This window comes from Diadema antillarum, unplaced genomic scaffold (genome assembly GCF_040938485.1).
Source record: "Diadema antillarum isolate AM-2024a unplaced genomic scaffold, OU_Dant_1.0 seq00000718_RagTag, whole genome shotgun sequence".
Taxonomy (NCBI): Eukaryota; Metazoa; Echinodermata; class Echinoidea; order Diadematoida; family Diadematidae; genus Diadema; species Diadema antillarum.
Genome location: NW_027271622.1, coordinates 597,797 through 854,763, shown reverse-complemented (window position 1 = coordinate 854,763; position 256,967 = coordinate 597,797). Strand labels below are relative to the sequence as shown.

The following is a 256,967-nucleotide window of genomic DNA, read 5'->3' as shown; positions in this document are numbered from 1 at the left end:
AAATATGCACGTTTTACTTACAGGTAACAATGACTTCTTCCAAGTCCTCTAATTATAATATGTGATATATATATATATATATATATATATATATATATATATATTTATTTATTTATTTATATATATACATACATATATATGTGTGATTATATAACATATGATCATGTAATATATAATCATATATCTTATATAATCATATTATGATTAGCTCCTTTTGTTACGGCAAATTTGTGACAGTTACAACGTAAAATGTCTTTTAAAAAGCGAGAGAGGGAGAGAGAGAGAGATAGAGATTAAGAAATACGAGCAGAAATATATTAGTCAAGTACACGCGATAATCTCTCGTTTCGAAAGTAATCACTGTAAGGACTCTATCTGTCTAGACATTATTTTCCGTTTCTTTAAATTTGTTACTTCGATCACCTGTTCTTTCTCTTTCCGCTATACGATTGTTGATGATTACCAATGTCCTTTATCCATGCCTTGCAAGTTTCTTTCTCTACAAGCGTACAGTCTTCCTTTAATTAATTGTACTTGGTTGCCATGCGTTTGGATGTTACCTAGCAACGCGCAACTTATGTCCCTGCTATTTAGCTCATAGTGTAATAATAACGTGTCTTTAAATATCATGCAGTTTAAATCAAAAGAGAGAACAGACTCTGTCATTTGGGATGTCCTGTAAAGTCCGTTCCTTTATTGATATCGCTGTCCTACACACAATAAACAACGACAAAAGTTACAACAAAAATAAAACTAACTACGAGAGCAAGAACTCCTGTTCTCATCATGATTTTGTCGAATTCCGTAAACCCTACCCTGTTCATTCCAATTTGAGAGTGGGAGGGTATATACCAGTGTGTGAGCGTTGAAAGGTGGGTGCTGTGTGGAAAGGAAACGGCTGGATTATCGGCAATTAAACCTCTAAGCTTCAGTGTTTCAGCGCGGATTCGACGGGTTGTGCGCGCCTTCCATTAACACAGCATAAATAGCAGTTGGGGTACGAATTCTCTTCCTAAACTTGTTGCTTGCGTACCAAGATAAGGGAGCAAAGGCTTTGGAGCATCAGTGTCTGCAAAAACAAAACAAAACACAAAACAAAACAAAACAAAAACTCAGGGAAAGAAAAACAAAACAAAACATTAGCGATGTCCCGATTACACCAATGTATCTCAGGATGCCCAAGGCATTCTTGTTTCAACACGCGACTTGTTTGTTCGTTTTCATTCCTTTCCTTTCATTTTTTGTAATAATCCTGCGGTTTCTAGACAGTGAGGCGAATTAGAATTGAATATGCTTGTTCGGAGAGTAATCATGAATCATTTCCTTTGACTTTTGAAATGCGGCTGAAAAAAAAATCATGTTGAATTCGACTGCAGGGGATGATGTATGCTCACTGAAAAAAAGCCTAAACGGAAATGCAGAATCTAATAACATCATATCATCCTACGTCATTATTTCATATTATTTCATATTTTATTTCCATAACGACCGTTTTACTTTAAATTCGTTCTGCGTAATTATATTGCAATAATTCCTTCTCGAGTACGTGTTCTCTGTTAGAGAATATTATGTATTGCTATCAGTAGAATCTTAAATTTTAGATTTGCCCAGAATGTTAGCACTTGCAAAGCGCTTTCTGTTAAACGGCTGACAAATCATAATGATTAGTCAAAGTACAGAAAGTAATGCATGTATGTGTATTCTGCCTTAGTGCAGTGCGTATACCAGCTTACACTGTTGATGATTCTTTTTTTTTTAATTTTGGCTGGGCGTTCAAAGAGTTTAAAGGCATTATTTACCACTACTTATAAATGAAACAAAAACCCAGCGTTAATCACTGTTAATGCTTCAGAATAGTTATGAATGTGGGTTAGGGATAGAAACAACCAATGTTAAAATGTTAATCAGTGTACTCAATGTTAAGTATTTTCAAATATACAAAATGTGAACAATAGTTATAATAAAATTGTTTCTATAATAAACCGTCGACAGTTATGGTTTACTGAGAAAATGATAGCGATATCTTCTCATATCTTAAAAGGTTTATTGCCAAATTTGTGCATGGATGTTTTGTGATACATCTGACGTTTTCATATTCATCAAATATGATAACTCGAACATTTATTAGATCACTGCTCCCAATGGTGAACAGTGGCTTTAATTTTCGCATTTGCTTGTTATCAAATATTTATTCAATTTTTCAATTTCATTTTTATTTTCATATATCTCGATGAAAAAATACATCAAATATAACCAAATTAAATAATACGTGATTTCCAGCTAGGAGGCACAATATTGTGAAGTTGTACTAATCATAATCATTTATTTCATGTTTCCCGTTTCCTTTTAGTTATCATTTTGAGGTGGTATACGAGCAGCATGGTCAGAAAAATGTGGTACATGTATCGCTTTTCTGGACTGCCCTCCTGAAAGAGGGCAACTGGAATGGAACGGGGTGCGTGTCCTTTCGCTGCCCCGCCTGACAGGAACCTTCCTTCTCTTGGGCGTCTGCCTATGGCTAATATTTAGGGTGTGATTTCTATCTTCGATAGGGCATGTTTGTTCCTGGTTTTTTTTTCTCCTCTCTCTCTTGAACCACTCTCAAAATGAAAATGTCACAGTATTAAAGTAAGCTATCATCTTCTCGAGTATATCTCCACAATGTCATATCAGGATATATTAGGACAGAAACATTTCTCTCTTTTTTTCGGGGTTAACAATGGTTAAATTGTTTTTAATTTGCTGTCAAGAGAGCTTATGCTGCATTTGACGACACCGTGTGTGTGTGTGTGTGTGTGTGTGCATGTTTTGGTTCATTTTTTGTTTGTTTGTTTGTTTGTTGCTTTTTGTCCGAATTCTCCTTGATCATCGTTCAGCGTGCTCTTTTAAAATCAGAGCTTCTGATTTTACTATCTCTGTTTTAGATAATCCTTTACTGCAAGCCTAAGTCATCGTCCCGATCAGGGAGGAGTCGTTCTTTAAATCCTGGAGGTATAGGGCCTTAATAGGGACTTTACAGTACTGGCTGAAGTGGGGATTCATGTTTTGAACATTCGCAAGTGAGAAAATGAGAAACCTCTTATGAAATATGAAAAAGCATGTAATTTTAAGAAGGATTCAACGTTTATTTGATGAAAATTGGTTTTCAAATGGCTGAGATATCCAAAAAAGTGATGATAATAAAAGGCGACAGGCCACAACTTTATTAGGATCTCTTTGTTTCACCGTGTTTTTGGATATCTCAACCATTTCAAAACCGATTTTCATCAAATAAACTTTTGATACCCCTTAGAATAGCATGCTCTTTGACATTTCATCACCTTGTTTTTGGATATCTCAGCCATTTCAAAACCGATTTTCATCAAATAAACTTTTGATACCCCTTAGAATTGCATGCTCTTTGACATTCCATTGAGTGGTTTCTGAATACCTCGCAAAACATTAAAGCTAAATCCTAACCTCGACCAGAACTGTACACACCCTTTAAGACCAAGCTTTAAATTCTGTATTGGAGCGCCTACAATGCCCCATGTAAAACAAAAACAAAAACAAAGCAAAACAAAACAAAACATAACAAAACAAAATAGCAGTAATTACGATATTTGGTTAAGCCACCGATTGTTGGTGTATATTTCAGTAAACCTGAGCTTGAGATGGAGATCTCTGAAACTGGTTGACTTCGAAGTTAGCGATGCATGGAGTCACGCAAAGTGGATCAACACACAAAGATTCAAGCAAGATACCAGAAAAGTTATCCTTCTGTGACTTTCATTTCTCCTTCCTCGTTTTCCATGTATAATCTGTAGACGTGAGTTTCTTAATCGCCCCTTAGCCCAATATACGATGTCAATCAATTTCATACATTTGGGTCTTTTCCCCTTATTTTAAACTTCCGTGACCTCATGAGTGACGATTAGAAGTCTAAAGAGGGAAGCCGGCGGGGGATGAATTAATTAATTCTAAATTGAACACAAAGATTTTCTGAGGAGCTAAAATAAATCTAGGGAAGGAGCACTGATTACGTATATCATCATCATGTGCATTAAGATGAAAAATTTCACTTTAGAGCTCTTCTTTTTCAAGCGACGTTGCTGAAGTATTTCATTACACATTTCCCTTAATGAGATTCTTAAACTCTGTCGATAAAGTTGCCCCTCTGTCTTCTCTCTCTCTCTCCCTCTCTCTCTCCCTCTCCCTCCCTTCCTCTCTCTCTCTCTCTCTCTCTCTTTCTCTCTTGCTCTACCCTTCTTTCGTATGTTTGTAGAAATCATCAGATGGTGTTCGTTTCATAAATATGATAATTTCATGTCCACCTTTAAAAGAAAGATGTTTCTTCTGGGCTTCCATCTCATTAACACAGCAGTCACCAAATCACACGAATTTCATCACTGGCAATGCTTAAGTCTTCTAACAACAATTATTCAAAATGCAAGATGTGTTCAAATCTCATAAATGCGATTCCAAGATGATAAATTTGTGCTTAGCGAGTTGGCGCATTGGTAAGAATTTCGAAAGCAAAGACATCATTTCATTTAAATGTTCCACAAAGTCGTCTACTATACACTAAACGTTTACAGCTCGTTATTCCGAAGGTTCGTTATTCCGAAGGCTCTTTAGTCCGAAGATTCGTTATAACGAAGGTTCATTGTTCCGAATTTCATTTTCGGATTAACGATTCTTCGGAATAACGAACCTTCGGAATAACGCCACAAAAGTTCGGATTAATGAACCCTTTTTCATTTTCGGATTAACGAGCCTCTAGGTATAGGGAATTTGTGTTTTGGATTAACGACCCTTCGGAATAACGAACCTTCGGAATAGCGAACCTTCGGAATAACGAACAGCACCCCACATGATTCATACATTAAACTTGTATCTCAAGGTGCAAAGATGCTGGGTAAATTTAAACGTGAAGTTTTAGCAGGTCAACCACAACTTTGGTGTGTAAGTAGTTACCTCTATTATATTCTTAAAGTATTGACAAGATCTGAATCTTGATTTATGTAATCGTTTTTGATAAGGCTAAATATCAGAAATAGTCCCATTGCATTGTTATAATAATAATCATTAAATTGTCAGTACTGAGATCAAAAAGCAAACAACGAATAATCCTATGCAGAAGAATGTCGTCTACACACTAACCATGGCTATTTTCAATTTGAAAAAAGAAAAAAGAAAACTCAGCAACCACAAGAAAGACTTCAATAAAAGTGAAATCTTTGACCAGCTCAATTCGATATTATTGGGTGTGTGAATAATTGAAAACAGCACAGTGACATACCAGGTACCAAAATGTTATCAACTGAATGCATGACATCGAAGGATTTTCATGGCATTCATTGGAGATGTGGTATCATTCCAGTCACGTTTAATCTTGGTTTATTACTTTATACGCATGCAAAGCTCATCCTTTGCCTATAAAAATGAGTAGCGATAAAAAATAATGAAATAATAACGCTTGTAGACAGAATTAATTTCCTCTATATCGGAGGAATGAATACTCTAGTATCATTTTCGCCATAACCATATCATGCTATAGTGTTGATACAAGATAGCAATACTTTGAAAAAAAAATATGATTGAACCAATTAAATAGGTAGATTTAGTTCCCTACCAATATCGCTCATTGGGAGATGACATGATTTGCTATTGATATAATTGGTTATTGTTTAATTATCTATCACCGGTAATGAGATTGACTACATATAGTGGACATGCTATTGAATTTGATAAAACAGATAACGCACGACGAAAGGTCCCTTCCACTGTTGATGAGCACAACAGGTGTATAATGTGGTAAGGCATCACGTATTTAAAAGCGGAACATCCGATTGGATTGCTCACTCCAGGTGAGCATGGTTTTACAGTGAGGCTATAAATGATAGCGCAGCAGCGAAGGGGTGTGGCTATACAACATATTGATTAGTTCTAGATGGGTGACGCAGGATTCAGGACGCGGTCAACCGTCTCCTCATGCCCCCGTGAATCAACAGACTGCTCCTCTCATCGTCACAAGAGTCTGGACGGCGTGTTGACACCTCAGTGAGACGGACACTTCAGATGCTGCGCAACAGGGCACAAGGCAAGGAGATGGAGACCAACTGATGATTTAGGAGGGGTCTGAGAAAACAAGACAGGGCATATAGGAATTAGGGCAAGATAGAGAGAAACAGCAATATTATGGCAGGCATTGATAAATGGACCAGACCAGATTTCTACATCCGATTTTAAAGTAGGGTCTATGAAATAAGTTTTCAGGACGTACATGCAAATGATATCATGACGCGTTGAAGAAGAAAGAAAGGGACTGGCAGATATACGCAGAGAGCCAATAATAATGATAATGATAACAATAATAATGATAATAATAATAATAATAATAATAATAATAATAATAATAATTATTATTATTATTATTATTATTATTATTATTATTATTATTATTATTATCATAATAATTATTATTAATTTATTATTATCATTATCACCATCACCACCATCATTATCATTATTATTATCATCATTATGATAAATGGAGATATTGGCACACTCTAAAAATAGAACTCTCTCGTAGGAAGGAATTATTAAATTAGTATAGCAATATCTGAAGTCGCTTTTTTTTGCGGATATCACGCTTAAATCAGTGTGTTCCAAGATTCATCATAACTTATGCATGGTGATGGCTTCTATATAGTCTTGAAAGTCCTTTCAGTTCTCCTGTAATGTTGTAATGGTGGTTGATTAAAAGCTGTTACAACCATCTGACAAAATGTTGAAAAAGAATATTTTGAGTTCGTTACATGAAAATGGACACAAATCACCGACTGTGTACGTCCCAGATTAAAACCAAGTCAAAGGTGACGTTAAAATGATAATTACTTTATTATTTATTTGGAAATTTATTCCAAATATGGACGCAGAGATAGTAGCAACACACGTGAATGAGGTTTGAGGACTATCAAACAGTTACTTAAACAGAACTTTTTTTATGTCAACGTCACTTGATAACAGGACTAAAACAGTTCGTCACCTCAGAGTAGGACTATATGATGCATAACAATATTAAAAGAATTCCATCGAATGCCATTTTTTAAAATGAAAAGTATACACTCCTTGCAGTTGATGTAATGCTACGGGAATATAATATGTATCATTCGCATTATCCTCTGAATGAGGTAAGTCAGATGCATTTTCATTAAGCTGGCAAAAGGAAATAATTATGTTGAAGTAACTTTGTGTTTTCTTTTGTATCGTTGTCCAACTTCGACATCATGAATTTTTGTAGTCTGCTTATCCAGCGATGGCGGCTCCTGGATTTAACCAATACACTTTTACTTTGACAATTCATAACTTTTCAACGGATTGACAGATTTTCCTCAAACATTATACTGATGTGCACTGGCTACCAATATATCTGCATCCATGGTATCCACTGTATACTTGGGGAAAATGCCCCTTTAAAGTGAAGGATGCATTATCGGGTACTTGTACATGATTAATGGTACATTTGGACCGCCATATTTCTAGACGTCTACTCTGATGATGAGGACACGACGTCTGCGCGTGTGATCGGATGTGGCGAATTATTCGCCCTAAGCGATCGGTCAATATCAAGGAAGCCCGGGGGGTTATACGCCAGGAAGAGAATCAATTGGGTTCCCTATCGATAATGAGTGATATGGGTCGGTACACGTGTGTGCGGGTGTGTGTGTGTGTGTTTTCAGTGCATGCCTACGTATTCGTGTGCCTGTCTATCTGTCTGTGTGTGATGATAGAGAATAACCCCCCCCCCCCCCCCCCCCCTCCCTTCCCGGACGCGTTCAAGTGTGAATGAACACAGCGAAACAAAACTAAGAGATCTGTAGCGATTGTTTTTGCATAACTGGACACAGACTTGTAATAATAATGCCCCCAATAATGTCCCCAATTCAATCTGCCAGAATGTTCATATCTTGATAGGATTTCACGGGCCCAAACCAAGCATTTATCCTATCAAATGGCTGTCGATATAAAGCTGTGTTATGGAGAAAAAAAAATCCATTCTGCAAGGGGATGGGGGCCAGACAGAGAAGTCGTGGCCATGAGCAAATCAAATGTAACTGCATCAAGCTTAATGATAAGTTTCATCTTGCGTCCTTCTTCGAGATTTTGACCACTTTATCATCTTTATTTTACCATCTTGTTCTCCTTCCTCCCTTCACCTTCTCTAAGCTCCCTTTTTTTTCTTATTTTTCTTCTTATATTCTTCTTACCCCATATATGTTATATATATTTTAATGTTTGATGATATTGCTGAAAAATAAGGAAGTGCAAAGTGATGCCATGGAGAAATTCAAATCAAATCAAAACATATTATAAATCATATCATTCGATCCTTTTTTTCTTATCCTTCTTCATATTCTTTTCCTTCTTCTCCCTTTTCTTCGCCCTTCTTCTTCTTCATTATCAGTCTTCTCCTTCTTTCTTCTGTATGTAAATTCTTCACCTCTGTCATCATCATTATTCTTTTCATCATATTTTCTTTTTCAGATTAAACTCCATCATCATCATCGTCGTCGTCGTCATTATCATCATCGTCATCGTCATCATCATCATCATCATTCTTTTTCTTCGTTTTCTTCTTCAGATTAAACTCCATCATCATCATCATCATCGTCATTATCATCGTCATTATCATCATCATCATCATCATCTCCGTCGTCCCATTCATTGTCGTCATCATTTTCTTCTCATCCTCTTTCAGAAAGATTGGTCCGCTTCCGAATAGCGAACGGTCTACCGTCTTCCGTCGTACACTGATAAACGGCGTCAGTTACAGAGACCTTACTGGTAATGAAATAGTAAGGGAACTCACTCCTTTCTTCGAGAGGGTTAATTTTGCGGCCATGAAAGTCATAAGTTCACATCCCGTGCATGTCTGACTTGATTAGATGTGATGACAACACGCTTGTAGAATTGGCCAGAGTAGCGATGACCACCACTCTCTTGTTACATGTTTAATGTCCTCATAATATTGAGCCTTACTCTCTCGTATCCTTGAAAGCCTCCGCAGAGACATTAGAGCTTAATTTTCTGCTTATCAGATTTCTCCCCACCCCCACCCCCCCCCCCCCCCCCCACCTGTCAAAAAAATGACCTAATTTCAAACGGCCATTACTGGCATGTATGGGCTGTACGCAGGAATATCTTTCTATAGTGGGCGAGAATGTTTAATATTTGGGAGGGGAGGGGGACGCAAGCAAGCGAGGGAGCGCAGCAAGGTATCCCCCTCCTAGACGAGGGAGCTATACCCCCATTTCACACGAGGGAGCTTTTCCATTTCTTAGAACTGAAATTCAACGATGTGGTGCACATTTTTGGGTGGAATATCATAGGAAAATTGCCCATCATGAAGTAAGACAAAGATTTATATCAAAGGACAATGTGGTGTCTGTCACCTCTTTTTTTTTTCCGTGACAGTGATGTGGCGAGTCTGCCTCGCAATCAATGGCTCGGGTTCGATTCCCTGATTGAACCTAGACGTCTAGCTGAGCACTGCTCTATGTAATCATGCTACCCTCTCCAGTAAGAGGCAAAAACACTCTGTCTCTCAGATAATAGGACACAAAGTAGAGGTCCAATGTATGAGAGAGGCACAATTCATGCATGCAAATCATTTTAATTTACTCATTCACTGCAAAGAGCAGGGTGCCAATCCTGTGAAGTGGTCCACCAACATGCCCATAAACACCAGGGCCCCGTTGCATAAAAGTTACAATTATGGTAACTTTGCCATCCAGTGGTAACTACCATGGCAACAATACTGAACAGCCAATCAAAATCAAGAATTCCAAGGAAGTTACCATTGGATGGCAAAGTTACCATAATAGTAACTTTTATGCAACGGGCCCCAGAAAATGGGCGAATGATGCCGACCCCTCGTGGTTCGTCCCAGGTGACTAGTAGTAGTAACGGTCGTCAAACTTTATCATACCAGGTACATAGTGTTGTACGAAGAAGACCTCTTTTTCCACGTCTGCGTCTTAATTTAATTTGGAGATGTGCCGTTTGAAGGGGGAGATGGTGGGAGGGGGATACTCCAACTTTCAGACAAAAATGACTTCATCTTGCACTTCAACAACAAATTCGCCTCTACATAATATATTTTTTTTTGCCCTTGACAGGGTGCTTACTCATCTGATCACTCTGCAGACCCTTTAACTGCCGTCAAAGTTGAACAGGTGTGCTAGGCGTTTGGATAAATCACCGTTTATGTTTTCTTACAACCTTCTTTTGGGATTGTTCATGGTGTCGCCGAAGTATACGTGTACACATTTATTTTTTTTAACCCGACCACAAAACCTAATTCTATAACCGCTGTTAATAACCGTGGTTTTCTGTCTATCGCCTACCAGACACGTCAACACATACGCACCACAATTAATGTTTTACAGCATTTAAAGAATACCTGACTCTGCGTTTAAGTCGGCTTTAATAAAAGCGCAAACGATGAGGCTTCATCCATATTGAACAAATTACAGGGAGTTATACATTATTTTAGATTTCACGTGTTTTCACAAGGCAATATATTGCGGTAACTATGACATTGAAATCAGCAAGAAGATGACACCATCGCCATACCAGCTTCCATTATGTTGTATAGAAATCTTCAATATATTATATCCTCTTTTCAAGAGAGAAAAGTATATCTTTGTTGTTACATGATGTCGCTGTTGATTTGAAAAGATTTAGCAATTACACAAAAGGCTTTTATAAAGAGGGTCTGTAGAGGAATAATAGCCTACTTTGATAATTCGTTGGATAAACCAATGCAAGATTAGAACAGCGCCACATCTGTTTTGCCAATATATCACTGGTTGTGACCGATTCCAATGTTTATTTCTAAGGGCATGATATTATCATTTGCAGATGAAACAAAAATCCATTATTAGTGCCTCAAAATAGTTTTAAAATGTGAGTTAGGGATTGAAACAACCAATGTACAAATTTGAACTAGTATAACAGATGTAAAGTATTGTTAATTTACAAAATGTGAACAATAGTTATAATAAAAATGTTTCCAGACTAAACCGTCTACAGTTATGGTTTAGTGAGAAAAATAGTGATATCTCCTATTATTTAAGGCTTTATTGCAAAAAAATATGTATATATGGTAGGATGTTTGTGATTTAACTGGCCTACACATATGCATCAAAAGTGATATCTTGAGCATTCTTTAAATCACTGCTCCCAAAGGTTAAACAGGACCTTGAACATGATAATGTGAAACTTTCGAATCCCACGAATGCATTTTGATTTGTTTGCGTGTTTGTTCATTTGATTCTTTGCGTGTTTCTTCGTTTGTTTCTTCCTTTGTTTGTTCTGTTTTAATTTCGAGTTTGTCCGATCGTAATCAAACTTTATCTTTTTGCTTCCTTGCTTGCACGGACTTCATTATTTTTTATCAAAATCTGAATGCGGTTTGCCTTTAAAGAACACCCATACTTATGCTTGTCGAGAGTGAATGAATAGAACACATCGCCATAATTTGTCACAGTACTTTGTGGTTTTCATACTCCCCCAAAATGTCGCATCTGATTCACGAGCACGAGATAACACGGTTTGAAGACATGTCAAGTCAACAAACCTATTCATTAAGCCAAAATACCGATTATCGCTGGCACTGGGATCATAAATAACCAGTACGCCTTTATCATACATAGTTTTAAATAGACGTAAAGCACAATAGGTTCTCTAGTGACATTGTGTCACAAAATCTCACAAAAGGTGTCGCAGGCTTGTTGCTCCGTAAAATTGATAAGATGTGTTCTGGGTCAACTAAATGTCGATTTGAGATTTTTGGTATTTTACGATTGACAAATCTTCTTTCCATCTTATATTTTTCCTTCTGTAGTGCACGAAAAGTGTACACGAAGACACCACACACACACACACACAAAAAAAAAACGTTTCAAAACGCCATAAGCAGTAACATTGAACTTTTAAAACTTTTAAAACGATAACACATCTGCTCGATAAATCTGCCAAGTTCCAGGAAAATCCAATTATCTCTTTTTAAGGTGTTTGTTATACATTATGAAGCACATTTTGTCCACTGCACAATAAGGTGTGTCTCGATGCATTCAACTGACCCTTACAAAACACTTTCCCCAAAATTATAAGATAATGATAATAATAATAATGATAATGAAATCTTTATAGCGCATATAACAAATGAATGTTCCCTATGCGCTTTACAATCTCATCACAAAACATACTGTAAGTAACAATTTACTTTCAATATACACACACATGTACAAAAAATATCAATTCACAAATAAATAAGTCTTTAAAGAAGATGAAGACGACTGACGGATATGTTGTGGTAATGAATTCCACAATCTTGGGGTAGCAACTGAAAAAGACCTGTCACCATAAAACGTTGTATTAACTTTAGGAATGCGGAGAAGGGATTGATGTTGTGATCTACGACTACGTGTGGGGACAGGTGAGGTATATTTCTTGAGATATTGTGGACTTATATCATTTTGAACTTTATAAACTAACAGGAGAATCTTAAATATGAGACGCTTTTCAATAGGGATTCAGTGAAGTTGAGTAAAAGTATGTGAGATTTCACTATACTTGGGGAGCTTTTCAATGATGCGGGCAGCAGTGTTCTGAATCCTTTGAAGATGATAACAATCCGATTGGGGAAGATTAATCAACAGACTATTACAACTATCTAACCTACTGATAACAAAAGAGTGAACTAAAGTGTGAGTGATCTTCTTCGTGAGGTAGGGTCTTAGTTTGCCAAGACATCGAAGAGCAGCTGTAGCAGATAATGTACAACAGAGGCTCGATATTCTGCAAGCTTTTCAGTGGGCATAAATATAAGCATAAGACAAGCATAATGTTTTGATGTATAAATGGCTGTATAAATCATGTCTGGCAACTTTCTGTTGCTGTGGTGGTGCAAGTGCGCACAAGTTAACTTGAGATAAGATGATTACATAATGGAATATACTGTATAAGTAAATAGTCATAAAACCAGTAAAATTGTGACGTATTTTTCTGGCTTTTGAAAAAAAAAAGAAATGCGAACTTTTGCCATTGGTATGCGCGTCCCATCATATCAACATGTATTTAGGATTTGCCTATCTGTGGATTAAATGCAGGATTATAAATAAATAATGAATTGCAGAGTGACTAAACAAAATAGACAAATAGCTAATAAAAACTGTCATAAATAGCATCACAATAATAGCCTGTATATGCATATTATATACGATAGAATGGACCATTATGATAGCCTAATTATAGCCATTTGTAATGGAATAGAATCTACTATGACGCATTTTCAACGTCACTGTTAAAATTGAAGGTATATAGAGTAGGGCAGTGACCGTCACCGTCATCTTGCAAATCAGCTAGAGTGATTGATTTGACATATTTATGTCAGATTATCTGATTTTCGTAACATCATATCCATATCATATGTCGAATTTAGTGAACCATGAGCAAACGCGCTCAGTCCATCGTAAAATAATATCGGCTCTAACTTCAGCAGCGTCAATTGAGTATCAGATTCAAGACAAGAAATGCAGGGGATGATTTCAACACGAAATCTTAATACACCCAGTTAGTGTGGATGTAAGGTCTATCTTTAGCTAATCTATTTCGATAGGTGCGAACTCCTTCCCGCCTCCGTCCCACTTTCGCGGAGGCGTGGAGATACGGTAAACAGGAAAATTTGTCTGCCATTTAACGCGCGCCTACTCTCGGACTAAAATCTCGTCACTATCGCGTTTCTCCGTTTGTTGAAGTTATCGGCATTTCCTCTTTCCCCCTACAGACAAGCTGGAAGGTATATCTCCAATTCGATCCGTTAATGCAGAGTCACGTTTAATGAGGGGACCGTGGATCACATAAATCAAGCGGTCGTTATCACCGGCGCGCATAGATGTGCTGAAGTCATCGACCATCTACTAGTATATCGATGCGGTGGTCAATTTGAGGCACACGCGTTCAGACAATGACACTGCATTAGTTATGTCTTAATTTCCCCCCTGCAGTCCTACCTGCAGAAATGACATTTAACCCTGCTGTTATCTTGCCCAGGCAATCGCCATATTTACGACAGATCGATTACCATTCGACAAAATTTAATGCTACGTGTATAAACACACCTTAACTAATCAATGTCGTGATGGTGACGTCACTACGGCAGGCAAGCCGTCCCATTTGCTCATTTACCTTCGTTTTAAAGGGAGAGTCCACCCTGAAAAAAAAAATATATATATATATTGTGTAAATAGAACTAGAAAAAAGTGAAGGGACAGGGAAATGAAAATTTGAGCGAATCCTGATCGAACGTGAGAAAGTCATAAATTTCTGAAGTTGTGATAGATCAAGCACAATGACAACTCCTTGATGTAGCATAATGAGCCCACCTTCCATTTGCCCTGTGCAATCAATTCAATAAAATCTCGCTTTATTAGTTTACCTATTTCCATATACATGTATTCTTTTAGAGGGGTTATTGATGGCGGAATTTACACACTGTTTTGTATGCAAGGGTTGTAGGCCTACATAAATCTTTACGATGATTGTATTAAGGGTGGATTGCATAATTGGAAATCTGATTGATCGGTATCTAAAAATTTCCATTTTTTACATATAGTACAGTACAATTGGGGGAGGGTGAGCTCGCGTTTGACATCACGGAATTTTTTAAGTTTTTGCTCCAAACTTTCATTGTTCTGTTCCTCTTATCTCTCTGCTTCTATTCACATAAACCAATTTTCAGGGATGAATTCCCCTTTCAGTGTCTCAAATTGCTTGTTGGGTGACGAAAGTGATAAAATATATAAAGCACAGAATTATGAGAAGAAAATTATTATACATCGAATGTGCCGAACTCTTGCTCTCTTTTACCCTTCCCCGTTTTCCATACGCACTTGCAGAAACCTAACCCTTCCCCATTTTCCATACGCACTTGCAGAAACCTTATACCCTTCCCCGTTTTCCATACTCACTTGCAGAAACCGCCTTGTCAATTAATTTTTCTGTCCGTCCCTCCTCCTTCCTTTCACTATCTATCTATCTATCTATCTATCTATCTATCTATCTATTTATCTATCTATCTATCTATCTATCTATCTATTTATCTATCTATCTATCTATCTATCTATCTATTTATCTATCTATCTATCTATCTATCTACCTATCTATCTATCTATCTATCTATCTATCTATCTATCTATCTATCTATTTATTTATTTATTTATTTATCTATCTATCTATCTATCTATCTATCTATCTATTTATCTATAATTATACAATTCTCTTCCTCTCTTCTTCATGACCTCTCGTCTTTCACCTTGAACTTGAACTTTATTCTGAATTATTTAAAAACATAACTTTTGTACAATAAGAAATTGAAGACAGTGAACGAGTACACAACAACATGCGAAACATAATATGATTATGATAACGATAAATGAAATATGGAAACTACAAAAGACCAGGGGTCTTGTCAGGGTAGTTCCCAACGAAAAGAAAAAGATGAAACAATAATTATTGTTTTTTGATCACAACATGAAACGGATCGAAATATTACAAAAGAAATCTACAAAATTATTCATAATCATCGTGTATTCCACAATGGAAATTCTAACCATCTAACAAAATTCTTTGAAGATTCTTCTTACAGATACTGCCAGTGGAAGAATTTGCAACTGTATGTGGTAGGGAATTATTCTATAGTGAGGGTCCAGTACCTTCTTTCATATACTCTTCCCCTCCTTTATATACCACCATGCCCAAAATAACATGATCGAAATATACACTCAAAACTAATATGCGCATGAATTCGTATGGTTTGAAGCCTGCAGCTTAAATGTGTGCTCATCTAATAGTATTTCGTATGAAACAAAACACGCCTTTTTTTTATACGGCAGAAGGAAATTAGAGAATTTCCGGATGACTGCAATGTTTCTCTAAGACGTTGCTCGGAGTAACGACTTAGAATGTCAGCGCACTCATACCGAATGAAAGGTGATCGAAAAACTGTGTTAGGCCAGGCGGTATAACACGCGTCGGTTTTGCCTTTCCGTCCATACATACAGCCTCACACACGCACACAGGAATACACATACAGACATCGAGACACACACACACACACACACACACACACACGCACGCACGCACACACACACACACACACACACACACACACACACACACACACACACATACTGTACAGACACATAGACACAAAGATACACATCGGAAATATTTGGTATACAGGCAAGCAGAAAGCAGTCTTATGGTGATTGAAAGAAATCCCACAACAACAAAAAAAGGGGGGAACAGAAAGGAAAGTTTAAAAATAACGATGAATAGATAAGTACATTGTACATTCTGTCATTTGTTGATCTCCTAATAGTGTGAATAAGTTAGAGATAGAAGTCCTGATTCATACCGTCAGGGGCAAAAGGGAAATTTCATTTTTCTTGTGTGATCTATTGGGGAAGAAAAAAAATTGCAGGACCACGATAGATTAAAAAGGGTAAATTTTGCTTTTCTTCACATTAAGGTGGGACTCACCTATTGTAAGGATCCCTTTAATTCTTTTACTTTGTTTTTGGATATCTCAGCCATTTCAAAACCGATTTTTCATCAAATTAACTTTGAATTCCTCTTAGAATAGTAATTCAATGCTCTGCAACATTTCATAAGTGGTTTCTTAGTATTTCACAAAAAGTTAAAAGCTCAATCCTCATCTCCACCAATACTATATAATCCCTTTAACTGCACTCACAGCAAATTGTTCTAATTTTTTATAAGATAAACTTCACATCCACTTTGCTGATTTTAATACTGTATTATAAAACAAACAGGTATAGCAATATGCAAACAATATTATGCAGATTCCGATGCATTACTATCAAATACAATTTATCTATCTTTCTACTAAACCATACACATGCCCTCCAGTACAAAACATTATCAACTTGGATGAATATTCTTGTAATTGCACATCAAATTTTAGTGATTGAGGTTCATCGTTTTCATCAATAGCAAAGACCGAAACTACTGGATTTCTGAAAACCCTTTTTGGATAACGTGCACAGACAAAATTTAACCTCTTATGCGGTGCAATAACACTCATTCAAACAGCACAGACAAAAACAACAAACACAAGAGCTGGCATGCCTTGTTTGAGAAGTGTATGAAATGACAAAGGCTAATCGTACATTTTTTTTCTCATTATTTCTGTTTTATTTGTATTGTATATACAGACATAATGGAAAAAAAATAACAGTGGTGAAAATGCATATCTTGACACGAGCCTTTTGCGGTCTCACGCTCATTCAATACACGTATGTTTTCTAGAGAGCTTTTACCACATGCAGACGAAAACTCGTACATGTATACAGTTTGACACTGGGAGAATCGTAAACTGCCCGGATAATGCACATACATATACAGAGTACACGTGACAAGTTGTATTAAGTTAGGGATGTGAACGCAAACCAAAGTGGAATCTACAGCGAAATTTCCACTACACGGATTCCCCTGAAATTGATTGTGTTCTTACTCTTGCTCATTGATCACGTTTTAAACACAGTGTCCATTTCTGCATCTAAACAATAAATAAAATAAATAAATAAAAATACACAGAATAAACAAAAACCCTACATCACTTGGGCTTATTAGGTTAACATCTGACACACAGTTAACATCTGACATACATTTAAGTACATTACAATACAAACAAAAGCGTAATAAAAAAATGAACAAAGAGGAAATATGTGAATTTCAATTTTTGTCTGGCATATGAAAGATTGCGTGCTACAGGAAGGCAAGAAAGGAATGGAATCAGTATCAAACAAACCATTCTGCTGATTATCTCATCACACTTCTATTAAAAAAAAAGAAAAGAAGAGGCATAGTTGCAATCAATGTACACTCGATATTTAAACCGGTAATGTATATAATACCATGTGACAAATTATGGTTAGTTTGTGTGGAAATTTTTCGAAGTGCATACATACCACGTCTTTTCGGAAGCTTTAAAGCATTAAATTGTCAAGAAGCTAAAAAATATCAATGCAGTTCCAAATGCAGGAAAAAAACAAACAAATATATTTGTTCCAAAACTCAAAGACACTTGATCATTTCTTTAAGAAATCATCTCTTTAAGAAATCATCAGCAATAATAATATGGAGTCTAGCGCGCTGTCTCAAAGAAAAATTTAATGATTTGCAAATTTTACATATTGCAGTACATGTACCTGGATAATGTACACTACATGCAAATTCGTCCACATAATATCAAAGTGTACTAGAAAGTGCAGTAATATAACATTGAAAACATAGGGACAAGAAATGGCTAGTCATAAGACGATGGAGGAACAGGCTTTTTCCATCCATGTTCGACAGACAAAGGTTCAAAAGCACTGTTTTCGAAATTAAGTGCAATTCATGCAGGTAAAACACAGCACCTTTCTTTGTTTGGCTAGAAAAGTTCTTAATGAGTCTGGTAATGTTCCTAATTCTTGGAAGATAAGGCACCTCAATTTTGGTAAAAATCTGTTGTTAATACTGACCCTATAAAATTATCTTGTTTTGTGAAAAGAGAGAAAAAGAAACGAACAGTCCTATCACCTACGACCCTGAAAAGTTTCCTTCCCTTTCTCAAAATCTTATGTTTAAGACATAAAATGACTGCATTTGATATGTCTCTTTTCTTGCTAAAGCCAAGGAAAAGCTTTGCTTTGAAAATTGATATAACTATATAAACTGCCATAAAACTGGCTTGATTAACTCACATCCGATTAACTGGCAATACACAGTCCGATGTTAAAATCCTAGATCACGTGGACGGTGGAACTTGTTACAAAATTTTAGATGAGCCGTAACTGAGCTACACTAACAAGTGGCATTGCAGATAGCCGCACATACAATCATGTAGTACTCCAATGACCTTCTACCACACACACTTGACATTATGGTAGAGATTTGCATGTCTGGATTCTACAACACCCAGAACCAACAAACTGTAACATCTTCTTGAATGGTCATGAAAGGAAAGAGTAATTTTCCATAAAAATTTGTTTGTTAGTTTGCCCAATCACTATACACAAAATGGCTTTATAATCCAACAGCAAGCCTTTGGCAAGAAAAAAAAATCCATTTTTGTTTGTTCTTAATAAGTACAAAGGCATCAAGTTCCTAATAGAATGATAAAGCATTACATATATTGATCAAGACTATACTCGGATACACAATTAACAAATTGGATAGAGTTTTGGATGGGAATTCTTTGCTTGGAACTTTTCTTTCCTGAGTATTGAATTTTCTTTCTTTTTTCTTTCAAAATTGACATGGAAATCATTCATGGGGAACATGACGAATATTTCATGCCCTTAAAAAAAAAAGGGGGGGGGTTATGACGTGAAAAAGCAAAACAAAAACAAATGCCTATATTAAATGCCTATATTCAATGCCTGTCTAAATCATGTATTATGATTCAATGCCTGTCTAAATTCATGTATTACTAAGTGTGTGGATGATGACAAATCTCTTCTGAATCATTTAGAATGAGTGTAATCCAACACTATACACTGACAGAAATATGCCATAGAAAGTATATTCTGCTGTGCACACAAATTTGGGCAACGTGGAAATAGAAATATGATTAAAGAAAAAACAACAAACAGACAAACAAACAAAACAAAACCTGGAGGGGTTTCTGTGAACTTGTCTTACAAAAAATTGACATATTAAACTTTAAATGCTCTTCATCCGTGTCGGAAGCGTCGGTGCGTTCAAGATCTACCTTCTCTATAGAAGTTGGTTAGGTAAAGACTGCATTGCTTTGGTGTTAGACTAATGCCCTACCAATTACTAGTACAGTGTCGCAATTACTTCAGTCATACAAGATTACTGCAAATCACAAAGGTACAACATGTATCTCTTTGTGGGACAAAAAAAAAAATATCTGTGTAATGCAAGACACGAGCCTTTGCGTGTCAAAGGCCACGGCATGAGGTTAAACAAGATTTACCTACGATCAGTCACATACAAGTTTGTTAGGTTTTCTGCATGGCACAGAGATGCAACCCATCTTACTTTTCATTCCTGAATGATTGCGCAATACACCAAATGTGGAATGGATGGAACGAATTGACATAGCTATGGAAAATGACAGAAAAAGAAATGACATTACGAGACACAAGGAAAGCATAAATAAGAAGGAAGGCTTACCAACAGCGTTACTCTTTTTAAGTACAGCCTCAAAATTTTTCTTTTTTTTGGCAAAATATTTGTTATATTAGAAGAAAAAAAAAGACAACTTGCAACAGTATTAAATGTGTAGGTCTTTAAACTGGAGGAGTTGCTTTTTACAGCTAACTCATTTCATGTGCCCTACATCGTGAATAAATGAATTGAAAACAAAATAAACCTAGCACAGCAAAATTGCATATGTCATGGAATTTATTGTCGTGGCGGCAATAAGCAACAGATGCACAGAGCTTTTTCTTTGATATGTTTCTACTTGTGAAAGATACAACCAATTCATTTCATAAGGTCTTTCTGGTGTGTGTGCAGTTGTTTTACGGCATTGTGTGCATATACATCTCTTTGCAATTCTTTTCATATTGTCTTGGCAAAATGCATGATGAGGTACAAAAAAGAAAATCAACATAAACGCCACAACAATGCATCAACGATAAATAAACAACAAATCAGAAGAAAGTATATAAGCTATTAAAGAAATCTCTAGTGAAGAGAGAAGTCAATTGTCTTAATATTTTGTCAACATACATCATACTCTACAAACAGAAGATTGTCAAATAAAAACTAACCCACTAGGAAGCATACATGTCAATATTCCAATATTTAAAAAATCAGTCAAGATATTGCCCCAGGAAAACATGAGACAAAAAATATGTCAAGCATCCAAAACAATTCAGAAGAAACCAAGAACTTCAAGCAAGATGTTCGTTTCTCACTGTATAATAATAGACTGTATAAAATATCACAAATATAACAACTTCCATCCAAAACCCCTCTCATATTTCATCAATACACAATGTAAATATAAATATAAAATATCTCAGTTCATGTATTCCTATCTATATACACTTTTTTATTTTATTTTAAATGTAATTCATAATATCTTTGTTCTATATCAAAGTTTTGTCATCTTTTTCATGGAAGCAGTGACAAGTAAAAATCTGCGTGGTTAAAGGTGTACAAATTAACACCTGAAATCTCTAACAAAACAAAAAATTGTCATCTATGAATATAATCACATTAATCATGTCATTTCCTTCACCACAAGTTTTTCTTCAGTATCCCTTTGTGGGGTTTTATCATCTAGGAGTGAAAGAAATTATACAAAGACAACTATCATTTAAGTGAAAACATTCAGTGTCCTTGTAAAACAAGAGATGCACGCTGGAAGTGGCATGTCCTCTACATACAGTGATCCCTGAATCACAGGAAATTGGTAAATTAAAAAAACAACAACTTTATGGCACTTTATCAGAGTTGTGCATGAGAAAAAAAATGGAATGCACATATTCTTCACTTGTGATTATAAAAGTGAAACATCCTACATCCTGAAGTTCACTCAAATTGTTTTCCTTACAAATTAATCCTATCAAAGAAGGCATATCAACTATCAAATGTTTTGCACACCAAAATGCTTTCACAAACATGCATGGTGGCCAGTTAGGGGTCCTAAAAGACTTTTATCTTTTTCACACATAAATGGCCATGTACAAAAAATTGATCCAAATGATTTCAGGAATGCCTTTCAGTATTATGAAAATGTTGTTGCTTGTTGGAAAATACACATACAAACACACAAACAGACAGACAGACAGACAAGCCAAAAGCTCTTAGCATTAACAACTGTGCAGGACCGTCTACAACATTTCCCCAAATCCCCCCAGTGGAGTGGGAGCTACGGAAATACAAAACTTCTCCCACGTGTTGGCCCACAAGAAAGAGACGGAGGAAGAAACAGACAGACAGACAGACAGACAGACAGACAGAGACTGTTTGCACTTTCTCTTTCCAACCTGTGCTGCCTGAGACTGAAGAGCTTCATGCAGATAATAGGGTGCTATAAAAAAGGACCATACTCCACTCTTCAGTAGTCTGACACTCGCACAGTACACACTGTTGTGTTTCCAGCACCAGGGGTAAAACACAATACGTGGTCAGTTTTTTTTTTTAGTTTTTTTTTTTGTACAAGCAAGAGTATAATTTTGGCAGATATATGGTTTCAATGGAAGAGAAGAGCAGTCCTATTATATCTGCAAGTGAAGTAATTTCTTGATTGGGAGAATTTACTTCAACATCCTCATGTTGCAAATTGGCCCAAAATGTTGGCCTTCTCTACAGAATAAGCTTCAGCCAGTAGCAAACACAAGGCAACATTTTTGCCCCACAGGTAATGTTTTGCACACAAACAATATGAGATGAAAATGAAATGCAAGAGAATAGAATTGAAAAAAGAAGACTTTACACAGATATGAATTTGTGGGACTGTGAAGATTTCACAGATAAACCAATCGGACCAAATCTTACAGAGTTTCTTTTAAGTAACTAGAATAGGATGGGGATTTTGTACCTCCATTCTCGTTATAGTGCATGTGTATTCGAGGTCTTTGAACACAAGAAATGTGACACCAAACAGGCCTTACACAAATTTTAGTGCAAAGGACTAACTAGCATTCAAAATGTGCATGGCTGCAACTGCCATTTACGTACATTGCAACTGCATTACTACAGTTCTGGTCCAATCATATATTACTGTTACAATCGTGTCCATGTGAATTTAATCCACGCTTATTACGCCCACATCTATATTCAAACGGAAATGCTCATATCACCTGTTTCACATCCTACCCACACACCTACACGGATCCTCCGTCGATCACCCCCATATTCTCATCTGACGTTAGTGACGAGATTTTTTGTACAGAAAGCCAGCAAAAAACCTCCACTTTCTCTGACTCAAAAAGAACACGCCACACTACCGATGGTTTCTTTCTAAAACTCGCAATGGAAGGAGAGAGCTACAGACAAGATTTTGCGTTTGCAAAGACGACGACGACGACGACGACGTATGATGACGCAGAACTTTGAAACGAGGACACTACAAATCGAACATCTTTACAGAGAGGGACAAGAACTTAATCTCTTTGGACTTGTTTATAGAACTTTTGCAAGTCTGCCACATAGGTCTAATCATATCCTAGGCAGTACTGATGATGGATGCATCACTACCAAGCAGGCCATATGATGCTAACTTGTGTGACAGAATGCGCTCATTATTATCAAATGTCCATTTACTTTACTTCAGTGTATGCCTACCTCGCAATTTCTCTCTTCCTTTGTTTTCCAAGAGGACGAAGCTAAAAGAACAATTACAGTGTGGAAGAAAAGCTTTAATATCACTACTGCATGACCATTATGAATTATGCAAAGCAGTGGGTCCTGAATTTTAAAGGAGTTGTAATCTATTGCAAAATTAATATCATCATTAATTGACATCAACTCAATAATAAATTGCATTTGAAAACAAAAATTAAATAAATAAAATCAATTCTAACGCTTTGCCATATACATGTATATGACCCTGGACCCACAGTATATCTTTATGTTTTACAAACAGTTATCCGGAGCACAAGTATTTCATTTCACTGTGTCGTGCTCCTTCAATTGTGTGTTTTCTTTTCCCAGCTCGTCCGAATCAAACTGGTCTCTGCACCTGATACGTTGCATTTCACAACCTTCCAAACAAGATTCTTGCCATCTTCCAAGTACTCTCGGGGAATAGAAAGTTAACTCCACAAACGGACGTGATTTCACAAATGCCTTCAAGTCTGCGTGTGCGTAAAAAAAAATCGAAGAGGAAAAACTGTCCATTGTCACTGTAATCCTGATGTTGCAAGTCATGGAGAATCCTTTCCCTGGGTTCTATCTAAATGTCCAGCTTCCGGTCCAGCCTTAGATGACCATCTCGTCAAGGATCGTCGGCCGCTCCACCTGTCTACGCCGGAGACTGCGCCGTATGCCATCGGCACGACGGTATGGCTCGTTTTTCAGATCTGCCAATCGGGGGGAAACACAACAATGGAGATGAGAAGATGAGATAAACAAAAGAGGAATAAAATCTAAAGAATCCAACAGTCAAACAACTGAAACTGTCCATGTAAACTCTGCACAAAAAGTGACCCTTTCTGTTTCGCTGTAATTAATTATATTTACAGTATGTTTAAGTCGATCCCCCCCCCCCCAAACAAAAAATGTGCAAATTATCTAGTTAGAATTTGTTTTCTTTTACAAAAAATACACACTTTAATACATACAACAACTATACTTCTCCATACATGTTAATCTTATACAACATAGTATGTATAATTATGATATCAAGAGAGGATTATAGATATTCGTTCTCTTTCATATTGTGTATATTCATAGTCGACTTAACATACAAATCAAAATCCCACAATGAACTTTCATCATTGCTTTTAGCTCTTAGTATCCAACCAGGTTATCAGAAGGAGAAGTATAAAATGCATCTTTGCTCTGAAGAGTGAGAGAGAAAGAGAAAGAGATAGAGAAGAAGAGAACTGCTACAGGAGCAATCTAATGGATCAGTCAGCCCCAGAGAGGGCGAGGCTCGAGGCCAGGATATACGAGCAAGCTGCATTCAGCCACCAGTATACAGGAAGCCTGTTAGAGCACTACACCACGGGCACTCTACAAAATCTCGACAGAAAGTATTGACCGCGTCATGATCGATTAATCACAGTCAGAGACGAAAGAGAGAGGGATGGGGAGAGAGAGAGAGAGCAGCTGTTTTGATATCAGAACAACAAATATTTGTTCTCTCGCAGAAAAGTAAATTCAAGGCCAGATTAAAAACAGACATCTGGTTTTCAGGCCCATGCTAGTCTTCTTTCCTATAGAATACTGCACTTCACAACAAAACAGGGCTACCTACATAACTTATAGGTCTGCTCTAAAAATGGGTCACATAATCGAACCAATGGATTTAAAGTCTTTGCTGCTTTACTTCCCCCTCCCCAAACCAAACAGAGTAAACCATGATGACTTTGCTGTTGTTGTTTGCTTGTGTCTTCTGTCAACAAGCTCACACAATTTCCAGTATGGAAAAGAAAAGAAAACATCAAGAAATATCCTGGGAGGTATCTGCATAGAAAATCTACTAAGACAACACTGGGCATAGAAGTTCAGATTCACGCACAGTGTTAAAACATCCCAAATCCCCTGACGATGAAAAGTTTTATTTTGAAATTATATCCATGAAGGTGAAGAGGATGATGGGAGATCTGTGCACATGATAGAAAAAAAAACAACCAACAAACTACCATTTACACCCAGTTTTAAACTGATATCAACAAAAAATGACATCTGCTGTTAGTGTTCATTCACAGTCATATGCCCAGAAGAAATCACTTCCCTTTTATGCTTTAGTTATAAATTCCAATGGTGTCCAGCATTTTGATCTAAAGTGGAGACTATTTGATAGCCTAGAATCCTTCACTACTGTGGAATGAACCAAACTAAATACCGATATGTCTATTAAAATAAAAAGAGACCACACTACGATGAAGTGATGGAAAAGCTTGGTGTATCCATGGAGCTGGTAGCTGGTGTATCCCTTCTCAGCTTGGATATGGTGTGTGTGTGCGTGTGTGTGTATGTGATATGTTTGTTTGTTTGTTTGTGTGTTCTTATGTGTGTGTGTGTGTGTGTGTATGTGTGTACATAATTTTGATTCTGTATTTGAAGGTGGAGGGGGATGAGGGGAGAGTAAGAGGGGTGCCTATATTTCACTATGACATGAATGGCATGAAGCATTTAGAATGTTTGAAGGTAAATGCAACAGGAAACCTATATTTGCTTCACACTGCTGGGTGGAGAATGAGGTTTATCTTTTGAGGCTTGTGATTATGGAGCATGAGGGTGTTCTACATGAAATTCTGCTCACTCTAGATCTTCAGGGGGTCAGGGATGACAGAAACCAAGGTTGTTGTGGAGCAAGGGAAGAAAAGTATATACTAAATTTTGAAACGAATATATTACATCTTGTAGCTCATGATATCAACAAGAAAACACAGAAATATATCATTTATTTCATTCCAAATGGGAACCAGGATGGGTCTATACAAAGTCTATGACAATCTTAAATCTTGAAGGTAATAGTATAAAAATAAATTGCAGTTTATTTCAACTATTTGCTCTGAATTTCAGTTAACAGATCTTAAGTGGGGAGCTCCAGTTTATTTTTCCAACCTTTAGAACATTTGGAAAGCAATGAGCAGAGCAATCATTTAACTTCAGTTTGCTTGCATGCTTAATAAATCACTCTTGAAGGTGCTGGTAAACATTTCAAGAATTGTTGATTTTAGCTTGACAAATTGCTATTATTTCTTGATAAAACTGATAGTGTTTACACTCACAATTTCATTAAAAGAGACTCGCAAATAATTATGACACCTAATGCTCATGAATGTGTGGAATTTTGTTTTTCAGGAGGAACATCAATACAGTGTGGTGCCATGAAAGAAAAGAAAAAAGAAATGTGGCAAATATGAGACCTGTAAATTAGTAGGCCTCTGCCCAATGTAACTGCTGTAATATCAGTGAATTTCTACAGATGTCTAGAGCATAAGACAAAAAGAAATTAATAGTTCTTTGAATGTTGTTTAATGACAGTCTTGAAAAATGCAAAACTGGCATGAAGGAGGTTTAAATCCTCTGTTTCTGTCAGCCAGACTACTCTGCCAACGTGGGATTTGCAAGCATCGGCGGTGCGGAATTGCGACTTCCGCAGGCGTTCATGACCGCGGCGACCCCTGCGTTAAGGGGTTTGCTGCCGTGATAGATATATTTTGTAAAAAAAAAAAATAATAATGATAAATAAATAAAATAAAATCTGCAGGGGGAGTGGGGATGACGTGGTCCCAGTTTCCATTTCCACAAATTGCACCGAGTCTTTGCCATGAAAACATTCTTTAGACAGAGAGATTATGGAATTACTTTGTTCAGACACAATCACGAAGTTCAAGGATGGTTGCTCTAATCTGAAAAAAATCTTCATGTGGGGAAAAAAAATGTTTTAGACTTTAATGTCAATTGAAAATGAAATGTCTAGAGGTAGGATTTTGTGCCAAGTCAGGCCTCATCAAATTTCACATTTCACCTCCTCAACTGCTTAAGCCCACAACTCAGAATGTTTCCAAACTAATCTATCATCATCCATCAGTACTGGTGGGGAAAAAAATTCCACTTGCTCTGGCAGAGGAAAAAGAAAAAGGAGAACAATAGAGGTTGCACAAAATAGTACAGTGCAACTTATATTGATTTAGACGTTCGCATAGCCTTGAACTCCCATAATTGTTGCCATGTGGATAACCATTCATATCTTTTTGAGAAGCTCAAAGAATATAAATTGTACAGGTTCTTGTTAGAAGTGACAATAAGACACCACACAAATAAAGGAATTATTGTCTGATACTTCTTTCATATCAAATCACTTCTGTTTCTTTTTACAGCTTTATGGGGACTACTTGATACAATGGGGGAGTTGACCTTTCATTTCACTAGCTTGATTTCATATCACACCATATAATCCATCACAAGGACAAAATTCTGTTCGATACTTGGTATTGCCATCCTGCAAAACTATTTAGATATGCAATGTGCTACAAATGACTGGCATTTTTACAAGCTTGTACTGCTGGATGGTGAATCTACTGGGGAAGGATTCTGCAGAATATGATGTTTACAACTCACTCTTCTTGTTCTTTTATTTTCCTTCCCTTTTTTTTGGGGGGGGGGGGAGGGGGGAGGGGGGAGGGGAGGAAGTTTAGCAAACTGTGATGTCTACAACTTGCTCCTGTAATTTTTCTTCTTTTTTTTCTTTTATCACGGCTGGCCTGTCATGTAATGGCTTGCCCTGCTTGGCAAGATTTTTGTAAAAAAAAAAAGGCAAGTGCAGCACAGCAAGCACATTGACACCTTTATGTAAAGCATAGTTAGGTTATGTACGACATTTCTACAGAGAAGACAGAGGTTTACTAAAAGAAAATATTGCCCATGGAAATATAGTGGTTGACAAAACTGCAGAATCAAGGAAAGATTTGAAGTATGATCATGATGCATAAAGACAGAGTGAGGAAGGTTCTGATGAGTTCAAAATTGTGGCCATCTAATTTCTAATGCCTCATGATGAAATACACATTGTAGTTAGTGACAATGCTGCCTTTTACTACTGGTCCTTTTAAGGTCTACAAGTAGCACAAATGAAATCATTACACCATATGCATGTGATGTGAAGAGTGAAAATGAGAATTAGGGCATGGATTAGCGTATACTATTTGTTATGTTTCAATTGAAAAGTGATTACTGACGTGAAATATCTTACCGAGCTTGTCTTAAAGCTGATCAATAGAGCAAGCAGGATATCAAAATTCAGAATAAAAAAAGGAGGTGAAAACAGGGCGGGCGCAGGTCACCATGAACAGAAAAACAAAACAAAATAATAAGACATGCAAAACGGTTAGCCCAAAATAAATACAGACGGGTTAACATCAAACTTATCAGACAGCAATTTTAAAGGGCAAAATTGCACTATCAGCAGTGATGCAGGAGACAGTGTATGAACCACGGCAACAATTTGGATCTCTCTCACTTTCAAATACTGCAAAGAACTCGACTAAAAAAAACAAACGAACATAAATTTCAGTTCCACATTTGATTAAAAAGCATTACAGCAATAGCATCTCAAAATCTCTACATAGTGCGGGCATGTGATTGTCTTCGCAAATAGTTAATTTTCTCTTCCCAAGCCTCTTGTTTGAGTTAACGGCCCGAGGAAGGTGATCACGAGGAGGATCTGGATCTGGCAATGTGCCTAAAATTGTAGACTATGCAAGCCGTTGAGAAACGTTATGGGTAACGTGACCACACTTTGCAAGATTGCACGTTGCACGTGGTGTTTGTATCCAAATCCCCCCCAAAAAATCAAAGCAAAAACTTTTCCAAGTTCGAAGCCTCAAAATGATTCATTGTAATGTGCGACGTGCCATTAACGTGAACAGGTAATTGAAATTACCGATGATAGTGGAGTTTTTGCCCTTTAAATACCAATTTAAATACGGAAATTTCCATGAACTGGATTAGCAGAGTTATGTAATCACACATGTTTGCATATTCATGCATCCAAAATAGGCAGTTTGGGGCAATAATGAAATGCAGAGATAATATGTACATCAACCAGAACCCCGCAGCTTGAATATAAAATGTTGGTAAAGTTTCGTCACAGTGTATTTCTTTTTTAAATGAAACATTGACATATCAATATTTGACACATGGAAAATAGTTCAAATGTTTTAGAAGTCAGGGATTATTTTATAGACCGTTATGGAGCACCACAAAAACTTGTAGGAAATTTTTGACCCATTAAAAAATTATATATCAACTTAACAAAAGAGACTACATCTACTATAAAACCCAAACCCAGGTTTTCTCTTTGTAGAAGAGATTAAATAAAATTTTGAAAACGTTCACTGTTATCTAAAAGACCACCTTAATTAAGTATAAATCCCACATGCCCCCTTAAGGTGGATTTAAATTTTGAAAAACATGCAATGAAATATGATTATCTGAAGTTGCCTGCATTTGCTCATGAATGAAAACATGCATGTATACACACAAAAATCTATATTATTAAAGAAATTTTGTGTTTTTGTTAGATGACAAATTGTATATGGTATGAGGCAAAACAAACATCATGCAGTATTGTATTTAATACTTGCAGGCATGTACTTTGGATAATTAAAAAGATTTGGACAAAATAGCCATATTCTTGGTATGTTTGTCTCATTTCTCTGCAACGGTTAATAAAGCATTCATTGATACTAGGACAGGGAATGCTACACACAGAGAAAAGCCTACATTTTGTATTTATGGAGAGTATGTTGTAGCACAGAATAGGGGAAAGGCGCTATCTAATAGTCAGCTATTCTTGCAGTGTACTACCAAGTAACTGCTTTAAACGTCACTGCATGCATTACTTGGTTCATTCATGTATTTTTGTTGTTTGTGTGTGTGTTTGTGAGTGTGTATGTGAGTGTGTGTGTGCCTGTAGATATCTTTCTGGCTTGTATTGATTCCAATGAAATTACACTGAATACCTTTGATAATACTAAACAGCAGTTTCTGCATGCACACATGCATTTCATTTTACGATACATCATTTAAAAACCTGTTAATCATTCCTTGCATTCACTAAAAACGGCTCAAAACATGACTGTACTGTTCTACAAAGCATCACTGTATTCAACCAGAATAAGATACAACATGTAAGAACACTATAATGGATACACTTTATCATAATCTATCTGAAAAAAAATGTTGTGGGGGCTGGTGGGGAGGGGGTAGGGCATTTCATACCTTAATACTAATCTAAACACTGACTACAGATGCCCTCTAGATGACTAGATAATTTGTACATTTGTGACCCACAACAACATAAGGATCCTAAAGCTGCTGACGGCTGAGCTGAGAAAATCAAGTTTGAAGTCCGATCATCAAAATTGGTCAAAATGATTGAATTTCTGTTTTTGGCATAATTTTGTAGTCTAATGTATCGTCTATCATCTGTCAAAATTTCAAAGCTAAATGCTCAGAGGAAAGGCAAGAAATTAGCTTTTCTTCTGGGCCATGATTTTCTGACTTTCAACAGAACAAAAACGTGTCCCAAGATTTGGATTTAGCGCCGCAGCTACAGACTCCGCCCCTAGCAATGAGGGAGTGATCTTATTGGTCAGTGCGCGGTACCTGGTTACTGATTGGTCATGCGTACACCGCTGGCGCTAAACTTGAATGAACATCATGGAGGTTGCTAAAAAGAGCATACCTTCTATTGTCAAAAGGTGAAAACTGTCTTGCCTTCCCTTGATCATGATAGCGTCAGAAGGAAACTTTGAACTTTTTTCAAAATGCTGATTTCCTCAACCACTCGACATGCGCTAATAAAATCATTGAAATCTCCACAACCGAGTACTTTTAGGAGTCGCATTATAAATAAAATCAAAGTGTAAGTGTAAGGGAATAATGTCATGTCATTTTCAGAAAATTGTCCTTTCCCGACTTTTGTATCCTTTTGTTGCAGCGGGTCACATTTATTTCAGCGGGACATTCAGGGAAATACATTGTACTATACAGCACTGGTCCATTCTACGACGACTCTAAATGCCGGATTTTTATCGCAGGCTATATGGCCAAGGAAAACAGAGGTAAATATATACATGGCAGGGATTGGATTTTAATCATATTTTTGAGACCTGTTGCTTGCCCATTCGTCCAGATCCCGACGGCAATGAATTAAAGAGCAAATAAACTGCATTTCTTATTTATCCTGCAGCTAACGTATATATGAAATCATACGATCACATTGAAATACTTGCAAGAATAGTTATCTCTTGTAAACAAATGCAGATAAAACTAGAAATGTCGCTAAGGCGACTGGTATGCCTCCGCCATAATGCATGATTCTCCTAATAGGTCTATAGTACATGTGGACAATGTGTGATTATATTTTCACAAAATTGGCAAAATATTAAAATGACAAGTTTGTCACAAATGTGTTGAATGTTCACCTTCCTTGACCTAGGTTTAATTGGATGAATAGGAGAGCATGTATTTGGGGATTTAAGGACTTTAACATGACTTCGCCCATTCATAAGTTTATGCATTGAGTAATTTTCAAGGTATGGAGAAAAAGTGCAATTTCTGTATTGAAAAGTACATTGTTACCATTTTCATCTGGCCTTTGACTCTAAAATTCATAGAATAATAACTGTCAGGCAGAACATGCATAAATATGTAGAAAGTTTCAAGATAACTTGAGCCACTTCTGAGATAAGGAGAAAAAGTTAGTTCAGCACTTTCCCTTGATCTTTAACCTTTTGACCTTTGAGGCAAAAAAAAAAAGTTTCCAGAGAATCTCTATTAGGTTATACATGCATACACCAAGTGTAAAAAAAAAAAAATAATAATCCTGCTGGCATTGCATAAATATGAGGGAAATAGTAAAATGTTGAAGTGTTGCCCTTGACCTTTGACCCCTGACCTTTGACCCCATGAACCCTAAATTCTCTAGATAATCACTGCCAGTCAGTTCATGTATATACATTGTATACTATGTTCCATGAAGATACCTTGAACAATTTCCAAGTTAGGGAGCAAAAAGTGAAGTTTTGATATTGTTACTTGACCTTTTGACCTTTGACCTTTGACCTCATGACCCCAAACTTTCACCAGAGAAGCTTAATTGGGTAATACATGTATACATTAAGTTTTAAGAAAATATCTTCAGGCATTGCATAGATATGGTGGAAATAGTGAAATTTTACGTATTTGACCTTGACCTTTTGACCTTTGACCTTGAGCATGTGCACCCAAAAGTTGATAGGCACAACTTCAACCCCTATTACACATACATGCCAAGTTTCATTAGGATACCTCAAAAGGTTTTTTAGTTACGCTGTCCACAAAATTCATTACGGACGGAAGGACGGACGGAAGGACGGACGGACGGACGGACAACCCGAAAACATAATGCCTCCGGCACCACTTCGTGGCGGAGGCATAAAAACCCTAAATAATAATAGATACAATTTGTACATCTAGAGATGAAACCTTTCTCGTCCGATAGCTTTCATTACTACACAGTTTACTGATATGCCAACATTGGTATGAATTATACAAGACTTTCCATGCTAGCACCCTTCCTCCCCCCCCCCCCAAAAAAAATAAATAAATAAATAAATAAATAAATAAAAAATGAAGAGGGAAGAATATAAGACACCTGAACACCTGAATGGAATTTATCAACACAAAATATCATCTTAATTGATGATTACTTGATGAGCTACAAAATATCCGCTGCTAATGCAGAAAACCTTTTTTTTTCAATGTGCTCCTTCTAATGATAATCATAAAAACAAATGCCCTTTACTAAATTTGCAATAAGTTTCCCTTTTCCAATTTTTCAAGCATTCAAAAACAAAAAGGAAATGAAGCATGCTTGTCCTGATATAAACTTAAATGCCAAACATTTGCTGCAAAATTTGATATTTGGGGGGTTTGTTTGCGGCGTGTGTGCATGTGTGCGCGCACCAGCACAAGAAAAATGATATGAACTGGCAAAACCTTCTGTTAATTCCTTTGATCACCAATGCACAAGATAATGTAAAATTAAATCATTGCAAATAGAAAAACAAACACACACACACACACACACACACACACATACATACATTAAATAAATTTAAAAAAAAGGTACTGTTAATTCCCTGATTTCTTCGTAGTTTCACTGGTAATGATTTTGCAGAACTTTGCTAACCGCTGAAAACATAAATGAACCCAAAAGTTAAGATAAAGTCCCTGCTCCCATGATGATAATGGAGAGCGATGAAGGCAAAAACAAAAAATACGCCCCCAAAATGATCGAAATAATGTATTTATATCAACCTTTCCCCACTGGGAGTGACAACAGCCATCACATTGAAACCAGCTATTTTTAGGTAGAGAAAAGACAGGAAAGATTTTGTGGACAAGGAATAAAAAATAAAAAATAAAAAAACTATACAAAAGAAATCATTTATACTGTATCAAGGACACTGCTTGATGTTCAATGATAGGGAACTTCTAAGAAATGCTTTCTCAATATATATTACACGTCTACTCCAACGATGTTCTCAACAAAATGATATTTCATTCCATTTTGCTCCGTCTTATGCGGCAGAAATCATTGGAGCTATGTGTACTGTTCCACAGTAAATTCCCATTGTGCTACTGTATAAAGATAGCAAAATGCAGAAGAGTTCTTGATAATGAAAATATCTGGGAATTCTTATTGATATAAGTCATTAATACAGCATTTTGATCGACATTAAAGGGAAATGAAACCCAGATAAATTTGTGAATTGAGATGGGACAGATTAAGGATTCAAAACTTTTGAATACATGTAGATTGTCTGACTTTCCTCAAACTTCACTGATGCATTCCACTAATATTTCAATCTGCATTCACCGGACCCACACATCATTGGTTGAGAACCAGAAGGGCTTTATTGTAATTTTGGAGGGTAATGAGTTATTGGTATCATGTTGTAAAGCTCAATCTCCTCTACATTATAGCGTCAGATTTTAGATTATTTTTCATTTTCAGTAAAATGTTACAAATTTAAACCAAGAGGGCACTATTCTTACCCTACATTTGGAACAATGCTTACATTTCTTCTCACTTTTGATATAAAATAAACTTTTTTTTTCTATGAAAATTGATTGTTTTAGTTTTTATTTACCCTCAAATCTCAGAACACGAAAGCGCCTTTCTGCTTCTCAGCTGACGACATTTGGGTTTCATCCCCCTTTAATGCTTTTCTTTCCAAGAGCTTTCTCTAACTTCATTGCTTGTTATTTGAACATACTTGTGCAAAAGAAAAAAAATATATATCATGCTTGCCTCATCATTCCCACAGGCTTTTGACAGATTTATTTTTACATGCATTTCACACATTTAGTACTGTAGGTGCAGGGGAAAACCTTTTATGTTATCACTGTAAATGTTGAGGTGTGTTGTGGTCAGTTTGTAAAGGCCACTTCCAGCTGCTTCAAATCAATGCTAAAAGTGTACATGCAGGACACCAAGCGAAGGAGATAACAGCAATAGATAGCTGAACTTCCATATCTTTCCACAAAAATATTAGTGGCTCTTTGAATATATCATGAATGGAGGAGTAGAATATAAATATGAAATATCATACTTTTTCTCAATGGTTGGTTAATTGATAATATATATAAAAGGCGATACAATACATCAGTAAATACATATGTATGAATAGTTTATCTGTAAGTTTATATTCATATATATTCATATTCATATGTTCAGTGAGTAAACATTTGTTACACACAGTATACCATCACAGACCGTAATACCACAGTCTACAATATAAGTAATAGCTCCCTCTTAATAGTAAGTACATGAATATTAAAGCAAGGCATGCAAGCATTCATGACTTTAGTTCGAAACCGGCACCTACCTGAGATGATGTTTTCGATTGCGCCATCGGAGACTTCCTTTGGTCCCTTCTCCTTGTTAGTGTACCGGCTTTCCAGCTCAGCTACGACTGCGGCCTAGAGCGGGGAAACAGACAGGAATATTTCCACATTTCATAGAAATACATTGTAGCTGAGATGACTCCGGCTGAGAAGAGTTTTAAAATGGGTTTGGGGGAAACTGCTTTAAAGAATGCTGCAAAAACATTGCCAATGTTGCAAAGTGCATGGATGAAGAAAAAAACAAGGAAAAGTAGAAATTACGCGGTGCGTAATATATGTCCCCGCCGGAAGTAGCATTTTGTAGCAAAATGTACAATATAGGTCAAAAATCAAGGTCAAAGGTCAAAGAAGTCAAAGGTCAAACTTCTGTGTAGAAGTTCTGAAGCCCTCACCTTGTGCCATCACATAAAGCAAACGGAATCGAAATCGGGTTAGAAATGGCGAAGGAGTAGCATTTTGTAGCAAAATGTACAATATAGGTCAAAAATCAAGGTCAAAGGTCAAAGAAGTCAAAGGTCAAAATTCTGTTTAGAAGTTTTGAAGCCCTCACCTAGTGCCATCACATAAAGCAAACGGAATCGAAATCGGGTTAGAAATGGCGAAGGAGTAGCATTTTGTAGCAAAATGTACAATATAGGTCAAAAATCAAGGTCAAAGGTCAAAGAAGTCAAAGGTCAAAATTCTGTTTAGAAGTTTTGAAGCCCTCACCTAGTGCCATCACATAAAGCAAACGGAATCGAAATCGGGTTAGAAATGGCGAAGGAGTAGCATTTTGTAGCAAAATGTACAATATAGGTCAAAGGTCAAGGTCAAAGGTCACAACTGAAATTCTGTGTAGAAGTTTCAAAGCTCCCATGTAGTGCTATCATATAAAGCAAACAGAATCAAAATTGGCTCATAAATGACAGAGAAGTAGCAAATTGAAGATATTGATCACACACGGACGCACACACGGACGCACACACGGACGCACGGACACACACACGTACGGAGCCCGTTTCATAGTCCCCTGCTCGAACTCGTTCGGCGGGGACAAAAATGCAAAGTTACAAGCAAGAAAGTTATTAGAAATCCCCACTCTTGAGACTCGGCTGGAAATCGATTAACATTGAATTCTTCCCTCACATTAAGTTGTTTATCCTATTCTCTCCACTTTGTTTGTTTGTTTTTTTTACTCTTAATGCTACATTATTCTAAGACTACAGCACATGATGAGTGCTTCTGGAAAACATTTTAGCATTTTTAAAGTCATGTATCTTCACAGGAGCATTTATGCTAGAAATGCTGTTATCAACGCAAAGTTGTAGAGAATATTATAAGCTTTGCTGTGAGGTAAGCTGTTAAGCTATGACTGTTATGAAGTGAGTACATCAAAGACATCACCCTGCACAACAAGTTGGCCCACACGAAGACAATACGCAGCTTCTGTTCAAAAGCACTAATTGACCAACATGACTACCAATTCAAGTAGTTGCAGGGAGTGCATGCACACAGTAATGTAGATTTAGAGTAGTACTCCAAAGATAAAGTCTTGTCGGTTTTGTTGTGGGCTTGTCTTTTTGTGTGTGTGTGTGTGTGTGTGTGTGTGTGTGTATGTGTGTGTGTGTGCTTTTTACCTGATTTTGCCTGTCTTTTCTTGTCTTCTGGGCAGCTGCAATGTTGGCTGCTGTATCCTTTTGTGCTTGCTGCAAATGGCAGAGGGAGAATATGAGATGGGGGAAAAAAAAAAGATGAAAAATAATATAGATTCATGTTTAAAACTCTGAACTCTCCATAAGGCTCAAAATAGAAAGAAAACGCTTAGATAGTCTCTTTTAAACTAGAGGATGATGTGTGAGAAAGTTTCTCTGCTTCTTCTTCACTTTGCACATCTCACTTTAATATAATTTTTCCAAGAATATAATTTTTCCAAGAAGTTCTATGAATTACAGACGAATTGCACAATCCAAAATATGGACAAACTACATACAGTGCAAGACATGAACAATGCTGATAAATTACCCTTTTCTCTGCACAGCGAACACATATCAGCATTATTATACATAAAAAAAACCAACAACAGGTATATATAGATTACAGGCTTACTATCTTCTACCCCGACATGATGCATCAGTAATGCCTCTCTGACAATCTGTTCAGATATGAAATGATCGCTATTATAAAATGCAGCTGACATTTTCACTTAATAAATGCATCAAAAAATGAGTTTTAGCTTTCCTTAATGAGAAAACAGGATTTGCGAGAAACATTATGTCAAACAACGCAACTTCCCTTTCTCACAAATTTGATCCAAGTTAGCCCTGTTTATTTTCATTTTCAATACACACACAAGAAGATAGAAATGTTTGCTCTTATGAGAAGATAAACATGAATGGTCTTCTAAGAATTACATGACCTAGACCCCCACGCAAGAACATGCTGCACTTGATAGTGCAGACTGATTTCATTACCTGTATTTTTCTCCTCTGTTCATTCTCGATTTCTGCTTTCTGTGGAAGTGAAAATGAGTACAAAAACATCAATGATTTCCTCCAACTCAAGGAAACATATAAGGACGTTGTGTATTGGGGGATGTGTGACTTACTTTAGGGCTGCTATCTTATGCAAAGCAAGCAAGCAAACAACAAACACAACTAAAACATGTTTTCTTTTTTTCTAGGTTGTACATGAGAAATTAAATCGATATCACTTCATTTTCTGAGCAGCTACAAATCCATTCTTATCTTTTACAAGAATAACCACTGAAACTTTATCCTTTAATTGTGATACATATTCGACAAAATGGGTGGCATTCCTGCCTAAGATGACTTTCCTCTTTGGTGTTCACTTGTTACTTTCATATGCTTATTTATGCATTAACTTGTTGTTTTTTACTTTGAATTACCATTTGCAGAAGACACACTTCCTAGACTGTAATATAACACACAAACAGTAGATTATCTTCCCATGTCTGATCAATTGTTGTTGTTGTTGTTGTTGTTGTTGTTTTTCGAACAACAATTTTCTAGTCAGTCTCATAATCTGAAATCATTCTGCTATCATGTTACATGTAGTTTTGTTTCTTAAAGTTCATTTGAAATGACCACTCCCTGGTGGGAACTTGCTTGTCGTAGAGACATATCATCTCTAATATACCCATACATGTATTTTGTTTGTAACACAGAAACAGTCAATCTGATGAAGATTGGGGGGGGGGGGGGGTGGGGGAAGAAGGAGGGAAGAAAGGGGGAAGAGCGGGGAGGTTGGGTTCTTTTCCCATGATCAGGGGAGCGAGACTCACCTTGAAAGCGATGGAGAATCGGAGGAAGAGGGCAAAGAAGGCACTGGGGGGCAAGGTCTTGGGGTTCTCACCGAAGTATCCCACCACTTCGCTGAACGCATCCTGATGAACGAGAAAGAGAGTGAGGGAGAAAGGCAAGGCAAAACATACAATGCAGATAGAGTATGCAAGGATATGCCATCCCAGTCTTTTTCATACGTTTGACAAAAGTCTGATTTCTATCAAAAACATTTAACAGAGATCCTAGCAGAACATTACATAATATACAGTGTATGTACTTGATCAATGAATAAGCGCTTTACTTGATCTATATATTTTATAGTGCATGTATAATCTACAAACAAAGTAAACCTATGGAACTGAGCAAATCTATATCTCCATTCTCACTAGATCTCTTGTCTACAATGATGCTGTCTGGTGGAGAATTTGCTTCCTGAACAGGAGCATAAATCTAACAGAAGAACATCAAGGTGAAGAATTTTTAATCATAGATTACCTGACAGCTCTTGTAACTGTGCACACAAGCACACATTCAAAACACAAGATTGACTGGTATTCACACCTTATCTTTGACAATGGATTTTCTCCACAATGTGCTGCCTAAACTGGCCTGTTTTTATTGATTTGAACATTCAGGGAGATATCTAGGGAGATATGAAGCTACTGCATTTAGAATTTCTCAGAAATGGACAGTATTATTTATTTAAAGGACAAGTCCACCTTCATATACATAAGGATTGAGAGAATGGAGCAATATTAGTAGAACACATCCAGTGAAAGTTTGAGGAAAATTGGACAATCCGTTCAAAAGTTACGAATATTTTAAGTATCTGCGCAGTCACTTCTGGAAGAGAAGACTACTACAGTGTATGATGTCACATGCGTACAACTATATAAGGAAAATAAAAAGAGAATTTCACAAAACTTGACTTTTTGAATAAAGTGCACATTTCTTCGACCTGCTACTGACGTATGTTAAGGGTATTATTATTCCCCCTGCCTTCTGAAAGAGAGAAGTCGAGTATTCCTTTGTTATGCGAGAAAAAGGGGAATATGTTGAATTTTCTTTATTCTTTCTTTATATCGTTGTACTCATGTGACATCACAAGCTATAGTAGTCTTTTCATTCAGCCGTGACTGAGCAAAAACTTCAACAATTCATAACTTTCGAACGGATTGTCCGATTTTGCTCAAACTCTCACTGATGTGTTCTACTAATATTGCTGCATTCACTCAACCCACATGTCTATGAAGGTGAACTTGTCCTTTAACTGCAAAAGGTGGCTTAAAATTCATACCAGAGCCATTCTCTTTTTTTTTAACAGATTACTAATGTTTTGTCTCTCAATTCCTGTTTTCAGAGTTTGACAGTTTGGTTGGCTTATCAAACACAATCATAAAGTGAATACAAACATATTTCATATTTTCATATTTCTTATCAAGGAGGAGGATTTGGGGGGAGGAAGGACATGATTGAGATTTCTCACCTTTGCATGCTTGAGATCATTCTCTAGCTTCTTGACCTTCTCCTCGTTGTTGAGGAGAAAGTCGCGGAGGAAGTTGTTGTCGCTCTGCTGGGCGTACTCTCGCTTACAAAGCTGGATGCCGTGAGTCAGGGCCCCAATGTCAGCTATCAGATTCTCCAGTGAGACTGAGGAACAATCATTCAATTGATAACTCAATACAGACCAACAGATAGACGGACAGATAGATAGATAGATAGATATATAGATAGATAGATAGATAGATAGATAGATAGATAGATAGATAGATAGATAGATAGATACATAGATACATAGATACATAGATAGATAGATAGATAGATAGATAGATCGATAGATAGATAGATAGATAGACAGACAGATAGGTAGATGGATATATACAAAGATATGTAGGTAGGTATAGTACGTGTATGTAGGTACGTGTAGATAGACAGGTAGATAGGTAGATACAATGTAGATAGATGTATATAGGGAATAGACGGATGGAGGTATAGAGGTGGCAGAAGACTGCATGCAGCTCTGTATGTCCCTATCTAATATTTCCAACTGTAGTAGGCTAAATTGCCATGCAACACTTGCTGTCATATCACTCAAGACAACAGCTATATCAACAAAGCAACAATGTGATGTCAACTTTCCGTGTCTTCCACAGATATTGTTTTCCATTCATACCCCCAAAACACGCTCACTCAAATGTTAACAAAGTTTAAGTCCACAAGAAAGACCATCATGACATTAACTTGTTGAGGATGAGCTAGTGTTGCTACAATATGCATTCCCATAGACACCTGCCCGAGTACACTCGGGGCAAATCTTCAACAGGTTAACCCTAAAGGGGCCAGGCTTTTTTGGCTATGCTCAGACCGGGGGGGGGGGGGGGGGATGGATTCCGCCATCGGTGGTGCAATCGCGATTAAATTTTGCATGCGTGAGACCCGCGTCATAATCTACAAGATTGTGTCATAAGATTTTTTGAAACAATCAATTTCTAATTTTAATTAATTAATTATGCAAATTAAGCTCAAGATGATATTTTAGCCTAATTAAAAGCATTGAGAGTCTAACTTTTGATCTGTAAATCTGTTTTAGCATATTCAACAATGGTACATCACAAAAACTTCCAAAACTCATTTCAATTCTTATGTATTTTATTGTTTTCAGAATTTCTTATGTATTTCTCTGTTTTTCAACTTTTGTTTTTTCTTTGTTTTTTCATTGGAAATTGTCACTGACCACTTTTCTACCATAATTAGCACAAAATTAATCAATGAAAGTGATTAATTGTAAAAATAATCAGGTTTTTATGACTTTCATGACAGAGCACTTTTTTCCATAGGAAATGTACACAAAATCACAAAATTGTGCCTGTTTTGGGGCGACATTCCGTTACAAAAATGGGCGTGGCTTCGCAAAAGTATGCACGGACATTGCAAATTTGGTCTCAAAAGTTGCGCCAGACTTGAACGAAGAAAGTCAAGAAGCCTCGCGACGAGGCCTTCTCGCATTACAGAATTATAGCGCGAAACATCGGGGGGGGGGGCGGATTCCGCCCCCTGGCCCTTTATTAGGGCTAAAGGGATAGGGGAAGGGGTGATATATTCTCTATCTATGGATGGTTTGTTTCAAGACATCCGCATCAATTGGTGAAGAAATCACCCAAAGCGATGGACGAATCTACAAATTGAGCACAGTAAGGGCTATAAACCCAGCAGCAATGGGATACCATGGGGTGGGAAGGCTGTCCCGGCTCGGATATATTCGAGAATCCCGTAACGAATTGTGTACAGTTTTATAACTGATCTCTATATAAGTACACACACAGCCCAAGAATCTCAACTGGAGTCGACTGTCACCGATGACTGTACGCTTCGATGTACAGCCATATTTGCTGACAGTTATTCGAATGTGCCCAATAGGGCAGCGAGTGAAGATCAATTCAATCACACCACCAATGTTTGTCCACACTACCTGGTCTTCAACAATTCTCAGGGTGACTAAGGATGTATGACAAAGTACAATGTACATACCTGCTGACGCTTTCTCAATGTACTGGAGATCGTCATGGAACTGCGCAACATCGGGGAACTTGTTGCGGATGGTGTCCGCGATGTAGTGGAGCAGGGTGATCTTGCGATCCGCCGACTTGGTGTCCAGCAGCTGAAGGGGAAATGACACAAAGACATTCAGAAGACCGTTACCATGACAGCTAGCCTTGGAGAAGTGGCAGTAACAATTATTTTGAGTGTAATCTGTATCACCATGACAGCTAGCCTTGGAGAAGTGGCAGTAACAATTATTTTGAGTGTAATCTGTATCACCATGACAGCTAGCCTTGGAGAAGTGGCAGTAACAATTATTTTGAGTGTAATCTGTATCACCATGACAGCTAGCCTTGGAGAAGTGGCAGTAACAATTATTTTGAGTGTAATCTGTATCACCATGACAGCTAGCCTTGGAGAAGTGGCAGTAACAATTATTTTGAGTGTAATCTGTATCACCATGACAGCTAGCCTTGGAAAAGTGGCAGTAACAATTATTTTGAGTGTAATCTGTATCACCATGACAGCTAGCCTTGGAAAAGTGGCAGTAACAATTATTTTGAGTGTAATCTGTATCACCATGACAGCTAGCCTTGGAGAAGTGGCAGTAACAATTATTTTGAGTGTAATCTGTATTATCATTTGGCAAGTAATGAGAATGGTAACATAAAATGTGTGTGTGCTATAATGGTAGAACATCAAGTTGATATTATTACACTTGCAATTAACTCATAGAGACAATCGACTTTGTCGAGGGTTTAGTCTCATAACAACTTTCCGTTCTCTTTCTGTTTTACATCAACTTGTGTCATTTTGTGTGGTTTGTAGGTTTGTGTCATTTTGTTCTTTTTGGTTTACCTGATTGTTTGTTCACATGGGTTGATTACAATGTACCTCAGCCAAGGAGGTTATGATTTTGCCGTCATTAATTTGTCTGTCTGTTTGTTTGCAAAATTACTCGAAAACTTTTATGAACAAATTTAGATGACATTTCCAGAAAACAAGTTGATAATGACACAAGGGAGAGATGACAAGAATTTGGCATTGATTTCCGGATCACTACTGTTCAGCATGCATGCTTCTCAGATGTCTGCATTCTGAGTGCTTTTCTAGATCAGAGTTGATCACGATCAAGTTCCTGTACTTACAGTGTCCAGAGTCTGGAGCTTGAAGCCGTAGGCTGCACCTCGTTTGGAGCTGTTGAGGTAGTTACCAAAGGCAAGGATGACCTTCGAGGGACAAAAGGACGAAAGAAAAAGAGTACGGAAGTGAAACTCGACACCTCTTACAGGAGCACATTAAATTGTGACTGGTTCAAGGCTATTACACATGCAAACCATGCACACAAAACCTCTGTTCTGTCTTTGATCATGTATGACAGGTCAAACAATGGAGGACTGAGGAGAGTTCATGTTTCGTATCATTTTTTTTTATAGACAAAGAGAATCAAAGCCAGTTACAAAACACATCATTTATATAACAAACATTTAATTATCAACACGCATTGATGCAAACCAGCGACGTACAAATATTTGACCAAAAACACCAAGGGATTATTGATGTGTATACATGGTAAAAAATAAATCAATCAATAAAAATGAAGAATATACATTTGTGTATTTTGTAAAGAAGTTTGGCCTGCAAACACCATGATAGTTTGGCCTGCAAACACCATGATGTCACAAATGATGCAGTCAATGCAGTCATCTGACAAACAGAATTTTCTCTCTCTCTCTCAAAAAAAAGAAGAAAACACACACACACACACACACACACACACACACACACACAAAACAACTTGTGTGATAATTTCTTACCTCTAATAATTTCTTGATCTTCGATGAGTTCTTTATTGACAATGATGCAGATGTGATGGCATTTAATTGCTGTAAGGAGAACAAAGAGATGAACCATCCAGTGATCAATATACAATGGTGTATTTTCCCTCTTCTTCAGCATCACAGACAAAAATATGATAATTGATTTCATACTGTAAAAGTGGAAATTTTTCGCGGTGTTGAAATTTTTGCGCATTTCGCGCAACCCAAAACTAGCGCAAAAATAAAAGCATGCAAATATTTTTGCTTGCCATTATATGTTCAAGTAGTTGATGTCTTGATTCCATGGAATTAAAAACACGCGAAACTCTTCTTATCCCGCTAAGCGAATTAGTCGCGCGAAAATATCCACTTTTACAATAAGTGCCATACTTCTACTGACTTTTTCCTTTTTTTTGGGGGGGGGGGGGTGGAGGGGGCAAGGGCTGGCACCCCCTCAATCTTACTATCAATCTTACTATCGCTATTACCATCACTATTACTATTACTATTACTATTACCATCACTGTTATTATCACTAGTACTTTCACTATTACTATCACTATTACTCTTACTATCACTATTGCTATTACTATTACTATCACTATTACTATCACTATTACCATCACTATTACCATCACTATCACTATCACTATTATTATACTATTGCTATCACTATTACTGTCACTATTACCATTACTGTCATTATTAGGACAAGCACTATCATCATTTCACTTTGGGTCTGCCATCTTCAATTGTAAAGGTGGGTCTGATCCATGGATCTTCAGCAAAATAGACAAAGTGTCATAAAAACAATGAATGTTTTATAGCTATTATCATCATTGTCATCATTACCATTACATTATCATCATTATGAACGTCATACACTGTAATAATTGCTATCAATGATGCCATTCTCAGCAATTATCCTTGATGAAGACTTACTGGAGTGAAGGAGGAGAGAGTGTCGGTGAAGTTGCCCATGAAGATCATGCAGCCCAGGCGCTGCGCCAGTCTGTCCATCTTACACAGCTGGGTGGAATTGGTGGACAAAAGAAAAAAAATAGACGATGAGTATCAAGAGGGATTGTATCATGGGGAGCTAAATTGCACGTGTATGTATTGAGAAGATTGGCCCGACTCAGAATTAAATTGCAAATCCCCTTTAATAATTCAGAAAATGCTCCCATAAGAGGCTCTTGCAAGAGTGGCTGAATTCAGAGAAGACTGTCGAGCAGCAATGGACTTCTTTCAGTCAATCTCCTTGTCAGAAGGTAGGATTTGTACAGGGGACTGAAAATATGAATGCACTTGAAGCAGAGTTATAGAGCAATGTCCATGATGACATAATATAATGAGAAAATCATGAATTCAACATTTCCCATGATGTGTCTTTGCCAATCCATACAAATGCCTTGAAAAAAACCCTCTGCAATAAAGAAACATTCAATCCTATCGATATGTACTGCCGTACTTCAACGTTCTATACACTTGAGAAGGAGTAAAAGAGATATTTGTGAGGGGATTTACTTTATGTATAATTATGCTAATTAACAGCTTCTGAAGTCATCACTCTAGTGCTGAGAGAACATCAAGGACAAAAACATCACAAGAACACATCATCATCAGCGCTATCAGTTGAAGGGTTCCCCCTCCGTCATACCTGGATCATGAGTTGGTCCTCGTCCGTTAGTACGTTGATCGGCTTCTTGTCCTTTTCGTACTGCTTGAAGGCTTTCTTCTCGCCGTCCTTGGGAATGCATCTGTGCAGCTGCTCGACAGCGTCGATTGGAAGAACTTTAAGGTTGGTCCTGGATGATTTCAGCCAAACGCACACACAAAAACAAAGGAGAAAAATAAACAAATTGATAAACCTCTCCGACAAACACACACAAATTGATTTTATCTTCGATCAAGCATGACAATCAGCAGAATACACTCTAACATTGTATTTCCGGAAGAGCAATTCAATGTTTACTGTATACGCTATATATTTCGCGGGGGTTTTATTTTCGCGAATTTCGCGAGTCGGGAGCTATTCGCGAAATTAACAACACGCGAAAATATCACCTTCCAAAATGAATCCCTTGCCTTGATGATACGAACATTTCAGTACTAGTATCACCATGTCACGGCTTACCGAACAGACCATACTGGCTAAGCTTGTTTACGTACATAATAGCATGTCCACGTCTACTTACGAATACTGTAGAGAGCCAATCCATTTTCACAAGGGGACCACTCGTCAGAAATCTAGAGCGATGGACTTAACCAATTCAAAAATGTTGAATTCTAACTTACTAGTTTGCAGAGTTTGGTAAGTTTTTTTCATGCAGTGTATAACTATAGTATCATTCTTATTTGCTAGTAAGTTGAAATTCACACTTTCTTTGCCACTTCATACTTTCTCTGGTCCCCCAATCGTGAATTTAACCACTCGCGAAAATGTGTGACAGCGGCAATTCGCGAAAATTTATGTCCACGAAAATTATAGCGTACAATTGTATACAGTACATCAATCAGTGGATTCAGTGTATGAATAATAGGGATGACATTGACTGGCTATTTGCAAGGGACAACAGAATTATATTGCCCTTGTTCGAATGGTATATTCTGTTGTCCCCTTCAAGGCTAGTGAACAGTATGCATATTCACTCTTCACTCTCTATATCTTATCTTTTAAAGTGTATCAATTTCAAACATGAAGTCAATTAGGTAAAGGAGTAGGCGCCACCTACTTTCGGATGGCATCGACGATTTGCTCCGTGGTGAGCTCAATCTTCCGGTCTCTTTCCTGACGGAGGCCTTGGTCTTGCCGTCGGTCACCGTCAGGCCGCCCACCGTCGTCTGCGACTTGAACATCTCCTCGAAGTTGTCAAAGTCGATTTCCTGGTGGATGGAAGGAGGAAGATGAGGAAGTGGGAGAGGAGGAGGAGGAAGAGGAGGAGGAAGAGGAGGAGGAAGAGGAGGAGGAGGAGGAGGAGAAGGAAGAGGAGGAGGAAGAGGAGGAGGAGGAGGAGGAGGAGGAGGAGGAGGAGAAGGAGGAGAAGGAGAAGAAGGAGAAGGAGGAGAAGGAGGAGGAGGAGGAGGAGGAGGAGGAGGAGGAGGAGGAGAAGGAAGAGGAGGAAGAGGAGGAGGAGGAGGAGGAGAAGGAAGAGGAGGAAGAGGAGGAGGAGGAGGAGGAGGAAGTGCAGCAGGAGGAGAAAGAGGAGGAGGAGGGGGGAAAGGAGGTGGAAAAAGAGGAAGAGGAAGAGGAAGAAGGGGTGGAGGAAAAGGAGAAAGAAGAGGAGGAAGGGGCAGAGGAGGATGAAAGGAACAAATGTGAGAACATAAGTGACAATGGTTGACACCATAGGTAGTGTAATTAATTTTTGATTGCAGTATGGTTTACTCACATTAACTAATTGAATGCTAGTAGATTGAATTGATATATGTTAACTTTTACCTACGACATATCACTGCCAAACATCTATTTCATTTCCGCATTATGATATAAAAGTTCATAACAGTTTGACAATGCATTACGAAACACACATGTAGATTATTGTGGACTTGCGGCAGGGCCAATCAATGCATTGTCGTAAAAACAGATTGGTTTCTGAGACTTTTATCAGCAGATACTACAAGCGAGTGACAGAAAGCTGCTACTCACTCCCATCACCCGGTCGTCGTCCAGCTCACTGAAGACGGTGCCTCCGATCTGGTTGGGTTTGAAGGCGACCCAGTTGAGGGCGGGCAAGCGGTACTTTGTTCGGATGGTCCTCTTGATCGTCACAGCTGTGATCAACGAAGAGAAAATCATTTTCTCAGTCTCATGCCAACCATGTTCTCCTCAGAACAACTTCCAGCATGCATCAAAAGAAACACATTAGCTCATGCAATGAATCATTAAAGCGTGCCATTCTCACTATTCTTGTTACACTCAGTAACAGACCCCAAAATAGAGGTTCGTGTTTGTAAGAATGAAATCATTTTCTTTTATACATTCTTGGGATGATTTACCTAAATGATTATTAAGAAATGTATCGAGTATATGTAATTCATGTGTGTTTGTGTAGGAGTTCTCAAGGAGTAGGAATCCCCCTTTCCTCCCATAATTCTTAAAAAAAGATAAAAAAATCACGGCGAGATTGCGTCCGGATAATAGAGAGATCCGGATAAAGGGAGGCCGGATAATAGAGGTTCAACTGTACTGACATAAATATATGTCCTGCTTGTTCCTTTGCTCAATAGGCATAAAGGTAGTGCTTCTAAATCATTGATTGTGACAGCTGTATTACGATTGCTGTCGACATCCATAGATACTTACACCCTTGAGGAGCGCCGCCAATCATCCCGGGGGGAGGGGGCGGTATCGGAGCTCCAAATGGCGGAGGAGGTGGTGCTGGAACGCCTGGAACGCCCGAGGGTGGGGGAGGAGGAGGGGGTGGGGGCACGGCTGATCCTGGGGGCGGGGGAGGTGGGGGAGGGGGAGGTGCAGCTGTTGAAAGATATGAAAACAAACAATGAAACAATGAAATGCAATCAAAGACACATCAGAAGTGCATAAACTTTAACAAAATTCACATTGATTGTGGGATAAATGATTGTAATGATAATAACAACATTACCTTGCATATGAATATTAACCTGTCGAGGACGAGTCACGAGTGTACTCGGGCAAGTGCCTATGGGAAATGAGTGTTGTATCAAAATCAGTTCATCCTCAATGGGTTAATGACAAAGTGATAATAAAGAGGAAAATTGAAATGGGAATTCTTCATTCGTCACAGTGATTTAACTTTCCTAGATTTCTATTAGATTTCCTTCATTTTAGGAAGAGCATTTAAATTCATATGATTTGCAGAGGAGATAAATAAAAATGCCATTTGAGATGCTGTTTCCAATAGCAACGCATCCTTACCATTTTCATTGTCACTTCCCGCAACAGGTGGTGGAGGTGGAGGAGGCGGAGGAGGAAAGTCATCATCCGGTCCTATCGTTGCATGTACTGAACTGCCAGATCCCGTGCCAGATCCATCTCCAGGCCCAAGCCCGGGTCCGAGACCCGGTCCAAGTCCCGGTCCAAGTCCCGGTCCGAGTCCCGCTCCAAGTCCCGCTCCCATCCCTGGTCCTAGACCCGGTCCCAGACCGCCTGACCCGTCTCCGGAGCCGTCGCCCATTCCGTTGCCGACCCCGGAGCCGTTCCCCGTGCCCCGTGGTAGCTTCTTGAGTTCCTCTATCGTCTTCTCTGCCTCCAACTTTTCATTCTGGAGGAAAAGAAATGTCAGCCGCTAATTTAAGATGGTGTTCAAGCCATCGAGCCCAGCCAGAACATATTGCATACACAGAAGACAGATGTCTGATGTACACATACCAAAATAACAATAATGATGAGGATGACACTAATAATAATAATAATAATAATAATAATAATAATAATATCAACAACAGCAACAAAAAGAAAATAATAATAATATGATGGAACAATTATCATTGTGCAAGAACCAGAAAAGGGGACCAGGGGACTGACTTTGGAGCCATGTCTTCTAAACATAACCTCAAGCAAACAATATAATGTTCAAGTCAATCACAGCTATTGGCACAGCCATTGTAATACCCATGCATCGGGAGATTGCAGACTTTGAGAAAGTTCATGAGTTGAACTGCTACAACAAGCAATACTTTTCAATACACAGAACTGACTAGGATGTTAACGACAACCAAACTGACTTTGATGAGGAAATCAGCGCCGGCGAAAAAAGCTGATATTTCATACCTGGACGGTCTCCAGCGTTCGATTGACGTCCGCGACCTGGAGTTGGAGTTCGGCTATCTTGGCCAGGGAGACGTCTTCCATCACCCTGAGTCTGTCCGTCGCCTGCAGGGGTAAGGGGCAAACACCGGGACCGGACATTGAACTCTTGTGGTGTGTTGGTTGAGTTGATGTAACAAAATGTGAATTTGCAGCATCATCTGACACAACAGTCCCACTCATACCTTGATATCACATTGCAATTCAAAATCATTTTCCCCTTCCCTACTCTTCTGCTTCGTCTTCCAACTGTTGAATGCAAACTTTCAAATTTCTATAAGATGTGCACATACATACATTCATACATACATACAGCGAAATTTGGGTGTGTCTTGCACAGGAGGAATGAACGCAAAATTTGTGACTGATAGCATGCTCCAATTCCAGGATTGCAGGTAATAGGAGTAGATCAGACTAGTGCAGTCCTTTACCAAAGATTCGAGTAATGCCATATACAAATGTTCAGTTTCAAAATATAATCACCTATAATTACTTTGTCCATCTTGCAGTGGGCTCTACCAAAAGGATGTTCTATACATTATACATTATACAAAGTAAAACGGACCAGCCTTCCAACATTTAAAGGATTCAATTCATTACATTTCTTGATGTAGCAGTTCCAGATCAGGATACAAGAAACCCTCATTGTCCACCTCCAGAGATGGATAAAAAAACAGACAAACAAACAACACAAACCCAGCGATGATAATCACAACAAGCAAGCAAACAAGCAAAGATGCAGGCATTAACCCCCTCTCCTCACCTGGTACAATGCCTCCTCCAAGTTGGCCACCCTTTCTAGTGCCGCCGTCTTGGTGTCCGAGTCCTCCATGAGCTGGCCGACGTCGAAGACGTTGTCCAGGTAGGCCTGGATCTGGACCTGGAGCCGGTCACTCTCCGTCGACTTGAGCTTCTGCTGCGCTGGGCCAAAGCAAGAGTGGGCACGGCAGGATGGCAGACGAGCAGAAAGAGGGATGGAAGGATAGATGGATGGAGGGATACAGAAATGGAAGGATGGAGGGATGGAGGGATGACAGGATAGAAAGTTGGTGGGATGGGGGTATTCATGAAGTGGCAGATGGATAGATTTAGTAACAGGTGGATGAATAAAGGACGAATGGAGGGATAGAGGGATTGAGAGATGGAGGGATGGAAGGATGGAGGTATGGCAAGACAGAGGGAGGGTAGGATTGATGTGGTGGGATTACGAGAGAATTCACAGATGGACAGGTTTGGTGACAGGTGGATGAATGAATGGAGGAATGGAGGAATGGAGGGATAGAATGATAGAGAGATGGAGGAGTGGAGGAAGGAAGGGATAGATATATGAATAGACAAAGGGATGGTAGGATGTGGGATGGAAATACGCATGAAGTGGCAGATGGATAGATTTAGAAACAGGTGGATGAATAAAGGAAGAATGAAGGGATAGAGGGATTGAGAGATGGAGGAGTAGAAGAATGAAGGGATGGATATATGATAAGACAGAGGGATAGTGGGATGGTGGGAAGGAAGTATGCATGAAGTGACAAAAGGACAGATGTAGTGATGGGTGGATGAATAAATGGAGGAATGGAGAGATATGTGTTAGAGTAATGGAGCAGTAGAAAAATGAAGGGATGGATGTATGGTAAGATAGAGGGACAAAAGTAGCAAGATAAGGGCAAGAGGGCATGAAGGGTAAATGAACAAACAGAATAAAGTGGACCGGGGAGCAGGAATACAGAGGTAGGTGTTCCACGAAGAGTAATGAGTATACACACAAATGCAACGTGCCACAATGAAAACAAAAAGCAACAATGAAAACAAACACATATCAAATGAAAAAAAACAAAACAAAACAAAACAGGTGGTATGATACAGAAGTAATTAAAGGCAGAAAAGGGCAGAGAGAAAGATATGATGTTAATGCGATACAGAAGAGGTTAAATTTGGAGAAGAAAATGAATGACAACAATTCACGGAGAATGTGGATGGTTTTGAGAGGCAAGGTTACACACAGTCAATGAAGACAAAGGAATGTTATGAAGGGCAATTATTAGGATAGTATAGGCACAGCGATTACATCACACAATGTATTACAAAAAGGACAGAAACCGTAGACAGACACATATACGATGAAGGAGACACATTACAGAATGAGAGAAAAAAAAAAGATACCATGGTTTTGTTTACAGACACAGACAAGTGAGCACATTCAAGACAGAGGGTGGTGTTAAAAAAAAAAAAGATAGAAAAAAAGTGGGAGGAAAGAGAAGGAAACGTGTAAATACAAGATTCAAATTTGAGAAATTACATCATTGCAAATTCATGAGGTGAGCAAAGAAGAAAAAGAAGGTGAAAGATGAGGAATGGGTTGAGAAAGAGAGAAAAATAAAGAGCAAAAACACAAGCAGTATTTTGCAGTAGCGTGCCATAGTTGGAGCAAACATGCAGCGGAGGAATACAGAACGGCAAAAAACGTAAAGCAGACGAATTCAAGTGCAGCAAATCAAAAAGAATAAACAAAAGCAGAAAGCACAACATCACGGCAAGGAGTATTTTGCGGGGAGGAAAGCAAAAGCAGAATCCATCGCAGTTACATAATATAGAAAGCAGGCGGCAAGTTGCATGAGTGGGGGATAAAAATAAGACGGGAGAGAACGACAAACAGGCCGGAAGTTAGAACACGGTACCAAATGCATGTTTCACAGCCAAGTCAAATACGAGCTACGAGCAACTACTTCTCAAAACAAAATCAGTCCTTTAAAAAAGAAAAGAAGAAAATCAATAAAAATTTCTTGCTAAATCAACCCCTCCTATTCAAAAGTGTCAATTTAGCTCCTTTTTTATTGTGGATAGATATCATATTTATGACATAATCAGTGAGGAATATAATATAGCAGCTACAAGCAACTACTTCTCAAAAACAAAATCAATCAGAAAAGAAAAGATCAAGAAAAACTTCTTGCTAAATCAACCCCTCCTATTCAAAAGTGTCATTGTTTTCTTCTTGTCATTTATCACAGGTAGATGTTATAATTATTATGTAGCCTGTGAGAAATAAAAGAAAACATATTTTAAAGGAAGGCAGTGATCACATGAATAAAGCGGGGAGGAAAAGCCACATGTCTCGCACTCACTGATGTTACTGACCAAAGGAAAAAAAAAATGTTCGAGTTCACTTCATTTCATTTTACTTTAACTTTCACTTCTTGAAATCAGAATAATTTATCGTGAATGTAATACATAACAACATATGATTGTCAACCAAACAGAAAATGATATTGAAATCATATTGGACAGTCAAATACGATAAAATATCAGCCAAAGAAAGACACAGACACAGCACACAGAACATTCATCTCATTAAGATAAGTGAAAAGAAACAACTTTCAAATACTAGCTGTATGTTAGAATTCATAATGCTTTTGGTCAAGTAGTTGTAGTAGGTGGGGGGGGGGGGGGGGGGAGTCACAAGCGTCAAATTTCACTTTCAATTGTTGTAACTGACTACTGCACAGCTTGTGAGATCAGTGAAGTACAATCTACATGATACTTGGTTAATGTTTTTGAATCAGGGGATCACATTTAGAATTTTATTGGAATGGTTATGAGAAGCCAAGGAAGTTGTGGGAACCTTCTTTTCTTTTCTATTTCTTTTCTTTTTTGATAATCAGTCAAGGATAAAACTTCATGATTTTTTACAAGAAGATGTAGTAATGATATCTACTACTGTTGTACAATGCTCATAATTTCCTTAGACTCAACTTCACCAGTCACGCACTCAACTTTCTTACAAACAACGGGCAAAAGACATGCCCACTTGCGCAGGGAAAGCAATGCAGTGTATCAATTTGTTACTGAATGATAAACCTCAACATGGCTACAAGTCGGCCAAGAAGACAATTTACATCAACAGGCAAAGCCTGCACTTGAACTATGCATTAGCCTACATGGCACAAGAGTGATTTGAGGCACACGGCAAACAAAATCAAGGCAGAGGGTGCCCTATAACTTGGTGTGAAGTGAGAATGCAGTACCTTAACTGCAAACTAATCTATGCATTGTGGGTGTGTCTTCGTAAACTACGGTCAATCATCATCTACTCTAGTCTGTCTGTCTGTGTCTGCGTGCATCGTTCGGTAAGCACTATTTGGGCGCCCGTCCCGCTTCATCATGAATACTCATCATGTACATGTTTCCGTAATACCGTGGAAATACATGATTTTTACATTTCCCGGCAGCGTTTTTACATTCCCCGGTAAAACTGAAAATTTTTCCATCTCCAAGCGAGACGTTTTAACATTCCCCGTTGATGCAATTTTTCGAGATTTTTAGATTTCCCGGCAATACGTTTTTACATTCTATGGCACGTATCCAGTGTTCTGCCATTTACTAGTACAGTATCTTACTGCCTGATGAATATTCATGATGAAGCGGGACGGGTGCCCAAATAGTGCTTACCGCATCGTTCATTCATTTCACACGATCAGTCTGAAGATGGAGACATACCAATGGGGGGGGGGGGGGGGGCGGATGAGGAAAACATCTCAAATTGTGATGTGGGTTACATAGCGGAAGAGAAAAGAACTCACGAAAGAAAGAAAAAAAAAAAGGAAAAGTATGAAAATCAGGAAGAGACTTGCCTCTAGGTAATTATCCAGTCCCAGACAGGTGAATTCGTACTGCAGGTGCGCCCGGAAGTTCATGTTCTCCACCGAATGCACCACGATGTTGATGAACTGCATACACGACACCTAGTGACGGACATGGTAGCAGGGGAAAAAATGATAACACATGTATGACAGCACACAGCAGCTCCATGAATACATACACAAATTGTCAGGACCAAATCACACAGCTAAATTGGGGGACACAGGAGTCACTGCAAGACTACTGCCACTTGGGGAAATGAAAAGAACTTGTCATTAAGATGACTTCTAGATGTAATTCATGTCATCTATTGCAAAGGCTGGGAAGTTATCACATTGTGAAAAGTTCTTTATAGACAATCAGAAATAATCACTGATTAATAACAATAATGATAATGAGAATAATATCTACTACAATTACGAATTTGTTTCAGTTTCGACGCAGTCAATCTTTCCATCTACACCCACGGTGAGCAATGTGTTTTTTTTTAAGTTAAAGTAGGTGTCACATTAGAAGAAATTAAATAGTTTTGGCCTCTATCGAACCAGCCACTGGCAGAAAAAGGATTTCTGTCAAAGTACATATCGTCTTGGATTTCATGCATTAAAACATTCATTTACTGGATATCCACTGTGACAACATTACTGTCATTTCTCCATCATCAGGTTCAAGTGTCATATGATATATTTTTAGATAAAAAAGACCACAGTGATATGAAATATAAGCCCTTGGACATTGTAGCTACATATGCTACTTGGATTGGTTTCTACAAAATACAATGTATTAAGTCAATCATGCATAAAACCAAAAACAACTAAAACATACTGTATCTCCACATGGATATGTCTCACAGTGTTTCCTTGTAATTGAATTCTTCTGAAAGATGTCCTGGGTTTCGCTATTTTGTTTTGGGGTCTTTTTTTTTGATTTTTTTACTCCATGGTACCCCCCAAGCTACCAGATTTTTTAAAACAAATCCTTCCAGCTTGTAGGATGAAAACCAACAATTTTTGCAGGTTTTCAGTACTTACAATTCAGTACATATGAGGGTTATGCAGTGACAGAAGTTTCTCATCACAGAGAAACATAATCTTGGTAAGCATATTTCAAAGCCAGAAAATATTCTCCGGTTTCATGCAATTGCTTCCTTAAGCAAAAAAATAAAAAAAAAAAAATAAATATTTTCTCCTTTATCAACTGACAGTACATTGTATCATCACTCACCATAAAGTCTATACTGGCGTCCTCGTATCTTGTGAAGTACTCAAACATTTTCTCGAACCTAAATGACTCTGTACACTCCTGTAAAAAGGAAAGAAAAACAGAAGGGAGAAGAAAATACAGAGAATACAAGATGTGAAGCGTGAAATGAGATAAATACACTTACAGCTTCTTTACATTTGCCGACATAGGGGAATAAACAAATTATATAATATAGCAAAATTTCACATAAATCCATTACAGGAAGGGCATGCATTATGTTTAATGTCTAAATGAGGAGATGATGCGGGCTTGAGCATATTTTTTTCTTTTTTTTTGTGCATAAAATATATGCATAAAATAATGCCCGTTTGTTTTCATTTTGTATTGTGTTAGAAAAAAATGTCGGATATTTGAAATAATCATCTGTTTTAACTGTCAAGATTCAAATTATACTGTGCTCAATTAGTTCGTTCAAGTGACTTTGTATTTCATTTATGTATGAAAAAGAAATTCAGAAATAAAATAAAATCAATCAATCACTCAAACAATTTGGATTCTACTTTAAGATCTGCATGTTTCCATTCTGTTTCTGATGTACAGTATATCTTTCAAATCATTCATACTCTTTAGTGCAAGAATGAAGGTCAAATTGCACTACTCCTCTTCGGGTCATGCTTAAATGAATGATTTTCATAATTTTCATAGGCATTGCATTATAAACGAATTGTAAATTATGTTCCTGTTTGTGCCCCATTTATTCTTGTTACCTGCTATTAAGGTGGCCTGTCAAATGTGAAGGATTTATTCTACTTGGAATGGTTTCTTTGCTTGTTTGGAGTTGTTGTTTGTTTGTTTGCTTTTCCTTATTTCAGGAGGTTCTCGTGGGTATTTTTTGCCACTGCTTGATAAAAATGAGAAGTAAGCACTACCGAATGACATACCGTAGCATGATTTAATGCAGACTTGAATTTAACGTGGCACATGGTATCAGTGGAACATTTTTAATTAGATCAGATTCAAACAAAATCCTTGACTTTCTTGATTGTTGCTATAAACTACAATGTAAATACACCTATAGAAGTCTTTTCATTTCCTTTGTCTGTTACTACTGCCCTCTATATCTTTTTTGAGCACAGATAAACCTTGGGAACATAATTTCAATAGCGGCTGCATTAGGCCCAATCCACAAGGTAATACAGGTGTTGCATGTCAGTCATCTGGAGCTATTCATACGTCTGACAAGGACTGTTGAAGTTATAACAGAATAATTTCAAAAGCAACATTGAGGCACAGGAAGAAATTCATGCCTTTGCTGCAGCATTCAAACAACTCATACAAAGTACGCTCGCTATCTGCAGCGACTGAAACGCAAAATCCGTTCTCTGCCCCTTGCTTTTAGTCATCCCGGACGATTTTAGCCTGGCCTCCGAGCACGCTGATGATAGCTGCAATGCAAACGCTCTCGATGGATGCAATCGTGTGGCTAATGACACTTGTATCTCCTAATAATAGCTCATTAAATGTGGATCTCAAGACGCACTGAAACAGGTGTAAGAACACTGCGGTACGTTGTCACATTCATGTGTGCAGCAAGAGGTGTGATGGGGCTCATCTTACTAGGATGCCATTTGTAGAGAAGATTTGTGTCGCTGGTGTTTTGCAGAAGTCTGCCTCCTCCTGCTAATTATGTTCATGAGCGCAGCCCATCACAAAACCTACTCATCAGAATATTCACAGCACCTTCTAGGGGGTAAAAGTTCACACTCCCTGAAAATGGGCACAATTTTAGAGATAGACGTGTTTTTAAAGTACATATGCAAACAAAAACAAGCAACGTCACAGTGGGCATTTTGCTATGATGCTTCTCACATAGGGTAAATTTTGATGCTTCACTTTTTCTTTCAGTTTTTTTTTTTTTGTTGAGCACTGCTACGGCTTTTGCTCTTTGATTTCACACAAAATAGCAGGATTTTCCCAGACTTTGTGTGAAGACAAAACTCTCTCATAGATATAATTTCATGATGCAGTGTATGTTTGTTTGTTTTTTTGTCTTTATGTATTGAATCACTCTTGAATAAAAGGAGATTGTTACATCAGAAAATAAGACACAGAAAATCTGGAGGGTGACACCAAAATAACTGCTAATTTAAGTGCTTGGAATAATCTACTATGAATCCTTCTATAGTCTACTGTGTCATTTCTGTAATTTACTACACATTTCTCTTTTAAGTTTCTGAATACATGTATCATATAAGAGACCCTAACCTCCAAACCACACATTTTACAGACCTTTCAAATTTATGCATATAACAATCAATATGTGTTACATGTAGAAAGTGCACAGTTCAACACAGTATTCAAGCTACTGTGACCCCCTCTTTCAAAAGCCCACAGTATTTTGCTTCAAAACGCCATGAAAGCAAAATTTTGTGCACACGTTTAGACAGTGTATTGCCATTTCTTTATAAACAGACATTACTTATTCGTGTTTATATACTCCAATTTTGACACCTTGGACAACAATTTGTCTCCTCCACAGGTCCTAAGACAGAACCTCTGAGTAGCCGCAGTAACACTAGCAAAAGATTGCAAAGGTTAAGATCGCGATCATTAAGATCTCACAGTTTTGCCACAGTTACCACAAACTTCCCGCAAAGCTTCTTGCAAAAAATTTTCACAAAACTTCCCACTCAAACTTGGGAAATTTCCTGGACTCCCAGCGAATCTTCTCGATCTTTGGGCAGTGTGAATTCTAGCAACTGAAACTTCCCGAAGTTTGACACGTGACCAGTCCACCACAGGTTTTTGGGGGTAGTGCCTGTGAAGAGCATGGTCATTGTGATGTACAGGTGTGTATTATTACGTCACAATCACTAGTGACCAAAACTTCGAGAACTTAAAGATCGCGAAGTTTGGCTGCCAGTGTGGACGTACGACCTAAGATTGCAAAGACTTCGCGATCTCAAACTTGGCGATCGTTTGCCATTGTGACCACGGCTTCTGTGAACACACACACCCATAAAAAACAAACAAACAAACAAACAAACAATAGGCTTGGGGTTGTAAACGCATCACATGATTCATCGCCGGCTGGAGATCTAGCGCACTCACCAATTTGAAGTTGTCAAAGGCTCTCAAGATGATTTCGTGCCCTCCTTTGACGAGACAGACAGCTGCTAACAATTCCAAGACTAGGGCTTTGGTTCTGCCATCAGATAGACAAAGGGAAGAGAAACCAGGACGAAGAGAACAAAGAGATAGAGAAAAAAAAAAGAGAGAAAGGTCTTGGTTAGAGACTAGAAAAGTGTGACACATCAGCCATTTCTTTTTCTCATTGGAGGAAATGGCATGTCGTGGTAAATTGCAATATTTCTGCTAATCAAAAGATTCAGTGCATGTAATTCATTCATGATTTCTAGCAGTTTTGACAGTCACCCACCAAGCGTAAAATACATGTACATGTCTACGACTGGAAGTGACAGTAAAGTGCTAATATGCATGCCATACAGTATCTCCATCACCGTGTTAGATCAATCGAGTCGTGTATTAAAAGTGTCCATTTTCTGTGTCCAGTAACATTCAACTTCTCAAAGTCTAAACTAAACTTTCCATTGATGTGCATTCTCTTTGGTACTATGATCAAGAATGCTTGGCCCTGGGTGTAAAGAGGACATGCTGCAAAAACTACAAAATTCTGTCTTCAGTGAAAGTATTCAAACATCTGTTGAAACAAGTATCACACAAAGAATAGATGCTTTCAAAAATTCTACATCTGAATGCTTCAACCTGTATGAATATATGAGAATATGAATGCCACACACGAAGATAAACCATCAATAAATTCTCAAATGCGCCGTTAATACCGTCGGCATTGAGCTTGTTATTCTGGGCATTAGGTACCTTGACGTTGTACTTTGTAGACGCCATCCTTGAACGATTTTGCTATTCTTATCTCTGGCGAAAACCCAAGATTTTTTTTTTTCGTTCCATTGAAAGTGTAACAGAACAGCATCGTGAGCAGGTGTCTGGCATACGGTTAAGACTCAGCCGGTGTCGCACGGACAACCGCACTTCCAACCCCCCACCCCCATCCCCACCAGCACCCACCCCAAACTCCACCCCCTTTTTTTGTTTTTTTGTGTGTGTTTTCGGTCCAGATCACCTGTTTGAAACACTCAACCCAGATTCGCAGTCCTCTTGTCTCCAACTCATCTGAGGATGACTAAACAGATTTCACAAATTTTTGACAAATTTTGTTTTTCTCCTACTTTTTTTCTTAATCATTTTTGGGTTTTGTTTTTTGGGGTCTATCTTGCGTCTGCTGCTAAGGGGCTCAAAGAGAGGGGGAAATATGGTCGCTGGCTACAGGGTGCTACTGGTGGCAAAGCGTCGATACGCCATTAGTCAGGATGCTAGATAAGTTTTGCGGCCGGAGCAAATAAAGAGAAAAAATAAAAGGGAGGGAGATGGATGACTGGGTGCAGGGGGGTTGAATGAAAGTTCAGTAGAGAATGTCTGGCTGTCTCAGGGTAAGTCAGCTCCACACTGCTATCTTGCGACTGTTAACGATAGGAGACAATGAAATGCATGTAGACTCTATATCTGCTGAGAAATAGACACAAGACGAGGAAGGAGCATTCGGGATCGGAAAAGATGGATACATCAGGTGTGGAAATACAGGTGCAAAGACTGTTTACTGTCTCTTTGTTCTACATATTCATTTTTTCAGATTTCAGCAGTTAAAACCATCAGTTGACAATTTCCACAGTCGGTTTCACTGGAAGGGAGGACATTTGGGATGAACTGATAGTCATCATTGGCACAGATTAGTGAAAGTTTGAACAAAACCAGGCAGCAAATTTTAGCAAATGCTATTAAAGGCAGGACTGCCAACATTCATGTACCATGAAGAGAAAGACTGTAAATAAGGAGCAATTAGAGGGAGATACTTCCATGTAACGCGTCTCTCCATGCCTGGGTACAAATATTTCACCAAAAAAATATTATGGAGACTTTTATATCCTCTTCACAGGACATGATCAGATATAAGTTTATACAAAGAAAGTGTCTTTGGAAAAAATAAGTGAATTTTTGCTGCTATTCAGCATACAAAATATATTTGATTGTGAGAAATGAACACGAGCATCACTACAACCACGTGATTTAACCAGGGTTGTCAGTCAGGGTTTTGCCTTCAAATTTTCCTCCATTGAGGATAGTTTTGTGTTTAGCTTTATCTTTGCCATATTTTTGTGGGTTTTTTTTACAAGTGGAGAATTATTAGCAACAGAGGGATCGTATCTAGTAGCAATGCGTTGCAGCTTCACAAAAAAGTTTTTCTTCACCAAACAAACGAACGCAAGGTAACGAAAGAGGAAAGAGTGGGTGGGAGTAGGGCCTTTTACGTAGGCACCTGGTGGGGTTTCCCTATTTGATATACAGGAGCTTATAGGGAAAATGGGTGACATTTCTCGGTGGCTATTCACATTGAAGATAACTAATAGTCATGTCAGAACTATGATAGATAAGTAAAAATAAGCGCCGTAAATCTGGACTCTGTTGGGTATGTAATCTGTGATGCGACTGCCCTGCTCCTTATACTCTTCCAATAATCGACTGATCAAAACTTCAAATCATATTTTAGTCCCGTCACTCAGAAATTTTCAGTGATCCCCGGATCTTTATTACAGGCAGTGCGTCCATGATAATCAATTCTATTTTGTCATAAATCTGTACGTTATATTTATGTTACACGCTTTGTATGTTGTACTGTCTGTCTAACTTTGCGCTCTCTTTTGCAGAGGAGACTGATCTAGCATGCATCATCTGGTAAACAGAAAGTAATCTAATAACAGATAACTACTTTTTGACAGAATTTATTTCATTGCTCATCATCTTTTTTAGGCCTGTTCCTATTCAATGTACTATCATCAATGAGATGACAAAACCTTGCATCGCAAATTTTAGTGAAAAATCACTATTTTGGTTTAATTGTTACATTATCAATGAAGTGATGCCTTCGGTCCAAATCCTGGCTGTCTTACCCCCAAAATAAAGCCACCAAGGCATGTCAAAGGAAAGGCAATCCCACTTGTTTCAGTGCTCTGGCTGCCATGTTTTTTCCTCTCTCCCGAACTGTTGACATTTTTGAGATGCGAGGTTTTGTTGCCCCAACAGCAATATGTGACAATCCCTGCATCTTAATGGTGCAGACCATTCCAGACAAACAACACCCTTAACCCTGTGGTGTTTATATTGAACGTGTTTGCGGGGACATCGACAGCACACAGGAAAAGGCCAATTCCCGCTCTCTCTCTCTCTCTCTCTCTCGCGAAGAAGAAGAAAAAAAATATGTGGTGGATAGACTGGTGACTCGTCCAGTTGACATGCAGGCCTACAGTGTACTGAGCTTTAATGGACTGACAATTTACAAGAATTGCTGTGTAATGGCATCAATAAACATAACATAATGCAAATTAATTAAAAAAAAAAATCTTTCATTCTTTCCTTTATATTCTTGACAAGCAAAACCTCTGAAGCATTTGCCGGCATTGAATACTGGCATTGCGATTTGAGAGTTTAGACACTACACTAAATATTCCAGGATTCTTACGAGGGCTTTCAAAAGAAGGACTTGTGGAGTGCAAGGAGCTCACGTGCCGTAACCACTTCCCAATGTCAAATCTTGGGCGTTACCCCCTTTCACATACAAAAACAAAAACCCCTGCACGGCGAGATTATCATCTTGTACTCACCTGGGTGACTTGTGGTTTAGACTCAGAGCTATTGCATTGATACATTCTTTGTGGTTTATTACCAGGTTGAAACCATACTGAAAGAAAAAGAGAGAAAACAAGAGGAAAGCAAAGAAAAAGAGAACAAAATTAGGATTTAGGAAACAATTACGCATGACTCGATAGGTTTCAAATCAAGTTGGTGATCAACTGGAGGCGACGACTTGCCCTATGCACTTCCTGAGCTGTGTAACAGTAATTTCGTATTTTAGGGATACAGCTGCTGCACATTAAACAATGCTGAAGAGTATACAGAAAACATATTTGTAGGCAAAACTCACATTTAAACTTTAAAAAAAAAACTAACTTGGAAAATGGCACATACATATATTATTTAGCAGGTTAAAGCAAATTTCAGAAAACACAAAATTTGTCACCTAAAAAACCTATATCCTTATTTTTGATGAAGAAAAACAAACTAGATTTTGGAATAAAATACGAGTTGGCAACTCTGCTAATGCAGTACTAATGCTAATCCAGTTGGCACTCATAAGACCACTTGTAAAAGTCCCTACTCGGAAATAGCACACACATCACTACAGAAATGAAGCTGTTAAAACATCAAACACCACACCAGATGATTTTGGCAAAACAAAGGGATAAACAAAGACTTCTCACAAGTAGGCTTATCCCTTTTCATCTCTAACTTCTTCCCTCTTTTTTTTTTCCAAAACTGAATATCTTGCCAGAGGGCCTAGTTATGAAGATGCATCAAAACAGGAGGAGGAGGAGGGAGAGAGAGTGATAGGGAGAGATGCTATCACACCGGATGACACCAGCATCTCGTATGAAGATCGCATCACTTGGACCATTGGATGGGGGGGGGGGGCTTTACTGAGGCTGATGCTGATGCTGCTCCTGCTGCTAAAGAGATTACCCACCCTGTCTCCTAACACCAATCTCTACTACCAATCTACCACTGTTGAAGAGACACCAACCATCCTCCAACCCCCCCCCCCCCCATCACCACCACCGCTCCTGGAGGGCAATTTGTTTCCATTATCCCATTAGCCACGGCAACATCTCGCGCCACTTCTCCCTCGATTATGTCATTAATAGCAGCATCTTGATATCTGCAGCACCCCCAGTCATTTTTTTTCTTGTCCCTTTATTGTTTCTAATGGCAATAATGCAATTTTCTCTTCATTTTCAGACATATCGAATTTTCTTTTCCCATGGATAGGATAACTTACATGCCATCTGTTCATTATCCTGTCTGTTCTTTTTTTTTCCATTTTTTTTTAAATGAGGTGAAGAGGATGAGAAACTCTTTGGAGGAGATCACTTTAATAGGGTTTTATCCCTGTTCACTGGCAGATTACAATTTCATTATAGTGATTCATGCTGCAGAAACATACCTCCAACTGCTAAACCTGTTAAGGAGACAAAAACTTTGTCATACTCTTTTACAAAGTACATTTTGTTCAGAGCTTTCCCATCAAAAGTGATTCTCCTTTGTTCCCAGAGAAAACAGATGTGTGTATGATGCTGGAACACACATTTGCATCATTTTGCAGTTGGTACTTGAATGCTCTCACATAAGGAATCAATATAATGCTTTTGCTAACAAAGCTGATAGAAGAGCTTGTAATCAGAACAGGAATGAGGGCATCCTACGCAGACAATGCATCTGTCAGCGTCTGCGTCATTACTGAAAAGTTTTGGAAGTTACATTATCTTTATACTTCATATAGGCCTAATTATATTCTCAGCACAAAACACATTTCAATTCCTCAGTATGGACACATCATCCAAGGTTTTTATTTTCTTTGAAGTGATGCGATCCCCTGCAGAAATGAACTCAATTGTGTGCCTCTCAAAACAAGTGCCACACCCCTTTCATTTTCATAATGGAATGCTCCTTTCAATTCCATAGAGTGCTATGTTACCAATTGTATGGACTGAGCCCATTTTGTACCAGGATGGGGAGTTACAAGAGATATTTTTGCCACAGGCCCAAATGGGGATTGGTTCAAAGTAACCATACTTTTGAGCAGGTACATATTGTAAGTGCCCATTCATCTTGCCAAACAGGTAAGTTTTGGTCAGCCTAGGAATCAAGGGGCTGGTGAGTGTTTGGAGCAACCTGCAAAGAGGTGTTTGACGTGGAGTAGGTGGGGGGGGGGGGGGCAAATGTTTACCTGGAAATTCATGATTGCTCTGCAGCACATGATGCAGACGTGTACGTCGTCCCGGGTGATGGAGAGATGGGACTGCATAGAGGGGCGCTTCCCGTGTCGCGACCCCCTCACACTCCGCTGCTTGGGGGGCGGGTTCTGTTCGAGATGCTCCTCATGGCTGTTGAGAGGGGAACGGTTAACGTGAGTGTGCAACCAGCGATGTCAGCAAAAACAAAACAAAACAAAACAAAAACAATTTTGAAGATGCTCTAAAATCTCAAAGCTTTATTCTGAACAACTTTCAAACAATTCCTACGATAAATCAATGAAAGTATCGTAGTTAATCATAAGTGTAGTTGTTCTCATTTTTTATTTTGTTTCGCCAGGATATTGATTAATACATGTGTATTCAATATCATAAAACAGTGCACCTCAGTATATCCTTCACAAGAGTTCATTGCAAAGTACAGCCTGGCACTGCTGTAGATGACACATTACCCATTATTAGTGACCACTATGGAAGCAAATAAACTGAAATAGCAAATAAACTGAAAATCAGCAAGCTGTCAAAGGACCGGCGACCTTACGTCCCCACTGCTGAAAGGACTCTAGAGGCAAATGTGGTAAATTGCCTTGTCTAAGGGCACAGCTAGCTGCTGCTGCCAGGGGATATGAACCTGGAACCTCATCACTGAGAGCCCATAGTCCCATCCACTGAGCCACAATGTCTCCTCAAACCAACTACACTAGTTTGTGTTTTATGTCAGTGCATTTGTGCTTGTTGGTTGGTCTATCTCTTGGTTTGACTGACTGACTGGTTTACTGACTGACTGGTTGACTGACTGACTGGTTAACTGACCAACTGGTCAACCGACTAACTGGTCAAGCGACCCACTCGTTGCCTGACCAACTGGTTAACTGACCAACTACTGGTTCACTGACTAACTGGTCAACTGGCTATCAAACTGGTTAAACTGACCCACTAGTTGCCTGACCAACTACTGGTTAACTGACCCAGTGGTTGACTGACCAACTGGTTGACTGGTCAACTGGTTAAACTGATACATGTCTCTGTCTTCACGTCCAAACATCCAACTTACGTCATGGTCTTGTTGAGCCACTGCAAGTACTCGACTAAGACATCTAACCCCATGTTCTCTTCGTTCAGGAACTCCCTCACCCACCTGCATACGACAAAAAGAGACATTGGGAAGGAAGGGGTTAATATACAATTGTAGAGTAATCATCAATGAGTAGACTGTCCTTAGTCCAGTCCATTAAACCACTGAGGATGAGCTAATTTTGCTACAAGACACATTTCCCACAGACACTTGCCCAAGTATACTCGGGACTTGTCCTCGACAGGTTAAAAAGGAATTGAAGCAACTTGTCGGAGAATGAGTGAAATCAAGCCGAGTATTATAAGGGAAGGACAAAGGCATTTTGACAGGCATGATGTCATCTTCCATGGCGTCTACAGGATGGGGAGGAGAAGCTTAAATTAACTTGTCTTATTTTGTGATCTTAACATCACATGTGTAAAATTCCTCACTGTATGTCAATGTGCAGAGGATGGCCACATACATTTATTTTCTTGTTGCTGTTGTTGTTGTTGTTGTTTTTCAACTGTACAAGGGAGTTCTATCCTTCTCTCTGATAAGCCTTGTGAAGGAATGACCAAGACCACTTGTGTGAATATGTCAATACATGACATGAAACAGACACTAAAACATTTGATAATCAGTGTTTATTTATGTCGATAAAGAGCAATTTGTCAATCAGTTGTAATAACACATATAATCCTGGCACACTTCAGACAGGGACAGGACGTAAACAGATATACTATTAAAAAAAAAAAACAATACAAGAAAGCAAGTCGGTTACTGTACACAAAGAGAAGTGGTTGCATATGACACATATGATTGATACTGTATGTAATCTGCAATAATAACCACAGAACTTGGTAACTAAACAAGGGCTGATCATAGGCTAGATATACAAACTGGCCAGTATTTCCACAAGAAAAATATCACTCACAAATACTAGTAATCTGTTTCACTTTCCTAGATAGAAATTCTTAATAAATACAGTTAATTAATTACTCATTATACATAAGGCTCTACATGCTGTAACAGCACAGACTTGAAAATCACCAATAATGTTAAATGCTTAAAAGTGTGGATACAACAGATACAACGAATGCAAAATTAATAAATCTTATTATATCTTTTCCAACTGTAGGATTTTTCTGATGTGGAAATCATTAATTACCATTCAAATGATTACACTCTCTGCAAAGCTAAGTAATGGATTTGTTGTTGTTATAGTTTGATTCAAACTCTCCTTCTTGAGATAGAGATATGACACACCAGTCTTGATCCCACCAGATGTGGTGGGAAAAAAAAAATGCAGATCATCTATTTCGGGGGCTGCTTCAGAGCGAAAGGAAAGGTCCTAACACCAGGGATTAGCAATCCACGTGATATCTTAGCCTAAGTCCAAGGCTACTATCAATCACAGTTTCTTCCTACGATGAAGATTTTGGCTCATGTTCATTGCCCGTGATTACTCCCCTTGAGACAACAAATGAATAATTCTTCCTCCTCATTTTGGTGAAACAACTTTTAAAAACAACTTGCAGGTGCAGGTTGCCCTAGATAACCCATACTGCATTAAATTCGACATTTTATAGCAGGATGTCACACATAATATGTTAATACAACATATCTCTCTAGAGATGTACAAAGATACATATCTCTCTTTTATGTAGGCCCACTGGTATGTTCCCCCTCCCCCTGCAAACAATCTATCTACCTTTAACTGTTTGCTACGATTATTTGATGCCCCTGGCGTCTGGATAAATTGAATCAATAAACAATAATGAATATGTAAAGATAATGAAAATAATGCAAGAAAGATATAGATGGGGTAAGAGCAGACTGGCACCTTAGACTATCAATCCAATTGTCTTCTCCCCACCCACCCCACTTGCATCCACAGCCGTACATAAGCTGGCCGAACAAGCTCGGTCAACCGGTCAACCGATTACAGCCTGATTGGGCCTGTGTTTTAACAGATGTTTTCCTGCCCAGTATCTGGGCCAATTAATTTTTTTTTTTGAGGGGGTTTGATGAGGCAAGTATCCATCAAAATGTCATTAGAGTGCACCTCTGCAGACTGGCCCAGCTAGAACAAAGGATCACTACGGGTTTGAACTTCTGAAGGCAACTTACATGCAATATACTATAAACCTACTAGGTTCTGGCATGCAGGATATTACTATTTCCATATCAAACTGAAGAATAAAAAAAAATGCCGTAAGGAATTTTTTATGACAGAATTTTCTTCTTCAATAGTCATAATGTCATATTATAAGTGCAAATCGATGCAATTTTGGTTGAGAAGTAGAAATGGACCACTTGAACGTTTTCCAAGTTTTACGGTTGTACATCTACGCTGTGTGTACATATCTCCTCCTCCAAGTTGAAACACAACAAACCCCAATGCTTAGCAAGACTGGATGAAAGGACACAATTCATGCAGATGCACTCAGTTGCTTTATACTGCCAGTGACAACATACTCGGAGGAAATCATGAATTTGAGAAAGTTAGCCGAATGTTTTAGCTCACCCAGCGAATGCAAATCTTCGCTTTCATTTGCACTCATCCGTTATTCATGGCAGCTAGCCCTTTTAAACGTGACAACCTCTTAGCAAACATCACAGCTTGTGTCATGGACTACTGAAACTGTCAGGATGCTAAAAGCACTGCTGTATCACACTGCTTTGTTCAGGGAGAGTTAACATCTGAAAAGCACAACACCGTGCCACAGTCATGTTATGCCAATCCTCACTCACACAGACTTCGCAAACACGGAAATTTGCTGTGTTTGCGGCTTTCCATTAATACTGCAATGAAAAATTGTAGTGCTGTATCAGGTTTTTGCAATTGTAATGTTTTCGGCAAAGTAGTCTATGGCCACACAGAACGTGTACCGTAGTCAAAATCAGTCTAGTCATTAGGCTGCAAACTTTTGGTTCATATTTCTGCATGTGTGTTGCAGGAAGAAGTCCAAGTATAGAGTGAACGCTCTGTGAGTTTTGTCAAGGCACAGGCTCCGTTCGTACTACAAAATTCCAACATCAAACATCATGTTCTAGGCACAGTCGCTTCAAACTTTCACAGTAATGTAGCGAGTTTTTGCTAAAAATTGTTTGAAAAGGTTTTGTCAGTGTCAGGGTGACGAGTCCTGATCAACATCTTGGGATGGGCTTATTGTTCTCACCAGTGTCACAAACAGGTAGATAATATTGAAGGTTGCACCCATACTTTATCTTCAATCACTTAATGGCAGTACTTTAAAACTATTCCAGTTTTCTTGATCAAAAGGACGACAAACATTCGTCTCTGCTCCTTCCACATAAAAGATGTCAGAGATTTCCAAAATTTCCCTACAAGCATTTAATACTTCAAGCGCATCTTTAAGACGGTTTGACTTTCCTCGCCGTATTTCAGGAGGGTGCACGCAGCGATTGTAGAACAGTTGCTTGTTTGCCGTCACCATGGGTGCAGCCTTTCTGTTGATGTTGTTGTTTTGTTTTATTCCCCCTACCAATCTAGACAGTGAGCAGCTGTCTGGCTTTTTAAATATCCACGCTACATCCAGTCCTAATTTCATTATCACCCTCGCCACTTATCGCTCCTCATCTGCGGATCTTCGGCACGATTTGCTCCGTCACACGCTCCTCATCTTCTGGATCTTTCGCAATTTTCTATAATTTTTTTTTTCCTATTCTTCTTCAGACTACTGCTCTGTACTTGGAATGCCGACATGGCAATTTGATAAATGACAGAAGGTAATATGTGCAAGACGGGACGTGCAAGAGATGCAATCTCCATTTCCATCCTGAGTTTCTAATAACACCTCAATATGAGAAAGAAGGCAATAAAAATCTTGGGTTGCAGACTAGTTAGGAAGTTTCAAACTCCACCTTCCGAAGTGGTATCAAAGAAGTGATACAGCTATAATATTCATTCAAAGCATACAGCATCAGGTGGTGGTGTTTTTAGTCAAGTATTTCAATGTTTTCCTTGTCCTGTGTTTGTAGTTCCTTTTCCAACATCTTTGTCAAATGATGAATTATCAAGTAGGCCTACTGGTACAAAGATTATGACTAAAACTCTTCCCTTGAGACTTCCGGTATTACTTTATTCGATAACACTCAGTGAGTACACTGGCATGAATGGGATCTACAAGTGTAGTAAGAAAAATCCCTGATATCATGGTCAGACTCAAGTTAAAACCTGGTCACTGAGCTTGATTAAGATAGATACATCGTAGGTGAACCACCAGATATCATGGTTTGCGTACAAGCATGTCTCACACGAGTCAAATCTTTGGCTGCTACTTTACATTCTTGCTTCCCTTTCTTTTTCTTTTTTATGTTGAATATCTATGTCAGCATCCTATTTTGCTCGCATTGTTAATAAACTTTGTACCTTCCTTTGGTTTCTTTCATTTTTCTTGAAACCATCTACGACAGTGGTTTCCTATCTAAAAGAAACATTATATCCAACCTTGCACCGTATACATATACATTTCATTTAAAACATTCTTTACATTTAAAACAGGATTTCCCTCCATCTCAACCCTCATCTTCATGAACATACTTACAATTTGAACGACTCAGCACAAACAAATTAATCTGAGTATCACGACAACTTTCACCAGATTTGAGGGGCTGGGAAGTTTTGACTGAATACACAACTATTTTTAGGAAGGATGAATCAGAGATTAATTGAAAACAAATTCAGAATAGAAAAAAAAAGATCTCCCTCCCAATACATTCTGCCGCCATAATCTTTCTGCTACCACGCTTTTAAACTGCAAAACAGGAAAACATGAACATTAATCACAAAAAGTCTGAGTAATCATGTTTGGCAGTTTGTGCGCCAAGGACAAATAATCTTCTCGAGTGTAAATGAGCAACAAAATACAGCTCTGGTTTCAGTTTCTCTATATTGTACATTTCATTTCCCATACTTTGCAAACACTTTGATATCACAGTATGTTGCCCTATTAACATTCAATCTTTCATATCAACGATATAAAATCGGATATTCTTTCCTCCGTGAAATTGACAAACTGGATCACTTCAAAGCCTCACTCAAGACTCACATTTTTCACCGGACATTCAATTACTAACTGTCTTGGAGGAGTCTGCGCCTTTGAATGTTTCTATAACAGATATATGGCGCCATACAAATGCTGTGGATCATATTCATGATCATATTCGGCGATTCTTTCCATAACGTGAGAAAAAATTTTATGAGTATGATGAGTAGATATAGGTTAATATTCTGCATCATACTCTTTGTCTTTCTTGTTAAGGTCTTTTGCTCAGTTGAGTTGTGCTGTCGTTGTTGGTGTTTGCTTTATGTTTGTTTGTTTGTTTGCTGTTTGTTTGTTTTTTTATTTTGGCGCAACAAAAAGATATTATAATTGCATTGAACCCTGGACTGCACAGTGTGTGTGTATATACTGTTGTTGCTTGTTTTTGCTTTGTTTTGTTTTTTGTTTTGTTTTGTTTGTTTTTTTTTGTTTTTTGCTGTTTGCTTGTTGTTGTTGTTGTTGTTGTTGTTTTCTTTTTCGGCATAATGAACAGAAATTATACCTGCATTGGACCCTGGGCCTCACAGTGTATGTGTGTGCGTATTATTTTTGTTGTTTGTTTTTGTTTTTTGTTGTTTGCTTGTTGCTGTTGTTGTTGCTTGGCATAATAAACAGAAATCATACTTGCATTGGACCCTGGGTCTCAGAGACTGCACTCTAGTACTGCAGGCAATCATTTTTCAGAGAGCCGCCATTACCTACCCATCTAGCGAAGCATCAGCAATGCACGGAAATTTCTCGCATCTCGTCCACAAAAATGAAGGCGAGGGATGAAAGGTCACCGAAACATACAAAGTGCACAGACGGTTCATTATCCTCATATACCCCTCTCTTATCAATTTCTACTTTACCGGCTAATCTGGAAGCAAGGGGAATTTGGCAATGTTTTGGCCACATTTCAGCGAACCCAGAAACAACAAGAAGAAAAACAAACAAACAAACAAACACACAAAATAACCAAGTAATGCAACAAGCACAATGAGTTGATTTCATGGTGCTTCCTACTCAATGTCTGTGCATTTGTCTATTTTGTTGATCTTCTCACATGGCAATATCAACACAGAATCCAACGAACCTTCTCCAAGTTAGTTCATTTCCAGAAGGTTGGTACAGTAAATATATCTAAAAGCATGTAGGTCAGGCCTGCAAGGAATGACTACAAAAAGAAAGAAATTAGCAAAACAAATCCTTGTCAGTGAGAATGCATAATGAACTTAAGAAAGTGTCTTCTGTGGAACACTCATAGTTAGGTAGATCTGTGATTACATCATCAGACTACCGGTAAATAAGAAGTTGCAATGCTTGGAAAAGCAACATCTATCACGGAGACTTGTCAGAGATTGTATTGTATTCAAGCAACTGAAGAGTGGCCATTGCATTGCAAACAAATATTTTGCAAAGTGGACTAAAGACAGTGCCATGAAAATCTATACATGTCATACTGTAAAAGTGGTTATTTTCGGGCAAGTAATTTTTCATGATCAGCTGGGTAAGATGAATTTCACATGTTTTTAATAATGCAGAATCAAGACATTCATTAGTGGAACATATTTGTGTGTTTTTATTTTTGCACTGGCTTCTGGTTACGCAAAAATGAGCAAAAACTTTACACACCACCAAAATGTCCACTTTTACAGTACAATTCAATTTGATGGAGGTTCAGACTGAAATGTTCTAATAGTTAGTCTGGAATGAAATGTGATCTTGAGCTCAATAATGATAATGGTCAAAGACTAGAAGGACTTCCTGTTTAGAAACATATCAAAGGATATTTTTGCACAAATTTTGAGTCTGTCCCATTCAATATGCCGTGGAAATGCAGTGTGGTTCTTCAATATTTTTGGGTGCATCAATTGCGCCGCATTGCCAGCGGAGGGCCTCATCACAAATTCACATTTGATACCGCCGGCGCTGGCTGCACATCTTGGGGGGGACCTTCTGCCCACCACGATGCGGTCGAGACGGCGACAAATTGATTTCGCACGCCGGTTTTTTTTTAAAGGGTGAACATCTCGCAACCCTGTTTATTACAAGCCGAGCATTACATGCTCGTAGGTCAAGCAATTAATGGTTTCTTCCTTAATCAGCCAATCACAGACTGATTTCCCAAAACGCCCTTTTCCTATCTTCACGAAAAGCCTGTCCCGATGCGATTGGCTAATTTCCTCTCCTCATTTTTTTTTCTCTCCTCTGAACTTGTCACTCATAATTTGGTTAGAATTTTTTCTTCTTCTTCATCTTCTCTTCTCTCTTTTTTTTTATATTTAATTTTTTATTACACTTGGTCGTCTACAGAGCACATTTGACCTTGTAAGACGACATGACACGGCGGAATTTACTTCTAATCACGGAGCAGCTTTCACGGTAGGGATTGAGTGTTTTTTGCTAACCAGCACTTTGTGAAACAAGTCATTCCACAAGGATTCAACTAGCAGAAAAAAAAAAGGGGGGCAAATGAATGACACGAACTGCATGCATTTCAAGGACTGTCGTTCTTGTATGAAAGATTTCTGTTTCTGTGCTGTGAAAAAACAAGTCGCTCCAATGTTCAACCAGACATACGTACCTACTACATAGATTTCTAAAACTTGCGTGGAATCCTGCTATACAAAGGAATTACTGACCATACCATCCATGAGGTGACAAGACTTTATATCTCAATTGGCATATATTAAAATAAAACCACCACCTAACTCAATTTAGGCTATCACAAACATTGATTGGAGTCTTATAATATTACAATTATCAAAATAATACAAAATAATGTTTCTGCATTATTTGACATCAATATTGATGCTATTTTGTGAAACTGTCATGAAAACAAACTATAAAAAAAAATGCTCACTTGGAAAATTCATGATTTTTTAGATACGAGGCCCTTGACACCCCAGGGACGATAACTACGCTAAGTTGCAAAGTCATTAGAAGATATAGCATTCTCATATCACATCAACTTCCATCTCTAGTTACCTCTCACTGGCAGCTTTTCCGGGACTTTTGTCACAACTCCTCTTTAAACATCCCCAGTTTTCTGTAGTCTGTGTATTTTGCTCGCATTCATGCAAGCATGAAGTTGCCTGAAATGACAGTTTCTGGTTGGAAAAGTACTGGTAAAATGATAAATAGCTATTCCCTGAAATTCAGAGAGATTGTTGTTCCACTCCCCCCAGATAGTCTCAACTCTTTTCACTAATCATGCTGTCATTATGCTATTCACGTGATATTTCTAAGAAAAAAACAACTTTCAAATTACAAAACAAAACAAAAAATATATGAAATTGTTTGACCCCTTGGTCACCCACACAAAGTGCACTGCAAACTTTCAGGAAAACTGAACAATTTGCACGACCTTGTAAATACAGATAGAGAGGTGAGAACAACTTTTTTTATATATTTTTTCCATTTTAACTGTTTTCTTGGTTTTTTTTCGCTCTCTCTCTCATTCTCATTCTCTTTTAATTCATCTCTTCTTTCTGTGATCTGATCTGTAATTCTAGAATGATGTCTATAAAAAGGCAGGATATTTCACCAATACATCCTTGTATTAGTCAATTTTTGGTAGACTGCCAAACATTATTGATTTCTTTTTTTTATTTGTGTTTTTTTTTTAAGCTGTCTTCTGATATACCCCATGGCCTGAATTCACGAAGGTGGTACAAATGAAACCATGGTTTAAACCATGGACAAAAACCATGGAGCTCCAAGTGTCGCATGGAATATTTTGTTACGAAAATCAGTCATTTTGTCGATGAAATGATTATTTTGTAACAAAATAACAACATTCTGTAACTAAACGAACATTTCGTCCACGAAATAATAATTTCATTAATGAAACGGTCATTTTGTCAATGAAATGACCAATTTCATAATAAAATATTCCGTGCGACACTTGGCGCTCCATGGTTTTTGTCCATGGTTTAAACCATGGTTTCATTTGTACCACCTTCGTGATCTTCGGGCCCTTCTGGTCAACTCTGCTAAAGCGACATATCATTAAAGAACATCACATTAGGTTAATCTGGTAGTTCAAACATTGTGAACATCCTGCACATTGCACACACATTTGTGCCTACATTTTATACTTGAATTATATCCACTGCCTGATATTACATGCATCTATCTTAACTGTACTATAAAACGAGGAATGTTCGCGTGCACTTTAATTTTGCGAATTTCTCGAGCACCAGCATCCGCAAAATTAAAATGCACGCGAAAGTTCTTGCCTACACAATATGCATTGGATGCCAGTGGCAAATTGCGAAAAATTTCATGCTGCAAGAAAGGCCGTCGGCTCCAATTCGCGAAATTTTCATGCGCGAAAATATCATGTTTTACAGCAGTCCAAAAAATGTAAACATCGTGCACATTGTGCATACATATATGTATATGTATCTACATTATAGTAGTCCTGTTCATTTGCATTCTTTTTAAGTCCTCTGCACACCCATGAATCAATTGCCTGATATGGAGTGCCTCTTTCTGTATATGCTGTGCGTTTGCTTGTTACGGTCCCACCGGCGAAATCCCCCAAACGATGTACAGTATCAAAGCAACCCCTTGGTGGATCAAAGGAAAATCATTCGGAACTGAGATCCCCGGTTACTTTGGCAGGAAGCAGAAGTGAGGATACCATTACACAAGCTTGATAATTTCGAATAATCAATTAAACCGATTAACAACAATAGTGGCCTCTGCTTGCCTCTAATCAGTAGTGGCCCGGTGATTTCAAATGCTGCACTACAGACCGATGTGTTACTGAAATTAAGAAGAGAAAGAATATTGGCTCTCAAGAAGCACACAGAAACAAATCGGGTGGTTAACTTTGTGAAAATGTGCATGACATTCCACTCTTAAAGGGATGGTATAGTTTTGATTGACATGAGAATTCAGGTTTTAACTTTTTGTAAGATACTTAGAAACCACAAATATGAAATATTAAAGGACATACAATTCTAAGAGGAATTGACAGTTTATTTGATATAAATCGGTTTTGAAATGGCTGAGCCACCCAAAAACAAAGTAAAAGAAAGTGATCCTAATAGAAGGTGGGTCCCACCTTTCAGTAGATCCACTTTGTTTTTTGATATCTTAAGCCATTTCAAAACCAATTTTTTATCAAATAAACTCTGTATTCCTCATAGAATTGTATGTCTTTCATATTTTATAGGAGGTTTCTCATTATCTCACAAAAAAAGTTGGAAACTTGAATCCCCATTTCCACTAAAACTATACCATTCCTTCAACTCTTTTCTTTTCTTCCAACCAGTGGCAAGGATTCAGCTCTTATTTTTTTCCTTTCCTCTCTCGGTCTCACACATCTCTCCTTCCTTCTCCTATGTCTCTCTCTCTCCATCTCTCTCTCTCTCTCTAAGTTCCAAAATTATGGCCACTTGGCGCGGTCGATTCCAGACTAATTAGTTACTCCAGGGTTGATGTTTGATACATGAAGATCCTGTTTGTCGTATCAGTGTTTCAGGCATGAAATAAAGGGAGTAAAAGGAGCGGAATATGCGGAGGAAAATATAAAAATCCCCACGACGTAACCTCATACCCCAGATTTTCCCTGCATACAGAGTCATTAAACTAAATAATCTCTACTCTAGTCTATACCATCCCACCCCCCCCCCCTCAAAAAACCCCCCCCCAAAAAAACCAGAGTGCCTTACTGTACTACATCATGAACTTGTCATGGAATCAAAAATATCGTGAACCCTCTGGCCACACACATACCCACAAACATTTAAAACTTTGAAGAGAAAATGTAATGTAATGAATTGATAACTAAAAGTTTTCATTTGATGAGCTGAAACTATTTGTAGGCAGAATGCAGATTTTCTGGGCTGAATAACAAAATGGCATCGAACAGAGCAGTCTCCAGACTCATACATTGTAAAAATATAAAAAAATACAAAAAGATAAAAAATTTGATATGCTGTCTAATCTGGCCTAAGCCCAAATCTTCCAACCCCCTCCCCCACCCTCACCCCCTTGCTGCTAAAGTTCGGGCTCATTACACGAACACGAAAAGGGAGAGACCATTGGTACCACATGGATATCTGCTCCACTGCCTACACATGTCCGACAGGGTTGAAGGCCAGATCAGGGTATTTAGAGTGGAGAAATCAAGGCGCCCTAGCCGTATCATCTCCCGACACTAAAGTCAACATGCAGAAGATACTGACGACGACTACGTGTTCCCTTTTCCCCCGCACATTTGAAAGTCATTTTCTTGAAACAAGTGTCCACTGGTTTCCATCAAAAGAAGGCAATAAGATAACTTCTATTTGTTGCATTTCTCTTTTCTTCCTCGTTTCTTATGATACATTTTGATATGAAAACAGAAATATATAGCTAAGTCTTTAAAGTTGGCATCAAAATCTACTAAAAGCAAACTTCACTAAATTTACAAGTGGGGCTCAGTATCTGTCAGCCATGGTTTGACCAGTGGAGTGAGCACAGTTGTAATGCGCTTGAAGCATAGCATGAGAAGCTTCTAATCCATAAAAGAGACTGTCTTTCAGGAAAAAAATTGCATGCCACAGACATTTCCAGCGACAAGAAATAAAGATTAAAAACATTATGACAATGTATAATTTGAAGAAATATTCCCCTGTATCGACCAGGAAGAAGGATATGCACTGAGTATACCAAACAACAGATGAATAAATCAAGAAGAAATTGAAGAATTGCTCTTGACATTTCTCACTATTCATGCAGTGGTTAGGTTAGATGTCTCATAAGCTTTTCGATTACACAAATGGTGTTTTGAAATAAAATTGGGTTTAAATGAGGAATTGAGAAATGAAAAAAAAAAAAAAATCATATAGCCATGATGTCAGAGTCTATTCTCATAGTAACTAGAAAATTTTCTCCTTCTATTTTTTTTTTCCAAATGGTGGGATGGTGTTCTTTATCACATACCTCAGTTGAAATTACGTATAATGTCTTTATTATTTCTTATCTTGTTCTATTGCTGTGGAAAGTATTTTTCTTTTTTCTGTGCACTCCTCATATTAGGGAGGAGATGGATTATTTTTTTTCTTGTTCTTTTTCTATTCGTGCACTAAAAGATTCATACAGTGTAAGTGGTGACCATGTCCAAAGTCAAAATAACAAAAGTTTAGTTTAGGTTTTAATACTGCATAATACTGTGTGTCAATTTCAAAATTTTAAGTCGCCCTTACTCATTGATAGTACAAACAAGCCAATCATATAGCCTACATTACTCCAAACTGACCAGAAACTGCACCACTCAGAAGACAGAATGCAGCAGGATGTCTAGAAAACCTGTGCAGAATTTGCAAACTTCATTCATACAAACTCTACCAGACCACCTGCTCTATCTACTGTATGTAGAGCAGGACATCAACTCATACTAGGATTATCAAGGGCATTTTTCAATTCTTTCACTTCTTCTCTTTCCCTCTCTCCCTTCAGGAGCCATTCAGAGTCTTTTGTCTCGTTTGGGGGTAATACTACGCACCTGCTTTTGGGGGCTAATTTGATGAAAAGGTTCATTCCACTGGATGACAGTCAGACATTAAATGTCATTCATAGCCGTCAGAGCAGACAATGGCCAGGATGACTTTGGTATCTCTTCCCTTTCAAGTCCAGCCCCCCTTCTCTTTCCTCTAAAGCCCCCTCCTCTCCCCTCTCCATCCCCCTACCACCCCCCCCCCCCCCCCCCGACATCCTTTCAAATTTTCATACCCTTTACATCATATCCCTGAGTAAAAAGGTATTCGCTTCCAATATTCTTCATAAAGGGAGCCAAAACAATAATGCCTTGTATTGACTATTTGATCCAGTTAACGGTCCAGTGAATCACCGATCTTGGAAATGGACACGTACGATCATATACATGACAAATAATTTGTCTCGCGTATCCAGGTCAGGGTTTGCCTGCATTGACCAATTGATCTATTTGTCCGGTCATTTCTCATTTTAATACCCATTGTCTGTCCAGTCATCCACTACTTGTCGCACGTCATGGTCATTGTGTGTATCATTCGAGCTGGACGCTGCCAGTTTTTATTCCATTCCCTCCACATAGTGCTGTCTATCATTGGCTGCCTTTCCATTTGTGCACTGCAAGATCTTACTCTCTCATGATTTTCCTGTTTCGTATGATGAAAGTGTAAAAGACACACACACACACACACACATACATGTACATTCTGTACTGTCTGTCACTTGCAGCCATGAAGATTAACTTACAGGGATATATTTTAAATGTAGTCATGAAGTGGATAATTTTCAAGGGGGGGGGGGGGGGGTTAGCCATTTGCTTCCTGCCTCACAACTTAAAGCCATAATTTACCTTTTGAAGATGAACAAAAAAAAAAAAATCAGTGCTTTAGAATAGTTCCAAAATGTGAGTTTGGGATAGAAACAACCACTGTAAAAATTTGAATCCATATAATCAATGTTAAGTATTGTTAAATACACAAAATGTGAACAATAGTTATAATAAAAATAGTGCCAGACTAAACTGTTTACAGCTATGGTTTAATGAGAAAAATACTGATATCTCTTTTAAATATATTGTAGGCTTTATTGCGAATATTTTATATGGTAGGATGTTTTGTCATACAACAGACCTACACATATGCATCAAATGTGATATCTTGACATTTTTAAAAATGGTAAACAGGACCTTTGATATCCATGATGGACTCTAATCAAAGAGTGAATAAAATAAAGTAAAACCCCATGATGAGCTCAGACCAATTTACCAGTTATAATATTCAAATACTAATCAAAACTGATAAATACTAGATGGATGTTTGATAAGACTAAGAGAATATCTAAATGTACAGAAATAGTTGTGCATTCCACAAGAACATTATCCCATCTCCATGTTATTGTACATCTGTACAGAAACAGTGCTCTTCTTTTCGATGTTGAAAGAGTTTTCCTCATCATTCCTCTCTATATCTGTGCAACATGTATAAAGTGAATAGTTATTGTATAAAATACTGCTTGGACTACTTAGAGTGGACCTTGACACTAAACCGGATGAAAAGGTGCTAACGATCTGCAAGCATTTCCGAATGGTAGCCACATGTGATAAATGATCTTAAAAAAAAGAAGAAATGCAGTCTCTTTTGGGGAATGATACAGATGATAACAAAAACAAAAACTATAACCAGCCTCCTGGTGGAAGGTTTTCCCCGGGGTGTCGTTCCGGAAGATTTCGAAGTAATCCAAAACCCCTAAATCATTTTCAAAATAACATATCTTGATTCAATGTGATGGACTCTAATATCTCTGATATTCCCCACCACCATGCCCCTTAAAGATCATTACAGCCGCACGTACAGGGCAAGAGAGAACAAAAAAATACAGATGAATATAATACAGAGAAAATGAAAGAGTGATATATAGCAAGAAGGCTGGAGGCAAAGACAGAAAGTGAAGGAAGATTGAAAAGATACACAGAACCTGAGAGACAGGGAGTTAAAGTGGGAGAGACAATTATTATTAATTAAAAATATTCTGCATACACCATAATTATAATTTGTGATAATTCAATTTTCACCAAGTTCGTCAGACAATGAATACTTGTGAAGCTGAATCAAGACACATCAACTTATTCTCCCTGACACATAAATGCTATGCTCACATTTATGCCTACACATTTAGTACTCGACAACATCAAAACATCTATGGCCATCACTATTGTTTTTGATCTGTAATTAAGAAAGCACTCACGGAAAGTCTTACAAATCCTGATCTGAGACAAATTATATTCCTAAGAGGTAATATATATATACTCTAAACAGAAAAGACTAAGTTCAAAGATAGCAAAAGAACAGAAGCAACCTATGGTTGGAGATCAGATATCAAGATACAATAAAGGAGAGAGAGAGAGAGAGAGGGGGGAGAGAGAGAAATATAGGGAGAGATATAACAATGAAGTTGGAATATTCTCCTCTCATCATAACGACCTCAAGTCTGCGTGCATGGGAGCCATCTGCTTTGTAGGTACCTGGGCCGACGAAGACGACGACAGAGCAAAGTGATAACTGACACGCCGGGGAAGCCTGGATATTACTCACTGTGATAGTCATCACCGTGGGTTACAGCCCCGTGCATTTTAAGGTTATAGTACAGAATAGACCAATCCCCTATTCCTTCATCTCTTCTCCTCCTTCTAACCCAACCCCCCCCCCCCCCAATTTTCTTCGTCCTACATAAGTAGTTGGATGGATGCAGGTACATTCATGGTACACCACGTAACCCCCGAGATTCTTTGAAAGCTCACATGCTGAGCTGGGCTTGTCGAGAAAGGAGGACACGAAAAGTGGAGGAATCAAAAAGAAAGAAAGAAAGAAGAAAAAAGGGGAGGAAAAAAATGCACCCTGTGGCAAATTGGGATATGATTGAGAACCGATCAAGGAAATTACCTCACGGAGTCCCAGCGTTGTGTATGTTGGTGTGTTTGTGTGTGTGAGTGTGAGCTTCCATGTGTACATCTGTGCCCTGAATAATACACTGTAGTTGAGGAACACACCAAGTGCTTACAAGAGGTAGGTGAAAAAATATACATACATATATATATTTCATGAGATGGCAGATATTGATAAAGATTGAGATGCCGAAAGGCAATGAGTGAATTTGCAGACGATTGCAGCGACATGTGAACAATGGAGGGTGTTTTGCTTAAGTTTATTTTGATCCTGCCTTCAGGGCTTTTCGTTAAGCCACCCAAACCTCGATAAAGAGTCTGTCTTGTGCACAGTTTGACAGATATTCAAGACTCCCTGACTGTTTTGCCTCGTCAAAGAAAGAAAAAAAAAACACAAAAAGAAAAAAAAATGAATTTAAAGAGGACAAACAAAAACAAGGAGTGGGCAAGTTACACCCTGCAGGAAGAGATTAAGTTCTTAAAGAAGGACCTTGAAATGCAGGATTAGCATAACTACCAACAACCCTCAAATTTTTCCCACCGTGGCAAAAAATAACAGGAGACGTGTCACTCTCTCGGACACCACTCTTTGCTCCCAGGTTGATACTATTTCTATCAGGACTAATTGTGACCGTTTGTTCCGGTCAGTGGTGGGCCGGAATGCTTTTGACCCATCCTCATGCTACTAAAAGCTCATGCCGATGACAATCAAGTCGACGTGCTCAAAAACAATGGTGAGAGAACCTGCAGGACAAACGGTGACCCTAAAAGTTCTCACCTGGCTAGCTACGCTTCCTGCCTAAACCCAGCTATGAGATTCGGATGCTGACCAGTGACAAAATAGCAACAAATGTCCTTACCTACTTGATTCATCATCATCATTATCATCAATATCATCATCGTCCTCATCATCATCATCGTCATCATCATCATAGTAACAACCTCAATACTTTCAAATCTGTACTGAAGACCAATCTTCCAGCAACTTTGTGAATGATGTGTGACACATTGTGGGAGCCGGGGGCACCTTCAAATGTTTCTACAGATAAATTGCACCATATACATGCTGCTTCATCATCATTATCATCATCATCATCATTATCCTCATCAACATTGTCATCATCATAATCAGAACAGAGAGTAACCTCCTCTCCTGGTTGATTGGATCTCAGCAAACACATTCTTTCATTTTGTACTCAAGTTTTACTACAAGACTATCTGAAAATTTTCAGCGGTGCTGTAATTATTCTATGTAGGTTCTACCGGTATTCCATTTTCCATTGTTTTTAGAATGTTAATCTTTCAATCTCTATCATCTTCCCACATGGATATGTTCCATACAAGAAAAAAAAAACAAACAACTGAAGCAACAAGTGTTTGTCCACAATATGCCCAACATGAAAAACATCTGTTTTAATGATGAGTGACAATCTTACGCAAAGGATAAATTTTGTGTGTTGATTGGACGAAAAAAAAAAAATTACAAACCAGAACTGCTGCGCAGTGAAGGCAAGAAGTGTTAATTTGTGGACTTTTTTTTCGTGGACTTTTGAACTCTGAAAACTGTTGTGTTAATCGGTTTTCCATGTTTTGCATCTGCACTCAGTTGAAGTGTACATACAGTATATTTACTTGTGTGTTTTTTTGTCATGCCTACATGACATATCTTTTCGTAGCTGACATGTTATGGTGGAATACAGGATAGTTCCCTATATACCTGTATTTGATAGTTGTAGGTGTTCAAAAGAAACTTGCATTATTAGTACGCGTGTATACACAAGGAAAGAAAACGAGTGTCCATGTGTTTAGTTATAGTTAAAAAAAGAAAAAAGAAAGGGGATGGAAGAGGTCAGAAAAAAAAATTAACAGACAAAAAAAAAATCTCTCTGAGAGTATTTGAGAAAAAAAAAATTCTGAAATGATATGGAATATCAAAGTGCATGCTTCTCAGTATTTTATGATACTTTGCACTCAGACAAGCCCAAACAGTTGTCGTAATGTTTTCTTTTGAATTAGACCTAATGGAAAAAACCCACAAACAACAACTTAAGATGCATTAATTTTGTTTTAAAGAAAACAAAAGAAAGTTGTTATTCTAACAACATGTATACGTATGTTGAAAGAACAGATGATGAGATTTATCTTTCAAAGGAAAGGGGTGATGTAGTGTTGTTATAGCGCCAGCTATGTCAAGACCGGGTCATGCAGGGAAGGATTAACATGGCCGGAATAAAGTGACAGGCCGATGTGGATGTTATTCCCCAAAAGATGTGTATCGTGTTCTCCTGTGACTGTGTCGCGTGAATGAGAGTGATTGCTTTTTTTAATCCGCAAGGATTTACACTGACAACTGTTAAAAGCTAATGAAATCCTTGGTCTGATTGGCTGATAGCAAATTCGTCGGTGAAAACTCCGACGAACTCGTTGATGAAACGCCCCCCAGCAGGAGGTACTAATGCCTCTTGTGAAAGTGTCAAAAATGGCCTGGATGCAAGACTAAGAAATTTTGCAGCAAATGAACTCAAAACGATTAGAAGTGATAAACTCCAACTTCAACAACAATTCACTTTCCATTTACAATAATGATGAGGCCTTCTTTCAAACGTGAAGAGTTGCACAGGTATAGTACATCTCTGGATGTTGTCACACTCTACACTTCTGTTCAGGATCAGTGCGGTGATTTCGTCTCTGCATACACAACGCTCTCTCTCTCTACTGCCCCCTTTTTTAAATACAGGGACCTCTTTCCTGTGTTCCGCTAGTTGTTCCGTGCAGGTTGGTTGTTATTATTATTTTTTTCTTCATTAATTGCTTACAAACTGAAAGGAAGGCTGGCTCATAAAGCAATTCTGACATCGGCAGGTCCCATGAGGTTGTCAACTCCACATCCTTCCAGAAATCAAACGTGGCCCACCCCTGGCAAAGGCAAAAATGTTCTTGCTCCCCCGAAAAGGTGGCTCCGGGCTGAAGAATAAGCATTGGAGAGGGTCGGAGGGTGTGGCAGGCAAGAAGTCCTGTGCCTATCAAAGATATTCATGTTGTCTCGAAACACTTCTTGCACTTTTGCAAATGAATTAACAAGGATGATTTCACAGGACATGAAACTCATGTAACATTTTGAATGCATAAAAGACATATCAGATGATGGGACATCGCTAGCCCACCTCTCGTCATTCCAATAGTACCTCGCCCATCGTTTCGGCAATCCCGACCCCCCCCCCCCCCACCCATCTCCGAAAACATTCTCCCCCACGTGCTACAATTTAAATACTCACTGTATGTTGTTGGTTCTTAGGGAGATCTCCAGGTCTCGAAGGTTCTGTGTTGAGGTGTCAAACATCTTCTTCCGCGTTCTCTGCGAAAACAATGTAAAAGTACTCATAAATGTTGAGGAAAGGGCATACTTAGCTATCTAATGGCATTCAAGTCTAATTATTCCACCACAGAATTGAGGTGTCCAGTACCATTGCTTTTTGTTTGTATGTTTGTTTGTTTTTCATGGATTTAGAGCCACAAGCTATGGATCAAAAGTGAAGGTATTATTTGAACCATGCAGCCTGCAAAGTGTTGTCCATCATACTTTGTAAAATGATGGTATGTAATGATCACAATGTAAGCATGCAAAGAACTTAACTTAAGCATAGAGAGTGCCATTTGTGTATCATCACATATGCCCCTCTTCCACTCCCCCCCCCTCAGAAAATGTTACTTTTTTTGCATATATATATATATATATATATATATATATAATATTTCTTCTTCATCATTTTATGAAAATAGCTCAAAAGTTATTTTCCAGGAATAAACTGACTGATTCCAAGCTACAGTCCCTTTAAACAAACAAACAAACATCAGCAACAACAACAAAAAGTAATGGACGATTCAGTTCAGGATGGTGTGTGTGGGAGAGGGGGAAACCCACTTAACCAATGAAGCTATTAAAATCAATGGTAAAAACAATATATCTGGCAAATGAACTTAATTAAAGAATGGTGCATGTTACAAAGAGAAATATTAATATGCATGGCATCTACACAGGATAGGAGAGCAATGGCAGGTTAATGTACTTCATGTCAATCCCACGGGGGAGGCCCTAACAAATAACAGTGCAAACAGAATAGTCACAGGTAGTGTATCCTATCCTTGAAAAAAAAAGGAGGGGAATGATGTATGAATTATTCATTAGTATTCATTTGCATCACATTTACATTGAAAGAGGCAGGTGGGAGAGGTGAGGTAATGTAAACCTTGAAAGAAAATGTCAGCTTCCTCTATATCAGTGACATGCTAATAGAAATTCATGAGTTGTTGGTGAGTCTGTGGTCAGGTGATTTAAAGGGACGAACACTATGTGCCCAAAAGACCATTTCTGCAATGTATTAAAATTCATTGATGTTTTTTTTTTTTTTTCTACAGCCTAGATACAAAACATTTTGTTTAGATGCTCTGTCCAGTTAAATTTCTTATGCAGGAATTCACCTAGCATTCATCAGTTGTTTCTATGCAGGGCAGTTTCTAGAAAGCTTTGTGGACGTTATGGCAGTTTTTTGTGAACAGAGCATGCACAGAATTTGAATACACTGCAGAAATGCCGTTGGGCTATGCATTGTCACATTGATTCTGTCCACACGAAATGACAATATGTTTCCGTGGGCATTAATGAGCAGGTTTTGTTGATTGTTTGAACATTTGTTGTTTTTTGTCTCATAAAGGTTTTATTCAGGTTTCTTTATCTCTGTTGATTTTTGGCAGATGGCCAAAAAAAGAACTGAAGATATATAATAATAGTAACTCCTTTCTCCAGTAAGCCCTGTCAGGCAAATGAATAAAATTATCTGCTCTCAAATTTTGCTTGCCCAACTCAAAAACTGCCTCCAAAACCATGGCAATCAATCATTCTTACAAGCAAACAAATAATTCGAGAATAAGAAAATATCTTTGAGCATGTCAGACCAGTGTACAGTTCACATTAATAGTAAAGGAGTGTGCCATGCATGCCCAGCATTGGGTGCAAGCATGCAGATATAGTACGGATGTCAATAATTAGTGTTTTGACAAGATTTGACACATCAAAGCACACTTGGGCAGCCCAGGGAACTGTTAATTGCCTCTTCATACACAATTTTGTTTTGTTTTTTGACTGCTAGCAATAGCAAGTCATTCATTTCATGTTTGGCTTCCAAACGTAACAACCAAGGAACCTTACCTCTGAATTTACATCTACTCAGACTTCACTGCCCCAATGTCATAAGCAAGAGGAACTACTGGTGATCATTATGATATTACACTTGTTAAAGGGATGGTACAGTATTGGTGGAGAGGAGAATTGGGCTTTTAACTTTTTGCAAGATACCAAGAAAACACTTATGATATAGTACAGAGCATACCATTTTAAGAGGAATTCAAAGTTTATTTGATGAAAATCGGGTGTGGAATGAATGAAACATCCAAAAACAAAGTAAAACAAAGCGATCATAGTAAAGTGTGGGTCCCACATTTTATTAGAATCGCTCTTTTTTGGATATCTCAGCCATTTCAAAACCAATTTCCATCAAATAAACGTTGAATTCCTCATAGAATTACATGCTCTTTCATATTTCATAAGATATTTCTCATTATCTCACCAAAAAATGTTAGAAATCTGAAATTAGGTCTCAACCAAAACTGTACGATCCCTTTAAAAGTACGTGCAAACACAGGAAATGTCAATAGGGATATAATTCTACATGTATATGTTGTGTGGAAATGTTACCATGCGGATTAATAATAACTTAAGTGAAAACATAACAAATCTGGACTAGAGAGCCCAGCAGCCCAAAAACTCTTACATGCAGACTTTGTCGTATGGGGGGGGGGGGGGGGGGGGGGGGACTAAATTCATACACAGAAATCCGTCGACAGCAACATGACAGGAAGCGGTGCACAGTTAGCAGCACGCAAAGAAATCAGAGCCAAGTTTGGGCTCAGATTCGCAGCCAAACGACCAGAAGCCTGAAAAATTACACCACATCCTATAACTACACATGCCGTCGTCGTTGTTATCGTTGGCTTCACCATTGGAAAGAGGCCAGCAGGTTGATGTGCATGCAAATCATAAGAGTGGGATGCACCTGTACAAGATCAGACTGTGAATTGTTACCTGTGCTACGTGTCGCCCATTCGACAAGCCATTTTGATAACTTGCTATACACTCCACAATGTAGGGAGTCTTCGTCGAACAAGACTATACGCTACATATATTTATGGATGTAATTAAGTGGCAGTCATTTTCCCCAAAAATATCATTCAAAGTGCTTTACAATTCATAAGAATGTACATATTTATGCAAATATCACAGCTTCCATATTTTAGATGAAACCTGGAAAGACCTCTAGCCAAGTTATTTTCCCTGATCCTAAAGTCTACATAATTTGCTCGTCCTAACAACTATCATATTTTGAGTACATAGTTTGACATATCAAAGTACATTGCATAATTATGTCAAGCTACAATTTGGTGGAGGGGGGGGGGTTAGAGATTTAGCATCTTGGATAATGCAGGGTGACAACACTGTGTGGCTTCAAACAAGATGCGATTAAAAAAAAAGATGAATAAAATGAAATAAACGATTATCACATCACACCTTCCTCCCCCCTCCAACCCCTCTCCTCTCCCTCCTTCCTTGTACCAATCATGACATCAGTTCCACGAGATTTGTAGAGTTGAGGTCCGCAAATCCCTGAGGAGTCTGGGAGGACAGGAAATAACTGATAGTCTCCTTCGACAGGCTGTCTCGTGAAATAGACCTGACCGCACTTGTCAATTGCCCCAATTGCGCACTCATTACAAGAACGAGGGAGGTGGTTATGCAGGGGGGCAAAAATCCTGGGGTCCATTCCATGAAAGTCTTAAGAGAGACTTTTCGCCCATAAGACACACTTATGAGAGACTTTATGAAAATGGACTTGAAAGTCTCACATAGCTACATTTGTATGGGCGACTTTGGCCATTCTGAGATTTATCTAAAGATTTTATGCGATGACCTCATGAAACGAACCCCTGAAGAGTGAAGGAAAAGAGCTGGTTTATCACTTTTACATGTCTCTCTATCTCTACAGGGTTGTTATTGATGATTTTCTGCAGAATTTCTTATGATCAATGGGGGTGGGAGGAGGGGGAGGGGGAACTTTCCTGGTTATGTTAGAATGACAGTTTACCTAGGGTGGACAGCATAATAGTCTCTTCAATAGCTTGAAGCGCAGGAAATGCATGCAAACCCAGAGAGAGGATGATTCGATCAAGACAGCGCAAGACTTGCACAATGGACCATCAAGAGGTTCGTCAGCTTAAACCTACAAGTCTTGAATGGTGCTACAGTGTACAAGCAAGCCACAAGAGGGTAGCTCATTATTCTGGCTATAAAATACTTAGTAGAAGTTCTTCTCTTTTCTTTCATGAATGAATTACCATCTTGGGATATGCCTGCTGTCAAGTAGTAGGAGCATGCAGACTAAAACTATGTTATCCCTTCCCTCCCCCTCCCCCCCCCCCCCCCCAAAGAAAAAGAATTGATGTCAGAGCTTGTTTTTCTCCTGAGCTACATTTGATACGAAACAATGACATGCTATAAAATAAAGCATACAAAGCCATGCTCCTCTTTCATTAATACCATAAGATGCAAAAAGCACATTTTCTGTTTATGCCATACAAGTAGTTCCCATTTCACCTTCTAGAATCCATCACAAAGAACCATGCATGTGCAGTGTACTGTTACATTTTCCAGACACGTGTGTTGCCCCACACATGTCAATATTCCTTGTTTTATTCAAATGCCTAGTTTACAAGATTTTTCTCTTTTTTTTTTACTTGTAAATTTAACCTCTGGAACACAGCATTCTTTCATTTTGTGGATGAAACTCTCCTCCCGAAGCTCTCCCCATGGGCTCATCCTACAACTCCCACGGAACCACAAAACTCTACTCTGTGAGCGGTCAACACAACTCTCCTCTTTGAGCGGTCAACACGACTATTCTCCTTGAGCGGTCAACAAACCCCGGGCAGCAGCACGCGGGAGCAGCGCACATCTTCATATTGCCCGACCACAAGAACACGCAAGGAGAGTTCAGTGGCATCCCTCCTCCCGCAAAGCACTACCACTGTTGAGCATGTTCCCATGGCAACGGCATGCATCCGGCCTCGTTTCCAGGGAGCCCCTCTCGCTGTCCGGGACTGCCCCTAATTCTAGTGAACTTCTCCTACAATATATATTTCTACGTGAAAATTTCGCTGAAGTACTGTTCCCTGGATGATCATCCTACATTTATTTTGAGAATGATAATTTGATGATTCTAATCTTAGAATGCCTATTTTTTAAAATTGGAGGAAAATCCATCCAACAATACTGTCATCAGTGATTATTTTGTGAAATACAAAAGGTAAAAGTGTGAATATGTAATTATGAAAATGACGGTACTCATAATGAAAACACAATAACAGGGTTAGAGTAATCATCGCAATCATAACTACACGGATGGAAAGATAATTGTGATAAAGATCATGATTATCATGATGATAGATAACGAAACAACCATATTAACAGTGATAATGATACCAATAATAGAAATAGAATGGAAAGTTCTGTCTGTCCTACTCATGGATATGACTTATGCCTAATTTGAGACTTAACGTGCTCAGGCACTCAAACGCAACTTCCTATAAGGATTAGAACCAGCACTTGCTGTCGGGCGAAAGCTCGGTGGTCTAGTGGAGATAACGCCTGTCCGGTGATCAGGAGGTCGCAGGTTCGAATCCTGCTCGAGTATGTACGCCCATGATTTTTTTATCATGGCTACTACTAAAACACTGATCAATTCAGTGCTTATTTACGTCGAAGTAGGGCAATTTGTCAATCAGTTGCAATGAAAACATCTCGACGGAAGAATTTCATGAATTTGAATAATAAAAGCAGTGCCCGCTGCATGCTATAAGGATTAGAACCAGCACTTGCTGTCGGGCGAAAGCTCGGTGGTCTAGTGGAGATGACGCCTGTCCGGTGATCAGGAGGTCGTAGGTTTGAATCCTGCTCGAGTATGTACGCCCATGATTTTTTTATCATGGCTACTACTAAAACACTGATCAATTCAGTGCTTATTTACGTCGAAGTAGGGCAATTTGTCAATCAGTTGCAACTTCCTATGTATTGTCACAAGCTCTCAGTTGCTTCCTCAACACTTGACAACTGTAAATTAGCCGGCCCACTCAGGCATAACAATGTTCCTCAGTCTAACAGGAAGGCCACAATGACACAATAGGGAATTACTGGGACTACAACATAGTCTCTATTAATCAGCATTAGTTTTCAGACATCCGTGCCAATTTTGGTAAAGAAAGCGCTTCAGTAGACATCATGCCAATTGGTGAATACAGGGAGTGAAGGTTAATGCGACAGGTTATATTTAATGCGTAAACGAAAGCATTCATCAAACACAGAGTTAGCTGTAGTTATTGAGCAGCAGGTGAGAGGGGGACTAGATGGGGGTATCAAGATATTAGGCATGCTTTGTTAAGCGGGTCATCAAGCAAATCTGGGAAATTTGAATATATCTTACCAATTATACATTACCACACAAGCCATCATTTTACAATTCGGGGTTTTTCCTGGTAGGGGTTGAGGGCGGGGCTGCTGCATGTTATATCAGTAGCTTGAGCTTTGTGGCACAATACGATCCACAAGAACAGAGGGTGGGAAGGGGTGGGGGTGGGGAGGGGGTTGGGAAGGGGGAGTGGGGAGGGAGGGGAAGGTCAGGGTGCTGGTATAACTGGGAGGTGGCACGGGGATGGTACTGATATAAATTGAAGCGGTCTTCCCTGAGAAGTAATACCTTAAAACTACCGACCTTGGATGAGTTGCCAGGTTCCATCACTTTGCGAATCCGCGCAATGTATTGTTCTGGTGGAGCCTTCGCGCTCACTTTTTCCTGCGGATATGTAAAAGGGGAAAAAAACACAAAAACAAAGGAGTGAAAGAACAAAATGCAAGAAGGAAAATCATCATTGTTCTTTACCAACAATAAGAGCCAAATCTTGGGTCAGATGCTGGCCCAGGAAAAGAAACACTTTGACTAGGAGGATTTATTACTATTTCCTGAATGAGAAACAATAGCAAAAATAAGACAGACTCATTGTAACATTCAACAATGAGTTAACCTGCATGATATAGGCCTACCTTTATATAAATGTCTTTCTTGCCACATGTTGGCATCAATGAAAAAAAAAAGACAGAACAAGGTAATAAAGTGGCACTCACACATTACATTATGTACCACAATTTCAAATTGTCAACTTGTTAAAGTAAAATCATAAACATAAATCTTTGCCTGTTACATCATTCACAGATTTCTGTCTGAGGTGGGTGTGCACCACAATTTCAAAAGAGAATTTGGTATGAACTTGCTGGCAAACGCATAGGACAATGACTCGACCTTAGAACATATTAAAGACAGATTGCATATCACGGAAAAATGTGATATATACCACCACTCACAATAAAAGGATATTTTCCCACAATATTAGCAAGTTATAACATTGAAAGGAAAATAATAACAAAACTTGGCTTAAGTTTTGACAGGAGAGCTCAGCTCTAAATTCACTTGTTTCAGATATTTTGGCTTTTCTCTCATTAAAACCAAGTATAACCTCTTCTGTTATTCAGTGTGAAATGGACTTGCCTGTACACTAAAAACAAGTTCATAATGTCCATTCAACACATCAGTGAAGGCATTTAAAATGAGACTTTTGACTTTCAAGGTTCAATTCCAGGGCAACACTCAGCAGCGTTATCTTGAAACACAGAGTGATACGCTTAGGACAACCTCATAAAGGCAATGTCAATTGGGGGGGGGGGGGGGTGGTTTAACGCGTTCAAGAAGAGTCCCGAGTATATTATACTCGGGCAAGAGCGCCTATGGGAAATGCGTGTTGTAGCAAAATCAACCTGTCCTCAACGGGTTAAAGGGGAACTCCAGACCATTCAAAAGTTAGTCCGAAAAGAAGAATATAAAATTTTACAAGCACATAAATGAAAACTTGATCAAAATGTGATAAAATTAGAGAAGTAATGAGATTCTGAAGTTTCGCTCTTTTTTTAAAAACAAAAACAGTTATTGAAGAGTCAATATGAATTGTATGCAAATTGTGAGCTGATGACATCACAGCCTCACAACTTGCCATACAGTTTGTATATAAAATCGTTTTTTATGTTGTTGTTGTTGTTCAAACACAATACAGTCGCAGTATCAAATCCTAGTATATCTGAGTGATCATTATTTTGAACTTATTCAGCCAGGAATAACATGTTACAATTTACGGCAGAAAAATCGAATTTTTGTCATTTTTTGCATATGATCAACAGAAAATTGTGAGGTGACGACATCATAAGCTCACTCATTTGCATATTCATATCAACTGTTCATGAGATTTTTGCAAAAAATTAGCCAATCTTCAAAATTTCATAACTTCCTTACTTTTAATCTGATTCTGATCAAATTTTCACTGCTTTGCTCTTAACATTTTGCTCTCTCTTTTCAGACTACCTTGTAGCTGACCTAGCATTCCCATTTAAGTCAAATAGCCATTTGACAAAAGGTCTTTTTCTTTTATTATTATCATTATTAGATCTGGTGCCACATAACCCCGTCCGTAGAACTCTCAACGGCCGGAAGAGACGGGCCCTGATTGAAATAACAGCGATAGCGCGTCAAATTCGGAAATGGGGTAGGAAAAGTGAATAGCCCACTTTGGGAACTGCTTCCCCATCAAACAACAACAACAACAACAATAATAACATTACCAAGAGCACCACCAACAACAATAAACAACAGAATGGGTGGGTTTGGAGTGGAAATTTACTTTTGACATTCTCTTGACATGATAAAATGATGCATCCCCCAAAGGAATACTGCCTACGGCATACATATATCTAGCGAGTCTAATTTTTTTGCGAATCGGGACTTCTCTATGATTTCGTGAGTGGTTAAATTTGTGATCATAGAGTACAGTACTGAATAATGTGCGCATCACATTCCTGTCGGGATCAGAGTCAATATTTTGTCTTTAAATTCACAAATTGCACCTGACTAATGAAATTCACAAAAATATAAACCTCAAGGTAATAGTTTTCATCACTTTGTCTCCCTCTGTACAAATGAAATTTGTACGATCGCAACTGCTGATCTACATTTTTAACAGACGTGCTGGAAAAAGGAGCCAGCAGGAATCGAATCTGCCATCTACTGCTTTCTGGGCAGCGACACTATTGTCAGGCTATCCCTGGTTACCGGCAGAGACACAATGATCTTGGAACAAATACTCAAGCTCTGATTCTATTCCCTCTGGTTCCTTTTTTCCAAATGTTTGTTAAAAAGGTTGATCAGGAGTTGAAATCTTACAAATTTCAGTTGTTCACAGGGAGACGAAATGAGGAATACTGATACCTCAACCAACAAGAGTGATTGTCAAACAGAATGTCTACATTTGAGGTGGAGGACGTGTCTACAAGAATGTCAATATGGCTGATGTTTTCAAGCTCTACCGACGCTGCATCAGACACCGTGGAGGGCAAGGAGTTCAAAGCAGGTCGCTGATTTGTTTTGAAAAGTTTGCATTAAATATCGCGAAAGAGGCTGCAACTTTAATTGATTATCAGGTGATGCAAATTACCCCTGCTGTGTTTCATTACAATACGAATAATGGGTGTAATCAAACTAAATTTAGCATTAACAAAAAGTGATATAACAAATACTGAAGGGGAAATCGGGGGAGAGAGCGTTCGTCTAAATGCGTCGATCACGCAAAATCGGACGCGGGCGGCGCAAGGCCAGCTCGAGGAAACGGAAAGTTTGCCAGTTATTTCTGGCATGATGGAGAGGGAAAGGGAAAGAGAGAGGAAAAAAAAAAGAAGACAAAAAAAGAGGTCATAGAAACAATTGGTGCTTGTATAAGGAGACACAAAGATACAGATGGACAACGTTTCCATGGCCAGTTCACTCTCACTTCCATCCTTCCTACGGATGCGCCCTACAGATTTTATTCATCATTCCCGACTCTTGCTCATTCCGAAACACTTAGCAGGTAGCCGTCAAGTTCATTCGTTCTTCCCACCATCCATGTTGCTCATTCATTCATTCATTCATCCATTCACACACACACACACACACACACACACACACATACACACACACTTGTATCCTTTCATCCAGCATTAAGTCACTACAATATCAACATTCTTGGAGGGGTCGTTACAGAAATGGACATGCACTTTTAGTAGTGAAAAACTGATTAATCAGGTACAAAGACATTTCTCAGCATTATTTTCACATGAATTCACAATTCATAAAACAAGCATGATGATCTGAGTTAACTAAATTCTCTCTCTCCTTCTATAACTAATTTATTCCATCTTTACACTCATCTCTCCCTCTCTTTCTTCCTCTGTTTGTTTGTTTGTCTGTCTGTCTGTCTTCTCTCTCTCAACATACACACACAGACACGTGTACAGCACAGACACACAAACACAGTGTCAAATGTCATAATCCACTAATCATGCCAGGTTACACGGCAGGGAGTTAAAACTAGCCGATTAGGACGACTGATCCATTCTGCGCCACACGAGGGCTCCCTCCTCGCGGCTACCACATGACAAACATCACCTGATCATCAGTGATGGGACGACTGGATGACCTTGAGTCTTGGTTGTCGAGGTATCCTGTTTTCACATTCTCTTGCCGAAAAACACCATCACACTCCTCATTCATGTCATCCACACCATAGCTAAAACTCTTGCTGACATCTTTCCTCAAATACCATCATATACAGTATCACACACAAAAAAGGAACGACACACACACACACAAAAATTATTATGGTGTGAAACTTTTAACTCGTGAAGGACAGACTGATTTTGCTACAACACATGTTGTGTCTCTGTTTTTGTTCCATTTTGTCTTAGTTACTTTTGTGTTATGTACTCGTAATTGCAGCAAGTATTTTTGAAGAAATTCTTGAGTGGTCCACAATCAACAAGCATCGCTTTTTAGTGGACCTCTCAGTTTTCTTTTTCCCCTTTAAAGATAACTTTGTATTTTCTGTTATGTATATATTATACATAATTTATCTTCATTAGATTGTTGACTATCATTTATTTTTGCACTTTGTAATGTATATATATGCTTATGATTGAATTCCTGATTTACTTTGTGTTATGTTTCGTTGGAAGAAAATGAGAATGAAATTTATATATGAATTGAATTTAATTCAATTGAATTTCCCATAGACACCTGCCCGAGTATACTCGGGACTCATCCTCAACGGGTTAATCTTAATAGACCCGGAATTTTGATACTTTGAAGGGGGATGCTATATGTATGAACTTCTGAAAGTCTACAGCCAACATTTGGACCATTACATGATCAAGGTAAAAACAGGTCAGACAACTCGCTGATGAAGGCTTTAGAGTTAAAGGGGTCGTACAGTTTTGGTTGAGACCTAATTTCAGGTTGCTAACATTATTTTGGTGAGATAATGAGAAACCTTTTATGAAATATGAAAGAGCATGTAATTCTGTGAGGAATTCAACGTTTATTTGATGAAAATTGGTTTTGAAATGGCTGAGATATCCAAACAAGAGCGATTCTAATAAAGTGTGGGACCCACACTTTATTACGATCGCTTTGTTTAACTTTGTTTTTGGATGTTTCGGTCATTCCAAACCCGATTTTCATCAAATAAATTCCTCTTAAAATGGTATGTTCTGTACTATTTCATAAGTGTTTTCTTGGTATCTCGCAAAAAGTTAAAAGCCCAATTCTCATCTCACCAATACTGTACCATCCTTTAACACATGAAAATTCTGGAGGTGTGTGTATGTGTGTTCCGAGATAAAAAGTTTAAAGGGATGGTATAGTATTGGTAAAGGTGGGAATTCAGCTTCAGATATTTAGAAACCACTTCATAAAATGTTGAAAAGCATACATTTCTACGCAAAATTCAAATTTTATTTGATGAAAATCAGTTCTAAATTGAGGATATAAAACAAAAACAAAGGAAAACAAAGAAATCCTGATAAAAGGTGGGCCCCATTTCTATTGGGATTGCTTTGTTTTGTATTTCTCCGGCATTTCATATACTGATTTTCATAAAATAAACTTCAAATTCCTCTTAGAATAATATGCTTTTTCATATTTCATGAGAGGTTTCTCATCATCTCAAAAAAATTCATCATAAAAAAATGGTGGACACCTCAAGTCACATCTCAAACGAAACTGTACCATCCCTCGAAGTACCATTACAGACAAGTTTCTACTCCTAAAAGACAAACAAACAACAAAGAAAGTTCGCTACAATTTCTAGGGCCAAATCATATTGCAAGTACGGCATCCTGGACTGTATGAGAGTGATAGAGGATTTCATTTCATAAATTAGATGATTTTAATAGACATCTTATAAAGTAAGAACTACTTGTGACACTCCTGGTGCTGAACAATGGGATAGTGACTTTTTTCACAAGGGGCCTCGTACAATAGGCACTCACACTTTCACTTTTTACACTACAGAAGTGTTTCTAGAAGCTATCAAATGGGACATTTAAGTTTGGAGGACATTGTGTTTGGCAGATCATCACCAACCACAATATTGCAGTAAAAGCAGTTCTAGTCATCAAACAAAACAATGAAAGGATGGAAGAGTTCATTAGACTGTTGCCTTGCAGCGTTGCTGACCAAACAAATCTAAGGTTATGACTACTGTTATCCATCTCAATTCAAAGTGAAAGCGTTTTCTGACCTGGGCGGTATGAAGCTTAAAATACATCTTCTTTTGTCAGCTGAGACTGATATCCATCTTCCCTGTGCTCATTATCTGTAAAGGATCTTCACATGATAGACAAAAGAACTTAGACTGGGCTTTTTTTACAGAGTCAAAAGAATCCAATGGTGATGTTTAACATTGGAATAAACACACTGATGATAGATGTCCAATCACTGGCTGTCTTTAACATTAAAGGGATGGTACAGTATTGGTTGAGATAAGGATTGACCTTTTAATTTTTTGCGAGAAACCACTTACGAAATGTTACAGAGCATACAATTCTAGGGGGAATTCAAAGTATATTTGATGAAAAATGGTTTAGAATTGGCTGATATATCCAATAACAGAGTAAAACAAAGCGATCCTGTTAAAAGGTGGGTCCCACCTTTTATTAGGATCATTCAGTTTTGGATGAAGGAATAATGCCCTGCCATCAGTAGAACAATTTCTTCTGAGCCAATCAAAACAGCTCTGGACCTCTTGCAATTTACATTGTATGTATTTGGTCAAGTTTCTTGGGATTGCTTTTCAGAGATTCACACAGCCACAATGAAGGAGTGTATTGGCAACAAAATAAAGTTTACAGAACATGGATAGACTACCAAAAAAAAAGAACAAGATCGGCCATTAAGTTCGAGGAATTCCTCAGTTGTGTTAGACTGTTACATCTTACACTCCTAATGGTCCACACTGCAGTGAAATATTCAGTTTTATTTTACTCCTTCCCTCACACTCCAGCAACCTCCATTTGAAATGATGTTACTGGCAACCTCGCCAGAACAAAAACAAGAATCTTTCTCAAACGAGGTAAACGATGTTTAGGGGGTGAAACAAAACACTTTCTATGAAATAATACGTACACATGCATTCCCACATTGTTTCGCGCATCAAAATCTGGGGGGCTTTCAAGTCGTCGTCAGGGGACTCGATACTTGATACTTTCATCACTTGCGATCAATACAAGGGCTCAGCCTCTCGAGTTTGCGCAGCAATATTACCTCTTCCAGTTTTACCCCCTCTCCCCTCCTCCAATACAAAGGCAAACACCCCAACACTCACGATCATGCAGCGTACCTGTACACTGAAGTGCTGCACACAAGTTAAACCTCTTTAAATATCAGAGGCTTCAACTTCGTCACAACAGCTCTCCCCACATCAATAGGATGGCATTTTCACAATCATTAGGAGGCTTTTGTGTTCTGATGGCTACTGCCTTGAGGGTTTTCACTTAAATACTTTTGAACTCTGTCACAAGGTAATTTCTGAAAGATGAAGGCTGAGGCCATTTGTATTATTTGTCAGGTACAATTTCTCAAAGAACTTTTTGAACCTGTTTCTTCTGAAATATATGTATGGTATAACCCCAAAGATAGATTTGAAATACATCACCTAAAGCTCCGGTAAAGCAGGGGATTCGCAAACGAGGAAACTTTTGAGCTGATTCCAACTGTGGGGAGGACGAGGGGTGATTAAGGGGGTGGGGTGAGGGCAAATACTGCTCTGTGGTACATGACTGGAAACTAGACAGCAGACTTTGAATATCTCCCCCCCCCTCCCCTCCCTCCCCCCCCCCCCTTCACAACACACATGCAAGGGGGAAGGGGATGTCATGGACTAAAAATATGTGATTCAGTGGGATAGGATGGGGGTCCATGACTCATAAAAGTTACGTCCTTGTGACAAAACCCACAAGGAAAAGGGTTGGGTGCATGTATGGGTACGGTATCATGGAGACCTATTCCGTTGTCATAGCTTAAAAGTATAGTACCACAATATATATCTTCCTTCTTCCTCTTTTCTCTATCTCTTCTTCCTCTTTTCTCTATCTCTTCTTCCTGTTCATCTTGTCTCTTTCTATCTATCTACATGAGATGATCATTCATCCTGCTATCTATCTTCTCTATTTCCAGCCAGAAGTACAGTTGAACAAAACTGCACAAAAATTAAAGCTCAACTTCAATATCTACTGTATACTACTAGAGCATTACAATGTTGTCAAATTAAATTTTTTTCTCTCTCTCTTTGAATGAAATGTGAAATGGGGTTAAATGAACAGATTTATCCCACAACCTGTGAAAAACAACACCTGCTCAAATTATAGCGTCACACTTCAAGATGTGGGAACGAATCACACAATTTGCCTCATATAAATTGTCACTGGGGTGACCAGACCTTGTATAGATCTGAAATTCTAGTGAAAATCGCTCTTTTTGGATAAACAGTCAGATAATCAGTTAAAGAGAAATTCCAGTGCAGCTGAAATTTGTCTGAAAAGAAGGAGTAAAATTTTCTTAGCACAACAATGAAAATATGATCAAAATTGAATGAAAAAATAAGGATGTTATGTCAATTTAACAATCAATGGAAAAATGTGACGTGATGACATCATCAGCTCATTCATCTCCATATTCATATCAACTGTATAAGCTCTGTTCTGCAGAAATTAGTGAAACTTTACAATTTCATAACTTCCCCAATTATCATCTGATTTTGATCAAATTTTCACTGTCATACTCAGAAGATTTTACTCTTTCTTATCAGAATAATGTAAAACTGGACTGGAATTCTTGATGTCCTGTCCAAATCCAACTTTTCTTAACCAAAAAATAAAGCCATCGCAGCATGTCAAAGGAAAGGCAATCCCATTTGATATAGTGCTTTGTAGCTGCCATATTTTTTTCTCTCCTGAACATTTTGACATTTTTGAGATATGAGGTTTTGTTACCCCAACAATATATATCATTGCAATGACTGAAACAAATATTTTGTGTTGCCAGTAGAATCATACCTAAAGTAGTACAAAATAATGTTACAAATTACAATAATTGTTTGTATTTTTGTAATCAATTTTCCTTTTTTTCCCCTGTACAACCAGTGCTATAGCATACAGTTCAATATTAACCCTTAGGGTCCTCCGATTGCAAATTGACATACAAACTCCATAATACCCATTACTGTCTAATGTCCTAAGTACAGAATGGGTTACGAATGATTGAATACTTTAGTGGTAAACATATACAACCTTATTGTAGGTGTTAGAGGAAGAGAAATATTGTGCTCTTACCTGATCACAGATCAGGTCCCACTTTTTCTCGTCATTGTACTGGCGTAGCAGCTTGGCCTTCTCTGGTGGCAAATCCATTTGGGCCTGCATGAGGTGAAAAAAAATAAAAAGAGGAACTTCTTAAAAAAGACTGGTACTTGTCAATATCAGGGTAATGTACATGTTGTACCTTTGGTGGAAAATTGTTTCAGGTCACAAATCTGAACAATCCACGTTGCTTTGATGCAAGTTTAACGTGTCTACATCTACAGGCAACAATCTAGAAGCAATGAACATTTTAGATGTTGCCATGGTGATTGCAATATCATTGTATTTTCATTTTTTTTTCAATCTTAAAATTGTGCACATGGAATCAGGCAAAGTGAACAGCTCAAATTTGTTCCGTTGCAGACAAACATGACAAATTTTTGAGCAAAAGTGTGTCACATTTTATTCCACTGAAGAAGTTTGGCACTCACATCAAGAGCATTTGGCGTTGAGACTTAATGCTGCTTTGAAGAGAACATAAGTTACAGGTGTATCATTATCATTAACCTATGTGTGTTGCGGTTGAGTATGATACACCTATTACATGTATCTGCACATGTATAGCATCTTTCGATGGGCAACACACGTGCATGTAACCAATGCAACGCAGGACGATAAAATTAACACATGGGACGCGATTGAGATCATTCAGGCTGGGATGAAATATTAGGAGGCTGTAAAGTGTGACACAACGGAAAAAATGTTAGGGTCAATCGCCACCTCGCTGCCGAGGTGACGTTGTTTGTCGTTTGCCACGCACGTCAATGCCACAAACGTGCGCTGGCATCTGCCTCGGACGTTCAACCGCAGGGTGGTGAATCACAGCGACGGCTGCGACTTTATCTGCGGGATCGTCGTCGTCGAGTGCTCACTCATCACGTCTCTGCCAAAAGCAGAGAGGGGAGCGAGACTCAACCTGTTAAACTTCCCCTGTATGAGACAGATATTGAGCGAGAGAGAGAAAGAACGGGAGACAAAGGGTCTTTAGTCATTGCTGTCGGTTTGACTGCAGCTGCGTGGAAAAAAGAAAGAAAGTCAGAACGCTTCCCTGGGAAGAGGGATAAGGGCAAGCAGTGTACACGTGAGGAGAATGCGCAGGGATTTTACGACTAGGGTTGCGTTGCGTTGTGCCAAAGGACACGTGCTAAGGCAGCGCAGCCGTCATACACTGTATTCTGGCAAGCCTTGCTCAGTTACAAATTTGAAAAGGCCTACATTAAGCAAACCAGCAGAAAAAGATAATGTATGTATTCAAGGTTAGAGACATGTCCTGTCCGTCATACCTTGACAACAATAAAACAAAATGAAAAGGAACATATTAAGGACATTTAAACAAGCTAAATGAACGCAAGACAGTTGTTTCCACATGACAAGAGTTACTTATACAGAGTTAGTTCAAAACCTATCATGGGTATTACAGGCAACTGCTTTAGAGAAATGTGCATACAGATAATCCATACGAGACTATCCAGTACAACTCATTATTGTTATTTCCTTTCTCCTATGTGGGAATGGATAGAAAGAACGAGAGAGAGGTATAATTAAGAGCGGTGACACACATTTATGGGCAATGCACACACATGTGGTTTGACAAGTAAGTATTTTGTGCCATTGCCTACATGATGACAGGTGTAATTAACCCCTGTATCACACATAGCAGCAGTGTACTACAGCAATACAGTGGCCCATAATTTTTTTATTTTTTTTTGGGGGGGAGGGGGTAGGGCTTTTAAAAAATCATAGGCAGAACAACGCTCAAGGAGAGAGCGCAGTTCACTTTGAAACAATGATCCCAATAACTGCAGGTCAATTACCTCGTTCACTGAATGAAAAAGACAAAAAGGGAAAAGACAAAAGAAACAACGACAAAGGGAGAGAGAAAGAGTGTGATAAGGGTCACTGACCTCTAGGACCCACTTCCACTCCAGCCCATAAACTGACCCCAATGAGGACAGAGAATCAACAGGAGTGGGCAGTCAGGAAAAACAAACAAATCCTGGAAAAAGGTGGCATCCTGTAGAAATGGGCTCCTAACAAAAAAAAAAAAGGGGGGGAGGGGGAAAGAGATTAATAAACAAAGTTTACCCACAGACCAAACATGGCTGCTCTTGAGAATGCTGTAAGAGAATCAATAAACAGCACCCAGCCAAAAGTACTGGTAGGAGTTAAAGGGATGATATCATTTTGGTTCAGATAGTTCGGGTTTAAACTTTTCTGCGAGATAATTAGAAACCACTTCTATGAAATACTAAAGAGCATACAATTCTAAGAGGAATTACAAGTTAGTACGATGAAAATCAGTTTTGAAATAGCAGAGATATGTGAAAACAAATTAAAACAGAGCGGTCGTACTAAAAGGTGGGTCCCACCTTTTGGTCCCACCTTTTATTAGGATCACTTTGTTTTTGGACATCTCAGCCATTTCAAAACCCATTTTCATCAAATAAACTTCTGATTTATCTTAGAATTGCATGCTCTTTAATATTTCATGCAAGTGGTTTCTAATCATCTGGCAAAAAAGTTTAAAACCTGAATCCCATCTCAACCAAAATGATACCATCCCTTTAAGGAGTGATGGCTGGGGGAGGGGGGGGGGGGGAATTCTCTCTTTCCAGGATGGGTCACCCAAACAGGGGATGAGAGAGCTTTGCATAATGAGCAGGAAGAAGATGGTTTAGACTGGACACTCCAAATCAAATGTGGTTTAGGCCGCAATGCCAAATCAAAGCTCGCTGACACATAGAAGATTTACAAGGATAGGAAAACCAGCAAGGTTGAGCGTGGGGTATATTACATGAAAAGCCAGAGTGTAATGTGTGAAAATTATGGTGGGAGAGCATGGTGGCCACAGCCATTACACATGTCTAAGATTACCAAGATATAAATAGGTATGAGAGTATACTATTAGAGTCATGGTCAGTATACACATGACACTTTTTAGGGGTGGCCAGGAGATCAAGTTCATTAGTAATCTGACCTCGACAGTGATCAGAGAAAGCTTTCCAAAGACAAGAGGGTCCACTACTAACTACTACTACCACCCTACTACTACTACCCTACTACCATGCAGCCCTATCCTTTGAATGCAAGACTGTTGATAAATGTTTAATCGACTGTAGTTCTAAGCTGTTGACAGTGATTTAACATTTGCATGATTTGTCCCTTTAATAAGGTATAATACATAAAGTGTACAATTGTAGGCAATGCTGTCAGTGAACACAATACAGGCCTACAAATATACAATTGTCATGAAACTGAATAACAGGATGTTTATCTATATTGCACTGGTTTTGCAATGGACATGTGGCACAAATAACATTCAAAAGAGAAAGTGATATTGCAGGGGGGTTTATACAACAGGAAAAACAAAGACTTTTGAGCAATGGACAAGTTTGTGTAAACACTGCCTACTGATCATTGACAATGGGGGGTAAAGGAAATCTACAAATGAACACAACAACATTTCAACACTGTTAAATACATATATCAAAACATTTTGCAAAGTCTAGAGAATATTGTCACCAATGTGCATCATAAGGAAGACATGTTAACATCTGACAGCAACAAAAAGTGAAATCTGCCTCCTTGATTCATCCATGTCTGAAGGTAATAAATCATGCACAATGTCAATGCTGGGTAGCACTCAGAATGACAGGGGTACTTTAGTGGGTGAGATTGAAGAAATTACAGAAAAAAAGGCATGAATGAAGTTGCGACAAAATATTATAAAAAAGTGGAATTTTATGGCTGTCATATCAGGGATATCAAAATTTGAATATCATGAGACAGTGCCTTATTAGGTAAATGATTTACAGCCTCTATTGGCTTAAGCAGTAAATCATTAATCTTAGCAGCTACCGTGTTTCTCTTCCAGTTTCACTTCGCGCATGTAATTAAATGTAACAAGCAAGGACGAGGAAGACAAAGGCAGGAAAATATAAACATTTTTGGTAAAAAACAAATGTTAAAGAAAGAATACAGAATTTTCACAGCAGCAGAAATAACAAATTAACAGCTAGACAAATTCATAAACATGGCTGTGCTTCCTATCAAATGATGAATCCTATACTATAATACTCGAAGTTGTTGTTGTTGTCGCGACCTTATGTATTTCCTGTTTTATTTCGGCGTTGCTGGTTTCTCTATCTCCTCCCGAGCCGTCGGCTCCGGGCAGTTGCGACCGGTGCCGTCGGCCGCAGGAGAGTATCCTACATCGAATGGCGTGGGTTTCGTCCCCTCTCCGCCTCCGTGTCGACGTCGAGGACGAAAAAGAAAAATTAATTAGCTACATGCATAATGCATTTTTGTGCGTGACGAAAGAGCCGAGCGTTTCAATATTCACGGAACCTGCGCTGGCCTCCTGCTTTCTCGATCTTCCATCTTCAGAGACACTGGGGGATACTAAAGATGATGGTGCAGCGAAATCTCTGACATCTTCCGGCGGACGCGCACGCACACACACAATGTACCTCGCAGAATTCTATACACACTCTACACTGTGTGTATATAGTTCTGTGATGTACCTTTGCCTCCGCCTGTTACGTGTACTGAATGTATTGACGATGGTTACACGAATCTGTGTGTGCGTGATATGGACTACAAGGGCATTTACGTACAGTTCGCCATTATTGGCGTCCCCAAATGAAAACAACGAACGTTGGTTATGTAATTGTATTTTGCACAACTGCAGAATACTATATGCAGCTCAGGTACGTCATTTAGTTTGCTCGCCGTTTGCTCTCAAGTCCGGTGTCATTGTACGCAGACTGTTGTTGTTGTTGTTTTAGATTGTGGAGCTCTCTGCCGGGTGGGCAATTTGCTCCAAAAAATATAGTTATTCAGATATGCCTGAAATTTAATTATAAAAACCTAAAATACTTTAAATTATTTACAAAACACCAAATTACATTTATTTTTATATTTACAATGATATATACGCAGACTGTTTAGGACGCGGCTAAATATATTTGCCGATCGTACCCTTACATATCAGATTACACGCGCAGCTGTGTCCATTCGTTTACTGCAGAGCTGCTGTAATCATACATATTCATAAGATGAGCGGACGTAGAGGAAAACCTCGCTTTGCCGACCGCCTATTTTTAAAATTGCAAGTGGAAATAGAATGTGTGGTTCTATGGTCTATCAAACCAAGTTTTGGTGACAAAAAAAAGAGGGAGCAAATGAAGACGAATGCAGTGATGTATATATTCTTCTTTCTTCCATAACATGGGAAAAATATTAAAGAAAAAAAATACAAGGTCGTGAGAACCTACTCCCACGGGTGCCTATTAAACCTGATGACTATGATCTCCCCCTCCCCAAATAATAACAATGATAATAATAATGATAATAATAATAATAATAATAATGATAAGGATAATGATAATAATGATATAATAATAACAATAATAGGAGCAATAATTGTAGGCCTGATATTAATTATGATAATGTACAATCTGAAGCAGATGTAGTTCTATATTAATATGATATATCAAGCCAAGTTTTGGTGATTAAAAACAAGGAGGGAGCAAAATTATGAAGACGAAAATATCTTATTTTTCTCTCATAACGTGGGGAAAAGAAACATGAAAAAAAAAACACAAAACAAACCGAGGCCTTGAGACCAGCCGTGGATTCCCGCGGGTGCCCGCGTGGATGCAAGAGCAGGGGGTAATCAAAGTCAGTGTTAATATCTTCCCGTTTCGACGGGAACAACCTGTGGGCAGAACTTTCGGGGAATCTCATTTGCGTTTTTGGTAATTTTTCCCTGAATGTTTTTGTTTTTTGCCCTGCGGAGGTTGAAATGTGTGTGTGCGTGAGGGGGGGGGGGGGGAGGGGTGAGGGGCAACAAGACAACTGTTGGACTTCAACGGGTGCAAATAACCCCTCGAAACTCAAGTTCTATAATAAAAGCAAGTAGTGGCGGGAATGATCCCTACCAATTAATGGACCGGATCGCCTGGCATATACTACAAAAATGTATTATAAAATTTCTGGGAAGGGTGGTCATTTAGAAGACAGCACAATTAACGAAAGAATGAGAAGACTCTTCTTTTTATTTCTTCAATAAAAATGTGCAAAATCGTATTATGAGAAAAAAAAAATAAAACCCCTCAGACCCGTGGATTTCCACGGGTGCTGCTAGTGGACAAATAAACATGGGGCACTGATGCTAAAAGGGTTAAATAAATTCAACTCTTTTTAATTCAAAGGAGACAATTTTAAGAGCTGTGGTCACATTATATGCATAAGCTGAGGTTGAACTGCTGCTTCTAAACTCCCATGCATTGATACAAATTGTACACAACCCTGTTTGGAGCGAAAGTGTTATCTGAGTATTTTCCTTGAAATGGGGCTTAAAGGTATTCACAGTCACACAAAATTTGCCATTGCTTTGACCACGAACAAACAAACATAATGTCATAATCTGGGACAGCTTTCAAGTGAAATGCTAATCTACTTTGCAGCTACCACACCGACACAAAACCCTCATAATTCCCAGATCAATGACGATTTCCACACAAGTAGGTACTCAACACGTGGTATAATGCATTTTTAACCCGATTTCTTGGAATAAAATTGCAGTTTGCTCTTAACAAATCTCTAAAGGGAGCATTTGAAACTGTAGTTGGAATGCAATCAGGCATACCATGAAAGCTTCAACTGCACAAGCAATTGTATCAGCCACGTATACAATCTATATTTTGCGCAAGCCAGCTCAACATCAACAGGGAAATTTTTGAGAAATGATAAATGAGGTACCGCATTGTGACTTCACAACAGATATAATGTCATATCAAAATATACAGATCTTTTCTTGTTCAATGACAAAATACTGCAAAAGTATTTTTCTTTATTCAAATTTAATTCAAAGGCATTCAAACAATCATAGATAGGTGAGTACAAAGCCACCTCACTCCTTGCCTTATATGGAAAATGTCCCACTCTGCAAGAAAAAAAAAACACAGTTTATGGACTCATGAATGAAAACAAACATGAACAATTTGGGATCCCCAGGGACAATCTGCGGTGTGGTGTTTGGTTTCATCTGGCATGGTCTGTCTAGATGTACGGAAAATATACTCGGGGGATTACCAGCAAAATATGATCAATGGGTGGCATAGAGGAGTCGGAGAGGGGAAAGGTGTACAGTTTGAGCCAATTTCCCCAGTTTTTCCCCATATTTGGGCATGACTACATGCATGGCAGCAACATTCTTTTTAAATCTTGTTTGCTGGAGGGTGGTTTCATGTTGCACGGCAACAGCTCAAATTGCAACAAAAGATTTGTTTTGAAGTTGTTTTTTCTATCTTTCACCAACTTTATCCAGTCAGTTGTTCATCCCAAAGCTCCCATTTTATACTTACAGTTTGTAGGAATCCCTCTCACAAAGGAGTATCAAGTAGCTCAAAGAATGCCCTCATTTTATGGACAAGTTGACTTTCATAAAATGGTAGTCTTACAGGTGACTGAATGTTTCATCCAACCAGACAGAAGAGACAGAATTGTGACATTTCAAATTTCACATTTTAAAGTGGCATTGCACAGACATAAATTCAAATCTTGAATTTTTGCATTGTAATCCATATCCACATCTTTGGCCAGTGCGGACATTTCAGTCTCACTATTAAAACAGACTGATAAGCTTTGCGATCCAAATCTTATGAAATCTTGTGAATATTTTGGAATTATCGCAATCATTTGAGAAAGAGCACAATAATTTGCACCACATGCAGTGAGCTATGTGTCTGAATGCCAGCTTGGAGCAAAATTAAAGATCTCAAGATTCTTTATCCCATCATTGAAAATACACATTGATATGTCAACGCATGAACACAGGGGCAAGGGTCATCATTTCGATAGATTTCAGGTATGTGCAGTTTGGTCTACAAATTTTCACGATAGTCCATTTAATACAATATAGGGATAGGGGAAAAACAAAAAATAAAAACTTAGTATTTGGATCCCTATTGATATCCAGCTATTTTTTCTGTGTGAATGACATTTTCATGGAAATATTTCCTTCCTTTCTCTCTATCGATTCAGGAGAGGGGAGAGGCTGTTCTTTCTTCTTCTTCTTTTTTTCTGGAACCATCTCACATCTGTCTGTTATTTTCGACGAGGGATGAGGGTGTGTGCTAGAAATCCTAACATAATAGTTGTGGTTTCTGTAATGGTCAACACCCATTTGTGAGTTTTCCCTGAAAGCGAAACTCAGAAATTCAAACTTCGCTTCACCAATATATTCAGATAACAGAAATCCTGTCATGGATGGACACACAAAGCAAACGTAGCCAATTTGGCACTCACGCAGACTACGATGGAAAGAACAAAAATCATGATAAATAATCTCATATCCTGACTTTCATATCCTCTTTACTATATACGACCCATTCTGTTTTCAATTAATGGTCTGCATGACCTTTCAATCATTAATTATTCACACTCATTCTTTGGGACATGGCGAGCTCTTGTCCACATTTTTTTTTCTCCCCTACCAATTATGAAATATTGATTCTGGCGGCACATTATTGATGACAACTGGCATAAGCACTGGTAGGTAGTTACATTTTTTTTTTTATAAAAAGGACTACAGCTGTATATGATGTCATAAAAGTTGTAGTTTAGGCCTGGGTATATTATACATTCATTATAATCTGTCATCCGTCTTCTCAGAAAATGGATTACACATCTGTAAAAATTGCAAATTGTTTGGGCATGAGTTGGAATGATCTCCACTTCCATAAGTAGCCAAAATGATGCATGATTATTTTTATACACTTTGTTACCATTCCCTGGAATATGCCCCCTTTTTTTTTTGGGGGGGGGGGGGGGGGGGTGATGCAAGAGCTGGCAAGAGCTGGAAGGTGGCAGAAATGTAGCATCATCCATCTCCACTTCATTTCAGCTAGAAATCACATGAAAAAAAAAGTTTGATTGACTCTAAGAATTGTAAGCTCAAACAAATATACAAGATTCTTCTGTGAGATTTAGCAATCGCAGTGGACTTTATCATTTATATGACCATGCATCTGACACCTACAGTATAGGTCTGGGATTTCTAGCAAGGGTGAACGCGACATTCACGGGGTAGCAGTCATCTGCTTTTGGGGGATCTTTGTATATTTGCACATGTAGCAGTCTGTAGTCTTGCACTACCTGATATGAATGCTTGATGAAAGCCTAAATTATTTCTAGCAGTAACTACACCATTATACTTCACTTCAATTTTTCATGAAAGACAGCCCAACGAAAGAAAAAATTATATTCCATCAAAGCCAAATACTTTCATAGTGACTAACAACTCCAGTCAGGTTCACAAACAATCTACAATATAATCAGTTCACAACCTACAATGTGATGCCCTTAGAATCATCAAAACCTCTGTACTTTTAAATACCTCTCATTCTACCCCAAAATGGCAATTTTGATTAAAACTCTCATTTTTACATGGATTATATGTTAATGAACATTTTTTTTTTCTTTCTGAGGCAAGCTTGTATAGAATCGTCTGACATTTATATATATCAACAATCAATTTAAATCCAGAGGTATCAAATAGGGCCTACACATTCTCTAATTCTGAATCAATGACTGTTCTTAAAAGATAACCCTCAACATTTGTGGCATCAGAGTCATACATCGTAAAGTGTTTGAGACAAATGAGGAAACGGGACACCATAAACATCAAATGATTTCAAATTTGATTGACAATGAGGTACAACTGTACCTTATCAGTTACCCTGCAAACCAAACATTTCAATTAACAACGCTATTAATCATTCCTATGTTGTGATTGTCCACATTGTAAGTCAGGACAAGTAGACGGAGGGGGAAAGAACATACAACTGGATGCCGGAGATAAAAGAGTGTGAGCACTTTACAACTACTTACTACACCTCCCCCGACACAATAGCTCAGACATAAAAGCTTCATTGTCCAATGACGAGATCTCGTAAACCAAAGTGACTCACTACAGAAGGTTGGAATTTTGTTAAAGGGAAAGTAAACCCAAAGAGCAATGTGGATTGAGTGAAAGCAGTAATATTAGTAGAACACATCAGTGAAAATTTGAGGAAAATCGGGCAATCGATGCAAAAGTTATGAATTTTTAAAGTTTTGGTGTTGCAACTGCTTGGTAAGGAGACTACTAGAGGTTATGACGTATGAGTGGACTACAATATAAAGAAAATAAAAAGGGAATTCAATAAAAATTCATTTTTCATGAAAATTACACATTCCATTAACTTGATACTGACATATGTTAGGGGTAGCACTTGTTCCCCCTGCTTTCTGATAGCGGTTAGTCAAGAACTCTTTCATTTTGCTAGAAAAGTGAATTTTTGTGGACTTCCTTTTATTTTTTTCTTTATATTGTGGTCCTCTCATACGTCATAACCTCTAGTAGTCTCCTCATCCAGCGGTTCCAACACCAAAACTTTAAAAATTCATAACTTTTGCATCGATTGTCCGATTTTCCTCAAACTTTCACTGATGTGTTCTACTACTGTTACTGCTTTTACTCAATCCACATTGCTCTTTGGGTTTGTGTTCCCTTTAAGGGTTGGATGGATTGGGGGGGGGGGGGGGGGAGTTACAGATCCAGGATCAGTGTGGGTCACTGGAACGTCTGCGTCAGGAAGTGAACGCTGCGAGAGGAGACAGACAGACATTTCCACAAATTTGACACGACCGTCTAACTTTGACCTCCGACGGTAGGCGTGTGGTGGGAACAAGCTAGCTGCTGTCTTCACATTATGAAAATGCAAAGCAGATTTGTGGGGAAAAGATGCAGAAACTATTTCCAATTAGGATAAATGTCAACACTTCATTATTACATCAAGCAATTTGTAACAACATTGCTATATATTCATCTTACAATACAAGTACAGTAAGCTTAACTTCACAGACTGAAATCAGCGTTTGTAATCGTAAACACTTGATTTAAAGGAAACCCACACCATCATAGATGTACACTCTGTACATGTGCTGAAAGCAAAATACACAGTTTGTTGTTACCAACAGACTGCATATAAACAAAACAAAGCAGTTTGTTGACAAACTGTCCATATACAATACATCAAAATGAATCACAAATAATTATGGGCACGACAACTTTCATGCCTGCTGGCCGTGGGCAAGTAAACTCATTGTCGGGCAAGCATTTCAAGCAGACATTTTGACTGTTCAGAGTGTTGGGATCTTGGTGAGAAAAGAGATCTGTTGTAATGCTTTGTCATTAATGGGAAGTTGAACATGATAAACAACATCTGGTAAGTCTGTAAATAATAAATGTTGCTTGACTCACTGCATAAACTCTGAAACAGAGTGAAAACTTCAACTAGAGCAAATAGACAGCAATACAACCACTCTTTAACATACATATCGACAAAAACAGAAGTTTCCAGCTCTTGGTGAGAATTTGTCATCATGATAACAGAATGGAAGGCAATGAAAATTATGAAAAAATTTGAATGTCATTTGAAGAGCTTGTTATATCCTCAGGAGCTACAATGTATGTACATTGTACCCATGGGTGCTTTACAGACCTGTGGGAGAAAACAAAAAATTAACCTGATAAATTGCATTAGGCTTTAAAGTCCCATGCATAGTTTTGATGTGATATACAATGTATATCCTAGATAATCAGAGCACATGGGTTAGGTCTCATCACGTTGCATCTGCATGACAGCAAATAAGAGCATTCAATCAAGTCAAACTCTACAGGAACACAGTAGTCCTATGTGTTGAGATTCCTCTTTGGTAGGTGTTCTGTAGAACTGTGTGAGAAAGGGATTAAAAGTAAAAAACAAGGAAAATGCTTGACAGAAGTCAAACGCTTTGAAATGTACCATTTTATAAGGCATATTTGGGTGAAGTCATAAAGTACAAAAACATCACACAGCATACATACACATGCACAGCATGTACACATGATATCTCTGCACATTGTGTCTGACCGACCAATGGATAAAAAGATGAACTGTACAATGTATACCTTGCAATTCCACAGGAAGACACGACTCTTGAAAGAGCTCATGGCATCTCTTCCTGGTTGGATACTTACATGGTACTGCTGCCAGGCTTCCATCTGTCTCCTGCGTTTGAGGAAGATGTCGCTGGGAATGCTCTCGATGATGTGCACACTGTGTACCTTCTTCTCCGCGGCGGAGTTCTTGCGGCCCTTCGAGGACCGGTATTGCACTGACGACCGGTGGGACAGGCGGGGCTGCGTGCCCGTGCTGCCGCTGCTCCCGTTGCTGCTCCGCGTGCTGCTCCCGCTCGTGCTCCCGCTGATGCTGGCCCCGCTCGGCACGCTCTGGTAGCCGCCATTCTGGCCCGGCATCGCGCAGGGGCTGGGCTTGTTCGTGATCCACGTATCGATGGGAGTCAGCGGGTCTGGCCCGCTTGAGCTAGCAGACGAAGACTGCCCCATGGTAAAAATTCTCCTCTTCACTTTAATCTCCACACTTTCTCCTTCCACCACAAATACTTCAAGTTGCGAGAGAGACCAACGGGTAGATTTCTCGCAACAATTTCTTTGACAGTCAAGTTTCCGATGAAATACTGTTGCTGTGATTGTCACATGTCTCTAGCGAAAGGCAGGTTCTTAGCTTGTCAGAATATTCCCTTCATTCACCGGTATAATCCATTCTCACGGTGGTCCTCCACTTCACCGGTTCTCCCCGTCCTATCCATCGGGGATACCAATAACCAACAGCGCTGATGCTGGCGAAACTTCTAACAATTCCTCGTGGTTAACAGGATCCACGAATTGGATATCCTCCAGGTCGCACAAAAAAAAAGGAAAATGGGGGGAAAAATATCTTACACGCTGCCACCACTTGTCCCTGAGAACTGTGCTGAGAACTGTGCGGCTGCCGTCAAGCGTGGTAATCACCCCTCGCCATCCTCCTCTCTGGCAGAGTGTGCCCGGTATTGGGCAACATCAAAAGAGGCAGTCCTGTTGCCGGGGGATATCGATCCTATTCAATTACTGGAGGCCCGATGACAAGTCCCCCCACCGCCCATCAGCTGAAAGGGGTGAAAGGTCAAGTTAGGCAGTATGGCTGTCCACAGGTGGCTGGTATGTGGTTCCCGTCTTTTCATCCGGTGCCGGCGCGGCAACTCAAACTGAGAGGGGATTTTCACCTTTTGGAGAAATAGTCGGAAGAGCATTCAGTGTAGAGACATACACCTAATCGTGACTTTGGATTGCAGTAAATGATGCCCAGTTTTTGCCTGAAAACTTTGAGGTTCAAAGTCCGAAAACTGAAATCTATCTGATGGCCATTATCAACTCATGGTTTTGTTTTGACTGGGATTTCCAGAGTGTTGATTGCAATTTTGAATGAGTTGAACAGGTACATTAACTTTGATCTGGCTATGTGGTGGCCATGTGTTCTTGTAAGATTTGCCTCATCGAACTTATGACAACAGAAAGAGAGTACACATACACTGAACACCATATATACCCCTTTAATAGGAAAATACATAAAGTAGACTGCCCAAGTAGAAAGTACTTGAAATGCCCCAAAATGAATCATCTTTACCACAAAAGCCAGATTTCGGAAACACAAATCATACCAAAACAAAAACTCAACAGATTATGAGGTCATGTCCATTTGAATGTCATCGTATTGTCTGGCATCCAATCCCAAAGGCTATTTTTGAAAACTTCGACAGTAGTTTTGGTCACTCAATTGTGACAGCTCTTGCACTGTAATTCTACTTTACGCTGTACACAAATGGTCCCCAAAATAATTACTTCTATGATGTTATGTAAAGGGGAATCCTTCACTGTTAAGGTAGATATAAAGTCAACCATGGCAAAGACACCCCAAAACAAATTCAGAAATTTATGGGAGCGATGTAAAAAGATCAAGTGACTACTGTGGCTTTTTTGCAATGCCCAGTGGAAGCAATTTGGGACGATATACTGACATTCAGATGGTCAGAATATGTTACACGCTTGTCTAGATCGTCTCAGAGTTGTCAATTGCGTATCGTTATAGTATTTGATTGCTTTTTTCAATGAATAATTCTACTTTTTGAGTATTTCCTAACAACAACAAAAAAAAGACGAAAAGGAGAGAAAAATGAAATGTAAGGAAGGATACTGGGATCACTGGTCATGATTCGACACTTTGGAAATCGGTCACCATGGCAACTCTCTTGGATAACCACACACAGCCTCAAGAGTTTCTCAGTATCGTAGCCCACCACCACAAACTGTTTTGAGAGGAGCATAGACTTTCAGAGAGATAGCAGATGAAGATGAAGGAGAACAAGAACAAGAACAAGAACAAGAAGGAGGAGGAGAAGGAAGAGAAGAAAAAGGAGGAGGAGGAGGAGGAGAAGAAGAAGGAAAAGAAGAAGAAGAAGAAGAAGAAGAAGAAGAAGAAGAAGAAGAAGACGAAAACAAAACAATGTGAGCGCCAAAGCTTTGCAAGACCATACAAAATCTCCTTCGACACTGCATCTCCCTGGATAATCAGTTTGACTAGAGCGATCGTCGGTGGGGAATTTCATCAAGCGGCACCTCGACAAACCTCTTCATTGACTTCACCCATCCCTTAAGAACATCTCATGGGAGGAAAAAACCTTTGGACGAGAGTAACCGTAAACTTCAAACACAGGCAAAGGAATACAGAATCACAGGGAGCTTCTCAAATGCACGGTGTCGCGACCACCAATTTGCATTTCGTGGGGATTCAACGTTTGAGAGAATGTCAAAGAATATCACAGGGTATACACAGTGCCACACTGCAGCAGGATAGCTAGCTGGATTTGAGACACAGGCTTACAAAAGAGGAACAGATATCATTCCTCCTTTTGACCTGGCGACATCATATAGTTCACAAATTGGAAGTCGTTCTATCTGAGGAAGAATTTTGCAGCGGATAATGAGACAGTAGTATTGAAGGTCACAATATAATGCACTATGTAAAAGAAAATGATATGGACTGAAATAGTACGAAATAAAGCCTGTATGCATGAACATAGCGGAGGAAAGATGCAGAAGAATAGGGATTTCAGTAAATCACAATTCAACAGACTCATCTATCCCTTGAACAGCAATGAAAGAAAAATGGCATAAGCCTCATTCAGGTGTTGAACACTGGAAACAATGAAGATACAAGTATGTAACTACATGTACAAAGCCATTTATGGAAGCGCAGTGATGCAAAGAAACATTCTGAAATTCCACTTAGGCCGAAAGTCATCTATAGCCAGTCACATATTCCGTAGTCTATGATGATTTGAAATAAGTGTAAAAATCAAAGTATAATTTACCATAAAGTTGTCAAGACTGATCAAATACCACACACAAGAAGGTACTGAGCTCTACCTGGAGCATATATCTAGAACTGCTCCCAAAAGGAGAGAAAAAAAAAGTTTGGAGAAGCGAAATCACAGTACAGAGAAATTTATGTCTAGCAAATATGAGCCATACATACAGGACCCATAGAAAGCCTAGTACTTTAAAAAGGCAGCAGATTATTAAAATGCAGAGACATTACTCTAGTCAAAGGAAAGGCGCAACGCATCACAGGGTGAAACATTTACACGCACACACATGAGCACACACCAGGCCAAAGTTGAGAGCCTCAGCTCTGTAAACATTGAAACTTTCCTTTACAGTGCAATAATGGCCATTTCCTTCTCTTCGCCCCAACGTTTGCCCCCCAAACTCTCGCAGCTTCCTCGTGTGAAAGAGCAGAGGAAGTTCTGCACAAACACTCCCCGGGAACACCATCTTATTAACCCCTTGAACATGAGCTGATCTTGCTATTTAACATGCATTTCCCCATTTACACCTGCCTGAGTATACAAAGGGGGGGGGGGATTGGTCTTCAGTGGGTTAAAAAGAAATATGACAGAGTGTGAGCAAAGTCAGGAAGAAACTTCCGATTACTATGGTCCTAAACAGCACCAGACAAATAACGGGTGAGCAATATATCTTGCTCGGTTTGACAACGCCCCCTGGTATTGTGCAAGGATTCGTCCAATATATGATAATTCAGTATTACAGTATCACTTGCAGGAAACGAACGTTGTTCAGTTGAATTCGTTCAACCTTTTTTTCCTCTTTGCCCTGCTACAAACCGAGTGACACGAACAGGTTGCCTAATTAATGCAAAATATAATTTCCTCATTGCAGTGATTCCATCCTACTTGCTATATTGGGGGGATATGATACTTTTAAGGTCCAAGACAACCCCTCACCCCCCCCCCCCAAAAAAAAAAAATAATAATAATAATAAATGAATAAAAATAGTAATTTCCAAATCCAAGTGCTTAATAGAATAACAGGTGTTAAAACTGTGCCCTGGCATATTTTCATTTGTTTGTTGGTTGTTGTTTTTTCTTCTCAATTTCTCAAAACGGGATGAGCAGATAAAACAATAAATGAGTGTCTGAAGTCACGGTGACAATTTACACAGAAATATTTCACAAATTTCCCAAAATTATCAAAACCAGGGCACCAGGATGTCTACTCATAGTGTATTTATAACCACACCTCACCGACCCTTTACTGGTACCAAATTACTTCTGACCGTTGAGGCCTAAAGACCCTTAATGAGTCTGCATACTTCCTGTTCACGTATTAGGTGTTAATTACACTCTGTTTTAGCTTTGTTTTGTTGTTGTTATTTTTTGCAGGGGGGGGGGGGCAGAAAGTTCCTCTTTTCCTTGAAGTCTTCTTGCCTACCTTCCCCCACCCTACAGCAAACAGTCTATGACCACTTCCTTTGGCCATACTGCAAACAAGGGGGAAACCACATCTTATTTCCACAGCTTTGACCACTGTGTGTGTGTATATTTCCTCCAACCCTAATGACCAGCTAGCCATTGGACGAGGAAATGCAATGTCGAGGTCAAGTGACGTAAAGCTTACATGAATGGTCAATGATGACGATCGACAGGTATATGGCTGGCAATATAGGGGGAAAAGGTAGTAGGATACGATACAGCTCACCCCATCATAAATTACTGCAGCTGATTCTTATGTACACATTGTGAATGTGTGTGTGTTGTGTGCATACATTTGTACACCTGTCCTCGTCTATCTGTCTATATGAATACTGTATAAGCCATATATTTCACAAGTCTAAATTTTTCACGAATCGGGACTTCCCGACAATTTCGCGAGTGGTTCAATTCGCGATCATGGAGTCCTGTCCTGAACGGAGAAATGTATCACGTGTATGTCACATTCATATCGGCATTAGAGTCAATATTTTCGTGAGTTTTTAATTTTGCGAATAGTAGCTGACTTGCAAATTCATAAAAATGAAAACCTCACAAAATAGTCGGCATATACAGTATAACATTTACATGTGAGCATCCATGTCCATTTTCTTTTAAAATGTCATTGAAGAATCTCTCTACTCAGATGAACAGGACCTTTTTTCCTCTGATTCCTTGAAAGCTCTGGAACACATATATTCATGGTACACCCAATCACAATATTTTCAAGGAACTGAAACAAATTCAAGCTGTCTAACATCGACGATGCGAAACTGTGAGTACATGCAGTTTACACACGGGAAATGAAATATATACACCTGTACATGTACATCAGATATGTTTACATAACCCAGTCCCCTCCATTTAAAATCAACCTTCTGCCATGAATAAAGCTCGGAAAAATTTGCAAAGTAATTACATCAGGCGACAATCAGACTCCTACAATGTACATATATGCATGATGGAATCGAATGAGAGAAAAAAAATGAGTCAAAGTGGTTCCACTAATCAGAACTTTGGTTGCTATGATTCAACATGCATACACCCTGAAAATGTATCACTGTAAAACAGAATATACCCGCGGCAGGAAATATTTGCAAATTGGAGCCGACGGCCTTTTTCGCGGCATGAAAGTTTCGCGAACTGCCACTGGCATTCAATGCATATAGTGTAGGTAAGAACTTTCATGTGCATTCTAACTTCGCAAATCTTGGCTCTCGCGAAATTTGCGAAATTAAAATGCATGCGAACATACCTCGTTCTACAGTAAATATGCCCTCATCTTCCTCCTACGTGTACATCATTCTAGGGGGACAACTGAACCTATTTTTTGCTTTTATTCTTCTTTCTCTGTTCTTGTTTGCTGGTTTTGATTTGTTTGTTTGTTTTTTTGTCAAAAGTTAGCCATCGGCACCCCAACCTCGGGAAATCCCCCATCCCCGATGGGATTTGACGATGACTTCCCTCGATGGCTCCATCCCTTTCCACCGATGCTAAATCCATCCCTTTCCCCTGATGCTAAATCAAGCGCACCTCAGGATCAACCTGCCCCTCGCACAGTTAACCCTTTCCATACTGCATCCTGATATCCACATAGACTTAATACACAGGCCACCAGGTTCCCGTATGGAACGAGTTAAAAAGATACAAATGCTTGTCCCTGTATTGCCCTTAACCTTTCAAAGATTAAACATAAAATGAAAATGCTCAAAAGCATCAAACATCTGTGTCTATGGCATACACTTTCATATTACATCAAGAAGATGGTGTTTGTTCTTCACTATCTGTTATAATAATGTTTCACTGAAAGACATCCCTGTTTAATAATTAGCAAAGAAACATTGATTTTACAGGTATGTTGTCCAATACCCCCCCCCCCCCACCATGGAAAAAAAAGCTGAAAGGAATGTGCATATTTCTACTGAAGACAGGTGCTGAGCCACGCTGTCATCTGTTTCAAGATAAAGATAGTGTGTGCAAAACTTTGTCTCAGGCGATGATAAATGTACAGGTTTTAGAACAGTAAATATATATCAATAACTTTCATATAAATTTTTCAGCAAACTTATGGCATATTGCCAGGCTCTATGACAACCAAGCATATCATTCTAGTTTTGAGAAATAGCTTACTTATTGGGGGGGGGGGGGGAGGAGGCTGCAAATGCAATGTCTTGATAAACGCATCACAAATGATCAAAGCTGGCAGCGATCTGCGACAAGCTGATGTGATCAACTTCTACGTTTCCATGGAGACTTCAAAAAAACTGCCAGCTACCACCCTCAGGGAGGGCTACAATCTGTATACATACCCAGAAAGACAAGGTTGCTTAGCATGTAATCTGGAAATCTGTGACACGGAGTTGGGAGAGATCAGCGAACAGAACTGAGCCAAATCAAGGAAGCATTAATAAGGCTAACAACGGTTTATTAAAGCTGTTTGTGAGTCATTAAGCGCAGCAATCCACTAAATAGGACGCTCTGAATACTGCACTGCTATTCTTGCCCCATGCTTTGACATCACCAGCGTATCAAATTCTAAACTTGTTGCATACACACATACATACACACACTCACACACACACAAACGCAGAATATGACTTCTCTTATTTCAGTTTGCATGTAATTCTGGAGGATGTGTAATAACTTATTTGCAATATTGCTTCATATTTCAGCAAGACAGCGATTCAAATGATATTGCGCATAAACATAGCTGTATTTTCTTTTCCCCGTCCCTTCTTTTTTATTTTGTCTTTAATTTTAGCCTGATTAGAGTTTCCTCGAGATGGAGCCGGTATCCTGTCCAGGACGTGATGCAATGTCCTGTTCTAATTCTTACGGAGAGCAGCATCCATCGCTATTCTGTCTGGCTCTCGGATGTGGGATGTCATTAGCTTGATGTCGACATAACTGTGCCTTTTCTTGTTTTGTTTTGTTTTCGTCTTTCGGTCTTTAAATCCCGGAAATTCAAAGGTCCTTAAAATATTATGTACTCATGTAAGCGTTATGTATATCGCTTTGTATTACTTTAGGTGGATATAAAATCATTTGAATTGAATTGAATTGAATCCGAGAAGCACTATTTGGCCGAAACATAACAGAAATTTCTAATTCCATAACCGTCCGACTTTGCATCTAATTTTGATGACACCTACACTGTACAGAGTATATCACTACATAATATATAGGCTACCAGTCTGATCCTCTTGATTTTTCACTCACGTTAACAAAGGCAACTTGATCATGGTGTCTTTTAAAACTACACTGTAATTGGTGTCTGGGACTGAAAGGGCATGGGCATGAGAGCTGGCCACTATAAAATGGTATAACTCTCTCTCTTTCAATCTGCGCACTTTGTGAAAAGTTTCTATTCTACAGTACCCTTTATCCAGCCTCCCTGGGTTCCTCGAGGTTAGCCATGATTTTGGAAGGAGGGAGGAAAGCGCCGCCAAAGCGCGCAGCATCCCCCCTGCCTCAGCCCAGGAAATTCAATCTAACGTTTTCCACATGATGATCGGATTCGGGCCTGACAGTGAATCACCGCCGCTCTGGAAGATTTTAGAGAAACATTAATGAGCGACTTCAAACTTTTTAAAAACTTCTGTCTCTAGATCGATTTGTAATTGCTATAAATATTATTAAACACACACACGAATATGTCAATAAAATATTAGAACAATGCAAACAAAATTATAATTTAATGCATTACTAATACTTACGAATGATAACCTAAATATTTTCTATTTGGCGTCATGCAAAGATTTCCTGGTAGGCATGAGTGTCAGATTGCTGTTCTTTTTATCAAAATACGAGTTTAGGATCCGTCATAAACTGTCTCAGCTTTCATGTACATCCTGGTGACTAGTTTCTGGGCATGAACATCTGAGATAATCTTAAAGAGTAGAGTATGATTTCAACATTGCACTTCAGGTGTGATACCTTTTGTCACAATATTCTGACAAAAACAAAGCTATCATGTGCCCCACGCACGTGCATTGTACAGAAATATGACACAGCAATAAAGCTACATGTGCAAATTCTGATTAGCATATCATCAAAACAGTTTGATATATGATTGATGATAATAATTTCATGTCATAGTCACAAATTTCAACTAGGGTGAAGTTCGGTTATAGTAGTGGTGGTACTGGTGGAAAGGCAACAGCAACACCATGTAAACTGGCAACAGTGCAAATTACAAACTTAAGGTCAAAAGTACTAAATCAGTCAATCCACCCCCCCCCCCCCAAAAAAAAAGAAAAGACATACATACATACAAACAAACAGCATCGAAATAGAGAGTGGTAGGTATTCCCATCTCTGCACTAATTGATCTAATCATTTCATAGCACTGTAAAGACTATGCACTGTGGCACCATCCTAGGTGGTACTGAAAGTGTCGCTTTTAATATATTAGAGGGGAAAGGGAGATCTTCAGCTGTTCGTGCACATTCGGGGGCACCTCGCTGGGAATGACTTGGCTGGAATGTCCCCACCTGTGGCAATCCCCCTCTTTCAAGTGGGCCCCCGACCAGCCTGACTGCACGCATAAACGGCAGCTAATCACATCGCGCATTTTGCCGAGTGCACTTCAGCAAGAGTTTCGTGTCATGGGGAGCTTGTACTAGCTCTCCTCAGAAGCTACTTGTACATTGCAATGGGAACAGTCCAACAAATCTAGTACTTTAAAGGGAATTTCCAAACCCCTGTAAAAAAGGAAAAAAAAGAATACAATGAAAAAAAAAATGTTGATTGGTCAATAGTGAAACCGAAATAAGTTTTAATAATAGAGCTGAGAATAACTGTGCAATGCCTTAGCATTCAAAAACAGGATATTTTCTGCAGAGCATCTAGTGTTGACTTGCTATAGTCTGTAGATTATCACAGCATAAAGATAACTGAGAGTAGAGATCAAAGCAAGGGCATTCATAAGATGTGTTTGTGATCTGACTCTGTTTTCGGTTTGGTCCTTCCATAGCACTAGAGACAGAACCTACAGTTTTCAGAATAAATATATTATGACAGATTGGGATATCAAAATATCACTTACTCTCCCAACCCGACTGCCTGCCAGTACCTTGCCAGTTATGTAAAATAATCAATGGCAATTTCAGAGCCTCACAGTGAAAGGCTTAATTGCAGGCATGATTTCCAGGAAATCGAAACTCACAGTTATTTATGATATGTAGTACTACACAGTGTTGTATGTAGACAGAAAACCTCTGAACTCTTTCTAGCCATCAAAACTAGTTTTGACTGTTCAAAGTACAATGTAGCCAGGACACATTCCTACTGGGGCAGAAACTGGGGCAGAATTCTTCACATATTAAATGTATCATCAATTACCTTATTTCAGAGGCTACGAGTTAACCAGGGGCACTAAATGGTGATGGTTCCTTTCATGTGATAAACTGGAAAAAAAAAGGGGGGGGCACATCCAATACAAACTCAGAAAGAGCGTTTTCCCTGCACATCAATAGTAACGCATGCTGTGATTTGCAACAGGAGGTCCCCCGCAGTGATATTGATAGTGTTTGAGGGTCTGAATATGTATTCACGCAGAGGAAACCCGCCTACGCTCCGGAGAGAATCGGCTCGTATAAAGCGCTTTTCCCTCCCCCACTCCCTCCGCAGACGCAACAGCGAAATTGGGTGAACATGCAAATGTATGTCTCTGCCGATGGGCCGGCATCGCATCAAGCACATGTGATATTGTTTTACGAACGCGAGTTGGGAAACATTAGGCAAGGAGGCACATCACACATGGAAGCTCATCGGTACCTACACTGTAACACACTATGCACGAGGTTTTAAGATGGCGGATTTTCAATCTCTGGCGACTTCACACAAAATCACACTCAATAAAATTTCATAATTAATCATAAAGCTGCACTCCTTTGAAAGTGTTTTATCTTTTCTTCTTGTTTGTTCCCCTTTGTGGGCAAAACGAGGATCCTGTTGTGAGATGTGACGTTGAACTTGAAGGTAGATCATACAAACTATGTCTTCCCTCAATGCTCAGGGGGGTTGCAGCAATTTAACAAGTCAAAATCTGAAATGTTAAGCATTTAAAATGCCTGTCACATCCTGGTACTAAATCAAGAGGAAATGGTTAATATGAAGGCATTAGCCTTTCAGGTTCAGTTTACTGACAATTTTAAGTACTCGATCATGGGAGTGATTCCAAGAAACAATGCGGTTAAATTGCTCAAGATTTACTGCTATTATGCAGGACATGTCTAATCGAGAATAATATGCCGCCTGTCTCAAAGAATTCATTGATTCCTGAGTTGATGTCACTATGCACATACTGTTTAAATGCATACCGTTGTATTGCTTTCCTTTCTTTTATTTCCTTGAATGGCTTTACTTTATCCCATGTATATCACAATCAGTCATTTGTAAGTTGCAACACATCAAATCCGTCTATGTCATTGCACTTGGAATTTATCTAGCATGTTCATTTTTACCACATCTGTGGTATATTGATTCTGCTATCAAACGAATTGAAACAAGAAGCACCTAATGGTATGAAGATGTGTCTTCTGCGTCTGGAGTCAGCAAACTACACACGTTCTGACAAATTGACATCCAGTGCAATTACTTTCACTCGAGAGCCGCGGAACACATGCAGTACAGATGTGCGCACCGAAATTGGATAATCAAGCAGGCAGCGTACAACTGGGAGGCGAGGAGTGCAAACCTCTGCCTCTTTCTTCATTCACATCTTCAGTCGGACGTGGCATGTTAATTTCTGCGGGTCTGTAATGATGGGACACGACACAGTCCGCTGCACCGGTAATAAGGAGTCAATACTCCATTCCACGTTGCTGGGTCGACACGCAAGGCCTACCTGTCTGTACGTACGTTCCACGCACTCTGCCGGCGAGCGATCAATCAATTGCGAAAAGAGAGGGCACAGAATCGTGGTCCGACTAGCGTGCGTGTCTTTAAAGTCCCTTCCCATCAATGGGAAAAGGATGGTGGGGGATGGGAGAGGGTTGTAGGGGGATAGGGGAAGAGAGGGTTGTAGGGGGATAGGGGAAGAGAGGATGGCGGTATGGAGGGATGAAGGGATAGGGAATGGGGTGAATGCTATGATTGGAGAGGGGTGGAGGCGGTGTGTTTAGTGGAATGCACAAGCCACATGACATATCTTTATTTTCCATCTTGTGTCAGTCAGTGACATTTTTTCCAAAATTGCTTCCATTCTTCATACAAAGAATAATAACATTTTGATTTCTGAGTTATCACAGAGTATTACCTTTCCACATAATAACTTTGAGTATGTATCTCAGTACTACCAATATCTCAGGCATTATACATCACAGATGCTTAATGTTTGGTAATCTTTCAGTTTCATATACAGTTATACCATCTATATGATCTGTGTTTTAAGGTTCACTTCTTTTTTTTTCCAAATATGTCATAATCATGGGGAAAACACACTTACAAGATGATCACCTTGCACAAGTATCTCAAATAACATTGCATGCCATTTTTACATTCTCACACAAAATGCATACTACAGAGCACAAGCATTTTTTTTTGGCCATTTCCCTTTCTCTAACATGTTTTCGTTCCATCACCCATTATCATCACGACAGCTTTATGCTCCGCGTGCAAGCCAACCGTCTCTCCGCATTTACAGCATCTGGACACGAAAGTGCTTTTGGGGAGACAAAAAAAAAAGGACAGGCAATGCTTTCTCTTGCTGTACTCCTGTCTCCACTGTCAAAAAAAAAAACTAACAAATAAAGCTAACAAGAAAAACAAGGGTACAGACAAATGGTTGAGATGCAAGTATTTTTGCAATTCAACTGAAGAAGGGGGGGGGGGGGAATCTTTGAAAAAAAAAGATGGCTGCCATGAATAATTCATATCATTGTGACTTCCTCCTGGTATGTGTGTGCATGCATGAAATGATGAGGAGAGAAGGTGTAGGGAATGTTTTGTGCATTTTCTTTCATTTTCCTCCTCCGTTTTTTCCCCTTATTTCTTGAGGAAATTATATTCATTTAACAGAAATGAAGCCCTCCCTTTTAAAGGCATTATTTACCATTTGCAGATGAAACAAAATCCCAGCGTTAGTGCTTTAATATAGTTCTAAAATGTGAGTTAGTGATAGAAACAATCAATGTAAAAATGTTAATCAGTATAATCAATGTTAAGTATTGTTAAATATACAAAATGTGAACAATGTTTCCAGAATAAACCATCTACAGTTATGGTTTATTGAGAAAAATAGTGACATCTCCTTATTTTAGGCGTTATTGCAAAATTTTTATACGGTAGGATGTTTTGTGATACAACTGACTGGCACATATGCATCAAATGTGATAAATTGAACATCTTTTAAAATCACTTCTCCCAATGGTAAACAATACCTTTAAAGGCAATAGCACACACTAACTTGAAAGGCTTAAGACTTGTAGTTTCAAGAACTCGACAGAAACGAAACGTGCCTATCTGTCACATCGTTCACAGGAAGAATGAGTTTGGGCAGGAAACTCACCTACGATAGATCAATCTTTCAACCACCGAAACTCACCTCTAGATAATAAATCAATCTTTCAACCACTGCATTTCCGATGAAAGACATCTAATGGATGTACAGTACGCTATTAAAGGAATAATCAAAATAGTCCCACACCCCTAAAACGATGTGTAGTTCAGCTTCTTGTGCTTTCCTTGGCTATCATATTTTACGCTTGAGCACATTTTTTCATAGCTGAAACTTCGATTTCTTTCATCAAAACAATTATGAAAATCTACACCATGGGAATGTATGCAACTAGCAATTTCAAAAGAAAATGAAGCACTTTCTTTCACTTGAAAAAAAAAAAAAAATCTGGTACGAAAATAACTGAGATTTGTAATTTTGACGATACAACAAAAAAAGTGAATAAAAACAAGCATAAGCTTTGGAAGAACTCTCAAAAAGATGGAGTCCAAATTTCACGCTCCCATTGCAACCCCCCCCCCTCGCCCCATAAAAACAATTAATAAATAAGATAATTTGATAATAATAGATCACTAGGCCAACACCTCTTATTCCCTTGACAGGCATTATCTAGATCTTTGAGGTTAATAGGTTAATACCGGTATCACCTTCTGAGGCTCGTTTTAAATGACGGTCAAAGTGTTTCCGCTCTCACAGCAAGCCTTTGTTGAAATACATCGAAAAGGGTGTGGGCAAGTTTTCAATTGCTTTCACTTCCAATCACAACTACAAGGGGAACTGTGCAGAAGTTCACAGGCTACAGATATATGAGATCATTGAAGAGCAATATCAAGAGAGGGATGTAATGTACCTCACCCACCTGCACCAGTGCCACTTGACAAATAGCATCTGAATTTACTTACACTAACGAATGCTTGCAAATCACGCAAGAGGCATTTGGGAATTTCACCTTCACATTTTTAAGAAAGAGAAGTCGAGTGCAGTTAACAAACACAAGCAACTAGAAATGTGGTTCTAAGTACGTGGTACTCAAATAGTTCTTGACTTCATAAATATATGTCTTTCAGTGAGAATCCACTGCATCAAATACAGCTTTATCAGACTGTAAAACGAAAGAGAAGATACAGTTTGTACGAGGTGAGAAGCTGCCCCCTTTTTGTCAAACAATCCACTCTTGTTAACACTCATCAAAGAGACCGATGTTCCATGCATCTATTGTACGCACAGCGAAAAGAGGAAATCTTATGGTTTCATCATTTTTCAATCGGGTTACTACTCACTCAGGTACATACCTGGCATACACGGAAAGGACATTGAAAAATACAATATACTGTCTCAAAAGGCTGCCAGTATTCCCAAACCACAGGCTGGCTTTGAAAAAGCCAAATCTTTCAATCTTGGGGATTCTTCATCAAATCAGTCTATTTGCTCAGGATATGACATTTGCAAGAATGTAGATCTACATTATGTAACAATAAGGTACACGTACAGACGATTCCTACAAGAAGAATGCCTCAACAACACGATGTTCAATGATACTCCACTCCATACAAAACTTTTGTTACTGCATCCCACTACATGAATTCTATGTACTGTATATGCCGAACATTTCACAAGGTTTTTACTTTCGCGAATTTCGCGAGTCAGGTGCTATTCACGAAATTAAAGACATGTGAAAATAATGACTCTGATGCCAATATGAATGTGACACACACATACATGTATAGGCCTACATTTCTCCGTTCAGTACAGTACTCCACGATTGCGAATTTAAACACTCACAAAATTGTGGGAAAGTCCCGATTCACAAAAATTCAGCCTCGCCAAGTGGTATACAGTAAACTATCCTCAACATTCCCTTCTGTGTCAAAGCAGATATGAAGGAAGTATACATGTACACCACTGTAGCATAGTTGCAAAATGTTGCTGCACATCTCGAAAAGAAAGAAAAGTTTTAGGGCAGCTGAAATTGACTCACTTCCGCACGGTTTGCATCACAGTGGTTGTTTCCTGGTATGTAATCAACTGTCATTAAAATAAACACATTATTACTGAAGATATGCTTCAGGACTCTGTAACTATAATCCCCATTTTTCACTGCAAATACAAGTAGCATGCAATTGTATGAAAGTGGGTTTGATACATATTTTGCTGTTGTTTTATACTTCTTGTTAGATATTGAATTGTTCAAATGATATTTCAGAATGAAAGGAACTTCTTACGAAATAGAGTCAAAGTACACTTTGAACTCCCCTGTGCTAACCCTTTGGATTAAGACTGTAATAAAATAACATGGAAGAACTAACATTATAGAGCACAAATTGTGAATTTCTAACTGAATGATTACCATGCAACCGTTGAATGTTACATGACAAGAATTTCCTTTTCCCCTTTCTAATCATCACACACTACTTCACGTGTATTTCTGCATTCATAATCTTGCAGGCTAAAGCATTTTGAAGACACTACCATGTGTTGGGTACTAGGATACTTGTGATGGCGGTTGTGAGTATTACGCTTCATAATATTCCAAACCCTGTAGGCATGCTGCATCTAATATATCACATCTAGCCCGAAGAAATATGGATGGCGAGGTATACTACGAGGTTAGCACACTGTATGGGTGTGAGCGGGGTTGCTCAAATGAATTGGTTCGACACTATCCCCTTGCTAAGACCCAGACATTTCAATAATATCCGTACAACTGTGCCAATGGGTGCTTTCACTCGCCTTCCAAATATCATTCAATTCTGTGTCTCTCGATCTAACCCACTGCCTACTGAAAGAGGGGTGTGCAGTGTGCTAAACATACCAGGAATGATACAAATTTTGTATTATCTAGAGGCAATGGCTTAATTTCAGGGACCATACTCATAGATACATTGCACGCACTTGTACTAGTATGTAATGTCATACACACAGACAAGATAGCAGGATGTCTCTTGCAATCCCAGCACAAGGTTTGTTTTTTTGTGTGTGTGTGTTTTTTTTTTGTGCCCGTTCAGATGGAGAGAATTATCCCGCTAATCGCCAACAGTGATAATCTGTCAATCAAACTGCGTATGCCAGAAATCTACTGAACTGAGGACATTTGCCTTGCATTCGTGTGCTTTCGTAATATGTGTTTTGAATGATGGGATAACAAAACCTCAAGATCATTTAGGGCTTACATAGTACATAAAATTGCATGTGCTGACTGCATAACTACGTTAAACAATTCAGTAGCTGAGCAAGGACAAAACAACCAAAATTTGGTATTTATGAGGAAAACTGATGACGATGTGTATGTATACAGCAATTGCAGCACATAGTTTACAGTAATGCAGCAAGTATAGAGAAAAAAAGTATTAACAACAATGAATTATGCAAAATACACCACATATCTATCTATTAAACCTTTCATCATAGTTGGCTCAATTTATCTAGTTAAATGATAGTGTGAAAATGATCATTAGGTGCATTACAGTCACGATTTATATTCGGGTTTTTTTTTTTTTTTGGTATTAGTCACTATTCTTTACTTACACGCAGTATCTACTCAGTTCTAAAAACAATATGAATTACAAACTGGAGGCACTTGAGAAAATATATATGATTTGCACTCAAAATTTTTCATAGAGTTTTGTAATCACTTCCTATGCATGAATTATTTTGAGCAATCTGCCCTAAAAACAGAAGAAAACATATGTAAAGAGAGTGACAAGCAACTTCAATGGACTATAATTCTGTTTTCAAAGAAAACAGTATTGAATCAATGCTATACAGTATACTGTATGTTACTTGCAAGGGAGCTTCTATACCTCTTGAGGTTTTACTACAGTATAGGATCATTACAGATTACAACAACTTCTGCACTCATATCACAACCAGTTCCCATTGACTCCAACACGACTTCTTGAAATATGTCATTCCCACAGAGCTGCCAAGATACAACTGTAAGTGCATTGCTTGTATCGTCAGCACTTTAAAAGCTCAAAGATACAAGTGTATGCCAATGACCCCATCTTAACTCAGTCAAAGCCAAATAAACAATCATTCTGCTGATTGGAAATGAAATGTTTACAGCAGTAGGGGTAATAGCAGTGGTAATGGAGGTAGCAGTAGAAGTAGCAGCAGCAGCAGGAGTAGGAGTAGGAGTATAGTAGTAGTAGGGATCGTAGTACTGTAGTAGTAGTAGTAGGAGTAGTAACTAGTATAGTGTAGTAGTAGCAGTAGTAGTAGTAGTAGTAGTAGCAGTAGCAGTAGCAGTAGTAGTAGCAGTAGTAGTAGTAGGACAAGTAGTAATAGTAGTAGTAGAAGAAGTAGTAGTAGAACTAGAAGTGGTAGTACTAGTAGAAGTAATCGTAGTGGTACTATACTACAAAACCAAATATATTGAATGCAAGATAAAATTCACTGAAACAGATCTATTCAACGTTGATTCCAACACATGACAAGCCACATAAAGATGATGTTGAGAAAATGAAAGCCTTGTGATTTGGGGGTTTCTTTGCTCTGTCAGTTGCATGACAGCACAATAATCTTGAATTTCAAACATGAACAACTATTTCCATTGATTCCATACATAATACACACCATCTCCTACGCCAGGGGGACATTCTCCACCCAGATATGATATCACATGAAAACCTGAATCAAGGTGGCCCAGGAAATTATTTTCCATGATCAAAGGGGGAAAATCACAACTAAAGTGCTCACAGATCAAGACATGATGACAAAGAAGAAACCATCCAAGCAGCAGACGAGTGCCAGTGCCAGCATCGAACACAAACAATAGAGCTGACTGACGATGATTAATCCAAGGAAGTGAAATAAAAAAGATGGAAATCCCATTAATACAATAGCTCCATTTTAATCCTTTAGGAAGATTTGCACGGCAAAGTAAAAAGGAGTCCCCGTTGCGATCGTAGGGCACACTCGGCAATCCATTTACCTCGTCTAACTTCGCGTCCTGTGTAGGCGCTGATGAATCCCGTGCCCGAGCAAAGCGCGAGAGAGATGGGTGCAGGGAGCTTGTGGATCACTGCGAGCTCGGCAGCAGACGTGTGTGCTTGCAACAATAACACACGCACACACTGATGCAGAGAGAGAAGAGAAAGGAAAATTCCCTCACTGCGTGCATCCGTCAAATTTCGTCAAAGGGTTCACTCTCTCCCTCTCTCTCTCAGCGGCATGCACACCGCTTTCAGTTTTACGGCTGGGGGAGCACACTGCACGCGTCTTCATTCTTTGTTCCAGAGTTCGGTACTGTCAAAAAAAGGGGGGGATATACTGCCAGACTGCGTTAGTGAGCTAATCTCTGGATTGTAATGAATGGGGGGCAGGCCAACAAGCTTTTGTTACACCTGAGCGGTTGCCCAGCACACGCCAAGAACACAGCGCGAGGTGAGGGACAATAATGCACCACCAAACACTACACGTTAGTATATGACTAAGTGTGTGTGTATGTGTGTGTGTATTTGTGTATGTATCCAGTGTGTCACTTACCACACACCCACACACACACACTTGACCATAGTCTCTCCTTCTTCCCAGTCATACACTAATCAAATAACTCTGGTTTATATCAGGCCACACACTCCATTCACAGTTGGACTTGAAAGCTTTGTTTAGTCTTTGCTCTAAAGACCTTTAATCACATCTTCTTGTGTTGAAACTGTAGTACTTGCAGGTGTTATTGTTTATTCACAATTGAATGACTCATCATTCAAATTTCCTCGACTCAAAAGATCAATGATTCCTTGAATAACAATGTCATCAAGGTAAAATACAAGTCCCGTTACACATCACCAATCAGTTATGGGATACAAACCATAAAAGTGCTAGATACATTTGGAAGATGTTTATGGATAAATAAATGACGAGAACCCACAAATCAGGGCATACCAACAAGCATATTTCAGTTACTGTCAGAAACTTTCAACAGAAAGAAAGAAAAGGGAAAGGGCTGAAAAAAAGAATATATTTACATTTAGAAAAGTATGCAAGTTTTCTCCAGCTTATGGACTGCGAAAACAAAGAAATCTGTTTTCCTTCATCCAATCTATCATTCACAAGATTAAAATTCCTCCCAGAGGCTAATATATTCCTTTACCCTCCTTTCTCTATCTTAGTATTACTATCTATCTCTCTCTCTCTCTCCATCCTTTTTCACTATATAATCATGCTGAAATATCCCCCTCCATCTTACCTACCGCCCCAGGTCAGGATAACTTATGGCAATAAATAAGATCACCAGCGAAATAAGGGTGGCTTTCAGTTTGAGCCCGCTTGAGCCAAAGACAAAATGTCTCAGAACTGCACAAGAAAAAAAAAAGAAAAGAAGAAAGAAATATAAAAGAAAGAGAGTGGAGCCTAATACATACGTATGTGGCTGTAGAGCTTGGGGAGGGAAAAGAGATTCACTTTCAAATTCTGCCAGCACCACTGGCAACTTAGTGTGCACACTATGGCATTTTGAAGCAGTGGATCTTGAAGAGTAAACTTGTCCATATCACAAACCAAATGCAAGAAAGATCTTTCTCTCTAGCTCCTGGTATAGTCATCCCGCCTCTCTTTGGCAAGAGGGCAAAGGGAATTGCGAGCTTGCATCATGGTTTTTCTGAAGCGGTCCACAACCTTGCTGCAAGCTAGCAAAGTTTTTGTTACCAGAAGTAGTCAGTCTGCAAGCTTGCTGCAAACTTGCAGAGTCCTAGCACACAAGTTTCAAGTTCACAGTAAGATTGCGTGTGAGTACTACAATCAAAATTTGCATTCACAAGCTATAAGATTGCTGTAAGCTTGTTACAAGCTAGTGACAAGCTTGCTACAAGCTTTGAAAGATATACAAAATGGAGTAAGAAAGAAGAATAACAGAAGGAAGGGAGAGGGAGAAGGAAGAATAGACAGATGTTGGTAGGGGTGGGGCAGAGGGACAGTAAAGACAAAGAAGACAGGACCCAGAAAACAAAAGAGAGGGGAAGAGGTACTACTGACAGAGATGAGAGAGGGGTATACTCCAATGGGGGTGGGGTACCTGACCTATCAATGACTTTACTTTTGGTGCTAAATGTTTGGTCATCAAGACAATAAAGACTGTGGAAAGAAATGGGGGGGGGGGCGAAGTTGCAGGGGTGAGTCACACCCTTGCAGCACCGAGGGGTGAAAATGGGCACATCCGCCCTGATCTGTACCTAAAGACATGGCAACGCCTAAACAGACCATTACGGGGTGTCAGACGCACCACAGAGTCTAGCCGCTCTCTTGTTTTTGTGGTTGTTGGTTTTCACTTCTTTTCTCCCACTTTCTCTTTCTCACTTTTTTTTCTTTACCTGGATCGATAAATGAGACCCATTTTCAAGTTTATTGCAGCTGGTCTCTTTACTCCGAGATTGGCATACTTTGCCAGCTAGCATGGATGGAGGTGCAAAAATTGCATTGTTTTCATATCAGTGTGCTCATATAGCCAGAGTGAGTTAGTTATTAACTGTCAAAAGAAATATTGAGGTTTATAAGGTTGTCTGGGGAAAATACCATATGGAAGGGAATGCTTCTTTTTTTTTGCTTGGTCAAGTCTGGTATGAAGTGTTGACTGAAGAAAAAATTTTTCAACAGCTAAACTGAACAGGGCACAAGGGTACCCAATGAGAGAGAAGTGCAACTACCAGTAGGCCCTACATAATATATTGTACGTCTCCGGTTACACCGATTATAGAGAGGGTACAGTTATGTGCAAATTGCCGAACAAATACTGGCTGTCTTTTGGGGGGCGATAAACACCAGCGGGCGAAATCAATGATGACGCAAAACAAAGGCTGTGAGGTCTTGATTGGAACATGCAGGTCCACAAATGAAAGAAGGAAAAAAATCAATATGGTGACCGGATGCCTATAAACATGCGACAATTGCATGCCTTGTCCAAGCGATCGGAACTGTTATACATGAATAATTAATGATCGGTCCAGAACAGCTGTTACCTTTGTGCCCCCAGAAACGATCAGTCTGAAACTGTAGTTATATTGTTCCACGCCCATGTGTACATGTGATAGTGTATGGGAGGCGCCATTACACTTTACAGGTCTGTTATACCTCCAAGGTTTAGTCCCTGAGAACAGGGGGAGTGACCTATATTGTGATTTAGGGCTGTTTTCCCAGTGGCACGCTAACAAGCCGGGCTTTGACATATTACCGCATAAAATATCAGCCCGGCATGTTTTGATTCATCAAAGGGGTGCATGCAGGGGAAGGGGGACACATGTAGGGGTGGGCGCATACATTGTATTTCGCCTTGACGAAACGATTCATCATCACCTTTAAGCAGCTCGGGTGTCTCACAATTTTTTATTCTTCTTCTTTGGGTTAGTGTTTCTGGGAAGGTAGAAAAGTGCTGGCATGCTCTTTGCATGTCAGCTCCAGAAAAAAATCCTCATAAATCATCCACGTTTATAAATATCATTTAACCATGATGACAGTAATATGGAAGATCTTGTCCCCTGCCATGACTACAGCCAATTAGCTTTCAACAAGTACTGTATACCTGGTACAGCATATATTTCTCGAGTCTAAATTTTCGCGAATTGGGACTTCCCGACAATTTCGAGAGTGGTTAAATTCGCGATCGTGGAGTCCTGTACTGAGCGGAGAAATGTATACCCGTGGTCCCATACATCACATTCATATCGGCATTAGAGTCAATATTTTCGCATGTTTTTAATTTCGCGAATAGCAGCTGACTTGCGAAATTCGCAAAAATAAAACCTCGCGAAATATTCGGCGTATAGGCCTACAGTAATCATCAGCAGGAAAAGATTTCAAATGACAATGTTTTGAACATTCGCAGCTTTAAAAGCAACAGCACATGTAAATGAAAACATGGTGCTTGGATTACCGAAGCCTACACACTCTGCATAGCTTGTTTCCTTCGTATTTGTTTGTTTGTTTGTTTGTTTGCTTGCTTGTTTGTGTGGGGAGAGGGTGGGTGGGGGAGGGAAATCCTTCAATAGGCCCGTTCACAAACAACGAAAATCGAAATTTCAATCGCGATCCAAATTTCGATTTTTTTTTCGACCGTTCATACACAGGGAAAAATCGCACTTCGCAGCAAGGAAAGAACGATCAGTGGCCAAACTGCGCATGCGCGAATCTTGCATGACCGAAGACTGACCCCGCAGTCCCAATAGAGTTTCGCACGCGCTACGAACGATGGGATTAAAAATACCGATTTCCGAATCTCGATCGCGCTCACACACACGACGCTTGGCAAAATAATCGCGATTATTCTGAAAAATCGCACTAATAGTGCGAGTTGGATCGCGATTAGGATCACGGTAATTAGTGAGATTTTTCTGTCCACACTGGAAAAAATTTCGAAATTTTGATCGCAATAAGAAAATCGATTTTTAAATCGCACTTTTTCCCTTGTGTGTGAACGGGCCTAATATGGTGGATGCTCCTCCTGTTCGATATTGCTTGGTAAATTTGCATAATTCATCTCTGCACACATACAATCTTATTCACCCTAAAAATCTAAAAATCTTTCTCAATAGCTTCCTGCATAACTTTTTACACAGAAAAAAATATATATATATACTGAGGATTCCCCATACCCTATCTTTCTTAGTATTCATCTTTTGGCTCTTCTTATTTCCAGGGCATGCCAACACATCTATTCAAGAAAGATGGCCTTTTTAAAGCCATGACCATATTTGATGAATTTCATCAGTGCACAGAATGATCGTATGTAATGTTTTTCTTCTTTCGAGACTGCAAAAATAGACAGCTCTCATTTACACATGTGTTCGTTACATTCTAATGTCCTTTCAAACAATAGAGAATGCAACAAATGCACAAATTTGTCAAGTTATTTTCTTAATTTTCAGAATGTCAGCCATTGTTCAAACAATCCATTCACGATCAACCAATTATTTGTTCATCAAATATTTATTCTTTGAACATTACAGTAGATCAAATTTCAAATACAAAGAAAAAAAAAATCTCTAGCTAGCTACCGTACTGGTATTTTGCTGCACTGTCACCACCATGATCACCATCACAATGACACTGGCGATGTTTGCTCAGCCCAACTTTTGGCAAACATTCCCTCAGATAACTGGAGGAGCTTAAAAATTTCGAAACCATCTCCACTGATTGGTATAAATTGATGCTAACAAGGTCTTTGGCAACTAAAGGGTGTATACCAGAACATCATTAGGAGGGCAGGTGGCCCATGATCGCCTCACCGGTCTTATCAATTCACCTGTTGAAGAGTCAATACCGACCACATAATGCTCGTCTTTTGTCCCCCCAAAGGAGACTTGGGATTTTCTATTATGATGTTGATCCAGCGCCTCAGTCATGTGCAACACTCCAGGAGCTATTAGATTTAAAACTCCGTGGTGCTTATTATGGTACAAAACACAGAGGGAGCTTTTGTGTATCTGGCACTACCGGCTAACTTGATTTCTGTGTCTTGGAGAGGGGAAAGGGGGGGGGGGGGTTCAGAGTGACATGTTGTGGGAAGAACCCAACCCTTCTGCAGTTAAAGGCTATTTCTATGTGTGAAATTCTGTGGAATAATCACCGCCCTGTCAAAAATCATACAGCCGAGATATAAGCCAATAGAGCAGGGATGCATAGAACTAAAATCCTATTTCGTATATTCACTGCAGCTGCATTGCACACTACACTGATGCACACACACAATCACAGATATCAATGTTTACATTTGTACGAGTTCTTTGGCCATCCGTTTCTTTGTTTGTTTAATTCTGACAAGGAACATGGACAGCTGACCACATATGACAAGAGTACAACCTCATCGACAACGTGATTAGAGAAAAATCCTCCAAGACTCTACTATGGAACTACCAGTAATTCTAGTTTCCCCAGGAATGAATCAATTTCAAGTATATTTTGAATGGCAGAAATGACTTTGAAAATAGCAGAAAAGATGAGAAATTATGATTATAATCATCTTAAAATTCAATTCTTGATTCAACATGACTGTTATTCCAAAACCCAGTGGCTACAGATCCCACAGAGACAGCAGAAAAGAAAGAAGATATTTGTACAATGCATCCCTATTACATGGATCCCATTTTCCACACTTGCAGTAACCCAAAGTGTACATGATGTCATATATTATTTGACTTAACGTCATTTCATGCCTAAAATTCCCAAGTGGATCCAGATTTAAGCAAATGACATTCAGTTGCCTATTCATCGCATTTGGCCTGCAGCATTGGAAAGGGTTTCTGCTTCTTTTTCTCTCTCTGTTTTTTCTCTGTTATTGTGGACACAGTTCAATTGAGAGCTAATATTGACCTTCTCGGTATGCAAAGCGACAAATTAGGTGGCTTTTAGACGTGTATTCAATATTTGCCAACCGCTTGTAATTCACAGCGATGACAATGGATACTGACTTGATTTATACCCTTTGTCTTTTTTCTCTCTCGCTCTGTCTCTCTCTCTCTATCTCTTTCTCTTCCTCCAATTCGACACAATCCGCTGATTTTGGCGTTGTCCAGGAAAATTGGGCAGGACGTCTTTATTGGTGAGTCTCGTCAGCGCAGCCCTTTGTCCGCCTAATTTTTTGGCACAGCGATGGTGCTCCCTCGCATCATGTCTTCCGCATGAGGTCATCCGAAATATGCATAATTGCAATCATTATCTCATTAATATTTCCATCTCTTTCAGACCACTATAGTTCCTTTCATCTCTCTCTTATTGCTCTGCATAGTGTGCTGTAATATGGATGCTTATTATTGAATTCCTTTCTCTTTTTTTAACCCTTCCTCCTCTCTCTCTCTCTCTCTCTTTTTTTTTGCTCTTTCTTTCTTCATCCTTCTTTTTTCCACATTTTAATCACACTTGCCCAGCACTGCGCTAAGAATTTTCTCATTCAAATTCAACTGACATGTGCGCATGGATGTCCTATTAGCACTGAGCAGTATGCATATAGGCCTATACATTGCAAATAGGCCTCCATCTATGAGATCACTAATAGTATACAGCATGTGAAGCAAAAATTTCTTTGCAACTGATTGACAAATTGCCCTACATTGACATAAATAAGCAATGAAAGATAACAGAGATAAAGATCTCTTTCTTTACAAGTTTTCATAATTCTATTCTCTTGCTGATTAGGAATTGTACAAATACAACTGAAAATTCATTCTTTCTTCACTGCACCCACATAAAAACAAGCATACAGTTTGCACTTAAAAGCCAAAAGAACCTGTTCTGTTTAATCAATGTTGTAGCACAACAAAGTCACAGAGCTTTATCCAGAGAAAGGACGAAGTGCTACAAAGCTGACACACACATGTATGGTCGCCTACAGCTCCTATCCTTCACATTTGAACTTACAAGAAAACAAGAAAATCTGCTCCTCTCATTCCTGGGTTCACACTTCGGCAAAAATATCTAGATCTCTTTTTCCTTTTCTGTCTGTGCTTTAATGGTCATGTTAAACAAATCACAAACAAACACACACACACACACACACACACACACACACACACACACACACACACACACAATATGATAGTCCCATATAACATTATGACACATACGTAGGTTACCAATGCAGCAAAATAGTATGAGGCATTTGACAATTATTATGGCAACAATAGCAAACTGATGTTTTTACAATTTCCTTTCTTCCTGCTAGCCTAGTTTCCACGCTGTTCAATCAAAACAAACAGTGCGATAGCCATACTGGTTTTGTTGTTTATGTGTCATCAAGTGTGTGTGTTTGCTTGTTTGTTTTGCCTCGAATACAAATCTTTTTATAAGAGCATATTATATGCAATTAAGTTTGATAGTCCTCTTTGCATGAAACTAGGCTTGCCAATGGCACTTTATAAGACTTTATACATCACTTAATACAGTTTCACACAAAACATAATCGGTTGTCTAATGCTCTTGAGAGGAAACTAGTACGTTAATGGCTAAACAAGCTCCGCCACTTCCTTTTTCATTGTATCTTTTGTTAAGACATCAAAATGAACAATTGAACAATACATGTTTCTTTGTTGTTGTTGCTTTTTTTAAAATAAGATTTCCAGATTCATTTTCACGATAGAAGGATAACTGATTTGAAAGAAACTCTGTAGAGAAACAACTTCAAATATGTGTATAAACACTACCCTTGGGGCAAAAGTTTTGACTTGTTAAGTTGTAAAATATAAAAATTCAGATACAATAAATCAGACTTTTACACTCAAAAAACATTGTTGCACTGGATATCTTTGGGAAAGAACTCAAGAAGGAAAACATATCAATCAACAACATTGAGAGTTGAATCTTGCCTGCCTTTTGCTGCAAGTTATCTTCACGTAATGTTTACAGAAGAAATCAATTTGAGACAAGAGTACAAACATCAACGACAATGCAGGATTGATGCAGGATGGCCCAAAAGTACCCCCCCCCCCCCCCCCCCCCCCCCGAGTGAGAACAAACGGCGCGAACTGGACCGGTCATTATAGAAAGCTGAATGAAGACCATTAGGTATCCACGCTGACATACATGAAAGAGTTGATATGGCAGGACCATATGTCGCAGTATATACTGCATATGCTTGGGCTGTCAGCGGTGGAGACAAAAAAAAAAGGGACCCTCCGTGCGGCCAGGTATTGGGTTACATGACAGTAAAAGAGAGATGGGACATCGGCCTAATTAGCCCCCACTCGTTGCCCCTTTCTGGACGCAGAAATTAGCCGAAGATGAGACAGAGACGGCCGCCACAAAGAAGTTGTATATAGGGCTTATTAAACGGTATTCAAATTACCCTTAGTGCGGAATATATTATCTCCCCTTCTGCTCATCTCTCCCCCTCTTTATTTTCTATCTCTTTTTTTTTTCTATCTCTCAATCCCCCTCCCTATTCCATTCCATCTACTCCTGTTTAACCATAATTAGAAAAGGGGGAAGGGACAATACTATCATGTGACTCAGGCTACGACCTCCTGAGATTATTGTAAAATGTACAGCGACGTGATAGCATTGAAATGAAAACTGAAAACCAAATGGACAGTAAGATAAATATGACCTCTTGCACCATCTTTACAGGTCAAGGAGAATTTATGTGCCAAAAGTGACAGCAAACCTTCATTTCCAAGTAGCTAAAATGAGATATGTATTGGGATTATTGTTTACTGTGAAGCAAGATACTTTTGCACAATGAAATTTTCACAAATTCCCACTGGCATTCAAGGCAACAATAGTGTAGACAAAAAATTTCACATGCATTTCAGTTTCAGGAATCTTGGCTCTTGAGAAATTCATAAAATTAAAGTGTACACAGACATTTGTGGTTTTACAAATTACATTATTCTTCTTCTTCTTTTTTGAGGGGGGAATGACCTTTTTGCATTGTTTGGAGGCTTTGTTTTGTTTTGTTGGTTTAATCTTTTTCTAATTTGTCTGGAGTTTGTCACTCCTATAATGTGCCCACAGTTCTTCCACAATATATCATAAATCTTACCATTGTTTTGCATGCTTTGGCATCAGCCCTATCCAACATTTACGCAATGCCGCATTGTTCCAACCTGTGGAGCATCTCACCTATCATTCCCCTCCCACTGCACTTCTGTCTCAGTCAGGACACGACATAAATCATTCCATGTGGGATCGAAGGAACTCGCCAGCAAAGGGGTCCACCGATCAATAATCTAATGTCCCTGCTATATGCAATATCGGCACTGGAAGGTGTACGGACAATCTCCATTTGGCCCCATTCATCAAGACACATAATGTACAAGGTTTAATAAACACAGCCTTAGCGGCACTTCTATCTTGACAAACATATTTTCATTCTAAGAACAATCAATATCTGTTGTACAAAGGTGTTGTTATAAGGTTAGGAGAGGGAAAAAATATCTAATTACACAGGCGTGGGGAGGGGAGGGGGGTGGGGGGGGGGTGGGGGAGGGGAGAGGAGTGCAGAATGGAGGAATGAGGTACCGGAGCTGAAAAACAGAAGAAGCAAGCATTATGTGCACTTACTCCTAGTTATCAACATCTTTTGCTATAACTGCATTAATGGGATATACATGTAGTCCCAGGTATTAAGATTCATGGATGTGATTGATTATGCTGCATCCTCTGCTCTACAAGTAGATAGAATTTAATACATCGATGGGGATTAGGTGGGAGACAATTCTCAAATGAAAGTGCATAAAAAAACAATGCCGTGGCCTGGATAGACTTTGCACCCGAGGGTTTTTTTATTGACAGGCTAATGAGAGTCGTTGTTCTGGGATGATTTATCGTGAACTGTCCGTCCATAATCTGCTTGGAAATTGAGCTACGATTACGCAATCTGCATACAAATCGACATAGTAGAAATCTACCCCCCCCCCCTTACCACAACTACCGCCACAACTTTTATCAGGCCTACCAGCTCAAATGCTCTGAATTTTACGAGTGGAACACCCTTTCCAATCAGCACAAACTGTAAAAGTGGGAGGGTAGATCTAATAATATCATAATTGCTGGTAGGTATGATTTCATTCTTTATATGACAAGTTAACTAAAAAAAAAAAATTATATAAATTCATCAACATATCAGGGTAACAGACATTCCCCCCAAAATGGCAGGTGCTTTAAAATACCATTCTCCCACTGTTAAGTATATCAACAAATATTTATGAACAAAATGCAAATTCGTTCAGTATTTGTCAGCATGTAGCCTACATATATGATTGCCCAGCTTTGCTGTATCTCCAGATATACATGTATGACTTCTACATTCTAGATGCTGTTGAATGATAGCTAGTGTTTAAAATATTGGTTTGTGTCACTGAGATGCATATAAAAAGGTCAGGTGAAATAGAATTAATGACAAAATACATTAAGGACAGATTGAATACATTGATATTCTATGTTTGGCTTATATTTCAATTCACATGATATCCTTTTCTCAAACCAGAGGGTCAATGCAAAACTGCAATTGACTTCGCCTTACATCCTGTATGCTCTAGATATTAAACTGAATTGCTAAGCTGCACAAGCATTCCTATATATGCAGACATCTATGTTTGAGGCAAATGGGATTTATTCACAATTCATCACAAATGCAATGATTTGTCATGTGCAGCAATATTCAAGTATGCACTAGTGTACTTCAGCTACATCTTGTACCTTCTAGCATTTTCATGGCTGACATTCAAACCAATATCCCAGCCTCGATCTAAAACACCAGTCTTCAATGTCTAACTTCTGATACATCCAGTTCCTAGCTACCAGGGGGCAGCTCAAAGCGAGGACATTTCTTTTCTTTCTTCTTTTTTTTTAAATTCTTATTTTCCTCTCTTTTTTTTTCTCCTTCGCTTCAAACCTACAATTGTAGTTTATTGATTTACCTGCAAACAGCGTCCCACAACTTTAATTGAATTACGGACCGGGCAAGCAGCTAATTATGGGTGAAATTCAAGGCGGACTCCATTAACAGGAACTCTGCGTACAAAAGTACATGCTGCGCATCATGCATTATGGTGGGCTACACCAGGTATATCTCAATCAACATCCCAGGAATTACTTCTTAAGCCCCTCCTCCCCTGCGTGGACAGTGCAGGTAATTGACCGATATCCTAATCACTCCAGATTAATTGACCTGACGATGATAATCTGAAGTCCTTAGAAATAAAAACAGACTTTATCAAGCTAATGATGAGTAAGTTTTATGAAGAATCCGTACACTCATTCATTTCCTAAATTATGCATACTGGTAAATTTGTTTGATTTTATTTGCTCTGTTCTGTCATTATTTATTTTGCATTGCTTAGGCAATCTAAAAAGAAAAATGATAATAAATAAATGATATATTTTCTAGACATTGAAAACCTAAAATAAAACCTATTATTTCAATAAGGCCTAAAATATATCTCCTTGGTACCATACAAATTAACAGATCGCAACTTTGCTACATTCATGAACTTGGTCAGAATTGTTCAAAAGAAGGCATTTCTATTCATTTTTTATTCACTGCATCTAATAAATTCTCAGGTATGAAATTGTGAGTGGCATTTAAGAGAATGAAGCGGCATAGAATTCATAACCAATCACAAGAGCAATGAGTATAAATGCAAACAAAATGTGCACACCAAGCCATTCTTTTGTAATCTTTCTGAAAAAAAAAAACAACAAGAGCAGGCCAGACAATGTCAGTAGCATCCATCAGATAGCACTGATCAAAATCATATCAGACACAAAGTGAATATCACATTTCAACATCATTTTTTTTTTCTCTCTCTTTCTTTTCAAATGCAGAGCGCACAAGACGGGAAGCCCAACCAATGACATACTTCCTTCCATGTCGCCCCCACCTCCTCCGAAGAAAAAGAAAAAAAAAAGACCAAGAAGAGAAGAATTTAAATAGATGAACTATGACCCATCCATTGTCAACTTCGATTTAAGTAGCTCTCCTCTTTGCTGAGATCGTGACGATCCAACAAGAAAAGGAACAGGAAAAAGGCTCTCTGTCGTTGCTTTTTTTCCCCAGTGTCCAAAAATCTCTTTAAAAAAAAAGAAAGACATACAAATTTTAACATCCCTACCAAAAACAGACCACACTGATTATCTCATGACCCTGAGTGCTGTGCTAGACAGAAGTCAATCCTGATAGATAAAAAATATGTTTGTGTTATCAACAAAAATTTTCTTGTATCGTAGATTTGGCTTTATCGGGGGCACACTTCAGCCTGCGTGCTAATAAGTCTATTTCCTGTTTCTATTAGCGACAGATAACTGTTGCAGCCTGTAGGAAATCTACACACCGAAGCGTACTATTCTTGACATAGTATACACATATTTCTAATCACAAGCATTGTATGTACATTCCTAGAATTCATTCTCTGTCATCAGCAAAATATCTCTTTTTCCCTATAATATTATATCAAGACAGAATTTATCATAATGCAGCAAATCAGATTTAAAGACCAGATGAGATCTGAGACAAAAGAAAAGTATGAGCATTCAAATACCGAGGAATCACTGAATTCCACTCAGGTAGCATCAGCAGAATAAGAAAGAAGATCTATGAAATAGCCTAACTATGAAAGTGACCAAAACATGCATTTTATACTTAAAGGGATGGTACAGTATTGGTGGAGATGAGAATTGGGCTTTTAACTTTTTGCGAGATACCAAGAAAACACTTATGAAATAGTACAGAGCATATCATTTTAAGAGGAATTCAAATTATCATTCATTATCTCACCAAAAATATTAGAAACCTGTAATTGAGTCTCAACCAAAACTATACGATCCCTTTAAGCTCTTTTATAAGTAACTTCATGAAGCATTTAATCCTGACAAGGGTTTTCTCATGACTCCTATTACTAGGTCATCACATTTAATTAGACAAAACATCGACATCCCACAACTTTCTTCTGATCAAGTTGTTTCTCCTTCATCGGTCCAGTTCAGAAAACAATTTCCCCTTGGGCACACACTGTCTGTCTTGTGCACTTGAGTCCGTTATAATCCTCGGCTATAGACCCACATACTGTGTATGACGTTGGACTTGAACTTTGCCATCTAACCCTCAGAGTCAATTCCACTTCCAGAGTCTGCCACGGCTGGGAAATGGGAACGGACTAAAGAAGCGTTTTGCCAGCTCTCCCTGTTTTCACACTTTCCCAAATCTATAAAAGGAGGCTATAGCCCTATTATAAACTCCATCATTGTTGTTGTTGTTGTCGGTGGTGGTGGTGGTGATGGCGATTGGGTGGTGTCCTTCGCTTTGTGTCTGTCTGTTTTGTTGTTGTTGTTTTGTTTTTCTTCTTTGAACAACGACCCTTGACCCTTTGACAAACCAAATACAGGTCATGCCACAGACAGAACTGAAACACGAAGAGTATGTACATACCTGAATACTGTAAATCTAGAAACATTCACAGCATGAAATTTTGTGAATTGCCACTGGCATTCAATGCATTGTGAAGGGAAAAACAAACTTTTGCATGCATTTTACTTATATTGCAAATCTTAGGTCCTTGTAAAATTTGTAAACATTTCATGCACACAAATATTTCTGATTTTACAGTAGCACTAGCAGCACATTGGATAGTGCGATATTGTGATGGAAAAGATTTATGTTTGTTATGTTCACAGCCCCAAACCAATTTCACAATGTCTGGACACTAAACTTAGTATGTGCATAGGCTAAGTTAGAAGAATAAAAGGTTAGGGCACAATTTTGACACATTCAAAAACCAGGGAAATCCCTCTACAGGACCAATCTAGGTAATATTCGCTCACTACTTGCACATTGATAGAAGAAAATTACTGGTACTTCGAAACGAGGGACGGGTTATCTTCTCATTTAGAACATGGCGATGCCTCCTTATTCAAGGTGCCATCTGTAGAATCTATGAGAATAGGTAGCTCTGTAGGCCTACTTGGTTACATTCAGGCTACAATTCATTAACCCATTGGGGACGGACTGATATTGCTACAACACGCGTTTCCCATAGACACATGCCCGAGAATACTCGGAACTCGTCCTCAACAGGTTCACTAAGCATACAACAACAACAAAATATCAAGTACATTTACAGCGTTGGTTAATTCTGCAACCATTAACAAATCTCTTGATTCTAACACAATGAATATTAGGTTTGGCTGTCTGCACTAGGTCAGACAACTCGTGTGCCAAGAGAGTGGGGAGGGATCAATAATAGAGCCGCATGGCTAGGTACCATAGCAGATATAGAACCCAGGGTAACCCACTCTGAACACAGCTGTTCTATTCAGCATGAAATTGTGATGCGCAGTGGACACAAAAAAACACAACAAACAAACAAAAAGAAAAACAGGGCTTTTCAAAGCTATGGAGAGGAAAGTATATCAATCCTGTGTTTGGGTCTCAAACTAGAGGAAGGGGGGACGCTGCTGCTACGCATGATTTGGAGCCAATTGTTGAGCAAATCTTGCACCTGTTCTGATGGGTTTGTCTGGATCAATGACATGCTTCGCTGGTGGCGGATCTATAAGGACCTTTTCTTTTTCGAAATAATGGGTGTTTGTTTACAACCACCACCACTTTTACAATTGCCATCCCTTTGTCTGAATTGGCTGGGGCAGGCTTCTGGCTCTCACAAACAGTGATGGCACGCGCCACGCTCCAGACACAAGAATACGTGATAAGTGTAGCCATCCAGACGACGATCTTGAATGGGCGGCATGCTCGCAGGAGGAGAAGTTGTTTTGTTTCGCCAGCCCAGGCTGGTGCTGAGCGTGAGTACAGTCAGAAGCCCAGCCATACCTTGACAGCTTAGAGTTGGTTATATATGAAGAGAATGCCATAAATAAAACCCGAGACAATCTACTTGAATTATTTAGGGTAGTGAATGAGGAAGCAGGCATTACTTCTCCAGGTCTTATAAAATCAACCTATGATGATCACGCTGATAACAAAGAGTAGACTATAACCATATTCGTTTCCCATATAGGAATGAGCAACTTCAGACCTTGATATTTTCAAAACAATAATCGGCACATTATATCACACACACATGAAATGTTCAACGGGCATCACAGCTGTTTCATCAATCCGTACTTTTGAAGAAAATGCACAGCCCTTATGTTACAATGAATATATATCCTTACTAAAACCCATGGCCATACAAAATAACAATGTCACTAGGATTATACTTTAATATTTCCAAGCTGACATGAGCAGGAATTGGTAGCCACATACTGTATTGTACTTGCAGTATGATTAAAGAATCAAAGGGGGAAAATTTCACTTATCGTCAGGTGAGAATGATAAGGGCGTTCAGTTGCAACTAAAGCCATAGTGTTCAAGGCACCTTAACGCCCTTCTCATTCTCATTCAACGAAAAACAAAGGAGCTTTTACAATCAATTTGAAAAAAATACATAAATATATACCACACCAGTAAATCCTGTGAATCTCGAGTAAATGCTACCCCATGGCTCTCCTTGTCAAAGTGACTAAGGCTGCGTTCATGCGAAACTAGAATTGCGTTTCTAAACAAGTTTAGTCGCTAAACGTGTTTAGTTGTGTTGCGTTCATGCGATTTTTCCATTTAAACGCGTTTCAAAACGCCGATCTGAAACGCGGAAAAAAGGGCGTTTTGAATCATGATTCTGCCAGAATCACGATCGCAGAAACCGCATGAACGCAACCGTGATTTCAATCATGATTCTATGACGTCATTGTGCGCTGTGCGCATGCGTGTTTCTTATAGGGTATTCCACAGCTTCTTGTTCTGTTCGCGCGCTTGTGTACGTCTTCTGAATCGTGTGTTTCGGTACCATACTTGCACTTGTTTGTTTACATCAACGCCATACACCGATTCTATGCTAGTATCTAGCTGTTTAATATAATAATACATGTAATTACTCTCCGATGAGTTGATAATAGTAATGGCTGCAGCGCTGTGTCTACCAAGGCCTATGGAAACAATTGGAGAGACGAAGAACTAAGATTATTCCTCGATTTGTGGGCAGAGCCTGAATGCCACAGCTTATTGGAAAGTATTCACCGAAATAAAAACGTAGAGGCCTATAATGAACTAACTGATCTCTTGGCATAAGGAGGTCTGGCTCGAGTTGCAGAGACAAGGTCAAACTGCGCAGTGCGCTGCGCAATGGCAAAGGATGAGCAGAGCCAGAATCAGCGTTGCGAAAGCCCGCATGAACGCTCTTCCGCTGAGACCGTGATTTGAAACGCCGTTTTGAATCATGATTCATGTTTGTGATTCTGGCTACGAAATTCGCATGAACGCGGCCTTAAAGGGTTCTATTACAGCACAGAAGCTGACGTTCAGTGACAAGAAACTGGTTGTTTGGATATAAAATAGCTCAAAGCCATGTAGGTTTGATATAATGTCAAGGAGAGGAAGGGAAAAAAATGGCGAAGAATGAAATATGAATTGGGTTCACCCCATCCCTAGCCACAAAGTAGCACGAAAAAAATAACAATAATAAATGTTGAAAGAGAGAGGGGGAAAAAAGAAACCCACTAAATTCATCTTGGTGGGCTTTAGGGGCTATAAATCTGACAAAAAACTAACAATCAAAGCCTTTCATTGCTCGGCCCCTCAGAGATTCACAAAGGGCGCTATTCTTACCCCTTCTTCAGTGACTCACAAATCTGGGGTAGACGGACTGGATGACAGACCTATCCCCTCACGCCATCCCTCCCTCATCCCCCCCCCCCCCCCCCCAATCCTCCGTCCATTCATGAGGATTAGGAGTGGTATCAGTAGACTCCATCAACTCCTGGCGAGTTTCTCTCTCTCTCTTTCTATCTCATTATCTTGCTTTTTCAATCTCTCCTTCTCTCACTCCTCTCTCTCTCTTTCTCTCAAACTCTCCATCTAATGTCTTTCCCTCTCCCTCTCTTCCTCCTTTATCTGTCTATTTATAAATCCATCTATCAATCTCCCCATCTTTGTATCTCAATATTTATCTACTTATACATCAATCTATTACTCATTCCATTTATCAATCTGTGTAACTCTCTATTAGCCAATCAATGTTTGACATCTAAAAAAGGCATTGCACTTGACTTAAGCCTTCTGCCAATGCAGATCATGGTATGAGAACATTTCACAAAGAGCAAGCTCTTTCTTCCCTGGATTCAATGCATCTATTCATGATATCACAAAATGTTCTATACACAGCAGAGGCCTGTCCAGAACACTGAACTCGAGAGAAAGAATTATGTATCAAAACGCATTTGGAATGACGTTTACAAACATGGCGCGATTCGAGTGTTGTCACTGCGGAGGTGCTTTGTGCCGCTGGACCCGGGAAGTAGAGGTCAACTGAGGCGCGAGCATTTTTGTAACCCACAGCGTATATGCTGGATGTTGACCTTGGCAGCTCAGAGATATAAAATGCGCTTCAAAATGGCATTGTGTGTATCTACTCACAAAAAGACAATCATGGTCCCAATCACGTTTCAAATTACCCTTTGAATGCCATTTCTAAATGCGTTTGAAAACATGGTTGCCTTTATCTATTGTCTGAAAATGCCTCAAACGCATTTAGGACCGTGATTCCACCTCAGAAAATTTGTAGATGAGCTCATCCATTATCTGGTGATATTTTTTTTTTGGGGGGGGGGGGGACGGGGTGAGATATACAACAGTTTCCCTCTCCTTTCTTTTCTTTACATATCACGGTCTACTAGACTTTACGGAGGGACTGAGAAAACAAACCCGTTTCACAACCTAGGATGGAACAGCTTACTCTGCCTGTAAAAGAGTACATGGCGGTGAGACTTTAGTAGCCATCTGCTCACTGCAACGAAAGTGAGCCAAGAGAAGCCGACAAGACAGAGGAGAGATGACCTACCCTCAAAAAAACTAGAATCTGTCGAGAAAAAAGAGAGTTGTCGAGGGCTCGGAGGCATCAGGGAAGAGCAAACAGAACGAAGAGAGACCGGAGCAAACACCAAACAGTAGTTTGTAATCCAACCCAACGAGGGCACGGATATGGAGCGGTCGAGGAAAAGACCCGGAGAGCACACAATAAACTACTGAGAGAAATAGTATCGGTGACCGAACCTCCAAAGAATGTCGGAAAGTTATGATCTGGATCATATTCTCATTCTCACTCAACTCGAGAGTGGAATGGAGAGAAAGGGATAAAAGAGACAGAGATAAAAGCAAAGGAGAATAGAAAGGGGGCGAGAAAAAAAAAAGCTGGCATACTTACGAACTATGCTGAGTAGATGACTTCGGAAACATTTTTCCGAACATAAATCCAGGAGTAAGCAATTGGACAAAACCAAATATGATGCCTAGAAGATATTCGGATAATGATCAATTGTAGCCACTAAAGAATGTAAGACACAAGTTACAAAAAATCCAGGTCCAATTGAAAGTTGGTTGCCTCGTCGAAAAACTCTCTCCAAATGAAGATATAAAAGCATTAAGCGTTCCCACCGCCGAGCTTCAAATGAGAAAAGCAGTCTGACAGTTCACAGTCTTTTTTTGAACTTTTGTCAGTTTCCTTTTCACCTCTGTTTTACAGTTTGATCCCAGGATAGTCCAATTATTTATATTTTTTGCATGTAAATCCACAAGCAATATAAATCCTCCTTGTCAATGAACACACCGTCGGCAGGGATAAAAAAGATGAAAAAAAAAGGGAAAAAGAACACAAATGTAGTAAGTCCATGTATCGTCAGTCAAGGGGCGAGCACTAGTCCCTCAAACGCACACCCATTCAGCTGCACTGACACTGCCAACTGACAACTTGTGTGTCTGGTGCAGGGAGCAGAACAAGATCTTTTTCACTGTGGAAGTTTACACACACACACACAACACACTCACATTGCAACCATGTGTGTGTGTCGCTGCAGGAAAGGGACACACTCCTTTCTAGGCTCACAGTGTATTCATTCACTTTCTGTGGGTGTACATTTTCCTGCTGGTGTGTGGGGGAAGGGAGGGAGGGAGGGGAGAGGTGGGGTGGGGTGGGGAGGTAAAGGGCAAGGGAGGGGGACATCATTAACTCCGTCCCTGGCTAACCAACATTCCATCTTTGCCTCTTCTTTTTAAATTCCTTTCCCCCTGTCATTATTTCTCTTCATTGCTCATTCTAATTAATCTGTTCCCTTTGTACTATCTTCAATTTTCTTTCCCTTTGTATATCTGTATCTTAAGTTATTCTCTGCATTTGTCTCTCCCTCTCCATAGTGTTTCAGTCTCTCTCTCCCTCTTTAATTCCCCTCTCTCTCTCATAAACAAATATAATACAGAGGCTATATATATATATACTCATATATAGAGAGAGAAAGCGACAGACAGACAGACAGAAATATATGGACTATATATGATACCTCTCTCTCTCTCTCTGAGTCTCTCCTTTTCTTTCTTTTCATTCAATTTTAATTTATATACAGGATGTCGATCAAAACATGAGACAAGTCCCACCAAATATCACGAAGAAAATAGCTTGCCAGATTCTCAAGGGAAAAAGCCACCTTACAATGCAGGGGAAATGCATAGTTTTCTTTTTTTTTTTAATTTCTCATCCTTTTTACAGATTTTTTTGTTCAATTTATGATGCAAGAAACCATCAAAGACACATGTATGGTATGACAAGAAGTTTGATATCAATGCTCTGACCATTCAAACTGAGATTCCCAGAATCTGTAGACACAATCTATGACACATTAATTAAAAGGACAGATACACTTCATCTACACATATTGCCAGTGACATTCCCTCTCTCTATCAATGTTTACTGCTTTTCTACCCACTGTCTCAAAAGAAGCCAGCGACATAATACCCTGAAGCCAAATGAATCCTGACAGACGAGAGATTGTCTTCTCACCATAGAGGGCGTGCTCCTCTCCATCATATCGCCAGACTTGAGAGTCCGCTATTAAACCATGAGCACAGCACATCAAGTCTTCATTGAACCGATCCTGCAATGCCAAAGTAATCCTTTGGTTTCGCAATCATTTTGAAGACATGATCACAAAGTCACGCAGAGTGTAAAATTGCACCTTTCCAATGTTCTTCTCATCCCAAAACTGCCATTCTGAATGCCGGTCAGGAAATGAAACCAAATGAAAGACAAGCAAATCAAACTTATGACTGCAGTCCCATCAATTTACAACCATGCTGATATTTCTTGAATAAGCAGTGCAGCATATAAAGCAATGGCACTGCATAAATGGAAGTCTTTTCTGTGGCCATTTTATTCATTGTCTTTCACATCTTACATTCCTATCCTGTCGAACTTTTTCTGTTTTGAAGATTTTGTTTTTGACTTTACAAGTTCAAATGATCATCTATCATCTTAGAGAAAGAGTGAGCACATCTAGTCTTTTACATATCTGGGGAAGAATGGTGAAATTACTTTTTTTTTTCTTGCAGGGGAACTTTTAAATCTACTGTGCTATCTGAGAAATAGAAAGTGACACAAATATAGCACTTGCAAATCCAAGTCAATAAATGAACACTAGACTCATTGCAGGAGATCAGAAGGATATCATTACAGGTACATGTACCTCACTTTAAACTACACAGTTTATCCAGGATGTGTACATCATTCATCTAAAAGTAACTTTGCTATCATGTTGCTAAATCAGATGGGTTTATTGTTTTCATTGCTGGTGTTGTTGTGACAATGAGGCTCGAATGGGTACAGAAAGAAAAAAAAAACACACACACACATCAAATTTGATGAGTGTATATAACAGCCAATAAACCTTGACAACCAAGGCAATTTACAGCAGGGGAAGGGGCAACAGTGAGGGTTTTTCGAAATGGCAGCAAAAATTCCAGAAGTATTTTCGGAGCAGTGTTTGGCACCAATACAAGACGTTTGACAACCCCTATACCCCTTCACCCACTCCCATCTCTCCCCCCCCCCCCCCCCCATTCCTTCCACTGGCGATCATGCCATAGATGGGATGTGAGTAATTAATATGACAAGTAATGGTTGACTTTTTGACACAGTATTTTTCAGATCCAGTCTGTGTCACTGTCTGACAGCGAAGAAGGACTGCTGTACAACAAGTCTCTGACCTTTTCTCAATTCCTTATTACTTGCAGAGATCCTGAAAGGGGACAGAAATAGATAGATAGATAGATAGACAGATAGATAGATAGATAGATAGATAGACAGACAGATAGATAGTAAGATAGATAGACAGGTAGATTGATAGATATATAGATAGAATAGATATACAGATAGATTGATAGATAGATAGATAGATAGATAGATAGATAGATAGATAGATAGATAGATAGATACATAGATAGATAGATAGTAGATAGATAGATAGATAGATAGATAAATATAGATAGATAGATAGAATAGATAGACAGATAGATAGATAGATAGATAGTAGATAGATGGATAGATAGATAGTAGATAGATAGATAGATAGATAGATAGATAGATAGTAGATAGATAGATAGATAGATAGATAGATAGATAGATAGTAGATAGATAGATAGATAGATAGATATAGATAGATAGTAGATAGATAGATAGATAGATAGATAGAATAGATAGACAGATAGATAGATAGATAGATAGATAGATAGATAGATAGATAGATCAAGAGAGAGATAGACAGATAGATATGTAGATACGAAGATAGATAGACAGAGAGATAGATCGAGAGATAGATAGATAGGCAGACATATAGATAGATAGAGAGCAAGATAGAGAGATAGGCAGATTGATAGATGGATAGATAAATAGAGAAAAAGACAGAGAAAGACAGGGAGAGAGGGAGCAAGGGAGAAAGAGACAGAGAAGAGAGAGATCCAAAGAGAATAAAAGTAAAGCTGTACATGATGGAAAAACATCTGGGTAACCTGAATGTTGCATTCACTTTGATAAACAGCTATTTATTTTATCTGTGCATATACTAATGAATAGTTACAATAAAAGAAAAAAAATAGCGGTTTAACTTTTTTGTTTCATATGTGATTGTTCATGTCAATACTTGAATTTTAGTGTTTTTTAAAGAGGTATCATGATACATGGAGAATGCCACGATGCAGTTATGTAACTTCACTTCATTCTCAGTTCAAAATACAACAGCCATGGATGAAGACTACTACCTGCCTTTCAAATTATTTTTATGTCACACTACGCAGTGCATATGTACTGTGAACAACGACCACTGGCACACAAGATAACATAATGGTGTTGTTGTTTTTTTGTGGCTGCCATATCAGACTTCCTGTGATGTTAATCCCTATCTTTCATCCCAGGTCCCTCTAAAACAACCACAACAACAATTCTGACATACACATACAAACAACAAACAAACAGGAAAGTAATTAAATGAACAAACAAACTCTTTAACTTAAAGGGGAAGGCTAGTAGCTGATCAGTGGGAATCAGTGGAAATGCTGGGAGATGATTGTTCCAATCCTTATGGGATTCATTCAAGAGTTCATTGTATATCTATTGTTGTGTGAAAATGATTTGCTTCAGAATGGTCTCATATTCAAGTAATGTGCAGTTTAATGCTTCCAGGTTAGCGTTCCTGGTCAGTGACGGAGCATTAATCTGCACATTACTTGAATATGAGACCGTTCTGAAGCAAATCATTTTCACACAACAATAGATATACAATGAACTCTTGAATGAATCCCATAAGCATTGGAACAATCATCTCCCAGCATTTCCACTGATTCCCACTGATCAGTTACTAGCCTTCCCCTTTAAGGGCAAATTTCTTAGAACAACTTTTTGTACACAGCAAGATTTGGGGGAATTAATACAAAGGAGAGAAGAATATATTCCTCAATTCCTGCTTCACTTGTATCTCTTTTAAACTATCATGCATACGCATGTATACAGACAAATAATTGTACACACACACACACACACACACACACTACCACACTACCACATATCAACACAAACACTAACATGTGCAAAGTAGCTGCAACATTCTCACATAGTATGGAAATGTTGATACTGACTGCACAGCATTTACAATGTGTAGAACTGCCTTTGTGTGAAGTGAGAAAAAAAAATGCTTATTTTTCTCCGGGAGGAAGTCGTAATTTAAATCGCAAACGCGAAAGTTCCTCGTGCTGCTCCCTGCCACTGTATTCAGTGCGGGTGCGTGCACACCGCTTTCAATTCTCCCCATCCTGCAGGGGTGCACGGTGACATCACCTCCTCTGCCTGGATTTCCTTCCGCAGCCGAGCGTGATTACCGCCGCACCGCGGCAGGAAAAGACAAGAGATCAGCTACAAAAACAACAAGCTTGTGGTTGCCAATTTGGAATGATTAGCAGTGATTTTCAAGGGCCGGTGTTGTCGGGCCATGGACTTGTACCGACTCAAAGGTACGGCATCCAGTTCCATCGTAGCTGCTCAAACGGATCCCCGGCTGAGCTTCAGATGCATGCATAAGTGCATTTATTCAATGTATTGCATGTCATCAATGCTCTCATGCGGGTTTGAAATGGTGACGATAGGATGGCGAAAAAGAAATGTAGCACGCACACATGATTGGCCCGATTATGTTGACATCCTCAAATCCTCTTTGACGACTCGTTAGTTCGTGGTTTCGCAAAGCGTCAGGACGGATCTACACCGGGATGATGGAGAATCAAGCGCCGGGCTGGATGTTGGACCCTCGCTCACGGGAGGAAATCACCGCAGCTTTGGCCAGATTGCTGAAAATTATCTCCCACCACGTCCAAGCATTAACTTCACGTGGCGACGATTACCACGAGTGAGCAGAAAGGATATAAGAGATGACACTTTGCAATTATGCGGGGACGAAACTAAACAGCAAATTCATGGGGAAAATATGAGATGAAAGCCGCCAAATCATGCTCAGTGACAATACAGTTAGCAGTATGTACTAAGTATCGCTTTTTCTCTGCTTTTTCTGCAGATTCTAAACAAAGTGCAACACCATACATCCATTATATCACAGATTAGGAATAGCCTAAAGCATATTTAGACTGTAATAGTTTCGAATTGACGGGTCAGATTTTGAAGCACGTACCATCTACAGTATATCCCCCAGTCCCCCCCCCCCCATGAAAAATAAATGAATAAATAGATAAACAAATGAGAACCTTTGAAATGCAACAAAAAAGGAGTGTGAAAATGACAGCGCTAATGTTTTGGCTAATAAAAAGACAAGGAAAAAAAAAGAGAGCAATGTTTCTATTGGATGAGCAAATAATGAAATATCATCAAGATTTTCTTCCCTATTTTGTCAGATATAATAACACTAAGGAATAGATGGTGGGATGAGAAATCGGAACGCCTCAAGCCAGTTGTGAGCGAGATGTTTTCTGACAGTCCCCGACATGGAACGCTGTGACCTTGCCTAATTTGGCAGTGTCTCCCAGCATCTCTGAGGACATCTAGCCAGGGTTTAGAATACCAAAATACATTATATAGTTTTCGCAGAATGAAATATTTCGCGAATTGGAGCCGACGGCCTTTTTCGCCGCATGAAATTTTCGCGAGTTGCCTCTAACATTCAATGTGTATAGTGTATACAAGAACTTTCAAGTGCATTTAATTTCGCGAATCTTGGCTCTCGCAAAATTCACGAAATTAAAATGCACGCGAAGATTCCTCGTTTTACAGCATAGGCCTACTATGACCCTGTTTACAGTGCGGGGCTTGGCCGCGGCTCAGCCGCGGCCGAGCTCGCCTTCATTTCAGTGTAAACGCGCAAAAGGCCAAACGCGGGGCCAAACCAGACTATACCAAATTGCGTTTGTTTAAAAGCAGAGCGCCACTAAGACAAAATATTGAAAGGTTTGAATGAAAAGCCCGGGCCAAGCCCCGCACTGTAAATGGACAGAATTGCGGGGCTCGGCCGCGGCTCGGTCTAGCCCCGCAATGTAAACGGGGTCTATGTTCCTCCAGAACTCTCCTGTCTTTTCCTTTGTTTTCCTTTCCATTTTACCTTTTTCATGTATTATAAATAGGTTTAGAATAAATTTTCAGTAGAAGGGTCACATTTACAATCTATTTGTTATTCTGCTTAAAACAATTTTGTTTTTGCTGTTCCATATGATAGCATGCAGAATCTTTATCACAAAAAGAAAGTCTTCCTTTACAATAGTAAACTGTTTCAGTAACATTAAAATACTTTTGTTTTGAAATGCAACTCCTTTCCATCTTCAGACAGCTGTAAATGTGTCAAACTAAAGCTGAAATAGTACCAATAGATCAAATATTCATCCATCTTCACACAGCTGTACATGTGTCAAACTATTCAGCTGAAATGATACCAATCGATCAAATATGTTTCAGGTAACAGTACGCTGTGCAAGACTCAAGCATCGCACAATTTATATATTTAGGACCCAGACAGTAACTTGATACCTGATTGTACAAAATGTCAATGACATTGTGAGTTGAGTGCTGTGAAAGAGTTAATTATTTAGCACATTTGTCTTCTAGGTCAAGGAGGGAACTGTCAATTGTCATATTTGCAAGTCATGTTTTAACAATCACAGATTCCACCTCCTGGAGACTTAACCACTTAAAGGCTAGCCCCAGGTGCTGTAAAACACAATAATTTTGGGCCATAAAATTTTCGCAAATTGGAGCCAACGGCCTTTTTTGCGGCATGAAATTTTGGCGAGTTGCCTCCAACATTCAATGCATATAGTGTAGACAAGAACTTTTGAATGCATTCTAATTTCGTGAATCCTGGCTCTCGCGAAATTCACAAAATTAAAATGCACACGAACACTCCTTTTTTTACAGTATACTCGTGCAGGTGCCTGCGGGGAAATACATGTTATGGTAAAATCAGCTCGTCCTCAACGTGTTAAAAGACAGGGACTCACACGTATGCATCATTCTTATACCTTTACATTGCCAATACCATCTAGTATATTCTACCACTGGAAGTGATAAAAACCCAAATAGGGGTTAAAAAAGTGCATAACACTGGATCAATGCTTATCAAAGATAATCGTATGCCTGGTGCTAGTCACTGTATATATTACATGTAGTTTTGCTCCACGTATGGTGTTGTTTAAAAAAAAAAAAGATGAAGAAGCAGCAGCAAAAAACAAAAACAGAGCGAAACGTCAAAAAAAGTGCCCTGGGAAGTGGATTACACGGTATGCTTGGCAGGTAATGAGAGAAGCAGAGCGGCAAAGAGATAGTCAGCGGGGTCGGGGGAGGAGGGAGGTATATAGCACGAGGAGAGACGGATATAAGGATGTTTGCAGCTGGGCGTACAACGTATAGACGAAGACAAGGGGGAGGCAGGGAGACCGAGATATATGAGAAAGGAGCGATACACAAGATGCATCCTCACAGAACTAGAAGTTGAACCAGAATCAGAAAAAAAAAACAGCTGAAAGAAAGAACAAAGAGGGGGGGGGGGGGGGGGGGAATGGGAAGACTAAATTGGGTGGGGGGATACTATCGGTAGCAGCAGTGGTATTGACATTAACATCATTATTGTTAATATAGAAGTAATTGTTTATACAGTGATTCTCTTCCAAATTCATACCATCAGAAAAACTCAAAATCGTTGCTATAAGTCATGTCACATTGCTCCACCATAAAAATATCATCACCACTATTTAGGTATTGTTTACCATTGGGAGCAGTCAATTAAGAAAAAAAATGTTCGAGTTATCACATTTGATGCATATGCGTTGGTCAGTTGTATCACAAAACATCCTATCATATAAAAATTTGACAATAAAGCCTAAAATATAAGGAGATATCACTATTTGTCTCAATTAACCATAACTGTAGACGGTTTATTCTAGAAACTATTTTATTACACCTACATATATTGTTCACATCTTGTATAATTCAGAAATACTGAACATTGATTGTACTGATTAACATTTTTAATTGGTTGTTTCTATCCCTAACTCACATTTTATAACTATTTTGAAGCACTAAAGTTGGGTTTTTGTTTCACCTGCAAATGGTAAATAATGCCTTTAACTCCATCATCATCACTACCATTGCACTTTTACCTTCCTAATCATCAAACTCAAAACACTCTTTTGATGCCATGTCTTTCTCGTTTATTTGCAACACCAGCACAGCTATAGAGGCATTCAGCATTTCACTTGAAATATGAATGTGAACAGAACGACACTTTGAGAGTACTTTCTGGGTAGAAAATGAACACCAGAGTCTGAATGCAAGCCTATACACTGCACAAGATGGACAGAACAGAGAGGAGGTGAACTCCACGTTTACAAACCCGCGAGACAAACCGGCGTGCTTCCCTTGTTTCGGGAGCCCCGGATGTGGTCTCCTCCGACAGAGATTTGGACCTCTACAGAGGAGATAACCGACATTTGAGAAAAAATCTGATGATGTTGGCTGAAACTATATTTGGAAGGCCGGCGGCTAAATTGGGAATGCGAGATGTTTGACAATAAGCTTTGGGGGTGAAGTCTTTACGGTGATCTCTGCTTAAGTATATCATTTCTCAAACATATTGATAGACAGAATTAGCAGGAACATTCTCAAGGGAGCGCCTGATGTGGGGAAACACCTTTTTTTTAGCCTGAATTTTGCTCTGTGTGATAGTTTCACAAACAACTGATTACCTCTAAGCTTTAAATGTGACTTCATTCTGATGAGCAAAATCTTTGATCAATTCAGTAATGGCAAGCATTCATTTCATCCAACCCTTGCTTTGCATCTCCTTTTCTTTCTGTATTTCTGAAACTCCATCTAAATTATCATCTAGTACTGCTAGCATAATCTAACAACCTATCTACCTATCTCTCTACCTTTCTATCTATCAATCTATCTATCTATCCATCTATTCATCCACTTGTACCTATCTTTTTTTCTCTCTCTTATTTTGCTCGTATGGTGGATGGGTAGGAACAAAAATCTTTAAAAAAATCTAAGTGCATAGCAACAGGACTGACCTTAAAAAACTATATCAAAGTTATTTGTATTTTTATTTCCTCTCTTAATTTTGTTGTGTCGCACCTTCATCATTCTGTCTGAGAGTGTACAAAAATATATGCATGTTTATTAAACATGGCGATGGCAATCGTAACCAAAACAGAAGTCATAAATAAATCTTGTGAAGGCAACCCTTCTGTAAGACGACGGCCGTTGTCAGTCGTGTAACAACCTGCCGTTTTTGGATCACTGGGTGTATGGCATCAGCATGCTTGTGCTTGGACCATCGCCGTTGGTTACAGCCGACCTCGTCCCAAAACATCCAAAATGCGGCTTCCTGGAGCATCACTCATTGCCCTCAATTAAGATTTTTGTCTCCCGCTTTATCGGCAATCTGGGAATCTCGGCATCCCTCGCTGTCGATCACGATGCAGGCTTTGAGTCATCTTTTTGTTTCTCTCCGCTCCCCGAGTTGTGATATACATACACTCTTCATCCCTCGGTTACTATTCTTGAAGCCCCCGATGTTGTCATGAAGTGTAGCAGCTCGGCGCAGCTACAAGAGTTGTCTTTCTCCTAAAGGACAATGCAACATATGAAGAGTTTGTCGCAAAAACCGATAAGTCCTTTTTTGAAGATTTTGAAGTACGGTCTCTGTCATAAAGTACAAAATAATACCTTTTAAATGATATATTGGTCACTACATATAGAGGTACATTTTTGAAGTTATGGTCAAAAGAAGCAAAAATTTTCTTATTATTCTCTTTATTTTTCTTGACCTTTAATCGCAAATATCTCCATTTGGCAAATATGGACTTATCGGTTTTTGCAAACAAACTCTTCATATGTATACAACTTGTAACCTTTTTGTAGAAACACTACTGAGAGCAGCCCCCCCCCCCCTCCCTGCCCCACCCTCCTCCTTTCCCACTCATCACATAAAGACAGAGCTTTATTTCTAAAACATACATTGTCACAGAATGTTTACAGGTATTTTAGATACCAAGTGGTTTGGGACATCAAATCGTCTCAAATCATCTTCGAAAACCAATTGCCTTTGATAAGTTCTAAAAGTCTACCTCTTTCCATACAATCCTAACTACGTGCATTTACATTTGAATTTCTGTGGTAATAAAAAATGCAGTAATTTAGCAATTAGTATCATTTTCACCCAGAATACCACAGTAACAGATACCGCAGTATTCACTTGGCATCATTTTCATTCGCAAACAAACACGGTATTTCTAGAAAGCGCATGCGCATATCTCCTGTGGGGAAAAGACAGGAAGTGTCTTAGATAACGAGAAAAGTACACCACTGTGCGATTGGTGGTATTTCGTGATACGATTCACAATCAAATCTCGCTTTTGATATGTATTTCATGCAAATTCATGACCCTAAATACCACAGTAATTTACTGTTGTCTTTTGCAGTGTAAATTTGCATTCATATTACCAATTACTGTACAAAATATCATGGTATTTGAAATACTGCAGGATTTCACCGTCTACGTGACTGCACCGAAAGTCTCTCGATCTACCTATAGCCCGCAGAGCATCGCAGATGTTTCCCCTTAATACCCAATCCATCACTCGGCAACTCGGTCTAATTACAGGCAGGGAGATTGCCTCCTTACGATTCTGAAGACGACTGAGTTTGGACACAATTTCCTGCTCGCTGCAGCTCCGGGTGAAATCCAAATTCAGGTATCACTGCTAGAAAAAAAAAAAAGTTTTCTGCACAAAAATAAACGGGTACTTGGGTAAAGTCAATGACTTATAATTTCTCTGAATGTATAAATTTCAAAAAAGAAAAAAGAAAAAGAAGAAGAAATAGCATGACAAGCAGACACTGAAATTATTTTGATTCCTGATCTTTGGAATATCAATAGATAATGACAAGTGGTAATGTTATTATCCTATCTTAAAGCTAAGTATTTCAGAAAATCAAGTATGCAGAACAGCACACACGAACTTGCACAAATCTTAAATCATACAATATCACGTACATGTATAAGTATGGTGCATAAATAATTGCAACATTTATTCCACAGGGGCAGATCTGTGATAGTCAACCACTAGTTCTATTTACGTTTTACGACAAATCCTCTCAAAAACTTATATCCATGCAGATTTTTTTTTTTTGCTAATTTAAAAAAATCATGTATGACTGATGGAACTTCTACACTGGAAGAATACTACGTTCAAAAAGTTCATTCAATGAATGCAATGTCTTACATTTGTGAAGTTCATCATCTTGGGCAAAATCTTTAATTTAGAATTTAGGGGGAAAAATCGCTATTGTTTAACTCTTGATCTTTACCACAGCATTGTGTAATTCTCCATCGTTGAAATTGATACAAATGATTCAAGGCCAAAATAAGCAAAATAGAAAAACAAATAGTTTGAAAGCTCCTATAAACTCATACACAGATGAACACACATACACCTTTACACACAATCAACATGGTAGTTACAGTAGTTTCCTTCTCCCCCTGAAAAAAAAAAAAAAAATCATCATCATGCTAGAATTTCCTCACTATGAAATAGCGAGTTTTTGACCTGAAATTTGGAGATTACCCCAATGATCTTCTCCTAAGATTTGACAGAGAACTCTATAAAGCCAAGAGTGTCCTCCCAAGATCAACTGCCACGGCTGTGAAGAGGGTGACACAGCATAGGTGTTGAGGGATTTCCATGCCGCCCTCTTACATCTCCACCTAGGCGGCCTCGTCATTTCCTGACGAGGAATTTGGGACAGGTCAGGTTGAGAATGGTGTAGAAGTTGAGCCCTGAGCCGCAAACTCTCCCTCATCGTTTTTATCCCACTCCCACCGACTTCTCTTCATCTTTCTTGCCCTCTTCCTCTCTCTCTCTCCCTCTCTCTCTTTCTTAATTAATCACTTTAATTGTTGGGGGGGGGGGAGGGGGAGGATGGACGAAGAGAGAGGGGTCAAGCTTTGGAGTTTTTTACCCTTCAATGGAGCTGCCGTCCAAGCGTAATAAAAGTTTGACAGGCATTAAACATGACAGTGAGCAAACCAGACTTGAAAAAAAAAAGAGAGAAAAGATTATTACATTTCATCAATACAAAGTAGCAGCGTGGCTCTGCTTATTCATATTAATGCCAACCAAAAAGAGAAAACAAAATGCCTCTCATTACATGGGAACAATCATGCTTGATGCAACAGATCTTCACTGGCGATGCTGTGAGTTAGTTTCAACGGATTCCACATTTTATGCCATTCTATGATGTGTTTTATATTGTGCTCTCTTTTCAAATGTAGTATGCAGCTCATGCAGTCTACGATATTCCTGTTTATTTTTCCATACAAAATGGGACGGAAAAAAAAAGAATTTGTTTTATTTTTTAGTCACAGTGAGTTAACTTTCCTGCATCAACTTTCTCACATATTGTGGAATTCTCCCACGGAGCTCATACACCATGCCAACTGATATCTGATTTTGGAAAAAATGTGTCTACATCAATTTTCATCTGCCTACAGATGCCTAAATGTCATACTATCACGATAACTATTTGACTTTGGCAGAAGCAATTTTGTGAGCAAAGATCACATGACCAGCTCCCTCATACTTTCATATTACGAAACTTTTGAGTTTGCTTTTGTTTTTGTTTTTCTCTTATCTATATCACTCACCAGCCTTGTACACAGAACTTTGGGGATAATAGTACAATGCAGCATGGAAGTTTTATATTAAAAGGAGAAACCTCTATGTGTGGATATCCTAAAGGTATAGTACAGTATTGGTGGATATGAGAATTGGGCTTTTTTAACTTTTTGCAAGATGCCAAGAAAACACCTACGATAATTGATATAGTACAGAACATACCAATTACCATATTACGAGCAATTCAAAGTTCATTTGAGGAAAATTGGGTTTGGAAAGACTGAAACATCCAAAAATAAAGTAAAACAAAGCGATTGTAATGAAGTGTGGGTCCTACACTTTATTAGAATCGCTCTTTATGGGATATCTCAGCAATGTCAAAACCAATTTTCATCAAATAAACATTGAATTCCTCACAGAATTAACATCCTCTTTCATATTTCATAAGAGGTTCATCATTATCTCACCAAAAATGTTAGAAACCTGAAATTAGGTCTCGACCAAAACTGTATGATCCCTTTAAAGCGAACATCCACTCCACATTGAAGCCAATTTTTTAGGTGATGTTCATTCCATTTGAAGGAACAAGAAGAAAAAAAAATGGGCTACAGTTCAAAAATTTAACATTTTCCCATCCTTTTCACCTGGGGATATTGGCCACAGTTGTAAAATGAAACATAGGTGAGGCAATGACATCACAGCTTCACAAGTCCCCCCCCCCCCCCCCCAAAGTTTTGCCAAATTCTAATTCCCTGACATGAATTCATGGAGAAATTATCACATCCTACACACCAATTTCTACTCCTAGGGTTGTGACAATTTAGCTACACAGACTTTATAATGGAAAGGTGATGGTTTAGGCCTATACATGAGATGTAGTTGCTGGAACATTCACAAAATAATGATTTTATGTATTGATATGAAGGCCTATGCTAGTACGAGGGGGTGAAAAATCAATTTCATGAGTACCCTGCTTGATTTGCATATACATGAATTCAAAATTCCTTTAAAAAGTTGGGATTTTTGTCAGAATTAAATGCAACTTCTACCACTCTGTCTGATTTTAGTCCATTCAGAAGGTCAACTTGATCATGAAGCCACCTTTTGCTTTTGTTTTAACTTTGTCCATACTTTAATCAAATGGACATAGTATATAAGGGGAGAGAGACTCTGCTCACAACGCACAAGGGATTATATTGAGCAAGACGCTACACACAAATAACAACAAACAAACAACCACAAAACCTAGATCCAGGAAAGGTTTCTGAGGTGTCTCAATTTTGATGTAATTTGTGTCAAAAGTTTATGACTTCTGTGGTGACTCTCTATTTAATACTATAACATTTAACTTGGAGAATTTGCTAGTCCAAGCTCGTAAGTAATACTTCCTTGGTTTTTGTGTCTCGATATACTGTAAAACAAGGAATGTTAGCGTGCATTTTAATTTCGCGAATTTCACGAGAACAAGATTCACGAAATTAAAATGCAGATGAAGGTTCTTTTCTACTCTATATGCACTGAATGTTACAGGCAGCTCGCGAAAATTTCATGCCGCGAAGAAGGCCATCGGCTCCACTTCGCAAAAATTTCATGCCACGAAAATATTGTGTTTTACAGTAGTGACAAACATGTTATAACAAGGTCAATGTCATGGTCTCAAGGTCCTGGTTACAAATAATGAATATTTCCCTATACTACGATAGAATGAAAACATGTGAGACAAATGATGTAGGAATGCACAGTAGGCCCTTCATCTTCTTCATGCCTATATACCTTGCCAGTTGGGATAAACCCCATCCTGTTCCGCGGAGGAGCACAACTAACTGAAGGGGGGATTGAAGGGAAAAGACAGGTACATATTGATCCCTCGAGGGCCATCAAAAGACCTCCCTCCCTGTCCCCCTTCCTAAATCCCTGACAGTGTTTATTCGGTCAGTTTCTTGATTGGTCTGGGCAGTGGAGTGGTCACTTCCGCTAGACAAGTCTGGCCAGTCAAATTGGATAAAGAGAAAAACTTTCGTGTCCATGGAATTTTTTTCCTTTTTCTTTCTTTTTTATTGTTCTTGCAGAACCCACTTCTTGGGAGGTCTGTCCCCCTCCCCCCCTCCCCCTCTCCCCCCTCACCTGGCATATTGACACAGCAGAAGGCCAAAGCAACACTGGTCGCTCCTTTCACCAGCTCCTTTCACAACACAATCCCTAATATTTTGGGCAATTTTATCACTTCCTACTGATGATCTCATCAGCCTAGTAGTACTAGTACCTCCTTGATCAGAAGGCCCATTTACACTTGCTTGGAAAAATCGAGATTTTTCTAAAATCGCGACATTTGGGTGCAAGTTGCTAAGCAACTACACCCAAACGCCCTCGAAACATCGCCAGAAAAATCGCCAGCCGGAGTGCGATTTTTTGAAACATCGCGAAGTTTGAGGCGAAGTTAGCGAGTGTAAACCCCAGCTGCAGAAATATCGCGATTTTTCATCACGTGACTTTCGGTATCGGATGCCACCGGGAGTTTACGCGCGCTCCCGATCCCTCTTTGGATCGAACGTGTAGAGAGTACGTCGGTCACTGGCCAGAGTACTAGTACACACGGTATGGACAGCTGTGCACAGGTCTGAACGGCCGATCCTCGATCGGCTCGTGGTCTCTCACCTCCCTCTCCCTGATGAAACTAGTACGTGAAAACTACTACTAGTAGCAAACCTGAAGTTCTCCAACCACGTATCATCACCCCATGACGACTTAACAAAATAATGTTCTCCCAGAAAATGCGTTGATTCAGATTGCGGGAGTGCCCGTACTGCTCTCATACGTTGTTTGTGGAATACAGGAGTACGTAACAAGAGTGAGTTCTTGCTGTCGCCTGATAAAATACCAGTCCTAACTTCCAAGTCCTACTTCTCACTTTCGTCATATCGGCAAAATTTCATGATCCTCCTGAATGCTGCTGTAGATGAAGTTTTACACACCTACTACGTTTGTGATCTAATATAGCAAGCTCTATTTACCGTAAGTAAACAGTCTCGAGAAGCACAAATTTATATGTGCATTGCACTGATAAAAAGCCCTGGCTCAACATTCCAACCAGCTAGCTGTGATCAAAATACGTGTATACTGCCCTGCAGTGAAAACGAACAGAATAGCGCGCGCTTCCACTCATCTACCGTGTTGAAAAGAGGTAAATTACGCATGCGCACTACCGACCAAAAAATCGCGATGTTTCGTGAAGCTCAAACTTCGCATGCTTTTGCGCAAGTGTAAACGGTGGACCAAAATATCGCGATTTTAAAAATCGCGATGTTAGCAAGTGTAAATGCGGCTAGACAAGCTGTAATCTTTACTTCTGTTTATAATTCCAACTACATTCAGGCCCTCAAGTTCTCACATCTGGAAATTACTCTGGATCCATCAGGATCATAACACTTTTGATGGACTAGCATCGGTAAATAGGTATGCTCCTTTCCCAGTAATGTTGCCATGTTTTATTGAGCCAGACTGAGGGTGCATTTATCTGAAAATTTTACGAGGTATAATCACCCTTTTCAAAAGTGTTTGAGACATTTTCCGGCAATAGATAATGCAACCCTGTTTTCATTCGCGATTAGCAATGACTCAAAATGCTAATAAAAGGGATTTAGCCACAATTATGTCTTTTCTACCAGGTAGGCCTAGATAAATGCAAAGCCATTTTGGAACATGTTTGTATTGCCAGGCTTCCGAGGTCAACTACCCCGAATTCTGATGATATTACATTTAGGTGAAGGCAGCATCCCAAAGAAATGCATTTCAACCACATTTGTATGAGCCTTTCAAAACAAATTTTGTTATGTGCTTCTACACTTTTTCAAGATACATAAAATGCACACTAAAACTGATAGAGTATGAGGTCCACAATCAGTTGAGATGGATGTACCAAGCTGCCATGACAATTGTTACAAATCTAAAATGGTGGATTTTAATCTGATGTACCTGTTTGAGCATATATTGTTTTCACATCTTAGGCAACTACAAGCGTTCATTCGTAGGCCTGTATGAATAGGACAAATTACCTCAACAATGAAACAATTTACTAGGTAAACACTGAGGCAACATCAACAGCTTTGACAGCATTGCGATCTTTCCAGTATCAGTGCAGAATAGTTGGGCAGATGAAGGACTATTATAGCCATCATCTTCACAAGACTGCAAAAAAAAAAAAAATACATAAATGAACAAATTAAACAAAACAAAAATTTCAAAGTTATGTCAAAAACATGAAATATCACTGGTGATATTCCTCCTAGCAAAAAGATGGCAAAAATCCTTGTTTGTGCATGAAATGTACAATAGAAATATAGTGTTTTTACACATACACACATGTGTGGTTGTTTTACCCTCAAAAGCATAACAATTTCCAGATAATCAATTCTTTTGAGAAAAATGAAACAAAAGAAAAGGCAAGCCAATTGGAAAAGAAGAAAAATATCTGAAAAAAAAATATTGGTACTAAAACTAAAGAAGCATAATCCTGAATCAGATGATTCCCATTATTTCCTTTAAAACATCCTTTAAAAAAAAAGACAGAAATAAAAAGCTCCTGGGTTTATATGAACAGGCACATCCTGACCTGAGTTGACCTAAGCTGTCTAGGTACAAGACTTCTTTTCATTGAGGCCCAGACAATCTGGTACAATCCTGCTATTGTTCCCACCACGCCAATACTTCCCATACTAAACCACTTAGTATAGTCTCGATTTTCAGACCTCCTTCAGACATAAGCAGCTCACAGCAGAGAAGCCCTATCTGCACCGTCCACACAAATATGTACAATCAGCATTACATTTAAACAATTCACTCATGATGTGACAATGTAGTGACAATGGGATATTCGATGGCTACAAAACAAGCATTGCACTTTTTCGCGCCTGTAACTGCACGAATAAAATCAGCCAACTTGAAATATAACCCAAGCATTTAAAGTTCTGAAATGTAATCATGGAGATAAGAGCACTATAGTTACGTTCAGACGGCAGGCCCTAACCTCGAGGTTAGGAAACCTCGAGGTTTAGCTCTTGCCCCCTAACTACGACGTGTGTCCACACGACGAATCTTAACCTCGAGGTTACGAAACCTCGAGGTAAAGCTTCTGCCCCCCGTAACTACGAGTGGGTCCCACTCGATGTTAAAACCACAAAACCGGAAGTTTCAGCCCACACTGCTAACAAGACGTCTATTTATTCTTTAGTCCAACCCTGTCGGACTCGCTGCTTACAGGGTTCACACCCATAAATATTTCCCCATAGGGATGTGTGTTAAAAATCAAATTTCAAAAAATTCTGTAAAACAGCTGGGAGAAATGAGGTGTTTGAGCTTCACTAACCTGGATAAGTTAGATATACCCTTTCATCCATCAAATTCTCAGGGTGGATAATTCAGTTCAAATTCTGTCCAGGGGTCCGCAAAGCCAGACTACGAGTTCTTATCACTCAAAAAATCACCCATTTTCCGTACACGTACCCAATGAAATATAGTCCCCTCAAATTCCACCAGAAAAGCTTTCATCTTTCAACCAAAATGCAACTTGTAGAGGAATTCATACTCAATATCTACAGCTATTCAGTTTTTTGCCAAACTTCATCATTGATTTTTAATTAATTTTTTTCTTCATTTATTTTGGTATCTTTGGTACGAATTTGTGAAGGGGCCTGGGGCATTCCCTTGTATTTACGGGTGTGAGCCCTACAGGTACTCTTGTTCTCTGTCATGGTATGCAGAGATAGCACTGCACTGATGACTTTATGCCTTTATGAAGATATTCGTCGAAAACATTTTTTTAGCGTCGGAGAAGAATATATAATACAGTAGCGAGTTCGACGTGTTCAGTTTCAGAGATCAAGCGCATGGGAAGAAAAGATGATGTTGTGTCGTGCGTCATAGGTTTTTCACGTGTAGTGTATTTGTGGTGTACGTTTGGGAGGTTGACCCGGAAGCAGAGGGAAATTGTGGGGGCTAGAGTTTACGGCGAGGTCACTCTTAACTTCGAGTTCGTTGTTTTTTGTGTCCACACGGTGCTTAACTACGAGTGGGGACCCCCCGCGGCTCGTGGTTAGAGCGCTAACCATAAGATTTCTCGTGGCTCGAAACATCGAGCAAACCTCGAGGTTTGCTAACTACGAGTGCGTCTTCACGGTCCCTAACTACAAGCTCTAACCTCGAAGTTTCCTAACTTCGAGGTTAAGGGCTCCCGTCTGAACGTAACTTATGAGATAGTCTATCAGCAGCTTAGATATGGTCAGTAATTGATACCCCCCCCCCACCAAAAAAAAAAAAAAAAGGCTAAGAATTATGTAACAGGACTGAGCAAAAATATTTCCCACAACAGAGATAAGAGTAACAACAGGATCCTCTGCCGCTACTCTTTACTTCCGATCGGATATATATCTGTTCCTGGATGTTGCAGGTTGCATTTTATTAGGGTCAGTGACAATTCACTCATTCCCTTTGGCGCAAAACTTGCTCGAAATTGTTCCCTTGTAGGATCCACGTGTTCACACACTAACACTCTACATGAAGTGCATGTATTCCTCGCACTGGTTCAAGCAGCATTACTTCATCTGCCATGTTCCGTTGCGCCACGTACCAAAGTCTGCACATTCCACAGAATGGCCTCAAACTTGGGCATACTATTAATAACTATATCATTCTTGGTTCCCATTGTATGCATGTAGGTACACTGTATGTATAAATCCAAATCAAATTGCATACAATCACTTTGAGGAGATTGTGCAGAGTCAGGACATACACTGTATCATGGGCAACAAAGAATATTTCCAATAATACAGGAGCTGCGCATCATAAAGAAACATTAAAATAGGTCCATTATACATTGCTTTGCTATGAGATTTGTAATTTCATCTAAAGGGAGACTTAAGTATGGGGAGAATCACATTGATCAGTTTGAAAGTCACCAATTACTACAATGGAGTGTATGGCTATCTCGGAGTAACTGGTCTGCTTTCTGAGACTAGGCTAGGCAGTACCTCCCTCCCCTACATACCAAAAGAGGGCTCTCTAACAAGCAGTCTGGCAGGAAATAACATGGCAAGGGATGTGACTTGGGGCACGGAAATTTTTTTTTTTTTTTTTTTTTTTAATGGCAGGCAATACTCAGTGTACACATTTTCATTGCTCTGTAAAAAGAAAAAATTGTGGAAGAAAACTGATATGATGATCTTTCATTGTTACTTTTTTCACCATTTGTACAACTACTTCAGGTCAGAAAATGGTCAAACTTGAACAAGCTACAATGAATGACACACATCCACACACAAACTGAATACCGTAAAGCAAGATACAACGCATAAGGACTCAAGAGTGAAGACAAGAACTTTTGCATGCATTTTAATTTCATGAATCTCGGCTCTCGCAAAATTCACAAAATAAAGATGCATGCGAACATTCCTCGTTTTACAGTACACACACAACATTGCCATTCATCTCAGACCCAATGTCAACTTCTACCAACTACCAGCATACAATTAAAACTATAAGAGAGCATCCAAGAATTGTGTGACACTCGGGTCGCTCTTATATTACAAAATGGCAAAAACATTATATACCGTAAAACAAGAAATTTTCGTGTGCATTTTAATTTCGCGAATTTCGCGAGCGCCAAAATTCGCGAAATTAAAATGCACGCGAAAGTTTTTGTCTACACTACATGCATTGAACACCACCAGTGGCAATTCGCGAAAATTTCATGCCACGAAAAGGGCTGTCAGCTCCAATTCGCAAACAAATTTCATGCCGCGAATATATCATGTTTTACAGTAGATGATGACTGGCAGGGGAGGGAACATACCGAATGTTCCACCTGAAGGGTTTGAAATGCTATTCAGGGAGGTGATACGTCCCGAGACGAAGTCGAGGGACTTATAGCCTTCCGAAATAGCATTTCAAACCCTGAGGGTGGAACGTTTGGTACATGTTCCCGACAACAAAAGTCATCATCTGTAATATTACGTGGGTTAGTCAAATCACACTGTGCGCGGGTCCTTCAAATCACACTTTTGTACGCATTACAATAATCGGACATCTGCTTTTTTACATTGTATGGAATAGGCAAATTTATCCTATCGATTGCGCGAAAAATATGATCGTTCAATCGTTTGGTATCGTTTGTCATTTGTTACATGAAAATGTTTTCCCATGGGAGAACATTACAAAAATGTTCTGCCCATGGGTGAACATAACCAATGTGCCTCCATTACGTGACTGTGTTTAGCCAAACACTAACCAGTATTTGACTAACCCATTTAATATGATTCAAAGTGACTGGGCACCTACCAAGAAAACAGGATTTACTTTTGTATAATTGTTATCTGTATAAGGGACAAGTCAATGAAATTGAAAGTGTAGAAAACTGTTTCGTTTTGTTACTTCACCCTACCACTTATATCAAACTTAGATTACCAAATTCAGGAAGCTCTGCTGGATCAAGTGAAGAGCTAAAAAGTCCCTCATTGTAACTCTGTGACATTCTGACAAAGTTTGTGGAAATACCAACTTTCTGCTGCTCAATGTGGGATTGCGTGTGGCATCAGCGTTTAGTATGTGAGTCAAGGTCAGGGCCGACAGTCAATGTTTGTGAATCATTCCTGGGATTTTACAACCCTCTACCGTATGTGCAAACTCATGAAAATAACCACATGGTTGTTGTCGTTGTTGTTGTTGTTGTTGTTATTGTCGTCATCGTCATTGTCATCTTCATTGTTTGTATTGGTGGTGGTGGTAGTGGTGATGTTGTTGGTACTCTTCCTTCTTCTACAAAACAGTGGTTTGCTAATTGTTGTTTACTGTTGTTGTTGCCACCATGCTGCCAGTGGTTGTTGTGGTTGATGGATCGATCCACTTTCAGAAAGCTGATGATTTTGTTTCCTTTCTTGAAAAATTCTTCTTCCGTCACAGTGAAAACTGAGCCTACAACGTAGGAGATGAGCACGAAAGGGTTTGAAATCCATTCCATACTAGTTAAAGAGGAAATCCACCCCAAAAACAGACTCTAAAAGAAAAAGGGAAAACATCCTACAGAACGTTCCAAAAATGACAAAAATCAGAAAAGAAATAAGGGAGATATGACATTTTGACATTTTTCTTTTTTTTCGGAAAACATTTCTTGACCAGTCCTTATGAATATTCAAATGAGCGAGTTGATGTCATGCCCTCACAATATTTTACATATGTTATAGGGCCTACATGAAATTCTGAAAATTTGTTATTTCTAGCTAAAACAGGTGAAAGCATATTCCCATACCAAAATATATCAGTGTTAACATTTGCTCTTTTTTAAAATTCTGATTGGCTTTAAGGCAAGTTCTACATTTATGCAGCAAAAATATGAGATTTTTGTCATTTCTGTATACATATGACATGAATAAGACATTGTGAGAACATGCAATCATCAACTTGCTGATTTGAATATTCATAACAACTGGTCAACAAGTGTTTTCTGAAATGTTTTGAAACTTCAGGATGTCATAACCTCCTGATTTTTTTGTCTGATTTTGATCTTATTTTTGCACTATTCAGCAGGGACTTTTTTTTCCTCTTTCTTATGAAATTGATAAAAATTCTGGAGTGGATTTCTTCGTAATGACTCACAGTTTCTCCTCCAGAGGCAGGCATAAGGCTTCGGTAGCCCATCCTTTTATTCTATTAAACAGCCACTATGATTTGATGGGTTCAGTATGTACAGTGTATAATACCACCAGGCATTGTAGAGCTCAAAATGGAAGCTGGGCGGACAATACTTACAGTCATAGTTTCTCTTTTTTTCCCCATTGTTTACTGAATAAACTCGCCACTTTCGCTATCGAAAGACAGGCCGATCCCGAGGAAGGATGTTTGACGGATACACAAACAGGAGAGTGTCAAGTGTTCTTAATTAGGTCCTGTTGTTTCTCCCCAGCTTCAATGGACTACGACAACTTCCCTACAATGTACTGCTAGGTGAGGCCACTCAATTGTTCCTGAGAAGGTGTTGGCAGATTTGTGAGATTTAAACGAAACGGAAACAAAAGAGAAAGTAAACATCCGACAGAGTACACCTTACAATGAGGAAGAAAAATTGATGCTGCACTCTTATGGCTGTCTGCAGTTTGACATACTCCCATTAGATTTATGGGCTATTGTCTACTACAGCGGGCAGTGGAGTCAGCAATTTCCTCATTGCTCCATAGCTACATTCATACCTGACTCAACTTTACTTTTTCGTAGTGAGGCATCAACAGAATAAGCATATAGTACATTATACTACAGACTATTGTCATTCAATAGGCATCCTAAGAATTGGAAGGGTTGAAGGCCCTGTGTAGGAATTTGTGCAACTATCTGGGGGGCCCCCTTCAGATTGGCAACAACAACAAAAACAACAACAACAACAACAACAACAACAACAGCAACAACGTAAAAAAGAGGCATCTTTTATGGGCATGGTTTGAATGATTTTTTGACACTACTGGCTTTTGGTGGTCAATTTTTTTTTTCTGAAAACAAATTTAAAGTGCTTTCCTCTCAAACCCGTTTCTTACATCATAGATGGCCAATTTGGGTCCAGAAGTATTTTTCAATCAAATTAATTCTGGAAGAATGTTTTTACCCTGAACACTTCTGCCAAGGCAGAGGTTAGTCTGACTTTCATTCAATCGTGATGACAGACTACAAACTATATATGTATGGTGCACGGATATAGTAGACACACTTAACTCTCAAGACTGGAAATTCTACATAACATTGTCCCAAGTAGAACAAAACAAGGACACTCAGCAGTCTGCAACCCTCACTCTCCTACTCCCTCTAGTGCCGACTGTTGGCCAGATCAAAATCCAATACCCCAACACCGGACAGTAGATGGCGCTGCACCACATTGAACAACACTCCGGATAAAGTGCGGCTGAACTGCTTGAAAGAGGGGAATTCCCAACCCCAGCTCGTGTTGTCTTTACTGATTTTCTCGCAGAGCAGCTACTCTGGCATGGACAATTTAGTATACTGCCCTCTCTTGACAATAACATGCCAGTTTCCAGACTCTTAGTTATTCTTTGCATGCACACTGCCACGCAGCTTGTAATAAGCAAAGATGCCAGTGCAGACACAGCACCAAAGCTGAATAATGCGGTCTTAACACCACAAATAACCAGATGATTCAGTCTTTAATGGCTTTTCAGCGCTCCAAGTCAACCCCCCAAAGTAGGTCACCCCACAGTCAAATACATCAGCATGCATGATGGCAGTCCATGATCAGCATGTTCTTCACTATACCTCAATGTTAGCAATGACATGATGACATGATGCATCATACTCTATGAGAAATTAATTGTGAGCATGCCTTCTTCTATAATAGCAATTGATACTTTTCCCTGTAATTACAGTTATCCATCATAAAGGTGAGAGTAATTACAACACAACGGCATGTAATGAAAGCCCTTAAATAAAAACGTAAGAATAGAATAGGATCAAGTTTGTTGTCAGGGGTGTTAGTTTCAATTACCCGCGAGTGTGGGGCATACATTGTAATTTAGCTGCTGACACAATCCACCCACTGCGATACCGTCGGATGATGCAACGCGTCGTTGGGTCCGCCATGTCACGGCGACGAGGCCGCCACGCAGATGCGACGGGGCTATAGCACCAAAACATCTGCTCCCATATATGACTCACGCTCTGTGCAGGATATATACTATATTCCTATGAACCCTCTCAATGTCCAAGGCAACTTGCTTAAGTGCAATATTAATGGCATTTTGGAATGACAGTCTTTTAAGTGTTAAGCTTGCTACAAATGCCCATTCCACCATCCTCGCCAAACTCATTCCGAAGGTGAAACTTTACGTAACAGAACAAAGTACAACCGAACTCTACACAAGCTGCAGCTGTATAAGATAATGGGTTATATCCAGAAAGAGTTTGACAAAGTATCCCTCTCATGTTTTCGTGTCCTTTGGCTTTCTTCCATGTTGAAGAATCGAGCCAAAAGAGAAACTTACTAGTACAATGTCTATCATGTGACATGTAATGCAGAGTGATGGCTTGCATACTGACGAAAATAAAAAATTTGTGATACTGGGTTGCATATAGGCCTACAGGAAACCAGGTAAATAATAAACAGCATGAACTAAAAGCCAGTCACACAGTGAGCACTCATTGTCTGTCCGTCAGTGTATAAGAAGTTTATTAAACTTTATATACCTCATTTCTACAATCCTCTCATCTGATTGGTTAAAAGGGGAGTCATGAAAATAACTGTGCCCTATTTTTGAGTTACTGTGACCGGGGCCCGGGCACAGTTAGTAAATAGGTTTTAGAGACAGTCGCGACCCCGTACACATAGATCGCTCTATGTACGCACCAATGATACAACCGCCGCGCATTCGATCAGCGTGCTGTAAAAGAGACTAGCGGACTGGTTTGGAGACAGTCGCAACCCCGTTACTTTGTTACGGTAGTTCACGTACACAGTATGTACACATAGATGATCACTGTGTACGCACCAATGATACGACCGCCGCGCTGTCGATCAGCACTGATTACGAGTGCTGTAAAAGAGACTAGAATCTATATTTTCGGCATCTATATTTCGAAATCTATATTTTCGGTATATAAAACAAATAATGACTGCTTGATATTCGGGGTACAGTTAAAATTATGTAGGCCCTCGGTGATGTGAAAACCATAACCATGCCCTCAGCTTCGCTTCGGGCATAGTTACGGTTTTCACATCACCTCGGGCCCATAATTTTAACTGTGCCCCTCATAGCAGTCATTATTTGTATACTACTGACTTGTATGAGGTCATGGAGAGATCCCCAATGTGTACATGGGGGGGTGGGGGGGGGGCGGGAGGGGGGAATTAATACTCAGCAGTAGCTATCCTACCAGATTACGTGTACCTACTGCCTGTAATTGAGAAGCTGTAATAATCTTTCACAGCCAGGTATGATCCCCCGGATTAATGTATACAAGTTGTAGGATTCTGTAGACAGCCAAAAGGAGACACCCATGTTATTGTATTTTTGATTCTTATATCTACTTCCTCTTTTTTTCTCACTCTCTATTTATTTATCTATCTATTTGTATCTCTATCTCTATCTCTATCTCTATCTCTCTATCTCTCTATCTCTCTATCTCTCTATCTCTCTATCTCTCTATCTCTCTATCTCTCTATCTCTCTATCTCTCTATCTCTCTATCTCTCTATCTCTCTATCTCTCTATCTCTCTATCTCTCTATCTCTCTATCTCTCTATCTCTCTATCTCTCTATCTCTCTATCTATCTCTCTATCTATCTATCTATCTATCTGTAGTATGTATGTGAACACCCATCTCAAAACCCACAAAAAAGCAGGCCAAAATAAACTTCCACTTTTCTACATATTTTTAAAGAGTCAAGCTCTATCCAAGCTTTATTTAATGAGGCCATGTTATCTAGCTTTTGGTGTTGTTGGTATTCTATAGAAACGCATGAATTTATCACAGGCTCTTATTTGAGGGCAAATTTTCACCTGTCAGTGACGGAAGTTGTATACGTCATTGATGATCGGGTATCTGTGTGAACGTACTCAGGATCGCATCAACAAGCTACCGAAAACCCTGCCCCCTGCATCAATCCTAGGAGCAAGGAGGGTATCTTGTGTCACAGATTGATTTACAAAAAGAAGAAGAGAGTCAAGCACTAATTGACACCATTAGCTCACTGACATTCCGTCCTCTGCCCCTTGCTTTGGTTTAACCCACTGATTTCTGGGAGACCTCTACTGCAGATATCATGCACATGCCATCAAGTTGGCAAATCACAGTTCTACCAAATATCTTACATGGGAGAAAAATTAGACGGAATGGGTTCAACTCTATAGATCTGCCCAGACTTAGCAAGAAAAATATCTGTCAAAAATTGTGCCAATTTTGAGGAAGAAACAGAAACTTCAATCAGAAAAAATGTGTTGTCCATGTAAAGAATCAGTTACAGATTTAGCAGTTAAAGGGATCATACAGTTTTGGTTGAGACCTAATTTCAGGTTTCTAACATTTTTTTGGTGAAATAATGAGACACCTCTTATGAAATATGAAAGAGCATATAATTCTATGAGGAATTCAATGTTTATTTGATGAAAATTGGTTTTGAAATGGCTGAGATATCCAAAAAAGAGCGATTCTAATAAAGTGTGGGACCCACACTTTATTACGATCGCTTTGTTTTACTTTGTTTTTGAATGTCTCAGCCATTCTAAACCCGATTTTCATTAAATCAACTTTGAATTCCTCTTAAAATGGTATGCTCTGTACTATATCATAAGTGTTTTCTTGGTATATCGAAAAAAAGTCAAAGCCAAATTTTCATCTCCACCAATACTGTACTATCCCTTTAAGCAGCTTTAAAAAAATCTGCATCAGAAATAAACAATTTATGAGTAAAAAAGGGTTCAACTTTAAAACACAAAATAATTTGATATAAGAAACTAAACATTTAATATGAAACACTAACAATAAATAACAAAACTGACTGGAATTAAAATAGTAAATAATTCTGGAAAAGAATATGATGATGATGATAATGGTGATGATAATGATGATGATAATGATGATAATGATGAGGATGATGAGGATGATGATGATGATGATGATGATGATAACAATGAATATGTACCTTAACTCATACTATAAGAGAAGAAACTTGCACGGTATGGAAATTTTTGCTCATTTCATGTGACCAGAAACTAGCATGGAAATAAAAGCACACAAATATATTTCTTTATATGCAACACATTATGCAATTTTTTAATTCTGTGAAATTACAATCTACACAAAAAATTCATTTTACCTAGCTGAGAATGAAAAATTACTCACACAAAAGTTTTCACTCTTACGGTACTGAAAATACAAGCAATCACGGGCCATACAAGAAATCAGAAGTGGAGAGATTTTTTTTTTGCATACAGAGCCCTGAAATGGTTTTTAATCCTACTTCAGGGCCCACTTTGTGAATCAAGACAGAAATCATGGTGTACAATGAGAGGAAAAACCTTACTTTCAACATGTGACATACAAGAGACAATGCATGAAAAGCTTGAAGGCAAATTATGGCAGCTGTAACATTCAGCTCACTCTTCCGTACTCAACCTTTATCTTACGCGATTCTTATATTCTCATAGCCTTTGTATGGGGTTGTCTACTTGTCATACTGATGACCAAAAGCATATTTTTTCTCTTTTTGATATTCTTGTGCTCAAATCAATAGAAGACAAAAGCATTTTCACTTCAGTTTGTATTGGATCGCCATGAGCAACATCATTATTTGGTGAAAGGTACATAAGCATGGGCAGCTTCAAATTTCCAGAACTTCCAAGTTTAATGGCAGGATTGAATTTGATAGAACTTGATGGGGCACATCATGACCCTGTGTTCTTTAGCAGGCAAGTGTCCCACTAAGATATACTTGCCAAACTGTGAATTATTCATCACTTGCCATGGGCAAGTGGGCAAGTGAGTTTGTAGCACCCTATTGTATGGTAATATACTTTCAGGCAGAAGGAATGGTTATTCGTATCCGGTCTAGGGCAATTACCCCCTGGGCATTACCCCAGACCCTTCCTCTGACTCTAACCCTAACCCTAATCCTAATCCTGAACCTAATCCTAACCCTAACCCAAACTCTATACCCTAAACCTAACCCTAACCCTAATCTTTACCCTAACCTTATCACTAAACCAGTACTTAGCTGGAGGGGGGGGGGGTGGTAATTGCCCTGATCTGCATATACCGTATATGTTGCTTGTAGAGCAGACTTGACACACTTGCAATCACTGAAAAGAAATCCCTATATATCTGTACGCACAGCAGGCATTGTTCAACACCATGCCACGAGGGAACACCAGTCCCTCACCACCACCGGCTCAGTCACCACCCGAGAGCTGGGAGAAGAAACCTTGTGCAACAAGGAGTGATGATGTGCTACAGGATGGAGACGATGCCCGTTTCCATGGCGACGGATGTGAGTGGTTGAAAGAGAAGCGGGGATTGTATTCCGAGTCTGTGCAGGTTGGTGTGTGTAATGCGGACAAAAATAGCACAAGTGTACAGAATGGTAAAATTTTGGAATGTGTTTTGTATTGTTGGTAGCAGATTGCTGATTCATTGATTTATTCTTTTTTTTTTCATTACGAACTAACAAATGACATTCACACAAGTCTTTCCCTTTCATCTCATCCTTCTGAAAGAAGAGGAAGAGAGATTACACTTCCTTTTTGTTCTTCACGGTAGTAGCACAAGCTAGAATTCTACATATCATCCCTGCGTAAGTCTTCAGATAAACCTTCGAGGAAATGGCATGGATCTATACAAGAAGATAAATAATTGTAATTTTGAGTGTGAATCAGGTGTGAAATACATAATGTACCACTGAACGTAGAGTGGTGTATTTCTCACATGTGTGTGTGTGTGTGTGGGGGGGGGGGGGGGGGGGCTGTGGCATAGTGGATAAGACTCCCGACTCCCGATCGGAGGACCCAAGTTCGAATCCCGCCCAGTGATTACATCCTTGGACAAGATGTATTTTAGTATGGTATTTTGTAAAGAATGATGCCAACACTTTACCATGGGCTTTAATACCACATTGATTCCAATGGGATTGCACCTATTTTTGATGATACAATAATACATGTTTATATGAGCATATTCTATATATATACCATTCACATTTCAAACCTAATCATCACAGTAGTTGATTGATGAAGGGCCGCTGCTGTTGTTTGAAATACAATATTGTGGTGTATCACAAAAAATTGAAGGTTTGCATCGCAAGGCCACATATATAAAGCCTCACGTGAATAAGGTCCGCTGTGCAAAAAACCTCTAGGCGACATTCATTTCCTGCATAACTTCCTGCAGCTACTGCTAATGACCATGTGGATAAATTAAACCAGTTTTTGTTTTGCTGCTATTTATCATTTGGCAATACAGAGGCTGCTCCCCATCCATGCTACATTAATAGTTGATCCAGAGCGCTAAAATGAAAGGCAGCCATTAATCAATTAAGCAACATTATTTCCTAAATCTTTCTAATGAGAATGACCATTACAATTTCAAGTATTTATGCAGCAAATACACGATGTCACAGAATGGTCCACTACATTTAAGTGGTAGATTTTTAATTCATACATCCCATTATCACCTAAATATTCATGAAGGGATGCCATGAACAAGTGCAAAAAGGGGGAAAACAACAAAAACAAACTCCACAGCCAAAATCAGAGCAGACGGTCACACTAATGTACTCACAAGGTTGTTCATAATCCAGCTCTTTAAATTACTACTTTAGTACAATGTACATGTAGGTCTCATAGAGCAAATCATCAGGTGTGTTATAAATGCATCCTAAAAGTGATGTACAAATTTTCAGCATCCGTGGATAACAAGGGTGCCTTTCCGCAATTCTGTAGAACTCTCTCTCAAAAAAAAACAAAACAAAACAAAACAAAACAAAAAAACTTATACATGACCACACTTTTAAAGTTTCAAATGACTGCCAGTTCTGCTGATAATACACCCAGGCCTTCATCTTAGCATATTTGTATGCAATCGATGTCTGAAAATAAAGACTACACAAGAGCATCCTTGAACATGTCACATTTCAGGTGCATAGTTTAATATACCAACCTAATGAGCCAGTTCATAGTTAAAATTTGAGCCTAAATATGCAGGTAAAGGTAATTGCAAATCTTTTATTAAAAGTGACTTATGAAGTGAGGTACTGGAAACTGGATGGTCCTTCAAGAAAACTAGATGTTATTTTAACATGCATGTATGAACTAGGTGAATATCGTAAGGTATATGGGTGAATGTTTTCAACCATAAGTATACAAAAACCATTCATGCAGCACTTGCACGAAGATTACCACTTCTGCGTGGCTGTTTTCAATTATGCTTCTATGAATAAACTATCAATCTATATATTTTTTATCATTTTTTTTATAAGTTCATGTTCAGGTCATTGCAAACCATTGATTTTGTCACTGTGAAATGGCTTGTGGGTTACTGTAAAACGAGGAATGTTCGCATGCATTTTAATTTCACGAATTCAGCGAGAACCAAGATTCACAAAATTAAAATGCACGCAAAGGCTCTCGTCAACACTATATATGCACTGAATGCCAGAGGCACTTCACGAAAATTTCATGCCGTGAAAAAGGCCGTCGGATCTAATTCGCCAAAAATTTCATGCCGCGAAAATATCATGTTTTACAGTATTGGTGGAATCTACCATCACTCACAAAGACTGGTGAGAATGAAAAGCATGGCAGTGGACCGTCAAGAAACAGAAGGGGATTCTACCTCAAAGTTCAAGCAAATTCTTGAGATTCACCACACCCTTTTGTTTCCATGGAAACATGTCGATGATATATAGCTAGAATCAGGTCCACAAACTCGGCAGACTGTGGAATCTGGGTCTCGTTCTCATTATAAACTCTGACCTAACCCGCACACCCTATGAGGAATGTAAACACAAATGGCTAAGTTGCTATGACATGATAACTACACCTATTCCTCCCCCTCCATTGGGAATGGAACATATTCACAAATCAATCTTAAAGAAACAGGTGAAGTAACTACATGTAAAAAAACAAACAAAAATGGAAAAAAAAAACAAAGCAAAAGAACAAAGCAGGACCTGGCAGTCCTGAAGAATTTGCTACAAATATCAAAGTATCTAATTAAGTCAAAACATTACATTCCAGCAACAAAGAAACTAGGTTGTATTCTATCTTTTTATAAACACAGAACATGTGGGTATATATATCTTGTAACGCGACATCCGTCACCAAAACAAAAATGCCTGATCTCTGACATCACACTTGGCTTAGCTTCTACATTACCTAGCAACGACTGTGCCAGCCAGTGGAAAAAAAAAAAAAAAAAAACGAAAAAGGAAATAGAAATGTGGAGGTACACACTGTACAATGTATGTGTTTTTTATGCATAGCTGGAAGATTTTTTTTTTCCCTGTCACAGTCAATTCCAAGGTTTGAGATCACTATTTGGAGGGGGAAAAAAATGAGGGGAAGGCAAAGATAAAACAAGAAAGGTCGAGTGCATCAAATATGTTTTTCGGAGGCAATTTGACCTCACTTCTCCTCCACCCACAAACATCTGTTGCCATGGAAACTCATCAAACTTTCAGGTACCCAAACTATGCATCATGCTCCCACCCCCCCCCCCCCAAAAAAAAAGAAGACAAAAAGAAAAAAGGAGACGCGTCATTGAAAGGTGAGCACGTAAGGCCACATACAGGGCCACCAGACAAATTCCAAAATTTCCGCCCACTCTTCAAAGACACATTCTCATCTTTCTTGGGCTGGTAAGAAATAAGATATCTGGCATTGTATGAGCCAAAACTATTGGATCATTATAAATGAAGTACATTTATCTCGATTATATTATTGAGAGTTTGGAAAAACTCACACATACTGGTATTTTTACATATAGAATTACAGTAGAATGAGCCCTAATACATCTCTGTAGACAGAAACAGACAAGCAGACAGACACACACAGACATACAGACAAACACACACACACACACACATTTTTGGAGAAACAATTATCGCAAATGCATGCAGTGGTGAAATTATGCATTTATTATCTTGTCATACAAAGCCATGCATCCTCCCTGGGGCGACAAGACATTGTATCCCAATTGACATATTTTTACGTTAAAAAACTATTCAATTTTTATTTCAGCAGATTGTCTAGGTAGAATTTTTTTGTTGTTTTGCTTACACTCTTTCTCTACTTGTAAACTGAAACTTTCCTAATGTAGGTCTACATGCATGTTTTAATGGGTTTATTTTTACTATTCCCACACCCCTTGCCCACACACACACACACATGCAATGAATTCATGTAACAATGGTTACAGAAATGCATTGCTCATCATCATTTTAACTATTGTGGATTGTTTGATTGGTTTGTTTTTTGTTTTATTTTTTGTTTCCCTTTCAGTTTCTGCCATCATTCACGCTCACAAATAGAACATAAAGGCAAGAGCAAAACAACAATTTCATAAATCACACACACACAAAAAAATACTTCATCTTGAGGAAAAACATAAAAAAGGAGCCATATTAGATTTTGCACATTATCATATGTATTGCTGTTGTTTGTTTATTTGTTTGTTTGTTTGCTTTTTACTCAGAATATTGCTCTCAAGACAAGGAAATACCTATACCATTCTAGAACTTACTGTAAAACGAGGAATGTTCGCATGCGTTTTAATTTCGCGAATTTCGCGAGAGCCAAGATTCGCGAAATTGAAATGCACGTGAAAGTTCTTGTCTACACTATACGCATTGAATGTTAGAGGCAACTCTCTACAATTTCATGCCATGAAAAACGACATCGGCTCCAATTCGCGAAAATGTCATGCCTCGAATATATCGTGTTTACAGTATGGCCAATGGAGAGAAGGATGTTAAACAATGGACACGATGGACGGGGAAAACTAAACTCGTCTCTGTTCTGAATTTGATACACATTACAGACGCTGAAGAAGGATGCAGGGAGAACATGATTATGATATCATATGTGATCACAAGAGAGGCCATGCAAAGCTGCAAGGTCAATATATTACCCAGTAAAAATACAAACACTGTATTTGCAGTTTTCATTCATCATCCAAGCATTAACGGGAATTGTATTTTTTCCTATTATACATGGAAGTCAAACAGCTACTTCTTGCTGCATTGACAGAAAAAGTGTCAATGAACTCAAGGCGCACAAAATGGGAAGAGGGTTTGTGCAGATTCCTTTTTTTTTTTGGGGGGGGGGGGGGGGGGACTGAAAGTGACTCACTTCTAGCTTTTTGCCTCCTTTTATAACACAGGATATGTTAGCCTGGTTAGTTTCGGAGCCACAAGTGTAGGCCTACACGATTCTTGTGTTCTTTTTACCACAGGTCACTAATCAACGCAGTGGCTTTTAGTCACCATGTGAAAAGGTGAAAATACACAAACACTACAATCACAGACGGTAGCCAACACATACAATGTCAAACTTGGATACTAAAAACTGTAAACTTTTGTGCTATTCATTTTTGGTGATGGCTCAACTTTGATAGCAAACTTCTCTTGTTCTCAGTATCTCAGACAAGAGCATATATCTGCACAAATATTAACATATATAAACAAAATACTCACACTTTGGTGTTGTAACACTCGATCAATAGAACTCAAAACTTGTGCAAACTCCCACACCACAAAATATTCTTCTTTTTTCTTTACAGTACATGCATTGTGCAAAGTATAATGTTGCTGAAAATGTGGTATTTGTACCACATACAATGTACTATGCTACATTTCAAAATCAGAGCAGTAAAGAACACGAAATGTTACAATTTCTCCAGCATATTTTAGTCATGCAGAGCATTAATTGGTGGTGGAAGGTACTGCATATCAAGTTGTTATTTTTGCGTACAGATATCTTCGCGAATGGGGAGATCACGGACATTTTCGCGAGATGCTGTTTTTGCGAACGGACACCAACGCTAACATAAGTGCACCATTACCCTAGCGCATGGTGACATATTTGAGTGTTGTTGAATTCCCAGTCCAACAGTGATTTGCAAAATTCGCAAAAATAACAGAGATTAGAGATGGCCCACTCCCCCTGATATCTACTGTGTCACCACGATGGCCTTCCTTTTGGTCTGAGGCACATTGCTACACCTGAGTGGGCCTACAAACTTTACATCTCAGTCAAGTTTATACTGATTAAGAATTATGATGAAAGAGCTCGGCAATCTAAGCTCTTGGCACATAAAGGGTTAAAGGTAGGGAATCCCTTTTGCATGCCTTAAATGAAGAGTTGTATAAATACAGTGGTATGTTGAAGATAGTATCATTTTAGAAACTCCCATAAAGTATTGAAAGTGGAAGGTAACATTTAGTACATTTTTATTGACCGTTAAATTTTGAATTGAATTTTTTAGGGGCTCACCGTAAATTCCAGTACATTACTAGGCTACCTATGCAGACCCATGCACTGCATGTGTGTCCATCATGTATATTTTGTGAAGAAAGTTCATCAAAACTTACAAACATGTCTATATACACGTACATTCTTACCACACACTCTATATGTTATTACATCAGCTCTTATACCTTTAGATTTGTGTTTGTAGATAAAAAAATACAGAAGACTGCAACAAAAAGGCTTAAGTGTGGCTGACACACAGAACTACTGAGTAGTTGAGTTTTGTGCATTATTCAAATTGTAGATAACTGTTGACTCTCAAATTTCTCAGCAGTGGCCTGAACAAGTCCCCTGAGGTTCATATTTAATGTTTTGCTTCATTTTGGGAGGTCTGTAAAAGGTATCCCCCACCTTTAAGTCATAAAAAGAAGACACGACATGAAAGACTTTCCAGTGTAGATTTACAAAGTCCATACAAAGTGCGCTCTGTTTAGAAGTGAAATGAATTCTCAATAAAATCATGTCATCAGTTCTAGATTACAACAGATATCTCTGATGAGCTTTTGAAATTCTAAAAGCTGCAAGATATTTCTTTTTCATCATATACCTTCACCCATTCTCTGTCGCAGCAAATACTCTCAAAAGTGGAAAATGTAATACGGCATGAATGGGACAATTTACGAGCCGAACAGACCGTAACAATCTATCAGGTTGAAGGGCTCCCTCCGATGATGAAGGATGAGAAAAACACTTATCACTTTCATTTCCTTCTCCTTGAACGTCATCTAAGTAGAAATTTATTTTTTTTGTCAGTGATGTGGGATCGATAGTTCACTTTCCACTCAGCGGAGTTACACGTGTGAACGCTTCTCCTCTGCAAGTCATGTATGACATGGTTGGTGTCATACAGTAGTCGATAAATTAAGAGCATACCTTGAACATCCAGTTCTCACCGACTATCATCAGTCCTTGTAGGGTGAATGTGTGCTCATTCTACGAAACTTAAAACGGTGCACTGTGATTAATGCACTAGATCATCCTCTTGGCAATGTTCTGCTCTCTACATCCAGACGAAATTGATGTCGTTTCAAAGGCATTATTCACCTTTGGCAGATGAAACAAAACCCAGCTTTAGTGCTTCAAAATAGTTTTAAAATGTGAGTTAGGTATAGAAATAACCATGTTAATTATTGTTAAATATACAAAATGACTACAATATAATAAAACTGTTTCTAAAATAGACTGTCTACAGTTATGGTTTATTCAGAAAATAGTGATATCACCTCATATTTTAGGCCCTATTGCAAAATTTTTCTATGGTAGGATGTTTTGTGATACAACTTATCTACACATGTGAATCAATGTGATAACTCAAACATTTTCAAATCACTGCTCCCAATGATAAACAATGCCTTTAAATCTAAACATAGCTCCGTATACATTGAAACACCACTCCATTGTCAAGTTGATCTCATAGCATGGAATACTACCCAACCAAATCTTACAAGTTTATTGAGCAGTGGAACCTTGTTAAATAAAGAGGTCAATTATAACAAAGCCCTCTTATAACAAGGTGATTTTGTATGTCCCAACTCTTAAAAGTTTGTTTGAATGTACCCTCACATAGTGAGAAACCTGACATAGCAAAGAATGTGTTATGGTTTTCAGGTCCTTGTTATACTATACTTTAACCCGTTGAGGACAGACTGATTTTGCTATAACATGCACTTCCCATTGACACCTGCCCGAGCATTCTCGGGGCTCGTCTTCAACGGGTTAAAAGGTCTTTGCCTAGTGCTTCCTCGTGGAAGATATTTTGGCCCTGGCTGCTTAGCCGGCCAGTCACTTTAAGGACTCGAGAAGAACCAGGTTGGACAGGACAACTTGCACTAATTTCCAGCTGATCCTGACTTGTTTTTCTTTTGAAGATGACTAACAACCTTAAATCTGGATTTCCTCCGGGGGACTAGCCAGATTCCCTTGTAAAGTTGGATTTTGACTGCATGGGCAGTATGAGTGTTGACATGGCAAAGTTGTCTACTGGTGAACTTAACATCATTCCTTTCTCTCCTAACTCCCCTCCCCCCCCCCCCCACCCCCAACAATTTTGATACCATGCCCTCTTAACATTCCCTGCTTGTATGAATGCTCAGACAAAAACAGTATTAGAGGTCATATGCTTTGAAAAGTAAGAAATGGAGCACAAAGCCTTACAACCCCCCAATCTAAACATGATGTGTCAACGTGTCAGGCACCTGTCAAAGCAATGAAGAAGGCGGTTGAGAAGGGAAATTCCCTGCCATCTGCTGATCTACTATTATTAATTATTATTTTATTATTATTACCATTATTGATGTTATTATCATTGTTATCATATTATTATTATTATTATTATTATTATTATTATTATTATTATTATTATTATTATTATTATTATTATTATTATTATTATTATCATTATTATCATCATCATTATCATTATTAATATTATCATATCATTATTATTATCATCATCATTATCATTATTATCATTATCATTATCATTATCATTATCATTATCATTATCATTATCATCATTACACAGAAATTCATCCTAGACAGCATCTTACTGTTAAAATGAGATTAGTTCTAGCATACATGGAAAGAAGATACCGGTAAATGAATTAAGTGGTGCGCATTTTGGTCTGGTCATCCCCAGTCAAACCATCATTGAGAGTCAAGCCATCATCAGCTTAGATCGGTGAGTTGGCTCAGTCGGTAGCGCGTCTGCCCCACGATCCTAAGGACCCCGGTTCGAACCCATGTCTGGACTGAGCAATGTTGTGCGTAATCATACCGTCCCCTCTGGCAAGAGGCAAAACACTCTGTCCCTCGGATAGGACATAAAATGGAGGTCCTGTGTGTGAGAGAGTCACAACTCATGCACGTAAAAGATCCCGCTTCATTCATTCATCGCAAAGAGCAAGGTGTTTAGAAAAAAAAAGAGCAAGGTGTCTAACCCGGTGAAGTGGTCCCACCTCATATCCAACTGGACCCTAAGGAAGACCAGCTTTGCATAGCTGAATATGGGCTATCCAGCCATCTTCTCAGATGGAAAAATGAACAAACAAACAAACAAACAAACAAGCGAGAGTCAAAAGCCATCAGTGAGAGTTAAACCACCAGTGAGAGTCAAGCCATCATCTTATCAGAGCAAAATGGAATAAGTTTTGCATTTTTCCATTCATTTTTTCTTTTAATTCAGGCTGACTTAATTTTGGCACCATCGTTTAGATGACACACAGTAATATGTGCTAAAGGCTCCTTAATGGTTTTAGGCCAAGTGCTGCAAATCGTTCATCCTCATTACACACTGAATGTTACACAACATTACATAACGCTGTAAAATCAAATCACACTACCGACATGTACCCTTGCATTGTGGTTCCCTGACAGGAACGCTGCAGGCAGTGGCGTCTCCGGGAGCTCAGTATTTTAACTCAGGCGCTACCATTGGCAACCTGTTCATACCTAGTGTAAATGGCATTTCTGAGGTTGTGGGTCTGAAGGGCTTAAAACTTGAGAGTTGGATAAACTTCAAGTCAACATGAAGCTGACTAACTTTGATCGAGTGGAGCCGAATGGGTCTATGATTCTTAAATTTGAGACCACATGAACAAACTATTACCTACATGTATTTAGCTTCTGGCACGGCTCACTAATTTTTTTTTTTTTTTTCGCGCATACAATGTACACGTTGTTGTTGTTGTTGTTTTAGGTTTAATGGCAATCAGTCATAATTTTGACTATTTTTGCCAGACTATATAATATCTATATTTCCCTATAAATCAATTATCAATATTTCTTAACAAATTCAAATTCTATCATAATATACATATTTCTTTTATTTTCAACCATATTTTTTTTTTATCTTAATTTTTTTATTGTTATCCTCGCTTAGTCAAAACGGCCACGTTGCCACCCTCAGATCTGTCTTACCAACCCGGCAACCGTAGCATGGTGCTATAGCATCGTAGTCAGTGGGCCATGTGAATGCGGTTATCAGTCAGTATGTGGTAAAGCCTGATCCCTGATTGCATCAAATTACTTCCTTCATTACACAAACTTCTTGCATAATGCAAGCTACATTTTATCAGGGAGGTTTTTCACAAATGCTCGATATATGCATGAAACAGGGGTCATTACATTCATTCAGCTTTACTTTTGACTTTTATCACCGAGTGTAGCTCGTTTACAATGTCTATCTAACTACACAGGGAGTCTTCTCATTGATGATTCATTTCAAGCATGTGAACATTATGCGTACTTGGGAGCGAATTATCCTATCACTGATAGCCATCACTAGTGATGTGGTGTCCGCATGACCATGACTATTGCAATGTCAATGTCACATTCCTGTTATCTTCATTAGCAGTGCTCTCTAAAAGACCTGGTGATGTAGGGATGTCATAGAATAGAAAATCTGGTCCAGTTCCGATATATTTGAGAATACTGTATACGTCTAAATTTTCGCTAATCGGGAATTCCCGTCAATTTTGCGAGTGGTTAAATTCATGATCGTGGAGTCGTGTACCGAACGGAGAAATGTACATGCGTACGTCTCATCCACATTGGGATCAGAGTCAATATTTTCGCGTGTCTTTAATTTCGCAAATAGCACCTGACTCGCAAAATTCGCGAAAATAAAAACCTCGCGAAATATTCGGCGTATACAGTAACCGTAACCAGCTGGGCATCTGAAGCTGTGTCACTAATTTGTGTGAAAGTATACACACACCCAAAGAATCTAAACTGGAATAAAACATTAATGATAAACATACGCTCAGATGTATTCGCTGACAGGCAATTTTACTCCAGCAGACCTCCTTCATTGCTTCATGGTTTATTAAAGGTCCTCTTTACCTTTGGGAGCAGTGATTTAAAAATTTTTCAAGATATCACATTTAATGCATGTTAAGGTTTGTTGTACCACAAAACATCCTATCATATAAGATTTTCGTGATAAAGCCTTACATATAAGGAGATATCTGTATTTTTCTCAATAAACTGTAACATTAGACGGTTAATAGTCTGGAAGCATTTTTATTGTAACCATTGTTCACATTTTGTATATTTAACAATACTTAACACTGATTATACTAATTCACATTTTTACATAAGTGGTTTCTAATCTATCCCTAACTCACATTTCAGAACTATTTTGAAGCACTAATGCTGGGTTTTTATTCATCTGCAAATGGTAAATTATGCCTTTAATGATGAACATATGCTCCAATGCACTTACATGTATTCACTGACAGGCCATTCTACTCAAGCAGGCCTGCTTTTATTGCTTCATGGTTTATTAATGTACCCCAGCAGCCAGCACATGAAGATTGATTCCGATTCTAACCATCCAACCTTCGCTCCCCATGCTGTCGGTTATGTAACCGTCTTGAGACCATGATGCCATGGTCATCTTGTGCAACCAGCTTTAAATAATGACTTAACGATACACTTGAAATGGCATTAGGACACTTACTATGTTCCTTCACCTCTGAAGACGGTACACACTTAACTCTTAGATATGTGCACACGCACTCCACCTTAATAACTTGTCAAGCTTCTTCATTACTATTCAAACCTCTTAAAAATCTATTATTGAATCAAGGAATTCATATGTTTGCTTTACCAGTACCTGTACATGATGTATGATACATTTGTATTTCAGACCTGGGCAGCAATACTATAATCTATCCCTTTAAACCAACAGACAGACAGACTTGAGAGATGGGGAGGGTTTTCATCTGGGTCAAGATGTCATGCAGCCTGAACCAAACTTATGGGCCTGTCCAGAAATATTGCTAAATAGGAAAGAAATGAAAATATGGCTTTGTCATTCCCCTCTCTGTGTAGAGGTCAACAGTATCTCTCATCCTACCATCTACCCCTGTAAAGAGACAGGTGATGGAGATATCAAACTTTCACTCAGTTCATCTCTGATGAGCCCTACTCATCATCGCTCAGTGTGTAGTCTCATTCTTCAGACCCATTAAACCTTGAATGCCCCCCCCCAACTACTGTGACAATCGCTGACCAAGTACTGTAAAACATGATAAATTCGCGGCATGAAGTTTTCGCGAATTGGAGCTGACAGCCTTTTTCGTGGCATGAAATTTTCACGAATTGCCACTGGCGTTCAATGCATGTAGTGTTGACAAAAACTTTCGCGTGCATTTTAATTTCGTGAATTTTGGGGCTCGTGAATTTTGGGGCTCGCGAAATTCGTGAAATTAAAATGCACGCGAAAATTCCTCGTTTTACAGTATATCTCTGTAGTATGTCTGTGGAATGTGTTAGATTATTAGACAGGGTGCTGGGGTGTATGCATGCAGTCATGATGGCAGAGAATTACAGTCAAGGAGCCAGGGCACCTGACTTTTGAAAAAGAAAGAAAGAAGAAAAAAAAAAGAATACCCCCTCAATACTTTACCCCACTCGGGTATCCACAATTCCTATTCCACCAATGTTTAAATGTTCTGATGAGAACCTTAAGTTATGAGGATTTCATAATATAGTAGGGAAAAACCTACACTATTTTGTAAGCATGTTTTATCCTCTGGTTCACAAATGGATGAAACCAGGCAATCAAGACTGCTGCCAATGAAATCTGTAAAAAACATGCAAATAAGATGTGCACTAGTTATTATTGCAAAATTTAACGAATCATCCACAGCGCATCAAACTGTAAAGGACCATAGTAACAACTATAGCATCATATCAATGATTAACAGATAATGATAAGAATTGTAAATAATAATGATACTGAAACATCTACTATTAAAACAAGAACCATTCACGGCAGGAAACTTTTGCAGATTGGAGCCGCCGGCCTTTTTCACAGCATAAAATTGTCTGCGAATTGCCATGGGCATTCGCTGCATTGTGTAGAAAAAGAAAAAAACAAACAAACACGAACGTGCATTCTACTTTGGCAAATTTAGGCTCCTCGCAAAACACTAGAAATTTCATGCATGCAAAAATCACTGATTTTACTAGGGAGGTGGAAACTTTCCACCTCCCTGGTTTTACAGCAACTTGTATTATGCCATACTTAGCTCGGCAAATACACTTCTACTTGGGTCTGAATGAAGACTACCAGACACAACAGTGCTTCTGTTGTGTCAGTGAATGAACTCGGTAGAAGGATAGCGCATTCAAACACACATGTATGGAATGGCATACCAGACATTCCTAGCATACCTTTACTCCCTGTCTGATAAGTTCATTATCAACAGCTCCATGAGCAAAAGTGTTTGAAGAGCTTATAAGATATCTTAAAGGGAAAGGACAGTTTCTTGATGCAAACTTCTTTAATATGATATGATTCTTCGTCTTGCTGAAAGAATTTTAGATACAATGCTTTTGGGCATATATCTGCAACTACCATTGTACATGTATAGATAATCTCTATAGCTGTGGAATTCTGATGAAACTTATAACATCGCATACTATCCCATAAAAATATACCAAGACCCAGTTTACAGTGCAGGGCTGGGCCGAGCCCGGTCTCAATTGCGGTACTCGGCCGCGCAATTCTGTTCATTTACAGTGGAGGGCTCGGCCCCGGCTTTTAATTCAAACATTTCAATATTTTGTCATAGTGGTGCTCTGCTTGTAAACAAACGACTATTGTTGGGAGCACGCCGGTCGCAATTTGGTACCCCACTTGGCCCAGTTTGTGTTTACAGTGAGAAAAGGCCGGGCTCGGCCGTGGCTGAGCCGCGGCCGAGACTACCTCCAGAGCTTGGCCAAATGCGCGGCCGATTTTGGTACCGCATTTGGCCTTTTGCGCGTTTACAGTGAAATGGGGTCACTGTAAACGGGGTCCAAGATAGCTAAGCAAGAGCAATCACAGTTTCAGATAATGCACTACCATTTGTTTTGAATAGTTGACCATGATTACTTTAAACTTTGCTTTTGGTTTTTGTTTTGATTCAACTTACTCAGTAGGTGATGAAGATAATCCAAGACCACTCTTAACCCGTGAGGACTAGTCCCGAGTATACTCGGGCATGTGTGTCCATGGGAAATGCGTGTTGTGGCAAAATCAGTCCGTCCTCAACGGGTTAAGAATAGATATTCAAATCTTGCTAAACAAGGAAGTGTACTTCAGCAGAATACAATGCCATGCTTCAGGTACAAGGGATCTTTAACAGCGGAATCATTTTTCACTAAAGCAACACATATGAACCATCATACTACAAGCTGTACATGTATGTGTATGTGTGTGCAAATCTCTATGATACTAGTGTCTAGACTCTCTAAGCACAGAGTTACCCCCCCCCCCATTTTTTTTTTCATTTCATTTTATGTATTTCCACACTGTGCACGGTGTGAGCAGGGAGGTGGGAAGAGAATGAACATTGATACAAAACAGAATAGTTATCATATGAAATACAAAGTGTGGGAGAAGAAGAAAAGGCCATTGACCTGTCAAGGCTTCTCCCCAAACAAAAGATAACAGTTATGTAACATCTAAATTAAAATTGAAATTGAGACAAAACAATTTTAACAGAACAAAACAGAGCAAAACAAAAACTATTGACATAATACTGGCATCAATAATAATGCATCTTTTGCATGATGTCTTGAAATTTTACATGATTGTACATGTTCATACATTTTTTTTTAAACATTTTACATTGTACAACGTACATGTTCATACACTTCTTTTTTTACACACACACACACACACACACACACACACATACACAAGGACACTGGAGTTATACAATTAGATTGTTTTTCCTGGAATTTTACCAAAATTTACACACGCTTTATGTTAGGGAAATGCTCCTTGATAGTGCTCAATGAACCACTTGCAGCTATCAAAACATTCATCCCACATACTGCCTGTCAATATCAAGAGCAGAGTTTTTAGCCACACCATAGAATTTTATGGCGCCAGAGGATAACCAATGTACCTTGCATGGTTGGCAAATAATTGTCGGCCATCAACGAGCCATGTTATTAGCTTTTACTTTTGGTAGTCATTACAGTGTGGCTGTTTGGAAAAGGTTGGTAGACATTTTGGGGTTTTTTTTATGCTTCCTTTGCATGCTGTGGTTACGACCAACTGAGGACATGTACACATATGCCATTGATCTCCAATAACATGATTCACTGTACCAACACTGCCTAAACCACATAGCAAATCTAGCTGGCCTCAAATTGAGGGCTATTGATTAATAATTAAATGCATTGATGGCGTCAAAGGTGAAGTGTACTTGACCTGCTCCTGTGAAACTGCCTGACTTGGCGAGGCGGTCAGGGGCAGAGTCAGGAAATGGAGATCTTACGCAGAGTAACCGGGGAATGTGGTAATTTTTATTTTACTAGCAATGCAAGTGGGTGTTTAAGAGAGCACTAGCAATGCCCCAAACCCTTAGCCCTTAACCCACAGCCAGGGCTTGTGATGAGATCATCCTACACTGACAGAAAACAATGTAAAAAGGTAGAAATATGATACAAATAGATATAGAAGAATAGAAAATGTAGAAATACGATATGTAGCAGTGATATGCATGCAGATTTCAGCACCAAATTTAAGTGTTAGAAATGGTATTGGTATCTAGTAGAGTAGAAAAAAGTAAATCTACTCTACTGTACCAATACCGTTTTGGAACATTAAATAACTTCCCCTTTCATGCAGCATCTGTGAAAAATCATGCAACCTTTCTCACTTTTTTTATCTTTGAAATAGAAAAATAAAGTGAAAACAACAAATTTCAAGAGTTTGGATTGCAAGACAGACAATCCCCACTGACCCCCGACAAATTGCCACCAAAGAGGTCGTGCAATATGGAATAGATGCAAGCATTTGGCATGATATTTTTATACATGTAGCATACGGAGTATCCATCACTGATATCATTAATCATGGTCCATGTTATCACAGTATTGTAAGCTCTGTCTCTATTTTACTGAGGTTTAATAAATCAACCCTTGAGAGTAAATCGAACCATCCATTTTCAGCCTGGAGACCACTTCCTTATTTTTCCTGAAACAATTATATGCAAACAAAACGCAAGTCCTGGCAACAACCTTGTCAACCAAACCGAAAGCCATTTTCAACTGTGGCCAAAGGAAAAACAAAGAAAACAAAACAAAAAGAAAAAGAGATCAAGCAAGTATAGCACAAATACATGAGGGAGAGATGGGGCATGTCATTAAATCATTTAAATTCACTCAGAATGATAAATGATATATCGATTAAGCTGTCGATAGAAATTACAAACGAAACTTAGGAGTTCCTTTTAACGTGAAGAATATTTCTGCAGATTCAGTGGCGGGTTAATTAAGCGCAATAACCCTCTGGTGCAAGCCTTTTTATCATCATGCCAAAATTTCAATCAAAAAAAAAAGAACACTATTTGAGCAATTTCACAATTAACCCTTTGAATGCCACAGCATACAAGTATCACTGATATGTCATGTGGTAGAGATGTCTGAGGGAGCGACAGATTTAATAGAGATAGACCCCACAAACGAGAAACTCAAATAAGGCGTGGGTCCAGCATGAAGCCTAACCATCTCCATTGCAGTGTGAGTAATTAATGTAATCCACAAAATTTATTTACAGATAAGTGTTTATTCAATTGGCATAACCACAGTATCCAGTACTGAAGCCACATTCCACTAACCTACAAGGGCACATTTCACAGTAGGCGTGTCTTCATCAGCCCGCCTTGCGGATACCAAACTAGTCCGATGTAAAAATAGCACGCTATCTGTGTAGTGAAGACGCAGATAGCGCGTTATTTGATCGGGAAAATTTCCCCCCAAATCTTGGTCTAGTTCGTCAACTAGAGCGCTAATTCGTGAAATAGCGCGCTATTTTGGGTGCGTCTCCATCAGCCCGACATTTTCTCGATCCCTCCATGCTTCTGGTTAGCCAGCTGGCAATAGAAAACGCATGTACAAGCTACCTCCACGCATGGTGTATTCATCCAGGATCACATATGGGCCTACTGTTGTTGACATCATTAAAACCAGGGAGGTGATTTCTCTCACCTCCCTAATAAAACTCAGTGCCGTGCATGCTAGCTGTTTTTTGTAAACTTCTTCCTTAGCTGAAGATTCTTGCAGATTGTGTGTATTTTTGATTTGTTTAAACATTGCAATTTGTTAACTTCATATAAGATGCCTCACTGTGCAAAAGAGTAGCGTTATTAATATCCCTTTGGAGAGAATTTGCTGTACCACTCACCTCCCTGGTTGTAGTATCGTACATACGGTGATATAGGAGATTTTGAGCAGGGAAATCCACATTTGAATCGCGAGCTAGGCAGAGTAATATTGCAAAGTGCGCATGCGTTAATTTTTGGACTAATTTCCCGAAGCAGGCTGTTCGAGCTGATGAAGATGCACATTCGCTGTATCGGGCTATTTACTAAGACCGCAAAATGTCCCGCTAGTTTAAACTTCGGGCTGATGAAGACACGCCTAGTGACGTCCTGTCCTGTTGGGGGAGGGGGGGGGGGGCTCTGCCGTCCAATGACAAAGGAAGCAAGTCTGAATTTTATCAAAATTGATTTTGTTTTTCTTGATGTGGGGTATCTTTTGTATGCTCTACATGATGGTGAAAGAGTCACATGACCACTACTTTCCAAAATATAGACATATCTTGGACAAGGCCACAGGTCACTTTACAACCGAATCAGTATTCAGAATCCTCACAGGTAAAAAAAAAAAACAAACAAACAAAAAACATGCCTTCCCATGCAATGGCAGTCACTGAATCAGTATTTCTGGCAAACACACAAACAAACATGTTACACACAATCGAAAATTAGTTTTGAAAAAGCGCATCCAGTTTGTAGACAGAATTTGCAAGAAATTTGTACTGTGTTCTTGATGCTGAAGTCATAGTTCCCAAATATTTTGGATATAATGGATATCAGAATTAGGTAGACTGCCAAAATGGTACTTCTTTGTAAAAGACATGATGGAGAACTTATCATTTACCCATGAAAACATGCACAAGGATGTTCACATATCAACAATGCATACTTATTCAAAACAAATAGGTCCTACACACTTCCTCATACAGCTCGAAAAAAGAAAAATAAAAAGACTAAAGATCACTGAATCATCGGGGTATTCAATTATATTATTCATATTTGCAAACTATGAGGGAAAAAAAAACAACAATACAAATTTCAGAATACTGACAGGATGAATTGTTTGCTGGGTAGGGAATATGATGCTTGGCTTTTGGAACTCCAGATGGATTGTGAACCAACCAGCCTACCTGTCGGAGGGCCAGAGACAGGAGAAGAGGGTATCAGGGGCACCTTTCCTGTTCATACGGGGGAACTGTCAGGGGGCCCCCCTCATCCCCAACTTCCCCCCTTCACAGCCTGTTGCCATTGGTAACCGTCTCCTTAGGAAAACATCATCCCCTGGAGGTGGCAAAGGTAGCACCTCATCAAAACACAGAGCCCCTTTCAGACTGATAGATTTAAACTCACTTTTATATGGAGTTTTTATAAGAAACATTTTTAAAGCAAATCTGGTAATAAACTGTAACTTGCAAGTTAAAAAAACTTTCTTGATACCCTCGTAACTTTCCTCCTAGGCATATGTTTCAAAAGGCAGCATTTCTCAAGCCACATTTGACCAATGACTGAGTCTTGTTCAATTCCGGGTACTAGTACATATTTGTAATCTAAAGAATTGACCTCTCCTGCACTGCAGGGAACCAAGGAGGTGGAACTGACTTGTCTGCATGGACGGATGCCAACAAGCAAGTTAAAAGCATTCTTCAAGACTGTGTAACAGTTTCAAGAGTTGCACGTTTGACCGTGAAAGGACTAAATGCTCTTTGCAATTTGATAGCAGGTGATGAAATAAGGCGTGTCTTCATCAGCCCGAAGTTTCAAAATAGCGCGCTATCTTGCGGTTACCAAACTAGTCCGATGTCAAAATAGCGCGCTATCTGTGTAGTGAAGACGCAGATAGCGCGCTATTTGATCGGGAAAATTTCCCCCCAAATCTTGGTCTAGTTCGTCAACTAGAGCGCTAATTCGTGAAATAGCGCGCTATCTTGGGTGCGTCTCCATCAGCCCGAAATTTTCTCGATCCCTCCACGCTTCTGGTTAGCCAGCTGGCAATGGAAAGTGCATGTACAAGCAGCCAGTGATTGTGTATAGTACATTACACGCACGGTGTATTCATGGATCACAATGTGTGTACTATAGGCCTACTGTTGTTGTCATCTTCAAAACCAGGGAGGTGATTTCTCTCACCTCCCTATTAAAACTCAGTGCCGTGCATGCTAGCTGTTTTTTTGTAAACTTCTCCTTCTGGTCCACTCTACCTTAGCTGAAGATTCTTTACAGATTGTGTGCATTTTGGATTTGTTTAAACATTGCAATTCGTTAATTTCATATAAGATGCCTCACTGGACAGAAGAAAGAGTAGCGTTATTAATATCCCTTTGGAGAGAATTTGCTGTACTGCTCACCTCCCTGGTTGTAGAATCGTACATACGGTGATATAGGAGATTTTGAGCGGGGAAATCCACTTTCGAACCGCGAGCCAGGCAGAGTAATATTGCAAAGTGCGCATGCGTCAATTTTCGGACTAATTTCCCGAAGCAGGCTGTTCGAGCTGATGAAGACGCACATTCGCTGTATCGGGCTATTTTCTAAGACCGCAAAATGTCCCGCTAGTTTGAACTTCGGGCTGATGAAGACACGCCTATAGACTCATCTCAAAACAAGAACGCTCCGTAACTCTAACCATCACTAGAGATGCAGTTGAGAAACGTCATTATACATGAGGTATTCTACAAGTCTGAAAGCTGTCCAAGACAGAGAAAAGGTCAGCAGTTGGTGGTTCACACACATGACACGGCACAACATTTTGGTAGAGGAGCTCTAAAGCAACCTGCTACAACCTGACAGAATAAAAACAGCTCCACCCCAATTATTCATGCGAGGGAAAAAAACTCAATCTTCGGCATGACTAATACTGGTTAGGTGCCGACTGTATACATTTGTACAATGTACATGTACATTCTGTTACAGAATCAAAGCAAAGCTTTCTGATTGATGTATATTTTCCGGACAGCATCATGTAAATCTGTAAATACCCTGTCAGATTGAATTCCTTGCAAACTGAAGAAAACAAATACGATTTAAATGCATATATCTTCACAAAGATTGGAAAGGTGGCTCTCCACACTGAAAAAAAAAGAACAACAGATGTGATTACTTCTGTTGGTTGTGTCACATTATACCGCTGGGTTGGTCGTAATCCGTTGAGGACGACTCCCGAGTATACTCGGGCAGGTGTCTATGGGAAATGCGTGTTGTAGCAAAATTAGTCCATCCTCAACGGGTTAAAATTTGCTTTCAAGTCAACCAATGTCATAACCAAGACTCGTTGTCTGGAGACATTCCCACAGGAATTCATTCCTTAATCCCCCCCCCAAAAAAAAAAAAAAGAGAAAAAACCTTGAAGGAACTGAATCCTATTAAGATCAATATCATGTGACATGCATGGAGGATGGCTTAGTTCTGCATCAGCGAGCCAGCTAATCTCCGCTAAGCCAAGCCATCAAGAAGAGAGAGAGACAAGACGGAACATTATATTCACTTGTCCTTGGTAGGATTGTCTCCTGGAAGAGGGATTGCTAAATATACAGCTTGGCTATGCAGAACACTTGAGCAGGCTACTGGCCTGGTTGGGCTTTTAACCCTTTGAAGACAGGTACGGAGTATACTCGGGCAAGTGTCTATGGGAAATATGTGCTGTAGCAAAATCAGCCTGTCCTCAAAGGGTTAAACATTGGGTGTCTAGCGAAGATATCGATGTGGGACAGATTATGTTCATGATTTCCTGAAGTGTGATCAGTCTCGGATGCACATGAATAAGGATTTCAGTGTCGAACTTAGCTGATGGAAACACATATTATTAAATAAGTTGAAAGATACACTAATATGATGTCAGTTTATGTATTTTTAAAAACAATGTTTCAGGTCATGTTATTGATAAGTCCTAACATGATAATGGAAATAACATCTTTTGCACTGCCCACAACTACAACAAAAAAGTAAATAATGATAACTGTTTGGTAATAAATGCATTTCAAAGAATCCAGTTTCAAGCTTGGGAGAAGAAACTTTATAGCTGGCAGACCGTTCAAACACATAATCTTGACCATTCTGGAAAATGTGATATGGATGTGCAGTTTGGCATTGTGCATGTTGTTATAATAGTCATGACATCGCCACTAGCCCCTGCCCCGATCAGACGTATAAATTAATCATATAGCTATACCACTTTGGTGTAGCTTTACCATTTTGGTATAGATTTTTTTTTGCATCTGAACAACCTGTTCTTCTCCTAATCCTCCTTCTCTTCCTCTACTTCTTCTTCTTCTTCTTCTTCTTCTTCTTCTTCTTCTCCTTCTTCTTCTTCTTCTTTTCCTCCTTCTTCTTCTTCTTCTTCTCCTTCTCCTCCTCCTCCTCCTCCTCCTCCTCCTCCTCCTCCTCCTCCTCCTCCTCCTCCTTCTTCTTCTCCTCCTCCTCCTACTTCTTTCCTTCTCATTCTCATCTTTCTCATTTTTCCTTCTTTAACTTTCCTTCTGCCTCTCTCTGGTAGATGATCAGAACTATTCTTGTCTGGGTTTTTTTTTCAATGACATACTAGTTACGTTCAGACGGGAGCCCTTAACCTCGAAGTTAGGAAACTTCGAGGTTAGAGCTTGTAGTTAGGGACCGTGAAGACGCACTCGTAGTTAGCAAACCTCGAGGTTTGCTCGATGTTTCGAGCCACGAGAAATCTTATGATTAGCGCTCTAACCACGAGCCGCGGGGGGTCCCCACTCGTAGTTACGCACCGTGTGGACACAAAAAACAACGAACTCGAAGTTAAGAGTGACCTCGCCGTAAACTCCAGCCCCCACAATTTCCCTCTGCTTCCGGGTCAACCTCCCAAACGTACACCACAAATACACTACACGTGAAAAACCTATGACGCACGACACAACATCATCTTTTCTTCCCATGCGCCTGATCTCTGAAACTGAACACGTCGAACTCGCTACTGTATTCTATATTCTTCTTCGACGCTAAAAAATGTTTTCGACGAATATCTTCATAAAGGCATAAAGTCATCAGTGCAGTGCTATCTCTGCATACCATGACAGAGAAAAAGAGTACCTGTAAGCAAGTCCGACAGGGTTGGACTAAAGAATAAATAGACGCCTTGTTAGCAGTATGTGGGCTGAAACTTACGGTTTTGTGGTTTTAACATCGAGTGGGACCCACTCGTAGTTACGGGGGGCAGAAGCTTAACCTCGAAGTTTCGTAACCTCGAGGTTAAGATTCGTCGTGTGGACACACGTCGTAGTTAGGGGGCAAGAGCTAAACCTCGAGGTTTCCTAACCTCGAGGTTAGGGCCTGCCGTCTGAACGTACATCTTAACTACTATCGCTCTCACACTTCCACTTTGATAAAAGGGAGTATCAGTTTTCAGTTTACAATGAATTGAATCTGCTACCAGATACAATGGCACACATTGCCCAATATGTGAAGCCTAATTCACTAAACTCCTTCAATGAACGATTCTTTCTACAGAATTGCTGGCACCAGCCGAAAGCAAGGGTGGATTAACTGTATTTCCACTTCTACAACTACCTTTACCACTCTATAATCTCAACCTCTGCTTCAATCAGATCAGTCCTTATCAACAGAAAATGTGTCAAATGCTTTCGTTTGTGGCAGGGGCTCAAATTTCAAACCATGCTACAAATCATAGCCCACATTCTCAATCTGTAAGGCCTATATTTTCACATTCTAAAGGTCCTATACTATACAGAGCCAAAGCAGCTTGGAAAAATGAATACACAAAACATCATAATGCTTGCTTGTTGAAATATATCAAACGTCTGAAGTTCAGAAAAGACATACAATAGTGGGGGGAAAGGGGAGGGCAGAAGTGGGGGATGGGGAACTAGCAAGGTCTTCTTTTTTCTCTGGAGTCAAGTTACCAAAGCATTTCTTCATCATTATTGTTTTGGGAAGAGGGTTGTCATTTAGGGGTTGCTTGTTTTATTCTTCTTCTTTTTTTCAAAGAGAAAATAATCCATTATCTAATCAAGAGCAATTTTCAGCATGATTCTTATAATTGTATCTGTCATCACTAGTTTGGCAGATCACCAACGGCATAAAGTGGTTATGAAATAAATCACATTGTCAATCATAATGATCAAGTCCTGCACTCTGTCCTCTGAAATTAAAAACTTCCACACAGCGCTTTCAAACCTGGGGGAGGGGGAGGGGTAGATTGACACATTGAAATTGCAGGCAAAGCAAAATTGCTGCAGATTTCACAATTTATTGATACCAGTGGTGGATGTCGCACAAAGCTCATTTCAAGCATATTTCTGATATTGCGGGATGAGTCACTCTGCGAATATGTCATTAACGAGAAATTATGACGTATGCTCGGAGTTATGTCTCTTGTGCTGAAATCAGTGTTTCTGTGTGTTGCGCACATAAAACGAAACATGATACACGAGCAATATATCTCTTTCAATGGTGGGCTCCTCATCTTCAAATCGCCATACTCTTTTAGAGAATTTGATGCCAGAATAAAAAGGGAAGTGTGCGACATTTTCACGGTGCTTTCTACACATTTGGATTGTTTTTGTCCAGACTCTTTAAACGCTTTCATCCCCGGGCAGAATCTTTAGGGACTTGACGAAAAGAAAATCCTTTGGGTGACCCGGAGAGGAGGCGGAAAACACATGACACTACCGTGACTGGAAAATATAACTTGCTGACATCATATTTCCTGTCACAAAGCATATCAAAGTATAAGAAAAAAACAGACACAAATCTCTCTCTCTCTCACTTTCTCTTCTCTCTCTATGCATATATGCTTATATGTTTATATATTTCTTCTTTACATGCCAAGTGGCTGAATGAATAGTCTAGCTCGAAGTGGAAAAAATGGAAAAAATGGGGGAAGCCTTGGCTTCAAAGATTAATGAACAAAACACAAGGAGGGGAAGTGTCCATGACATTCAAAAAGGCAGAGGAAACGATTTTGCAAGGAAGCATGTTTTGGACGTTTTATATTTAAAGCCACCACTGCCAGCTAGTATATCATATACTTTTGGTGCAGTCACAAGACACTGGCTTGGAGCTATCATTGCAATGTTCAAATCAAAACTGTGATGATGAAACATTTTTTTTATTACTTCACAAACTGCTGGATGTTATGCACAGAGCTAATAAAAAATTCTGAATGATGAAAATGAGAAAAAAAATGCTGATTAATATCAACAGAAGTACTTTGTCATGTTTTTTCTAAATGATATTCACTGAACTTCAGCATTAGAGAGAAAATGACAAAGTTCTATATCTCTTCATCCTCATTGAAATTAAATAGCTACTCTGATTTTTTACTGCATAATATCCTATTATTGGAAGATGAAGAGATGAAACTGGTTAAATTTGTAAGATAAAGAGATTGTGTATCAAATCTCTATCAATTTCATTGGCATAAGTTTGTAGATATTTGTGCCAATATGCAACGAGAAAACAAAAACAGATATGCCCTTAGGAAAAAATAAATCAATAATGAAGCTGAGTGAGGGTTTATCAATCATTTGGAAAACATACATATCATTAAATCAGACTACTCCTCAAAAAAAAAGAAAAAAAAAAAGAAGGAAAATGACTGGATCCTACCAGCTCCTTGCTCTCAAAAAGAAATCGACATTGATGAATAAGCAGCAAATTCATGTGAATGGGCGCTAAATTAATGAGTGCTCTCATCATCGGCGGGGATGAATCACGCACCGATTGCGGAGTTACAGCCAGAAGTGCCCCCATCCCCGTCCCGTGTGGCAGTGCGCCAGTATACGACCCAACCTCTTCCCCAGAGCAGCCCGAGAGCAAACCGTAATCGGCAGCCACTGGAAGCAATTCATTACGCTTGCGTCTCGGCGCCACCATCATCGCAAAGGGAAAGAAGGAAGGGGAATGCTGTTTGGCTCGCGATTTGAAATAGTCGAAACTAGGCAAAGCCGTCGTCGGATGTATCCTCCTCCCCTGGGAGATGAGGTGCAGAACATGACAGGTGTAACATCTATACTTTAAAAAAAAAACAAGAGGAAAGGAGAAAAAGAGCTGGCGGAAAGGAGGAGACTGTAATTAGAATCTTGAAGGAGCAGAAATGTAAAAAAAAAGTCAAATATATTACGTGCATTGTATCATACTGTAGATTACTGTGCATTCCCTGGTTTGTGATTGGTTGAAGAGGCACCATGTGACATTCATTACATAATAGTGCAAGATACATTGCAGCCCCTTTGACAAACAGCACATACTTTAATACACCATCTCACACTTTTTTTTTTTCAATTGCCCCTTAAAATAATTCTATTTCACCTCAGCCTGCAGACACAGTGAAATAAAACAGTGCTTGGACTAATAACTAGTATTACAACTCGAAGCAGTTGTCATCATAAATATTACAGGTTCAATTCACATACATGTGTACATGTGTACTACTGCAGTATTTTCATGATGTTTATTATGTATTGGCTGGGTTGTGCCATTTTGAATAGTGCATTAAACTCTCTCTTTATGTGGTCCCCTAAACACAAAAGTTAATCTCCTCATATACATCTTTAATTGAACTCATGATCCAATATCATCGGAAAATTGATGACCATTCATCTAAATCATATCTTTCATACATGCTGTTATCTTAATAATCAAAGACCTCATGGTAAAATTATATAGTATGCATGTACATGTATGTGAGTTTGTGTATACAATGTAATTGGGTATGTGTGTTTTAGTGTATTGTACCCCTCCATAAAAAGCTGCGTTTTATAATGTATACAATAATCCTTTCAGATTGATTTTGATTTGCCATCATAAATTAAGAAATAATCAATGACAGACCTGCAAATCGAGCGATACTTATTAGCCCCATTTCCCTGTCTCTCTGTCTGTCTGTCTGTCTATCTGTCTGTCTCATTCTCTCTCTCTTTCTCTCTGTTCTGTCATTTTTATCAAAAGCACTGCCTTCAGGCAAATTTCACAAGTTATTTCTCTATTTCAGCACAATTTATAAAACTCACAACTCTAATATTAAAGCGAATGCCATTCCACATCAATGAACACTGCCACCACCGTGATGAATTCTTTTAAAGGGATGCTGACACATGCAAGTTTGAAGCCACTTCTCCTTCAGTATGTCTAACCACAAAGGAGAGCTGAAATTAAATGCATATATGTACTATAGCTGCAAATCAATATCACTCATTCACTTTTGAAGGTGAGAAGGAGTTGGAAATCAATTCAGAAACAGCTGATATATGATATATTTTCATTAAAATTGAAACTTCACAGTGTCATATACTCTGCTTTTGGTTACGTAATTTCAAATCAAACAAATTTCTGTTTTCCTCTCTCTCTTTGTTACTCTCTCCCTATTCAAGTTGTATCTATTTAAACATCTCAATACAGAGCTATCTACACACAAAATAAAACAACAACAAAAAGATGTACTAATAACATCTGGAAGAATCTAAGGGTGAGGCTAAATTCTGGAAACCATGGTTTTCAAACAGGGATGTTCAAAGTCTTCAAATATCACTCTCCATTGCTCTCTAAACCATGATATTAATCTAGCTCACAATTTTCTTTCAGCTCCCACATGTCAAAAAGGAACGAAAACAAAAGCCAAGGCATGATTCTGTCTTTAAGTCTACAATTAATTACTTCAGGATAAGTATGTTAAAATCTGCGTGAGCCTGTATATGACTCATCAGTACTGTTTCACATTTGAATGCCAGATTGTCTCGTTGGCATGTGACCAGAGGGAAAAGATAATAAGGAAAAGTCTACTGCTCAAGTCTACAACATTGAAGAAGAGTGAGCCATATTTAGCAATTATGATATTGCTCTTATTCTATCTTGGCACTGATTTCAGTGAATCTTTCCAGCGGTGCGGAGCTTTTCACTTGCGGTGTTATAAACTCTTCTGAATAGTGCTCGGAAAAAAACATGCAGTGGACAGCTGTGAAATGAGCTTTAATTAATGCCGGAGACCTTTGCATAAAGTACAATGTACAGTGCTTCGTTGCAATGAGAGCATGCTCAATGAGAATGTGCGCTAATGAATCAACTGTGATCATTTCTAAACTGTTAATGTTGTTATTTGCTGGTTTGTGCTGTTTGGAGGTGTTTTATATACTGATGAATATTTCCCTTTTACCCTTCTAATAGACTGGTGAAATTCAGTCTCAGACAGTTTACAGTCTCGTGCAGTTTTTTTATGTCCTTCTAGCTTTACATTAGTGACAAGGCCGCTGCATAATGACACACGCAAGTCTCGCACTGCGTCCCAATAATTATCATTGCATTAACGCCTGCAATCCTGGCCGAGTTACCTGAAGCGGCTACGAATCAATTCCGACCTTTGAGCGCGGCAACTACATTCTGTTTTGATCAGCTGCTTCTGGCTTTAACGATCACACAGTTCACTGAAAAGCCATACCATCACCACCTGCTGACTGTGCACATTACATACAGTATGAGCTTGAATTCATGTGAACAATCAATGTTGCCTCACTGTCACTGATCATAAACTGGAATTCTGGAGAAAATGCACATTTCGTGCGTTGTAGAATAGTTGCGAAGCAAACAAGGAATTTTGGAGTGTTCCCAGTAACCCCCTCCTGAGGAAGACAACAGACATCCCATAATGGCGATGATAGAATTAACTGGAACATAGTACTCGAATCTGTGTAGGCCTATACAACAAGTTCTTCCTCTAGTGAATAGCAACCTCGGCAGAAGTTTGTGGTATTGAGAGTGCAACATGAGAAGAAACACAGATTAGATATAGGGCAGTGTAAATGTCATACCATACTGTGTATATATCACAACTGGTGCTTTATCCCAAAGTAAGCATAAGTATCATATATCTGCAATATGGCATGCGGTACATGTTGTACAGTATGCTGTATCTACGATAAAAGATAACACGCAGTATATCAGCCTGCACTTGAATAAGCAAGTAAGTGCTAGACTTCTTTCCAGCCTTTTTTTTTAATATAATAGTCGATTTCTGTTATGATTGGGTATACTGAAGGTAAGGTAGTTGCTGTTGTTACTGCTGCTGTTGTTGTTGCTTCTCTGTTTTTTTAATCATGTGGGGGGGTCTCATGGTTAGGCTATTATGAGGCTCTTAGATCTAGATCCTCGGTTCAACTCCCAAAATGGGCTTATTACATCTTTGCGCCACAAGATTTACCGTACACTGTCCCTCTTGACCACAGGGTGGAAAATGTATAACAAGTAAAATCCAGGAGCAAAAACAAGTATGACAGGCAATCCAACAGAGCCTTCCTACCACACACACACACACAAAAGTTAACCATGGGTGAAAAAGGGTAACCTACATGAAGATGTAATTAGCATCATTATAATCATTATCATCAATATCACTATCAGAAGCATCAGAAGCATCAATTTTTTTTTAATGTAAGATCAGAACCATGACTATTTGTATCATCATTGTGTGTAAGGTGATATCTGCAGGACGGGAGAGCAAGAAGGTATTAACTCACACTAGAAGTCACCAAGGCACTTCATTTGAGATCAGCTAGGTGAGAAATAGACTTGATAAAGCTCACCTAGAGTAGGCACCTTTTCTGTTGGGGGGGGGGGGGGGGAGGGAGGCATGTTGTTTAAAACATTTCACTGGGAGCCTTAGGACTAGAAAGTGGGGAGGCAACTTCTCAAATATGCACCCTGGTGCCTTGTTTGAGACTAAAAATTATGTGTTGGTACATTGGCAAACTTTTAACACGTTTTCTTGCCTTTTCATCATAAATAAAGCACCTACACGATCTTTGTGAAGTCCTTTCACACCTTCTCGCTTTAAAGAAACTGCGCGGGTGAGTTTCGCCAAGTTGCATAGTCAAATTACATTCATGTCTCTGCACATGTGATACACATGATTACATCATTACACGAGAAAAGAACAAGTGTGTGCCAAAGAGTCTACAATTTCAAGAAAGGGGGTTAAGTTTTGCAGAGAGAAAAAAAAATGAAAAAAAGCCTGGATGCTAGGCAAGCTGCCAGCTGGCAGCCTCTACCAAAGGCATGTAGCTTCTAGGATAATCTATGCCACAGATTACAGACACAACAAGCTTTTAAAGCCCATGATCAGTTTCAGGAAATAACTTCAAAAATAAACATCTTAAAGTTTCCCTGTCACTTAACAGTCTGGACACTGTAGTGGGAAGAATATTCTTAAAGGGGATGGCTAGTAACTGATCAGTGGGAATCAGTGGGAATGCTGGAGGATGATTGTTCCAATCCTCGTGGGGTTCATTTAAGAGTACATTATATATCTATTCTTGTGTGAAAATTATTTGCCTCAGAATTGTCTCATATTCAAGTAATGTGCAGTTTAATGTTTCCAGGTAAGCGTCCCTGGTCAGTGACGGGGCATTAATCTGCACATTACTTGAATATGAGACCATTCTGAAGCAAATAATTTTCACACAACAATAGATATATAATGTACTCTTAAATGAATCCCACAAGGATTGGAACAATCATCCCTCAGCATTCCCACTGATTCCCACTGATCAGTTACTAGCCATCCCCTTTAACTAAGACAACATTTACCTAAGGGTTTAATGATAGGAAATTACATATTTATATGATGAAAAAAAAAGTGCTTAATGTCTGCCTGATAACTTTTATGGCAGACACTAAACATAAGATGACTGAAGTAGCCTGAGATTGCACACACACACACACACACACACACACACACACGCACACACAGAAATGAATAACAAAAAGGTTGAACATACACGTATGTTGTATCAAACACAAGAACTGAAGCCGATATCATCTAGTCAGAGCCAATATTCTAAACTTAATTTCTAATATTGATGGCATGAAAACATAAGCAGTGATGGTTACTGTAATCTAGAAATACACATGTGAATTGGAGTCAACAACCTTTTTTACAGCATGAAATTTTTGTGAATTGCCACTGGTATTCAATGTACATACATTGTAGTGTAGAAAAGAACTTCCACTTGCATTTCAATTTCATGAGTCTTGGCTCCTCGCAAAATTTGCAAAAATTTTCATGCACACAAAAATGTTTGGTTTCACAGTATACAATGGTAGAACATCAACCATGACCACATGTGGTAGTACTGTACCGTTGATGATAGGGCAGTTCTAACTTTGGCTGGTTTCAGCTATCTCACTTCCATTTTTTTCATATATTTCGATAAAAGTCTACACAAAAAACAAAGTCATCGAAAAATATTTGTCATGATCTGGCAGGGAACTGATTTCCCAAGCCTGTAAGTACTATTGGGGAAGGATGTTTTTCATGGAAGAGGTGGTATCAGTATGGAGAACCTTAAAAACATCCTCATACTTTTCATAGTACACACCCCCTTCTGTTTCTGGGTAATGAAATTAGTAATAGTATGCTGAAACCATGGACATTATTAAACTCGGCTTCAGTTTCCCTCACCCCCCCCCCCCACCCCCTTGGGTTGGGCCTGGGGCAGCTAGCATAACATGCTATCACGTAAAACTTTTCAGGCCTAGTGCATATTTCCAGATGATACACTTTTAGTGAACACAGCATAATAAGGTGGGATCTCTCGGGTTAACTACCGTTGGTATGATCACATCTGCAGGTTTCCAACATTTGTGTGTGTGTGTGTTTGTGAGATAATGAGAAACCTCTTTGAAATATGAAAGAATTTGTACAGTTGTGCGACTTTTAGAGGAATTCACAATTTATCTGATGAAAATTGGTCTTGAAATGGCTGAGATATTTTAAAAAAAAGTGATCCTAATGAAATACACCAGGCCACGTCTTTTATCAGGATCTCTTTGTTTTCAATATCTTGTTTTTGGATTGAAATATGTCAGTCATTTCAAAACCGATTTTCATCAATTAAACTTTCAGCTCCCCTTAGAATTGTATGCTCTTTAACATTTCATAGAGTGATTTCTAAATATCTCGCAAAACGTTAAAAGCTGAATCCTCACTTCAACTAACACTATACAGTAAACCATCCCTTTAAAGGCATGAAAGTGATTTAGGAGTTAAACAGGATATTCGTTCTCCTCATGATTACAAAATGAGCATCACGCAGCGTTGATATATTCATTCAATTAACGCTGAGCTGATGAATATTACCAGGACTACTTGGAAGGTAAGCAGTGTACTGTATGCCATTAATAGCGAGTCTAAATTTTCGCGAATCGGGACTTCCCAACGATTTCGCGAGAAGTTGAATTCGCGATCATGGAATCCTGTACTGAACGGAGAATTGTACGAGATACGCATATATTCAATTCGGGATCAGGGTCAATAATTTCGCGAATAGCACATGACTTGCGAAATTCGTGAAAATAAAAACCTCGCGAAATATTTGGCGTAACAGTATCCAGAAGCCAGATCTTCTCTCAATATGCACTTATACTAAAGTTTAAAAATTAAAAATTCATCATTCCTAAAGACAATAATCATACCAAATTTTGTTCTGAAATTCTTTGAATTGTCAAATTTGATTCCTTATTTCCATTTCTTTCAATCTGCAGTAACATTAAATGGAAAGTTGAACAGTTTGAAATACTACAGATGAATTGGGAAAAAAACCAATTGCTGTATCATTGGAAAAAATCAGATCAACAATTATAAGAATGGTAAATTGCAGTTGATGGTCTTCTTAATGCAATCGTGTAAGAACACAAGCTAGAAAACTCATGCAAGTATTATGATAATGAAGTGCTGTATGACATACATGTACAATGTATGCGTTGAAGAAAAGCAGCTTTTAAATATGCTCAGACCCACTGGCTCAGCAGTGATCGACCTTGGCTCTGTCAGAAAGCAAGGTGCTACCTGCCCAATACAGCAGAAAATGTAGCTTGAAAGAGAAAAAGATAGTTTGAATGTACAAAAGAGAGAAATAGAGAGACCTTGACATACATACAATGTACTTTTGTACCATACCTGCATACCACTATTCTAAACAGCTAAACACACTGAGCAAGAGAAAAAAAGCATGAATACCCATAAGAGATAAAAAAATAAAAGAATATGGAATAGCAGCTCTATTCATCATTGAGTAGAATTGACTTGATACAGTATGAAAGCATTGAGAAAGGACATGAGTCAGATAAGGGGAGGGCTGTACCCCTCTGACAACTGCAACTTCAAGAGAGCACTGACATACTTGTATCATGCAAGAGGGTCGCCAGTGGTAGTTAGAGGGTTAATAAGGAACGAATAATTCCCTGGACATGCATGAAGACATCAATTCATATCTAGTGGTCACGCATTGGCTGGCAGATGGGGCACCCATCCCCACATTCACACTGAGTCCCAGTGTCGAGGGGAAAGTCTGGGGAGATCTCTTCTTTTTATATACAACTGACTGTCCACATGGACATTAAAGGGAAGATAAACCCCAAGAGCAATGTGGATTGAGTGAAAGCAGCAACATATATAGTAGAACACATCAGTGAAAGTTTGAAGAAAATCGGACAATCGATGCAAAAGTTATGAATTTTTAAAGTTTTGGTGTTGGAACCGCTGGATGAGGAGACTACTAGAGGTTATGATGTATGAGTGGACAACAATACCAAGAAAATATAAAGAAAATACTACAAAAATCCATTTTTCATGAAAATTACAAATTCCATCAACTTGATATTGACATATGTTAAGGGTAACAATCATTCCCCCTGCTTTCTGAAAGCAGTTGGTCCATTGCTCTTTCATAATTCTAGAAAAGCGAATTTTTGTTGAATTTCCTTTATATTTTCTTTGTATTGTTGTCCACTCATACGTCATATCCTCTAGTAGTCTCCTCATCCAGCTGTTCCAACACCAAAACTTTAAAAATTCATAACTTTTGCATCGATTGAATCCGATTTTCCTCAAACTTTCACTGATGTGTTCTACTAATGTTGCTGCTTTCACTCAATCCACATTGCTCTTGGGGTTTATCTTCCCTTTAAGAATCACTATTTAAATAAAACTTGTGTCAAATGATTTGGAGAGAATGATATACTGTAAAAGTGGACATTTTCGTGGTGTTGAAATTTTCACGCATTTTGCGCAAACAGAAACTAGCGTGAAAATAAAAGCACGCAAATATTTTTGCTTGCCATATGTTCCAATAGTTGATGTCTTGATTCCGTGGAATTAAAAACACTCGAAGGTCTTCATTGTCACAAATGTATACACTAGTAGTTATGAACATATATATGTATGATGTACTGTATGCATGGCTGTTTTAATGTGTATGTACACAGGTTGACCAGATTAATGGAGAACATTCTATGTGGTATAGATATAGTACATACAGGCTGATCAGATAAGTGGAGAATTTTCTAGGTGGTATACAATGTAGCTATACAGTACATGCTTGTAGCAGGAAATACATTATAGCTCACTCAATCTAGATTGATTTCACCCATTCCAGAAAGTTCTGGGAGGTGCGTACATGTTTGGCTGAGTGAGGCACTGTCACTGTAGCCCAATGTGATTGGTAGTTATTCTTGGTAATGATGTTTTGTACATAGTTAGGCAGTGAGTCATCCAGGTTTCCTGGAACTTGGACTGGCTAGTAGGTTGGAGAGAGTTATAGAATGTGCTAGAAGGAGTGAATAGATAGTATATAAGCTAGAGAAATTCTGCAGTAGGCAGAGTACCCAACACCTCTGCTCTGAGAGTTACGTCACTTCTGGCTCTGAAGCGACTTGTTATAGTCAGTCCTGTGTTACCTGCTGACCTGTTATGTTTGTGGAGATACTTGGCCTGGGAGACATTTTGCCTGCAGAGAATTAATGTGCCTTCATTGGACTCCATGTTTTTATGTCAATGGACATTGCTACGGCAAAGCTGTGACGGGCTGGATTCCTAGCTGGACAATATAAAGTGAATCATCATTCAACGCATCGACTGGACGTGGTCGTTGAATTCTGCACATTTCGCTGGGAACATTATACTGTGGATCTACTGTGGACATCTATGTACCCTGGAATTATAACGCGGACTATTGTAACCTGTGCCTCTGGATTTAAGTCGCAGGAATCATTCATCGGTGCATCGCGGATCATTCATTTGTGCATCGAACATCGTATCTGGACACTACCAGGGAATTGTAGCGACTTTGTGATAGTTTGGATGCATGTAAGTGATCCCATTACCGATTTGTAATTGTTTCTATTGATCATTATTGTACTGATGTGCAACCGATTACGAGTCTGTACCCACAATATCACCGTTAATAAACCGCCTGAACATTAGTTGATTGTTTCTTTTGTGCGATCATTCTCGGAGTGATTTTGGTCGTAACAAAATTGGGGGCTTGTCCGGGAGCTGAATTTTAAAGCCAAAACTTAGAATTTGGAACGTTCCGGAATCCAGAATATTGGTACAGACAAAATACCGGTTGAGTTGATTGTTCAATTGTATATTGTGTGTAATACATTGTGACAATGTCAATCAGTACAATGGATGTTCAGGCATTTGTTCAGAGGACAGATTTGTCCCTCAAAGATTTGCAAAGGTTACGCAAATGTGATTTGACTGCTATTGCACAGCATTTAAGTGTAGATGTTCCACAAGGTGCAAGAAAGGCAGAGATTCTTGACTTAGTAGCTGGTCACATGGAGCTCAAAGAAGAAATTGTCACTCCAGATCAAGCTCAAATTTCAGATCAAACACGGCTTGAGCTTGCTAAATTGCAAATGGAAATGGAGAAGGAGAAGATGAGATTAGAACTGGAAGTGAAGGAAAGAATGGAAATGAAGAAACTTGAAGTGGAGCAACAACTGAAATTGCGTGAGATGGAATTGACTCATGCACAAACTGTTGGAAATCGTGAAAGGGCTCCCTCTGATTTTGATTTGGCCAAGAACATTCGATTGGTGCCAAAGTTTGAAGAAAACAGAGTTGATGCATATTTTGTGTCATTTGAGAAGATGGCTAACAGTTTGAACTGGCCACAGGAATTTTGGCCCTTGCTCCTTCAAAGTGTGTTTGTCGGCAAAGCAGCCGATGTGTACTCATCTCTCTCTGAAGAGCAATCACGTGACTATGCTACAGTCAAGAAAGCAGTGTTGAATGCTTATGAGTTGGTGCCAGAGGCGTACAGACATAAGTTCAGAAATTCGTACCGCAAACCAGGCCAGACACATGTTGAGTTTGCTCGTGAAAAAGAAATGATGTTTGATAGGTGGTACAGGTCCCTGAAAGTGGATCAGGATTTTGATAACCTACGTGAGGTTGTTCTCTTGGAAGAATTCAAAAAGAGTGTTGCTTTCAGTGTGAGGTCGCATTTGGATGATCACAAAGTGACAAGTTTGCATAAAGCAGCCTTGATGGCTGATGAGTATGAGCTGACCCACAGAAATGACAACAGACCACCTTTCAGGAATTTCTCTGGAAATAAGAGAGACAAAAATCAGTCGAGCAATCCAAAGAATGCTGGTCCTGAAAAAGGCACGAGTTCTGAAAGTTCATCGGCACCAAAGCCTCAATCTGACAAAGGGTCCAGTACAAGTGCAAATGTCATCAAATGTTTTCACTGTAACAAGACAGGGCATGTAAAGTCACAGTGTTGGAAGTTGCAAAACAAAACAAAGAAGGACTTGGGATTTGTCATGTCAAAAAGTGTCCTACCCGAAAACAGTGTCCCGTTCAGTGAAACACAGGCCATTGAAAGTCAATCTCCCAAATTCAAAGATAGGCTGAAGCAGGTGGATGAGAGCTATCGTAGCTTTTTGTTTGATGGTGAGGTGACCCCATGTACTTCTGGTGAGGCAGGTAAGCCAGTGGTTATCCTGAGGGATACGGGGGCCTCTCAGTCGTTGATGGTGGATGGTGGTATGACTTTTCCACCAGATAGTGCAGTAAATGCAAAAGTCTTGATTCAGACTGTTGCTGGCAGTTATATGTCAGTGCCACTGTATAGAGTGGATTTGAAGTGTGACCTAGTATCTGGTCCTGTTACTGTTGGAGTTGTTCCTGAGTTGCCTATGGCAGGCATTGACTTCCTGTTGGGGAATGACTTGGCTGGGGACAAGGTGGTTGCGTCTCCAGTTGTTTCGGAGAAACCAGTGGTGGTTGCTGAAACTGAGCAGTTGCAGGAGGAGTTTCCTGGGATTTTCCCAGATTGTGTTGTGACTAGGTCTCAGGCTCGTAGAGCTGTTCAAGATGATGCGGATTCTGTTGATGTGGAGGAGAATTCCGGTGTTTGGTTGGCAGAAACCTTTTTCAAGGATTTGAATGATGGGGTTGCTGTATTAGGCTCCGAGGCTAACAGTGATGGACTGTTTAGCAAGTCTTCCTTGGTTGAAGCACAGCAGGCAGACTCTGAGTTGAAAGGCTTGTCTCAGACGGCGTGTTCTGAGGCTGAGGCTGAAAAGGTCCCTGAGTGCTATTATGTCAAAGATGGCATTTTGATGAGGAAGTGGAGACCTCCCCATAGGCCAGCTGATGAGGATTGGACGGTGGTCCGTCAAGTTGTTGTCCCTCCTAGTTACCGCAATGAGATCTTGAGGATTGCTCACGAGTTACCAGTTGGCGGCCATTTAGGCGTCAGAAAGACAAAGGATCGGATCATGAGGCATTTCTATTGGCCGGGGTTGAATGTGGATGTGGCTGAGTTTTGCAAGACTTGTCACACATGTCAGGTGGCTGGTAAACCACAACATTCAGTGAAGCCGGCGCCATTGATTCCGATACCTGCGTTTGAAGAACCATTCAGTCGGGTTCTAGTTGACTGTGTTGGACCTTTGCCTAGGACTAGGTCGGGTCATAAGTACCTCTTGACAATCATGGATATGTCTACACGGTTTCCAGAGGCTATCCCATTGCGAAATATCACTGCAAAGACTGTGGTAGATGCTCTAGTGCAGTTTTTCACTAGGTATGGGTTGCCCAAGGAAGTGCAGTCTGACCAAGGGTCAAATTTCATGTCAGGCATATTTCAAGAGGTGATGTATCGTTTGGGCGTGAAGCAGCTGAAGTCGTCAGCTTATCATCCCCAATCCCAAGGTGCGTTGGAGCGCTACCACCAGACCCTAAAGACAATGATTAGGGCGTTCTGTGAGGAGTATCCCGAGGATTGGGATAAAGGCATCCCTTTCCTGCTGTTCGCAACGAGGGACTCCCCAAATGAGTCGACGGGTTTCAGCCCATTTGAGTTGGTGTACGGTCATGAAGTTAGGGGCCCACTGAAGCTCATCAAAGAGAAATTCATGACTGAGGATGATGAGGTCCACCTACTTGACTACATGTCAAAGTTTCGTGAAAGGCTTTCAAAGGCTTGTGAGGTAGCTAGGGAACACTTGAAAGTGTCACAAGACTCTATGAAGAGAAAGGCGGACAAAAATGCCAAAGCTCGAACTTTCAACCCAGGTGACAAAGTTCTTGTACTGCTGCCCATACAAGGTGAACCACTGAAAGCCAAGTTCAGTGGCCCGTACTATGTCAAAAAGAAACTCAATGATGTGAACTATGTGATCAGTACGCCAGACAGACGCAAAGATCAGAGGGTGTGTCATGTAAACATGCTGAAAGAGTACTATGAGAGAAAGGCTAGTCAGCCGGTAGGTGTAACCCAGGTGGTAGAAGAAGAAGTAGATGAAGAGGGAGAAGCTCAAGATGAGAATGGAAGTGAGCCCTCTAGTGCCAGGTTGTCTAACTCAGAGATGTTAGGGAAAGTAGATGAGGCACTGAACTACCTACCTGATAATCAGAGGAAAGATGTGACTAGTCTGTTACATGAGTACAAAGAATTGTGTAAAGACAAACCAGGCTGCACCCCTCTGGCTGTACATGATGTTGATGTAGGAGATGTTGACCCTATCAAGCAGAACCCTTACAGGTTAAACCCGAGCAAATTGCAAAAAGTAAGGGAAGAGGTTCAATACATGCTAGACAATGACATAATAGAACCGAGTAAAAGCAGTTGGAGCTCCCCAATCGTCATGGTGCCCAAACCGGATGGGTCTCAAAGATTCTGTATAGATTACAGAAAGGTAAATGCCGTGACGAAAACAGATTCTTTCCCCATTCCCAGACTAGAAGACTGCATTGACAGGGTCGGAAATTCTGCATATGTCAGTAAAATAGACCTTCTCAAGGGATACTGGCAAGTGCCCTTGACCGACAAAGCCAGAGAAATTTCTGCCTTTGCTACACCAGATGGCTTGTTCCAATGCAGAGTAATGCCATTCGGCATGAAAAATGCTCCAGCCACCTTCCAACGGCTGACAAACCAAATCATTGCCGGACTTGACAACTGTGTAGTGTACATTGATGACATCCTAGTGTACAGTGACACGTGGGAGGAGCACATTACACACTTGCGGCAACTTTTCGATCGACTCAAGGAGGCCGGATTGGTGATTAATCTGGCAAAGAGTGAATTTGCAAAGGCCAAAGTGGTGTATCTCGGGCATGTAGTCGGTCAGGGACAAGTGTTGCCAAGAGAAGCCAAGGTAGAGGCTATACTAGGCTTTCCCATTCCCCAATCCAAGAAGGAGTTGCTCAGATTTCTGGGCATGGCTGGTTTCTACAGGAAATTTGTACCGAATTTCAGCACTGTAGTCACCCCCCTAACAAACCTGCTGAAGGGCAAGGCAAAGTACACCTGGACTGATGAGTGTCAAAGAGCCTTCGAGAAACTAAAGGCAGTCCTTGCTAATGAGCCTGTTTTGGCAGCTCCTGACTTCGCAAAGCCATTCAAGGTGGCAATAGATGCTAGCGATGTAGGAGTGGGAGCGGTTTTGCTCCAAGAAGATGAAGAAGGCACTGAACGACCAGTTAGCTACTTCTCCAAAAAATTGAACACATACCAGAAGAAGTACTCCACAATTGAGAAGGAGGCTCTCAGTCTCATCCTTGCCCTCCAGCAATATGAAGTGTACTTGACAAATAGCAAAGGGGAGATCACGGTCTATACTGACCACAACCCCTTGGTCTTTTTAGACCGGTTCAAAATGAAGAACAACAGGTTGTTCAGATGGAGCATGATGACGCAGCCATATGCACTCAAAATCAAACATGTGGCAGGCAAAAACAATGTAATTGCCGACGCTCTGTCAAGAGTGTAACATGAAGAGAGTATCAAAGGTGAAAAGTTTTCACCGCATATTATTTCCAGTGTATGTGTTTAGCATATTCATTAATGTGTGCAAAACAGTTTGATATGATTGTATAAGCTCTGAGAATCCAAGCAATATTATTGTAAATGGTATCCATGAAAAGATAACATGGAATTAAAACAGCTATCCAAAAGGCATGTGATAGTATGTGATTATTGTAGCCTGACTTGGATTTTACCTCACATTCATTGTAAATAATAATGAGAAATTGTGAAGGTAAAAGAAACCCTTGCTACGGCAAGGCTTTCTTTTTCCCATGGGGGATGGTGTCACAAATGTATACACTAGTAGTTATGAACATATATATGTATGATGTACTGTATGCATGGCTGTTTTAATGTGTATGTACACAGGTTGACCAGATTAATGGAGAACATTCTATGTGGTATAGATATAGTACATACAGGCTGATCAGATAAGTGGAGAATTTTCTAGGTGGTATACAATGTAGCTATACAGTACATGCTTGTAGCAGGAAATACATTATAGCTCACTCAATCTAGATTGATTTCACCCATTCCAGAAAGTTCTGGGAGGTGCGTACATGTTTGGCTGAGTGAGGCACTGTCACTGTAGCCCAATGTGATTGGTAGTTATTCTTGGTAATGATGTTTTGTACATAGTTAGGCAGTGAGTCATCCAGGTTTCCTGGAACTTGGACTGGCTAGTAGGTTGGAGAGAGTTATAGAATGTGCTAGAAGGAGTGAATAGATAGTATATAAGCTAGAGAAATTCTGCAGTAGGCAGAGTACCCAACACCTCTGCTCTGAGAGTTACGTCACTTCTGGCTCTGAAGCGACTTGTTATAGTCAGTCCTGTGTTACCTGCTGACCTGTTATGTTTGTGGAGATACTTGGCCTGGGAGACATTTTGCCTGCAGAGAATTAATGTGCCTTCATTGGACTCCATGTTTTTATGTCAATGGACATTGCTACGGCAAAGCTGTGACGGGCTGGATTCCTAGCTGGACAATATAAAGTGAATCATCATTCAACGCATCGACTGGACGTGGTCGTTGAATTCTGCACATTTCGCTGGGAACATTATACTGTGGATCTACTGTGGACATCTATGTACCCTGGAATTATAACGCGGACTATTGTAACCTGTGCCTCTGGATTTAAGTCGCAGGAATCATTCATCGGTGCATCGCGGATCATTCATTTGTGCATCGAACATCGTATCTGGACACTACCAGGGAATTGTAGCGACTTTGTGATAGTTTGGATGCATGTAAGTGATCCCATTACCGATTTGTAATTGTTTCTATTGATCATTATTGTACTGATGTGCAACCGATTACGAGTCTGTACCCACAATATCACCGTTAATAAACCGCCTGAACATTAGTTGATTGTTTCTTTTGTGCGATCATTCTCGGAGTGATTTTGGTCGTAACATCATACCCAGCCGAGCGCAAAAAAAAATTAGTCACGCGAAAATATCCACTTTTACAGTAGACCCTTGAACATTGTTTTTACACACAGGACCTATCTTTTTTAAAATGTCAGAATTTGATTTTTTTTTCTTCCATTTTTGTGGTGTTTTTTTTTTTCACAATACTTGTTCATTCATTGTGTCATCATGGAAAACCTAGCCTCTCATGAGATTCCTCATATCATGTGCTAATCAGGACTGCACCAATAAAAACTGAAGTGTCAATGTACCGTCCTATTAATAGCTTCATCAGGAAAAAATGACAGAATGTAAACACTGCCTTCTCATGCATGGATCAGCAAACAAAAGAGGAGCCAGAATGTCAGCCATACCCAACAGTTACAACAAACACTGAATATTAAACCTTCCATGTACCAAGGCACTTTCAGTTGTAGGTGTAACTTGATGTGCAATTTTACATCAGCAATCAGATAATTCTTCCACGCTTGACCTACAATTGCATTATTGTAAGTTATTCAGCTTTAGAATACTCAGGGATGACGATGTGTCTCAGTCCAAAAGGAAGGCCATGGTGGTTAGAAGCAATAGGGGATTAAAGGGGATTAGGTAATCCCTATTCATTGGTGATCAGTTTCCAGACAGTGGTGCCATCTGCGCTGAAAGTGCTCAAGCTGAGATGGCAAATAGGACAACAAAGCATGGTATAATAGTCCGACCTCAGTTATCCAGCCATGTCCGGACCGACGCCCGTTCGGATGAGCGATTTGGCGAGATATGGGAGAAATAAGGAGTACAAGTAGGCTGCCGACCCAGTAGCTATGTGGGTAGTGTTACACCGCAACAGAATTGTCATTTATTCCCGTCTACTTAAAATCACAGTCAAGAATTGAAACATCTCACTGTAAAATTTATCACATGTTTCTGTAGGTAATATCGTAGGTAAATTCCATGAGTTTTGTAGAAGTTTTAATTGCGTTCAAATTCACTTTGTTTATGGCCTCCACTGCTTGGAGGCATCCGGATAATGGAGAAGTCTGGATGAGAGGGCCGGATAAAGGAGGTCAGACTGTATGGGTTAAAGCAATACAGATCAACATGCTACAGTATGCATAAGATTGTCGCAAAGTCACAAAGTCCTGATTTGTGAAGAATCAGTCTCGCTAAATTATGGCACATACAGTATAGCATTTTTTCGGGGCAAGCCAATATTGGTTGCCATGGAGAGTAGAGAAAAATCTACAAGACTTGATTTCTTTTCAAACAAATGGAGTGATATAATGCTTGAATACTGCCAAGCTGATGGTTTCAAAGTGAAAGAAGAAAATTGTCTGTGTTGGTGTCTGTAGCAGTAATAAAAAAAAATAATTATTTGATATGGCTGAAAAAGCCTTTCATTATCACTTTCAATATATTCTTCTGTACGAATTGAATATCTCTTCTTTTCAAATATGATCACTTCAAAGAAGTCGTCACAAATTTATTGTTTTTCACTCTCTCTCTCCCTCTCTCTATCATACTCACACTCTCCCTCTCCACTTGTGTATCATACACACACATTCGAAACATTGAACGATGGCGTTAAACAAATCATTGATTTTTGCCATTAGCCGGCGGGTGTTCTTACAAGCAATCAATCATTCACAATGCTGCTTTAGTGGATTTTGGTAGCGTACTACACACCTCCCATTACTCCTAATGTTTATGCTCGGATCAGCCGGACCCTGGCTGCAAGGGACATTGCTCGTGATGTGCGCTACGTGCACATGCTAATATTGCGTGCACTTTCGCGTAATCAGAGTCTTCAGTTTGCTGGGAAGTCCAGAGAGGAAGATTTTTCTGGTTTAAGAGATGCGTGCGGTTGGAGTCTGCTTTTGTTTGGCATACACAGTTGTACCACGCCCACACGTATGATAACATCTTGCATCCTATTCTGGACCCACCATGAAAATAGGCAGAGAGGAGGGTTACTAAAGTCAAAAACATCTACAGTGTACTTCTTATGACTCGTATCATTAATGTTGTCAGGGCTTGACACGTGCAGTGGCCCGGGACCACTAAGAATTCATGCCGGGCCACCAAATTTCCAATAAAGTTTATCCCTTGGTGACCCAATAAGGCAGCTAAAATTTAAAAACAAAATTAATTTTGATATCGTATATATATTTATATATATATATATATATATATATATATATATATCTTTATTTTGGCCAATAAATTTCTTTAGGGGGTCACACAAAAAAAAATGATTCAAAGATTTTAGTGGCCTAAGCGGGCCATCAAAGAAAACAGTTAATGTCAAGCCCTGGATGTGTTGGGGGCTTGAACCCTAGACCTCTTTATGGAAAGCTCTATCAAAGTGTAGCAGGTTTCTGCCTGACACCTCACCACTCAGTGCATTATTCCCTACAATATCAGTGTAAAAAAATTGATGATCCCCTTGTGCACAGACAAAAGAGCCAAACACCATGCGACTTCATTAGTGAAATTGTCAGGTGTACAGTGATCCAAAATTACGACACAACGTGATATGATTCAACAAATGATTCAACTTTGAAAGATTTTACAAAGGCACATTACTTTTAGTCTGCTCACTACTGATACAGCAAAAACACAATGTTTGTTTCACTCATCAAAGCAATTTTAAAGAGTCACTTGCCTTTTACCAGGATCAAACCTTGAGATTATATCACCATCAACTCTCATTAGGTCTCTAACCTTACATTATCCTCTCAAAATTCTTTGGCCTGCATGTCCAAATTTATCGAGCAAGGACAAGAACATCAAAGTATCACATTTTAAAGAAGCTCCAGTTACAACGTTTGTACAACTTGCACATGCAAAGGAACTATCGGAGTGCAATATCATATTCAAGGATATGATTTTCTATGTTTGTTTTTTTTTTTTCTAATTGAGGCCAGACTATAATTACTAGGATATTTTCAAGCCTGGGCAATGTCACACCTTTTGGCATCCGAGAGGGGCAATCGCAAAGGGCTTTCTAACCGATGCTGGTAGCGACACGTCGGCGAGAGAGCACATACGCATGTCTGCGCACGAATGCAGGTTCACACCACGAGGTGTGACAGCGTATATACTGGCATGAGGTATTAAACGAGTCTGGAGCACTACGAGGTGTGAGTGTTAGTGTCAAGGAACATGGTTATCATTATATTTGTATGTAAAACACACACAATATGGCCCGAGTCTGTGTGAGCAAATCGATCACAAGTACAAATTGATGTCAATATAAAGTAGTGACGATATTAACACTTTATTTGCCCAGGCACTTCTTTCATCAGTATCTATCTGGAATCCTCTAAACTTGACCTAATGGTTCACTAGTATTCAAAGTCCCACTTAAGTTTAAAATGTTTTCGTCTAACAAAATGACCTCTGACCTAATAATGGGATTAAAACACAAGTTTTTAAAGGACAAGTCCACTTTCATATTTATACATAAGGATTGAGAGAATGCAGCAATATTAGTAGAACACATCAGTGAAAGTTTGAGGAAAATTGGACAATCCGTTCAAAAGTTATGAATATTTTAAGTATCTGCTCAGTCACTGCTGGAAGAGAAGACTACTGTGCACAGTGTATGATGTCACATGCGTACAACTGTATAAGGAAAATAAAAAGAGAATTTTTCACAAAACTTTACTTTTTGAATAAAGTGCACATTTCTTCGACTTGCTACTGATGTATGTTAAGGGTAATATTATTCCCCCTGCCCCTACGAGAAAAATGGAAATATGTTGAATTTTCTTTATTCTTTCTTTATATCGTTGTACTCATGTGACATCACAAGCTACAGTAGTCTTTTCATCCAGCCGTGACTGAGCAGAAACTTCAAAAATTCGTAACTTTTTAACGGATTGTCCGATTTGCTCAAACTCTCACTGATGTGTTCTACTAATATTGCTGCATTCACTCAACCCACATGTCTATGAAGGTGAACTTGTCCTTTAATATTCATGTTGTTCACACACACTGTGTGAGACAAATAGCAAGGGTTTCGAATAGAATCATGATGGGCTGACTTTTTGTATTACAATGTACCACACTGAAATTTAGGTGTTGTTTTTTTTTCTGTCAAATAACAGGAATTATCAGCTTGTGCATTGCACTACAAAAATCAAGTTTTGAGAAACACAATGGCTTATAAGTTAGCCCAAATAGTTTAAAATGATTCAGTCCAACAAAACTGAAATATGATAGAACAGAGATTACTGGTAGGGAGATTCACATAATCTTAATTCATTGGTTTATAACTGTAAAAGTGGAAATTTTTTCGGTGTGGAAATTTTCGTGCATTTTGCACAACGAGAAGCTAGCACCCGCGAAAATAAAAGCATGCAAATATTTTTGCATGACATATGTTCCAGTAATTAAAGTCCTGATTCCATGGGATCAAAAACACCGGAAATTCGTCTTACCCAGCCGAGCGTGAAAAATTACTCGCGCGAAAATATCCACTTTTACCGTAGTTAGTTTCCAGACATCAGTGCCAATTGACAAAGAAAACCGTCAAGTGGAGGCGCCAAATAATAAATAAAGTGGCGTAAGGGTTGATTCCCAACAATACGCATTTTACAATACATTTTTGATGCATTTTTTTGTTTTGTGCAATTTTTCATTCACCACAGCAATGTTTGCTTTGAGGGGGGTAAGTCACTATACCACTCAAAATGACATGCTCTAAAAAACAACTCCTATGGATGCTACTTGGTGGGAAATTTGATGCGAGATTCACAGGATTTCTTTTAAAAAAAAAAAGCTTACAATTATTCCTTCGGGAATTTGACCCTCCCCATGACAGGTCAATGTGGCTACAGAGTAAATCTAGACCCTAAAAACTGTGTGGTTTTTGTTGTTGACTTTGATTTGCCCTTTTAGGCATGCAACCAAGTGACACGGTAGGCCCTACTGTACATTGTTGGCTGTACATTATATATCGCATGTATGGAAGTGACTCATCTTTACGGATCAATACCTTCTGATCTACGCGAAACAAGCCGACTCGTCAAAGTCAGCACTTTTAGTTGATGCACTGGTATCATGTCCCCATACATCTGGCTTTTTAAGATAAACATCAAAAGTTACTGGAAGTCTCGCTCAAATGATTTAAATTTTGATGTACAGGTGTATATGTTCTTCATTCTTTTTTTTTTTTACTTTTCATTCATGATAACAGTTTAGCTCTATGTAACATTTATATCTTGTGGTTTATGACTGGTAAAAGAAGCCCTTCACAGCATACACTTGTACAATGAAGCTGCTGCAAATTTTGTTAAGAAATCTAGGGAAAAGGCATACAACTGTAAAATTGGAAGGTGGCTCTAAGAGTTGATAAAATTATAACAAAAATATTTGTCTAAAAAGAGCACTTCAATGCAATGTGACCTACAGGAGATGTAAAATCAAGTTTGAAATAACCAATATTTACATGGTTTTCCTGCAAGCCTTGATACATATGTTAACCACAGATATATTTATTTATATTTATATTTATATTTATATTTATATTTATATCTATATCTATATCTATATTTATATTTATATCTATATCTATATCTATATCTATATTTATGGTTATATTTATATTCATATTTATATTTATATTTGCATTCGCATGATTCGCATTTACATTTACATTTACATTTACATTGACATTTACATTTACATTTACATTTACATTTACATTTACATTTGTATTTATATTTATATTTATATTTTTCCAATTTGATTCAACTTTCTCCTTTCTCTATCAGTCCTGTAAAAATAATGCAAAAATTTATTTCATTTGCCACTATTCATAAACGGCAAAAATAATAAGAAATCACTGGACTGCACATACAGTAAAGCACATGAAATCTCCAAACTGTGATTTAACATTGATTGGAACAGATATGACCCTGAGCGTCCTCACCTTTGACCCTATGGGATTAAAAAACATGTGTTATCACGCCCACTGTGCCTAGCAAATAACACCGCGGTTTTCAAAAAGAATCATGATGGACTAATTTTTGCAACACAATCCAGATCACAAGAGCTCGTGTTTTCTTTAGTCTTTCTTTCTTTCTATCTCTGTCAACATACAAGAATTTTCGGCTTTACGCCTCGCACTGCTGAAATCAATTTGATAAAGTCAATGTTTCAGGGATGCCAAGTTCAAAAAAATTTTATGAGTGAGATTTTCATGACTTGGCATCTCGGCATGCTAATGTTCGCGCGAGCGAGGGTGTGGGAGGGGTTTTTCCCCCCTGTGGCCTCCGGCACGATGAGGAGCTTTTTCAATTTTTAGCTCTTTATGGCCCGATCAGGTGCATACTTAAGTGACTATTTTTTACTTATTTTGAAAGACAAAAGGGAAATATACCTTCATTTGCAACTATCACTTTAATCTTTGAGCTATGCTCATTATCATACGCCCAAGTTGCAGACTTCGCCCGATGCGTGAGAAAAATGGGTGCCATGTGTGAGATCGTGAGATGGCCCCTAAATGCTTGAGTCTCACGCAGAATACGTGAGACTTGGTAGCTCTGATGTTTGGGTATACACCTATTTGAATGCAGGTTGGTTAGATACTCATCGTAATGCATAGTGCAAGACGGAAAATTTTGAGAGGAAGACAAGTCTAGACTTTCCCATCCCAGGTCCCGCAAGCTTCACTTATTATCATTCTGCTATGTGTAGTACACCCCTGGCCATCACCTGGTAGCCTATAGTCTTAGGTTTATATTTAGTGCACACTATGGAATGGTTGGGGGGAGGGGGAGGGGGAGGGAACAGCCCTGTTATCGCCTTCACAGTAGGATCCAGCTTCTGAAGCGACTCGACAACCGACATTACCTTTAATAAGAAGGAAGCGGGAGGATATGAGTAAGATTTTTTTTTTCTTCTTTTCTTTATTTTCATCACTTTGGACCATGCAATGTCAGTCTAGAACCAGTTCAACATACAGTTGTAGTATCTTCGTACTTAGCCGTCCTTTTATCATCAGCCCACTCAAGAGACAGCAACCAGCGCTTGTTTTGGTTTCAATTAGTACAGTTCCTTGAAAGATGCATAAATACACGACCATTACTGTCATGCACTATGCGAAACTATCATTATACATTATACACTTTATTCAAATATCACAGTCTACTTTCATTTACAATTCGTCCAGTCAAAGATTATTCTTTACACTTCCTCAATGAACAGATATAGAGTGATCATCATCTTCGCAGATTACCACAGACATAGCGTGCAAACGGGCTGCCAGGGGTGATGAAGAGATAAAGGACAAGTCCACCTTCATATATATATATATGGTATAAGGATTGAGAGAATGCAGCAATATTTAGTAGAACACATCAATGAAAGTTTGAGGAAAATTGGACAATCCGTTCAAAAGTTACGAATATTTTAAGCATCTGGGCAGTCACTGCTGGAAGAGAAGACTACTACAGTGTATGATGTCACATGCGTACAACTATATAAAGAAAATAAAAAGAGAATTTCACAAAACTTTACTTTTTGAATAAAGTGCACAGTTCTTCGACTTGCTACTGACGTATGTTAAGGGTAATCAATTATTCCCCCTGCCTTCTGAAAGAGAGAAGTCGAGTGTTCTTTTGCTATGGGAGAAAAATGGAAATATGTTGAATTTTCTTTATTCTTTCTTTTATATATCATTGTAATCATGTGACATCACAAGCTATAGTAGTCTTTCCATCCAGCTGTGACTGAGCAGAAACTTCAAAAATTCATAACTTTTTAACGGATTGTCCGATTTTGCTCAAACTCTCATTGATGTGTTCTACTAATATTGCTGCATTCACTCAACCCACATGTCTATGAAGGTGAACTTGTCCTTTAAACATACAATTGTAGTCAGCAAATGCCTGCATGTGTACACGTACACAGTGTACATCAATCAATCATATTGGTCAAATCTATTTATCTATTATATTATAAAACATGTGACTGTTTCACAAGCTACTGGATATCAGTGGTTGTGATAAATGTAGACATTAAACAAACTGTCTCTTCTCTAATTATTGTTTCCCATCTCTGTTCGCGGATTATTTTTCTTCTCTTTCTGACATATGTACTTACGCTGCTCAGTTCTTCCAAAGGATCCTCAGAATTCTCTCGCAAAGTTCACTATTTATCCCTTTCAGGTAATCGTGGATGCGGATAATAGGAGCAATAAGTCGTAAAATTTTGATTACATGAACGGGAGAGGAGTAAAAAAGTGTGCATTATTTTGATGCTGCTATTATCCGCATTATTGCAGCATGAGGAGTTGATCGAGAATACATAAACGCGTTTTATGACTTATGCGCACTAACATTCCACAGTTCGGTCAAAGGTCACTCGATTTCCCGCACAACCACTGATTGCTGAGCTTGAGCGAGAGCTGTGCATACACGTGAGTATATATCACCGGAAACATTAAGTCATTATAGAGGCGTGCGCAGTAACCATGACAAATACTCCCGTCTTTCGCAACGTTATATGAACAGGCGCTCGTAAAAGTAGTGCGCACTTCATGGGATATATGAACGCGATTCTGATTACTTCATCCGCATTATTTGGATGCGGATAATTGAACCGCGATTACCTGAAAGGGGTATAATCTGCAGGGATATCAAGCTTGGCAGGTACAGATATTGGTTATATGTAAAAGGAAATATCACGATATCTGGAAAGCATTTCCTTTTCACTTTGACACTCATCCAAAAAAAAAAAAAAAAAAAAGTATACAAACCAACACATATCTAAAATCACTATTTGCCAGACTGGAGAACATGATATGTACACACTATACAAATTTTCCTCACTCATTGACAAGTAGACAATCACTCCTTGTCTTGCATTGTATAAGTCACCTTCGTTTTTTCAAGAACAGTTAACTGTGCGCATCGGACAGTGGCCGATTAATACTTTTCTCAAATTTGCTCTTGAAATAACACTAGTATTTACTCAGTAAGTGTGGCTCAATGCCAAGCAAACAGTATTACAAGTGACAACAGTACATCTCTGTCTTTCTTGCTCTCTCTCCTTCTCTTTCTTTCTCTCCCTAGCTCTGAAAGGCACAATGCCTACACCATGTACCTGTACAGGAAAAGTATTTATTGCACTCACTCTGCTGAAAAATCCTCGGAAATGCATATTCTGTGTCACTGAGAAAATATGAGCCTCAGATCTACAGAGCATATTGTGTTTGAAGGTACACAAAGCTACTTGCTGATCAAACAGCCAGTATACACTGTAGGTGTAAAATGTAGCACTGTATGCACACTGTATTATGTCCCACTAATTGACTGTGACAGATGTACTGCATAAACTACTTAGAATTGCAGACTGTATCAGTAATCAAAATCCCTTGTAGTAGCTAAAAGGGCATTCTTGTATTTTGTTTTTCCTCTATACTATGTGGCACATACACACACACACTCATGCACATGCACACAAACAAAGTTGAAATATGTTGGTAACTATTCAACAGCTGATGTGATTCATAATTTGAATGTTGGCATGGCAACAAGGAGCTCTCTCAATGTATAATATCTGTGAAAAACAACAACAGCATGTGGTAGTCTTGTCCGACATTGGAATGGAAATCTTTTAATAAGATCTAAATTCATATTCTCCTTGAAAAATAGGGAAAAACCAAAGAAACAGAACATGTCAATACAGGATATTTAGTGAAGATTTGTGCACAAGCAATGGAAAACTTGTGACATCATGACATCATCTAGATCAAAAAGAAAAAATCATATGAAATGTCTTGCAGTGTGCACAAGGGAAAAAATCCTTAGTCTAATACTGTATTCTAACTTTTCTCATATAAAGCCAAGATTTCCTCACACATCTCGCCCTATTCACTTCTCTTTTTTTCCTGGTGTAGAATCATTTCAGATTCAATTCCATGGGATATCGAGAATAAAGACTATATGTACTTGTATGCAATGTGCATACAACTGTGCTACCGGAACATCATATCCAACTGTGTTGCTGTATTGGAGGCATCACCCCTCACACAATACACCACCCACTCTCTGCTGTCTGGACCAGCAACACTGAGGACTTTGGACCAGAAAAGTTTGTTTTGTAGTGACTCACCCCTGACTGGTGGGGTGGGGGGCAGAGAGAGGGAGAGGGATAAGTGAGAATAGAATGATATAGGCCCCTATTCATTTTTATGCCACCTTTACAAGCCTTGAAATTGGTTCCTCAGTGCATTATGCAGCCAAAAGACAGATATGGAAAGAGGAAAGAAGTAGAAGAAGTTTTGCGGGGGAATGGGAAAAGTTGGAACGCTCGGGTGAAGCACACTGCCATGACCCTTGGTGTCATACCCCACATTCCTCACAGTGGAAGACAAGGGTAAACTGGGTCGACTGGAATGTTAACAGCACCGTGGAAAGAAAGAAACGTAATGAAATCTGACTCACTCACAACGCCCGATAACTCTGCCCCCAGAAGTTCCCAAATCACAACCATTTCCTTTGAAGTGATGGATATGTTTGAACGGACCATTAACATCTCTTGCTCATTATTTTCTCAGTAATATCCCCATCCCATTCCCTCAACAAAAAACAAAAAAAAAAAATCAAAGGAACATGAAAAATAATCATAATTGGCACATGGTTTCAATCATAAAGCATAGAGAAAAAAAAATCCAGTTTGACTGCTGCCAGCTGCGCTGGACATACAGTGTACAGCAGAGCTAAACTCTATGCAGGCTGCTCTATGGCTATCTTTCATGATCATTTAAGATAAATTGCTTTGGAGAGCATCTAGGAACACTTGCTATAACATTGTCAGGAAATGTGAAATACAATACATTCTAAATCAGCCATTCAGAACAAAAGTCAGTCATTAATTTTCCAAACAGAGTATAAATGCCAAGCCGCAGGAAGTTTTCGAAGGTGCGACTGGCAAACCAACATGAATGAAGCTTCCATAATTACAATGTGGTCCATCTCAACAACTTGCTATAATATGATCCCCTATGTAATCGAAGAGGTAGCACTGCAAATTACAAGACATATGCTATAGTTCACAAGCTATGTACAAAATGTATAGCATGCCCTTCTCACATTACCTAGTTCATTCCATATCGAAACCTTCATTTCCCTTTTGTTGTTTGTTTTTAACAACCATATGATGAAGGGAACTATACTACATAGGGAGCTGGGCAAATTTCACAGTACAGTACATGCAAGCTGGTCTTCAATTTGCTGAGTTACAAGGAAGTGCTGAATAGCTATGACTTTTATGGAGGAGAACGACAACTAATGTGCATAAAACTATATCTTCAGAAGTGGCTTCGAATGACATCCACGTCTCTGTATCTCTGCCCTTCCTCCCCCCCCCCCCCACTACACTTTATTCTCACAGCATTTTCATAAAGCTACAGCTACATTGGTAATTATGCAACTTTAAAGAAAAAGAAATAATAATACAGCTGGAGAAATGGAAGCAGAATACTCTTGTAGGTGATCAGATCTGTTATAAGCAATCATTGACTGTTACAATATAATCTCGTTATCATAGCATTAATAAAATCGACACCTTGATTATCGAAATGAAATGGGGGGTAGGGAGTGCAGCAGCTGACTTTGTTGCACTTCCACAGACAGCACGTGATATCTAGGTGCAGATCTGTTAGCCTTATCATATCCCGACCCTCATTTCCTCTGCAGGTACACAAAACCTCACGCAGTCCTGCAATAATAAAGCTTCATTAACTAACCAACACAAATTTGGTGGCAACCGAACCGCAGGCTGAATCAGGAAGGGCCGCTGGAGACTGCGAAAATGTCCTGATTAGACACATTTCCCTTGATCAGAAGTGGCTAATTACACACGTTATTTGCATAGCTTTTTCTCACACAACGGCCAGATAGGCTGCGCATGACTTTTCGGGAGCACGCTCCAGGGGTCTTCTACTAAAGTTATTCTTGCATGCGTTTTGATCAACGCCACAGATAACAGCTGGCCTTCTGGGGTGCTAACATATTGAAGGAGGGAACATAAACACACCACACGATAAAGTGGAGACTCTGCATTTTTATGCTGGAGTGAAAATACTCTGATTTTAATCAACCACAAATTATGCTTTCTTTCTTCCTTTGGATTTTTTAAAATTCATTGACAGGTAATTTACACAGTTTTTTTTTTCTCTGAAATCACTGCTGATAAATCTCCTTGACAAGTTGTACTGTACATATAAAATACATACTAGTAGTAGATTTATAGCATGTTTATGGTATTAAAGACAGAACACAGAATCTCAATTCAAGGGGATTACAACAGGGATAGACTGAGTCCTCATCAATAACAACTAAAAACAAAACAAACAAACTGTTGTTGCTGCTGTTGTTTTTCTAACCTCAATATGTAAGAAAGATGCCGAAATATGTAGGCTGCCTATTGTCTACAAGAAAAATCCAATCCGAGGAATTTCTGGCATGTGACCCATCCATAGCAAGTTCATATTATGATATAAAGCCCCCAAAAAATAACATTCCAACATTTTTATTCCCCAAGGGAAATAACAACACTGCAGCTGGACTGTTCCTACACATTCCAAAGGTACTGAGTCATAATACAATTAGAGCCATAAAAAGGCAGGCACTCTGCAGCAGGTAAATTGTTGTTGTTTTTGTTCTTTTTGGCCTACTTGAAAAAAGGATGCAGATTTTATCTTAAACTATACCTTAAAAATATAAAAACAAAAGTGTTATGAAGTGATACACTGCCATACTGTACCTGTGTACTTTCCAGCAGATTTAGAGTTTAATAATAATTTTGTTCAATTTTTAGAGTACAAACAATAATTCAGTCTTGAAAATGCCAATAAGCCACAGTTGGGGTCAAGAAATTTACAAAAAAAGTAAAATAATGTCTGAAATGGATCTGCAGGTACTGTACAGTAGGACTACAAAGTGCATTGCAAATTTTATTAAATCTTGTAGGTGGAACAATATATAAATTCTACTTTTATGAATTCCATCACAGTTGTCTACTGCTTTGAATGCAAATTACAGAACTCCAAGAAATCTTACATTTTATGAGCATGAAACCAATAGATGACACTTCATAATATTTGTGGGCATTTACAACATTTGTGCTTGTAAGTTAAATTTATTGTATTGGTGCACGTACATGTACACTAGCTACACGCAATGTGAGCTCAGCATGCACAATTGTGGAAAGGATAAGGTACTGTTATATTTTGTTTGACAGGGCATGGTGGAAACTGAAACCTCCTCACACGCAGCATAATAAGAAACTTGAATACCGGTAATGTCTTATTTTAACAGCAATTCATAATCTGTGAACAAGAGTGGGGGTTTTTACACTTACGAAAGAACTTGTTGGCAACATGTTTAGAAACGTTTACCAGTCAAACTCTAAATAAGTAATTTTGGCAAGTCTCAAAACAAACTTGATTCATGTTACTAAAAAAAAAAAAGTTTCTCAATTCATGTTTGGCCAATCATATCATCTGAACATTTTCTTCTTCTTTTTTCTAGGGGGCCAGCCAGGAGCAAAAGTTTCAGGTGGCAAATATAGATCTTTAGCAGGGCTCAACAATCACTGCTTTTTCTCTAGTGGCAAGTTCAGGCCACTGAAATTGTTAAATCTATCATAGTCATACAAGGTTCGAGTTAAGCTTGATCTTCTAATGCCAGTAAACTTTCGTCTACCATGTGGTGTGAGCATACTTATATGTACAGACTCTTGTTCCTTTGTAGCTCCATGGTGAGACACATACATACACAGTATGAAGTGTTTTATTGTTTGCCAGCAGTGGAGACAGTCACATTCATGTCTGAATGCCCAATATAAAACACTATAGATAGAAGTTTTGAAGCATGGTCCAGAACATCGGTAACAAACAAATTCTTCATGAAGTCTGACAGCCGCTAATAATGGTTGCATGCAGGACAGACTCTTGAAGTACTCACAGTCAGTACAGACGGCCTCGTTAACAGTTCTGTATACGTGATACATGTATTATGTTCATTATAACATAGAACTCTCAAGGATGTACAAGTGACTGTCAGAAAAGTGGTTTCTAATTATCTTTCAAAAAGTTCAAATCTGAACCCCTCCCCCCCCCCCCCCCCAACTCAACCACAACAATACCATCCCTTTAAACAACATTTTGTCACAATCCCCCATGGTGCATAAAAAGTTGGCGGGAAGGCTAATCAAATATAAAATGGAGCAACCAAACTAGCTCCCCAAAACATCATCAAGGAGTCTGCCTTGGATAGCAAAGAAAGAGAGAGAGAGATAATTAAAGAAAGACAAAAAGAGTCAATGCAAGAATAAAGAAAACAAGGAATGACAGAAGGACCGAGATAAAAACAAGAATATTAGGAGGAGAAAGAGAAAAAGGATGAGGAGACAGAGGCAGCCGCTGTGAAAAACAGGAAATTCTGCAAAATTTGCCCCCTGTGACAGGAGACACAGAACAATGCACACTGCACATGGCGTGCAAACTAGGCTGTTTTCACACGTACATAGAGTGCGTAATTTGAATCACGATTCTAACGACGCATCACTAGAATCATGATTCAAATGACACATTTTGGCCGAGTGTACATTGCATGCATGCAAACTGGAATGGGGGGGGGGGGGGGAGGGGGTGATTTGGATCGTAATTCTGATCGAGATTCAAATGACGGTCCCGAGATGTTTTCCAATCACAATTCTCCAGAATTATGGAACGAAACGGTCGTGTGTACGGATGGACCTCCAAATCCTGATTTTGGGGGTTGGAGCTTACGGTAACTCTTCAACCAACTTCCACGGAAAAACCGCACTTGTCAAATGCCCTCTCTATGCAATGCAGTCAAAGCCCACGCTACTTTCCGCTCAAAAGTGATTGATGGGACCTCGGAAAGAAGCCACACCTCCTCTCCTCATGCCCTGCTGAAATTAAAAACAGCAGAATCCTCGAAGCCTTCCTCGCTCATTGAACAAAGATAATTCTAATCGTAACTGTCGATCGTAATTCAGCGTTGCAAAAACGTTTCTCGACCAGTGTGAAAACAGCCGTTGCTCCACCCAATTTAAAGCAAACCAAGAAATACAAAAGAGGAAGAGCACTCAAATGTGACAGCCAAAACATACTCAGACGAGTCAGACTCAGTGGAGGGCAATTTGAAGACACTTTGATTTGCTTTGACGCAACAAACATGTCTGTTTACACAATTCAAGGTACTGCCTTCACTGTCCCAAGGCTGTAAAATCTCTTAAATTTCCACAACTGGTGAAAAAAAGAGCATACAGCGAGGTCTGCAGTTCAAACAACACATAAAACAGGAAAGTTATAGTATTCAAAAGAAAGAAAGGAAAAAATGATTATTTCCATTTGACACAATATAGGCTTAGAATTTTCTCTCACTCACAAACCGTTTGTGAGGTTTGAAGTCATGTTGATGCACCACATTTCTTGTTGCCCTTGACAGTATGCATTCGTTTTACAGTGCAATAAAATGTACTGTATGTACTTTGACAATGCATACTGATGCTCATAATGTCCATCCCATTCACCTACGTATTCATAACACACCGATATACAGTTTTCCTTGAAGTATTTTCTTGTTTGCCAATGTGTAGTCTTTTATCAAACATCACAATCATGAAAAATTATGGAGCAGATTCTTGCTACTTAAATGCTTTTTAATAGCCCAAAATATTGGACATTCTCGGCATAGCCTGACCACTGGCCAGTTACCCGGGGGCGAACTACAAAATGTGGGACGAAGTATACACAAGTTCGTATTGACCATTTGGTGTCTAACACATTTCCTGGAGGTATTCCTGCCTCAGACACTCTTTGACATCCACATCATCACCATGGCAACACATAAACACACACACACACACAAAACAACAACAACTTGCTGAAGACTGTGGTTGAAAGGATGAACACGTGTTTGTGCCTTTGATGCACTATTTCTGCTTTAAAACTATTCAAAAATATCGGGAGAAAGGAAGGTTACTCACGAGAAGACAATACGGCAGGAAGGCGACACCTAATCCCGGTGACCACTCCATCCGTATGGTGGGTGGTAGACAGTCATCATTTCCTAAAATATCTCTGATTTCAATGGCGACCAAGATCTTTTTTTTTCCAGATTCAGATCAGATTCATCTTTTATTGGTCTATGATGGGACATTGATTTTTTTTTTCCGAAGTTGACATTTGTACAATGATCATGACAATACAAATACATCTTACAATCACAATTACTATATGGATATCTCAATGAAAGTTGCAATGAACACAAACAGCACCATATTGCACACTGAAACATGTATAATACATTTCTTTAACCCATTATAGCTCAAGTTACTTTGACCCATCCCAGGCCCCAGTCTTTTGAGTTTGCAGACTGATGATATGATAACTACAGGCAAAGCCTGTGTGAAAAATTCAAAATGATACAAAATAAAATGGCTATCTATGAAAACTACTGTTTTTGAATTATTTCTATTACATCTACTACATGTAGGTGTACATATGTCTCATGAAAAATCACTGAGATTTGTACACTATAAAGGATGGCGGGATCTGTTAGTACAATTGTAGATTGTCCAATAAACCTCCATCACCAAGCAGTGGTTCATTCCATTGCACATAAAATGATCAAACCTGTTTGTGTTAGCACAATTCTGCAGAGCAGCAAAAGTACATAATGTACATAAAGTTTGTACTTGCAGCCATATCAGACATGATCATAGATTATAGGGCAACCACAATCCATTTTTCATATTCAAAGTCACAGCAGTTTAAATGAAGAAAGAGGCAGTGTCATGCACTATAATTTTTAAAATAGCTGTATTATAGACAGAAAGGCATTCATGCGCATAATAAATTGCCAATATAGCCTTCCAAATCCATTATGTACATTAATTCAATCACAAGCTTCTACAAAGTCTTCAAACCAGACATGAATAATATCAGTCAAGCAGAATCATATCTATGCTCCACTGGAACAGCCATTGGAAACAACATGTTATAACACCTTGCAGCAACAATAAAACACAATATTTTACATTAAATGAATTCAATATGTTTTACATTGTTACCAAGTACAGTATTAACATTGGTTTTATTCAAGGAGATTGATTCGTCTGCATTGACAATAAATGGAACACAAACACAGGTGGAGGAATGAAAGGCTTGTGGTTTCAGAAATGGATTACGATAGCAAAAATTCCAGCAAACACAGACAAAATGCTGTACACACAAACACACACACACACACACACACACACACACACACACACACATGCAATATACATATTCAAGAGAGAGAGAAAAAAAGTTTTCAACTTTACAGTATTTCTATATCATTGCCATTATACACATTGCCATTCACATCAAATCCCCCTCCTTCAACAGATGTACACTGCATACTAATCAGACCATTATCATGCACTTTGCCCTGGAAAGAGGAACAAAAAACTGAAAACACTTTGAATAGTAAATGAAAGGGAAGGAACGGTTGCAAGGGAAATGGACTCCTGCATTCTTGAACTCTGGAGAAAACTGTTGGTTAAACAGTGAAAGAAAAATGCAAAAACAAAAACAAAACAAATTCAAACATCAAAATAAAGTGAAAACTTGTATGAAAGATGAGGCAAAAGATGTCCTGTTGATTGAAGTGCAAAAATTGAAATAAAGTTGTCGTAATAGTCAGTGTAAACAGGCACTTGCTCAAGTAAAAAAAAAAAACAAGTAAGATGTCTTATTATTTCAGGAAATATTACATCATAATTGACCTTGTCACAATCTTTTGCAAAGATATCAGGATTTGATCATTCTGCTTCCAAGTTGTCATCCATAGTTTCCGCAATCTCCTGAGGAAATTCACTCTCATCACTTCCGTCGGCCTGTCATGAATTTAATACCTGTTTAATGCAGTCTATTTTCACAGTTTACAATGCATAATATGTTTGAACAATATTCAGTATTTGTATGATACGATTGTACATTCATGCTCTTACCATGCTGGGAAACAATGTACGTGCACATAAAACACAAAATGTGACACTGCAGTAAAAAGTATCAATTGATTAAAATATTTACTTGGCAGGATCTGTTATCCCAGGAGGCAAAAATTACAATTAATTTTAAAGTGTCAAGAGTCAGAATAACCACACTGCATCCATAATGTCACATTCTTTTTCATTTACACAGGATATTTACATTGATAACAGTTGAAACCACACGTAATGCGATTCGCATTCTCATTTGGGTTAATTACAATTCATAAAATCGAACAAAGATAGTCATTCCTGGAAGCAGCGAGCCACCGATACTGCGTCACTTTCTAAAAAAAAAAAAAAAAAAAAAAAAAAACTCAACCTCTCTCTCCCTCTTTCTTTCCCTCTTTTTGTCTCATTCTCTTTCAGTTTCTCTTTCTTTGTTTTTCTAAAAATATTCTGGGGAATAAAAAAATCAGGATCTGTTCACATTACTACATGAATACATTGTCATACATGTGCGAGTATGTGCTGCATAGAATATATGTACAGAAAAATCAAGACACACTGCAAGATTTAGCACATATGGACTGTTTATTTCTGCAGGCCGCGACTGTAAACAGTGGAAGCGATGCCCACAGGTTGGTATTGAAAAAAAAAAAAACTCCAGATTGAGGCCATAAAAACAAAAAGACAAGCGTGGTGGCTTACCAGAATGCGCATGAAGCGGTCGTCCAGTTCCACTTTCTCCGGCATGGCCTGCTTGGGCGCCATCATGGGGTAGCTGTTTCTCCGCCTCAGAGGGGGTGTGCCCTGGGCATTCCCCATTGTGGTGGAGGCTGTGTCTGTGCGCTCAATACGCTTTTCAAGTCCTGATTGGGCTTAATACCGGTATAATATATCCGTCCTGGTGGATGGGATTCCTGGGTCAGAACAATGAGGAGAGAAAGTTACAATACAATTTTATTTTAATCTCTCCTATTGTTCTATTGTAATGGGTAATGCCATATCATTTAAGCTTTATCCTTTATTGATGCATCAGTTAACTTAAAGGGATGACAGTACTGGTGGAGATGATAATCGGGCTTTGAACTTTTTGCGAGATACCATGAAAAAACTTATCAAATAGTACAGAGCATATCATTTTAAGAGGAATTCAAAGTTTAGTCGATGAAAATCGGGTTTGGAATGACTGAAACATCCCAAAACAAAGTAAAACAAAGCGATCGTAATAAGATGTGGCTCCCACACTTTATCAGAATCACTCTGTTTTGGATATCTCTGCCATTTCAAAACCAATTTTCATCAAATAAACGTTGAATCCCTCGATGAATTACATGCTTTTTCATATCTTATAAGAGGTTTCTCATTATCTCACCAAAAAAATATGTGACCCGCGACAACGGTTTCAGGCAAAAGTCGCAAGAGCAAATTCCCTCCGAGGCGGGGTACAAAGATTTTGACCATTATTTTTGTCGATTTAGGTTTTTTGCAGAAATCAAATCTTTGATATGTTTTCTACATCTACACTAAATTTCATACCATAAGACTAAGTTTTTCCTATCGAAAATGGAATGTTAAGCACCCTATGTTGGATCGCACTCGTCAGTTTCGAGCTTCTTTCGAACGCCGCGCCAATATCCCAGGGTTGCTACGGCGCAGGGTCTCGCATGCGATTGGCTGGTGCGTCGCATACATTTACATAATTCGGCTTTCGGAGACACTAGTCATGTCAGTTGCAGCATTTGGGGAATGCTTTGTCCACGCTTGCACGATTACATGCTCCATTGTTCTTGCTATAGTGGTTTATATATACGCTCGCTATGTAGTGCGTGCTCTTCGTTTGGCTTTCTATCCAAACTATTCTACCGCAATTAATGTTCGACAACGGAAGTGAAACAAAAAATCATGTAGCATGACATAATCGTGTGAAAGCAAAACTAGATATTCTCAAATATGTCTACTTGTACATGTAGTAACAATTATGACAGCAGACTGACTCAATGGAAGGTAGATGAGAGGAAAGGAGCGGTCACATGAGACCAATCATATTCAAATACTACACGTCAAGATCGCACCAAACTATCGAGTCGTGTTTGTTTGTTTGTTTGCTTTAATTTAATCAACACCACCGAACAAAGCAACATATGCATGTCTTGTAAAAGCAAAAGAGACAGGAAGCGTGACCCTTGCCAGCTCTAGCAATTTTCTGCCTTCAAAAGGGTCGCCAATGATAAAGACAAATCAACCACAATGAAAACGCGATTTGTATATGTGTGGAATCGCACACGGTCATGGCGTGTGGATGCCATTGCGTAATGCGTGCACCATACACATGTACATGTACACCATACGTGCAATTATCGTATTCGTCATCTTGAAAGACGCACTGATAACACAAACCCAAGCGAAACGCATTGTTTTTCGGCTCCATACGCTGAGCTCCGAGGAAGATGCCCGGGAAATTTGACTCTCTCAGTGAGCCAATCAGAAGGCGATGTGGTTGCTAGAGGCGGAGCTTAACATCGATTGGCACCATCGTACGGATGGGTGATTCTTCCCTGCATCGCCGCTCGGACATTGTCTTTGAGAAAGAGGTGAATCTTCAAAGCCTGTTTTCTCGCAATTTTGTCAGGCTAACAACTTAAAAAGTGCATTTTATTTATCTTTCTATGCCCACTAATGGTGCCGAAGAATACAAGTGTTTTATATCAATGCAAAGCTTAGGAAATGGGCAATGTGATTCAGTGAAAAAATGAATTTTCAAAATTCCCGACTTTTGCCTGAAACCGTTGTCGCCAGTCACATATTAGAAACCTGAAATTGGTCTCAACCAGAACTATATGATCCCTTTAAACTCTTTATGTGTCCAGCTCCTTTTACCTGTAACTTGTCAGGTCATGCTTTTTCTTTGGCATTTAACCCACTGAGTTCCCATTGACACTGTCCTGCCTGAGTATATGGGGGGCGGGGGGGGGGGGGGGGGAGCTAGTCTTCAATAGGTTAGGATTAAATTCTTTCAAACTTGACCTATTGTTGTATAGCAAAAGCCAGCCCATTCAGACATAATGGCATGCCTCAATTGGGATTAAGGAGATTAGGTAATCTCTTTTCATGGGTGGTTAGCTTCCAGACATCTGTGCCAATTGGGGGATAAAGCATTCCACTGGCATATTATGTTGATACATGTCAATTAGTGAACACAGCAAAGTACTAAAGGGTTAAAAGAGAAAAAGAAAAACAGTTTGATTATGGCCTGCTTGTACAAAGAAGTAGGGCTTCTCAGTATGCTTGAAAAGAAAAAAAGCAGGCACCTTGTATGAGTGTTAAAGGCTATAATACAGGGGGGAGAAGAAAGATATGTGACCTGCTACAACAAAAGGATCCTAAATTCGCTGACAGCTGAGCCGAGAAAATCGAGTTTGAAGTCACATCATCAAAATTGGTTAAGACAATTGGATTTCTGTTTATGGCAAAATTTTGTAGTCAAATGTTTTGTCTATAATTTCAAAGCTAAATGATCAAAAGTGGCAAGAAATTAGCGGTTTTGGGGGCCATGATTTGCCGACTTCGCAACGTAACAGAAACGTGTTCGAAGATTTGGATTTAGCGCTGCAACTAGACTCCACCCCTAGCAATGAGGGAGTGATCTTATTGGTCAGTGCGTGGCATCCTGATTACTGATTGGTCGTGCGTAGACCACTGGCGCTAAGCTTGAATGAACATCATGGAGGTTGCTAGGAGCATACCTTCTATTGTCAAGCGGTGAAAACTGTCTCGCCTCCTTTTGATCATGTTAACGTCGGAAGGAAAACTTTCAACACGTTTTTCTCAAAACTTGACCACTTGACACGTGCTAATAAAATCATCGATATCTCAGCAACCGGGTACTTTTGTGAGTTGTGTTATATTTGGATCCTTTTGTTGTAGCAGGTCACATATGTAGGGAGCCTACCAATACATACAGCGCATTGATTAGAACACTAACAGTGTGCATAATCAGCAGGTGCCCTATTGAATGATTGCATAATATGTTTTGCAATTTAGTATACACTCATGAATCATACAAAGTTTTGGTAACAAAAAAAAATCTGTAGAAATTAGCTAAATCTTGATCGGAACTGATGTCTGTGAATGATCAATGTCCTTTGATTTACTTTCATATCAAAATGAATGCTTCTGCAAAGTAAACACAGGTACAGCTGTATAAGATGTCTCATTGAGTGAACCATGGTTTTTATGCACTTTGATGAGCTGATAACCTACATGTATCTGCTCTGATACTGCATTGTGATAAAGACTGGTTTTTTTTTGTGGAGTATTTTGTTTCACTCTCATTATCAAAAGATAGATTTAATGTGCTTGTACCAATGACTTACTGCTACAAAATTGTACAAAGTACATTGTGGGAATTAATCTACATGCAACTGAGCACAGGTTTCTCTGTATTAAAGCACTACTGTAAAAGTGGATATTTTCGTGTGACTAACTTTTCATGCTCAGCGGGGTAAAAAGAGTTTCGCATGTTTTTAATTCCGCGGAATCAAGTCATCAACTGCTGGAACATATGGCAAACAAAAGTATTCATATGCTTTCATTTTCACACTAGTTTCAGGTTGCGCAAAATGTGCAAAAATTTCCACTTTTACATTATGTTTGTAGATACAATAGTAAGAGGTTACAGCCTTTCTCTCATTCACTACCACACGCGTCATTTGAAACCGAAGGCATTTCGAAAAAGGGAAGCGAGGAGACGGCAACAGTATTTGCCCACTCCTCATTTAGGCCTATGATGTGATTCTATGTAACCATGGAGAAACTAAACCTTTAACAGTTTCTATGTAAGTGCCACGAATGTTGCTCTATAACAAAGTTAAACCCATTGAAGGGGTATGTGTCTATGGGAAATGCATGAATAGCAAAATCAGCCCCTCCTCAATGGGAATATGTGAAACTGCCATTCCATGCATTTGATTACTCTACAAGTTGACTTTCGGGGGGGGGGGGGGCTGTATCATATCAACAAGAACATAAATTATTACAAAATTAATTCTAAAAAATGCAAGCCTTCCAAAATTTACCATACTTCTTTTTCAAAAACAAACAGTAAAATTGGTTGCAAGTATAACCTATCTATTTAGCATCATAATTGGATGTCGATAAGCCCTCTGACTGACTTTAAAACAAACACACACACCTTTACCGACCATTTTCCATTCTTTTTTAAGTGACCTCAGATAGAATAATACCTGGGCATTAGATGCTTGAAATTTATAATCATTCATGAGCCATGTCAACTTTAACTTCAAAGAATGAATATTAGAGGGGAAAGTGTTGCATAGCTGAAAAAAAAAATCATATCATATGCCCTACGTGTATAATTCATGGAGATTTGTGAGGAAATATTGATAACAGCATAATTTACATTATGTCGTTGCATCAGCTATCACTTTTTCAGAGTGTTAACATACTCCATAATTTTCTTTAGTTGAGACATACGTGGGCCTACATGTAGACCTATAGCTGACTTTATAATGACTTTATTGTACCTTCATGTATATTTGGTTTTTAAACTCTTATAAAGAGTATTTATTAATCAAAGTCAACTTGAAAATGAATTTTAAATTTTTGTTTTAAAAAAAAAGCAGGAGTACATTATATTTGAACTTTGAAGTTTGTTTTAAAAAAAAGAAAAGAAAACTAACAGCCTGTGAAGATAGGAAACATACATGGAATGTATAAAGTGCAAAAAATCCACCAGGCATTCCAGTGGGTTTGAATTTTTTTTTTTAAAAAGTGAAATTCAATTAGACTGATCCAGATCGAACTTTCATGAATATCTGACATCAACAACAACAACAACAACAACAACAACAAAGATGAAAGCAATGACTGAATGAGATTTGAAATTAAACTCTTACTAGTCTAGATTTCTTCAGTATTATCCTAACTACCGGTATACACAGCCCAGTCGCTGTAGTTAAACTGGTTAAAGGACAAGTTCACCTTCATAAACATAAGGATTGAGAGAATGTAGCAATATTAGTAGAACACATCATTGAAAGTTTGAGGAAAATCAGACAATCCGTTCAAAAGTTATGAATTTTTGAAGTTTTTGTGCAGTACCCGCTGGATGAGAAGACTACTGCAGTGTATGAATAACTTAGATGTCACATGCGTACAACAATATAAGGAAAATATAAAGAGAATTTCACAAAATTCCATCTTTTGAAAAAAGTACACATTCCCCTGACTCGTTACCGATAAATGTTATAGGTAATATTATTCCCCCTGCCTTAAGAAAGAGGCAAGTCAATTGCTCTTTTATTATGCGAAAAAAGTGAAAATATGTTGAATTTTCTTTTATATTTTCTTTATACTGTTGTACGCATATGACTCACAAGCTGTAGTAGTCTCCTCATCCAGCGGTTCCAACATAAAAATTTAAAAAATTCATAACTTTTGCATCGATTGTCCAATTTTCCTCAAACTTTCACTGATGTGTTCTACTAATATTGTTGCATTTTCTCAATCCTTATGTTTATGAAGGTGAACTTGTCCTTTAAAGTAGCTGTATTCGCACAGCGTATTAACAGCGTCTGGTCGGGCTATATCCTAACCAAGATGGCTTGCAGGCATACCTTTCCCTCTTTATAATAACTAGATACTAAACTCTGATGGAAAAGAAAGTATTGTGCTTCAAGGTGAATGATATAGATCTAGTAGTACCCATCCAGAGTTCACAGTTTTCCTATAAAACTGCAAAGCTACTGAATCGAATAATCAGCCAGCGACAGACCTATGATATGATGAAACCTCTGCGGGAGCTCCGGCCAGCGCTGCCAGGAGGATTCGGCAGCCGCGAAGCCATCAAACTTAACGCGGAGTAAACGTTTGGCCGTAACGTAACGTTAAATGTAATAAAAAACTTCGGCGCACTTACCTTACTGCTCAAACAATATTCCGCAAAAGTTAAAAGATATTAAATCCACATGTTACAGAGAGATGACAAAAGTCATTTCACCCTTGAACTCCAGTTGAAAGTTTGAAACTTTATTGAAGCAAACGAGTCACAACGACGACTTATTCCCATCCAGATCCACACAGCTGGTCGGAGGTTAAAAAGCCGTATACTTGCACGTATGTAAAGTACGTGTGTTCAAAACATCGATATGCTCTGCCTGATGGGGGCGGAAAATCTAGGAGGAGCTCAACTGTATTGGCTTTCCGCATGTGTCAGTGTACGATCCTTTCGCAGCGGCATGGGTTTCATGTCGGAGCAAACTTCAACAGCTGGATACCCCACCCCCAACACTCCAGCCGTCCACCACCACTACACCACCACTGCGGTACGCGATACCACTACCCAATTATAGCTGGCGCTCTTGCGAATGGCTCAGTTGTTCTCCTATTATTTTTGTAAATACACTAAATTATTATTACACGGCTGCAACAATGATTTCGTCAACGAGATTTTCCCCAGTGACTGGGGAGGAGAAAAATCTCTTTGGATTTCGTCGGCTGTAAGCACCTTGCGTTATCATGATTGTAAACAAAAATGTATCCTCAGAAAAAACAAACAAACAAAAACTCAGAACCTTATGTCCTCATTGATTCTTATCTGTTTTACAAATTTAGGGAGAGAAGCTTTTCAAATTGGTTTGTATTGATGAAATCCAATCAGTTATTTCGATGTTTATGCGAAATCAAAAAGATCGGAGCGTGTCTCTGCCTTCGGGATGAATGTAGTATAACATTGATTGGAGAAATCAAGAAATTCCGGATTTTTCGTTTCTATCTTTGTGATTTTAAACGAATGTCCATTCAGGAATTAGATAAATGAAATAATAGAATTCAAAGTATTATACCGATAAAAACGGAAATTTCTATGCGTGCAGGGGAGGGTAAGTTTGGGAAAAAAAGAATGAAGAATTTGTTTGCAAAAACCGATAAGTCCATTTTTGAAGATTTTGAAGTAAGATCTCTGTCATAAAGTACAAAATGATACCTTTTAAATGATATAATATTGGTCACTACATTATAAAGGTACATTTTTGAAGTTATGGTCTAAAGAAGCAAGAAATTGCTTATTATTCTCTTTATTTTTCTTGACCTTTAATCGCAAATATCTCCATTTGGCAAATACGGACTTCCAGCTCGGTTTTTGCAAACAAACTCTTCAAATATTCCATGAGTTATCATTCTTTAAATGTATCGTAAAATACCACCTCCCTAGTTATAATATATTATACAATTATCTTCAAGTCTCTTCAAGACTTCATGATGTTATTTAGTCTTTTTGTCCACGAGGAGACTGCAAAATACAAGCTCAGCTTTTTAGCATGTCTCCTCCATTTCCTGCAACTTTAGTTTAATTCAATTTTCATTTGCTTTTGTGATGCGTAACATTGTTAACTTCACGTATTTTTCTTTGTTACTACATTGTATTGATGTTGTATTATTTTGTATATGAAAATGTTGTTGGAAATGAAAAAATGAAATGAAATACTCTAAACCCTATGTTGCATTAATACAATTTCTCCTATTATGCCATTAGACGGTAAATTGTTAATTTTGGGTTCTTCTGAACTATATTAGAACTGACGCTCATGAAGGAGACTGCCAGTTATAATGTAGACCACTATTATCTATCGGTTAATTTGTGTACGCATCATTTACAAACATTCGGTATGCTGAAAATGATTTAAGAGTGAAACCGAAATTAATTGCATATAAATGATATTGTAGATGTTGAATGAAATAAAGGAGAGCTATATATGCTGTCAATCATCGTCATCATCAAATTAATTTTCAAATAAAAAGAGTGGTCATAGATATGGCATCTTGGAACGAAATCGAAATAATCGAAGAATGTGGATATTACGAACTTGATGACGCACGGTGCATGGTACACATACAAGAATACTTGTGAGAGTCTTTTCTTGCGTGATATTTTACATGTTATTGTTTCCGAAATCTCGTCTTCTCGCATTAAAGTTTTCAGGTCCGAGAGTTTTATATAGGCAGTAGAAGAAAATTCTCATCGTCATACCTCGAGAAGTAGAGAAACTGAGATCTCACAACTCTTTCAGTTTTTACTAATGGTTTTTATGCTCTCAAATATCGATTGTTTATGAACTGTATACAATCATTTTGATATTCATTTTGTTTTCGTTTCTGATTGTGTACACTTTGTAATATACATTGACGGTGATAAAGGGCGTTTTTTTAATAAATGAATTGAATCAAATTGAATTGAATTAGATTAAATTGAATTTAATCGAATTGAATTGAATTGAATTGAATTGAATTGATGAATTGGATTGAATGATTGAATTGTAAAGCGGGCCTCTGTGGCTATGCATTGGGACTGCATTAATATCCTGTTTGAGGACGGGATATAGACTGACTTATAAATGAATAAATGAATAAATAAATTTATAAATTTATAAACAGGTAATGGACACATGGTGAACGAATAAATAAATACTGGTGTGTAGATAAATAACATTAATAAATGGACTCACACATTGGAGTGGAATTTCATTAGAAAAGGGACGCTGAAAACTTATCCAAAATGGACTTACTGACGTATGATCCTACTAAACCAATGTGACCGAAATTGTAAGATAAAGCTGCCCTTTCATTTTGGAGAAGAGAGGAATCAATATCTCCTCCACTTGTCTACAGCACTGCTTTGGGTGACGGAAAAACAGCAACAACAAAGTCGAAGCATTTCTGTCGTAATTTGTGGCAAAAATCATTGTTCTTTATAGCCGCGTTTATAGGAACATAACGAGCAAGGCTATCTATACTGAACTATAAGTGATAGAGTCTTGAGAAACCAGGGGCGTCACCAGCTTTTTTTCAAGGGGGGTGCGTTTTGACCCTAATGTAACGAGATTTTTTTTTTTTTTTTTTTGACAGACATTTGGAATATAGGAAGCTCTCAATCCCTAGACTTTTACTGTTGTTGAGGGAAACCAAGCGGGGAAAGGGCACCGGCGTAGCTAGAATTTCATCTTTTACAGTTAAAACAAAAGCTACCATTTGGAGCTATATTTTTTCGCTTTGGAAATAAAGGGGGGAGGGCGCACCGGGAGCAGCTGCCGGCAATTACTGGCAGCAACATCAGGAGAAAGGCAAAACAATTAAATGCGAGCGAGCGGAGCGAGCGAGCTTGAATATTTTGAAATTTTACAGTAAAACAAAAACCTGCCGTTTGTTGCTATATTTTTTCGCTTTGGAAATAAAGGGAGGGGGCGCATCGGGCGGAACTGCTGGCAATTACTGGCAGCAACATCAGGTGAATTGCATAACGATTAAAATAAATGCGAGCGAGCTTGAAAATTTTACATTTTACAGTCCAAAAGCTGCCGTTCTTAGCCATATTTTTTCGCTTTGGAAATCAAGGGAGGGGGTCGCACCGGGCGGAACTGCTGGCAATTACTGGCAGCAACATCAGGTGAATTGCATAACGATTAAATGTGAGCGAGCGAAGAGAGCGAGCTTGAAAATTTTACATTTTACAGTCCAAAAACTGCCGTTTTTAGCCATAATTTTTCGCTTTGGAAATTAAGGGAGGGGGGCGCACCGGGCGGAACTGCTGGCAATTACTGGCAGCAACATCAGGTGAATTGCATAACGATTAAATGCGAGCGAGCTTGAAAATTTTACATTTTACAGTCCAAAAACTGCCGTTCTCAGCCATATTTTTTCGCTTTGGAAATTAAGGGGGGGGGATGGAGCGCATGCCACCGGGCGCAACTGCTGGCAATTACTGGCAGTAACATCAGGGGAATTGCATAAAGATTAAATGCGAGCGAGCGAAGAGAGTGAGCTTGAAAATTTTACATTTTACAGTCCAAAAACTGCCGTTCTTAGCCATATTTTTTTGGCTTTGGAAATTAAGGGGGGGGGGGGGAGCGCATGCCACCGGGCGCAACTGCTGGCAATTACTGGCAGCAACATCAGGTAAATTGCATAACGATTCAATGCGAGCGAGCGAAGAGAGCGAGCTTGAAAATGTTGACATCTTACAGTCCAAAAACTGCTGTTCTTAGCCATTATTTTTTCGCTTTGGAAATTAAGGGGGGGGAGCGCATGCCACCGGGTGCAACTGCTGGCAATTTACTGGCACTGGCAGCAACATCAGGTGAATTGCATAACGATTCAATGCGAGCGAGCGAAGAGAGCGAGCTTGAAAATTTTGACATTTTACAGTAGAAAAAACTGCCGTTTGTAGCTATATTTTTTCGCTTTGGAAATTAAGGGGGGGGGGCGCACCGGGCGCAACTGCAGACAATTACTGGCAGTAACATCAGGGGAATTGCATAAAGATTAAATGCGAGCGAGCGAAGAGAGCGAGCTTGAAAATTTTACATTTTACAGTCCAAAAACTGCCGTTCTTAGCCATATTTTTTGGCTTTGGAAATTAAGGGGGGGGGGGGGGGAGCGCATGCCACCGGGCGCAACTGCTGGCAATTACCGGCAGCAACATCAGGTAAATTGCATAACGATTCAATGCGAGCGAGCGAAGAGAGCGAGCTTGAAAATGTTGACATCTTACAGTAGAAAAACTGCCGTTTGTAGCTATATTTTTTCGCTTTGGAAATTAAGGGCGGGGGGCGCACCGGTCGCAACTGCAGACAATTACTAGCAGTAACATCAGGGGAATTGCATAAAGATTAAATGCGAGCGAGCGAAGAGAGCGAGCTTGAAAAGTTTACATTTTACAGTTCAAAAACTGCAGTTCTTAGCCATATTTTTTCGCTTTGGAAATTAAGGGGGGGGGGGGGGCGCACCGGGCGCAACTGCAGACAATTACTGGCAGTAACATCAGGGGAATTGCATAAAGATTAAATGCGAGCGAGCGAAGAGAGCGAGCTTGAAAATTTTACATTTTACAGTCCAAAAACTGCCGTTCTTAGCCATATTTTTTGGCTTTGGAAATTAAGGGGGGGGGGGGAGCGCATGCCACCGGGCACAACTGCTGGCAATTACTGGCAGCAACATCAGGTAAACTGCATAACGATTCAATGCGAGCGAGCGAAGAGAGCGAGCTTGAAAATGTTGACATCTTACAGTCCAAAAACTGCCGTTTGTATAATAGCTATATTTTTTCGCTTTGGAAATTAAGGGCGGGGGGCGCACCGGTCGCAACTGCAGACAATTACTGGCAGTAACATCAGGGGAATTGCATAAAGATTAAATGCGAGCGAGCGAAGAGAGCGAGCTTGAAAAGTTTACATTTTACAGTCCCAAAACTGCCGTTCTTAGCCATATTTTTTCGCTTTGGAAATTAAGGGGGGGGGGGGGGAGCGCATGCCACCGGGCGCAACTGCTGGCAATTACTGGCACTGGCAGCAACATCAGGTGAATTGCATAACGATTCAATGCGAGCGAGCGAAGAGAGCGAGCTTGAAAATTTTGACATTTTACAGTAGAAAAAAAAACTGCCGTTTGTAGCTATATTTTTTCGCTTTGGAAATTAAGGGGGGGGGGGGCGCACCGGGCGCAACTGCAGACAATTACTGGCAGTAACATCAGGGGAATTGCATAAAGATTAAATGCGAGCGAGCGAAGAGAGCGAGCTTGAAAATTTTACATTTTACAGTCCAAAAACTGCCGTTCTTAGCCATATTTTTTGGCTTTGGAAATTAAGGGGGGGGGGGGGGAGCGCATGCCACCGGGCGCAACTGCTGGCAATTACTGGCAGCAACATCAGGTAAATTGCATAACGATTCAATGCGAGCGAGCGAAGAGAGCGAGCTTAAAGATTTTGACATTTTACAGTAGAAAAACTGCCGTTGTATTGTATTTGTATTTATTCAGACAAATCAAAAACAACATGTCTAGGGGTGCAAAAAAAGGTACGAATACCCATGCATGTCTGCACCCCTGGAGTACATCATCACAAAATTAACCAAATTAAAAATTATGATTGGAACATTGAAATACAAAAATCTAAATACATATAGGTACAAATATAATACAGTTATTGTAAAATGACAATGAAATCAAACTCTGGCCTTCTGAACAGCAATATATTGCACAAAAAATGGGTAACCAGGATAAAATGTAAATAAGTGATATCGCAAGAGAGGAATAATCATCTAAGACAACAAACCATATTGCAGGGTATACTAGCGGAATATTAAAACATGGACGAATACATTAAAAAAAAAAAAAAGTCTATATCATAGTATATGCACATTAATATTGCACCGGACAGAGTAAGGTTAAAATTCATCAAATGAGACTTATATGATATACATGATACATTGTAGGATGAATTCACATACATAAAAACTGTCTTAATAAATATTTAAAGCGAGAAAGAGATGTACTGGCTACAATGTTACTTGGCAATGAATTCCATTCTTGTGAAGTCTTGAGATAAAAAGAACATTTGAAATAATCAGTTCTTGCAAACGGGATATATACTTTCTTATTATGATCATTTCTACCAAATCTGTTCTCTCGTGTAATTCTTTGTTGTCCAGTATTCACTATATCATTTATCATTTTGTAAAACATTATAAGTCTGAAATACTTACGTCTTGTAATTAATTTCGAGAAATGTATCTTTTGCAACAACGTATCATAACCTGTTTCCCAGTCACGAAACAATAATCTAACAAACCTCTTCTGAACACGCTCAAGTATGTTAATGTGAGATAATCTGTATGGATCCCATGCAGCAGCACAATATTCTAAACATGGACGTATAAGAGAATTATATAAACTGATTAAAACATGTGAGGGACAATGTAAAAAATTCCTTTTTATGACACCAATAATTTTATTACATTTAACATACGTTTCATTACAATGATCGTTCCAGTTGAGTGTTTCATTGATAATTATTCCTAGATATTTTTCTGAATGAGTTATACTTAATTTCTTTTCACATAAAACATAATCATAATCATATTTTGTTCTTTTCCGTGACATTTTCATAATCTTACATTTATTAACATTAAAGTCAAGATGCCATGTCTTAGACCATATACCCAAAGCATCAAGATCTCCTTGTAAATCGTCACAGTCTTCAAGTGAATTAATACACCTATACAAAATGCAATCGTCTGCATAAAGACGAATATTGGAAGATATATCATTAGTAATATCATTTATGAAACATAAAAACAAAATCGGACCAAGGATGGTTCCCTGCGGGACACCAGACTTAACATCAACCCAGTCGGCACATTCCCCGTTGAGCACAACCCTCTGCTCTCTATGTTCTAGAAAATTCATGATCCATTTCAAATTGGAGTTTACTACACCGTACCTTTGTAATTTAATTTCTAAAAGACTGTGCGGAACACTATCAAACGCCTTGGCGAAATCTAAAAAGACGATATCCACTTGGGAGCCTGAGTCCATCGCACTTGACCAATCGTGAATAGCTTCGATCAATTGTGTCTCACATGAGCGCTTTTCACGGAAACCGTGCTGACCGTCACACAATATATTGTTCACTGACAGGTGATTAACAAGTCGACGACATACAATCTTTTCAAGTAATTTGCACACAATAGAAGTCATAGAAATTGGACGATAATTATTTGGGTCGTTTTTCTCACCTTTCTTAAATATAGGGCAAATGTTAGCTCTTCGCCAGTCAACGGGCAGCTTTCCCGAGGACAAAGATTCATTGAATAATTTACATAAGGAACTGGCTAATTGTTCAGACCCTTCTTTCAATATTTTTGCTGGCAAGCCGTCTGGTCCTTGGGATTTACTGACATCAATATTCTGTAATAATTTACGCACTTCAGCGACATCACAAACAATATTTTCCATGACTGGAACACAAGAAAACAAATCGTTCAGTCGGGGATGAGTAAACTGGGAATCATTGAATGTAAACTGAAACTGTGTATTTAAAATATGTGCAATCATTTTGTCATCTGTTACGTGAGTTCCGTTTACTACCAAAGATGATATCGTCTTTTGTTCAATCTTCTTTGATTTAACAAACTTCCAAAATCTTTTCGGATTTTGCTTTATATCCTCACATAAGGTATTACACATATAATTCTTATATTTTTGTTTCAACAATTTCTTAGCTTCCCGTCTTATTTGTGAAAATTTTTCACGGTCATTCTTAGCGTTCGTTGTTTTAGCAATATCATATAACTTCTTACGTTTTTTAAGTATTTTCTTCACTTCTTTATCAATCCATGGTACGTAAGAACCAATAGTTACATTGCGTTTAGGTATATTTTTCTCAACTGCATCTAGTAGACTACTCTTCCATATTTTCCAATCGGACTCAATGTCATTACATGATTTACCGTGCATTTGCGATTGTAACAGATCATTTCTATAAGAATCAAAGTTAGCTCTTGAGTAAAGATAAATCATCCTACGATTCTGATTCATTATCTGTGTGTTACAAAGAATCTTAAAAACAATAGCATCATGATCACTTATACCTGAAATAATTTTCACATCACTTATCATAGTTGGATCAGTTGAAAATAACAAATCTAGTGTATTACTAGATGTTATTGTAATTCTGGTTGGTTCCGAGATGTGTTGATAAAAAGAATTCATTTCTATTATATGTAACATTTGATCAGGGTTCCTGGAGGTGTCGGTGGTTCACTTGAGGGGGGTGCAGTTCGGGGTGCGGCTGATGCAGAAGCCTTGGGGATGTCCAACAGGGCATCAATGGCGTGCTGCACTTTACGTGTTTGTAGCTATATTTTGTCGCTTTGGAATTTAAGGGGGGGGGGCGCACCGGGCGCAACTGCAGACAATTATTGGCAGTAACATCAGGGGAATTGCATAAAGATTAAATGCGAGCGAGCGAAGAGAGCGAGCTTGAAAATTTTACATTTTACAGTCCAAAAACTGCCGTTCTTAGCCATATTTTTTCGCTTTGGAAATTAAGGGAGGGGGCGCACCGGGCGGAACTGCTGGCAATTACTGGCAGCAACATCAGGTGAATTGCATAACGATTAAATGCGAGCGAGCTTGAAAATGTTACATTCTACAGTCCAAAAACTGCCGTTCCTAGTCATATTTTTTCGCTTTGGAAATTAAGGGGGGGGGGGGTGGAGCGCATGTCACCGGGCGCAACTGCTGGCAATTACTGGCAGTAACATCAGGTGAATTGCATAACGATTCAATGCGAGCGAGCGAAGAGAGCGAGCTTGAAAATTTTGACATTTTACAGTAGCAAAACTGCCGTTTGTAGCTATATTTTTTCGCTTTGGAAATTAAGGGGGGGGGGGGGGCGCACCGGGCGCAACTGGACGATTACTGGCAGTAACATCAGGGGAATTGCATAAAGATTAAATGCGAGCAAGCTTGAAAATTTTGACATTTTACAGTCCAAAAACTGCCGTTTGATGCTATATCTTTTTTTGCTTTCGAAATTGAGGGGGCGCACCGGGCGCAACTGCTGGCAATTACTGGCAGCAATATTAGAATTCAAATGCGAGCGAGCGGAGCGAGCGAGCTTGAAAATTGTGACATTTTACAGTCCCAAAGTGCCGTTTGTAGCTATGCAGTAAGGGGGGGGGGGGGGTGCGCACCGGGTGGAACTGCCGGCAATTACTGGCAGCAACTTCAGGAGAATGGCATTACGACTAAATGCCAGCGAGCGAGCTTGAAAATTTTGACATTTTACAGTCCACAAACTGCCGTTTGTAGCTGTACTTTTTCGCTTTGGAAATTAAGAGGGGGCGGGGGGGGGGGGGGGGGGGGGGGGGGGGGGGCGCCCGGTGCGCCCCTCCCCCTGGATCCGCCACTGGTAGTCAAGGGTGTCGGTTTATGTTCATGAATGGGGGAGGTATGACCAGCGAGGTGGCGTCGAAGTGACCAAGTATGGGAAGGATGTCCAAAATCTATGTATATAGTCAACACTGTATAGAATACACTTGCACTAGTAGATAATTATGTATAAAATCAGTGCTGCCAGAACCAGGCAGGGGTGCGAATTACTTTTGCCCACGATTTTTTTCTTCTTTTTTTTTGGATTTTGTCCCCGATGCAAAATTTCAAAAAAATAAATAAATAGATAAAAAATAATAATCATTTAGTGTCCGGCGTTGAGGTCGCTCGCAGACTGAAGTTTTTTTTTTTTTTTTTAGGGTCTGAAGGGGGGTGCGTTCGCACCCAACGCACCCCCCCTGGTGACGCCCATGGAAACTTCTTCTTCTTCTTCTTCTTCTTCTGATTAAGTCTGCCTCCTTCAATAGACTGAAGATTCTTGCAGACTGGTGCTATTTACATTATAATACAATTTATTTACAGATATTTACAAGCACATAGAAAATTTGACGAAAATACTAGCCACTGTGATCAACCGTTAGACGGTTTCGAAATGATCCCACAGATGGCGCTGAAACAATTTCTGACGACAGGGAATTCCAGTTCCTTACAGTTCTTGGGAAGAACTTTGGTCTTGTTGCACCTGCTGGCTCACTCTTGTATGTCAATAAAAACTATTTACCATAAAAAAAACTATTTACCATAAATGGAAGTAATAACGTCTTTTTTTCAACTAATATCTTAAAAAATAAATGATGTGTTATTACACGTCCATTTTATCACACCCTTGGAAGGTGTCGATATCGGTATAGGCTCTACTTCTACGACAATTTACTTTTTAGTGATCTATATATACGACATAGTTTGCTTGCAGGTACAAACAGAAAACATTATGAATGTCCCAATTACATATTTAGAATACATAATCATACTTCGATTAAGTTGTAAAACTACACAACTATTATTTAAAAAAAAAATGACACCTGATGAACAAAATTGCAAAATTAACCAAATACACTTGTGCATAAATAGGCCTACATGCATATCCTGGTAAATACCCCACAAGGGCAATTACACAAGGGCAAGGAAGGAGTAAAGATTAGGGTTAGGGTTAGCACTTTGGGTTAGGGTTAGGATTAGGTTCAGGATTAGGATTAGGATTAGGGCCCGGGGAAGGGTCCGGGGTAGCCCAAGGATAATAGCCCTAGACCCCTATTTGGCCGTTTTCAAAATTAGGGGGGCACTTTCGGGTTCCATGAGCTAGCAAGCAAAAAAAAAAGGGGGGGCCTTCAGTGCAACTTGGTGCCACTTCCGGGTTTCTTCAGCTGGAACACACACACACACACACACACACACACACACACACACACAAAATGGGGCCGAACCCCCGGTTCCGCAGACCCTGAAATAGACCTATTGTAATTAGGCCCTAATTAATGTGGAACAATCATCAAAATGCTGTGAACTTTTGCGTAAAATCAAAAGCAATCACATGACTGGTAAAAAAAACCTCTGAAATAATGTATTTGCTCGCAGCTGGTTGACTAGGCAGAGTCAAGCCTGCGTAACAAATGCGTGTAGAAAGCCTATGACGGTCTCGTGTGTATGTGTGTGTCATCGGGATGTGGGATACATTGATGGTGTGTGTGGGATTGCAATGGCATCCCGCGCGAGAGTGTATGTACCATCTACACAAGCAGGATTGCATGCCTTCCCTGTAAACGTACGTGCACGAACCGGTACATAAGGTGCGCGCTGTTGTTTACCATTCCTATTCTTGTTCAAAGTTTGGAAACTAACTGGTTCGTAAAGTCATTTCATCTGACTTCTTAGGAGGGAGTACAACACATAAATGGCAGAACCAGAAGAGGCCCAGCATTTAGAGGTGAGTAGACAGACAAATGGGAATGCTAAATTTTAATCGTAACATCGTCCGGCGACACTCGATCGTCATGATCGTAGAGAGGTAGCTATAGCTAGTGCCGAAACGACTCTCCTCCAAAATGAAACCCTCCTACCAGGTTACTCACTGTGAGGCCGCCAGCCCTGCCGGCCCACATCCGGCCAGCCAGCGGGACGCAGTGCGGAAAATTGCAGGTACACTCGGCCGAGATCGCACCAACACGCTCATGACATGAATGACATGCCTGTACCTGTGATAGACCCGAAATAGTAATACTAACCTTATTGGCCCTCAACTACTGCGATTAGAGAGAAGAAGATTAATTACATACAGTTTAACTTACACTAAAGTCTGTAAAGGGTTCAATTTATCGGGTCCCATGGCCATGCATGTGTGGTATAGATTGTAGCCAATAACGGGCATATAGATCTATTGCACCTGTCTGTCTGTGCACAATCAATGACAATGGTGTTGTCCTCTTTTCGAATTTTCAGTATGTTTTTGACGTTTGTTTTGGCAATGCAATCTTAATTGCATTGCCAAATTACTGTCATCTTTAATTGTCAGGGGCCACACACATGCACATAGAAAGGAGAGATCACCTGTTTGGAGAAGTTTTATAACATTTTTTAGTAGGGTCTAGGAATTTGATTCTACTGACTGTGATGTGAAGTGTGATGGTTCTGTTCTCCGGCAAGACAGACAGAAGCTGGCTCTGCTGGCTGCAGCCTCTCATGTAAGACACTGCTGTAGGGGGTAACTACACGCAGCCGCTGTCTCTCTAGTAGACGTCATTTTCGGCGGTGGGTGTGTGTACGTTTCCTTCATGAATATCTTTATTAATTGTAGAAAACTAAAGTATACGGATGCGAGTGCTTTGCGTAACACACAAAAGGCTAGGGCACACGGGCGTACATAAAACGCTACCACTTCCGGTTGCGCATGCGTGGTAGTTCATTGATTTTGTGAAGCTCTTGAAGAAAAAGATGCCACTGCACAATCTATTCCGAAAAATTCAACAATAAGGTCTGGATAACAACGAAACACCAAATTCAACTCAACCATCAGGAAAATACGATGTAGGTGAGTAGTAAGAATTATCTTTATGTTAAAATCAAACAAAATCAAAGACATTTTATGTGATTTTGCCGTCAATAGCGACGGTCGTTTACAACGTTTAAACACGAGTATAGGTCAGACTGCTGTGCTTCGCACAGCGGTCTGGTCAGGCTACTGTAGGGGGATGGTTAACCACTGCCCCTCAGGGGTTCGGTACCTCGCCCTCCTCATTTACGGCTAAATTCACAGCCTAGTACTAACGAGATCAGCAAAATTAATGTCTGATATTACAGTACACTCACCAGCTGTTTGAAAAATCAAAGATTTGGGTGGAATTGTCAGGGAAAAAAACACAGTTACCAGCTCATCAGCACACTGATAACACGCTAATACTAATACGTAGTAGTACACTGATATTTTAACCCATTGAGGACAGGCAGATTCTGCTACAACACACATTTCCCATAGACACCTGCCCA

The 256,967-nt window shown here is 39.0% G+C and overlaps 1 protein-coding gene across 1 annotated transcript; it reads right to left on the bottom strand.

The window, feature by feature from the left end:
* Window positions 1-23,637: 23,637 nt before the first annotated feature.
* LOC139737986 (formin-like protein 3) lies at window positions 23,638-149,372 on the bottom strand. Its single transcript, XM_071648652.1, has 28 exons — window positions 148,771-149,372; window positions 111,947-113,031; window positions 99,850-99,933; window positions 90,806-90,901; window positions 84,221-84,300; window positions 65,463-65,546; window positions 64,384-64,540; window positions 62,204-62,280; window positions 58,560-58,653; window positions 55,470-55,547; window positions 54,239-54,349; window positions 50,374-50,523; window positions 49,575-49,676; window positions 48,720-49,065; window positions 48,126-48,260; window positions 47,469-47,593; window positions 46,518-46,705; window positions 45,480-45,627; window positions 44,762-44,848; window positions 43,817-43,885; window positions 43,148-43,228; window positions 41,988-42,117; window positions 39,946-40,109; window positions 38,459-38,560; window positions 37,629-37,667; window positions 36,795-36,863; window positions 35,160-35,253; window positions 23,638-24,122 (listed from the first exon to the last, which is right to left on the bottom strand). The coding sequence occupies exons 2-28, from the start codon at window positions 112,313-112,315 to the stop codon at window positions 24,022-24,024; spliced, it is 3,360 nt and encodes a 1,119-aa protein (XP_071504753.1). The 5' UTR covers window positions 112,316-113,031; window positions 148,771-149,372; the 3' UTR covers window positions 23,638-24,021.
* Between the last annotated feature and the right edge of the window lie 107,595 nt (window positions 149,373-256,967).

Excerpts from the sequence above, each read along its gene's own strand:
- LOC139737986 (XM_071648652.1), bottom strand. The coding sequence starts at position 112,315 with ATGGGGCAGTCTTCGTCTGCTAGCTCAAGCGGGCCAGACCCGCTGACT. Across the intron at positions 84,301-90,805 it reads CCAAGGTCGGTAGTTTTAAG|AGAACGCGGAAGAAGATGTT; the intron begins GTATTACTTCTC and ends TTGTTTTCGCAG. Across the intron at positions 49,066-49,574 it reads GAACGCTGGAGACCGTCCAG|AATGAAAAGTTGGAGGCAGA; the intron begins GTATGAAATATC and ends CTTTTCCTCCAG.